Source organism: Piliocolobus tephrosceles, chromosome X (genome assembly GCF_002776525.5).
Source record: "Piliocolobus tephrosceles isolate RC106 chromosome X, ASM277652v3, whole genome shotgun sequence".
In the NCBI taxonomy this organism is placed as follows: Eukaryota; Metazoa; Chordata; class Mammalia; order Primates; family Cercopithecidae; genus Piliocolobus; species Piliocolobus tephrosceles.
This window is the reverse complement of record NC_045455.1, coordinates 78,459,387-78,724,257: the sequence shown is the minus strand read 5'-3', so window position 1 is coordinate 78,724,257 and position 264,871 is coordinate 78,459,387. Positions and strand designations below refer to the sequence as shown.

At 35.4% G+C, this 264,871-nt stretch overlaps 1 protein-coding gene across 7 annotated transcripts; it reads right to left on the bottom strand.

Annotated features, from left to right (window-relative positions):
* Positions 1-25,674: 25,674 nt before the first annotated feature.
* TRPC4 (transient receptor potential cation channel subfamily C member 4) lies at positions 25,675-221,369 on the bottom strand. Of its 7 annotated transcripts, XM_023208689.2 has the most exons (12): positions 220,539-220,746; positions 174,807-175,211; positions 139,335-139,853; positions 85,434-85,770; positions 67,497-67,636; positions 57,301-57,614; positions 49,049-49,244; positions 44,772-44,966; positions 32,851-32,892; positions 32,633-32,722; positions 31,066-31,207; positions 25,675-30,813 (listed from the first exon to the last, which is right to left on the bottom strand). In XM_023208689.2, exons 2-12 carry the CDS (start codon positions 175,182-175,184, stop codon positions 30,485-30,487), a joined length of 2,682 nt encoding a protein of 893 aa, XP_023064457.1. In that variant the 5' UTR covers positions 175,185-175,211; positions 220,539-220,746; the 3' UTR covers positions 25,675-30,484. The 7 variants fall into 7 exon arrangements, with proteins under 7 accessions (XP_023064457.1, XP_023064455.1, XP_023064458.1 ...); XM_023208687.2 differs by having other exon boundaries at positions 25,675-31,207; positions 44,757-44,966; positions 220,539-221,312; XM_023208690.2 differs by lacking the exon at positions 44,772-44,966 and having other exon boundaries at positions 220,539-221,312.
* Positions 221,370-264,871: the final 43,502 nt, after the last annotated feature.

The following is a 264,871-nucleotide window of genomic DNA, read 5'->3' as shown; positions in this document are numbered from 1 at the left end:
TTGAAATATGCCAACTGCTGTACATCAAATAATTACTTTATTTATATTTTATTTTTAGAAAATCGTCAGAAAATCACCCTGCTGATGGTGTTCCTTCCATCTTTCTGCATTCCTGGATTGCATTTCCCTTTGGGATTTTGCGTTCAATTAAACACAGGGTAAAATATCCATCCACCAAGGCAGGGCATGCTTTGAGCTCTTAGAGAAGAAGGGACTTCTAGTAATAAAGAAAACTTAGAAAATACTTTGAAAATCAGAACACAGAATTCTAAACAGGATGATTTTAGCATTTAGTAATATGAAGTATCATATTACAGATTTAAATGTCTGACCTCTAGTGGTTGCAACTTCTTTTTGCAACTGTGAACTCAAAATACTGTGAGTGATAGTGTTTAAGTTAATTGTCATTTAAACTATTTAAGAAAAGGGAAAAGTAATATTTATAAACACTTACCGCTTACCATTTGTGTGCTTTCCATTCCTTCTAGTAGGTTCAGATTTCCTGTTATCATTTTGTTCAGCTTGAAGAATTTCCTTTTGTATTTCTTATAAAGAGGCTTTCTAATGACACATTATCTCAGCTTTTACTTATTTTTGTTTCATCTAATTTTTAGAAGAATATTTTCTATTCACAGAAAATTCTAGGTTGATTTTTTCTTGTTGGCAGTTATAAGTTTTTTTCTCTTATTTTCTGGCTTGCAATGTTTCTGATAAAAGTTGATTCTCATCATTTTCCTCTGAATACAATGTATCTTTATTCCTATGGATTTTTTCAATCTCTGGTTTGGGCAATTTGTCTATGGTGTGCTGAGATATGGATCTCTTCATATTTATCTTGATTGGGACTTGCGGAGATTCTTGGAACTATTATATAAACTGATGTCATGAAAATTACAAATATATTTCCTGGCTTCAAATCTTGGGGCTTTTGTACTCTGTAATTTCTCAGAGAAAAATAATAGTAATACTACAATGGCATTTACAGGCTTTGGAAGGCCCTGACATGGTGTGTACCGATCAAGGAATTTACAGGGATGTGACTTCTTCTTGTGCAATAGGTATTCATGTAAAAGTGGCTGGAGGTTGTTTTTAAAGCTTCAGTTGATTTAAAAGCAGAGTCAGTTGTTAAAGCAATTTGAAGAACTAAATTAAGAGTAGGCTTTCAATTTGAATATCAACCACACTCAAAAAGACATAGGGACCCAGTTTACTTTGTTTTGATCTAACATTGCCATGGAGAAGAAAAAGGAAGGAAACTTCATTCCCTGGTCTTACAAAAACCAAAACTAGTGCACTCACTTGAAGTCTGAGTGCTGGGAAATTTAACCATGATACCAAGAATACTAACTGAATTTTTCCGTGTCCATGCCCTAATGTGGAACTCAAAAAGACCATTGAAAATCAGAAAAATCGAACAGCCTAAACTAGAGAAAATTTGATATGAAGAGATGGAGTAAATAATTACGTAGGAATTATCACAATAAATTCTGTTGTGTACATGTCAGTGTCTCTTCTAACATCTATAATAACTACTGATAAGTAAAAGAAAAAGTCAACCTATAATTTTTCATGAATAGAAAAGAGTATTCTAAAAATTAGATGAAGAAAAAATAAATAAAAACTGAAAGAAGGCATCATTAGTGATTAAAGGAAATTCTTTGGACTCAGCAAAATGATAACAGGAGATCTGGACCTACTAGTAAGAGTGGAAAGCACAGAGATGGGAAATAGTAGGTGTTTTTGTTTTTTGTTTTGTTTGTTTTTTGTTTTTTTGAGATGGAGTCTTGCTCTGTTGCACAGGCTGGAGTGCAGTGGTGCGATCTTGGCTCACTGCAACCTCTGCCTCCCATGTTTAAGTGATTCCCCTGCTTCAGCCTCCTGAGAAGCTGGGATTACAGGTACGTGTCACCACACCCGGCTAATTTTTTTGTATTTTAGTAGAGACGGGGTTTCCCCATGTTGGCCGGGATGGTCTCTGTCTCCTGACCTTGTGATCTGCCTGCCTTGGCCTCCCAAAGTGCTGGGATTACGGTGAGAGCCACCACGCCCAGCTAATAGTACATGTTTATAAAATACTGCTTATTCCTTTTCTTTAACAGTTTAAAAGACAATTAAACCACTATTAATCACAATATTTAGAATTGATGACATATGTAAAAGTAAAATTGAAGACATCACAAATGATGTAGGAGTAATGGATGTTTACTATTGTTAAAACTTCAGAACTGTAGGGACTTTATACTTACATAGGGAAGAACATGTTTTTTACCATCATCCAGCTAATTTGGACTCTATTATAGGAATTGTTTACATCACTGCTTGTCATATCGAACTGCACATTAGGATGGTCTGAAAGAGCTTTTAAAAATACAGATAGCCATGCAAGACCATCAACCAAGAAAAAAATAAATCAGTGCTTCCCCAGGAAACAACAACCAGGCAGGATTTGGAACCAGTGGTTTAGGTAACCATGACAAACAGTGTATCGGTTGGAGTTTGTTGTTTCTTTTCACTTACTTGTATTCACTTCTCCAAACAAATGCTTTCAGCTACTATTTTCTTTTAGCACATAAAAATCTCCAGAGGAGATAAAATATTTAGAACTCAAGATAAAGACTGTGTTTTTAAAGGCTAATTCAAAATGAAGCAATTAGATTAGATTATTCCTAGGATAATTTTTTTTTTTTCAATTCAAGTAGTGTTTTCTAACTTCACACAACTGAAGCATATGAAGGTGAGATGGACAATGTTTGGGGTTAGCCTATAGAATGGTGTACATCCAAGCCATCAAAACTACAGCACAGAAAGGGTAAAAGCCTGGGTTGAAAAATTCCTACAGAGTGAATTCTCAGAGACCAGCAGAGACACTCTTCATCCTTCTAACATCTTCCAACTACTTGATGATAGCTGAAATTCCACTATATGGAAGACATTATTTTAAAGAATTTCATCTGTTAAAGTACACTTTTCCTGAGAAGCAGTAGTAACACCTTAATCTGTTATCAGCTGTTTATTTTTTAAGGTTAAAATGAGTTTATGGTCTTCCTGTTTGAGATCAGATTCTGCTAGAAAAAGCTACGGAAAATCCTGAGCAAACTTGTTGTAAAATTTGTACCATGGGGTCTTTCCCTTAGCAAAGATTATTTTATCCTTAATTCTCTTCTTTCATTTTTCTCTATAACCTTTCTATCTGATCATTCTTTCACAGATACTTACACATTCCTGTTAATGTTTAAAGGGAAGTTTGGATCTTAGCAAAAGCAAAAAGACTTAAAAAAAAAATTAACAATTGAAGACACGAGGCAGAGAGAGAGACAGTACTGTGTGTTTTAAAGAGGCTGCTACTTTGGTGATCAGATGGCTTGGGCTGAACCCTGAACTTCCCAGTCATCAGCTATGAGATCATTGGGAAATAGCTTGACTTCCCTGTGCCTCAATTTCCTTGGCTGAATAATCAGCTAACAATATCTGTCCTTTCAATTCCTCAGATGTGTTTTGAGACTTATTTATGAAGGAGGAGAGAGGTTTTAAGTAAATGTCCAAATGGAATAAATCTCATATCTTGTCAAAGTTGACGGAAGTGAGTAGCACTATCAAAATTACCAAATTTGTATTGATTTATGTCAAATTAGGCTCTTAAAAGTCACTAAGCTATACCTACTTTTCAGTCTTTATAGGAATAATGATTGACCTCAAGAAACTGTTGTACAATGACACCAAAAATAACCATGCCAATACCCAGAGTTATTTTTTGTTGAAGGTGGAGTGGGCTGTGTGCAAAACTGTGTTTTAAACTACAAAGCAGAGAGATGAAGGAAAATATAAAGTTATAGGATTAAGACAGCTCTGTGGGGAGAAAACCATGTAGAGGTACCTGCTCAAACTATTCAGAAAATGAACTCTCGGGATATAACGGAGCCTATCTAAATTAAAACGAAAAAAGGACATATCTAAAATATTATTCAAATATATAAGGATTATATACAATAACTTTCCGTATCTCAAACTCTTGGCCTCAAGTGATCTACCTGCCTTGGCCTGCCATAGTGCTGGGATTACAGGTGTGAGCCACTGTATCTGGCCTTAAATTGAACTTTTAAAATCCCTTTTTAGTGTTTTCTCTAGAAAGGTGCAAGATACTTTGTTGTTGCTTTTGTGTTTTGATTGAAGACGCAGAGAGTTGCTGCCGACTTAAAAGTAAAGACTATCTTACAGAGTTTCAGTTCTGCTGATGTGCCCTAAAAAAGCAACTATGGCTTTGGACCCTTATTACCATGTAAAAATGCATTGTCCAAAAAGGAGTTTTGGATGCTTTTGCATAGTGACTGCAAGGGTAAACCTTTACATAACCTCATTATGAGGTTGCGTGAAATTATAGCTTAGGTTTTCTGCTTAAAGTCTTTGCACATCTTATCTATATACTACTGGGGCTTATCGAGAGAAAAGTAATCCTATGACTATGTCGAGATCAGTGTTGCTATTTCTGTTGGGGATCGTGTTACCATAGTAATATATTCCCTGAGGCTTAGAAAAGACTTACTTTGCCTAAGTGCTATTTTTATTTTATTCAAAATGAAGTAGAGATAAAATCATAAAAAGGCTTTTCTGTTGCCCTTATATTTAATGCCAATTTCAAGCAGAAGGATAAAAGGTAATCAATGCATATCTGTTTAGCCACTTTATTTTACTATGTGCTGGCTTCTCAGGCCAGCATTATGATGCGAATGATGAGAATGGAAATTAGTTTCTGTGATTATTTTATTTTCCTTTTCGATTTGTGGTTTTTCCGCAAACGAGAAAGATCAACTCCACTCCGCAAAATTTGGACTGAATTTCAAGACTGATGATGCCACGCATATGTCAAGAAAGTCTAAAGATGTACTACTCTCTTAATAATGCCTTCTCTAGAGAACAGGATGGGCTCCCAGGAAGGTTCAAATGTGGCTTGAGAGATCAGGAGAGTTAGAGTTCTCGGCCCAGGTGAGGGGTCTTGCATAAGAGTGTGGGTTTGCTTTGTTCGAGTTTTTCCCCCTAGTGCTGAAAAAGGGAGTGTGTGTGGGCTTTACTAATGGCTTGTCTAGATGTGAGGTGAGAGCAGAAAAGGAGTGGGGCTTGAAAGCTGTTAGAGGTCAGATATCGAAAATGGACCACTCACAATTTTTTAGTAACACCTTTATTCTCAAAGCAGATTGTAAAGACATGAGTGAAATTTTTGTGTACAAATATTTGTACAAATATGTATAGGTGTGTATATGTGTACATGTGAATTCAGATATCAATAAAATAAAATGACAATTTTTACTCTCTAAAGTTCCCATGCATCATTGGAATGGTTACTATGGAGCTGTTCTGGGATACTCTTCTATAGCGATAGTGAAGACAGGTGAGGAATAACCTAATTTTGAGCAGCACTCCCTCCTTTCCTACTCTTTTGCCTGCCACTCCTTCCTTTTTCTTGGTAGAATTTGTGGGTTGGAGGTAATGATATTCCTTAGTTCATGGAACATTATTGGTATAGAAAAGTTAAGCCTCCTCCCTTGTTCTATTTCATTATTTTCTTTTTTTTTAAAAAAACTCACTGCACAAAGCATTTCTCTTTTTTCTGTAGAAACTCAGTTGATTGTAAATATGTTTGTGGTAGAAAAAAATGTATTGTTTTGTGTGTGCATATGATGAGTTTACACAAATATTTTGCTATAGATAATGTATATTTTACTCAATATTGCACATTAAAATGTATCCAGATAGCTATGTGCAGATTGTTTAATATGTCAGACTGCTGAATAACATTCAAATGTATGCTTTTGGAACACTGTAGATATCTGATCCCTTAGTGATAGATGGCTAGACATCTCTTCTGTAGCCTGTGCTCTTTCTATAATGTTCTGAACTACCATTATGTTCCCAATTCTCCACTGGAAAGTAAACACAATTTTTTTCTCCAAGGATCGTGTGTGTGTGTGTGTGTGTGTGTGTGTGTGTGTGCGTGCGCACTACATTCTATCATCCTTCAACCTCTCTCTCTTGCTTATGTGGCATCTATAAGTTGAGTTTAGGTAAGAGAGCCACTAGCCCAGGTTTGTTTATTATAGTTTTTTGTATCTCAATGTACTGTGAAACACTTAATTTCATTCTCATAATTCATTAAGTCACGTACTGTGATTAACTACATTTTATTGCTAAGGCAACTAAACTCTTGGTGAAAGTAAGTTACAGCAAATCCTATGTGATGAATTGTGAAGTAAAGCTAAACTCTTAGGACCTCTTACAGTGCATTAACTTAGTCAAAATAAGTCTTTAGCAACCAAATTGTGACAAATTCAGCTCATATTTTCAGTACAGTCACTAGTGCTTAGTAGTACCCAGAAGAAGTTCTACAAAGAGACTGAGTACTATAAATTATCATAAATTCACTTTGAAACTCTCTGAACTTGACTTGGCATTGCCTATTATATCACTAGTCTCACGTACATGGTTTAAATACAGCTAAAAGGTGTTACCCTACCACAGGATGACATCATGTTTTGAAGAATCCCAATTAAATCTCATGTAGTATGACAGGCCTGTAGAGGATTCTCTAAAACACAGCATTTAATCAGTAGTAGATGCCATTCGATATGACAACTCCTCAAGGGTGGTGCTGTGATACAACTGGCTTAGGATTCCAGAGGTTTAGATTCCTGTGTTGCTTTCATCTCTAACTTGCTATGCAACCTTTTAAATATAGTTTTACTTCACTGAACCTCATTTGAAATTAGACTGCTGGAATAGATTATTTTAAAGATTCCCTCCAACTTGAAATTCTGTATTTATAGTACACTGTTAATTTAAATAAAATAACAACTCTCAAATAGTCCTCTGAATAAGGAATTTTAAAAATTGTTTATATCTTCATGGTGGTACAAGATGAAAGTACCAATGGTTATTTTTTGACAAATATTTTTATAAATAATTATGCCTTTTAGATGTATACCAATTACAATATTACTGCATAATAATATATTAAGATAATTATGATGACAGCATTTTTTAGAGATGATAAATTCTAAAATTTATCATCACTGTTACTTTTCTCTGGGTTAAAGAAACAATTTCTGATGTAGGGAATGATACATAAATTGTATGTCCAAAGACCCTTTTATGATAAAAGAAAACAAACAAAGTTACTAGCTAAGCAGTTTCGCAGAAGTCTTCATACGGGAGGAAGAAACAAGACTGATACTGACTTGGCGCATCTATTAGGTGAGATTCATTGAACTAGTTGTAAGAGTGAAAGTGGCGTGTCTCCACTGAAGCTTCAGAAGAAGAAGAATCATCTCATTTATACATTTCTGAAATTCCTTTCAATAGGGGCATTCTCAAACGTAAACTCTAGGTTCTCATGAACAATTATGGACAGAAGAGGGAAGAACTGAGAAACTCAAAGCATAAAATATGTAAAAGAAAAATGGCAGAGAGTTTGTTTTTAATAGCACACAGTATGTGATCCTCTTCTATAACATTCAAGCATCCGTTATCGAAACAAAGACTTTGTGTCTTTGCACAGTTCTACTGGCTATGTGATGTTGTCAACTTTTTAACCATTTTGAAACTCAGTTTCATCTCTTTATGATGGGTATAATAACATATTTTTTGGAAAGTATTAGAGTCGGAATTTGTAAAACATCTACAGTACCTGAATAATATTTTGTAGCTTTTCTTATATTTAGTATTAATATCTCTGATAAGGAATTAAGAATCGGAGAGAGTGGAAACTCTTAAGTACATTACAGTATGTTTATACCATCAGCTGAGTTTATTGTTGATATGGTTAGGCTTTGTATCCCCAAATCTCTCAAATCCACTCAAATCTCATAAGTTACAATCCTCATAATCCTTATAATCCCCACGTGTCTAAGGAGAGACCAGGTGGAGGTAATTGGACCATGGGGTGCATTTTCCCCCATGCTGTTCTCCTGACAGTGACTGAGTTCTCACACTATCCGATGGTTTTATAAGGTACTGTCCCCACTTTGCTTAGCATTTCTCCTACCTGCCACCTTGTGAAGAAGGTGCCTTGGTTCCCCTTTGTCTTCTGCCATGACTGTAAGTTTCCTGAGGTCCCCCAGCCATGCTGAACTATGAGTCAATCAAACGTCTTCCCTTTATAAAGTTCCCAGTCGCAGGCAGTTCTTTGCAGTAGTGTGAAAATGGACTAATGCAGTTGCCATTGCGGAAATTTCCCCCACTGGGAAAAAATACCTTAGATAGTTGCCTCTGAATTTGGAACCAGGCTGTGGTTACTTCCTGCCTATGACATAGTCTCACACACACCAGTGCACAAACTCACACATAGCTATGTTTTCAAAAGTCAAAATCGGTTTGAAGTTGTCCTTCTGCCACTCTATTTCTGATTGAAACTCATAATTCCTCCTATACTCATGAGTAAAGGGCTTGGGACTTGCATTTCTCACATGTTTTTAAGTCTCCTGGTCTCTTCTGTGGAGCAATTCCTTCACAGATGTCATCTGCTTCTTAACAGAGGGTGAGAAGTTGGAAATAAATAGATTGCTAATGCAAAAGCTTATGCTAGAAGAGTTAAAACTGTGACAATTGCCATTATTTTTGTACTTGAATCAAGTCGAAGGAGCATTCTGATATGGGGAAAAAGCCAGCATTGCTCCTGAGAACTAGTGACCCACTTGGGTGAGGGGATAATAGCAGAGAGTAGTGTCCCTATTTGTTCTCTTTTTACCAGCCAATAGCCAATTCCATTCAACAGCTAAAATCACCCATCCCAGGATGTGCAAGATATAATATTCATCTTATTTTAGAGGCAGACAAAGGACTGTGTATCAAAAATTTCATAGCAAAGCTAAAAAATGTGGTACTTGGAAAAACAACATTTACATTTGCTTTCAGTTAAACTGTGTGCAATTAACCTTTGTAAAACATCACATCATGACAATAGAATCTGCTTTGATTCTGTATTGCTGCAGTTGCTTCTTTTTTACCCTGCACTCAAAGCTAATTTTGGCTTCTATAGCTTTTGACTTTTTACTTGATGCAATTATATACATCACTGACCCAATAATCAAATGATAGAAACCTTTATCAGAGTCTACAATGATTATTGTTGGTCGTGACATGAATCAATGGAATACAGCACAGGTAAGAAAGACAGATGTGAAAACTTAGAGTAGACACAGCTTGTTAAGACTGTTCTGCCTTTATCAGCTGAAAACACAAGACTCAAAAACCTCTTTAATGCAAAATGCACATACTGTCACATCATATTCCAGTTTTATTTCATAGATAACTACCTATGCTAATTTCAGGGTGGATTTCTTTAGACTTTTATGGTGTCTGTACATGGAGATGCTCTGAAAAGGCAGAAAACAATAAAAGAAAAAATCTTCTTTTTTGTTTGTTTTTATAAACAAACAATGGTTCTCTGATAGGTTCTCAAATGTGAGAGGAAACAATTATGATAGTAATTTTATGTTTAAGAGACAATAGCTTAGCATTTCTAATTTCCTCATAATTTCATTTTTAGTATAATATAATAGGTAAATGCAAACAATGTAACTCCAGCTAGCTGAAACATGAGGATCCATAAAAAAGAAAGAACATGGTATCTCTCAATTTACCGTGACTGAAAGAACCAGCCCAAATATATTGTTCAGAAAGTCAGCTCGGGTTATCAATGAAGCCCAGTGTATTCTGCTTTTCTTTTCTCTCTTACTGTCAAAGATTATGATATAACCAAAACAACATGGGCTTCAGAATTTAAAATATCCAAGTTCAAATGCCAGCTCCACTAGCTTTTAGCTGTGAGTCACTTGCAGAAATTATGCAAATTCTCTTTTAAGTGAAATGGGAATGAAGTTTCTCAGATCAAATTCTTATGAAAATTATGATGGGGTAAAGTGTTTATTCTAAGAGGGTTAGTTTTTCTTCTGTCTTCTTCCTCCTAACCTCCATTATGTTTTGCGTTTTATCTTCTTCCTTCTTCCTTTTGAAGTGAGATACTTATGTTAACATCTATCATATTCCACAAACATGTCATTTGACTTTGGGTGTAATACTAAGTTTTCTCAATCCTTTTTCTTCACTGAGAAAACTGTGAAACTGTAAACTATTAACAACATTTACGAGTTACATTAAACAAAATGTCTGAAAATCTCTCAATTAAATTAAATGTTCAAAAATATATTTATTTCTTCATTAAATTTTCTATAAAATTTATAATTTTAGGTAACCGTTGAGTTTATATACATTTTGCTATTCCGACTACTTTGATTTGATAGAGGAAATCAGGATGGCAAGTGAAATGGTAGTATGAGAAAAACTTCAAAACCTTTATTCAAAAATATTTGTTAGGTATACACTAAAACCCCAGGACTTTTATAGACACTGGAAATATAAACAAGATGGGCAAGTGGGCAAGCCCATCAAGAGAAGTATTTCAGAGAGAAAGAGGCATAAAATACAGAGAAGCAACACATAAGTTTCTGGTTAAGAAAAATGTTAGATAGTCTGATGATTTTTAAGAACTATCATAAAAATTGAGAGCTGGAAATTAACTTTACCAACATTGTATAAAAATTATGGTGAATTCATTATCTTCTCCTGAATAAACTTTTGTCATATTTTAACAAATCTCAATTTTTTCTTTTAGTTTTAAACGATAGTTCTCAAGGTACTATTGACTTCAGTTACTGTTTTTATTCAACAAATGAATAAATCTATCACTATTCAGGACTCCTGGTTAGAATGGTAATCTCTAATTAAAAACCCATCACATGTCATCTCACCCAGGTTAAGATTCCCTCAGGAACACAATCAAAATTGAGACTGATTTTTCCCAGACAGAAAAGTAATAAAAATAATGTTTCCACTTTCTCCCCAAGTGCACCAAGAACGTGGGAAACCAAGTATTTTGGTAAACCTTGAAACACACCAGACTACTCTGTTTGATATCTTTGTTATATAGTTAATTACCCTTAATGTTATTTTTTCAGTCACTATTCCCTCCTGTGATTTCTTTTTTTTTCTTTTTCTCTGAAATGGAATCTCACTCTGTCCCAGGCTGGAGTGTAATTGCACGATCTTGGCTCACTTCAACCTCTGCTTCCTGAGTTCAAGCTATTCTCATGTCTTAGCCTCCCGAGTAGCTGAGATTACAGGCATCCACCACCATGCCCGGCTAATTTTTGTATTTTTAGTTTAGTAGAGACAGGGTTTCACCATGGTTGGCCAGGCTGGTCCTGAACTCTTGACCTCATAATCTGCCCGCCACTGCCTCCCAAAGTGCTGGGATTATAGGCATGAGGCACCGTGCCTGACCTCTCCTGTGATTTCTTTTCAAAATCCTTCCATTTTAAATCCTGGAACAACTGTTTATTTACTTATTTCATGGTGAAAACTATTAGTTTTAACTAATCACCCACTACTTTGAAAATAAATTTTGAACAGTTTTCCATATCTCAAAACTAGGTTCTCTCCTACGAAAACCACCTCCCCACGTAGCCCTGACTTGTGGTTGTGGTTTATTGTCCAGATTCCATGCATCAGGAGAGCAGGAAGGTGGAAGCTGTATCTTTTTATATTTCCAATATGCCTTTCAGCATATTGCTCTTCCACCCTGTGAATCTCATGTTAATTTACTCTAATCTATGTTGTTCTTTATTTCAGCTGTTCCCCCAAGAAATTCTATCTTTACGTTATTTGACCTCTTGAAGCTCTGTCAATGGAAGCTAATTTCTCTTGAAAGACTTTTCTTTCTCGCATTTCAGTGTTTTCTACTATCTCACTGGTTACAGATACTTAGACTGTTTGGTTATTTCCTTTCACATTGTTTATTCCTTGAACTACCTATCCACCCAGGCTACAGACCTGAGTATCCTACTTCACTTCTCCATTTTTCTCAACTATCGGTTTGAGTTGGTCTTTCAAATCAAGCACTAGGATATACATAAGTTTAATTGGCACGTGTAAACTTCAGAATTGGATGTAAGTTTACTTGATAGTATTTGTGATCCTCTTAATTTTGTGTGTGTTTAGTAACTACTATGAACTGACTGTCCTCTCCAAAGACTCATGTTGAAACTTAATCACCAGTGTGGCAGTATTGAGGGATGGGGCACTTAAGAGGTGATTGGATCATGAGGACTTTGCCCTCATGAATGGGTTAATCCATTTATGAATCAATAGGATAATGGGTTATCATGGGAATGAAACTGGTGGCTTCATAAAAAGGGGAAGAGCAACCTGAGCTAACACACACAGCCCTCTCACCATGTGATATCTTGCACTGTCTCAGAGTCCCCACCAGCAAAAAGGCTCTCACCAGAATGCAACCCCTTGGCCTTGGACTTCTCAGCTTCCATAACTGTAAGAAATACATTCATTTTATTGATAAATTACACAGTTTCAGGTATTCTGCTATAAGTAACATAAAATGGACTGAGATCATAAACTTTGGTAGGTCTGCAATATAATGTGTACAATGAGATTTGGCAATAATACTAATATCTGTGGCTCTTAGACTAGCAAACTTGCCTACGGATGCACACATGTGTACCCGCTGAGAAATACCAGCTGGTTGTATGCCAGGAAGTCTCACGAGCTGGCCTCCCTTGATGAATGTCCCTTAATTCAGGGTCTGGCTCTTTGCCTGCAGGCTCTGAAATCTAACTTTGTCAGCATCTGTGTAGTATAGCCTCATCTCTTACAGACTCAAGTTTGTTAAATGCAGGAGGCTGTTTTTTACAGTCAGGATGACTGCTTCTTATTTCCATAGTTATTGCTAGCACATAAACCAGACTACATGTTCAACATCACTAGTGCATTTGTTCCATGAATAAAGTTATAATGGGGACTTAGTTAGAATCAGAAAATTAGTTTTTTGTCATGGTATCAGCGGCATCCAGCTAATATATCTTCATGTCTTTCCACAGCTAGGTCAGCTACACCCATAGGACCTGAATGATCTAAGTCTATTGGCTAAGAATGCTTCCAAGGAAGTATTTGAGTGGGCCATGCCATCGGCTTCTCTAACACTCCTTTCCCTTTTTCTAATGGCATTTTTACCAACTGTCGTTATCCTTCCATTCTGACAGACTTTCCTTGTTTAGCTACATTGATACATTAGGCCAGATTGAGCTTGTGGCTCATCTGGCTTCCTTAAGGTGACTTGCAATTTTATTTGATCCCAGCTGTGTGAGAAGAAACTCCTATATGACTTAATCCTGAAATCTCTGGGATTCCTTAGTGCTATCCTAATATAATGAAAAAAAAAAAAATCATGCACACATAATTCTTATACTTAACAAAATAATTTTATTTCTTCATGTTTTAAATCATAATGATAACTGAGCTCCTTGGTTCAGAATAGTAAGTAGCTATTTTCCCATCATATAAATGAGCCAATAGAGACATTAGGATAAAGATAGAAATTGAACTTTTTGCTTCCAAGTCCAATAGTCAAAGCAGAAGATTCTGGCCAAAATATTTGGGCTTGGGGATGCCTTTGGCTAGTTTCACTCATTAAACGTGATTACAGGTAAGTTCCTTCCCAGTTTAGTGAGATTATACGTATTTGGAATATTTGTATCCATGATTAGCCTGACTTCTTCAAAAACATTTATTTCTCTTTAAATTGCTGTTGATAAGGACAAGAAAGAGCAAATGAGGCTGGGCGCGGTGGGTCACACCTGTGGTCCCAGCACTTTGGGCGGCCGAGGGGCGTGGACACAAGGTCAGCAGATCGAGACCATCCTGGTCAACATAGTGAAATCCCCTCTCTATTAAAAATGCAAAAATTAGCCGCGCATGGTCGTGTGTGCCTGTAGTCCCAGCTACTCGGGAGGCTGAGGCAGGAGAATCGCTTGAACCCGGGAGGTGGAGGTTACAGTGAGCTGAGATCACGCCACTGCACTCCAGCCTGGTGACAGAGGGAGACTCTTTCTCAGAAAAGAAAGAAAAAAAAAAAAAAAAATGAGTAAGGCCTTGTCAGGAGCTCAATTCTCATCCTTCTTCCCCTAAGGGTTGTGGATGAAGAGTTGTGCTCGTTACTATCTTCCTACCCAATTTTTTTTATCTCATCCATAGTGAAATATTCATCTTCAAATATCATGAACCTAGTTTTCCCACATAGGCCAGCCCATCTTTGCCTTTTCCTATCACGTTTTCAACTAATATAACCGATTAGTCTGGCTATGGTCTAGTGTAAGGAAGTAATTTGAACACGAATCCTCCAAAGTGGCTAGATTTATTCTTTCTACTGTCATATATAATAGTGATGAAATACATTGATATTAAAAGCTGGTGAAATTTGGGGGCATACTTGCCATGTCAGTAAAAAAATCCATGACTAAGTAGATTAAAATTATGAATAAGAAAAATAGTAACATGTATTTAAGTCTACTTCCTATGCCTCATTGCTCATTAATCAGTCAAATTATAAGTAGATATTTGTAAGTGAGGTTTCTTATATTGGTTACTTAATGTATAACAACCTAGAGCATATACATACGGAAAATCCAAAACAGTTTAAAAGTTTATTCTCACCTGAGGTCAGGAGTTCGAGACCAGTCTGGCCAACATAGCAAAACCACAGCTCTACTAAAAATACAAAAATTAGCCGGGTTTGGCGGGCGCCTGTAATCCCAGCTGCTCGAGAGGCTAAGGCAGGAGAATCGCTTGAACCCAGGGGCGGAGTTTACAGTGAGTTGAGATCGTACGACTTCACTCCCACCTGGACGAAACAGCAAGAGTCTGTCTCACCAAAAAAAAAAAAAAGAAAAAGAAAAAAGGAAAAAAAAAAAAGAACCCCAGGAAATTTGTGTATACATTACTCTGTGCTGAAATGGGTAATAATACTAGGTTTTGGTGTAAGCATAAACTTGTCATTAACACATGTACCACGCTGCAATTTAAATTGGCAAAAGTTATATAAATACTACGCATGGTAATTAATATAAAACTATTAAGTAGAAATCAGAACATAAATGTGGAATTCGGTCTTTAAATATTTTATTCTTGGCATTGATATGTACTGCCTTTAAAACAATTGAAACAATTAAATTGGTTTATCAATAAAAAACGTTGATTTCCTCAGATACTGTAAAATTAATTAGCAAAAAGCTTCTAATTAGGTGTCCAGAATTTCACTTTATCAATTTTTGATTAATGTAATTGCGGCACCGATGAATTTCTGTATATGTATTTGTGCATCAATCATTTCTGGCCTTTGAGGCTATTAAAAGACAATTACAATTTTATTTATAATAGCATCAAAAAGAATAAAATATTTATGAAAATATTCAGCAAAAGTACAAAATTTATACTCTGAAAATTACAGAACTTTGTTGAAAGAAATTAAAGAAGATCTAAACAAATGGGAAAATATCTGGTGTTCATAGATTAAAAGATATAATATTCTTAAAATGGCAATACTCCCATAAGTGACGTACAGATTTAATGAAACCTCTTTGAGAATCACAGCTAACTTCTTTGTAGAAATTGAAAAGCTATTCTAAAGTGGAATTGCGAGGGACCCAGAACAGCCAGAACAGTTCTGAAAAAGAACAAAACATGAGGACTCCCACTTCCTGATTTCAATACTACAAAGCAGCAATGATTGAGGCAATGCGGTAAGAGCACAAGGATAGACATATGGATCAATGAAATAGAAAAGAGTCCAGAAATAAGAACATCTAGCCATCCATCTATGGCCAACTTACTTTTTTCTCTTTTTTATTCTTCTTTTTATTATTTATTTCAGTTGACAAAAAGTGTACATATTTATGGTGCACAACATGATGTTGTAAAATATGCACACATTGTGAAATGGCTAAATCAAGCTAAATAATATATGGATTACCTTACATATCATTTTTCTGTAATGAGGACACTTAAAATATGGTATCTTAGCAATTTGCAAGTATACAATATTTTGTCATTGTAGAGTCACCATATGGTAGGATAGCTCTCTTGAACTTACTACTTCCATGTAACTGAAATATTGTATTCTTTGATGGGGTCAATTGATTTTTGACAAGGGTGCCAAGACCATTCAATGGGAAAAGAATAGTGCTGAAGGCAACTAAATAGCCACATGCAAAAGAATAAAGTTGGATATTTACCTCACAGAATATTTTAAAAACTAACTCAAAAATGAATCAAAGACTTCAATATAAGAGCTAAAACTATAAAACTTTCAGAAAAAATGGGGTAAATAAATATTTATGACATTAGCAAAGGATTCTTAGATATGACACTCAAAGCATAAACAACCAAAAAAATTAGATAAATTGGACTTCATCAAATTTGTAAAAAAAAAATCATGCTTCACAGGATATCATCAAGAAAGTGAAAAGACAACCTGCAGAAGTTGAGGCAATATTTGCAAGTTTTATGTCTGATAAGGATTTGTATCTACAGTATATAAGAACTCTTAAAATTCAATAGTAAAAGACAAGTAGCCCAATTAAAATTGAACAAAGGATCCTAATAGATATTTCTACAGGGAAGTTATACAAACGGCCAACAAACACATGAAAAGATGTTTGACATAATTAGTTATTAGGAAGATGTAAACCAAACACATGTGAGATACTACTGCATACCCACTAGGATGGCTAGAATCAAAAACCGAGAAAATAAGCATTGGTCAGGATGTGGAGAAACAGGAATTGTCATACATTTCTAATGGGAATGTAAAATGGAGCAGCTGCTGTGGGAAGGTCTGGCATGTCCTCAAATGATGAAACATAGAGTTGTCTATCACCCAGCAAGACCATTCCCAGGTATTTATTCAAGAGAAATGAGAATGTATGTCCACGCAAAACTTTGTAATATTATGTATAGTAGCGAAAAAGGTGTAAACAACTCAAATGCCCATCAACAGACAAATGGATAAACCACGGGTGGTATATCCATAAATGGAATATTACTTGGCCATAAAAAGAAAGGAAATACTAATACAGGTTATGACATGAATGAAACTTGAAAACATTATGTTCTGAAAGAAGCCAGTCACAAAATACCACATATATGATTCTACTCATATAAAAATTCAAAACAGGACGTCTATAGAGACTGAAAAGTTCGTGTTTGCTTGGGGATGGAGGTGGGTGGGAGTGGGAGCACAGGGTGGTGATAGATGAAGAGTGGGTTTCTTTTTGAGGCAATGAAAACGTGAAATGGACTGTAGTGATGATTACATATATCTATGAAAATACTAAAACCATTGAATTATACACTTTAAGTAGGCAAATTGTATAGTATGTGGATTATATCTCAATAAAGCTATTTAAAAAGATGTTTAATCTTTAGATGCCTAACAATGGCCAGAAAATTCATTACAATTGAATATAAAACATATTTAGTTTTTAAACATAACATATAAAACTTGTTAGAATTGTAGTCACTTGTTTTGCATTAGAAAAATTTATTCCCCAGTTATTGTCTGCAGATTGGAAATCAGGTTATTTCACACCATTGAGTGAAATCCGCAAAAAACTCCCTTTCAGAATTGAAAGAACTCACTTCTCTTTAATTTTGACAGGCAAATGTGAGGATTATTTCCTCATCACATTCTGTCTGTAGCTAAATAGAATTTTGTCATGATAAACTACAAAATTATTTAATGACACCCAATTATTCCCAGGATAAAGATCAACTTCCAAATGACTATTACTCATCTTTAGGAAATAACACAGACATCTCTTATTCTCTGTTCCTCATACTGGGCTGGATTCCCCTCCTAGATTCTCCCCAGCGACACCATAATTATCACACTTAATTGTTATTTCCATTGGATTGACCTTCTTTTAGTGCAATAACTTTTTGTTTTATTATTTTATTCTCAGCAAGTATTACAATGTGTGTCACAAAGTGTATGCTTAATCAATGTTGATAAAGGAAATAATTGTTTCAAATGGCAATTTACCATGTGGGTGAGTGAAAATATGAAAGTGCTAAATAATCAATATATCATCAATTTAATAAATTTATTCTAGGTGTGAGATGAAAAATGGTGCCTTTTCTGTATGTCTTATTATATTTCTATCTGAAAGAAAACAAAAATACATACCTAATTTAACAAAGTAGTCTCTTTTCACGTGGTTTAATGAGTGATGGAGGAAAAAAAAAAACGATCTGCAAACCCTGACTGTTAAGCACCATCTATAGGGTGACGAACACTATGTTTCTGATCTTACAATGCAAAACATGAGTGAGATTTTTCCCAACTTGACATCGTGAGTTCCTATAGAAAGCATTCTTCATCTTTTTCCTTCCATTTTTTGACACAGAGTCAAAACTCTAATTTGGGGGAAAAATGGAAAATCATAGAAAATGAAAGCCAAATTAGAGATCCAGATTATCTTATACGTGAAATTACTATTTCCAACTTTGAATTTTGTAAAAAGTGGCAACTTCAAATTTATAAGAGAATTCCAGTGGTTTCCATTGATTAAACAATTTATTTGATTGCTATATTTTCATCAGAGAATAAAAATATTATGATATATATCATAATGACCTAGCCAAAACTCGAGTCTACATTTTTATGGTTATTTATTAAAAATAATTATCCTCCTAATGCAAGCCTTGCAAATGACTTTAATTTACATGGGAATTTCATGCCACACTCTTTATCATTAAATGGCTATATTTTTGCTGGGCACTAAATTGTAATGTTTAATGGTTTATACACAGTCTCATAAAATTATAATTTCATTATTCTAATTTGATTTAGTTTATACCAATGAATTACATTAATTTTTTTTTTTTTTTACCCAGGTTATTTTCTTTTGTTGTCATTATTCACTGTCAAAGCTGAAAAGAAACACATGATTGGTGGTTTCAATGTTAGCTATATACAAACTTCAAATTTAGTGAATATTCTTTAGAACACAGGGTGCCATGCCGTATTTCTGCAATCTCATGCTTTGTCAAACAGCCATTGATTTCATGATGTGGTTTGCATTTGAACTTTTTAAACTTATTTGTTTATTTCTGGCTTCCAGTCTCATCAGAGCAATTTTTCTCATCTTTATTGCTTCTCCATCTGGTTCAAGAAGTTGTGAGAAAGAAATGTAATAGAATTGAAAAATTACTTGTTTTATTTTATTTTTTTCAAACTTCAGAAAAGTCTGACTACAATTTCAGGGTAACTGGGTTAGTTTTTATCTCATAAAAATGATTTTTCTTTCGTGTTGTCTCCTCATTTCACTGCTATTAATAACTGCATGTTTGCCGGTCAGCATTCACCTCATCATTTCCTCTATGCATACATGTGCGATGCTATTCCTGAAGCTTACTTTTCTTCTATAAATCTGTATGTATGTGATGTGGTTTATTTATTTGTCCCCTCCAAATCTTATGTTTAATTGTGATCCCAGTGATGGAGCTGGTGCTTAGCGAAAGGTGTTTGGGTACTTGGGACAAATCCCTCATGAGTGGCTTGGTGTTCTCGTAGTAATGAGTTCACACGAGAGTTGGTTGTTTAAAAGAGTATAGCAACTCTCTCTCGGGCTCTCGCTCACTATGGGACACACCTGATATCCCTTTGCCTTCTGCCAAGAATAGAAGCTTCTTGTTCACCAGAAGCTGGTCAGATGCCAACACCATGCTTGCACAGCCTGCAGAACCCTGAGCCAAACCTCTTTTCTTTATAAATTACCCAGCCTAAGGTATTCCTTTATAGCAATGCAAAATGAACTAATACGGTATACTACTTAATGTACTTGAAAAAATGGGAAAGACAGTATGATTACATATAAAACACAAAAGAATACAACCCTTAGAAAAAAAACATAGAATGAAATCCTCATGATCTAGGCAAAGGGTTCTTTGAATTTTTTGTAAAAAGTGAGATCAAAAAATTGGACTTAAAATCTTAAAATTGTGCTTTGTTGAAAACTGTCAAGAAGATGAAAAGACAAGTTACAGACTGAGAAAATATTTGCAAAACACATCTGACAGATGACTGGTATCTCAAATATAAAATGGACCCTCAAAAAGTCAGCAATAAAAACAAACATACATACAAACAGTCTAATTAGAAAATGTACAAATGACATGAGCAGACTTGTCACCATGATGGCATACAGATGGGGAAGAAACACAAGAAATGGTGTTTAAAATCATTATCCATCAGGAAAGTGCAAATTAATATCACAATGAGATATTATTACATAGGAATCAGAATGAGTAAAATACAAACTGGCACCTACATAAAATGCTAGCAAAAAAAGAGAAACCGAGTCATTCATATGTTGTTGGCGAGTGTGTAAAAGGTATAGTACACTGACATGTCTTTTATAAAACGAAGTATGAAACTGCCATAGTACCTAGCAATTGTAGTTCTGGGCATCTATCCCAGACAAATAAAAATTATGTTCACACCAGAACCTGTACATAAATGTTCATAGCAGCTTTATTTGTATTAACCAAACACTGGGAATAGCCTAGCTATCCTTCCATGGGTGAAACGCTAAACAAACGCTGTTATATCCACACCAGGGAATGTAACTGAGCAATAAAAAAGAATCAAACTATTGATGGATATAAACAAACAACTGGAATAAATTTTCAAAGAATTATGCTGAGTGAAAAGCACGAACCTCTAAAGGTTACACGCTACGTAATTCCATTTATATAACACTGGTAAATGTTTTGATTTGAAATGACAAAATGATAAAAAATGGATAACAAATTAGTGGCAGTCAGGGGTTAGGGATGGGTGCGGGCAAATGGAAGTATTATGCAGCTATACGTTGTTTTACTGCACTTTTCTCCATTGTGCTTCACAGATACTGCATTGTTTTACAAATGGAACCTGCGAGTCTATGGATGCCATCTTTTTAACAGCATGTGCTCACTTTGTGCCTTTGTGTCACATTTTGGTAACTCCACAATATTGTAAACCTTTTCATTATTATTATATCTGTTATAGTAATCTGTGATCCGTGATCCTTGATGTCACTATTGTCATTGTTTAGGGGTAACACAGACTGTGCCCACATAAGATGGTGAACTAAATCCATAAATGTGGTCTGTTCTGACAGCCCCACTGACTGAATATTACCCTTCTCTCTTCCCTTCCTTCGGACTCCCTGTGCCCTGGACACAACTATATTGAAAGTAGGCCAATTAATAACCTTGCAAAGTCTTCTAAGTGTGCAAGTGAAAGAAAGAGCTGCATATCTCTCACTTGAAATCAAAAGCTATAGATATAATGAAGTTTAGTGAGGAAAACTTGTTAAAAGCCAAGATAGGGTGAAAGCTAGGCCTCTCGCACCAAACAGTCAAATTGTGAATGTAAAGAAAAAGTTCTTGAAGGAAATTAAAAGTTTGACTCCAGTGAACACACAAATGTTAAAGCAGAACAGACTTATTGCTAATATGAAGAAAGTTTGAGTGGTCTGGATAGAACATCAAACCAGCCACAACATTCCCTTAAGCCAAAGTCTAATCCAGACCAAAACTCTAACTCTCTTCATTCTGTGATGGCTGAGATAGGTGAGGAAGCTGGAAAATAAAAGTTTGGAGCTGGCAGAGATTGTTTCATAAGGTTTAAGAAAAGAAGCAATCTTCATAATATAAAAGTGGAAGGTAAAGCAGCAAGTGCTAATGTAGAAGCTGCAGTGAAGTGTCCAGAAGACAAAACAGCCTTCTACTGGAAGAAGATACTGTCTAGGACTTTCTAGCTAGAGAGGAGAAGTCAATGGTTGGCTTCAAAGAATAGTCTTCAAAGTTTCAAAGAATAGCTGATTCTCTTGTTAGGGTATAATGCAGCTGTTGACTGAAGCCAGTGCTCATTTACCATTCCAGAAATCCTAGGGCCTTTAAAAACTATGATAAACCTCCTCGGCCTATGCTCTATGGATGGTACAACAAAGCTTAGATGACAGCACATCTGTTTACTGCATGGTTTACTGAATATTTTAAGCCCGCTGTTGAGAACTACTGCTCAGAACAAGAGTTTTGTTTTGTTTTTTAAAATACTACTGTTCATTTACAGCGTGCCTGGTCACCTAAGAAATCGGATGGAGAGATACCAAGAGATGTTTCCATGTGAACTAACACTGCATCCATTCTACGGCCCATGGATCAAGGACAATTTTTGACTTTCAAGTCATATTATTTAAAAAATACAGTTTGTTAGGCTGTAAATGCCATAGATAGCAATTCCTCTGGATCTGGGCAAAGTATATTGAAAACTTTCTGGAAAGAATTTACCATTGTAGATATCATTAATAACATTTGTGATTCATTAGGAGAAGTCAAAGTACCAGCATGAACCAGTGTTTGGACGGAGCTGATTCCAGCCCTCATAGATGACTTTGAAGTTTTCAATATTTTAGTGGAGGAAGTCACTGCAGATGTGGTAGAAATAGCAAAAGAATTAGAATTAGAAGTGGAGCCTGAAGATATAACTAAACTGCTGCAATCTCATGATAAAAGTAATACAGCTGAGGAATTGCCTCTTATGGATGAGCAAAGATAGTGGCTTTTTTTGAATCTACCCCTGGTGAAGATGCTGTGAAGATTGTTAAAATGACCACAAGGGATTTAGATGATTACTTAAACTTAGTTGCTAAAGCAGCAGTAGGTTTTGAAATGACTGACTCGAATTGTGAAATAAGTTCTATGAGTAAAATGCTATCAAACAGCATCAGATGCTACAGAGAAAATCTTTTGTGAAAGGAAGAGTCAATCACGTCACCAAACTTCAATGTTGTATTATGTGAAAAAATTGCCACAGTGACCCCAAAAGTCAGCCACAACCACTCTGATAAATCAGCAGCCATCAACATAGAGAAAAGGCCCTTCACCAGCAAAACGATTACAGCTCACTGAAGGTTTAGGTTATTGTTTTCAATATTTAGCAATAAACCCTTTTTAGTTAAGATATGTACATTGCTTTTTAGAAATAGTGCTATCACATACTTAATGGACTACAGTATAGTATCAATGTAACTTTTTTTTTCTGATTTATCTGTTTTATTTGGGTCTCAGTACAGTAAGGAATAAAATGTAACCTTTTTTTTAAGGGGGAAAAGACATTTGCTTTCCATTTCATTAAGTTTTAGAAACTAACCCAAAGAGAAGGGACGGAACTCCACCCACTTCAAACTTTCAATACTTTTATAATATTTACACACTAGAATTCAGAACATCTGAAAAACCAAAATGCACTTTGGAATAGACTTTTAATCTAAAAGTACCATAATAACATTTTGTTAGTTACATAGTCAATAATAGTCATTGAATCCTAAAAATAATATTTTTTCTAGTAATTAAAATCTGAAAAAATACGTCTGCTAAATTTCAACTTTTGATGTCTCCTCTAACTTTCAGGAGAAAATAACATTCAGGATTCTCTCTTCCTCACTGACGAAAGAGAAGACAAACTAATAATCTACATTGAAACTTTGTTATTTATCATGATCCAGTGGTATACTTGTTTATAAACATAAATATAAGAGCCAAACATTCGAAGAGAATAGGACCCAAACTTTGTCGCTTCAAATCACAACATGTTTGGACAAAAAAAAAAAAAAAAAAACACAAACATTCTGCAAACCCTGCTATCAATTTGAGTACTGATATTTAAAAGTCTTATTTGTTCTTATTCAAAGCACTTTGTATATGACATTTGTTTTTCCTGCTGCTCTAAGATCAGACCTGACTTTCAGTTAACTCTCCCCTCCACTGTCCGTGAGTCCTGGTCTAGATTCTCTGTAGTTCCAATTTTTTCAGAGAAAGAACCCCTCATCTCGTGGATTTGGGGAACATTGCTGTCCAGCTGGGGTGATTTTTGTATGTACTGGGAAATGAAAAAATTTGTGTAATTTGCTTTATTGTGATAGCTGCTTTATTGCAGTAGTCTGGAACTGAACCAACAATATTTCTGAGGTATTTCTCTGAAAGGACAATTTCAGGATTCTTGTGGTGATGGAAATTTTCTGTATTTTGTCTATATATATTTGTTCTGTATTTTGTATCCAGGTTGTGGATACACAAACCTGTATGTGTGGTAAAACAGTATAAAACTAAATAAACACACAAATACATACACACACACACACACACACACACGTAAGTACATGTAAATCTTTGGAAATAAGCATAACATCAGTGGGTAATGAAACACATGTCAAAATCCTGTGATATTTGCATTACAGTTTGAAAGATGTTTCCATTGGGGGAAAATGGGTACATGGTACATGAGATATGCTTGCATTATTTCTTACAATTGAATATGAATCTACAATAATCTAAAAAACCTTTTTTTCTAATTTCATATTTGGTACTTCTAACTTTAGAAAGATGGCTTACTATAGTTTCATAATTTTGAGATAGAGAAGATATTTTCATCCAGAAATTTCAAATATCAGCAACTGAAGTCTAAAGAGATGAAGTGCCTGACTTGCAGTCACTCCAGAGCAGCTATGAAAAAATATCAGTTTCCTGCCTTCCCCCAAAGTACAGGGCATCTTGCATTCTGAATGCTGAAGTAGCATAGTGAGTGGTCTGCTGGGTGTAATTAATCCTCTCGAAGTACACTGGTGCCCTGAAAGCATGTCATGCCAATGTGGATCACACCTCATTTCCAGAGGGGTAACCTGGCCCTTTATGTATAGTATTAGGAAAAGATTTTGTAAAAAACACACAGAAGGAATTTGGTAAAACAATTAGATTAGACCTAAAGGAAATCATAAAATAAGTCAACTAGAGTTAATTAAACTCCTGTATTAAAATTATTTAAAGTAATAAAATTTTGGTACAATTCTTATTCAAGCATGGAAAAACAATGTTTGCAAATGTTAGAGAAAAGAACCATACTAACTCATAAGTAGCTAAAAGAAGTTTAGAATGGCTAAAGTATAGTGTATGAGAGAACGATGCAGAGAAGCGATGCTGGTTCCAGAAACCCAGCCCTGCAAGATTGTAAACAAAAGAGAGAAATGAGCTTATTTGCCTTTCAGACATACCTTGTTGTCTATCAGGCACTTCTCATCACTTAAATACCTTGTGGGCTGGGTCTGGTGGCTCACACCTGTAATCCCAGCCCTGTGGGAGGCTGAGGTGGGTTAATCACAACGTCAGGAGTTTGAGACCAGCCTGGCCAATATGGTCAAATCTCATCTCTACTAAAAATACAAAAATTAGTCAGATGTGTGGTACGTATCTGTAATCCCAGCTACTTAGGAGGCTAAGGCAGAAGAATCGCTTGAACCCAGGAGACGGAGGTTGCGGTGAGCCAAGATTGCGCCAGTGCACTCCAGCCTGGGCAACAGAGAGAGACTCTGTCTCAAAAAACAAACAAACAAAACCTTGTGTTTTCTCCAATAAGTAGCTCTTTTATCATGGTTTTAAAAATAGCATGTGATAATATTTCACTAGGTAAAATAACTAGTGGAGGAATTTATTTATATAGATTCAAATGGCTCCTCTATATTTAATTACTTTAGAAAAGGTTTCCATGATACACTGTTAGATAAAAACATTAAGTTATAGGTATAGTGTGATGAAATTCTTGATAAAAATGATAACAAAACCATAACCTATATAGCTGCATGTATATTTATATATTAATACATTTGTAAAGGCAAAGGAAAAACATGGAAAAACAGCAAATTATGACCAGTGATTCCATTAGAAGATTAGGAATCAAGGAGAGACTGCAAACTTTAATAGAGCTACATAAAATGTTTTTGAGTAATTAAATACAGAATTTTCTACCGTTGTAATTCAGATGATGGAGATACATGAGTTGACTGAAACAAATACAAATGTTCCTGAGCAGCAGTGTCCAATAGAAATGCATTTCAAGGCACAAATGCAAGCTACATACATATTTTTCGATTTTCTAGTAGCCACATTGAAAAAGGAAAAAAGAAACATAACTCGTTTAGTTAGTACTTACGAAGTATTGATATAAAATATACTATCAGTTCAATATGTAGCCAATATAAAATATTTATGAGCTAGTTTACATTATTTTCATACTGTCTTAGAAATCTGGTGTGTGTTTCACACAGCACATCTTAATTCAGACTTGTCACAATTATAAGTGATTGATAGCTGTATGTGGATAGGAGCTACCTTATTGAACAGTGCAGCTCTAGAGGAAATTATGGTTTTGCTACTGGTGAAATTGACCTGCGGCGACACCTTCACTGTCAGCCTAGTGACGGTGTGACTGTCCCCAGGTTTGGTCCCACTGTCCCAATCTTAGTTCAACTGTACATTGTCCATCTCTATCGTTTTTCAGTTGAGAAGCTTTGATATTATTTAATACATTTTATTATTACCAATATGCATATAGGTTACCATCAAATCTACACTTGCAGTGAAAAAGAACAGTGTATTTTCTGAAAACAGTAAGAAACCAACTTTGAAAAAATTCTCTGAACACAACTTTGTAGAAAAACAAAAGATAACATGGTATTAATTCTGAATTTTAACTTGAATGTTTGGACAACTATATCTTCTACAAGGGCAAAGAGGACAAAATGTTCCCCAAACAAAAAGTCAGTGGTCAAGGCATTTATAATGTGATGTCTCGTCCAAATATCGAGATGAGGAGGTGTTTAAGCCCCCAGCTTGACCACCAAACACCTGGGTAAATTTAGATAATTTCCATAAATTCCCTGGGCTTTACTTTCCCCAGTTATCTACAGTGAACTTGTTTAACATGGTTCTAAAATTTAAATTAAAAAAGGCACGTGATAACACTGTATAAATAAAATGCCTTTTCAGACGTTGTAAAATCAGAATAAAGGTTTTGGAGTTAAGAGGAATGCCAGTAATATTAAATTTCTAAAATCTATGGTTAGTTTTAAGTCAGAATTTCAGATAATCCAAAAAAGAAAAATATATTGTAAGCATGTTTACAGGGCCACAATGGATAGTTCTTACTAGGTTGAGTTTTAAGGACACTGAGCGTGGAAGGCAGCTGTATACACTGTAGAAGACAGATAAAAATACAATGCACAAGGACTAAGAATGGACAGACTTCAAAACTTGGTGGCCTCTCTTCAATAAAGAGCCATGAGACTGGATAGTCATTTACTCAACTACATCCCAGAGTTATTAAGGATTATTGAATGTTAGAGGAATATATTCTTATGCCATTGTTACTTATGTTTCCTCCACCTTTGCTAGAAAATTGACCTTGCTTCTTCAAGAATAGCATGGTAAGTCTACTATCCTTGACTTTTCATCAATTTGTTTGATCACTAAAATATTGTTGCTGTCTATGTCAAGGGAGGAAAGTGAGTATGTTTTTGCATTAGTTTAATTGCCATCCAGTAAATAGAGTAACTATTTTAAGAAAATTTGATATACAAATATTCAGCTTATGAAATAGATACATTTTGAGGATGTTTAGCACTTTGAAAAATTACTCATCATTTTACAAAATAATTCACCACCATTTAAAAAAGTATAGCCAATTTCCTTACTGAAGTTAATGTAGATTTATTTGCACAGAAATTTTCAGGAAAACCTTTGTTACAAATGATGAGGTACATCTTTATAGCATACTTTCTTATAAATGGAACTTCCAAAATATACTTGTGATAAACAAAGTGTTTTAAACTTACCTGTTAGTCTATTAAACTGAATTTTCAACACTCTCCTTCACCCAATTCAGACACCAAATTTAAGAAAAATAGATTTTTTAAGATTAAGAGAGTATGAAAGAGGAGAAATATTGTTTATGTAAATGAAGGTGATTTCAAACTTCTCTGTAGCATTTAGAAATTTCTGTGGATAGAAATATGAGTAGAAATGAAAACCCTGAAGTACTCACTTACAGACCTCAAAGAAATAATATTTCTTTGCTTGCTATCCTGCTGTTGTTTTACTTTTCTTAGTTTATCCCTACTCATCTTTATTAATGCTACATAATATCACTACATATTTAGAATAGCATTCAATTCTAGTGATATTAGTAGCAGCTGGTACTAATAATATCCAACACTTTGTTCATACTCATAAACACATCTGTCAGCAACATCTGGGGTTTGTTAGAATCATCCTTTCTTGGACACTGAAAAGGATGGTCTTATGTGTTCCAAATACATTCCTCTACTACCATGATGCTCCCCTATAAAATGTCAGCACCTTAACCCCTGGTGTAAATAAGCAACTGGGGAAGAAAAGGTTTTGTTGCTTGTACTGTTATTGGTGTTGCTTAAAGGAACAGAGAGAATTTGAAATTAAATTCTGGTAAAGTAGGTATAATGGTGATGCATAGTGTCCTTACTTTGGGGAAAAAACAGAACAAAACAGCAATGCACAGGAGAGGCAACAAGAAATTAATGGAAAATATCCCAAATGTTAAGAATAGGCCTACAATTTCTCTACTACAGGATGTATGATTTAGAAAAAATTGAGTAGCCCCAGGATTTGCTCTGAGCCCTAATATACTTAAGATAAAGATGTTCTTGAAACAATAAATACATTCATGAGGCTTGTGTTTCTCCAAATCTATCTGATCCATTCCTAAGTCCCTAAAAACTAGATTTAGGAGTGAACAGGGGCTTAGTGCTCCTGGCTTTTCTGAAAATTAAAATCTAATATTTCAAATTGAGTTCTGAGATCACATACTAAGTATGTTTTAAAGATCTACTAGCTTTAATGTAATTTAGTCTAAAGAATCAAATATAGAACATTTTATATTTTGCACGTTTCTCTTGCTTTAGAAGAAGGGACACTTACGAAGCTTACCATACTCTTCTCTCTCAAGGTATAGGACTTCAGAAGTGGCAATGGTAACCCCTGTATATGCATATTTTATAACTTGCTCTTTTATGTTCTGAAAAGCAGTACAATGCAGTGGTGAAGGGAATGGCTCTGATGGACATATCACAGATCCATCATGAGCTGTGTTACCTTAGCCAGTTAGTGCTGGTGTCAGTTTCATCGTCTGTAAAATGGGGACAAAAACAGGAGCTACTTCAGAGGGCTATTAAGAGCAGTACATATGTGTTAATAGGTGTATAGGAATAGAACAGACTGGCATTGTTATTGCTGTTATTCCTTATTTTGATGTTTGGTAATGAGAAACTGAGTCCCATAATATTATGCGGTTTGGGGTCAATGATAAACCATAGGCAATTTCTGAGGTTTGCAGAGTAATTTTTGAAATAAAATGAACTTAGCATTTTTCTATTTATTTGAAATAAATGCTAATTTTATGTGGTGAAGAAACTTCCCATAGTGGCTTAAATAGACACAAGCAATGTAATTTAAGCTTTAAGTTTCTAGTACCAATTTTATGTAAATTGGGAACATTTTCCTTGTAATAGTTTGGTGAATTACTATAAGCTAAATTATATTGCAAACAAGAAAGAAAGAAAAACAAGAAATAAGAATGCTTTTCCTATAGGCAAAACTATATATCTGCTGATAAAATTGATAATGATTTTTGAGTGATTTTAATTTTAAAGAAATATATAACGATTACTGGTGAAAAGAGGAGACTGCTAGGTTTTTGTACTTCTTTTGAATTGATTACAATATTGCGTTGATTGAAAATACTGGAATTCAACTTTGCTTAGATTTAGATTGTTGAGAATACATTCGTTTTCATTTGGATATTATTAGTATGCAATCATCTTGCTTGTTAAATGTGCTTACAGTATTATGGTTTATTATTCTTTTCTATAACTGAGAAATTTTGCCATATTTTTGAATTTCAGTTATTCGTAAAGACTCATTTATACTGATAAGCAGTTGAATCTGAAATAGGTAATTAAAAAAAACTGGAGGGGTGAGTTTTTTTCTGACAAAATGTCATCGAAAATCATCAATCATCAAAAGGTATTAAGACAAACACTTTTTTACTTACTGAAAGGAAACCCTGGAACAACCTAAAACCCTACAAAGTATTTCTGACTTTGAGGGGGTTTAGACATGACTCCATGAGAAGAAGACTTGCTTGCTTTAATTGTGTACAACAATTATTTACATGTCCTTAAGAAATAATTTGGTCAAATTTGTGTTTTAAAGTCAAACTGTAGGACTAGGTGAAAAGTCCTTGGCGAGTAACCCTCTCTAGAGACCCTAAAAAATTATGAAAAGCTATAATATTTCAGCCATGTTGGTTTTTGCGTATAAAAATAGCTATTTTAGGAGTCAACTACCACATGAAATAAATGACGTTTTAATTGAAAAAGATAGCTAAAATGTTTCTGTGGGTTATTGCAACAGTACAAGAATACAAGGTGCATTTATTTATTAACCAAAACAATTGTAAAACAAATTGTGAAAGCAAAAGCAGGCTACAAAACAAAAAGGTTTTCGATTGCCTTTGCCTTATTTAAACATGTTACAGGTTAATATGCCACAGTTGATAAATGCTATAAAGTGTTAAGTTAGCATTTGCTAATACAATTTAAACATTTTCCCACACCCAGAGCACTACGGAAAATATATATGTGTGTATGGTAAACGCTTCCTCCTTCAAGTATCACAATCTTGTGGTCACATAATCTTCCTGGGTGACTGTGTCTGGGAGGTTTAGATCATAGTCTATACTAGAGTCCTCTTCTTTTGCATGTTTCTCCTTTGGTATTATAGGAACCGTGTCCTCCACCACCACCTTCTCTGACTTGAATGGGCACACTCTCTTGCCTACCTGTAACCCCAGTGTGTCCGTATTCCTTTCTCTATGGTTTACTAACACACACTGTTCACTGAGGCCGGGAATGCTCAGGTCAGCCCGTGAAGCTAATCCTCGAGATTCCAGTTGAATATTTCTCTCAAGTGGTCCTGCAGCCTGTTGACGAGCAACTTCTTCTGAAACAGAGAAGATTTGGTTTGCATTTTGCTCAGCAGCATTTTGTTTTGATCGTCTATGAAATAACCCAAAGTTTTTGATATCGGTCACAAAATTCGCTTTTCTCTGCTTCTCCCTGGGTGGCTCCTGCACCACCAGGGCAGAGCCATTGCTTATGTTATGTCTTTCAGAGGCAATTGCTGCTGATCTCGGATGAATCAGGGTGGTTAAATCAAAAAGGCTGAAATTCTTTTTCTTGTCCTTGCTATTACCTTCGTTATCACTCTTTTCATCTGAGTCTGCCGAATTTGGGGACTCCTTGGAGGCATTTGCAGATTGTATTGTGGAAAGTTTGCTTCCTCTTAGTAATCCCAGAACTTCAAAGCGGAAACTAGAAATGTCTTGCTTTAGTTCCTACGTAGAATTTAAAATGAAAAATTAGGTTAGGACTTAAACATTTGGAAATACCATTTTCTTGTCTCATATATGGGTCAGAACTGTTTTCACTCCTTTTCGAAAACAAGGATTCTACTCTACTGTGGTTCTATTTAGAATTCCAAGTTCTCTCACGGATACTTGATGTCATTTTGATGTCTACTAATTTCCTTATTGGAATTGGGAAGGACACTTCCTAAGGATGCAAAAAGAAACATGAGTTATCTTTGCCACCAACGCGCAGCTGAGTATATTGGGTTTCTCTGGGACTACAGTTTCGAAGACTTGCTCTCCAAATGATTCATCTGCTGCCAGGTTACTTCACTGTCTCTGGGGTGTATTTTATAAGATTTTTAATATTGGCACATTTTTCTGTCCACAGGGATATCTGAAAATTATGTGGAGCCTAACTTTTCAAGAGCTGGTAGTTACTTGCAGTTGTATACTGTCTTAAGGAGGACTTTACCCCTAAATCTGGGTCAGCCTCTACATCCTAGGAATCTCTTCGGATCTAATGACATTTCTTAGACTCATCCTTTTTCCTTGTCTTTTGGGGAAACTGAATTCTCAGTCTTAACCTGATGGCAGCCTTCTTGGTGGCTTCCTGCCCTAACCTATCTACTAAAGCAACATGAATCATTTAACATTACAATTTGAACTTTATGACTGCAAAGAAAATCTGGGCTTCTTGCTAGTTTTCAACCTGCACTTTAGGTTTTGTAATTTCTCTATCTTCTTACCTAATTCACTACTTCATTCTCATATTCAAACCTGCTATTTTCTATGTTAAATATCTCCTATAGATTTTCTTTAATTTGTTTGTTTGTTTTTGGCCTGTAAGATCTTATTGACCTTAATCATTCTTCCAAAATCTCTAAACACTAAACAATTTTAACCTAAATTATTTTAAACATGTGATTCAAGCATATAATATTTCATACATTTTACTTGTTTCCTCTTACACAATTTAAAAAATATCAAGGAGAATGTTTATAAGTGTATTAGTTACAATTAAACTCAAATCTTAAATTTTCTGCTATCAAAGTTTTGCAGAACACACAAAGTTTTTGTTGTTGTTAGTGTGTTAGTTACTAAATGTTTCAGATTTTAAAATCAGGCTGAAATTTCAGAAACAAGCTCACTCTGGGATCAGGTAAGTCAGAAGAATGCCTTAATCACTAGGCTTTTCTCTGTATGTTTGAAAACATTGTATTTGGAGAAGAAGTTTCATCACTAGCTTTTCTTTTATTTTTACAGTTCTATAGGGTTTCAGTTGAAAGATGAGAAGGCACACAGGCTTGCTGGAACACACAGCCCGCATTTCTAGCTCTGATTTTAAATATGCTCTATCTGGATCCATATTCTGTACAATCTGCCTCTTGTGATGGAGATGAAAATGGTTACCTTAAAGTTCTCTTCGGTCAGTCCTTCTTCAGTTTTAGCATCTCTAATCATTGCAGCAACGTATCGCTTCACCAGGTTCCTCATAACTTCCTGAGGCATTTTAGAACAAGAGTATTGATACTCAGTGAGTAAATACATTTCCTCCTGAGTCAGTTCTGAAGGGGGGACTGCATTTTATTTTAATGAAAATTTCAAGACATAGTACAAGGACAACTTACTTGGTACTGGTGATGTCTTCTCAAATTATCAGCAGCTCGCCTCTGAAAAGGAAAAGGACATTCCCTTCTGGTTATACTGTTATATTACTATTCTAAAAAGTAATTTTTTTTTTTTTTTAAATCAAGAATGTTTTTATTCTCATTTCTTCAAAGTGGGAGTTTTACTAGTCAATGGGCAGTGGCTAAAGAGTGCTGCACATGGGCCGGGCGTGGTGACTCACGCCCCTAATCCCAGCACTTTCGGAGGCCAAGGAGGGTGGATCACGAGGTCAGGAGATCGAGACCATCCTGGCTAATACGGTGAAACCCCGTCTCTACCGAAAATAAAAAATGAGCCGGGTGCGGCGGCGGGCGCCTGTAGTCCCAACTACTCGGGAGGCTGAGGCAGGAGAGTGGCGTGAACCCGGGAGGCGGAGCTTGCAGTGAGCCAAGCTCGCACCACTGCATTCCAGCCTGGGGGACAGAGCCAGACTCCGTCTCAAAAAAAAAAAAAAAAAAAAAAAAAAAAGTGCTGCACATGAATCAAAAGAATGAATGAACAAGCGTCTATATGACATTTGAAACGCAGAATGAGTTAACAATGACAGAACTGTTGTTCTCATACAAGACACAGATGATGAAAAATTAGTTAATTAGAGTTAATACACACTCAAAATCAGTTGAAATGATGCTAAGAGAGATAGTACGTATCAAATAGAAATTTAAAAGTCTTCATAAATATTAACATGGCAAGATTAAGAAGTTAGTTATGTTATGTAACAGTTAATCAGAAATCTTGTTAGTCACTGAACTCTCCAATATTAATTTCAATAGTATATACAGTAAGAGGAGATTCCTGTTTAAGTAGATGGCTGGATTTAACAGAATAAATAAATAAAGGATTCTGTTGAAACACAGCATTTATTAATTCATTTAATAAATTAAATGTGAGTCCCAGCTCATATTCTGAAGGCATCAGAATGGTTTGCGAGCAGAGGTGGGGTAAGCACAGAGCGGTGATTTGGGAGTATGGAATAGAGAGATGGGTTGTTTAATGATTGAAAAAAGTCCATTATGAGTTGAGTTAAATAATAAATGACATTAAAGTTATATATTTGCAGATTCTCAAGTATTCTAAATATATGAGAAAAAACCCTACACAATCCCAATTTTATGTATGTTGAATAAACATCAGCATTGATTCTTCAGGAAGAAAACTGGCCAAAATAATGTAAAATAAAAATATCTCTATAATAAAGGAATTAATCTGGTAAATTGTGAGAAAGCAAAAGGGATAATATATCTTAGTTTTAAAATGAGGCTTTTGATCTTGTTCCTTAATAAATAATCACAGGCTGATAAAATAGAATTTTGAAAAGAGCTGTGCCTGCATCACTGTGAAATGATAATTTAAATATTAAACGATTTAAAAGAAACTCTTTTCTTCTCTTCAGAGAAATAGAAGAAAATGCTATTTTCACTGGCCATAAGGATGCATCTGTCTTTCATGACTAGTAGTGACTTGTAGGAACAGATGAGAGACACGCTTAGCTTCCTAAAGGTCACTAATTATTTTGACTATCATTCACTTTTGCATGGGAAATACATTTTGAGAAAAACATTTAAAATAGGATTAAGCTATTAATTTAAAAACTCAGAAATTTGAAACGACACAAATGTAGAGCGTCTTGAAAAAGTATGGCATGGGAGTTTTATGGCTGGGCCACCAGATGGAGATGTCTGACTCATATTGAGACACAGCTCAGCTGAAACCTAAGACAAACCGCACTTCTAAAAGGAAACACACAGTCTTCTAGATCTCCTTAAATTTATTTAAAGTAAACTAAAATACTAAAGTGAGTTGTACATCAATTTCTTTAACACTCTCACCCTAAATATTATAACAGAGATCTGATTTTCATTATTTAAGTAGCTAGAAACTCTCAATTTAATATAGAAAGAATTCGGTCTACTTAATTTTTATTGTTTTGGGGTTCTATAACATTTCACTACTGTGTTTTAGAATCCTATCCTTCTAAAATCCAATAAAGACATTTTCAACAGAGAGCAGTTAGAAGTCAAGATTTAACTTCAAATTTCTTTAACATCAAACTACGATTGAGGATGACAGAATCAGAAAATTATGAGTAGTAAGTGAATACATTTAGTATTAGATGTTGAGTAGTAAGTGAATACATTTAGTATTAGAATACATTTAGTATTAAAATGAGTACAAACTGTCTTTCCTTCAGTAGAATCTTACTCACCCAAAGTCAAAAATTTTTAATACAAATATAAAAAGGTCAAAGACTACATTTGAAATGATAATTCCAGGTTAATTTTCTTGGGAAAAAATTTAAAAAATCCAAATAGCTTGTCAAAAAGAAGAACACTAAAAATGTTCACTATGTACCTTTCAGGTGTTCAGTTTCTATAGTGCAGGTTTAAGACTAAGTTAATGTAGTTCATTGTTTTTGCCAACCAATTATTCTCCACAATTATGTGGTAATAGGACAAAGCTATTTTTTAGTTGCATGAAATTTTATCAGGCAATGAACTTCAACATCCTGGCTAGAAAAATAGGAATGGATGAAGTTAACCATCTTCTGAACCTAAAACTCCAAATGAATGCAGTGCACTCAATAATTAATGCTGAATTATGCAACTGATAGAGCTCTCATCTGTTTAATCTCTGTTTCCCTGATTAGCCTGACAGAGTAGGCTGTTTAGTGATCATTACCATTATGCTCTTACTTTCTGGGAGAAAGTGTGGTGTGATGTTAAGAACATGGTACCAGGGGTTACACTTGGGTTTGAAGCTGACTGTGCCTAGTCAGGGAGTTTAACTCGGACACCCTCCCTCTTCCCTGATTTTTTATTTTACAGGGCGAAGATAAACTCCACGTGTAGTTTTGAAGATTAAATTAGATAAGAGATTTATGGCATCTGTCGCTAGCTAATGTTAGTTCTTGTCCTCTGCATTGTTTTCCTTTTTGATTAATAATATGGTTTAACAGCCCTTTAAAATATCTTGATTCTCAAAGCTTGTGCATAGCAGGACACATATTATGATTACCTCTGAGAAAGTAAAATAACATACTTAGATTTCACTGTGTCCCTTTGCGTGATTTTGATGGCAATTCATGCTTGTGGAGAGCATTGCCTTCAGCTAAATCATTAGAGGGCTTCAGCTTTGGCAGTAGAGAGGTTTAGAGGTAGGAAACTTGCATGTAAGTGACAGAGTAAGGGGATAGTTTCGGTAAATTTGGACAGATGTGACCCAGACTCTGTAGGCAGTCATCTTTTGGGGGAGCCCAAAAGTTTTACGAACTTTTCTGCATGACATTGAATTTTTGCTATGACGTTAATGAGACAGCCATATGTAAGCACTGATACAGAAACTCAAAGGAAAATTCAGAGGTCATAGCAAAAAGGAACACTGGCTAGGGGTTTCTGCCCAGCGGACCTGTGGAATGCACCTCCTACAACATGTTGTTACTGAAGAGCCACTCTGATTCAGAGTCTCCTTTGGTCGAGTTACAGAGCAGAGTCTCCAGGCCTGGGGATGAGAGTTCCTCCTTTGCCTTTGTCTCTGGCTGAGCTCAGGGATATTTCTCTTCAGGGGCTCAGGATGATTTTCATGGGTTGAGACAAGGAGAAGCCTACGTCTAGGAAATGCAAGATATTGGGGAAGCTGATTGTCTACCTCAGATCTCAGTTTTTTCAGTGTAGGAACCGTGAGTTGGGAGAAATTGTTTATATTCTTGGTGCCAGGCAGATGGAAGGGAAGGGCACCTGGATATGGAAATATGACGGAGTCTCGCTTTGTCGCCAGTCTGGAGTGCAATGATCTTGGCACACTGCAACTTCGTTCTCCCAGGTTCAAGCCATTCCCCGGCCTCACCTTCCTGAGTAGCTGGGATTACAGGTACATGTCACCATGCCTGGCTAACCTTTGTGTTTTTAATAGAGACGGAGAGTTCACCATGTTGGTCAGGCTGGTCTCGAACTCCTGACCTTGTCATCTACCTGCCTCAATCTCCCAAAGTGCTGGGATTACAGGTGTGAGCCATGGTGCCTGGCCGGAAATACGATTCTTTTACCATGTGCTAGGAGTTTTTCATTTCTCTGCGACCCCTGGAAAGGGCTTTGCCTCCTATCTGAGTCCTGGGATATTTCTAGTGATAATCCTGACACTGTATATTTGGGTTTGGTTTGCCATGGTGGGGAGTAAAGCCAGCTTGTCTCAAGGCTCTATTTTGGAACCAGAACTCTCTTAACTTGTCGGGCTAATTTAAGGTATATTTATTAAGTGACGACATGTGTATGGCAATAGAGTGTAAGAAACCAGAGATGAATAAAGCACATTTTTGCCTTTAAATGGCTTAGAGTCCAAAAGATGGATTGCCAAGTTCATGAATGACTACACATGAAGGCAAAATACAAAAGAAAACACGGGAAGTGATGTAAGTATGTTATTTGAGTACAGGGAAGAAGGAGATAATACCGTGCGAAGGAAAGAAGCCAGAACAACCCTCTTATAGAGAATAGGGTATTACATGGGACATGAAGCAATCATAGGATTTGGACAAGGGGAGGTGCACAGGTGTTCTAGACGACTGGAATAGGATGAGCACATATGCTAGGGTTAGAAAGTGAGAAGCACATTATGGAGACTTCTGGCAGCATAGTTGCAAAGTCTTTGCTATTGGGAATATACAGGTTAGATTGTAGTGGGAAGTTAGCATGGACGGTTAATGTAGAATTTTGATTGGCACATGAATCCAGTGGTTACTAGGCACGTGGGGATTTTGACTAGTTGAGTGACATGTGATGAAAGTTTAATTTCATTGATAGTCATCTAGCAGCAGCATCAGGCAGGAATGAGAATTCCTAGCTTCTGGTGGTGGCTATTAATTCTTGGAGGTCTTTGGCTGGCAGGTGCCTATCTGCAATCTCACATGGTGTTTTTCTTGAGTCTCGGTCTTTACATGGCCATGTTCTTACAATGACCCTATTCCAGTATAATCTCACCTTAACCAAGTATGTCTGCAATAATCTTATTTTCAAATGAGGTCACAATCTAAGTATGGGTGGTTAGGACTTCAACCTATCTTTTTTGAAGGGGCACAGAATTCAACTCATAATATATGTACTATTTGCAATAAACATTACAATATTTTTTGGCAATTAGTGACACCATTGAATATTATACAATAGAACTACCATCAATGATATTTAGGATATTCATATACTTTTTGTTGGGTAAAGGTCAGCTGAGCTTCAAAGGGATTTGTTACCGTTTAAGAGAAGATATTTTTTCTTATCATTATCACTGGAAAAGACCAAGAACAGGATAAATGAACAATTTGTGTTTAAAAGTAATATAATGAAAGCCATATCATTTAAAAATACCTAAGTGGGTACTGAGCTTTAATCCCTAAGAAAATAGGTATTTAATTTTCTTTCAAGCCATTTGCATGTTAACTTTGACAGAGTAATCTGCATTGACTAGGTGTTGTCTAAAAATAATAACTCAGGTAGAATTATAGCATGGTAGACCTGTGTTAGGAATAAAGAATTTCTCAGTGAATGAGTGTACAACATCACATAGAAATTTCTGGAACTTGGCAGCTGGGTGTGTTGGTTCACGCCTGTAATCCCAGCACTTTGGGAGGCCGAGGAGGGTGGAGCACAAGGTCAGGAGCTCAAGACTATTCTGGCTAACATGGTAAAACCCCGTCTGTACTAAAAATATACCAAAAAAATTAGCTGGGCATAGTGGCGGCCGCCTGTAGTCCCAGCTACTCAGGAGGCTGAGGTGAGAGAATGGTGTGAACCCAGGAGGTGGAGCTTGCAGTGAGCCAAGATAGCACCACTGTACTCCAGCCTGGGCAACAGAGTGAGACTCCATCTTAGAAAAAAAAAAAAAAAAAAAGAAATACATTTCTGAAACTTTCATTTTGCAGCTTTTTTTTTTTTTTTAACTAGATTGGTTGTGAGTTGTGTTTAAGACAGAAAAAATGGACTATATGACAAATCAAGGACTTTTCTTAACTGAGTGTCTAGGAAAAATATTTTGAAAGAAGTGCTCTTTAAGTTGACACTTTTCTTTGCAAACTACATCAGAAGTCACTAGACTGTGTGTGGAATATTCCTTGGCAAGGTAGCTTTAAAGGAGAAGATGGGGGCATACCTGTGTGCCACATTAGCATAATTCACAGTTTGCAGGTTCCTCCTGATCTGTTAGGACAAGACAATGGCAGTGTTTGGATCAGAGAACTCATGTTAAGGAGAAATACCATCTAGTGAAAAACTGCTGCTGCTGCAAGGAAACTCTGGGATTTCAATAGAAGTGTCAGGTTCCTTTAGAGCAGGGAAGATTTTGCAGCTAGAAAAGAGAGGTCTCTGGAGAGTGAGCTGTGACATTTTCTCACTCTTATCTCCAGTTCTTTCCAGGTCCACTATGTAGAATGTCACGCTCACTTCATGTAGCTAGTCCCTGCTGTCAATTTTCAGTGCCGTTTTCTCTCATTTCCACTCTGGTTTTGGTCTAGCAGTGAATTTTAAGCCCATGAATTATGCCTTTTAGTCTTTGCTTTGCTCCTTGAATTCCTTAAGCCGTGCATCTTGCTGTGTTCTTCTCCTTTCACGAAAACTAAAAAGGCAAGGGGGCATTCTGGGATGTGATCCCTTTACAAAACTTGCAGTTTGACTTCTTTGCAGATGGATCTACATATTGTTCTCTATAAACAGTCTTTCTCTACCCTTATAGCATACATCTGCTTACTGTTTTTCATGAACACATTTTCTAAGCATATCAAAATAATTCATGTGAAATGTTTGAATGTTGTATCGTCAAACCAAATATTCAGGAACTCACTCTTGAAATACCGAGAATATCAAGCAATTAATTTCTATATATCCCCAACGGGGAAATAAAGTTTCATCAAAAGGCCCTGCCAACAAATCTTGCAGCAGTAATTTAGGAAATCTGGAGATACTCATGGATGAAAGTTGTCACATCTGTAAGATTTGTCATTAGGCCTACTGAGTGTCCTAAAGATTAGGGAGCAATACATTTTGACAAATTGCCACTATAAATTAAGTCTGACAGGCATGTACTATGAGCATTTTTTCTTTAGTGATGATAGCTGTTGCTAATCTGTTCACAGTTTCTAATTCATTTGCAGTGACTTAACTGAGCATATTTCTGTGGCAACTAGTCAGGCTCGAATATTCCACCTGTATCTCAGGGCTGAGTGATGCTCAGAGTGATCTGCCAGAGATCATCATGCCTCCTGTTCTTCTCACCATGTGCTTGAGAGAAAAACGAAAACGTGGAAGACATAAAACTAAGGAAGTTAAAAGCATTTCTTATGATTTTATCGAAAGAACTAGTAGTTTTTTTGGTCCGGTATACTAACATATGAATGTAAACATTTCATTTAGAAAACTAGTCTGTGGCATTAAATATGTTTCACATTAATTAAATGCTTTGGGGAAGTACTGCATTATAATAGCATCTTTGTACTTGAATTAAATGGATGGGACCTTTGGAACAACAGCATGAAACCTGGTTTTGTTTTAGTTTAAATAGCTCAGATCTACTATGTACTCACACAAATTAAAGATTCAAAAACTTCAAAAAACACTGTGGTAAATATCAATGCTGTCTTGAATAGAAATGTCCAGTTAAAGTTATACATTGGAAATGCTTGTTAAAATGAAGACTCCTGACAATTCTTGTATGCTATAAAATTTGAGAACAAATGCTTTAATAACAAGAAGGGCATTTGCTGATAAAATGAGGTTAAACAAAACATTTGACAAGAAGCAATATCAAAAAACACAAGTTAGAGTGTGTTTCTTATTTGGGTAGGCTGCCTTTTTCATGGTTTTTTAATAGCCCAGAGATGAAGCATCTCTCAATAATGGGTTTGTTTTCTATCACAAATGTTGTGCTCAATAATAAAACATTTCTCCTCCATTTATGTGTTCTCCCACAAAGCAGTAAAGTGAAAGATTAATTTACCTGGAACTCCCAAACACCCATTAAATGAAGTCCAGAGTTACAAAGAAATATGAGTTAATGAGTTTTCAGAGCTAGTTGTATCAGTATTACTAGGACGCCGTAAATAGCACGGTAAGATCATCAATAATGAGCTCCTAGAGAGTGGCCAATGTGGCAACCCTGAAGAGCACTGGTTTCCCAGGCATTTCCTGGGAACGTGAATGGAATGAGCACCAGGGTGATGTTTACGCAAAGGCTGGGTGACGAGTGCCAGTAAGTGAACTACAAATGGGAAGGTTACAGAAAAATACTTCAAAGAATGAATTCACTTCCAGTGTAGCTTTAATTTTCTGCTTCAAAAATGCAGCATACAGATAAGCAGGTTGAGGATAAGGGCAGAAGGTAAACCAGCCTGGTAAACAAGGGATTCTGGATACAGGAGTCTAAGAGGCAGCTGAAAACAACGATGATAGGATTTGCAAAGGCTGTTGAGAACAATCAAAAGACACAACAGGGAAGGTATTGCTGCATGTTCACCAGACTTCTCAGGGAAATAAGACAGGGCAATGGAAAGCAGTTTGAACTGGGAAACGGAAGACCCGGCATTTTTCCCCTGCTCTGTCTCCAAGAGACCCTCAGACAATGGGCAAAGTAAACAGGTTCTCTTTTAAAAGAAATGGTTGAGCTAAATGATATCTCAGATCCCTTTGGGGTATAACGGTATATTCTAAGCCATGTGCTGGTTTCACAAAGTGACTGTTACTGTTCCTTAAATGTCACCTTTTAATTAATAGTTATTTGTGTATCTCATTGTCTTTGTATGTACACCTAATAAACTGTCAGGAGGATTAACCAAGTTGAAATAAATTCACAAAAAAATTAAATACTTTTCATATCACTTTCTCAGTTAACCCCTTTTTAAATAATACAACCGTCTTAATTTATATCTCATTTATCTTATACATTTATTTATTTATTGTTTGAGACGGAATCTCGCTCTGTCACCAGGCTGGAGTGCAGTGGTGCGATCTTGGCTCACTGCAACCTCCATCTCCCGGGTTCAAGCGATTCTTCTGCCTCAGCCTCCTGAGTAGCTGGGACTACAAGTGCCCACCACCACGTCCAGCTAATTTTTGTATTTTCAGTAGAGACGGGGTTTCACCATGTTAGCCAGGATGGTCTCTATCTCTTGACCTGGTGATCCCAAAGTGCTGGGATTACAGGTGTGAGTCACCACGCCTAGCCTTTCTTATACTATTATAAGCAAGAACTTCTTTACAAATTATACCTATCATTTATTTTCATATAAACAAAAAATGTATAAAACTCAACTAAGAGTAGCCATCCGAAAATCATATGTTCTTTTCATTCTGGAAATGCAGTAATGGAGAAAGAGTAAATTTAGACAGCATTGATGTGGATTGGACTGAGGCCTACCCAAGGCTCTAGATTGGTGGAAAAGAGAGACATGACTCAGAATATTTTCCCCTTTGGCATAAATTCCCAAAGCATCCAAATATCCATTGTTGAATGTTAGTAAAATATTAATGGTGAATAAAAAAAAAGGAATGGTTTGAGATTCTGATTAGTTTCAAATTATTTTGCTGTGCATCAACTTGGAGCAAAAAATTCAAATATAGAGATAGACACATAAAAGAAGTGTGTGGGTTCCTTTTGAGACCAGTAATATATAGCAAATAAAACTGTTTAACTCTGAGAATGAATCACTACTTTAAGAGAAAAGCCAATTGACTGAGAGCTCCTCTTTGCTTCTAAAGAATGATGGCAACATAATCCTTTCCAAGAGTCAACAGTGAGAGGATAGGAGGGAGGGTCGGAAGTCAAGCTTTTGGTCTGGTTCTCCATTTGTTTTGTTGAGAGTACAGATGGATCTCTTAAAACATCAGAGCAGGACCCTGTGTTTTGTTACAAGTTTCCTGTCATCTTAAAAACCAAGATTCTCTCTGCCATTGCCTAAAATTAAAATATGAAATACATATTTCTTTGGTGAGTAGGTTTTTTTTTTTTTTGACCCAGAAGCTCTTTTTAAATCAGAATACTCTTATGAAAGGTAGTATATTATGACAGCATCAATCATCACTATCTTTTCTGAGATCGATTAAAAAATGCTTATAAATTTAAGGATGAGATGGTACAAAGGATAAGTATGTTTGATCTGGAAAGGAGTAAGCTGGAGTCTGACTTCCTTGAAATCTTGTCCTGTTTACCTCAAGGGAAGCATTAATTATGTCTTGCATTTTTCCCATAGCCTTTTGCATGTGACTGTATGATAATGTTAAATATATTACATAACATATCTGTTTTTATTTCTGTATCTCTCATGTTAAAATTGGTGCCCTCAAAGATGGAACCCATGCCTTCGTACCTCTTGCTATTCCTCAAATTCTAGTTCAGTTATGGCAAGGGGGACACATGCAGTAATTGCTTGTTAAATCTAAGCTATTACATTTATTCTAAAACTTTTAACACAAAAGTCAAATACCTGGAGTAAAATAATTTCCTTCCCTTCTAAGGTCAGTCTTAAAGTTCATAAATTAGTATGAGGATGGCAGGATAAGCCTTTGTCACAGTCTGACTTTGGTTTCTAAGGTCAGATATGTTCGCAAACTGTAGTCCCCCAAATCTATGGGTAACAGTTTATGGGAAAGCATATAAGTGCATCTCCTAATCACCTCTTTGTAACATTCACTTGCCAGTCAATTTTTCTTTGGAATTAGAGTTGTTACTGAGATGAGAGGAAAATGAATGCCACTGTCAGTAGGAGAAAGCTCGATTTGGTGCTGACAACAATGCCTGGTGGGCAATGAAGTGAAAGAGTGGGAAGGATTTCTTAGGGCATAGCAGTCACACACCATGTAAAATACAATTGAAAACAAATTAATGTTTTTTATTTTTAATTAATCTCAAATAGAACTTGGTAATCCTAATATAACAACATTTTCAAATACTTCCAAAGCAATTTTCCTGAGAAGATCAAAGTGACTAATGAGTATCAGTGTGTTAATTCCCAAAACATCACTATGAGAACTTTCAAAATTAGAACACAAAGGGAGGAAGGCGTGAAAAATGTTTTGTCTTATGTCAATGGTATGGCTGGACCAAAAGCTCAACGTGATGTATCTTCTGCTGGAATTGCTTGAAATCTTGATTTCTAAAATGAGGAAAGGGAAATATCATCTTCCAGTTTACCAGGAGCATGGTTCTGAGCAGTCTCTCTCTCTCTCTCTCTTTCTTTCTCTCTCTGTGTGTGTGTGTGTGTGTGTGTGTGTGTGTGTGTGTGTATATATATTTAGATGCCTAACTTCTTGGCATCTAATATGATAGGGAGTAGACGCAACATATTGAGTAATTAAACATGTTCTGGAATCACAGTTGACAGTTGGCATAGCATATTTAAGTTATAATATTCAGTCAACCATTTAATTGAGAATTCTTATCAAGCATAAAATGTTCCGTGTGAGGGCCTATGTTAGGCACGAGGAATTTGAGGTCGCTAAAACACATGCCCTGCCCTCATGGAGCATACAGTCCAGAGGGGGAACAGACAATGAGGAATAAATGCCACAAATAACCTGCTGTCACATTCTGAAAAGACCTAGAAGTCAAGGTACTAAGACAGAGTGTGCTAGTTCCCCATCCTTGACTAGCAGAACTTGAGGAGGGCTGTGTGAAGAGTGGAACTTCTATTAAAATAGCAGTGACTGCCCTCGATGCAGGAAATGCACTTGTGAAGAAATCCTAGTTAATCAGATACTGCTTTGGTCATGGAAGATGTGCTATAAATGTTCATGACATGCAGTCAGTAGGAACAGAAAGGCTAAAGACCTGAACATGTTCATTAAAGAATACAAATATATTCAAATACACAATTTAGAAAAAGAGTAATACTAACATGCTGTGTTCTTACCCCTATTGTTCCAAAACTTTCTGGCTTTCTTCTCATCTTTTTCTTGCACAAGTGTGTCCAGATCCATTTGATCAGGTACCAGAGAGACTTGGGGCTTGGGATGACATTGAAGGGAGTAGGCAGAGTACCTCCTTCTTCAAAATAACTCATCCAAAGCTTTGTTCGTGCAAATTTCCATTCTATATCTGCATGGTCCTGAACAGGAGAACATGACAACTGATGACAGGTTCCTTAATGAATAAGGTACCACGAATTTCACAGACAGCCTGTAACCTGACTTCAAGCGGCTCTTGGAACATTAATTAAATTGCTTCTAAAACCACCACTGACTCCCAGAGATAGTCATCTAAACATTTCAGATGGTGGCTTAACCTAGAGTAGTCACAGGTCTTGTGTCACTTCTCATACTTACTTCTTCAGTGAAACAGACATCTAAAATAATTCCACGTTAAAAAGACTGCAGTCATTAGTTATGACTTGAAGATTAGCCTGCATCTTCGGCACTGTAGACTCACATTAGCACAGTTTCGTTTGATTCAGGAATAGATTTTCTGTCTTAACCAAAGCCTTGTATTCCTGTTTCGATTAATGTTACCTCCACAGATGCTCATGGCTTAGCCTTCAGTGTTGCCAGGAAAAGTCTTACTGGATACGTTTTCGTGTGAATATTATTGCCCACCTTTGGCCAACGGAAATAAACACAGAAAGAAGTTCCTCTAATAAATGTAGAATTGGGCCTCTCTGACACACCATTGAATCTTGACCTAACTTTGGACAGATTTCACCAAAGAGCAGTATGGCCAGTGGTTGCCCACAATCCTGAGGCTATCCCCTTCATCATGTATTACTCACTCCACTTTATTAACCTCCTGGGGAAACTTTGGAACATTTGTGGCAATTAGATTTGGGGCGGTCAGTCTCTTCTTAGAAATTTAGCCGTAAATCTGATTTAAGCAGAAAATCTGAGAAGTAGGAGGTGGTAGAGACTGGGCATACATTCATTTTAAGAATTCAGAATAGTTCATTGTAACCAGTTAATATCATAAACACGAACTCATATTTCACAGTAGAAGAATAATCTTCAACTATGCTTCATTTTGATATTCCTAAATTGCTGTATGCTGATGAATAAGTTATACATACATTTCTACTCTGCACAACACAGGTTTTAATCCAGATACTGGACAGATTGTGCTTTGAACAAGAATCACCATAGCTAGAAATTGCCTGGCCTTATTGTTGCTAAGTGAATGTTTGATAAATGGGAACACAGAAGCTGCAGTTTCTCTCCCTTTTCCCCTCCTCTTCCTTTCCTTTCTTATTTCTCCCTCATTTCCTTTCTCTTTCTTTCTAAACAAGCTTATCGGTTCTGGCTGATTATACTGCATTGGTAAAGAGAATTGTATATATTGTTTCCTGCAGGCATAGAGAATGGGACTCAGTAGATCTGGCTCAAGGAAATAAAAAGGCAATCACTTAGATAAAGCATTGGCCTGTGAATAGCTCCTTCTGATTCTCTGATTCCCAGGGAGTCTCAAATTATGTTATCTTATTGCAATCACTAAGCAAGTGCTTTCTTTGTTCATGATTTAGGATTTTAAGAGGGTCTATAACATAGTCTATGGTGCTTAGAAAATCTGGAGATAAGAAGTTCTAAGCTGGTGATGACTAGATCCACCTTCCACTGCTCACCTTCTAACTCCTAGTCAACATTTGAAACTCGGCTTAAGAATCCTCTCTACTCAGAAGCCTGCTCTGCCTCCCATCAGTCCTGAGCTGCCTCATATTTCCAACCCCAGTCAAGGTCCCCTCTTCCATACTTTCATGACATCCTCAAATTTCTTTTCTCAATATTGAAATTATTTATCGATTCTTTATCTCTACTATATCATTTTTTGTTGTTGAAAACGGGACTTTTTAATTCTTTGTATCCCTAATATTAAGCATATGTCTGGTATATAGTTGGTTCACGATAAATATTTAATCAATGAACAAATGAGTGAATGGAAAACAGGCTTTAGTTGGGGCCTACATAACTGCTTCTGCCTTTCAACAGTTTAATTTTCCTTGTTTTTCATGGTTTAACTATGACTCTGAGTTACAGTTAGCAAGAAAAAAAGAGAAATAAAAAAAAGAAGAAAGAATGTAAGAGAGAAAGAAGAAAGAAAAAGAAAGGAAGGAAGAAAGATAAAGATAAGAAAGAAAGATAAAGAAAAAGATAAAGATAAGAAAGAAAGATAAAGAAAAAGAAAGATAAGAAAGAAAGATAAAGAAAGCTAAAGAAAAAGAAAGAAAGAAAGACCCCAGAGTACATTCCGCTGTTCTGGGACAGGGGAAAGCAATGCTTGGCATGTTCATGCCTCAAGGAGGCTTCATGCATGGAGACCTGGAATCACACCTGTCTCAGGTTCTTAATACCTGTTTTGTTCTCCATACTCTTAGGGTTTGGGCTAAGTAGAAATAGAGAGTTGGAGATGATTCTCATCTCTGTAATGAAGTTACCTAGGAAAGCACACCTCACAAAGAAGCAATAAAAAAAGTCATAATATTCTTAAATAGTGTTTTCTTCTTGATGAAGTTGGGACATTTAATGTTTTAAAAGATCCAGGCTGAGTGCGGTGGCTCACGCCTGTAATCTCAGCACTTTGGGAGGCCGAGACGGGTGGATCACAAGGTCAGGAGATCGAGACCATCCTGGCCAACATGGTGAAACCCCCGTCTCTATTAAAAAAAATATAAAGAACTAGCCAGGCGTGGTGGCAGGCGCCTATAGTCCCAGCTACTCAGGAGGCTGAGGCAGGAGAATGGTGTGAACCCGGGAGGCAGAACTTGCAGTGAGCCAAGATTGCACCACTGCACTCCAGCCTGGGCGACAGAGCCAGACTCCGTCTCAAAAAACAAACAAACAAACAAACAAACAAACAAACAAACAAAAAAAACAAATTGCAGGCAGCTTCCTTGTATCTAGCTTGATAACTAAAGGACTTCTAATTTGTTGTTGTTGCTAATGTTCTGGAAAACAGAACCCACATTTTGGCAATATGTTGATTAGTAGAATATAGAACTTCTGACACAAAAATTTAGAGTCTATAAAAATTTCAGATCGTAAGATGCTTAAATGAAATTCAAAGTGTCTACAAATTCAGATATTAACCTCCAAATCCTAGGACCTACCTATTTCCAGAGGAATTATTTATGCATTTGGAATACTTTAGTCTGTGAATTGATAAATAAAAAGCATCTATTTTCATGTTCTATGCAGTTTTTCGTCAGTGATGTCTTATGAGAAAAATGTGCCCCCCTAAAGATGGCTGAAGTAAAATTCAGAGTTCTGCTTGACAAAAACACAGTAATAACACTTCAGAGATTTAACCATAGATTCAAAGGTATAATGTAATGTAGTTATTTATGAAGAGAATGGGAAAATTATAATTATGCTTATAAAATAATAATGTCTAAGGTATAAATATGAAATTGTCTTGGTATAAATACTTGTCTAAGGTATAAATATGAAAGACTTAACCATACTTCATTCCACTAAGGGTTCTGATTTGCTGCTATTGCTAGTGGTCATAGACGTATATCACTAGTATGTAAGTTCAAGCAGATAAGTTCAAGCTTTGTCTTTCTTGTGCATTGCTGTATTTCTGGTGCCCAGAACAGCACTGGGCAACACAGTATGTACCAAGTAATTATGTGTTGAATGAATAAATAAATAACTTATGCTAAGTTGTTTAGATTCCAGAGTTTCAAAAAAATGTATTGTATTGTGTATTATCCTACAGAATTTAATACTACTTCTCTGATTACATTGCTTTTCCTGAGTCTTAAGAAATTGAAAATCCTATGGCTTCTCCCCTCCCCAGACTCCTCTCTGGGTTATCTTTTGTATCTACCCCTACAGGAATGACTTCGCTTATGTGAGGGTGGCAGGTTAAACGGACCGACAGGAGGCAAAACCTGTTGTACACTGCACAGAGATGAGTTGCTTGTTTCTAAGTCAGACCTCAGCTACTATTTACCATAGCCAATGACTGCCTGGCAAAATAGCTTTGGTTTATCTTTGTAATCATGTGTAACACGACAAAATCAGATTAACTTATAGCTACATACAATGTGCTACTGCTCAGAAATTTCAAATTAACCATTGATAATTCTTATCTGTCTCATCAATGGCTAATTATAGATTTTATCTATGATGGTAAGAAGATGGAGTATAGCTGATAACAACAGATTCTAGAGGAAATACTGAATTAAAATAAAGCTGTTCAACTTACAGCAATCAGTTGGTAAGAATTATTCATCATAGCTATTAACATGTTGAGTAGAACAACCAGAGAGATGACATTGTATGTCCCAAACATGGTGGCACCAACAAACTCAGTAAATTCATGCTGTGCTTTGACATTGGTCACATATAAATTGATGAGTCCAAATATTGACCAAAACAGGGACTGCAGTGTCTCAAATAACCTGTAATAAAGATAAAATGATACTAATAGCTATATTAATGAATAATTATACATAGGATATAACAATAAAGCTTGGCGCTATTATATATATAATTAACTTAAACATTAATATCAACAGTAAAATAACCTTTTAGGACAATTATAAAATTAAACAATAAAAAGAGTGAAAACTGTTTTCCTCAAACTAGTAGAAATGGTGTACTTAAATTTCCCAAGAGCTTTGAAAGCTAAATTTAATTTCTTAGGGCAGAGAGAGGAAAATGTGGCATGGGTACTGACTTAAGAATGGTTTTTACTTTCTCAAATGGTTGGGAAAAAAAATCAAAAGAGTGATATTTTGTGACATGAAAATTACGTAAAATTCACATCTCCATATCCATAAATAAAATTTTATTGAAACGTATCCATTCTCATTCATTTATTCATTCCCTATAGCTTCGTTTGTGCTACAATAGCAGAAGAAAGTAGTTACAGCAGAGAACATATGGCTCAGAAAACCAAAAATATTTACTATCTGTTCCTTTTCATAGAACATTTGTCAATCTCTGTCCTAGAGCACTAAGTCATCACTAATAAATGATAGATCCCAAATTTTAGGCTTTAAAAAAGTCTGTTCTTTTACTGATTTTGCTTTGGTTGTAGGAGAATTGAGAACATTATAATTATTACAGATTTCCATGTTTACAACTAAAATTGGACATTTTGTAAGATGGCAAAGAGTCTCAGAATGCTTAGATAATAAAATTTGGTGGGTTTTTGTTTTTTTGGTATTTCAAGGAACATTTTATGTATTCTAGCCAATGAATGAGCTCTGGCTATTTTATTGAAAATAAATAACTTGCTCCAAAAAATAAAATAAGCTGAGGAGTATCTGAACCCAAATGGAGAATTGTTTGTTTCAAAGGGACCATAATAATATATTAATATAGTGTAAAAAACGACAATAGAGCTTTCATACTCCTTGATAAATCATTAAAATGAGACTATTTAAATTACAAAAATAAAACGAAAACCTTTTCATACCAGGCATGATGACTAAGGAGGTAGGATTTCTGTCTGTCGAGAGATTAGCATTAGATTGGAATGGTGTTGCAGAACCAAGTCAATTATGGCTTCTGGCAACTCTCAGCCCCAGTAGCATTGTCCCCTATATGCCCTTTTACGGAAAGATAGTCCTTGTGTCAGACTCTGGGGCTCTTCAGCCAATGCCTCTGTGGATTAAGTCAATCATGGTCAAGTGACCCAAGGACAGACAATTCATATAAGGCCAGTGGCCTGTGGCATGCACTAAGGCAAAAATGATCAGAATTCCCCTCTAGACAAGTTTGCCTTAAAAATGTCAAGATAATTGCCCAAAGGGGTTGAGATGACAGGGGTTATGATGTGGAGTCAGAGTCACTGGAATGACAGGATGCCAAGGATCTGAGACAGCACAAACTAAGAAGCAGAGAATTGAGGCTGAATAAGCCAGACAATAAGTAAACTCGGAATAAGGATGAAGTAGCTGACTCACTTTAATGCTGACACACAGAGTAACAATTCCATGGCCCAGCACTATGTCAACTCTGGCTCTTCCTAAAGCCGGGGCTTGCTCTAGGTTCTGCCCTTGCAAAGATAAACCCTTACTCAGAAGGTTGAAGGGCTATAATTCTGTGCATGATTTTTATAGCAAAATGCCTGTGACTTGAAATAAGCCATGAATTCTGGTGCATATAACCAGGAGATTCTAACTAAATATGCCTAATTGGCATTCAGGATGGAAATTGCTTTTTTAAAAAGGTAAAAAATTTCGTATTTTTAATTGAGCAACTAATTTTAAGATATAAAATTAACTATTTATTTTCTAGAGCTGTAAAACGATGGAACAACAGATTATTGTGAAGCAGAAAGGGCACTGATCTGATCAACTTTAGCCAGACTGTGATTCTTAAATGGAATGCTGCACATTCATTCTTAGAGGAAAACCCAGATGTCAGATTCCAACAATATTAGAGAGAATTAAATCTGGCTCATCGGCCCTAGACAAAGGCCACTAAAGCCACTCTTTGAAAATTTCTCGGGAAAAAGTAAATTTGGCCCATGGCCATGAATTCTTTATTTTGAGTAACTTTAAAGACAATTCTAAAATTAATCATAGTGTCCTTTGGATTTAATGTGAAATAATTGTATTCTTTCTTTCCAAATAGTGTATTTTCTCACTGTGAGTATACACATAAAAATCAGCTAGTTTTCCTGACATGAATAGCAATTCAAGGAAAGTTATAAGTTAAATATTATAAGTTACAAAACATATTGTGTAAAATGTTACCACATAAATCCCATTACAGGTTCTTTCTCAAATAAAAACAATGATGCAGAATAAACGGTTTATTATTTTGAATAGTATACATTTGCTCCTGTCTAAATACTAACTACTAATCTTAGGAAATACTAGTAAACACTTTTGCAAAATATTTATTGATGTTTAAAAAAATGTAAAGCGGAAGATTATAAATAAAGTGACATTTCATGATTACTTAAGGATTCTTTCTTTCTTTGATTTTCCTTCTTTCAGTGGAATAAGTCACTGGTGAGCATTAAAGACTAGTTCCACTTAACTAAAATATATTTACTTCTCAGAGGAATTAAGACCCTGGTCTTAAAGTGTTTCTCAGTGACTTGTTCAGATAATAGGTGGATTTTTAAAAAATCGGTCTGGGTTAACATTTCAAAGCCATTGCTTTCAGAAATGTTTTTATCATTATTAATTCCCAAATTTGTTGAAACCAACATTGCCCATAAATTGAAGGATCCTTACTTAAAGCATCACATCTCAGAATGCCTTTATGTGACTAATATTTTTCCTGTTCTGTGGTAAGATATGAACTGAAAACTCTCCAAGATAATGCTACAATTTAATTAAGTGACATTTAGTACACAACTTGGGTCAAAGACTAAATCCTAACAGTCTGTATGGGTGGACCGAGGTCCTGCCTTCCTAATGATAACATTTTGTCTCTTGCTTTGAATATATTGCTCAACATCTACTTTATATAATTAGCTTGTTTCCCTGATTATATATTTACAGCCAGAAAAATTGAATGTGTAAAATGTAATGTATTCCACCATTGAAGTTTTCCTCTATCCCATGGGACTAAAACAATGAGCAAACATAAATTAATAAAAATTCATCTGAATATTTTATCTTTAGTTTATAAGCAAACATATAATATTAAAATAATGTATGACTCCAACTGGCCAATTACAACCATTAGGAATACAGCTCCAACAAATATAAAAGGGCTTTGCTTAATGAGACAATAACTGTCACAAAGCCTGTGCCCCTCTCTTCATAAGAGAGTACCTTTCCAGGGGCTAATAGCTTAAAATTGCACATAGAGTAGTTTCAACAACTAAATATTCTGTATCTTTTGGTAACATGTAGTTCTCGGGGTATTGAGAGAATAACTTGGAAAGGAGCAGAAGGAAGTATTTGTTCACTGGTGGGAAACTGCATGAAGTCGCATAGAAGACACGGATCACAGCCTGACACTGGGTGTTCACAGCTAGGGAGAAGATCAGAAAAGGCCCCCAGAAAAGGCCTCCTGGAAAAGGTATATCTGAGGTAGGATTTGGAAAAAATAAATTGCCAAATGGAAGGACAGAATAAGGACATTCTCGAATAAGAGAAGAAAATAACATATTTGGAGATTTATATTTACAATCCGTCAGGAAATATTGAAGAGTAAAGTATTGCTGGGGGATTGAAAGATAAGACAAGAAAAGGAAGTGATACAGAGGATGTTCGTCTCCTTCAAATACCATGTTGAAATGTAATCCCTGATGTTGAAAGTGGGGCGTAGAAGGATGTGTTTGAGTGATGGTGGTGGATCATGGGTTGCTCACAAAAGGCTTAGTGTCATTCTAGGAGCAATTAGTGAGTTCTCACAAGATCTGATTGTTGAAAAGACCTCTGCACCTCCCTCTCTTGCTTCCTTCCTCTTTCCCCTCCCCCTGTGATGCCTGCTTCCCACTTCCCTTAACCTTTCAGTGTGAATGGAAGCTTCCTGAGGCCCTCCCCAGAAGCAGATGTTGATGCTGTGCTTCTTATAGAGTGTGCAGAGCCATGAACCAAATAAACCTCTTTTCTTTATAAATTACCCAGGCTCAGGTATTTCTTCATTGCAACAAAAATGGACTAAGACAGGAGGCAGGGGACAGACAGATCAATGAATGATCTAAAACATCAAGCTAAAGAATGTGGCAGTATCCTGTAAGCAATAGGAAACCATTCTGGCACTTTAAACAGAGGACCCTCAGATTTTGGTTTAGAAATATAACTCAGGAAGCAAGATGGAAGACATGAAATAAGACAGAGACCAGGGGAAGGGGTACTTAGATTTGGGCATGAGTGGAGAACAAGGGGAAGACAGTGCCAAGATAATAAGAGTGGGAACAGACATTTGTTGACTGACTACACACGGAAGAGATGAGAAGACGGTAGGATCTAGAATAAGATATACATTTTTGATGTAAGTTTCTGGGTGGATTGTGGTCATGTTGACTAAGAAGGAATTAAGCAGGAGGAAGAATACGTTTTAGAGAGACTATGATAAATTCTCTTTGATTGAATGTAAGCCTTCAAGAGGCATGTAGAGAGAGGTGTCTAATAGACAGCTGAATATATTGTGCAACCCAAGGATAGAAATTAGTGTTAGTAATACAAATATGGAAGTCATGTCTTAGACATATAGAGCCAGTTCCAAAAGCGTGGATGAGTTTTCATAGGGGTACTGTTAAAAGGGTCTCAGGTTAGTATGCTAGGACATACCACTATTTAAAAGCAGTAATGAAAATAAAAAATTATCAGAGTAAAGTTAGGGTTAGGGTTAAAGTGAGAAAGGCTAGAGAAGTAAGATTTGAAGTGAAAAGGGTAATAATATGGAAGTTAAAAGGGGACAAGATTTCCAAAAAGGGAAGCATTAAACAGGGTCAAATGAAGCAGACACATTAAGTAAAATGTGAGCAGATAAATATCCATAGTTAATGGTGATAAGAAGGCTCTAGATGATAATTTTTAGAGCAGTTTTAGTGGAATGATGGAAGCAGAAGCCAAATTGTAATTGGATGAAGTCTGAGTGAGAGGTGAGAAAATAACATATCTTGCATAGGCTTATTTTAGGGTTACTTGGATGAAACGAATGAGAGAAACAGGAGTGGTAGCTAATGGGAAATGCTGGGTTCAAAATTTCTACAAATTTGAACCTGAGTGGAAGGAATAATACAGATGAAACCTTATGAGAGGTATGTGAGAGATAATCCTCTACCATTGCCAATCATGACAATAATAAGAGTGGCTACCATTTTTGATGACATTGTATGACATGCACTGTGTTAGGTACTTTATATGAATTATTTTACTTTTAACCTTCACATAGAATAAGGTCTCAGAAATAGTGGGTAGTTTTTAATTTATGAATCATACAGAATTACAAAAAGAAAATTAAAGACCAAAGAAAGCACAGAAGTAAGATGTAGAGCAGGGGCCCCAACGGTATCACTATATACCCTGTGACAGTGACTGATGTCCGTTTTGCTTAAACAGAGTCATCAAGGGATAGGTGACTTGTGCCTAGGACCTCCTGCTTCCTAATGCTAAGGGCTATTGATATATATTTTAATTTTTCAATATCGTGAAGCAAAAACTAACTTGTGGCTTGCAGATTTACATTCTATTATTTAGAAAAAATAATTCAAGTGCAATAACTGATTTATTTGGGTTGAATGATATAGGCCTATAGTATTTAAGACACGTAATTATATGTTGCTTCTCATGACAACAGAGGAAACCATTGGTATAGACAAACGAAAGTAATACATAATCCCAATAATCCAATATATTTGATTTTGGAATAGAATTTATATTAAGTATTTTACATCTTACTTGTCTGGCCATAATCTCCTTTGATTTATGTTATGATTAGTTTGTAATATGTTATTACTTAGAAACCAATACTAGGGACAAGGAAATTCCTAGGAATTTTAGGGGATCATAAATCATGACAGTGTTAGGTATAACCTGTTGATTGCAGAGGAATCAGATAGGTGAGAAGGGTTGGATCTGGGAACCAGAGCTGTTCCCCCAAAATAAAGAGGACCTAGGAGTTAACACAGTTTTAAATGCTGTGTTGAAGTTCTTTCTGGAAGGCAAAGGAGGAAGTCAGAAGGATATGGCAACAGGAACAGATGGCGTGGTTTTGGCAAGCAGTTTGCACCAGGTTATGCAGCGTAAAGTAAGAAGAAAGTTGTGAAAGAGCATTCACAAGGGTTCTCCATCAGAAATCCAGGAGACCAGCTGGCAGACAGACAAAGACTGTTAGAGTAGAACTCTCATTTATGAAGGAAGAGGTTGGTGGGATCTGACCATTGTAAATCTCTAATCCAGGTTTCCCTGGCCAAGTGGCAAGTCAAGAACCACAAATGAGATGGGGGTGGGGGAGGAAGAGTCAGATATCAAAACTGAGATGCCATCCTAGGCCATGCTAGTCATGAGGATGTTTTTGCAAGGGATTTCATTGAATTCCTCCTGCCCAGGGTCAGAAGAGAGCAGTGGGAAGATGTCAAGACTGAGTGAACCAGTCAGGTCAAGACACTGCTGCTTAGGAATACAGGATCAAGATGCAGCTGGAAGGCCGGCGAAGTGGCTCACTCCTGTAATCCCAACACTTTGGGAGGCTGAGGCGGGTAGATGCCTTGAGGTTAGGAGTTCAAGACTCAGCTCTATGGCCAACATGGTGAAACGCCATGTCTACTAAAAATAGAAAAATTAGCCAGGCGTGGTGGTGGGTGCCTGCAGCCCCAGCTACTCCGGAGGCTGAAGCAGGAGAATCACTTGAACCCTGCAGGCAGAAGTTGCAGTGAGCCGAGATCACACCACTGCACTCCAGCCTGGGTGACTGAGCAAAACTCTGTCAAAAAAAAAAAGATTGTGTTTTATTTAAGATCCATGGATGTATCAAATCTATTTCTGAAAAAAATGAGGTATCAATGGCTGACATTTAAAAATTATGTGCAAATAAAAAGATGATAAATAATTAAAATGAAGTTTTAAATATTGGGGCTAAGATAAAACAGATGTAGAATTAAACCAACAAGAGCATTTTAGCTGTAAGTGATTTTGTTCATGTGATATTGAATTTTTCTTACTTGAGAAATTACCATCCTCTCTTATAGTATACATGATTCTATGATGGCTCATAAATAAGATATGACTTTTAAAGTCACCTACAAAATGACTGTGTATTCAAATGTGGTTACTGTGTGGAGGAATATCACTTCACTTATTAATTCACCTACTAGTTAAGCATCTGTTTGTCACAGTGGGAAGGAAATGGGACAGATATATAGAGGAATAGCCTATGAGAGCTGCGTGATCATCAGACACAGTGCCCATGAAGCTGCGTGCTGTTAGCAAAGCCTGTTATGAGAATAACTGAAGAGAGTTTACAATAGACACTGTCTATTGCTCATCCAGCTGTAAGGGCACACAGAGTGTTGTGTGCATGACAATAATGGCTACATTAGTCTTAGATTTCCATTAGCACTATTTTTAGATGCTTAAGTTTTTGTGTAGGGAACTAGAGAATGAAAGAGATATGTAAACGGACTTTAGTACCTGGGAAACACATAAGGAAACATTAAAACCTACCTGAATTTTCCAACATGAGTGGTTTTACATATGTCCTATCTTTTAATGTACTTGTAAGCTTTCGTAGTACATAGGTTACCTTTTTTGATTCTACATCTAAAAAAATAGTATCTATTGCTTTCTTTTTCATGAAGTCATTTAGAAGAAAAGATGATTTTACTACAATTTAAAATAAATGTGCCAGGTATTCTTTTTCTTGTCGGTAGTTTTCATTTCTATTTAAAGCCACATTAATTCTGTTTTCTGCATTAAGCATAATTCTAATTCCCCATTTTCTTTGTAACTATTTGTCATAGGTTTTTCAAGTTTGTGATTTGGTGCACTCTAAATGCTGTACAACATTACCAGTAGAAATGTTTATTAGACTTACGTCGAAAATGCATTATTCTGCTTTTCACATCGTATGCCTTTGCAGGTCAACCCTTTCGTTTCTTCATAATAGAAGTACAATTGATTTAGGCCATTTGCAAATGCTAGCAACACAAGGCAGTATATGAATAGAAACTTCAAAATGTCCAGGAGCATTCTTCCCAGAGATATTTGCAGAGGTCCCAGGTGAGAATTTGCAGTAAACAGTGAGATCAGACGCAGAGAACTGAAGATGTTTGCAATAGCAAATAAAGCCTCTGCCACCAGAGTGGGATGCCACATGTCCCATGATTCTCGTGGATTAAGGGCACTGTACTGGAGAAAACAGAAACAAAAGGAAAGTAAAACCAACACATGCATATAAATATATCAAGGTCAGACCCAGAAGGTAAACTATTAAATTTTGAACAAAATAATTGATGACCTTGTTTTTGATTTTTGAACACACTTGCCAATTCTAGAGGAACACATGTAGGATACAAATTACATACAAATGAGTAGAAGTGGCGGTCTGTTGCTATAGAAACAGAAATGACCAATATGGGCAAAACCCATCAGTGCTTTCTCTCTGCTATGACCTAAATGTAAATACAACCTAACTTACAAATCATCCCGGCAGTCATTGAATTGCTAATTTTTTACATTTAATATATAGGAAATATAACATTTATCTGAATGTTCCTTAAGTAGGTAAAATATGTGATTTGAGAAAAAAATTGCTACCTTAAACTTTGACCAGCAATTATTTAAAAAGGAAGGAGATTAATTAAAATGTCAGTTTTGAATTTTCCTGATATTGAAACATATAAAGAGCAAAATAAAATTTTACTGTGTACTATCAAGGTAAATTTGTATCCTTTCTTTTTTTTTTTTTTTTTTTTTTTAAAGGGTCGAGGCCAGGCATGGTGGCTCAGGCCTGTAATCCCAGCACTTTGGGAGGCTGAAGGGGGCAGATTACCTAAGGTCAGGAGTTTGAGACCAGCCTGACCAACACGGAGACACCCCGTCTCTACTAAAATACCAAAAAAAAAAAAAAGCCAGGCATGGTGGCGGGCACCTGTCCCAGCTACTGGGGAGGCTGAGGCAGGAGAATTGCTTGAACCCAGGAGATGGAGGCTGTGGTGAGCCGAGATCATGCCACTGCACTCCAGCCTGGGCAATAAGAGCAAAACTCCGTCTCAAAAGAAAAAAAAAAAAAAAGGGTCAAACATCCTTTTTGAAATATTGCAGTATGAAAATCGGTAATTAAATCTGTATTAGAACTGAACAATAAATTGAATTATTTGCTTCATACACATCACTGAAAAATATATCTAGAAAACCAAGATATTTTTCCGATGAAAAGAAAGTTAGTGCTACTCTGAGTTCCACAAAATGTTTTTTATTCTTTTCATAGCACATTTTACATCAAAGACCTTTACAAATATGAATCAATTAATTCTCCTTGAAACTAATAGATAGTATTTTTTAATCTCTCTGGGGAGAAAATGTATTATAGGCTCCTGATCTTATTCAACACTCAGACTCTTGCTTGACTGGCGGTGTAAAACAATCAAGTTTGAACTAGAAGAAAATTATTTTCTATTTTTAAATCCCGATAAATGTTCTTGAACATTCCCACACATAGCTTCCGCATAAAATAGCTAATTACTGAAGATGCAAAAAAAAAAAGCTAAGATGTTTTTCTCTTTCGTTATGACAAGTGTCAGAGTGAAAGTTGGATACTAAACATTACCTAATTCTCTGCTCTTAGTCTCGCTATGTATGACGCCACCTTTTCCTTCAAACACCAAGATCACATTCTCCTTCCTTTCCTCACTTCTCTCTTAAAAGACACACACGTTTAAGTCCATAAATATTGATAGCTGTCCCCCTATAATTGAGAGCTAATTCTATCAACTATAGAATCAGCTCATAAATATTTATAGTTGAGGAATATCCCCCTATGTTGATAGCTAATTCAATTTCTCTTCCTTTAACCTAATATAGCTCAGGACTATATTTCAAGATACACAAAAAATGAAACAAGAAGTATTCTTAAGAATGCAATCATTTTCTTGAACTTCTTACAACATTTAACACAATGCCCTGAATACCGTGGGTGCTCAAGAAATATTTTCTCATGTCAAGTATTCATAGTCCGGTGAGGCAGACAGGCACAACTAATTATAATAAAAATGCTCTAAGAGATTAACACAAAGGGCGGTGGGAATAGGGAAGAGGAAATGATGAATTCTGTCTGGGGCTCCTGAGGCTAGGAATGGATAGAGATGATGTGTTGTCAAAGCTTTAAAAGTCCTTCAAATCTAGGAAAGATGCTATGCAGTGATTTAGGTTTCACATCCAGGTCAGCTGGGCTGTGGAACCATCGTCACATTATGATTGGGTCAAGCTCTATTACGGATCTACTGTGAAAAGAGCCCTTCTTGGTAAATTATCTCAGCTGAGACTTAAAAAAAAAAAAAAAAAAAAAATCCTAAGAGGAAGGTTTTCCATTTTTACAGACTCTGCGCCACTGTGATTATTTAACTTGATTTCATAGTCCAGCACTTCTAGTCATGGCCAGGAAAAAATGCCACATGAATATATTCACTTTATACAAGGTCAAAGCTTTAGGTAAAACATTGCTGGCATCTGGGTTAAAGGATGTTTGAATGGCAAAGAACCATTGGAAGTTAAAGATGGAGAACTCCTGAGAAACTTAGGATCATCTTCCCAAAAGCTATGTGCTTACACTCAGAATAATAAACCTAGGGACCTTTCCCTCCCCAGAGACTATTTATTTACTTTAGTTGAAGTCTTTCTCTTTTCTTCTCCAGGGGAAAGAGAGGCAGCTGGCTCAGCTGCACGGTATGAGTTCTGAGACACATATTTTCCAACCTCCTCTCCTGGGGTACAAACCCCTGTATACACAGGGTACGGCTGGCTACTAGGTCCCCCACTGGGGACTGGGGGATGGGGAACCAGTGCTAAGTTTGCTATGTAAGTAAATAATGTATCTGTTCTCTGATCCAAAAAACCTCATATCCTGTCACGGATTAAGAGATATAAATATGAAGCAATTATCTCTTGATTTTATTCTAAGTTTTGCTTTTTGAAATTTTTATCCCATCCTTCACATAGACATTTTCTTAAGTTTTTAACTATAGTCATCATTTAACAAAGTGATTGTTATAATGCTTACAAATTGTAACATTCTTTGAATTTGTAGCAAATAATTGTAATTCTTCAATCAGTCAACGAATTTTCCATGCCTATTCTTAGGAATTAAAGTATTAATTTGAATTTTTAAAAAATTTCTTTGGCTCTGCTATTTAAGAGCAATTTACAAAACCTACCTTCACTTTTCATCTTTGCATGTTTGTCTTTGAGTGGCCTCTTCTCAGTTTCCTTTGGAAGTTCCTCAATCTCACCTGTCCCTTAGAAGTTGAGTTCACTTTTCAAGCCTCCTCTCTTCTCATTCTACACATTCTCCCTGGGTGTTTTCCAGATTTCGACTCTCAGCGATTATTCTCAACTCTACATCTCCAGCTGAGACTTCTCACCTAACAGCCCTGTTCTGCATTGTACTATCTGGTTGACTTTTCCACTTGGATATCTCACAGGCATCTCAAACTCACAGACTGAAAGTGTAACTCATCATCTTGGCATCCTCAAACTCTTTCTCTATTTACCCCTTCTGATCTTATGAATGGCAACAGGTCACCAAGTCAGAATGTGAGGTTCATCCTAGAATCTTTTCATCTAAAATTCCAGCATCTAAACCCAAATCTTATGTACGTTGCTTCCTTCTCTTCGTACCTCTTATTTCTCAGATATAACTGTAGCACCTTCCTCACTGCTCTCCCTGCCTTAAGTCTTATGTCCTCCATCATCTATGTATCTCCTCAAGAATCTTGTTTTTTGAGATGTAGTCTCACTCTGTCGCCCAGGCTGGAATGCCGTCCCACAATCTCGGCTCACTGCAACCTCCGTCTCCTGGGTTCAAGCACTTCTCCTACCTCAGCCTCCTGAGTAACTGTGATTACAGGCACCCACCACCATGCCCAGCCAAGTTGTACATTTTTAGTAGAGACGGGGTTTCACCACATTGGCCAGGCTGGTCTTGAACTCCTCACCTCAGGTGATCTGCCCGTCTGGGCCTTACAAAGTGCTGGGATTACAGGCATGAGCCACCATGTCCAGCCCTCCTCCAGAATCTTTTAAAGGAGCCAACCAGACCATGTCACATATTATTTAATGTTCTTCAATCACAACATTGTCCTTGAGATGGCCTTCTGGTTTTTCAACATGTTACATAAAGCTTCTGTGTTCTGACTTCTTTTAAAGATTTAACTGCCATTTGGCCCTAATTAAACACCTAATGTTTTGGCTCAAACTTTCAATACTGGTAATTCCTCAGATTAGTTACACATTCTTACCAAAATGCTTTTCCATGAACATTGTACCATTTTTCTAGAACAAATTTAAATTCCAATTATTTTGTTATTCATTCATCAAGTATACATGAGTGTGCCTGCTCTGTGTCAGGCACTATCTTCAGGGTTCATGGTAGTGATCAAGGAAGATGCCATACGAGTTTACAACATGGTGAAGTCTTACATTAATCAAGCCGTGCTAATATTTTACTCCGACTACAGATGCATGGACACTAGGATCCTGCTGATCAGAGCTGACAGCTCCGTGTTGTAAAGTAATCCTTTAGAAAGAAATCAAGAACTACTTTAAGCACACATAGGTTTTCTCGGATCATTAATTCCTGTATTCTTCCTTCTCTCAATTATTTGTTTTCAGTCTGTACGTACCCTAGTTCGGTTTTGCCCCAAGCCTTTATTTCTATTCAGATTCCTTTGAAAGAGAATTGCTTATTTTGCAGACTTGTATAATAGAGAGGTACATTTGGATTACTTGTCAGATTCTTATGCAGGGAGCTTTGTCTATGGCATTTTTAGGTGCTGGACATCTCGTAGAGTGCTTTATATACGATAGGAACTCAAAAAGCACTCTGGGGAGAAGAATTATAGACGTATTCAAAAACAAAGTGGTTAGAGTATATGGATCATTTTTATAAATGTATCTTGACACAGATGTAACACAGAAGATTTGGAAACAGTGAGATGAGTATGAGAGGATGAGATAAGTTGGAGCCAAGTCATGAAGAGTTTAGCAGGCATGTTAAGAGAGAAAGATGAACTGAATCATAATATTGGATCAGAAGTTTATTGAATGTAGGAAAATAGGTTATCTTTATATCCTCTGTAGTCTCTGATGCATACTTGTGAATGTCAAGTAATAAATAGAAATGAGTAAAAGTTAAATTAATATGAAATAAAAATATTGGTCAGTGAGATTAAATAAGAAACATGTATTTGGTTTTAATGTGTGCTTTACATGGTGAAATCTTTTCCCTTTCTAGAAATTTATCAGATAATTAAGTAGTGAAAGACCAAAAAGACCAGTGTTTATACCAGGAAGGCATATTATTTTCTCTTCAAGTACATAATTCTGATTAAACAACTAAGATTCAAATCTCTGTAGCTTTCTGCCATAACACCAAAGAATATCTTAGACAATCCCACACTTTGGGGAGCAGACTAAAGTTACATCATTTATAAAATAGAAAAAACACTTGCCCCTTTTTTAGTTAATAATAGATGGGATCTATGAGACTTGCAGTTAGAACTAGAAGAATGGTGCTATAAAGAAAAGCCATAATGATGGTTAAAACAAATCTTCTTATTAATAAAAATTTTCATTTTTTGAAAATATTATTTCAATTACACAGTGAAAAAGGTATTAGAATCTAATCATTTCTGCCAAACTGTTGAAGACAAATATGAGAAGTGTTACATACAGAAAAGGGGCTGGATATTATTTAGAAATAAACCAGCCCTAATGAAACTGCAGTAACATTTTATAATTGTGGTTCCCCAGGCATCAACAAGTTCCAGATTAACTAATACTTCATACATAGTGAAAAGAGAAAATGATTGACAAACTTTCCTCTAGAGGATTAGGAGCAACTTTTTTTAAATTCACAACCCATGAGCTTTAAAATGCTAATAAATCAAGATATTCAAGAAAACACCACAAAACTTTGCATGTAAAATGGATAATATTGAAGCCATACATATTTTTATGCTCTGTCTTTGCACATTATAATACTGTTGCATTGTATATAAAAATTAAGAGCATATACTGCATTTTTATATTAGATTCTATTCTATGGCATTAAATGTTTATTGATTTAATCTTCATAAACATTCTATTATGTTTGATTGTTATTACTGTTTTACAGCAGAGAAATTTGAGGCATAGATTCAGTAACTTGCTCCAGATCACATAGGTAGGAAGTGATATAAGTCGTAGTCACAGCAGTTCCATGGCCTTGGTTAGAAGGGCTGTTTTGTGTGTGTTTTAAAGAAAGATCTTTCCTGCAAGTAGATGAATTGCAAATGTGTGAGTGTCATGAACTGAATTGCACCTCCCCAAATTGAGCCCCCCAGTGTGATGGTATTTGGAGATGGTATTTTTGGGAGGTGATTAGGTTTAGATGAGGTCATGAAGGTGGACTTTCATGATGAGATGAGTGTCCTTAAAAGGAGACACACCTTATAAGGAAAGTTTGCATTCTCTCCCAACCTCTTACGCCCCACCCCCACCAGGTGAATGTGACCAACCTTCCATGAGTCAGTGAGAGAGAGACCTCACCAGAAACCAACTATGCTGGAACCTTGATCTCAGGCTTCCAGTCTCTGTAATTGCAAGACCCCAGCAGAGGTCCTAGTTATAACACTGGTAATCCCATCTGAAGCAAAAGAGGTGAATCTATTTACTAAGGAGAATTATTAGCATGATTTCATCTACCTCGTATTTCATAATTACTAAATCACATATCTCCCAGACCTTAATACTTAAATTTGTTCAAGTCTAATCTTCTATCATCTTCTCATATGTTCACTGCTCTATTTCAGGCAATCATCATCATTTGAACCATTCCCTGCATAAATGTCATAAATGGATCCTTATAATTTATAGGGTAAAATTCAAGCCCGATAGCAAGATGTGGAAAGTCCTTCTCACCTTCTCCCTGCCCACATTTTTAGGATAATCCAAAATAGATATTGAACTCTGCTTGTTAGACACTCTCACTTTTGCATATTGTGTCTTTTCTGTCTTGAATGCTCATGCATGTTCATGATCATGATAGATGTCCACTTGTACTGTCCTCTGGATAATTCCATGCCATTATAGAAAAGTTCAGTTCCTTCTCTCATGCCACAGTAGCCCCTGTTATAGACCTTACTACATTGTAAGATCCTTGTTTACATGCATTTCTCTTTCATCTGCCTAACTGTGACCCACTTGAAGGCAAGAGCTACCTCTTGGGCAGATTTGCATTCTCAGCAACCAGATCAAAAGCTGTTTCTTAGTGTGCTCCAATAAATGCTTATCGATTTAATTAGCTTCTTGATTCACATAATAGCTGTTTGCTTTATCTACATCAGACTCTATTTTTTCCTGCAAATAACCTACCTGTTCTTAAAATAATAATTTATAAGTTATTACAAATTAGCCTGAAAAAATTGAATGACAGAACAAGCGTAAGGTAAGAAAGGACAAATCAAAAAGTCACAGTGATATCACAGGTCCCCACAAATAGCAAATCAAAAATAATCTTTTGATTGCTATCATCAACTTACAGATGATAAAGTTGATACCTACATTCAATAACTTGCCCCATACCATACAGATTGAACATGGTGAAGGCAAGTGTGGACCTAAAGCTCACACTCTTTTTAAACTAAAATAAAGCAAATGAGGAGACACATTAAAGACCTTACAAAAGGCAAGTCTAGTGGACTCATAGTATATGAGGAAGAAAGCAAAGACAAAAGTAAAAAAAAAAAAAAAGGAAAAACTAATTTAGTGTGTTTATTCTGTAACAGGCACTTTAAATACATCGACTCATTTACTTCTCATGCCAACAGCATAAGGTAGAAATTATTATTTTTCTTATTTTATGGATGAGACAAACAGAGATGAAGAAACAGTCTCAAGATCACCCAACTAGTAAGTGACGGAGGAAAGGAGCACAAAAAATGTGATTTTACAGTGCATGCCAATGAATACATGCACCCAATTCAAACACATACATTGTGCTAAATGCAAATCCTTCAGAAAGGACATGTCATGGTTTATATTTCCAATTATAGCTGAACTCCTATGACCATATATTAACAAACTATGTATTTTTTGAAGACTTCACATTCCTTAGGTCGTCTTCATCTGCAGTAATTACTGTGCACTTCTCCATATCCCGTTTCCCCCTCTGCCCCCTCCTCTTCATCACTGGGGGTGAATGAGTTTAATTCTAAACATAAAGAACAATGCTTAGATTTTAATGGTAAATTAGATTTTGCCACTGTAGAATTTACAACTTTTTAACTAAATTAAAATCCCACATCTAAAAGTCTTGAGGCAAAACATCCACAAATATCCATTAATCTGTGTAAGCATACTCACTACATACCAGAGTTCTTACATATGAAAAAATATATGTACTGTATATAAACATCATACAAATGTAACAAATACAAACATGATACAGCTTAGTTTAAATATTTTCTAAATAAATGCATAATAGCAGTTTCTTTTGGACTCAATCTCACACTTCTCTGAGCTGTAGAATAGGTCTAGCTATACAATGCAATGTTCTTCACAGTGTCTTCCTTAGATCAACTGTGTCAATACAAACTGGGAGTTTGTTAGAAATGCAAATTTGGACCTTGTCCTAGTACGCCTAACTTAAATCTGGTGATGGAGAAAAGGAGCCTGAGTTTTAGCAAGCTCTCCTTATGATTCTTGTCCACCTAGAAATTTGAGAAGAACTGCTATTGTGATATAATCCCAGAATTTCATAACAGCACAAAACCACAAAAAAACTACCTATATTACTTTTAGAAGTAGGTCTGAATAATTTTATGTATACATCTAAGGATCATGACAGAAGAAGGGGACTGGAGAGCTAGGCGCTTAATCACAGACTGCCCACCTCTTACAGAGATGCATGGTCTCCTTTGGTTAAAAGAGTACCTTCTACTGTCTTAAATTTTTCAAGGTCATTTACCTCAATGCATTAATAAAATTACCGAATTATGTTTTCATTTTAAAATATACTTGCTTTCCATAAAATTGACAGAAATTGCTTTCCCCTAGTATTTTGGTGAGAACTGGTAGCATTTTAACTGAAAACTATGGCCTTTCCAACTTCAGACAATTTTGATTCTGTCATACCTGAAGGTTGCCCGCAGAAGCAGAGGGCGTTATTTTAAGAACTAGGCCAAATGAATAAAAGTTAATCTACATGTTAGAATTTCGTAGTTCAGATTATTAAATTGAATGCATTATTTATGTCATACCCAATTCTATATTCTTTATTTATTTATTTTACTAATGAAGTAGTCATTTTGAAAATTTTTTTTAAAAGAAAGAGAAAAGGAAAGGGGGAAAAGGAAAGTCAGTGAGGGAGAGAAGATAATCCTTTGGGTTGAAAGAAACCCAACAAAGTACAAAATAATCCCAATTGTCATGACAGAACAAAACTGTTTTATGCAAATTATGAGGTTGGGATAAGATTGATGGTGTACAAAATCTGGGGGAGTAATGAGTGTGTGAGATTTCAGGCACTGTCAAGTTGAATGGGATGAGGAGAAAGAAATTATATTCTGCTCTAATTATATCAAATTGTATTAGTTTATACTGAAATAATAATTTCAACGCTTTGAAAGAGTAATATTTTGATCTGTCTATGAAATTTTATCTATTAGTTATAACTGAAGAAAATAGATTTGGGTTGTCAAAATTTAAACAGTGTTTCAAGTAGAATTTCAGTAGAAATAGAAAGGATTAGAAACTAGAGCAGTTACCGTGAATAATTTTGAGACATCATTCTACTTAGTAGATGCAAGGAAATTGGGTGATAACTTCTACTTATAAAAATTTGTTTTGTGATTAAAGGTTATGCATTTACTTATGTATTTTTATCCCTATATATCTATTAATAAAACCATGAGCTGATGAATACTACATCCAGAAAAAGCTCTAGGTAACTTTGTTAATAAAATTAATATCAGTTGAAAGTATATCATTAATAATCAGAACATATGCTTTACCAACAACATAAATAATAGTTACCTTTACAAACGCAACAATTTTCAAGGAGATTGTTGCTAAATATAAGGAGTTCATTACAAAGTCCATTAGATTCCACCAATCATGGATGTAGTCCTGAAGTCCACCATCCCACATCTGTTTAATTTCTCCCCATATGAAACCTGCGATTATAGAAAGATTCATTATAAGTATGGTTTCAGTAGAATCACTAAAAAAAAGCAATATACAATTTAACAATTACAGATCTCGAAGCTGCAAGAGACCACATTGTTACACTAGAATGCAATTTCTATTTTTTTATAGGTAATAATATTGAGTCCCAGCCATAGTTTAAGACTTTCAGATACTAAGTTAATTCTAGAAGATGTTGTTAGGACAGCCTCACTTTCTTTTATCCATTTGATAAATTCATAAGGATATGTAGTTTTTGAGTTATACTGTAGCTTCTTTATAACTATATATTTCCCTTGCAAAATAACATTTTCTAAAAAGCGAATATCTTGACATATATTTTTCTCCCAAGTCAAAATGACTCAAAGATCATGAAAATCAGTGTATCTAGCAATCATAACTGGTTTCAGACAATAAGTGGAGTACCTTGTTGTGTTTCTTTAAGCAATTAGTGCCTTCAGAGACCGGTCTTTAGTCTTGAGAAATGATGGTTATAGCATTCATGGTAATTCATTAAAATACTTTATATGTAGCAATAGCTTTAAAGCTATATCTAGAAAAATGTATTTTTAATTTTTAATAGGAAATGCTTTATTTTCAAGTTCTATGAAGTACTTACAAAATATTAGGGTAGGTTATTATTTTATTTCCATTATCTTATTAAAATTTTATAATTCCATATTTAGAGCCTAATGATGAGAGAGATATCAAAATATCTAGTTTCAGTAAATATTAAAGGGGTAAGTATGATGTCATAACTACCTTAACACAAGCAAACAATGAGAATTCTTTAGGATAATATCCTGAAACATGAAATTTAGAGTTGAAGATCTACATAGGATGTAGAAAGTTGGAAAAGTATTATCCCTACACTGACTCAAGAAAAATTGAAATTATAAAATTATAATTTTCCAAGCATGCATCAGAGAGATGAGAAATCAAGGAATCTAAACTTTAAATATAAGCACTCTCCTCTGAAGGATCCATGTTTTGAGCCTTAGCTCACCTGCGGCAGAGTGTGCAAGGAAGAGACACTGGTACCATCCAAGACATTAGGCTCACTGTGAGGTCGCAGGAGAGACTAGAATCCCTGGGACCCACAGTCACAAGGAACATTTCTACCGTTTTGCATGCTCTTCTTCATGGACCCTATCCTAAAGCTCAAGGGAAATACCATAGTTCAAGCCCAGGGGAGAAAAGAGGCTGCTTCTGTGGAAGAGGCACAGAGTCCTATCCAGGCTCCTCTCCCCTAAGGAGCAAAACACTTTAGCCTGGTGGAAGAGACAGAAAGCACTCCTGGGTCTCAGGTTTACAGCAACACCAGTAGAGCAGGGGCAGGAAAAACTTCCCTGTACATAAGCTGCCATGTTTGCCATGAAAAGGAGGGCATAGATCACGGAGAAAGTGCCATCCCTAGCACTCAGATATAGGCCTGCGTAAGCCTGACCCTGGATGAGGACATCAGAGAGTTTTCCTGCCCTGCATCACTAGGCCAACAAACACCAGTGAACAATCAGCAATTGACAACCACTGGAGGAAGGGCCTCTGAGGCACAGATGCACAGGGAAGGTCAAAACTGTAGGTGGAGAAGGAACACTGAGAATAATCTTCTTTTCCACCCTAAGCTGAGGCATGTGATGCACTGAAATTGACCGTAGCAACAACAAAACCCAAACCCAACTCAACTCCTGACTTATTGCCTCAAACCTCTACACTGACATAGAAGAGAAGAGGCATGTACATTTTCAGGCATAAAGGCTGCGTACGTCTGTTGCTAGTCTTCTGCATAGGTGGAATGAATAACTTTCCAAAACACACGTACACATATGTACCCACATACACCAAACCATGATGCATCATATTCAAGCCGTCAAAAACAAAAGATAAAGAAAAAATACCAAAAGCAGCCAAGAAAAAAAAACAAAACAAAACAAAAAAAAAAAAAACAAAGAAAAGTAAGACTGACAGCACACTTCTGTTGTAAAAAATATATACAATGCAATGGAGTAACATCTTTTTTATTTTTTTAGACGGAGTCTTGCTCTGTCGCCAGGCTGGAGTGCAGTAGCGTGATCTCAGCCCACTGCAATCTCTGCCTCCTGGGTTAAAACAATTTCCCTGCCTCAGCCTCCCAAGTAGCTGGGACTACAGGCACACACTACCCCACCCGGCCAAGTTTTTGTATTTTAGTAGAGACGGGGGTGTCACCATGTTGGCCAGGATGGTCTCGATCTCCTGACCTCATGATCCGCCCCCCTTGGCCTCCCAAAGTGCTGGGATTACAGGCAGGAGCCACCGCGCCCGGCCTGGAGTGACATCTTTAAAGTGTTGAAAGAAAAAGAATAAAAATTAACCCAGGATTCTATATACAACACAAATAGCTCTAAGAAATACTAAAGACTTTTTCTTCAAACAATCAAAATCTGAGACAATTTATTTCTGTCAGACCCACACTAAAAGACATATAATTTCTGGCTTAAAAATATCCTTTTAGTATAATATTGGATGGAAAGTTAGATTTATTTTTAAAAATGAAGATTTATGTCCAGAAATGTGTGTGTGTATATACATATATATATGAAGATATGTTATACATATAAAATAAAATATATATTTATTTTTATTTAAAAGTTTTCTAACTTATAATTACTGCCTAAGTAAAAACTGTAGCACTATATTGTAATTTTCAACATATGTAAAAGTAAAATGTGTAATGACATTAGCACAAAAGATGACACAGGGGAATTACAAGCCTGCCATCATAAGGTTCTTATACTACACATAAAGCAGAATAATATTTTTGAAGTTAGTATGTAATAAATTAATAGTTTATATCATAAATATTATGGCATCCTTTAAATATTTTTAAATATATGAGTAGAGAGCCATAAATGTAAATAATAGTGATATACAAATATTTAATCCGATAACAGGCAAACAAGGAAAAATGCAATGAAGAACAAATGGAATAAATAGGAAAGAACAATAGCAATGGGGGTAGATTTCCAGTTTACCCATATCATAAGTATACTCAATGAAATGTATAATCTAAACACACTAATGAAAATACGGAGATGATCATACACAAAAAAAAGTACAGGCACAACTCTATTACAATTCATTCTTTTACTTCATTACACAGAAGTAATGGAAAAATAAATAAATAACATAAAACAATAATTAAAAGACAGCTCCCGTGGCTATATTAATATAAAAGTAGATGTATTTCACAAGAAGCAATGTTACTAGGCATAGAGAGGGACATAACATAAAAATAAAAAGGCCAATTCGCTGAGAAGATATAAAAATTCTGTGTGTGCTTATGGTTAACAAAAGAACCCTATAATACAAGATGCCATAACTATTAAAACTGAAATAAGAAACAAAGAAAAGTAAAATTATAATTGGAGCTTTCAGCATTCCTCTCTGTAACCAACAGAACCAGTAGACAGAAATTTAGTAATGATATAGAAGACCTGAATAACACTATCAACAACATGACAACAGCAGAAAACATATTTCTTTCTTGTGCACATGGAACATTGACCAAGATAGACCATAGTGTGGACCCTAAAACAAACCTCAACACATTTATATATGTTGAAATCATACTAAGTAAGTTCTATGACCACAACACAAATAAACAAGCAATCAATAATTAAATGTACCTAGAAAATCTCCAAATATTTTTCAACTAAACAATATAGTTCTTTTGGCTCAAATACGAATTTATGAGAATAATTAAAAATATTTTGAAAAGATTGAAAACGAAGATACAACTAAAAACTCTTTGTGAGGCTTCTAGAGCAGTGCTTAGAGGAAATGTGTAGCTCTGAATGCTTTATTAAAAAAGAGTGAGGGGTTCAATTCAGTGATTTCACCTTCAATTAAGACACTATAAAAAGAAGAGCAAGTTTAAACCAAAACAAGCAGAAAGAAGAAAATAACAAAGGTAACAAAAATCAATAAGATCTGAAACATAAAATGAAAGATAAATCAATGAAAACAAAATCTAGTTTTTTGAAGTGGTCAATAAAATTGATAAAACACTAGCCAGAATGATTAACAAAAAAAGATGATATAAATGATCAATATCAGAAATTAAAGAAGGAACATCAATACAGATCTTATAGATATTATAAGAATAATAAGCAACTAGAATGAATAACTGGGTGCTCATATATTTCACAACTTAAATGAGTTTTTTTCCCTGAGACGTAAACTTCAAAACTCACTCAGGAGGACATAAAGCAACCTGAATAGTCCTATACTTATTAAAGGAAATGAACATGTAGTTAATATCCTTCCAACAACACAAACATTCAGGTCCAGTTGATTTCATGGTGCGTTCAACCAAACCTTTCAAGAAAAAATAATACTGGTGCTAATCAAACTCTTACAAAGACACAACAGTAAGAAACATTTAAGAGGCAAGTATTACACTGATAAACAATCAGACAAAACTCTTTAAAATGACACATGAATAGCCCTTATAAATATGCACAAAAATCCTCAATAAATAGTAGTGAATAAAAGTTAGCAATATATATATAAAAAATAAATCATGACCAAGTCATGTTTTTTCCAGATAATGAAATGTTGTTTCAATATTTAAAAATCAATCAGCATAATTTATCCCATCAACAGATTTTTGAAAAAATGTGATCATTTCAATAGATGCAGTATAAGCATTTGACAAAATTTAACATGCATTCATGATAAAAACTTTCTGTAAAGTATGAATAAAAGGGAAATTTCTTAATTTGATAAAGGATATTTATAAAAAAAAAAAAACGACTTTTCTGTAAAAGGCCAGGGAACAAATAATTTAGGCTTTGCAATAAATGAGCATGAATGCGTTTCAATGAAATTATTTTAAAAAACTGGCAAACAATCTGAGATCAGGGCCATAGTTTGCTGCCTCCTGTGGCGGTGATTGCATGACTGTATGTGTTTGATAACATCTTATATCTCTGCACTCAACTCCAAAAGTTAGTGTTATAACTTAATTTGAGTGTAGCAAAAATTACAAAATTGATATTGAGGAATGAATACAGTGATAGAAAAAATAATTTGAAATATTATTGTAATACATTGATTACAGGTAATATATGAGTAACTACATTTCTTTTACATTTTCTCTATGTTTGAAAATTTTAATAATAAAATGTTGAACGAAATAAAAGCATAGTCGACATGATGTTCTATCATTAATTAGTGAAAATAAACAATGACTATTTAAAATTATCAATAAAGTTTTGTTTTTATATTTTATATTCAAATTTCTAACTCATGAGAGCTGCTTTCAGATAAATTAATTATAGTGTATTTTTTAAAGTTGGCTGTAGACAACTGCTTTATTCTAAGTTCGGCATTTGTGTCCTAGTTTCCTCTTTTAGTCATCTTTCATAAATAAATAAATCATGAGAGGTCAGATAGAATTGGGACATAATTGGGAAAATGATAATATTTACTACCTCCATATTGGAGAAAGGAGTATATCAGAACTGAGTAAGATACGATGCCTGCACTAGATTTTAGAGCTGGTGGGAAACTTAGAATTTAAAATATCCGGTGAGAAAAAATGCTTGGCACACATTTTTTCCACACCTATGGTGCTTCTCCTACTAACCTGGCTACAGACTCAGAATTCAATAGACAACCACAGCCTGCATGAGAAAACTAAGGCCCAAAGAGGCAGTGTAAACAACAATGCGATGCCACTAGGTAATGGAGAAACCAGGACTGGATCAGAATCTTCTAAATGCAGTGCACTTGGACAACATTTTCTTATTCTTGAGAGTTTACAAGGCACAGAGCTATGTGCTTCAGAGGACAGACTGAGGGCTTTGGGAAGGAGGCATAAAGAAGAAGTTATGAGCTCAGTACAATGTTGCTTATTTGTTTTGTCTTGCTTGACACTGCCAATTCCCAGATATTAAATATGTGCATGCAATCATTGGTTTAACAAATGCATTTCAAGTTAATTTTTCAGCAGAAGGCACAGTGATAAGAGCTAGTCTATGTTAGGTGATCAAGGGGCCAGGCTCAACTCAGCTAGCAATCAGTTTTAGAATCTTAGCTTAGCCTCTCTAGGTTTCAGTTCACTTCAAAAATCAGAGGTTTGGATTACATGACTTTTACAAAGTATGATTTTTATCCTAACTGCATAAATTGCCAAAGATCGCTTCTTCCTATTAGGATTGTAACAATTTTACTAAAAGCAGTCACCACAATCGCTGCCATGAGAGATGAAGAACTGTCCTGTACAAGAGGGCACAGACTTGCTCTGGTCTGCTCCACAAAGCAGAAATTGGACCTTTGATAAGAAAAATATAGAGAGATGGCTTCTGGCCAAATATAAGGAAGAATATTCTGGCAATTAGAGTTGCTCTAAAACTGGAATGGATTACCCTGTGACATAGAGATTCCAATCCAGAGGCTGTCTTTAAGCCACAGAAATTGTAGCAGTGAGTGGAGACGGATCTACGTAATCTCTAAAATTCATTCCAACTTAATGAATTTGTAATTTGGTTGCTTTCAGATTTGTATGTATCATGAAATAAAATATATTTTAAAGTACATGCTAACCGGAACATTTATATTTCATTATGTATTACAGATAAATTTCATTATCTTTGTACCTGCTTCTGCTAAACTGGAAAGTCAAATGTGATTATTAACAGTCACCGAAATAGCTGAATTCAAATATTTTGTGGGTATTTACATAGAGGAAGAAAGGCTTTGGGAAGGAGGTATAAAGAAGTTATGAGCGCAGTACAAGTCAACATTTTATTTCAACTTCTTTCATAGCTGAGCAGACTCTGTTCTCATTTGATGGGTTAAAGGAGATGAAACTTCAACTGGAAGTTTAGACTAGATGACCTCTAAGATTTTCTAAGAAGACTCCCAAGCAATACTCACAATGCTGATATATTACAGTTCCTCTGGAGATCAAGGAGGAGACATTAAATCTGATTTTCTTGACCACCCAAAATCTTACTTCACTTCTGACCTTTGAAAGGCACAATTGTGTGGGAAAAACAGAGATCCTGATAAAACTGGGAACTCATGCCATCATTTTGTTTAAACTTGAGCTATAGATAAGATTGCCAATCAATGTCTGTTGGGTAATGTGTTGGGATCTCTTTTTTTAAGTTCCAGATTGAAATATCACTTTTTATAGCTCTGGTCACCACATACCTGTCAGATGGCTGTGGATTTATGTTTGTTATGAGCATGGTAGCGGAATGGCCAGTTTCATTTATTCTGGCAACATTTACTGAATTTTTGAAGAAACAAGCTTTTAGAAAAACTAGAGGGTGCTATTAACTAAATAAAAAATGAATTCAGATAGTAAATTATCCATGGTAACTAAAAAGCCTGAAGAGAACAAAGATTAAGAGAGCTTCTGTCACAAAATGTTTATCTTGTTCCCACAATGGGAACATTTCAAAATTGCTCTTTGCTGTTTATAAACAGAGGACATGATTTCTCAGAGTTGTGGTGGAGGCCTAATTACAAGCATTGATGTCAAGACTGTGGGGACCAACAAAGGAAAGATCACAGTACAAATGAGTCAGAGAACTTCCTTTTAAAAATATTTGTAGATGCCTGGAAGTTTTTACTATTTTTTTTTTTCTACCTTTCCCATAACAATTTTCACTCAGGGCTATTTGAGGGTTCTATTATGTCCTGCGAAGCTGGCTGTGAGGATGTGATGGGGTAGGCAATGCTCAGATGCCACATTTAACAGCACCAATTACATGTGACAAATGTGTAACTCTGCAAACAGATCTCCTGTCGTTCCCTTTCTTACTGTCAGTACTTACACCAATTGTAAATAACCCCAAACAAAAAGCACGTCACCTTTTCACCTATGACAACTTCCAGGGGTCTATCATTTAAATCCCAAAGCTGTGGGGGACCTGACCTTGGAAGTCTCTTCACAGAACGCTGAGCTTTATGTTGTATCAAATCAACGAAGATAACTGAACACAAAACATTCCTCCCTGCTGGAGTTTTGCATTGTTTTGTTTTTTGATTTTCAAATCAGGGAATATAAAGGAGTCTCTCGTCAAAACTCTGCTTCTGTTCAAAGAGAAATTTAAATGAATTCTTTTATTCAGTAGAAATCCCGTTGTTCTGAACCACTAAGAGGCACTCAGTTAAGGGGCAGCTCCTGTTCTCAGCACTATACTTAAAACTCAAACAAAGATGAAAACAAGGACCCCAAGTATCCACGTTCTGAAAAAAGTTTACAGAAAATTGTAACCAAACTTTTCCTTCCAGGGCCTACTGGGAGGCCTCAGGACCCCTATCTGTTCCCAAACATCTAGCCCTCTACTTCCATAATCTATAACAGAGGTAGACCTAGGAAGACAGATGGCGAGAGAGCCACGAGGTCAGGGAGTGCAGGGTTTCTGTTTTGTTTTTGTCGTCGTCGTTATTTTTTAGAGACAGAGTCTCACCCTGCTTCCCAGGTTGCCGTGTAGTGGTGCTTTATATCTCACTGCATCCTCAAACCCCTGAGCTCATGCAATGCTCCCACCTCAGCCTCCTGCGTAGAGTAGCGAAGACTAGAGGCACATGCTACCGTGCCCAGCTATCTTTTTTTTGTTGTTTGTTTTTCTGGTAGAAAAGAAATCTTGCTATGTTGGCCAGGCTGGTCTTGAACTCCTGGCATCAAGCAATCTCCCCACCTTGGCCTCCCAAGGAGGGAGCTTGGATTACAGGCAGCAGCAGCCTGGCCAGGACAGTGCAGTTTTTGTGCTAAAAGCGAATATCAGAAGGAGAGGTAAGGGTATTTCCTCACCAATACTACTGCCTCCCTAAGTCAAGTAAGGGAGACTCCAAGAAAACCCCTCATAAAGTCTGGGAATTTCTACAAGGAGGAACTACTACCTCACCGCTGCTGGGGCATCTGTTTGGGCAGTTGGCTTGCTCTCTCCCCCTGGGTCCAGCTCATCACAGAAAATAGAAAAGCAGTGAAGTTTGGCAATAGAGTAGCCCATGGTAGTCTGGCCTTCTGTCTTTTAAGGTGGTAATGTTCTGTGATGCTGTTGTGAGGTAAGTGCATATTACAAGAATAGGCTGGGTTTGAGCCTTCTTGCAAGGACTCAAGAGGGATTTGTTAGGGTTCCAGGACCCCCATTCGGGACTGACTGCTGGTTGCAGGAGTGGAGGAACTGGAAGATGCCTGGCAGAGTTGAATCTCTGACTCAGAGAACTATGCAGTGTGGAGGCACAACGGGGCCCTCAAAGAACAGCCATGTACCCCTCAGGAGAGTCAGCATCGCACAGGTGGCTCAGTAATAGCCGGAGAGGCAGGACAACCAACCAAGAAAGAGCTCTGACCAGGGTACCAGATAAATCAGGACATTTAACTTCTCTCATCCCCCATCTTCCCTAAAGCAACAGGAATGAGGAAACATGAAGAGCCTGTGTCCCACCGTGAATACCAGTGTTGGAGTTAAAGGATGTGTAAGAGATGGACAATTCTATATCCTTCAAGCCATGAGTCAGGCCTTTATTGGAAAGAGAAGATCTTTAAGCTTACTATAAAATTTGAGTTTTAAACTGAACATAGCCTACTTTTAAATAATTTGCATTTCAGAAAATTTATGATAACTGATAGTGATATCATTCGGAAACAAAGAAAGGATATTTGATATAAGGTGGCCAAGGAGAGTGACAGAAAGAAGTAAAACCATTTCATGTTTAGATTCAAATACGTTGAAGCTCCTTAATAAAACCATTACATGATTAGGAAATTTGACTTCCAGAATTGTTTCTCAGTCTTTAATGTTTAAAATACTTTTGGAATTTCTAAATCAGCCAACCATAATCTGAATTTGTCATAAGAATCTACAGTAATTATAATTTTAGTCAGCAGACCATACTTCAAAAAACACTGACATAAAGAGACAGTGAATGTTAAATATTCTTAGTTGGAAGACATCTAAAAATGCTTAAACCACTATGGGTTTTGACACCATTATTTTAACATTTTGAGGAAAAAAAGCTAGGAATATATAATTAAGGAAGTACACATTTTTAAGTTTACCAAGAAAGGATGCCATGTTAGTTTCAGAGTAAGAGTGAAGTGTAGAACTTTAGAATTCCAGATCATCTGATAACTTCTGACCTAAAAATAGTTACTTAAAAATCAAGTGAGACATTTTATCAGTGTAGGAGCATTCTTTTTATAGGATTTTAATTTAAAAATTTTCCATGAAAACTAAGAAGTAGAATGCTTATGTAGATAGGAAGACAAGGAATAAATATTTCTCCAATTCCTTGTTCATTACCCTTTCAACAGGTAGCAGTAGTTGCCTAATATATAGTTTTGAATAAGTGAATATTAATAGTTTCACTATGAAAATTACTACCTTCCACTTAATACAAACTTCTGAATATTTTAAAAATAAATATGCACAAAGGAAATATATTTATTTCTTTCAGTTTTCCTGAGTACCCCTTACACACACACACACACACATACACACACACACAGAGACACACACACACAGAAATTTAAAAAATAATAATGTCCTTGAAGAAAACAAATTTACCTTTAAGACATAGCAACTAATACATGGAAAGCAAAATAGGAAACATCTCTAGGTCAAATCAAAGGACTTACTCTTTCTTTCTTGGAATGGATTCCTTCTTTAAGTGCTAGAAAGCCACACATAATATGTTTTAGATTAGAAGCAAGGCAGTGATGATACTGGTGGTGATGTGAGCGTGGTGGTAGTGATAAGTCTGGTGTTGGTGTGTTGGTAAACATAATATTCAATAGTAAATCATATCAAATGCACATCTTAAAGAGCATTACACGTTTAATGAAGCAGAAACATGGTCCATTCAAATTTCACCTGTGTAAAAATCTAAGTTGGCAAATAGAAGCGAAGAAGTCTTAGGTATGGAGACATGTTCTGAGCTGTTTCTGCCTTTTCAAATTCTACCTCTCACACTTCTGGGTCAGTGTCTCAGAAAGGATAAAGAATCTAGATCTAGACTTACATTGACTGGAATTTGAATCTAGTATCACTTGTTAGCTCCTTGATCCCTTGATCCCTGCAAGGAATCTAAATTCTCTAAGCCTGTTTCCTCTCTGTGAAATGAGACATTAACTCATTTATTATGATTAAATGGAACAGAGTTACTGTGAAGTTCGAACAAAAGAATGCATTTAAATTACTCAGTGCCTAACTTTTCAGTTTCTACTATTTATGACTACGATTACTACTACTACTACTACCACTACTATTACTACTACTACTACTACTACTATTGTTACTCTGTGCTAATGAACACTAATTCAAGAATCTCTCATGCTGTTTTTTTTTTTTTTTTTTTTTTTTTTACTATGACCCTTTCTTTTTGGTATCTCCTCTTTTCCTATCTTTTCCCATCTTCCCTTGAACCATCTAAACCATGTTTTCAAACTGAAGGCCTGGAAATTTCAATTTTGCTGTGTCAAATTTATATTTCACTGTCATGGCCTAAAAAGAGTTCATTTCTCTCCATAAAGAAATCATGTGTTCAGCATGAATAGGAGCACACACAGTAACTGAAATCTTCATTAATATTTCATTGTTTGAGATATTACTGTGTTAGTCTTTGTAATTCTGTGAAGGTGATGTTAAAATATTTTTTCCCACAGATAAATAGTAAAATGAGGGTCATATGTCACACTGCACTGACTATCTGAGTTCCTCAAAAGTTAAAATATCCATTTTAAATTAATAAATGGGTAGTCTGCAACTTGGGTTTGAAGGTCTGTGTGTGTCTGAAGCTAGTTTGCTAAGATTATTTGAGCACCATGCCAAGGGAGGAACTGGGGAAAGTAATAGGCGTATTTCTTATACTTGTGAGTATATTGTCTGGGGCTGCTTGAGGGGATGGGAAATTCAGCAGTGAGGCTGAAAATATGAAGCCATGTGATCTTAATGACTTTTGACAAAAGATGAAAAAATGGTCATAAGAGGAAGAATTAAATATATGTGCACACACATATATGTATATATACACACATATATGTATATATACACATGTGTGTATATGTGTATATATGTATGTGTCTATATGTACTTATATACACATAACTGATTATACATATATGTGTAAAAACCATAACTGGTTATACACATATGTGTGTGTGTATATATATATATATACACACACACACATACATACATACACATATATATCCATACATATAGTATTATTTGAGTCTACGAATATTTATCTAGATGAAAATGTGATCATCAACTTTTCATTCTACATCTTCAATTTGGTAGGCCTTGTTGAAATGTTCAGACTTGTTAATATCAACCTTTTAAAACATAAAAAATAAATTATGGAAATGAGAAACCAATCTTGTTTAAAAAACTGCTAAATAAAGTATGTGTTATAGGCAAGTTGTATAATCTGGATATTATGAGCAATTCTTATTTTATGCCTAGGAGTTTAATAGAAGCTATTTTTAACAGAGCTTAGACCTCCTCCTATGTTATATCTTTTCCTCAGTTCACCTTTCTCACCATGCTCAGTGTGCATAGATTTGCATACTGTTTAATTGTGGCATAATCCCGGGCATGCTCACAATGTCATATCACTTCAGCAGCCATTTTGTTTTCTCATAGGAACAAAGTATTTCCTGCTGTATTCATACAATAGCCTTCATTAAAGTTTCTTTCTTTTCTTTTTCTTTCTTTCTTTCTTTTCTTTCTCCTTTTTCTTTCTCTCTTTCTTTCTTTCCTTTTTTTTTTTTTTTTTTTTTTTGAGATGGAGTCTCGCTCTGTCATCTAGGCTGGAGTGCAGTGGCACAATCTCGGCTCACTGCAACCTCTGCCTTCCGAGTTCAAGCGATTCTCCTGTCTCAGCTTCCTGAGTAGCTGGGACTACATGTGCCCACCACTATGCCCATCTAATTTTTGTGTTTTAAGTAGAGATAGGGTTTCACTATGTTGGCCAGTCCAGTCTCGAACCCCTCGTGATCTGCCCACCTCGTTCTCCTAAAGTGCTGGGATTACAGGTGTGAGCCACCACACCCAGTCCAAAGTTCTACTTCTTTCATGAAAAGTGTTATTCATTTTATAATTGATTTTACTAAGCTAATTACATAAGTCTACATCTGGAAATTTTACACATATCCATACTCTTTTGCGCAAAGGGATAAGTTATAACAAAATTTGTGGGTTACAATCAGAGTTGGAATGAATTCTGAGGGAAAATTCAAACTGGGTTTCAGGAAGTCCTGAAAACTAGCATTCAAAAGTTTGCTTTTCCCTTATCTTACTACATATTATCTTCAGAAACAAATGACCTCCCTTTGAGATAAAACTCTTGCCATAATTTCGATGAATTCTCATAATGCACATTACACATATAACATACTTTAGTTTTCATGTAATTTTTAATACACTTATCATATTCTATTCATTGCATATTCCTAGTATAATATATTAAAAATCAAACCCTGAATAAGTTAAGAGCCTCAGAGTCATGGAGAACGTAAAAGTACCCAAGTCTCTGATCTTCTAGCCTCGAGCTCTTTCTAATCCATCATTCAGTGTTTCCAATGAAACTTTTTCTCCAGACACCCAAAAAGTATAGCTCTGTTATCAGGTCCATATCAATGCTTGATCAAACAACTGTTTTACTTTTTACTCTAGATTAAGTGGGTAATTTGACAGCCTGAGAAGGATATTGGTGTCTATCTGTCTGGAATTTACTCATCTGTTGAGAGTTCTAACAGAATTATCCATGATTAGTTTTCTCCATTAGTTAGAACTGTATCACGATGACAAGCATCATAAGTTTGGTGCCTGTAAAGCTTTTTGGCTTTCTTTCTTATATAATAAAGTTCATCCTGACAGCAAATATGTGCAAGAAGATCTCTTGAGGCTGTTTGATGGCAGAAAGGAAAGGTCTATAACCTTCAGATACAAGCAAGTCTGAAGTAAAAATAATTCTAAAAGCTTTGTTGGACGGTGAGTTCCAACTGATCGTTGACACCGTGGCAGAAGGATAGAAGAGCCATTATGAACTGCTTTCTAAAGATATAAAACACAATAGATTTAAATAGTCAACAATGTTGAACTTCAACAAGAAAGATACTGAAATAACAAACCTTATTCTGCCATTGTACTGAAACACAAGATAACTGGTTCTATGAGGCTGAATACAGTTCTTATTGCTGAAACATGGCAAGATATATAAAATAACAGAAATTCCCAAGCAAAACCGTATTTCTTAAGAAGAAAAAGAAATTGGTTTCAAAGGTTAGGCTTTAAAGTTAGAGAACTTTCCTACCTAGATAAACATGGACATTTATGATATAAATATATAAAAGAAATAAGTGAAAAGTGTTTTGCTAGTATAAACAAATGAGAGGTATAAAGTGATCATTTCTCATACATTAAGGTATTATGAAGGTGAGGAAGATCTTTTGAAAATGGAAGAAAAGTAAATTTAGTACAAATAAGTATTACTTTATACAACAAGTAACTCACAGAGGTGACATGGTTTGAAAATCTAAGTCAATTCAAGAAGACTTAAGAGAAAACCATAAACAGAGTTCCAATCTAGCATTGGGACAATTAACATGATGAGGGACACACTTATAAGCCACATCATTTCCGTAAGTCATTCAATCTTGATGTTATAAATCTAGAACCTTGCAAACAATGAACTATGAAATGTTCTGCTAAGGGACTCATGGCCACTTACTTTATCTGACAGCAGTACAGGGCAAGAGAATATAGAAGATTCAGTAATATAGTCATCAAATCAGACCATGCTTTTTTATATATATCACATTTTTGGTAAAAGATTAAAGTGTTCCTACTCTGATGTCTTTAGCTTGGTTCTCCCACTCAACACCATACCTCCCCCGAAAGGATCAATTTTCTCTGTTTTAATAATGGTAGCTTAGCAGACAGGATGATACGATTCGTGAGGACTTTAGATGTCATTCACTCTAAATCTTGCATTTTGTAGATGAAGACACTGAAAATCCTGAGAACTTGTGACCACCCATAATTTAATAGTCTCCTAATGGTAGAACCTGAGCATGGATTTAAGTGCAGTGCCTTTTGCAGAACAGCCCAACAACATAGCACACACTCCTTATAATCATGGATCTAGCAAGGCACTGAGAACTCAGTATCGGATATGAGGCATTCACAATTCACCAGACTTGGTGAACAATATAACGGTTTGACAGAGCTCTTTGATATATAAACATTTTTTCCTCATGCCCCATTATTTAAGCAAGATGATCATTTGCATGCCTGTTCCCCCCCCCCGCCAGGACATCTCTTTTCATCCTAAAATTCTCAGAAATATTAACTCCCTACAGTCAGGAAATCTTGAGAAAATGTTGCCTATAGCAGATATTTTTCTAAGCTGGAATTATAATACTCACAACTAAATCTATACCTCATATAATCATTTAGCTGTGGTTGGATGTAGTTTCTTCCAGCCAGCTTTCATGAAATATTCTGTTAGAATCTTGGTGTGTAGCAGGCAGCCAATGACTGTTTTCACTGGACAAGTAATTAGAACTTTGGACCTCCTATTTTTTAAATACTATTTACTATCTTATGACATTATGTCACAAATCTGTTTATTACCCATTTATTCCAGTAAAATTTAAGCTTCATTAGCAGAAGCGCTCTTTGTTGCTTTACTTCTGTCACTATCATCCTTCACTGCACATTCTGCCTGGAAAGTACTTGACACAGTTTCATCGATGGTATCAAGGAAAGATTAGGAATACTCTACATGCTTACATTTTATTGTATCTATAGTATTTTTTCCAAATGAAGTGTTCTGCATTTTATTTGGGACACTAGAATTTTTAGACATTCAATGTAAGTTATCCATAATGGAAAATGTAATGTCCTAAACTCTTCATAAGAATTGTTCCCAAGACATTTGCTAAGAAAACTCCTTTAAAAAATTCTTAATGGGATATTTTTAATTTAAATGAAACAGGAAGGGTTATTTTATCTTTAATACCAACTGCAATGTCATAATTATTTTATTCCAAAGGACATTCGGGACACATAGATTATGTGAGCCTTTTAAAGTTTTCTTCTTTTCTTTTTTTGAGACAGAGTCTCACTTTGTCACCCAGGTTGGAGTGCAGTGGTGCAATCTCGGTTCACTGCAACCTCTGCCTCTCAGGCTCAAGCTATTCTCCTGCTTCAGCAGCCAGGTAGCTGGGATTACAGGCTCTGGCCACCATGCCCAGCTAATTTTCATATTTTTAGCAGAGATGGGTACTACTCGAACTTCTGATCTCAAGCGATCTGCCCACTTTGGCCTCCCAAAGTGCTGGGATTACAGGCATAAGCCACTGTGTCCTGCCCGGCCTGACCCTTTATTCTAATTTAAACAAGATCACACTTTATGCACTTTAGATTAATGAGAAGCTACTCTATTTTAAAGTTCACCTGAGGATTTTCTTTAGTTATATATGTAAAACATCAAATCTTGTCCCTATTAACTTTTCTTATTGACAATACTTAAAGTATGGTTTTTACAATTTTTAAAACTGAAAAACATATGTATCTCAAATAGGCTGTCTTTTTTTTTTCTGCCTCAATGTCATTTTAGTCTCTTCAGCAGTGTTCAGAGTAACCCAAACTGAATTCTGAGATTTTGAATCATGAAATTTGTCACATATTTTCTAATAGACAAATGATGAAGTGAATATGATAGCAGAGAGGTTGAAAATGATGAGCTCAATTGAGAAAATGTGATTTCTCAGCAAACCATAGTAAAGAGAAAAGCATAATTAAAATGTACATTTTAACCATGACTATAATAACAAGAAGAAAGGAAAACAAGGTTTTCACTAGCTACATTTTTTTCTTTCTTTTTTTTTTTTTTTTTGATATGGAGTCTCACTCTGTCGCCCAGGCTGGAGAGCAGTGGCGCGATCTCGGCTCACTGCAAGTTCCGCCTCCCGGGTTCACGCCATTCTCCTGCCTCAGCCTCCGGAGTAGCAGGGACTACAGGCGCCCGCCACCAGGCCCGGCTAATTTCTTATTGTATTTTTAGCAGAGACGGAGTATCACTGTGTTAGCCAGGATGGCTACGATCTTCTGACCTAGTGATCCGCCCGCCTCGGCCTCCCAAAGTGCTGGGATTACAGGCCTGAGCCACCGTGCCCGGCCGGAAAACAAGATTTTCACTAGCTACTTTAAGGTGTTCTACTTTACAGTGGTTTGCTTCAGATCGAACACAACTTTCTATGACAAGAACAAAAAGAGAGTGGCCAATGTCCTGTTGTTTAATTTCCTATTATTTTAAATTAATATAGATTTCAAAGATAAATTGCAACGGATTTTTTAAAAAAGGTTTCAGTTACTTTATGTAGAGAATCACTAATTCTTCAGAGTCCTCTGTATGTACTTTTAGAAGACTTATCTATGAGGAATATTAGAATGATTATTTACATATAGTCAATGAGATATGTTGAGAAGTTTTAATAAACAAACTCATAGACAGTCATGGAATATGAAGTCATTAAAATCTGTAATTCGAAAACTTAAGGGTACAATTTCTTAAACTGCTTTTGTAAGCAGATCCACTGCAGCTTGTAAAATAGTTGTTTGGCTTTGGGGGTTAGGTTCTTGGAGCTACAATGGTCAGAACCTGTTCTAAACATTCCTAGTTTCCCAAACGTTAATGAATATTTTCTGAGCAACAAAATTCCATGGCAGCAACATGTTTTTATTATATTTTCTATAGTAACACATTTACCCAGGACCCATGGTAATATCATCCACTCGACGATGGTTGGTGGTGGACCTTGCCTGTTCAAGTCTGACCTGTCGATGTGCTGAGAGGCAAGCAGCAGCAGGAACAAAAAAGTCAAATAGGAGGCTGTGTGGCAGATAAACTTGATAAATGGCTTCCTGATGAACAGTCCGAGTGGGCTTTTGGGAGCTATCAGGTAGCACACAGAGAAGACAGGAAAAAGAAGTCCTATGATGAAACATGTCACCATCTTCACTGCCCAGTGTCTTCTCCTCCAGCCTGGAAACTCGTCATACCAGCGAGATGCCAGCAGCTGTTGACAATTGGGCTGGGCAACAAACTAAACAGAAGGGAAAGGAAAAGGAAAAATAAGTCACAGTTACATGGAGTGGCCTCAGTTCATCAATAAGAACACAACTGGGATATTTAAAGACAGAAATGCTGTTTCACATAATTTTACATTTAAACAATCAAAAGGCCTTAAGTCATTCTGTGAATAAAGCCAATGTATTGAATATTTATTCTACCCAAGGCACAGTATGACATGTTTAGTGAGGCACAACTGAAGTCAAAATACAATGGCTGCACTTGAGGAAGCAAAAATAGAACTGGGGAATAGGAATATGCAAAAGATACACTGATAAGTGAACAAAGCAGTTTACAAAGATACACACCTATATACACATATATAAGAATAAATGTGGCTCTTTTTTTGATATAGTTATTATTTCTTGGTTGCAACACTATACTTAATTTTTATTTTTATATTGTGTGTACTTTTAACAATTTTCTGTAATAGATATTTATTACTTTAATCATCAGGAAAAGCAAACAAACTTTTCTTTATGAGGTACAAGCTAAATATACTTTTAATTGGGTTGAGGCAATATGAAAAACAGATGAAAGAAGATAATATTCACCAGAATGTTAATCATCATAGCTTAATTCAGGATAAGCAATGCAAACACCTTCCTAAGTATACCTAATTACCTTATACAAAACATTTCACAGACATGACTCATTCTATCCTGCCAACATTTTAGAGATGTAGCATGGACACTACTTACTGTATGTTAAGGAGGTTACATATCTCTCAAATTATGAGATGTTTGAATATCTGGTCCAGGATTTTTTTTTCTCAATATTTCTTTTTTTCCTCAGTATTTCTCAGATTCTATTTCTGAAACTTTCTCATTGGGATTGTCAGTTAAGCAATATATGAATTAAGAGAAAATTGTATGTTTCAGATGGAACAGTCCAAGAATGCTTCCACCTGGACATACTTGTATAAGTAGAAAAAGAAGATGAAGGCAATCCACAGCAAGATACCATGGGAGAATGAGAGCATAAGCTGGCGAGAAAGTGTATAGTTGGATTAAGCGATGCCCTATGGACAGTTCTGATTGAAGGAGAGGTGTATGTTCCTTGTAAGAGACTTGGAAAAGTTCTGTTGGCATAATAAAACAGGCTTACTCTAAAAACAAACTTAGTGCTTGTTCCTTTTACAGGTCTCTCCACCCAACTCCACATTTCCCATCTTTCTTCTTTAGTTCTAAGCCATATGGCTGTCCTTTAGGCAAGACTTCTTCCTTTCTCTTTTCTGATGGTAAGCAAGCAAGCAGTCTCTGGATATGCAGAAAGGATGCTTTGTTTGGGGATGAAGAAAGAGATGAGGTGACATTCAAAGAGTAATCCAATAGTTGAGGTGTTCAACCATTTGGATTAGATGAATAACGGTTTTTCATGCAACTGTTTCTCTTCATCTTGTCTTGCATATCTACTTATCAATGTATATAGTGGGCAAATAAATATGCAAACAACTGAATTAGGTTTATAATAATGGATTCAGTAAATACAGATAAAACCAGATAAAGTAGGATAGTTTTAAGGCTGGGATAGGGAGGACTCTCCTCATTATCTTGTGTGGCACTTACTTACGGAAATTTCAAGCTCCATAAACAGTCAAGCTAAATTTTATTCCAGACAAAGCCAGGTATTTGAAAGTTAAAATAGAGTTTTTGCTTATATAACTGTAGAGTACTGACAAACAGTGGTTTAGATCGTTAACAAGCACTGTTCTCTTTAAGAGTTTTATTTTTTCCCCCACATCATCCTTTCCATCAGCATTTGATAAAGAAATCGTAGTCTACCATCTTCTTTCTTTTTTTTATTCCCCATGGAAAAAAATATTTTTAGTAGTATTAAACTTTAGGACAACTGAAATGTCTCGATAAAAGAGAGTTAAGAAAGCCTATGGGAAATGCAAGATATAACAAGAAGTTGCCATCATCTTATCAGTATTCACACATTGACAAAACACTCTAAGGGACTAAGTACTAAGTAACTCATTCCGTGCATGCAGAAAGAGTAAAAGAAAGGTGTGTACTTTGTTCACTACAGTCTAAGTGAGGTCTTGGATTCAAACTCTGCCCTTTCTGGTCAAAATCTCACTACAGCATGGGGCACCTGAGGACCATCAAACAGAGAACTTTCTTAGGATAATTTAAGATTTGTTTGAATTAATATTTCTGCTGTGAATACACACATATATACCCCGTAAAATTACCTAAAAGAGGCAGAGTTTAATCCTCGTAGAACACCTGCCATTGCAAAGTGCTAGGATAGCCATGATTTTGTATTTATGTTTCATTCTTAAAAGTGCTTTTTCTTTCTTTAGTTATTGAAAGTATATACAGTGCTTAGTAAATGAACAGTATACATAATTTTACATTAAACACAGACACAGGGAGGTTGTTGCAGAAGTAAAAAATATGGAGAGGAATAAGAAGAGCAGGAGTGAGTGTACATAATACACAAGGTTCCCCAAATGTGGATGTTATTTGGCTATGTATTTGATCTAATCATAGGGTTGAAATAAACCAAAAAGTATTCTGAGAATCACTGTAAATCCACATATTCTCGTGGTAATTTCACGTCACCTTTCAACCAAACATGTTCTTTACTTGTCTATACCAGCATTCTCTAAATTGTATCCCAGTAATTAATAGATTTTCCATGCAAAAATGGGTTTGGTGGTTAAATGAGTTATCAAATTAAGGATTGAAATAATTAAAATTTTATATTACAGGATTTTTCAGTCTTCAATTGCTAACATAGATTAAATCACTTCAGTTATCTCTTGCCCCTCTTTCCCTCCCTCCCTCCCTGTCTTCCTTCTTCCCTTCTTTCATTCCTTCCTTCCTCGCACCCTCCCTTCCTTCCTCTCCCTGTGTCTTTTTCTCTGTGTCTGCCTCCCTCTCTGCTTACCTGGATTACTTGGAGTAATGCTTAGCTTTACTTCAACTCCCTCTGAAGGACACCCTCAGAGAGGGGCCACCTGATTCTTTCACAGTGGCCACCAGTCCATTCCAGCAATGCCCTCTCCAGGTGGCCCATCACATTGCCTGCAGTGTGCTGGGAGCCTACAGCCCCCACCTCCTACGCCATCTTTCTACTGCACCATGAGTCATAAGAAGAACTACCATCTTCCGCACCATTCCAGGATTGGGAGAAGCGAGGTTTGTTTTTAGACACAATTCATTACAGCCCTTCTTTCTCTAGAGTTGTTGGCCAATTCCAGCACAACTCCTGCCATCCCATTAAAATTCATATTAAAACACTAAAACTTTCAAATTCACATTTGTGCTATGCACTTATAAAGTACGCTGTGAAAACAATTTTAAAGACTTCCCATCTCTTTCAATAACCTTTAAAAAGTTTGAAAAGTCTGATCTCATAATTATTTATAGAATCAATGAGTCATGGGATTCCAAATATTGAAGACACTGTGAAAACCATCAAATCTAATCTCATTTTTACAAATAGAATAAGAGAGATCCAGTATCAATGATTTAAAATTAACTACTAGAAATATGGAAGCTCCAAACCATAACAGCAACAAAGGAGAACAAAAAGGAGGATAAATCTGGAAAGTATGTAAAAGCAAAACAAAAGCAAATAAACAAGAAACTTCACTACATTGTATTAGTCAGTTTTCATACCGCTGATAAAGACATACCTGAAACAGGGCAATTTACAGAAGAGGTTTAATGGATGCACAGTCCCATGTGGCTGGGGAGGCCTCACAATCATGGTGGTAGGTAAGAGGCGTGTCTCACATGATGGCAGACAAAAGAAGAGAGCTTGTGCAGGGAAACTCCCCTTTCTAAAACCATCAGATCTCATGAGACTTATTCACTATCATGAGAACAGCATGGGAAACACCTGACCCCATGATTCGATTATCTCCCACTGGGTCCCTCCCACAACATGTGGGAATTATGGGAGCTACAATTCAAGATGAGATTTGGGTGGGGACACAGCCAAACCATATCAAATATCTAGAAAAGTGAACTAAAATATTGTGTATGGACAAAGTAAGCAGAAAATAATTTAAAATATATAAAACAAATAAATAATGAAAGTAACTATGGATCAGATTGACTTACTATTTGTTCTTTCTTCATCTTTTCAGTTTTTCAATGTATTTTTCTAGTTTAAAAAGTTGTACACAAAGTTCAGACTGTAGTCATTCTCTATAGGAGGAAAATCCAAATTCTGGGAACAACCATCCTGGTTACTTTATCTATCTTGACTGCATCAGAGAGTCACAAGGAAGTCTCAACTGACTGCCGGGTGATTATAAAGAGAGTTGAAACTTTGGATTAGCTGTATCATAGTGATTTACATAAGGGCAATCTGATTCCTTTGCTCTAAAAGGACCACAAATTCATATACACACCAGTGTGCTCTGGGTATTACTGTATATTCTTTAGCAATTCAAAAATAATCTGCATGGGGGAGGAGTTATTTCCTCTGCCAGAATGCTTTTCAAAAACTCATTTTATAATGCTGATAGCAGGGTCTAAGGATTATTTACAGGCAGAAGACCTTCAGGGAATTAATTTTTTCCATAGCTGAAAAATATATATTTTTAATCTTTTACTTCATCCCCTACATCCCTCATGGCCTCCAATGACTTTTAAATGTCTCTGTCTCTCCCTGCTTCCTGGTGATACCTCTGGTCATGTTCTTCATTAAACAATTCTTCTGGTCCCTCTGAGCATAGTCATACCACATGATTAATTGGACCAACCTGTTTCATTAATCAAAACAATATTTTCCTCTGCCTTTGCAGGACAGGTGAAACACTAGTAAAGCCAATAGCATTCAGCATCATATGTGAGTCAGAGAGTGGCTAGATAAGTGAGGGGAGCGCCATGATATGTTAAGAACCACATAAATCTGTATTCTGGGAACTCAAAATACATTGGGACTAATTATGTAACTGGATAACTTCATACAGAGCATTATATAACTTGTTTAAAAAGAGGTATAGGGTATATAAGAGTATGTCTGACATGAAATAAACTGAAAATTTAAGAAAGGAGGTGGAATTGGTTAGTTAAGCCTGAAATAACAGATAGATTTCGACAGTGACAGCTTCGTAAGTGAATGTGTTTTATGTTAGATTAAAAGAATTTCATGTTAAAAACATGGGGATAGAGATAAGTATACTCAGATGAGAAATATCTTGTGCTAGAAGGTTGTAACCAATTGTAGATATACTAGAGATGAAATGTAAAGGCAAACTGTGACAATATTTTGGGATATGGATGAAAATGTTTGTTGAGGACATGCTTGAGTCTAAATTGTTGCAACTCAATTTGTGGGCTGAGGCCAGTAAGATTGAAATCAACAGGAAGGCTGTTAGAGATGGAGAATATCAGGTCCCACTTCAAATCTGCTGAATACAAATCTGCATAGCATGATTCCTATGAATGTTAAAACTTGATAAACACTGATTTAAAGGATTTGATGTCTAATGAAATTACCTATAGCTCCATTGTATCTGATAAATATTCAAAGAGTAGTTTCAATTCAGTGTAAATATATATTCTAATGTCTACAAAGTAAGCAGTATACAGCTGACCCCGAAACCCTGGGAATGTCTGTTGTGTACATGTGTATGTGTGTGAGCGTGCACGAGTTCTTGAGTGATAGGGACGAGCCATACAGTGGTGCTTCTCAAAATTGAGCAAGCAGCAGGATCACCTGGAGGCTGATAAAACACATGAGCCCCACCCCAGTGTCTGATTGATTCAGTAGGTACAAGGTGAGGCCCTAAACTCTGCATTTTGCCCAGTTCTCAAGGTGCCTCCAAGGACTTTTTTTTTTTTTGAGACGGAGTCTCCCTTTGTCGCCCAGGCTGGAGTGCAGCGGCGCAATCTGCGTTCACTTCGAGCTCCGCCTCCCGGGCTCAGGTCATTCTCCTGCCTCAGCCTCTGGAGGTTGCTGGGACTAAAGGCGCCGGCCGCGATGCCCGGCTAATTTTTTGTATTTTTAGTAGAGACGAGGTTTCACTGTGTGAGCCAGGATGGTCTTGATCTCCTGACCTCGTGATCCGCCTGCCTCGGCCTCCCAAAGTGCTGGGAGGACTAACTTTTAATAACCACTGCCTTACAGAAAGACCTTTGAATAATGTGGGATAGTCTTCTAGTTTTTCTAATGTTTACTATTTTCCTGGTTTTTGCTTTCCTCATTTAAAGTCAACCTTCTTATTAAGGTTAGCAACAAGCAAATTTAGCTCTGCAAAGATGCCTTTAAAGGGAATTGCATAGGAGTCACACATCAAGCAGATATTCTATGGTGTAGTTTAGTATAATATCTAATTACAGGAATAAACACAAAAATATCAACAATAATCCCCACCAAATCACTGAACTCTTGTGCAAGTGGAAGAGCCGAACACAGTGTAATCGCAAGCAAAGGATGATAGCTGACTAATTCACCATTAAACATGGATACCAATAAGGGACTTAAACCAGTGTTAGACAGACTGGGCTTCAGTGGGCATGAGAAACATGAGTAGGCAATAAAGATCCTGGATAAAAAAGGAAGAAAATACCTACACCTAGTTTCTCACAGATATTTACCCTATGCACCACCATATGCCTTCATCATGACTCCAAAGTGATATGGCAAATCTACTGTACTTTGTATAATGTATTTGGATATTGTAGGGATTAAGAGCACATAAGCCTTAGAAAAATCCCATTGGAATTTGAACCTTGGATTGCTGCTTCTTGATTGTATGAGTATTAATAAATTATTAAATTATTATTGTGTCTTTTCCCCAACTTGTAAAATGGGGATAGTAGAAACACTTATCTCACAGGGTTATTGAAAAATTAAATGAATTAATATATGAAAAGTATGAGTTCCTAGGTCATAGTATATGTTCAATAAATACTATCACCATTATTGTATATAAACACATGTTTACACACATAAGGATATATGTATATACACATATGTCCATATACATATACAATAACTTATAGACATATATACCCAAGTGTATAATGTGTGTTCACTTTCAGTGTAATAATAATTAAAAGATTTATTCAAGGAAATTACATTCACAAGATAATAATAACTGAAGCGTAAGGGAACATCAATAAGATAACTAGTTGCCCAATTAAGTTTTTTCAGCCTTGTTAAAAGGCAAAAAATCAATAAAGCTTTAATCAAATCTGAGATACATTGGCTAAAATGCTTGAGAATAATGAAGAAGACTAATTGATAAACCACAGATTCTATTCTCTGCAGACTCTCTTGGCCAACAAGTGCCCTGGCTCTATCAAGTTCAAAAATTTCCTATCCAGTCATAAAATCACCTAAGCATTTTCTTAAATATACGTGTTAAATTCAGATTTGCAGATCAGGATTCAAGGAAGAGCTAAATGCATATTACAGGGGCACCACATTTGATGTCACATAACCAGAAGGGAAGACGATAACTAAATTTCATATGATGATAGTGTTGGTGAGGCAGAAGCTGATTCAACTTCTGAAACCATTCCTGAGTCTACATTCAAAATTGGTTTGGCAATTGATCTGAGACAATGAGTGAGCAGTAATGGAAAGTTGAAAATGAGAAAGGTAAAGGAAATAAAGCATATGTGTGTGGGTGATAAACCCAACATTGAACTTAGCAAACAAAACAGCAAGCAAACAAAACCCAATTTAGGTGGTAGGAAGGTCGAGTCAATAAATAATGTTTGTTCTTTGAAAATTATAAAGGGTAACAGTTGGTACAAAGTCTACCTCTATTCACCAATACCTTTCTCAGAGCACATATACATTATTCCAAACTATTATGGAAAATAGATGAAAAAAATGCTAGTTATTTCTAGGTAGTTACCTAGATGCTTTCTTAAAACTTGAATAGAGGTGTGGAGGCAGAAAATTGTACTGTATTGAAGAAACGACCATTTGACTTTTGAATCATGTAGGTAATAGATGAACATGGTGGATGGAAAGCAGTGAGGAAGTCTCAGATCCTGGCCTTACATGAATGGGCTGGTTCTCCAGTCTCTAATGAGCCACTGACATTTTCCACATAGTGGAGTGGCATGTTCAGAACTTGTGTTTCACTTTTAATCAAAGTCTCCCGGAGAGACTCTTACTGAAGAATGAACACTGAAGAATGCCAGAGATTTAGGTCCCAAAACTGAAGGAACTGTGCCTTTTCACTTTGGACATCTTCTTGGATCTCTTTGATCTGAGCCTCCTGACCTTTACTGACTAGGGGAGGAGGAAAAGTTAACAGTCCTCATGTCTTCAAGCTTCAATGCTAGCATTCTTTCTGTCCTGAAATAAAGATTGTATTTCTTGCCCTACTATCTTCCAGTAGGGCAAGAATTCAGAAAGGAAAAAAGAGACGGAATGGGAATGAATACTAGTTGTTCTTATGAAATAAAATGATATAAACATTTTGCTTTTCCCTTCTCTATTCCTTTTAACACAATATCAAGACCTATTGTTTTAGAGAAAATTAAATTGTTCAAGACCTTATAAAATAGGAAACTCATTTCATACCTTCTTTCCAGCATCAAAAGTTGATATCACAGAATGGAATTTTTCTCTACCCATCTAATTTATACATATAAATAATATATGTGAAGGGTTATATTTGTTTCCAATGTGTTAGGTCCTGTAAGCAGAATTTTAAAACTGTAGCCTTAGGGTCAAGAATAAATTCACTTCCTTTTATGCTCTCCAATCTCTTTTCTGTCTCCCTGACAAAAGCTCTGCAGACTATCTTGGCTGACAAATTTTCTGGGCTTAAAAAAGATCATAATAATACTCAGTTTTTAAATGATCTGTTAGTTGAGGTTGGAATTAAATTAGTCTATAATATACAGAGAAAAAGTTATGTATTTTGGAAACAGCAGAGTCCACACAGTCACCCACCTCTCAGGTTGTGCTATCTGCTGCAACTTGTATGGCAACAGAAGGGGCAACTGCACAGAAACGACACATGAAAGAGCCCCAAAAAAGAGAAAAACGGCCAAAAAGAGTTACACTTCCCTATAATTCTGTCAGTCTTTGATATCATTTTCACAAAGCAGACAGGAATACGGAGTAAAGTATTTGTCAAATGGAAATTATCCTTTGGCATCATTTTATTTTTTATTCTTTATTGGCTCATCTAATTGTCACTGATTCCTGCTGATCAAACATGTGGGCTGTTCCTCCCTGGCTGCACCATCTCTCCAGCTCCTCTGCCATCTCTCTCTAGGTGTTTTATTTTTTACAAGGGTTATTGAATAATGAGCTTCTCTCTCTCATTCTGTTTTTAAACAGCCTAAGTTATGTTCCTAAAAATGAGGCATGTATCATTTCCTCTCCCTCATCATTGTCATTTCCAGCATTTCCACTTGCCACACGTGCAAGCGTTGCTTGTTCCCATCCTGGTCTCTGTGGCCTTCATGCTAGTTTCCTGAGAAAATGCACATCCCAATAAGTAAGGACAAATCATGAGGCAGGGTGAAGGATGACTTGAAAATAAGGAACAAACTACTGTACATGAGCATATTAGTCACTGAAAACTTAGACCTATAACCATCGATAGTTCAAAGGAACTCAACCTGCAACCCAAAGAATCTGCATATGAATAAGGACTTCACTGATTATTTTCTGACCAAAGGTACTGCTATTATTGTGGATATTGAAATGTTTTATATATAAACTGTATCTCCGTATGCTATAGAGATTTTATTAAAATTTATTTGCTCGTTGTGTTAGTTCCTAAGAGCTGCCGTAACAAAGTACCATAAATTAGGTGGCTTACAACGACATGATATTTTTTTTCTCACAGTTCTGAAAATGTGAATTCTAAAACCAGAGTGTTGGCAGTGCCATGCTTTCTCTGAGACTCTGGGTAGAATCTTTCCTGGACTTTAGCAACCTTCTGGTAAGTGACTGTGAATTCAAGGCATTCCTTGACTGGATGGCTATGTCATTCCAATCTCTGCCTCTGCCATCACATGGCATTCTCCCTGTATGCCTCATTTCACATCATCTTCTCTCTTTTTATAAGATAACCAGTTATATTGGAGTAAGAGTCTGTCCCACTCCAGAATGACCTCATCTTCAGTAATTTCTTGTGCAATGATCTATTTCCAAATAAAGTCACGTTCTGAGACAGGCCCTTGGGGTTTAGACATTAGCATATCTTTTTGCCAGATGCAATTTAAACCATAATGTCGACAGTTACTCATTTTCTAGTAGTTGTCTAGTATATAGTTTTTGACTCTATAGTTTACATTAAAATTGATATTTCAAATGCTTCAAATACATTTCAAGATCATAAATAATTTTAAAACCTAGATAACATTGTTTATAACACTGTTTTATTAAATGATTGTTAGCCCAATTAACATTCTGGAAAAATTGAAGAAATATCACAGTGGTGAACTGTGGCCTTAGATCCCTGTCTTCCAAACTATTCAGTTTTCCTCTGTCTCTTATACCATATTTTTAAATTTTTCTTATTTTGTCACAAGGATTGATAATAAATAGCAATAAATAAAAGAAACAAGGAAGAGAAAAGTATCAATAACGTTATGAAATGAGGGGACCCTACACATAGGCAGTCAGCTGTACACATAATGCAATTTTTGAAGGTCTGAAAAAGGTCATATATCTAAAATCATCTCCTATATCAGTCCTCTGTTACAATTAAATCTTCCTAAGAGCTTTCTGAAGACTTGCATATTTTAACTGGAATAAAACATTACATTGCTTAGACAAAAAAGGAATTAAGCAACTAGCACATAATTGTCATCTAGTGAAGACAGGGCTTTTATGCAATGGGATGAAAAAAATTGAAGGCTGGAATAAAGAAGGGTCATAAGGCTTTAATGTAGTCCAGCACTGTACCCTTAGTAAAGAATTCCAGGGATGTAGGAGAAAATATATGTATAAGAATTATCTAAGAGAAAACATCTGAAAGGTGGTAGGTGTATGTACTAGGACTCTCCAATATAAGAAAAACATTTAGTATAGTTGCACTTGGTTTCATCACATTCCTAAGGTTGAATTATTCACATAGCTCTTCTTTTGGAAAATTGCCACTTGAAAGCCACACAGATACATAAAATTCAATAAGTTCACAATTTAATTAACACTTTGGACCATAACACTGTTTACCCATCTGTGTTCATTGTATTGATAAGTAGTACAACATCTACCTAGATGAAAGATGAACTCTTCTCCATCCACTCATAGAATAAGTTAAGATTTAGAGAGTTTCTACCATCCAAAAAACCCTGTATTTTATAACTCAGCCTTTCCCTGATCAAGTATAATTAACCAAATATAATAATGAGGAAACAAAAAACTCAAATAAAAAATGGGGACCAAAATTTGAAGAGACAGCATCAAAAGATATGTAGACGGCAAATAAGCACATAAAACATGATCAACATCCGTTGCACATTAGGGAAATGCAAATCAAAGTCACAAGGAGGTATCACTGCATACCTATTAGAATGGCTAACATTTTTTAAAAAATCTAATCAAAACATGTTGATACATATTTGCAGACACTTAAACTCTCATACATTGAACAACAAAATATAAATAGCCTTTTTAAAAAAGTTTGCATTTTGGTTTGGTTTGTTTTTAAATTAAATATACATCTACCAATGATACAGCCATTCTTATTCTAGCATCTATCCAAAAGAAAATAGAAACTGGAAAAGAAAATAGAAAATAAAAATTTATGTACATAAAAATATTTGACTACAAATATCATAGTAACTTTTTTGTAATAACCTCAAACTGGAACAAGCCAAATGTCCACCAACCCAGGAATGGATAAGCAAAATATGGTATATTCATATAATGGAAAATTAGTCAGCAATGAAAAGGAATGAACTGTTGTATTGATATACACACATGGTTGAATATTTTTTAAATTATGCAGGATGAAAGAAGCCAAGGGAAAAAAAGAACATATACTGTATAGTCTCATTTGTATAAACTCTGGAAAATGAAAACTAATCTAGTGACGGGTAGCAGATCAACAGTTGCCTACGGGGGAATGGGGAGGGTGCCAGGAAGAATTATAAAAGAGCAAAAGTGACCTATGATGGTGATGGATGTGTTCTCTATCTTAATTTGGTTATGTTTTCACAGGTGTATACATTTTACAAAGCTTACCAAAGTATTCACTTTAAATATGTGCAGTTAATTGTATGTCAATTTTGCTTCAATAAAGTTGCTATAAAATAAGTCTGGCTGAGCGTGGTGGCTCATGCCTGTAATCCCAGCATTTTCGGAGGCCAAGGTGGGCAGATCACTTGAGGTCAGGAGTTTGAGACCAGCCTGGCCAACATGGTGAGACCCTGTCTCTACTAAAAATACAAAAAAGTAGCCAGAAATTGCTTGAACCCAGGAGGCAGAGGTTGCGGTGAGGTGAGATCACGCCACTGCATTCCAGCCTGGGCAACAGAGCAAGACTCCATCTCTAAATAAATAAACAAACAAATAAGTAATAAATAAATAAATAAATAATACAAGTCTGTTCCTATTTTGCTGGTACAACAAGCACATTGAGGATTATCAACCTCTAATCTGTTGCCAATATCATCAAGTCAGCCTCTTTATCTCTTGTATTCATCTCCTTATTTTATCTCAATATTCCCCCTTAGTTATCATGGAATATCATCATAATAAAACATCAGATGCATGGGAATTTAAATTAGTACAGTCATTATGGAAAATAGTATGGAGGGTCCTAGAAAAGTAAAAATAGAACTACCATATGGTCCAGCAATCCCACTACTGGGCATATATCGATAAGAAATGAAATTACGATGTCCAAGAGATATCTGCACTTCTGTGTTTTTTGCAGCAGTATTCACAATAATCAAGATATGGAATTTCAACCTAAGTGGCTATCAGTGTATCAAAGGATAAAGAAGCTGTGGTATAGATATACACTAGAATATTATTAAGCCTTATGAAAAGATGGAATTTCTGTCATGTGGGACAACACGGATGAAACTGAAGGACATTATGTTACGTGAAAGAAGCCAGACATGGCAATCCAGTTACAGCATGATCTCACTGATACGTGGAATCTTAACAGTTTGAATTCACAGACACAGAGAACAGAATGATGATTACAGGGGCGGGATGGTGGGGGCAGGTTTGAGGAAGATGTTGGTCAAAGGGTGCAACATTTCAGTTAGATAGGAATAAGTTTAAGACATTTGTTGTAAAATGTGGTGACTATAGTTAATAACAATGTTATTATATTGTTGAAGATCTTTGAGAGTATATTTTAAGTGTTATCACCACAAAAAAGATAAGGATATGAGGTAATGCATATGTTAATGAGCCCAATTCAGCCATTCCATAATGTATGCATATTTCAAAATATGTTGTAATCAATAAGTATATGCAGTTTTTATTTAATTAAAAAAAGAAATGAACCTCTTTTATGAAAAGAAAATCATATGCATGACTCTCTAGGCCTAACTCAAATCAGTCTTTGAGTTCCTCTCCTTCTAACCCATGCACCATTCTGCTGAGATGGTGGGCCTTCCAGCATGCATATTTACCTGCATCTTTCTCATTTAAAACTCTGAACTATTTCATAGTCCCCAGGAAAGAGCCCCAGATAGCTCCTTTACCACACCTTCTCTGCCTTCCCTTAGCCCTGCAAGGCTACACTTCAGGCATACACACCACTCAAAGTGCTTTAACCATGCCTGGGCCTTCCTCACCGTTACAGGTTTGTGTATAGTATACTGATACATTTGCCTGGAATTATCCATCTCCTGATTTTTCATGATGAGTTCCTATTGGTCTTTCAACTCCGCCTCGGATTCCCCTCGTTAATTCCAGAGTTAAGTGTTCTAAGTACTGTTTTTGTACCTGAAACATACATTTACAATTGCACCTATCCCCTATATCTCCAGCATTATAATTAGGAATTATAATGAGATATTTGAAGAAGGTCTGTCACTTTTCATCACTTAATCCCTAGCACTAGTGCCCGACACTGAGGTGTCAATGACTATTTACTCAATTGAAACTGCAGAACATAGCAAAAGGCTTATGGGTCTATTTAGTCAGGCATTAACTGTTCATGTAAGTTCCACAGAAAACCCCGGTTGAAGTCAGTAACCTCAACAACAAGAAGGACACTTTATATTTTTACGCCTATTTCTAGAAGTTACACATATAACTAGCTTCTTCTCCCTCTTCTTAATATAATGAGAAATAGTCCAGGCAGCTTCCCAGGAGATCCACTGTGTTGCTTGAGGGTGGTGTAAGAAGGCTGCCTCAGTCCAGGTTAGAAGTCAGTGCTTAGAAGCTATTAAAAATGAAGTTTTTCTTGGAAAGTACATCTTTACAATGAGCAGAAAGTCAGAGTATTTTAAATAGTTGACAAGGAAATACATTTCAGAGTAATGTGTTTTTATTTTACAGGAATTGATGAAAGAAGGACAGGACTCAGAAGTGGCAAATCTGGTATTGAATATTCTTCAATTCTCTTGATACTGTTTAAAATACAATAATGATATTTTTCCTCACTTTGCTTTTCTTGTGTAAACAGACATATGCATGTCTAATGAAAAAATGTAGTTTCTAAAAAAAGCCAGCCAGTATTAAAGAATTTGTGTCTTTGAATATAATTCTATTAATGATGTCTAAACATTGGGAAGAAATATCAACATTCAACTCACGTAGGAATATATTGATGTTAAAAATACACATATAAGAACTATTATTTTTTATAACCCTTAGTCTCTACAGATTATTATTCACTACTCATATCAAATTTGAAATATTTCAAAAGTAGATGCAAAGTTTTATTCTCTTAGGCTGTCATGAACATATACCATAGAACATATATGAATACACTAAAGCAACTTGTATGTTTTGAGTAGGAGATTTCAATACTCAATATCACTCTGTTCCAAGATGTAAATGTACCCTCAAACTCCATTTCCCTAAGTTATAAGCTTCTGTAATACAATCTATTTGTAATTTAGGGACTGTCTCTAAAAGGCTTTCAATAATTATCTTTCAATATCACAGTCACAAGACATGAATAGAGTATTTAGTAGTTAGTTATGTATATACAATCTGATTACAAAGTCCAAGGCAAATTCTAAAATAAGCCTCTTATATAGAAAAAGTTCAGTTTTATAGTTTCCTATGTCAGTACCAATATCCATTCCAACTCCTTCCTACCACCACCGTAACTACCACAATATGATTCAGGCAGTCCTATAGACAGTAAGCCGTGACACTTAATCCTCTTGCTATTCGCAGATACCCAAATTTCGTATCTACTTTGCTTGCAGTGGAACCAAGACTATGCTTCTAGAACTCCTTATATTAGCTAGGAATGGTGTGATTAGGAGATGAAAGAATTCATACAAAATTACAGCTAACTGATTCATCTTACTCTTTCATTTTCACTTAAGAAATGATAAAAGACAGTGAATGCCAGAGATTTAGGTCCCAAAACTGAAGGAACTGTGCCTTTTCACTTTAGACATCTTCTTGGATCTCTTTGATCTGGGTCTCCTGACCTTTACTGACTGGGGGAGGAGGAAAAGTCCTCATGTCTTCAAGCTTCAATGCTAGCACTCTTTCTGTCCTAAAATAAAGAGTGTATTTCTTAGTTCAAACAGAAAAGAGGCCTCCATACTTGATAGTAAATAGAATTAAAATCTTAGCAGTAATAAACGTAATCATAATTAAACAAAATGCCTGTTTTCTTTTTGTACCTAGACTTTCTGTGGAAATAAATAAAAGCTATAAGGAGATTTAAAAATGCTCAAGAATTTCTTGCTAAGTTCTTCTCTAGTGCTGGAAACTCCATTTGATAGCAAGCAGAACCTATCTGCTTCATATCATCTAGACATATTATTACCAAATGTGAGTAACTATTTAACCACCTCCAAACTTTACAATGCAATTTTTGGTGCATCATACATATGCTAAAAGTAGTCAAAATATTTACTTATATTTCTGTCAGGATAAATGTACTTTACCAAAAACATTGTTGAAAGCTGAAGACAGTGGGAATGTTTTTTCCTTCCCTAATTTCAGGAAGACTATGATGTATATTCTGGACATTTCTGTAGCCACCTACTTCCCTGATCTCAAAGGAATTCAAAAGTCACAATAGGGAATGTTTTCGTATCTACCCTTGGAAATTTAATAATTTTAGGCAATGCTCTAAAATTATATATATACACACACACACACATCCTTAAATTATATATAGTTATATATATATATATACACATATACCACTATATATGTATATATATATAATTTAAGTCAAAAATCTTAATTTCCAGTAAATCATTATTCCACTGGTTGAAAGTAAAAAGTGAAAGTTCCAGAAAGTGTCAAAGATACTTTCTTTTTCTTTCTCCGTATACATAAACGAGATCTAACTATTCTACCTTCTCAGCAGGTTGAAGACGGGTTTCTTATTTAGAAAGGACTAGAGGATCATTTATGACATATTTTCCTGAGATTTACATACTCTTGTTATTTTATTTTTACCACAATAATCTTCTGTCATATCCGTACAAGTTATAGGTCTTCCCAGAGAAGGAAATATCCACCTGTAACTGAAGTTAAGTAGAAGACAAACTTTTCCACCCTAGGAGAGTGTGGAGGCAGAAAAACACTGGGGATAAACTTGAAGAGTCACATTTAAGATAGTTCTTCACTATATCACTGCAGTGTTAGCTTTAAAAAATAATCGGGTATTTAGATGGAGAATATGTTTTGAGTTGAGGAATGGGAACACTCACTCGTTATCTAAGAGGTAATGATAACTTCTGCACTAAATGTTGTCAGCATTCAGATTTCTGTTCAATACCCAGATTTTAAGAAAATCCAACACATCATAAGGAACTGTAATTCACATTGAAAGGATATTGACCAAGCGTAAAATATTTTGCTGTAATAGTGAAGAGTATAGAATTAATATTTAACAATAACAGTACTGATAATCAACAACAATTGTAGAACTATTAATTTAATGGGAAGGGCACAATTTTGTATTTGAAACAAATAGAGAATGATAAATGACATCCTCTTTCATTACTCACCTTTCCTCCTTCATGCATACATTTAAAACTCCAGTAGTTCCTTGTCCCCAACACTTTCTCTTCCTTATTTAACCAGTCCAATCACCACTATACTTTCTTCTCTGTTCAGTGGCTCTCATTCTGAAAAAGCCTTCCTGAAACACCCTTCACAGTGGTGGTTTTCTTTATATGTGCATGTATCATGGGATCAACTATAATATAAAACATTATAGCTATTTACATATTTGTCTCTGCAAACTCGCACACCAATTTGATATTATTTATCTCTGCATCTAAAATTCCATTCAGAATTTCTGGTAAAAGGAACATTTTTGAGAATTTTTTTAGAATAAATGAATAAACATATGAATAGTAACAGTAGAGAAACAAATTTTACCTACTGTTATCAAAATTGTGCCTGTGTTATTTTATGGCTTTAAGATTGCTACATACCACAGAAGGAGAGGCTTTTCCTATACATAGGACAGACTACAAAAGAAAGAGACACATAAGTGACAAGATATTCTTTGTCAAAGAAGTCAAAGATATACAGCACAGTACTGGCTTAAATAGTCTATCTGAAGCATTAGGAAGAATATTATTTTCTCAGCAAATAAACATGATCATGAAATATAGAAAAAGAACTGTTTGCTTTAATTCTGTTACAAATTAATTACTGATTTCTAACCCTTGTTGGATTCTCAGACTTCTACTCTCTTGGTTTATGTAAACATTAAGAGATTAATCAATGATCCCCAGCTTAAGCATAAGACTTGAAGTATCAACAAAAGAAATGTTGACTGTGACTGTGTTTTAATATGCAGAGTTTGAAGAATAAAGTAAATCGAGAAATGCATAAAAATTTGTTTATTTATTTTTGGTTGCTACTCCTTCGTTTTAAAAAGAGTTGTTTATTTAAATTTCTCAGATTTTAAAAGGGTGTTTTTACCTACACCACACAGAAAAAGTACTTCATGAGATTATCTCATTCCTATTTTTCAACTACGGTTGAATGCATTTTATAACTTTGGTATGGAAATTATTGGTTTTCACATCAAAGAGAAAGACACAGCTTAGAAATACTAATATAAAGTAACACATGACTGTTTCCTAGCAAATATATTGCTAAATACATTTCTACTTCCAAACACATTATTTGTCCCTTATTCTGTTCAAAAAAATGTTAGCTCATGATCTTCTTTAAGGGTCTTGAATCTGTCTTCTCTCTAAGGTATAAAATCTGCATGACTAGAGATACCTGGCCATGAATTTTATCAGTTATCGATTTTCAATTAGGAAAGGGAAAAAAGTAAATGAAGCACAAATTTTTTTAGTAGAAAGACTATTGCTTTTATATCAAGATAATTGAGAAAAAAGCTTCTGGGGCCTCTAAGATGCTATATAATTTGTAATTAGATATTCTCTTATCCCAGGCAAAGGCTGATTTTGTACTCTAAATTGAAACTTCATCAAAAAATCTTCTTCACAAAGTAACCGCAAAACAAAGTCTACTGTTGTGAATGTATTAATTCTTAAGTCTACGATCTAAAAGGTCACGCAGAATGTGTTTAGATAAAATAGCACTACATATCTTTTTTTTTTTTTTTATACTAGAGGTCTAGTGTTTTTATACTAGAAGTCTACTATTGCCGCCCATTTTGAAGCTTCTTTTTGTTTGCATTCTACAGATTCACAAATAACTTTTTGGAATAGAATATAAAGATAATATATTCCATAAATTATTTTAACATCGTATTAAATGGATGGTCAAAGAAATGGTTATTTCAAACAGAACTTCTCTGCAACATTTTCTAAGGCTTTATGGTATAAGCAATGATAGTACTTTGAAAATAGTTAAGTATGGTACAAATATTGTGACAATTAGATCTTAACTGTATTCAATGTGAAGTAATTTATTAATTACAGAATAAACAAATCCATGATTCTAGTGTAAAGATTCCTGATTTCTGTTACATTTAAAGTTTTATTCCCTGCATTCCCAGAATAAATGAATCACCAAAATGTGAATAAATTTGAAGTTCACTTTAATTATTTTCACTACCATTCAAGATATAAGCCTCTGTAAGATATAGCAAAGATATCTAAGAAAAAAATATGGTAATCTGTAAAGAGATTTAAGGGGAATAATTTTTTATATTTCTTTCCATACTTTTTTACTTTAATACTTGGCTTGTTTACCTTGACCAGTAAACTATAGACATTTAATGGATGAGTCTGGTACAGTGCTGTCCCCCAAAATAAAATGTGAGCCATATTTGCAATTTTAAATGTTCTAATAGACACATTTCAGAAAAGAAAATAGAAATGGGTAAAATTCATTTTAATAATTTTAATAATGAACTTGAACATATCTAAAATTATTTTGTGGTAGGATATAAGCAATATAAACATTTATTAATGAGATATTTTGCATTCTTTTCCTTTCTTTTTTGTACCAAGCCCTTGAAATCTCGTGTGTATTTTACACGTTCAGCATATTTCCATTTCGACAAACTATATTTTGAGTGCTCAACTGCCACATGTGACTAGTCGCTACGATACTGGAAAAGGCAGTCCAAGTGTTGTTCAAGTCATAGATGATGGATATCTTTAGAGATTTCAAAAGAACTCTCAAGAGGGTTACTGAGTGCTGAATGTGGGGAACAGTAGTTTTGTTGTTTCAGTGGCTGTTTGTAACAGTTCTGTTCCAGAAGATAGTGATTGTAGTTATGACGTTGACTGCCCTTCTCTCCAAAGACTGACAAGTAGGCAGTCAACTGATTATCCCCACACTGCTTTTCACTACTACCCAATGCTACATAGTACAGGGGATTTGCATTCCTCTCTCCCACTTATAGAGCCCCTTTTATAGTGCTAAAAGAAGTTTCAATAATGGGGATCTCGAAGACTTTAGAAACGGGATGTCCAGTTACCAATTTCTGTTCCTAGGACGGACTTTGGAAGAAGATAGCCCTGCCCAGACAATGATACCTAGTCCTACGCATTTTTTCATTGTCACACTATCAGTGAGCTATCACTGGTGTCAATAGTTCCTATCTTGAAAAGCAGATAGGACTGAAGTAGTTCAGCTTATCAGTCCGTGACATCTCTGTATGGCATATTTTTGAATAGGAAATCACATTACTTTGCTCCTTGCTAATATTATCCTTAAGAGCATGGGAGAATTGATCAGTTTTTTATGTGGGAGCATTTCACTAATGGATTGGCTTGAGAGAGGTTCTGCCAAAGGAGCTTTGTAAAACTTAATGACCTGGAAAAAGCATGTCTAGAGAAGGGTGAGAGGCTGAAATACACGGCAGGGGGGCCAAAGATACAGCCTGTATACTAGCAAATATCTCATGTGGCTGAGATCTTAACACTGCAAATGACTTATTGTGTATTTGTATTTGTTCCTCAAAAGAGAAAGAAATGGATGAGGTTTACTTCCAACATTGAAGATGTGCCTGACTGAAAAAAGTTGAATAGACAAAACCTATGCGTGCTCACACAAGCACCCTCTATGTCAGGCTAACCAAGATTTGTTGTTCTTAGAAAGTTGGAGGTACAAGGCATTGAAAAGTCATCAAGCATTTCATTTTCCAGCCTTTCCATTTTTCAAACAGGAAATTGAGGACCATGGAGGTCAGATGAGTTTCCAGGGACACAAAACTAGCAGCAGAAGCAGAGTTAGGTCCTTATAGATGTGACACTGATTGGGCCTTCCTGGGTGAGGGAGAGGAGTTTTGGGATTAAGTCAACCCCAAAATGATTTAAAGATTGTAAAACTATAATTACAATTCAGTAATTACAGAATTTGCAAAAGAGCTGTATTACTTATATGACCACGTACCATTTTGCATTCTTTTATGTATATAATAAAAGGCATAAAATGAGTAATCCTGGTTTAATCAACCTCTAAAGTTTGCATGAAATAAAAGCTAAACTTTCAGTTCTAAAGTATTGGCTCTTTGTTTAAAAGGTTTTCTTTTCTTTCTCCTAATCTTATGGAGTCCCTGAAATTGTTGTAGACAGTTTCTCATTATCTGAATAACCAACATAGTCCCTTCAATGAGAAACAAATGTTGCCACAGTCTGTCTTGCATGTCTTACTTGGTATTTTGTAAAGGGATTAAAAGAATGTCTGAGTCTTAAAAAAACTGAGGAAGAAGAGTGATTTTACTTAGGATCAGGTATAATGATCTGAACATACATAACAGAAACGAAAAGGAGAAGGTGGACTCCCACCTCCCTCAAAAAATCCATGGATATTTTGTTTTTTAGTTTAGTTTTTATTCTAGAGGGTCAAGTAGAGGAATCACTTACTGATCCTAAGGATTAATAAAGCAATGTTCTCTGCTATAAGAGAGATGAGCCCAGGAAGAAGAGGTCATGCACATAGTGACCAATAAGTGGCTATATTTTTAGTAGGAATCTGTGCGTTCTTTACTTCTATTTCAACTTTCATATAAAAATTTTCTAAGTTTATCCCTATGCATTCTTTTCCTTTACTCCACGACTTTTCCTACATCCTCCATTTCTCTCTCTACTCTTATTACTGCCACCTAAGCTACCATCGTTTCTTTCTTTCTCTCTCTTTCTTCTTTCTTTCTTTCTTTCTTTCTTTCTTTCTTTCTTTCTTTCTTTCCTCTCTCTCTCTCTCCTCTTCCTTCCTTCCTTCTTTCCTTTCTTTTCTTTCTTTTCTTTTTTTGTCTTACTCTGTCACCCAGGCTGGAGTGCAGGGGTGTGATCTTGGCTCACTGCAACCTCTGCCTCCTGGGTTCCAGCGATTTTCCTGCCTCAGCCTCCTGAGTAGCTGGGACTACAGGTGTGTGCTGCCATGCCCAGCTAATTTTGGTATTTTTAGTAGAGACAGGGTTTCACCGTGTTGGCCAGGATGGTCTCGAACTCCTGACCTCAGGTGATCAATCCACCTCGGCCATAGAAAGCACTGGGATTACAGGCATGAGCCACTGTGCCGGGCCTACTTCTTATCTGACACATTTCAGTTACTTGGCCCACTCTATTCTACACACAACACCTAAACTGATCTTTTCAAAGTCACACATTTAATCATGACACATAGCTGCTGAAAATCTTTTAAAAGCTTCTTTTAGCATTTAGGATAAAAACTAAAATTCTTAAAGAGGACACGCCCGATCTCACCTCTGCATACCACTCTCTGGGGTTAGCTCACCTACTGGCCTGCTCTGTGCTTCAGCCACACTGATTTTTGCCATCAAAGTATCACCCCACGTGATGCTCCCTTTGCCTATAATACTATTTGTAACCCCTTACCACTCCTTTACCTCCTTTTTTCTCCTATTCAGTCAGTCTTCCTAGTTGAGATTCCCTCTGGCATTGTTATATTGCTCCGTATATTTTTCTTCATAATGCTTTTCAAAGACTGCACTAATACTTTAATTTGAGCCATTATTTTTATATTAATCTCTCCCACTAGACCGCTAGTTACACAGGGCAAGAACTCTACTCATTCACCTCAGCATTACCAATGCCTAACAATTCCTAATACATATAGGTACACAAATAATATTTGTTTAATGAAGAATAAAGGCATGTATGCATATGTATATGCATAAATAAATTGATAAAGCAATGAGATACTTATTGCACCTCTCCTGGAATAGTTCAGAGTGTTCCCAAGAATTTGCAGGAGTCTTATGGTCTAAAGAGAGCTGAAAGCACTTGTCTAGGCCCACCTTCCAGACTTGTCCACTTTTCTTATTCCTGGCATCTTAGACTGGATATGGCTGGAAGGTACAGTGTGAGCCACCTGATGTTGACAAACCCAAGAGCACAATGCCATTTGCAGGCCAGATGTGCATATCTCTATGTCAACATATAGACCTACAGGAAATCAAGGAAATCAACAAAGTAATGCATCTTTGCATAGGTTGAATGGTAGTAAATGAATAAGGGAATTTTCTGTTTTAAGGAAAAAACATGTATTATATGAAGTGTCCAGACTCCAGAGCCAGAAAGACCTGTCTTTAAAATGCAGATTCTAAAAATAGCCACCTTTGGGGGAAAAATAAAATGAGATAAATATGTGAAGAGCTTTTCACAGTACCAGGTACAAAAATATTAGTAGTTCTTTCCTTCTTCCTGCCCCCCAATCTCAACGCACATATTTGCATTGAAGACATTACACAGCTTACAGTAATTTGCAAATATTGCTGTATCTACTTGCAACTACAGTGAGAGAAGTGGGTTCACAAAGTTCAATCATACGTTGCTTTTTCTGGACACTGCATCTGACCTCATAAGGAATTATTATTCACTAGATCATAACATCATAGGCTGTTTTGTCAGATAAGACACTTGGGAAATCTACCAGTTGAAATGTGATCTTGGTCATTATCCAGAATTGGCATATATTAAAAACTGTCTATCTCTCTCCTCTTGTAACTGTATATGGAGGTTTGAATTGCTTCCTAGGAATTATCCCTGCCAACCTATGACAGATACAGCAAAGTGACTCAGAGAAACCGTGGGAATGTGCCTCAGTGCCCCACTCCATTTTAGGAGCCAAGGCATACACATAGGCATTTTGTATGTCCTTTTTAAGAGCCTCAAGACTGGATAAAACTTTGTTAGAATGTAATATGTTGTTTTTGAGTGTTTGTATTTTTACCGACTAAGAGAAACAGGAAAATTTTTCTTTCTCCTTGCTGCAAATCAAAAGCAGAGAGAAAATATTGTTTAAAACATATCTTAATTTGTTATGTGTTGTTGGTCTGACTTCCTGCATAATTTCTCAGATGGAATAGTGCTTTGGCAATCACCTTATCCTTCAGGGTATAAAAAAATTCTAAGTACTAAAATATATGGGAATTATAAGTAAGGAGACGAACAAATTCATTAAATATGAGGTACCTTCTGTTAGAGGAGAATTTTGAATCCTAAAATTATAAGTAAATTAAATTTAAAACTACTCACTTGAATTTGCACTTCTATTTCATACCAACTTTTCATTAGCCAAGGTTTCTTTACCATATATTTGCCAACATGGGGTAGTTTATGAAGAGAGCACTGGCTTTGAGTTTCGAGTCAAGTTTTGTATAAGAAAAATTCTAGGCTGAGTTATTCTTTTTCAAAATAAAGTTGAACTGTGAACCTACATAGTATCTTGAGGAAGTGGTTAGTACTTTGTGTATGTGGTAGGAGGGGAGGTCATTCTGAGGACATAAAAGACATTACTGCTGAAATATGAATGTTGATTCTTAAATATTTTTAACATAAAATTTCAGATAAACAGATCTTAAAAAAAAAAAAAAAACACCACACACTCTCTCTACTCAAGGGCTATTTTTAATCGTTAAAAGTCTCAACGAGCATGGTATTTTTAAACCAGGAAGCTGGAAGAAAACATTTTTATTTTTAAATTGTCCTTTGTGAGTTTATTTTCCTCATAGCTGCTTCTCTTGGGTAAAGCTGAGTTCTTAAAGTGTTTTTTATCGTGTTTGATATAGGAAACTAAGAGAGAAGTCTGGTGGGGACGGTGGTAAAATATCATAGACTGAATACATGTTTGTATAACCAAACGCACACTCTTTGATCTGGAGACCTACAGTAAGAGTGTAATAACACATGTAGGTGGAAAACAAAAACATAAGTGAGGCTGCCCAGAAGATAGTAACTTATTTCCATGACAATACTTCATATTCACAACATTTCACAGGGAGTTATAAAAGGAGAGAATCAGATTCAAGAACAATTTTCAAAAATTAATAATATAATTCTCAGTGAATTACATTGATTTAGAGATTTATACCAAAGCTTTTCACAGAGCGAACAGCTAATAGATGATGATATCAGAAAATAGTTTTAGAATAGAAGGCTATTTCTACTTTAGAAATGTATAGATTTTAAATCTACATTTTAAATGCTATTGGCTACTTAATAGTAGGAAGAGGAATGGACATAGGTTGTATTTTACACACCAACATGAGTTTGTTAGCAGCGTGGGTCTAGAATATACACTGAATGGGAGTAGCCTGTTGGAATCTCTGTCAGCTGTGGTGTGGCTGAAACATTTCTTTATGAACTGTTACGGTCTCAATTGTGTCCTCTACCCAAGGTTAGTATGGTGAAGTCCTAACCCCAGGACCTCAGAGTGTGACAGGATTTAGAGATAAAATCTTTAAAGAGGTAATTAAGTTAAAATGAAATATAGAGGAAGGACCAGGGGTAAACACAGAAAGAAGACAGTTATATTCAAGCCAAGGAGAGAGGTCTCAGAAAAATCCAACCCTCTCTCTATGTTTCTCTCAGTCTTACAGTCTCTAGAGTTGTGAGATAATAAATTTCCATTGCTTAAGCTACCCGGTAAGGGGTACCTTCTTATGGAAGCCCTAGGGAACTAACGTATATACCAACCCCTGTGAAAAGAACAACCATTACATTGAAAAAAACACAATGAAAAACTACCCTTTAATTATGAAAATGAATAAAAACAGGCAGATTCTCGAAAAGAGTAAAAACTTGGAAGAAAGGACCAGGCCAATGAGATTCTTATTTACTTATTTGTTTGCTTGTATATAGCTATTAGCCTGAGGACAGGCTACCACTGTGGTACATTGTGGAGTGGCAAAAACTCTGAAAATATGAATAATAATGGCCTACAAAAATATATGACAGTATTCAGGGCAACCACAACTGCTGGAAAATGAAGAAAGAATTCCGTAAAAGAGGGAGTCAGAGAAAAGATTCCCAAATTCTGTGCAGAACCCTGAGCCACGCATACATAGGGCAGACTGCAGACAGTCTAGTTAAAGATTTAGAGAAGTACTGAGCTGAGATTTTAAGTATACTGGCTCTAAACTACAACACACACACACACACACATATGCACAAACATAACAAAACTTTAAAAGATTATAACAGAATGTAGAGTCTCCACAACAACTTACAACATCCAAAATACAATGCAAAATTTCTCCTTCTAGAAAGAAGCAGGAAAATGTGATCCATTCTCAAGAGAAAAGACAATCAATGAAGACTGATCCTGAGATGACCCAGATAATGGATTTAGCAGACATAGACTTTAGTTATTATAACTAAGCGCAAGATGGCAAGTACAAAAATATGGTCATAATAAATGAAAACATAAGAAATCTCAGCAGAGAAATAGAAATCATAAAAGAGCAAAGTGGAAAGTTCAGAACTGAAAATAAAATACCTAAAATATAAAAATATCACTAATGAGCTTAACAGCAGAATGGATATGACAGAGGAAAGAGTAAGACGGAGCCAAACACAGATCAAGAGAAATTATCCAATCTAAGAAAAAAAAAAGAGAAGCAAAAATTAAAGTAAGTTAATAGAACCTTAAGTATCTGTGGAATAATATCAAAAGGTATATTTGAAGTCTCAGAAGAATAAAAGAAAGATAATGAGTCAGGAAAAGAATATTTGAGGAGATAATGGCATAAAGTTTCCTCCAAATCGTTGAAATATATTTACAGAATCAAAAAGCTCAGGAAAACCCCAAACAGAATAACAATGGAGAAAACTATGCCAGAACACATTTATAGCCAAACTTCTAAGACAACAAAGGAGAAAAAATCTTAAAAGCAGTCTGAGAAAATGGCATATTACACATAGGAGAACACGAATTAAAATTATTGCTGACAGTTCATCAGAAATTATAGAGCCCTGAAGGGGATGGGGCAGTATCTTTAAAAGGCTGACAATGAAAGACAAAAAACTGTCAATCCAGAATTTTATACTGAATGAAAACATTCTTCAAGAATGGAGATGAGTGGCACATGCCTATAATCCCAGCTGCTTTGGAGGCTGAGGTGGGAGAATCGCCTGAGCCTGGGAGGTTGAGGCTGCAGTGAGCTGTGATCATGTCACTGCACTCCAGCCTGGGTGACATAGTGAAACCATGTCTTATAAAAAGAAAAAAAAAAAAAAAAAAAAAAACGAAGGTAAAACAAAGACATTTGGAGATAAAAGAACACTAAAAATATCTGTTGCCAACAGACATGTACTACAAGACGTGCTGAAGAGGGTTCTTCTGCTTTAAAGGAAATGATATTGGAAAAAAAAAACAGATCATTTTTTCTATTATTTAAAAAATAAACATACCAATATGTAAAGCAAAAATTAAGACACTGTCTTGTGATGTTTATAATGTATGGAATATATATGTCAACTACAGCATAAAGAACAGCAATGTGGGGTAAATGGGTCTTTTCTGTGGCAAAGCTTCTACATACTGCATGAAGTGTGCAATATAAACTCCAAGTAGATTGTGAAAAATTGAGGGTATTGTGGCAGACAGAATAATGCCCTCCCCCGAGAGATGTCCATGTGGGATATGCTATGTTACATGGCAAGTGGGAATGAAGGTTGCAGATGGAATTAAGGTTGTTAATCAGCTAACATTAAAATAGGAAAATTATTCTGGATTATCTAAGTGGGCTCATTGTAGTCAGATGCATTCTTAAAAGATGGAAGAAGGAGGCAGGAGGAGGCTAAGGTGATGCTGCTGAGAAGGACTCAACCTGCTACTATTGCTGGCTTTAAAGACGGAGGAAGAGGAGAAGATGGAAAAGTCAAGGGAAATGATTCTCCTCTGAGCTTCTAGAAGGAATGCAACCATGCCAAGATCTCAATTTTAGCTCAGTGAGACTTGAATCATATTTTTGACATACTGCCCTATAAAATAATAAAGTTGTTGTTTTGAGCCACTATGCGAAAAATCTGTTACAGCAGCAAGAGAAAACTAATTAATGTATATATTAAAATTCTGAAAGCAACCACTGAAATGTAAGGCGAAAAGGTATAGCTATCTAGTGCAGATCCTAGAATGAAAGAGAACGCCAGATACTTGCCATTCCTAGCAATGGGAAGCCTAAGTCGGTCCTTTGTTTTGGACATGAGAAGCTGAGCACTGAGGATATTATTATAAGCATTCTTATTATTTTGCTTTTTCCTAGAATTATTTTTTCCTATATTGAAATTGGTGTTCTGAATTATCTAATGAGAATGGATTTAAATAGTCATTTTATTTTATTTTGTACTAAAATAATCAGTATTTAAGTGTTTTACAAATAAATATTTATTTCTCAATACCTCAGATAATGACAGATACACCTAAATATTGGCAAAACTAATCTTTTGCACTTGTGCTGTTGTACAAGTTTTACTCAAGAGTATATTTATTTTTCATTTGAACACATATTTCCTATTTTGTTAACAGGAGGTTCACTTGGGTACATTCTGAATATACTTCATTTTCAATTCTTTAGGGATATGTAATTAATAATATACAGAGCCACAACTCAGGATATTTATGCAACTCAACAATTGGTGCAGTCTAATCTTTAAACACATGGCGTGTCCGTGATTTACACAACAGACTCAAAGGCTGGTGTAAAAATGTTTGCCACTGCCTAGTAAAATATTTATTATGAGTACTTGGAAGAATTTGAAGAAAAGAACTATTAGGAGACACATTCCAGACAAATAGCTGCTTCTTCCTAACCTCACAGACTATACACAAAGCTTCCCAAGAGTCAGCCTACGAATAGTTAGAAAAGAAAGGAGAAGGACCTTGTTCATTTACAGCCTGCATCTTTCCATTTCTCATAGTGCTGATTTAGAAAATAGTTGTCCACTGCTAAAGAAGATTGAAAAAAGAAACCCTCTAGTTTCTGTAAGTTCTTTCCTCCAATAATGTCTTGAAAATGTTAGCAAATATAGTAGTAAGCTCAATGTATTTTAGCATTTATTATATTTTTAATTTCAAAACACTTATCCAGTAAGTCATTTATTGAAAGGCAAAAGATTGTTAATAAAAGTATTCCTAAGGGATGTTGTGAAGTGAAATTCAAAATATATTTCAGCATTAATGTTAAAATGTAGGGCTTTCAAAGAGGCTGTCTTAGGGTTTTTACACTATGCCATTTTTAGTAGAATATTGCAAAGGAGTTTCTGCCCATTGCACTTGGCCCTACTATGTATCCATGAACATTATAAAGCAGTCTAGAGTGAGGAACCAATCAGATGGGTAGATTTGGCTGAACATTGCAAACCTTGTAATTTTGCCTTTGAAAAAATGAAACTAAACGTTCAAAGACTATTTAACTTTATCGTTAAACTGATTCATTTATAAATAACTTAAAATACAGACTTTTCTAGTGAATTTTATTTAAATAAATTTTATTTTCTTATTTTGTATTTCAGTCTCCTACTATAAGAGTAATGTGATTTATAGGTGATTTTATTTATTTATTTTTTTACTTTCAAAATATTTTTATATGTATGCACATGGAGTTTTGCTATGCTGCCCAGGCTGGTCTTAAACTCCTGGGCTCCTGTGATCCTCCCACCTTGGTCTCACAAAATGCTGAGATTACAGGTGTGATCCACCACACCTGTGGCCTATTTTAATTCATCCCTCTTCAGACAGGAAAATCTTATTCAAGAATTATCATTATTATATTAGTGTTTATTCAGATATTGTAGAAGATTATGGATTAACCTCTTTGATATAACAATTTCAGAAAGAGTATGTAGAGATATGTAAAAGATAAGAATAAAATGTCTATTTCACAGACAAGGAACTATCGACTGAGGAAGGTTAAATATTTTGTTCAAAGTTACACAGCAGGAACTCCCAGAGCAGTGATTTAGATCCAGGTGAGTTTTGCTGTTGGGATTCTCTCTGTTATATTTTACTCTTCCCCGACTATCTAGCCACATCAGCCCAATCAGCCAGGGTGTTCAATGGTTTGACACACTGGAGTCAAATCAATCACATATGAAAAGTTTTTAAAATAACATTCTTCCACCACTGGCTCCATTAATTATATAATATGGCAGGGCAAAAAAGGTTTGACTTGATTAAATTGCATGTAATCAGAGCATTTACATTTGTTGTGCTCACTGACTCCGTACTAGTAAACATCCCTTATGTGGCATTTGAAAGGTCCACTTAATCCAAACAGTTGTTGAATGGTCAGTCTTTTTAACACCACACTAGAAGAACAAACACTTGGATTATTTTTAACTCTCAGGGACATCAAATACCTTGTTTTCTATGTTTTCATACACAAGATGTTTCTATTTGTTTCACCCAAGGAAATAGGGAAGTAGCATTTAGGTTGCAAAATATTTAGTTTATTTCTACACATAAGTGATAAATACATTAATTAAGATCAAGTATCAACTATTTTTTCAATTTTATTTTTATTAATTCTAATATTAGTAAATAAGCACTTACTATTATTGCAATTATTGCATTAAAAAAGATAAATGTGACTAAGAATCCCTATACTCAAGAATCTCACACTGAGGGAGTAAAAATCCAAATCAGTATATGTGAAATATTCAGATGAGGAATGACAAGGATAAGCACAGGGTAATACAGGTGTACACAGAAGGGATATCTCATACAGCAGGTGGGGAGGAAGTGTTGACTAGTACTTAATGGGAGCTATGATGCTTGAGTTAGTACCAAACAAGTCCCATAAAAATACACAGTGGCAAGATTCTCTCTCTCTCTCTCTCTCTCTCTCTCTCTCTCTCTCTGCAAACATACAAACACGCAAATGCACACATGCACACACACGGGGAAATATAGGAGAATATCTTTATAATTTTGTCTTTAGGGAGTCCCTTTATAAAAAAGAGATATTTAAAAATAACAAAAGCATATGATTAAGAGATTTGAACACAGAAAAGCGTAAAATGTTGTACACCCAGACAAAAAACATACAAAAAATCTACAATATATTAACAAAGCATTGACATTCATACTACGTAAGGGCTGTCTACAAAACAATGAGAATAAACGCCTCCTCCAATAGAAAAATAGACAAGATATAATCATACAAAGAACCTCGAAACTCCAAATGGCTAATGAAAAAAAAATATGCTATTTATTAAGCTAATACTTTGTTCCCCTTATTAGATTAGTAAAATTTAAGAAGAATCATACTATGCTGACAGATGTGAAGAAAAGTTGATATCATTGATACCCACTGTTGGTGGGGATGCAAATTGTTGTTTTTTTTTTTTTGACAGGGTCACTCTGTTGCCCAGGTGGAGTACAGTGGTGCTATCACAGTTCACTGCAGCTTTGACTTCTTGAGCTTAAGCAATCCTCTGCCTCAGCCTTCTGAGTACCTAGAACTACAGGCACACACTATGATGCCCAGCTAATTTTTAAAAATTCCTTTGTAGAGAAGATGAGGTCTTGCTATGTTGCCCAGGCTGGTCTTGAACTCCTAAACTCAAGTGATCCTCCTGTCTTGGTCTCCCAAAGCACTGGGATTACAGGTGTAAGCCACCATGCCTGGCTATTATCTTTTTAATATGGAAAAAATTAAAACTATAAAATTTTATAAAACATACCTATATTGATGGAAATATTCCTTTCTAAAAATCTATCCTGCAGACAAACTGGCTTACAAATGCAAAGATACTTTTACAAGAAAGTTTACTGAAGCCTCATTTATGATAGGAAAAAAATGAGAAAACTTGAATGTCCACAAATTAGAGATTAATTGTATAAATAATGATTCATTCATTATTTGTGAATTCCATATATCACTTCAAAATAATGTAAATATGTAATTATTGATATTTTAGAAATCTCTAAGACATATTTTTCAAAGGAAAAAATAAATAACACAGCTATACACATAACATAATCCCATTTATATATACAACTTAAAACTGTGGGTGTGTCAATGAGTGTGACGGTCCATAAGTGTGTTGGTGTGTTTTGTGTGCATGTGGATGCGGATATTGGGTTTTGGAGGTGTACACAGGCAAACATCTGGGAGTATTTCCCCTGATACATTCAACAATAATTCCCAACTTTGAGGAATGAATTAGAACTGGTAAAAAAGGGTCTATAACTTTTATTTCATGCCTTTAAATCATTTTAATTGTGTATATTGAGCTTTTAGTTAGGTATTCTGTAATTCTAAATTATTTACACTATCATATTATGATGAATTTTTATTATAATTATGAAGTTCTAGGGAAGAAGGATTAGCAAATATTTCCTGAAATCAGAAAAACACTATATAAGTGGGGTTTTTTTGTTTGCTTTAATCTTCCACATCCATAATGAGGATATTAGGCAAAACAATCTAAGTAGTTGGTAACATTATTGTGAGTAAAAAGTGCTGGTCTATCTGTTCCAAGAGGTCCTTTCACATCTTTTTGGCAAGGCCCAAAACTCCAACTGTGGTTTTACTTTTTCAAACAAAGTTAATTTGAGAATCTCTAGAATATAGGAAGCATTCAATAATTTCTTGTTAAGTAATTTGTTATTTAATGAGTACTTGAAAGGCTGAACTGGTGAATGCCTGAATGAATGAATTATAGATGGAGAAAACATTAACTGTAAACCAATAGAAATTGTCTCTGAGAAATACTTGATGGCAGATATAACAAAGACTTTAAAACAACTGTTTTGAAGGTGCTTAAAGAACTAAAGGAGAAATCACAAAAATTGTGTATGAACAAAAAGGAAGTAACAATAAAGAATTTAAAAACTTAAGAAAGAAACAAAAAAGAAATTCTGGAGCTGAAGTAAAAAAAAACACTCAGTAGATTAGAAAGCAGATTTGGGCAGACAGAAGAAAAAATGAGTGAACTTGAAGATAAGACAATTGAAATTGTCTAATTTGAGGAACAGAGAAAAAAAATGAAAGGTGAACAGAGTCTAAAGAACCTGTGAGACACCATCAAGTGGACCAATATATACACTGTGGAGGTCCAGAAGAAGAGAGAAAGAGGCAGAGAGAATATTTGAGGAAATAATGACAAACATTTTGATGAAAAGCATGACTATAAACATCCAAGGAGCTCAATGAGCTCCAAGTATTATAATCTCAAAGAGATCTACACCAAGACACATTATAATACAATCATCAAGGACAAAGACAAAGAGAGAATCTTGAAAGCAGTATGAAAGAAGAGACTCATTGCATACAAGGAATCCTGAATAAGATTATCAACAGATTTCTCATCAGAAACTTTAGATGACAGAAGGCAGTAAGCTGATATATTTAATGCACTAAAAAAGTTTAACAAGAAACAAAAAAGAAACTCTAGAGCTGAAATAAAAAACTCAACCAACAATCATTGAGTTATATACATTAAGTATATATAGCTTTGTCCATGTCAATCATACCTCAAGAAAGCAGTTTGGATAAAAAATATTCCTATGTCTGGCAAAACTGTACTTCCAAAGTGAGGGAGAAATACATTCTAGACCAGCTTTGCAAGAAATGCTAAATTGAGTTCTGCAGTTTGAAATGAAAGGACATTAGTAGCACAAAGCTGTACGAGAAAATAAAGATCACAGTAAAAGTGAATATGTAGATAACTAAAAAGTTAGTATTGGCAGCTCATGCCTGTAATCCCAGCACTTTGGGAGGCTGAGGCAGGCAGATCACAAGGTCAGGAGTTTGAGACCAGCCTGGCCAGTATGGTGAAACCCCGTCTCTACTAAAAGTATAAAAATTCGCCAGGCATGGTGGCGGGCACCTGTAGTCCCAGCTACTCAAGAGGCTGAGGCAGGAGAATCACTTGAACTCAGGAGGTGGAGATTGCAGTGAGCTGAGATCACGTTACTGCACTCCAGTCTGGGCGACAGAGTGAGACTCCATCTCAAAAAAAAAAAAAAAAGTTAGCATTATTATTACTTTGTTTTATAACTCCACATTTTGTTTTCTACATAATTTAAGAGACAAATGCATTTAAAAATCTTTTGATTATATTTCATATCTAATGTATAAAGATATAATTTTGTGACATCAACCACTGAAAAGCATGGAGATGGAGCTAAAAAGAAACTGTATTTTTGCATTTTATTGAAGTTAAGATGGTATGAATTTAAATTAGAAAGTTATATCATTAGAACATTAAATGTAATCCCCATGGTAACCACAAAGAAAATAGCTATGGAATATACACAAAAGAAAATGAGAAGGTAATTACAAAAAAACCCAGCTATACGTAAAAGAAGACAGTAATACAGGAAATAAACAAAAACAAATGGCAAAATGACAGAAGTAAGTATCCTTTATCAGCAATAACTTTAAATGTAAATGGATTAAACTCTCCAACTCAAAAGACAGGAATTGGAGGAATGAATAAGACATGATTCAACTATATGCTTTCTACAAGAGACTCACCTTAAATTCAAATACACAAATAGTTTGAAAGTGAAAGAATAAAAAAGGCGATTAAATGAAAATAGTAATCAAAGGGAGAAAAAGTGGCAATACTAATATCAGACAAAATTGACTTTAAATAAAAAAGTGACAAAAAGAACATTATATATTAGTAAAAGGTTTATTACAAGAAGATATAATTATTATAAACATTGACACGCCTGATGATAGTTCATGAAAATATATCAGTTTTGACAGACTTCCAGGTAGAAGTGAAAAATTCTTCAATAATAGTTAGAGACTTCCATACCCACTCTCAAGAACAGACAGAATAATCTTCCTTTAAGCAATGAAATAGAGGACCTGAGGAACACAATAAGCCAATTAGATCTAACAGACACATACAGAACACTCTACTCAACAATAACGGAATACACATTTTTCTTCAAGTGATCATGTGACATTATCAGGACAGACTGTGTGTTAGGTCACAAATTAATTCTTAATAAATTTAAAAATATCAATATCATACAAAGTCTCTTTTCTGAACACAAGAGGATGAAGTTGGAAATCAGTATGAAAAGCAAAATGGAAAAGAAATCACAAATTTGTGAAAATTGAACAACATAACCAATGGATCAAAGAAGAAAGACAAGAAAAATTAGAAAATAAATATCAATGACAATAAAAATACAACACACCAAAATTAATGAGACACAGAGATAGTAGTGCTAAGGGGAAAATTTATGGCTATAAATACATCAAAGAACAGAAAGATCTCAAGTTGAAAGTTTATTTTTACAACTTAGTAAATTGGAAAAGGCAAGCACAAAGCTAACAGAAGAAAGAAAATAATAAAGATGAAAGCAGAGATAAACAAAATAAAGAATAGAAAACAGAGACAGTCAATGAGACCAAAAAGCTGGTTCTTCAAAGAGATCAATAAAATTGACAAACCTTCAGTGAGACTGACTAAAATAAATAGAGAAGACTCAATTTACTAAAATCAGAAATGAAAACACCACTACTTATTCTAAAGAAAGAAAAAGGATTATAAGAGAAGAATGTGAACAGTCACATGCCACCAAATTGGATAACTTAAATAAAATGAGCAAATTTTTGGAAACACAAAACCTACCAAGACTATCATTACCAAATGGGATTTATTACTGGAATGTACTGATTTTTCAACATATAAAATCAATCAATGTAATACACTACATTAACTGAATGAATTTAAAAAATCATATTATTTTCTCAATTGATTCAGGAAAATTATTTAACAAAATTCAATACCCTTTCATGATTAAAAAAAAAAACACTCAACAAATTAGGCATAGAAGGAAATTATTGCAACATAGTAAATCCACATATGAAAGATCAACATTGGATATCATACTCAATGGTGAAAGACTAAAAGCTTTTTCTCTAAGATCAGGAACAAAGCGAGGATGCCTGCTGTCACTGCTTCTAATCAACATAGTACCAGAATTTCTAGCCAGAGTGGTTACTTGAAAAAGAAAATAAAACTGTCAACACTGGGAAGAAAAAAGTAAAATTATCTGTTTATATATGATGTAATCTTATATGGAGAAAACCCTAAAGATTCCACAAAAGAATAGTTAGAATTAAACAAAATCAGCAGGGTAGCAGAGTACAAATCAACTCATGAAAATAAGTTACATTTCTATACATAATCAATGAGTAATTTTAAAAGAAAATTAAGAAAATTCAATTTATAAAAAAATCAAAAAGTATAAAATATGTAGAAATTACCATAACCACGGATGTAAAAACTTATACAATGAAAACTATGAAACATTGGTGGAGGAAATTAAAGAGGACATACATAAATTGAAAGTTGTCCCACATTCATGGATTGGAAGACTTAATAGTATTAAGAGGTCAACACTACCCAAAGCAATTTATAGACTCAACACAATCCCTATACAAAGTCCAGTGATATTTTTTGTAGAAATAGAAAATCTATCCTAAAATTCATATGGAATCTCAAGGGACCCTGAGAGTTAAAATAATCTTGATAAAGAAGAACAAAGCTGGAGGTCTCATACTTCCTGATTTCAAAACTTACTGCTAAGCTACTATAATGAAAACATTGGCACTGGCAAAAGAAAAAAAAAAAAAAAAAACACAGACATAATCATCAGTGAAATAGTCAAGAGCCTAGATGTGAGCCCTCACATATATGATCAAATTGTTTCTGATAATGGTGCCAAGACCATTCAATAGGGGAAAAGAAAGTTTTTTCAACAAATGGTGCTGGGAAAACTGAATATACACATAAAAAAGAATGAAGTTGGACCCTTGCCACACCAAAAATTAACTCAAAATGAATCAAAGGCCTAAACATAGACCTAAAACTCTCCAACTCTTAGAAAATTAAATAGAACAAAAACTTCATGACATTGGACTTGGCAATAATTTTTAGATATAACACCAAAGGCACAGGTGAAAAAAGAAAATGGGCAAAGAACCTGTGTAGACATTTTTCCAAAGAAGATATACCAACAGCCAATAAGCACTTGCAAAGAGGCTCGACATCATTGATCATGAGGGAAATGCATATCAAAACTACAATGAGATGCACCCTCACACCCATTAGGATGGCCGCTATTTACAAAAACAGATGACAACAATTGTAGGTGAGGATGTGGAGAAATGGGAACCCTCACGCAGTGTTGGTGGGAAAGTAAAATGGTAAAGTCACAGTGAAAAACACTTGTGGAGGGTTCTCAAAAATTAAAAAAATACAATTACTATATGATTCAGAAGTTCCACTTCTGGGGGTATGCCCAAAAGAATTGAAAGTAGAATGTTGAATATTTGTATTCTCATTTCTATAGTAGTGTTATCACCACAGCTAAAATGTGGAAGTAACCAACCCAAGTATCCTTCAGTGGATGATTGGATAGGCAAATGTGGTATATACATACAATGGAATATTGTTTAGCCTTAAAAAGGAAGGAAAAAATCTGGCATTTGTCACGACATAGATGAACTTCGAGGACATTAGGTTAAGTGAAATAAGCTAATCAGACAAAGTCAAATATATAATTCCATTTATATGCGGTAATTAGTCAAAATTATAAAGGCAGAAACTAGAATGGTGGATGCCAAAGACTGAATATCTATATTGATGAAACACTAACTCCTCATTTCCCCTTTCCTCCAGTTTTGCAAGATGAAAACAGTTGTAGAGTGGATCGTAATGATGGTTGCACAATATGAGTGCAATTAATGTCACTTGACTATATATGCAAAATGGTTAAGATAGTAAATTTTGTATTTTGTATATCTCACCACAGTACAAAAATTAAAAACAGAACAAAACAAAGCATAGTAGTCAGAGGTTGGCCACTCAGAAAGACTATGACAGAGAAAGACAGCTGGCTAATCCTCTGTGACTATTCAGGTTTCCAGTGAAAACATTAAAGTGAGAAAGCTCTTGTGTTTTGAAAATGCAATGGATCTCTTAAAATGTAGCAGATTAGGCCTATTTTTAAAAACACATTCGTATATTTTTACCTCGGGAGGTAGGTTCAGGGACGGGGAGCTTGTTATTATGCTTTATTATTTACACACACACACACACACACACATATATATCTCACATATTTTCTTTCATATATAAGTATCAAATAATAATACTTTTTCAAGAGCTTGAAAAAACCTGCAGTTATGTTTTGTTTATAATTAAATTATTCAGTAAATGTTAGCAGCGCTTCCCTCATGAATTCCTATGTTGATAATTTCCAAAAAAATTAAATGTTTGGTTAAATTAACCAGTTTTTCTGTAAGTTTCCAATAAACTCCAGAGAAGTAGTTTTTCATTGTTTATATTAATTATGCTTTAATTTTCAAGAGTCTAAACATTTCCTTTTATATTATCAAAGCTCTTTGTACACACACATACACACGCAAACACACACAGATTCATTCTAAATACTCACAAATAGCTTCTTAGGCAAACTTGATCTCTCTGAAACTTAAGAAAGTAAAACAAATTATCCAAGATATTAAAGTAATGTCAAAATATTCAGGCATTAAATATTATGCATTGTATTTCTAATGAATTCCCATATTTTTACTCAGAGAATTTTTGTTTTGATTTTCCCACACTTCAGCCTGGAGTAGTTTTCAGTTTGCCCAGTCCAAAATGGATCAGAATAAGTACCTAAATAATGGCAGCTGCTTTGACATTAGCAAGTAGAGGCAAATAGTGAGGGACAAGACTTTAAAACTATAAAAAGATAGATTTCTGCCATAATTTTCATACAGGCCAAAAAAGCTATTAATATGAGTGTTTAAAAATCCTAAACTTACAACTAGATGTCAAAGTATAATAACTGGGGTCTATTCTGAAGCTCTGAGTTATTAAGAAAAAAACTATATATATTATATTTTGTGTAAAAATGAGATGATACATGTGTTAGATTTTTAGCCAAATGATTTTCATCAGAATTTATTACATTATAAGCAAGACAATGTTGGCACTTACAATTTAGCTATTCGAAATAATCTATTACTAGCACCAATTTTACCCCTAATATCCTTGGTTAACAGACTTTCTTACATATTAATTCATTGTCTTTTCCGAAAATGGTTGGTCAAGATTCTAAAACACTCAGTTCACACAGTCAGCATACAGAAACATCAAAAACTGATGCTGCTTATACATCCTGATATATTAATCATTTTTTCTTAACACAAGAAGCTGAGAAAATTAAAACTTCCTCTAGAGTTTAAGCGCTAGACAGAGACATGTTGGCAATAGTCAATGAAGAAATGGTAAAACATAAGTAAAACCAAAATGATAAAAGGTGAGAAATACATAGAAAAAATTAAAATGCTTCAATACAACTGTATCTGTTATATTTTAAGAGCTATTACAGCTTCCTAGGCATCTGAACTTTAATCACACAATCAATGCTACGTGAATAATATTTTTGGCAATATTTGTTTGACCAGATAAATGTCAAACTGTATAAGAGATAAAAATGAAATGTAATCGATCAGTATTAAAACTGTTTTGTCAAATTTTACATCCAATATTCCTTTCATTAAAATAGTTAAAAAGCAAACAAAATCATTATATTTTGTATATGTTTGCCTAAATATTATTTAAGTAGTATGTCCCTTTCCCCACCTCCAAAGGAGCGATCTACTATTTCTTTTTTCTTTCCCCTTATAGCATTTACCTTCATTGTATGCATAGAAGGCAGTCAACAAAAGTTATAAGCAAAGCTTTGCTATTTTTTCCTCACCAATGGTCAAGTTATTCCTCAGCATAAAATCTCTTAGAAGAACTGCCATCAAGCTATTATACAAATGGGTTGTTTGGCTTGAAGAAAAAAAAATGTAACATTAATTCCACAAACATGTATTGAGCTCATACCTAATGTGCCAGTGCCACTGTAGTTGCTGAAAACAGCAAAATAAAGATTTCAGTTCTCGGATTCAAGGAACTCAGAGTCTCATGAAAGGGAGAGACCTAAAAGAATTAATTATAATATAATGTGGTAAATGTACATGCTCTATATACAGAAGAGGGAAAACCAGTCTAACCTGAGAAATGAGGGGGAATTTGTTAAGACCCAGTTTTAACATCATGAAGAAAGAGTAGGATCTAGCTAGAGGTAATTGTTTTATTTCAAACCAATGAAACAATGAGATAATGAGTTGGGAAAAGTTGACAGCATTCTTGTTAAGAACTAAAACAAGACAAGGATGCCACTTTTACCCCTCCTATTCAACACAGTACTGGAAGTCCTAGCAAGAGCAATTAGGCAAGAGAAAAAAATAAAATATCCAAATTGGAAAATAAGTAAAATTAACCCTGTTCATCGACAACATGTCTTACAGCTAGAAAACCACAAAGGCTTCACCAAAAAACTCTTAGATTTGAATAAATGAATTCAACAAAATTTCAGTATATACAAAGTCAATGTGCAAAAATCAGTAGCACTTCTATACATCAATAACAGTCTAGCTGTGAACAAAATCAAGAAGGCAAATTCATTTACAAAAGGCACAAAAAAAAACCCTAAGAATGTATTTAACCATGGAGGTGAAAGATCTTTACAAGGAAAGCTACAAAACATTGATGAAATAGTAGATGGCATAAACAAATGGAGAAATATGCCATGCTCACAGATCAAAATTAATATAATTAAAAATGATCTTACTGCCTGAAGCAACTACAGATTCAACTACCAATGTCATTTTTCACAAAATTAGAAAAAGCAATTGTAAAATTCATGGGAAACCAAAAACAAAACAGAACAAAACGCCCAAATAGTCAAAGCAATCCTGTAATCCCAACATTTTGGGATGCCAAGTTGAGTGTATTGCTTGAGCTCAGGAGTTTGAGACCAGCCTGGGCAACATGGCAAAATCTTGTCTTTACAAAAGATACAAAAATTAGCCCCATGTGGTTGCATGTATCTGTGGTTCCAGCTACTTGGGAGGCTGAGGTGGGAAGATCACTTGAGCCCAGGAGACAGAGGTTGTTATGAACCGAGACTGTACCAATGCACTCCAGCTTGCACGACAGAGTGAGACCTGGTCCCAAAAAACAGTGAGCCTAAGAATAAAGTCACTTCTGTTGCATTCTATGGGTCACGCAGGTAGTCAAGGCAAGCTCTGATTCAAGAGAAGGGAAATCAGCCAGCATCTCTCAATTTGCATTTATCTCTCTTCTACCCCATCAGGCTTTTGGAGATGATGGATATAAAATAATCAAGGATGACTCTTAGATATCTAACATAAGTAACTGGGAGTGCCTTCTACTTTAACAGAGATGATAGACGGACCAGACTTAAAGAGAAAGACAATGAGTTCTTCTTTGAAGAATAGGAATTTCAAAAAATAATAAAGATAATATTGATCTATGTATTTAATCATGATTAAATATCACAGCATTTTATAAAAACCAGGTTCCTTGGTATTGCTGATCCGAGGTCTTTATGACCTAGTCTTGGTGTTTTTTCCTAATTTCACCTTCTGTCCACCCTGATTTATGATCATTTATTTTTGCACTTAGTATATTCTAAGCACTGTTTCAGGGATTGAAATTGCACTAATAATCAGATAAGATAACACTTAGATACAGGTGGAGGAGGATAGATAATAAACACACAAATAAATAAAATTATTTTGAATTTTGATAAAGGTTGCAAAGGTAATAAAATTGTGATATAAAAGGGAATAATGGGTGGGAGAAAAGGATACCAATGGGATCGAGTGTTCTGGAAGTCTTCACTGAGAAGGTGATAATATGAGCTGACACCAACAGAGGAGCCAGCCACACTTGTCCAATAGAGAGAAAATGAGGGTAGAGGCCACGGGTTTGGAATGAGGACGGAAAGGTCACTGAATGTGCCTCCATGTTTCATGCTCTTCTTTGCCTCCGTGAATCTGCACAGAGTATTTCTTCCCCATATACCTTTTTCTAACTTCTTTGCCTGAATAAATCCTATTTTTCCACTGAAACTCAATTAAGGTGTTTTATTTTTAGGAAAGTCTCCCATAAAATCTCAAGGTTAGAAATACTTTCCTGGGCTTCAATAAGGTGACTCTTGGAAATCTCATTTTATTATCTAAGCAAGAGCAAAATTCCAGGTTTTAGGAAACTTCTGAAAGAAATTTGAACTTGGCCTGGGGCTTGCTGTCTTCTCATTTTGCCATTCTTAGTCTTTGGCACCAAAAATACACCTTTTGTGGAATTGCATTTAGAGACAGAGAGAAGATCTCTGTGGCGGGAGCTCCAATCCCTTCTGTTAGCCTCTTCACGTGCTCTCTTAGCTACCAGCAAGATTTCCAGCTTCACACCAGTGGTCAAAGAGAAGGACCATGTATTTGAGATGATGGATATGCTAATTAGCCCGAGCTGATCACTACACATTCTATGTATCAAAACATCACTATGTACCCCAGGAATAAGTACAATTATTAATTGGCAATTAATAAGATAAAAAGAGGAGAATAAAGAGAAGGGTAAAAAGAGGTTTCAGGGCTATATGTCCCACAGCTGCCTGGGAAAATCACTGTTCATCGATAAGGGTATGGAGAAAAGCAACAACAACGTCCATCATTTAACACTGTATCAGGGTTGTGAAGAACTTTGTTTTTCAGCAGGCTTTTACAAGAAGGGAGCTAGCAAGGAACCATGGAGGATGGGCTTAGTTTGCTCCTTCTGTGCATGCAGAGGGCATGCCACTCCATGTTCCCTAACACTCCGAAGGAGAAAGGGAATAGGGTGTGAAACAAAAACCATAGAGCTATGTGATTGCTTTCCCTGTTCTATACCACCTAGAAGCCATCTGGAAACACACAGCTTCAGAATTTAGCTTCAGAATCACAAATCACCAAATTATAGCACAGGCATTATCAGTCCTAGAGAGTTTTACTGTATATCTTTGTTTCTAAAAATTCAAACAAAAGAATTAACCTCTATTTAGAAAAATTATGACTATTCCTAACAGGGTAAAAGATTAATGACGGTGAGGAATAAGTAAAAATGTTTCCTCTCATATGAGTAATTTATGAGAACTCAAGCAGAAGTTTATATCTCAAAATCAACAAAAGTTTCTTGAGAACTATAACGTTTCAGTTTCATAAACTTCCATAAGACAGAAAGCCAATAGATTGGCTTTCCATATTTTTCCAGGAAATATGTTGAATGGAATAAGCTGTTAAGCCCGTAACTCTAAAAGTTGGCAATTCTTGTGCTTTGTGATGAATGACAGAGAAAATATGGGTCACTAAATAATGACCTAAGAGAAAATAACCCTGAAGTATAAATGTGAACATTTTTACAACAGAAACAAGAGAAAGCCTTCTCCGTCACTGACAAACTACATGACTGTATCTGAATAATGGAAACCTAATGATCTTATTGCTAGCACTTTCTTTCTTGTCAATCATCATACTCAGAAGTACCAGTTTTATGCTGAAAAGCAATTCATTTGAGGGCCAAGGGAAGGTATCCAATACACAATGCAGTTTATCAAAGATACTATCACTAGCCTAATGTTTTTGATTCTTGTTTTTGCTAAATGAAAGCTGTATCATAAAGAGCTGCTTATGTACATTTTCTCAGGTGAATAGAAGAGTACACTTCCTTGAACATACATTTTTAAATATTTGTTTAAAGCAGTATCAAAGAAGTTTTTATATCTAATATAAAACTAAAATTTGCTGTTTTATGTTTTAGAAGACACACTTGTCACTTCTTAAACAGTGCTGTTTAAAAGGACAAATTTATACAATGTTTTGGACACACACAATTTCAAATTTAACTGTGAGAAAAAAACACTTTCAGATAGGAATTAGAAGACAGTGGTTACATGTAACTTAATTAGCTGTAAAGAAACTCATGCAGATTGAATTCCAAGCTCTAAAAACCTAGTGTTAAATTAAATGCCTAATGACTTGTCATAGTTTCATGACCCAGTCTGAAAAGTACTGAATAGGCATTTGCTTCTGCCATTACAGAGTGGCAGGCACTGAGAGGTTTGGTCCCTAGCAGGGGGCGGGGGTAAAGCATTAGGGATTCTGTGATCCATGTTGCCTCTGCCTAGCAACAGCAGGTGTGTGCACAAGCATGGAGAAAAGAGAGGCAGAGGTTCAGCAATCAGTCATTGAGCATGCTCTACAGAACAGCAGGAGAGAAAACTAAGCTACAGGAATTCTGCATTATATTTTTCTTCTACAGATATCACAATTCACATTGCTTAGTGTAGTCTCATGTATGAAAATCCTTTCTATGAGTATAGCTAAGATTCTGAGGTGTAGCAGTCAGGTTCAAAGGGCATACATAATGAATGCTACAATATATTTTAAAATGTCATTCAGATGGGCAAGTTAATATCAAGTATGTACTACACGATGTAAGTTGCTTTGAAAGCCTATAATGGGAAGAGTTATTAAAGGCTGCGATGAAGTATATATTATACTTTTTTTGGTGACAATATACATCTTAATATAAATAGTTTGGAGTACTTACGATACCAATAGACTTAAGAAAAACAAACTTTTTTCCTTTCTTTTTTCTTTTTTTTGAGACAGGGTCTCACTCTGTCACCCAAGCTTAAGTGCAGTGGTGCAATCATGGCTCACTGAAGCCTCAACCTCCTGAGCTCAAGTGATCCTCCCATCTCAGGCTCCCAAGTAGCTGGGAGTACAGACACACACCACCATGCCTGGCTAATTTTTTTATTTTTATTTTTTTGCAGAGACAAGGTTGCACTGTGTTGCCCAGGCTGGTCTCAAACTCCTGAGCTCAAGCAATCTGCCTGCCTTGGCTTCCCAAAGTGCTGAGCTTACAGATGTAAGCCAGTGTGCCCAGCCGAAACTTCTTTTTGATACTCAAAATAGTAATATAACCCACTAGAAACAGTTGAATGTTTATAACAAGTATTAAAATGTTAAATGATGAAGCTAACACTTTCCTACAATTTCTGCTGCATAGTATATAGTGGAATCATGTATTTTTCTGCATATGCTTAGCCTTTCATATTGGGGGGCCCAGGAACAGACAAAAAATAGTAGTAGTAGTAATAATAATAATAACAGATAACAATAGATAGCCACTCTTTCATGAGCAAATATGCAAGGAAATATGCTAAGCTCTGGACTTGCATTATCACATTTCATCTTCATAAGGCAACCTATTTTAGGGAAGAGAAAATAGAAACGCAAAGGATAAGTTGTCCAACACTACATCCTTGGTTACGAACAGAAAAGAGCATTATATCCAATTCATAGACCTTATTTATTTATTTATTCTATTTTATTTATTTGACAGGTCTCATTCTCTCACCCAGGCTGGAGTGCACTGTTACAATCTTGGCTCACTGCAGCCTCAACCTGCCTGGCTGCAGGTGATCCTCCCACCTCAGCTTCACAAGTAGCTGGGACTATAGGCACATGCCACCATGCCCAGCTAAATTGTTTTTTCTTTGTAGAGATGGAATTTTGCTTTGTTGCCCAACCTGGTCTCCAACTGCAAGGCTCAAGTGATCTGCCTTGCCTCGGCCTCCCAAAGTGTTGTGATTTCAAGAATGAGCCACCACAACCAACCTGTTCTTTTACTTTTAATATAATATTTTATTTCAACCACAGAGAGATGAGTTACTTGATAGCATTAAAACATTTTCCGCACAGTTCTTGTACCTTTAGATGATCAGAAACTTACATGGAAGAAGATCTGTCTATTGTGTATGTACTAGGAACGGAAAGGTTTCCTTTCTCTGTGCCCTAGGCTACTTATCCCAGGACAGGGAAAATGTTAATGTATGAGCCCTTTCCTTCTATGTGCCGATCAACAGCCATCAATAATTCCCTGCCTGGTTGTTGTTCCATTCCCCAGGTCTACTCCTCCATTTTAAATAGGATATTGATTTCCCACCAAACTCTTTCGTTTTGAAGATAGGGAAAATAAAGAACTGAAAGCTCTGAGAGTCCTGAGAGATGAGCAGGATAGGACACTAGGTAGAGAGCATGGCTTCTGGTTCTGGGAAGCCATAATAGAATAAGGAAATGGCAGGGTGGACAGTGAGGAGAGGAGAAAGATGGGAAAAAATTGAAATAAGTTTCATGGGATGTCATGAATGCAAGGACTTATTGAAGGCAAATTTCTGCATGCAAAGTGCTATGTTTAAAAGCTGTCTGGGCAAGTTTGATAATCAGACACATTTGGGAGCCATTGTCTTCTCTACCTGAGAGAGTCAAGGAAATCTGCAGAAGCTTGAAGTCACAGACGAAACCTTAATCGATAATTTTAAGTAGTGCTCAACCTTGATTGCACATTCGAATTATCTGGAGAGTTTGAAACTTAAAAAGTTTCAAAGATGTGGTGAACATCCCAGATGTTCTGATTTAACTAGTTTGAAAGTGGGATATATGCAGCAATGTAGGGTTTACAAACTTCCCAGGCGATGCTAATATGATCCAGATGAAACCCATTGCAATAGATGAACAAAGAAATAGGGCCGACCTGAAGAGATGCCTGATATAAATGCCTAGAAGGGGAAATACTGCAACAATGTTATTAATGTTCCCACTTGGCTGAAATACAGACTCTAAGCAGTGATGGTGGGCATTAAGAAAGGTAAAACTGAAAAATTTAGGCAGAATCTACGTAAGATGGCTGTGGCAGTTAGACTTTATGTGATAGACACTACAATGCTTAACACAGAACTCTTGTGATCAGATTTACAGTGACCCAAACTGAGGGTTTCCCTGGGCTTGGGATTTTCAATTGTATAACTGGGAAAGTGTTTCCTAGATCTGCCTTTCCAAAAAATAAAATAAAACACAAAACCTTTAGTAGTGTTGTGAGTAATATTTTGGAGGAGGTTAATATTAGAGGCAAGCTGTTCAACTGGAGAAGCAAAATGTGAAAACAAATAATAAAAGGAAAAATCAACATTTCTAATAAAGGAATGTTTCTACCATACAAAAGGGAAAACAATAACTAATTTTAACCGGGGTATAATTTAAGGGAAGGTTTTTCAGAGAAAGTGGTATTTGAGGGGACATTGGAGGACATGAATCTTTTCAAAGCAGTTTAAACATAGAAGAAGCATAAGGGAAAAGGACATGGTAATTGAATCTCATTCAGATAACCCAGTGTGTTAAACAAGAAAACGAAAGTAAGGAAAAGGCTTTACCAACTTTACTTACATAAATGACTCAGCTATGAAGGGAAACACCATAAGGACTATGGTGTTTTCTCTATGTTTCTCCCAGTAGTCTCTTTGCTCTCCTTCTCTAAGAGTTATTTGATGTCCATGAGAAAAAGTCTCCATAGCATGACATTTTTTTTTTTTTTTTTTGAGATGGAGTCTCGCTCTGTTGCTTAGTCTGGAGTGCAGTGGCGTGATCTCGGCTCACTGCAACCTCTGCCTCCTGAGTTCAATCAATTTTCCTGTCTCAGCGTCCCAAGTAACTGGGATTAAAGGCACCCACCACCATGCCCAGCTAATTTTTGTATTTTTAGTAGAGATGGGGTTTCACTTTGTTGGCCAAGTTGCTCTCAAACTCCTGACCTCATGATCCGCCTGCCTTGGCCTCCCAAAGTGCTGGGATTACAGGTGTGAGACACCACACCTGGCCAGCATGAGATTTTCAAACTTATTTTTAAAAAATTTTCATAGCATGAGATATTTTCCCCCAAATTATATATGCTCTGGTATGTCAGCTACAGGCATAACAAAATATGAAAGGTATGTTTTACATATCCCAGATTAAACAAGAGTGAAAAAGGAGAAAAACAAAAGATGAAGACAGTCAGTGGTTAAATGGTCAGCTATGCTGTCAAATTTGTAGCAAGTGCAAAGGTCTAGCATGGCTGCTGACCAGACATCAAAATCCACTGGATCTAGGAGGAGAGAATCATTGTTTCCCAACACCAACCGAAGGTCCTTATGAGACGGCAAGGATGCAACATTATCATTAATTTATCTGTGTGATTTTTTTAAAGATGGGTAGGGTACAACCTTGAAGGTTAGTAATTTCAAATCAAAAACTATGTAGAGAGAGATGTTACTGTCCCTCAACTACTAACAGAAGCACAAAATGACATCTTGCTATAGATCTCAGATATGTAGATATCAGGCAGATAAAGAACATGAGTGGTGTTTTTAATTTGTTTGTTGGTTGATTTTTAATATGAAGTTCATATTGTAGTAAGATTGGATTTAAATGATTATTTATTGCCTTTTTCAAAAAAAATTTGAATTAAAAACCTGTTGGCTTGATAAACTTATCAAAAAAGAGTTTATAAAATAAAGGCCATGATATGCAGACAAGTGTGGTTCTAGGCAGTTTTAAGAAAACACAATCTGCAGTGTCTGCTCTATTTGTTATTTAACTGGGTTAGCACTCGTGCGATGCACCCCAACTCTCACCCAAGGTGTCCCTTGGTTGTAGTAAGACTACACCCTACGTGTTTCCTGTGTCCCTAGATTCTCCCCCACCTCCCCTGTCTCCTTTCTGACAGCAGTCTTGTTTCTCACTTCCATATCAAGGGGTTTGAAATAAATCAAGAAACAGAACCAAGAATCTTGAGATAAAGAGAGCTTTAAAGAGCTGTAATTCTGGAACATTTCAAACCAATTTAGTTTACCATGCCATGGATAGTGTCTGATTGACATGAATCTCTTCATATTTTCTCCATTTCCCCAACACTGGATAAACAGAAGGTTAGGAGGTCATGAACAGAGGGCTGTTCAAATGTTGATTTTTCTCCTTCTTCAACAATCCCATTAATGTATAGGACAAAACCCAGATTAGTTCCAAAGTTTAAGCTAATGTTGCAAAGCTGCTGAAACACCTTCATGAAAGGGAAAGACAATATATATATATACACAATATACATATATATATATGTATATGTGTGTATATATATATACTATATATATACTATATATATGTATATGTGTATATATATGTATGTATATGTGTACATATGTATATGTATATATACACACACACACACATATATATATATATCTTATACTATTTACTGTGTAGAGATTACTTTTCACTTAAATTTCAAAAGCTATAGAGAGTTTGAATTGTAATGTTTTTAGACAGAATAATGTATTTCCTTGCTTTTTATTGTTATTCAACATCTAGGCTACTCTGCCTCTTAATTAGTTACTTCACAATATTGTGAATCGTGTACTTAAAACTAGGGAAGGTCTTTGCTGTAGAAAATAGTTAAGAAGTGCATTAAGCTTCCCATTCACCTTTAGTAATCTTACAAATATTAGGCAAGAGGAATGACTACACGAAAGTAATTTTAACTGCCACAGACTCTGCATCTGCAAAAATCATGCCAGAAACCAAAGGACAAGTTCTTTGTCTAAGACATGTCCTCAGTCATACCTCGCCTTTATGTTACACTCAGAGGAAGAATCAGTTTTAAGGGTATGACTACATGCTTTTGGTTTCCAGCTTCCTTTGATATTATTCATTTAGATGATTGACATTGGGATGGGAGTGCTTGGTCAAGGGAGCAACCTTAAACCTTAAACCTGTCCCATCGCAGAATGGTACTTGAAAGATTTTTGTTTGACACAGAAACATAAAAGTGGAGTAAGAAAGAAAGGAAAAGCAGGCTTCACACTCTTTGAAGAAATCAAGTCCTTCATCACAACGTGAAAACAAAGACAACTTAACGTTGAAATGCAAAGCTGTCATTACAGGGGAGCTGAGTCATAAAATAAATTCATGTGCTCAACAAAACTAGGCTAGTAGCTTCAGTTTTCTCAGGTTTACCCAGTGTTCGGCAGGATGATGTCTGGGTGGAGGCAATACGGTGTGATGGTTAGGGCAAAGTTTTTGTAGTTAAGATCTGGATTTGCAATCTGGCCCCAATATATAACAGAGTAACACATTATATAACCCTCTGTGACTCTGCTTTTTTCATGAAAAAAACAACAACAAATAGTTCATACTTCAGAAGTGTATTTGGAGGTTTAATATAATAAACGATGTAAACAACTTAACCCAGTTGCTAAAATACATTCATTTGAACTGATACAAGATGTTTGTTCTACTAATATACGATCAATACAATTACAGCATCATTAGCCTAGAATTAATAGAAATAATAAAATTCTTCGTTCTATGATGCTGCTGCTTAGAAAGAATATATAAAATGAAAATGTAAAAATATCTATGGCATGCAATTAACACAGAGCTTTCCCTTTGGATGAGATTAGAGAAGTACCAGAACAAGTCTGCAATCAAATCCTGGCAACATTAATTGTTTTAATATGTTGATTCATAAGGAAACTGTTATTAGGAGATTAACCTAAACAGTGCAATTTATTCAGGCAGGGAACCATCCAGATCTAAGAGCACCTGTGACTTCATTCAGGTGCATTCATCACCTAGCACCTTCTGTGTGTCAGGGGCTACAGTATGACTGGTGAGTAAGATGGATGTGTTCCTGACACTGCCTAGAGGAGGAGATGGAAAAGTAATAACACAATGCAATATAGGGTGTGTATAATGAGGACATTTATCCAAGAGAGTCTACGGAGGGGTTTGCTTCATAGAATCTCCCGGGGTGAGACAAGACGTGAGATGATCTTTAAAGAGTGTGCAGGACTTAGCTATGTGAATGAAGGTCAATAAGAAAAACATTCCAAATCCTGAGAGATGGACTAAAGACAAACCTCAGACTTGTTTAGACCAAATCAAGGAAAACTTTTGGTAAGAAAGATATGAAGCAAGACATGCTAAAGCACAGTTTTCTTTAAGGCACATGATCTTACTAGAAAACCTTTAATATTTGAATTTAATGATATCTGAATAACCTAAGAATACATACTGTAAAACACAACTTATGATTTTAAAAGGTATATATGAAATTAAAATCTTATTCCTGAATTTTTAAAATTATGCTATCAGTTATCCAATGTTACTTTGCTTTGGGAAAATCATCAATCTGAGAAAAATATGCTCTTTGATAGTAAATGCAAGATACTCCAGAACAACTGTGTAAGAATTTCATTTTCATTTTTTTCTCCATTGAAATCTCAAAACATTTTGAAAGGAAAAAAATACCATGTAATGTCTTTTAAAATTGTATCTTTTGGGGAGGATTGCTTGAACCCAGGAGTTTGAGATCAGCCTGGGCAACATAGCAAGACACCATATCTACAAGAAAATTATCTTTTAAAAAATAGCACTAATTCTTATTTTTTTGTTACATGCTAGATGTTTTTTGCTATCTTTTATCTTGTGTTATTAGGCTCTATCACCCTTCCATAACTTCATATTAGCAAGAATACAAACATCTTGAGAGAAGTGTTAGAAATTATCAAATGTCTTCCATTGCTTTGCTTCTTACATACTGAAGATGGGATTAGAGTTATGGCTTTTTCATAGGTTTTGACATTGAATGCACTTTTTATATTTATAACATATACAGAAGAACATAAGCAAAGAAAACATGTTCGGAAGGGAAGAACATTTTAGTGGTTCAGGAACAAAATGAAGAACATACATTCAATGTTTTATTGTCTCTCCTAATAGACTATAAGCTGTATGAGAGCAGAGACCTGACACCAGGGAATCCCAAGTGCCCTGTGTGTTGCCTGGAATGTGTTCTGTGAAATATATGTTGAAAGAGTTATTAAGGAAATTAACGCATGACCAAAGTGTATTAAATGCTTTTTAGTTAAAAATATAAATATAAATATGCAAGAAATTCAAATTACAATTTCTATCTCGAACAACTCTTTGACAGGAATTTGGCAGCGCCAGTTAATGCAATATCATTGACAGCATTCTGTTATGAGGATATGGTAAAGGAGTTTATGAGTATTTTGTTCCCAGGCTTTCACAAAAGTTATTGTGGCCAAAGATGACGTTAAATCAGCTCTGATGGCATGACCAAAATGAGTGCAGGCAAAAAATAAATCTGAGTTCATTCACTGGCTGCAGAGAGACCTAAAGAGCAACAGGTGAGCAGAGCAGGCTGCTTCTGTGTTTTCTGTTTCATTTCATGAATTGCACATCTTGGGAACTTTATCCCATTTAACGTTTGTAGGATAATGTTAACACTGAACAGCTATGGCATAAGAGAAAATCTTTGCAATCATCGTGTCGATTCTTTAAACCCCTTCTCCAAAGAAAAATTAAAGAATGCAAAGCATACTACTGTGCTAATACGGATCTTTAAGAAGATTTAGGCCGCATCAATATCTCAATATCGTTCTAGTCTAAAGCCTATAATGACTTTGTATCTTCCCATTTACCACTTTGAACATCTTTCATCCATATATCTTGTCATTGTGCAGTAAAATTATTCTAGTTCATTTAAAATGTTAGATCTCTGAGTCTAAAACATAAAAACCTAAGAAAATGAGTTAATACTGCTGACATGGACTCAAAATAGCAAAGGTGATTTTAGAGTTAGAGGGAACGGACACAAAAGCAGCTGTTCACTTCACTATTAAGGAAAAAGTTCATTTCACCTTGTTTCTGGCTCCCATAACAACCAGATCAGCTTCACTAATCACATAACTAGAGGAAAAAATTGAGAAAGCAAATTCAGGTATCTTGAGCCTTGAGTATTTAGTGAGTAGCAACAGACAAAGCAGCCAGGGCTTATATGGGATCATCAAGGCCAAATTCAAGAGTGACTGACTACATTTTACAATTCAGAAGTCTTTTACTTTTTCTCTTTGGTTTTTCATCTTACATAGCATTTCCAAGTATTTTTCTGGAATAGAAAATTGCTATCATTTAAGGGTGAACAGAGAACCAATATTTTCTTCAGATAGAAGTAAACAGTCTTTTGAGAACTCACTCGAACACAAAGCAATTATGCTGGGTGATTAAGGGTAAGAGGTATGAGATTATGTTATTTAATACAGCATTTTTAATTTATGGACATTTTACCATAAATTTATTACTCCCTTGCAATGAACTTATTTGGTTTCTTATTCCTGACAAATCAAAAAGTGAGCAAGACATGAGAAAAGTTTTAGTACTTACATCGCTATTGTACTAAAGTATTTTATTTTATTAATAATTTATAATAATGTATTTATTGATATAAATAAAACAATATTATATAATTTACTAAGAGTCTTCACACATCCACATACTTCACACTTCCTAAAAGCCTATGAGGAAAATGTTGTCTGTGTATACAGCTGTCCCCAAGCACCTGTGGGGAATTGGTTCCAGGACCTCATGCAGATACCAAAATCCATGGCTGCTCTAGCCCTGCAGCAGTTGGCCCTACAGGACCCATAGATAGGAAAAAATCAGCCTTCCATATCTGAAGGTGCCACATCCTATGAATGTTGCACTTTCCATCCACATGTGATTGAACCCAAGGATGCAGAACCTGCTGATACAGAGGGCTGATTATATATATATATATTAAATCCATTAAGCAGGTGAGAATACTGAAGCTTAAGGAAATCTGTCTGTGACCCTCTAAAGTTACAAGACTTATAAATAACAGAGCCAGAAATCTCAGTCTGGACATACTAAAATTCATTAGCTTTTCCATTATACCATACTCGATGTGTATATTTTAACACAGAGGCCAAAACCATCAATTATTAAACCATTTATTACCACTCTTCAATGTGATTCATAATTATTAATCCAGCAGACAATAAATGTCATCCACTTACAGCTGAATAGAAAATGCTCTAAAACTCAAAACTAATTTTGTGAGTAGCAGTTTGCTTCACTGTGTGTGATTAAATTCTATGGCATTTTGATGGATCAAATCTGGCAATACTCACCTCTTTTTGACGGTACTTAATGGCCAATTTTAGTCTTGCAAGATCATTTCCACTTTGTTCTTCTATGAGACTATTGTCATCTCGGTAATTAAGAATGATTTCCAGTTCTCTGGAACTTCTTGTCTGATCCAGTAGGTCCTTAGCAAATTGTTTGCACTGCCGTGACAGCTCTTCATACTCCGACTTGAATTCATTTTCCACCTTGCTCAGTTCCTGAAGCTCCCAACTTAACTGAAAGGCTGTGAGAAAAGGATCTTCGCTTGACAGTGCAATGAGAGAGGGACTGGCCAAGGCCTTGTAGATGTTGAGTCTGGAGCGGGAGTGACGGAGGCTGTCCACATCTGAACTGGACACGCATTCCACACAGTTACAGCGGACCTCGTGGGGTCGAGGCACTGAGACTCCTTTCTGAACCAAGAGTTTTATTATCTCGTAATTGTTTGTATGGGCCGCCAAAATGATTGGTGTGATGTCCGGAGTGAATTCAGAGAACTGCTTATCAAGGAGTATAGGAGGCACCTAAAAAAAAAAAAAAAAAAAAAAAAAAAAAAAGGTAGAGGTGATGAATATTTATTCACTTGTTCAAGCCCATGAATTTCACATACCATGCTACAGCAATATGGAACAGGGTTCATATGCCTGTGGCCAGTTTTTTTTTTTTTTTTTTCAGGAGAGATAATGGCCTTTTCCCCTACAAAAGACGAGACAAAATTGGGAAAAAAAAAAACTTTCCAATATGATACATTATTCTTTTCTTAATCTGAGTTATGACATTTTACAGCATTTTAAAATAGGTGATTATGGAAACTCTTTACTTGATGAAAGTCTTTCTTTCTTTTAAATAAGCTCAACTTGTTTTCTGGTTTGCTTTCTCAGAGATGTTGACGTCCTAAATAATCAAGAAATACACTCAAAAACAGCTAATGATTTGTTTTAAACCCAAGCTCTTTCTCTGCAGTAGAAGTCCTTTAATTCCTCAATTAGGTCTTGTCTTTTGTTTGTTTTTACTGTGTTTTAGCTTCTGCTTTCCTATCATTCAGCCTAGTGACTAAATGTGGCAATAAAAATAAGTGGGCTGGCCTCATGCTTCCTCTTTTCATCTGTGCTTTTCGGGTATATTTTCCAGATGACAAGAGGTGCTCCATAGCTAGCATTACTGTTTTATTAGAAATAAGCCAAGCATTGAGTCAAGTCAGCAGTGTGAATTCCACTGAGTCAGGTCACCAATGTGTTTATGCACGACTTCCTTTGGGTTATACTCTAGGGATGGTAATGATGAAAATAAGAATAGCCGCTATTTAGTAAGCATCTGCTAGGTACATTAACCCTCACCCTTTATTATTCACATTTTATGGATGTAGTTCCTCAGTGAGTAAGTGGAAGGCCTGCAATTTGACCTGCAATTTCCATATACTTTAAAGACCTTATATAATAAACACAGATTCACCTGTCTGACACCCAAGCCCGAGTGAATTGCATTGCACTATGTTGCTTTAGCACTTTTAGTTTTTTTATTTTTGCTGGCACAAAGCCATAGAGGCATTTATGAAAAGTAAATGCTACATAAGGGCAGTTAAATAGGCATGGCAGAAAAAAATGATGATGCATGTCACATTGAAATATGCTGCTGGAAAAATGAAGGAAACCACAAAAGGATCAGAGGAAAATGATGTGGAGAAAACCGACACTCATGATGACACTTCACTAATGCTACTTTTAAATATAGGTACGTTTTTATATGTGGATAATTACATACATTTTAAAGTCATCTGGCCATATAGGATATCTCTTGGTTTCACCAGAAACACTAAAGATAATAGGAATGAAATGATCTGTTTTAAAGTTCCTTCACAGAGGTATGCAATTATTTAATAGTGAAGATGGTAATAAACACTTTTTGAAATGTGCTTGTGAATACTAGGGTGACCACACTGCCTGTTAAGATAGTGTTTTACATTTGTGCACTTTGAGGCCACTATGAAGGTAAATAAAGACTCCTTGGTCACAAGCAGTGCAATCTCGTGTCAGTAAATCTGATAACCAAGATGGCTCCTGAGTGATTAAGGTTTGTCAAGTGGATGCAGTGTGCATCTGCCTGACAAAGTGAGAATTCACGTCCCAGGTAAGACCGAGTGGGACAACTCGAGATTTCATCGTGCTGTTCAGAATGGTACAAAATTTACAATTTATGTATTATTTCTGGAATTTTCAATTTAATATTTTTGGACCACAGTTGAGTGTTGGTAACTGAAACTGATGAAAGCGAAACTTTGGATATGAGGGGACTACTGTACTTTTAGTGTTTTCTGTGGCAGACAATGAGGGAAGACAAAACAATGTAACTAAATAATTTCCTACATTAGATGTATATTTAAGTGACAGATGTAATTTGCAGGTAATTTCTGGATTCAGTACAATTTCATCTTGTATTTCTATGCTTGTTAAGCTGTTAAGAATTTAAAATGTATTAACCATAAAATATATCTTTGTAGAATATTACATAACATTTTATTTTAAAAATAAGTATAATATATCCATACTGAATAGCACACATATTTTTTTCAAAAAATAACAGTGTAAAAGTATTAAAGAGAGATATAGTAAGTTTATTAAAATATGTGAGAATATACCAAGAATAAATCTACTGTTTGAGTTTTAATACTCAATAAACCATTGCATATTTCAATTTTTAAAAATATAAGAACATTTATAACTATAAACATATCTAATTTTTATCTTTTATAAGAAACTTTATTTTTGCAAATGATCTTTGAGTGGAACTATTCTATAGATCCATTCATAAGAATTGATTGGTCAGTAATGATATGGTTTGGCTTTGGGTCCCCACCCAAATCCCATCTTGAATTGTACCCCTCATGTATAGAGGGATATAGTTGGTGAGCAGTGATTGGATCATGGGAACGACTTCTCCCATGCTGTTCTTGTAATAGAGAGTTCTCACAAGATCTGACTGTTTGATAAGTGTCTGGTACTTCCCCCTTCTTTCTCTCACTCTCTCCTGCTGTCACGTAAGATGCGTTGCTTCCCTTTTGCCTTCTGCCATGATTATCAGTTTCTTGAGGGCTCCCCAGCCATATGGAACTGTGAGTTAATTAAACCTCTTTCCTTTATAAATTGCCCAGTCTCAGGCAGTATCTTTACAGAAGTGTGAAAATGGACTAATATAGTAAATAACTATTGTTAAATTATATAATCATAATTATTTTAGAGCTTACTCTTACTCTAAAATGTATTCTAAATTTAACATTATATATTGTCTTTACCACTAACTGCCTGGCACCCAGCTGGTCATAGAGTGTTAGACATCAGGAACTGATTGTCTTAGCTGGACTCCACGGGGGACTCTGCTGGGACCCTGACTCAGCCAGGCAGGCAAAATATTAATGTTTATCTAGGTCTCAGGGGACAGGTTTGCATTCTCTCTGATTGCATGAAGACAATAAAAACAGAACAAAAGTGTTTTAAGAAAATAATTGCCTGTTATGGAGTACTAACTACATGCCTACATCAATTATTACATGGTTTTGGAAAGCCTGAGGTTTTATTATTCTCTCATCACTTCTACATTTATTATATTGCATTCTTCTACATATGAAAGTTCTCCCTCTTCTCCTTTTTGTTGTTGGATATTGCTGTGACCCCAAGAATTCTTTCTTTTATTGAATATATTACGATTCATTGCTGTCACTATTCATTTTATGCTTGTTATTAAAGTATACATATACTAAAATGCATAAATATTAATATACAGCTTGATGACTTTTAAAAATCTGAACATGCTTAGGTAACACAATCCAGATTAAAACCTAGAACAGTGCCTGCACCTCACAAGCCTCCCACTTGTTACTCTTCTCAGTTATTACTTTTCTCAGATATACTCACAGATTTAATGGTTATCAGTATAAGTTACTTCCACACACTTTTTAAATTTTATATAAATAAAATCACAAAATATGTGCTCTTTATGTCTAGCTTTCTTTGTTCAACTTCAGTTCTTTGAAATATATTCCTCTTATTAGTAGCAAAAACTATTTTTTCAATTCTGCAAAATACTTCAATTTCTATTTTATTTCATTTCATCGTTGATGACATTTTTGTGGTTTGCAGGCTGGGGCCATTAAGAATATGGCTCTTATGCACATTTTATTTCTGGTTTGAAAATGAGAGGAAAATGTACGCGTATGTTGATCTTGTATATTGGGATGGAATTTTCTTGTCACACTGTTTTCTTAAGTGCTTACACCAACTTGTCTGGCCACCGCAATTATACTCGGTTTTATTTATTATATTTATGCCATATACAAATAATTTCTTATTTATTATCAAAAATGAGTGTTGAATTTTGTCTAATGCCTTTCCTGTTTCAATGGATATAATCATATAATTGTCCTCCTTAGTCCTAAAAGTATGGCAAATTATATTAATGCATTTCTGAATATTGAAACATTCTGGCCTGAAATTATTCCCACATGGTCAAATGCATAATGTTTTTACTTTGCCAATATTTTTTAAATTTTTTTATTATTATTGTATTTTAAGTTCTGGAATACATGTGCAGAAGTGCAGGTTTGTTACATAGGTATACATGTGCCATGGTGGTTTGCTGCACCCATCAACCCGCCATCTACGTTATGTATTTTTCCTAATGCTGTCCCTCCCCTAGGTCCCCACCCCCTGACAGGCCCCAGTGTGTGACGTTCCCCTCCCTGTGTCCACGTGCTCTCATTGTTCAACTCCCACTTATGAGAAATATTTTGGAATCGATTTTCCTAAGTGAGATGGATTTCTAATCTTCACTGTGCTGTCTTTATCAAGTTTTTGTATCAATGTGAAGTTTTCTTCATTAAAAGAATAAGAATGCTTTCCTCCTGAATGTAATCTATTAGTAGCCTCCACCTGCTAACTGGTCCAGGTTCTTCCTCAGTTTTAAAGCACAGGGACAATGGAGGACAAAGCAGAGTTGATGGACAGGGCCCAGCTATTTCCACCCAGCGTAGGACATGGCTCATTAGGCAGCCGTATCCTCTGGAGCTCCTGTTTACAGTGGCAGGAACATTCGTCAGCTCTGCATCATGACTTCCGCTTCTCAATCCTGCTTCCTTTGCTTTTAATTTCAAAGATGCTATTCGAAATATATACAAATGTAGGAAAATGTACATTTTATTTTTGCTTTAAAAATGAGAAATGAAAGAGAGAGAGAAAGAAAGAGAGAGAAGGGTCTGATAAAAGACTTCATGGTTAACCAGCTAATAGAATAGAAGCTTTAATAAAGGAAAGGGGAACCCTATGGTTACTATAAAATTATTAATATAAAATGTAAACCATCCTAAAGGAAAAGATGGGTCTTTGGGATCTTCAATTCTTTCCCTCCACTACTGCAAATGTGGTTTTTCTAATATAGCAACCTCTTCAGGCAATTCCCTCTCTTAAAATGTTTTATAATTACTTTGATTGATCCAATAATTTATTCATATATTGAATCAACAAATATTTACTGAGTCTATTCTCTGGCACTGCATTAGATGTAGAGAATTAAGAAAAATGAAGATAAAGTAGTTCAAATCCTCACACAGAGGACTGTCGTATTTGACAGAAAAGTGGAACACAGATTTCCTGTATCTCCCAAGCAAACTGAACCAAATGTTTATTTACTTCAAATCCAACATCATGGTAGGTATCAAGAGAAATACACAGATAAATAAGAAATGAGTACATGCAGTGTCACATCAGATGACAAGCAAATTTTAATCTGAAACTTTCAGTTCTGAAAATTTGCCAAGTACTTTCCAAAATCTCAGGGTAGTTTTTCTGCTTTATATGTATATATATCTTATATTGGACTGGCAGAGTTAGAATACAACGGTAACTGTAGAAATCTGCTATAAGCCTTAGAACATAACAATTATTTGCTAAATACAGTTTTTTTTGTTCGGTACTAACAAGAATACGGTACTGCGCAACATTTTACTTTTCCTTAGCAAGAAGCAAATAATTGACATACTTGGAGCAGAAAACTGCAGATGCAAACTGCTCTTTTGGAAGTGTTAGAACATTGAGGCTGCCATTCTTTTTCTACTTGGCAAAGTGCCTAGCAGATAGGTGGTGTTCCATAGATGACATATCGATTTATTCTGCACACAGGTAACTGCCATTTCCGTAGGGTGAAGCCACTAAATCAGATTTCCAAGCCTTCCAATTGGAAACTGAGTCAATCTCAGACGACAAGGAAGGGCAGATCACAGAGAGTGAAACAATGCAAGCTAAAGTGACCCCCTCAAGATTTTGCTCTCAGGAATGAATCTCTCTAGAAAGATCAAAACACCACTTCTGTCCCCCTCCCCCTCCCAGACCCTTTTTCTTTGCTAAGTTTTCCTGGCTCTCCTTTCAAAAGGTCCTAATGTTACAGCCCTTCATTTGTACACAAATGGTCTTTGGAGTATATAGAGACTTAAATTCCCCAGTCCTTTTCCCTAGATGGCTGGTACATTTAGCTTATTTCAGATGTTATGTCCCAGGATTACAGATTTGCAGGTGCTCAAACAAAAAAGAAAATAAAGAAAATAACTTCACTAAATCTTATAACAATAAATCAGGTCACTTTAATGCCTTCCAATTAATTAACAAATAATTACTATACATGAACAATGTACAAGCAATGTGCTGGTGGTAAAAAATGTGTTTTGCTCTCTAGAAACATAATGGAAATTTCCTCTCTCCCTAAACACACACACACACACGCGCGCGAGCACACACAGTGTAATAATACTATACAAATGATTTTTTTTTTTTTTTTTTTTTTGAGACGGAGTCTTGCTCTGTCGCCCAGGCTGGAAGTCTAAAATATAAGTCATCTGACCTCAGAAACATTTAGAAAACCCAGAAAATGGGCTTACTGCCCCTTTGTCATGCTTCGTTCTCAACACAGTCTATTTTCTATCTCAATCCCTCTCCTTTGCTTTATTCAATGTCTCCCATATGTACTCTTCCTCTTTCCTTTTGTGGTTCCATTGTTACAAGTGAAGAGCACATTTTTCTAATACATAAAATAAATAGGCCATTGTAGGCACTCAGTAACTATTACTTTTCCATTAACTTTTCTTCTTAAATTTATAAAGTTTTCCATCTAGCATATTTAAGGACATAACCCTGCAGATGAAAATCACACTGTGTTTTATTTATTTTGCTGAAGTAAAATCTATAGACATAAAGGCATCACACCCAGGAAAACGTTTTTGCATTAAATGATATACTCACATTACTAAGAAGCAGACCACATACTCCAAACAAACTACTTTTTAAAAATAAATTCCAAGTTATTGAATCACATATTTCAGTCAGCAATCTATAACAATAGTAGAAGAGGCAATTAAAAAAGCATCCTGAAATTAAACCAAATAAATCCCCCTGTTTTTTATATTGTATAACTAACCATAAGGTTGCTTTGGCTTTTATTCTGTCCAAACTTTATAAATTTATATGTTCAACATTTTTTTCTCAATTTTACTGCAAGACTAGTTACATTAATAACTGTATTATTTTGATAACATACAGCATTAAATATTATTGACGTATACAAGCAATCCATTAACTTAACTTATAACTGATTGCTATTCTTAAAAGGTATCTACATATTTCACCCTGAAGTGACTCAGCACCAATCTGAAGGACCTATTTTAAAATGGAGAGTCTGAGGTTTTACCCAAACGTATTAAATTTTGCCATTAAAAGTAATGGCAAATATGTCATAGAAATTTATCTCTGTCACTAAAATATACATGTTTGAACCTTTATTAATACTGAAGTCAAAATTTTTGGAGAGAAATTCATTCTGAAGTGACATTCATACAACTTAAGGGTATTCAATCTATTAAATTCAGTTTTTACAAAATAGGTTATATTGAGTAAAAACAGTTTACTGACTTAATACTGTTTGGTGTACCCTAGATTTTAAGAATAAATGGATACATATTCTAACCTGGCTCTTTAAAAAAAAAAAAAAAGAAAGAAATAGGATCTCACTCTGTGGCCCAGGCTGAACTGTAGTGGCATAAACACCAATGACCTCTTTCCTGGGCTCAAACAATCCTTTCCCCTCAGCCTCCCAAGTAGTTGGGACTACAGGAATAGCACCACCATACCTGGATAATTTGTATTTTTTGCAGAGACAGAGTCTCACTATATTGCCCAGGCTGGTCTCAAACTCCTAGGCTCAAGTGATCCCCCTCCTCTCAGCCTCCCAAGTAGCTGGACCACACGTACAGCACCACCACGCCTGGATCATATTTTTGTAGGGACAGCATCTCACTATATTGTCCAGGCTGGTCTTAAACTCCTAGGCTCAAGTGATCCTCCTACCTCAGCCTCCCAATGTGCTGGGATTACAGGAGTGCACTCACTTGGCTCTATTTTTAATTATCTCTACAATCCTGTGAAAGTCTCTTAAAGATGTTAAGGGGCATTTTTTATATGCAAAGGAATATCCCTTGTAACATGAAATTTCTGTGATTCAAATGCCTTTTTAAAGTTCTAGATGATAGTAACATAATAGAAACTTTATGAAAAAGGTGTTTCTTTTTTCAAGGGCTTCAGTAAAAATGTGCTAAATTATTTAGTTGCCCCTTGTGTTTAGGATCATTGTTTTACTCTAATATATCAAAAGCAACACTTAAAAAAAAACCCTCAGGATAATAAGTATAAAATTTATCTCTTTTATACACAGAGACTGATTTCTAATTCAAATCAACACAAGAAATTTCAACTTAAAGTTATATTTAAAATTTTATTTAGAGTTATATTTAAAAATTTATTTGAGAACAGTAATTTAGAACCTAAATTTATATACATATGTGCGTATATGTATGTGCGTGTGTGTGCACAAACATACATATATACACATGAGCACAAACTACTTGCACAAAAGCAAGTGGATGTCATATGAATGAAGAAATCGACAGATGAATGCACGGATGGACAGGTGGATGAATAAGTTAGGTTACAATCTTATCAAAACAAAATCAAAAGTATTATTTTAGGCTCAAACTTCTGCCTTGAAAGACTAAATAGAATTCAAATTCGCACTTATACAGACAAAAAATTCTTTCTTAGTCTCAGCCTAGGACTAATAATTTACCACAATGTTCATGACAGCTGGTGGATAAGAACAAAGACTCTTGTGCTTTTTACTTCTTCAGTGTGGTTGCAACTTTAAATACACTATTTTTTTTTTTTTTTCTGAGATAGAGTCTTGCTCTGTTGCCCAGGCTGGAGTGCAATGGCGTGATCTTGGCTCACTGCAACCTTCGTCTCCCAGGTTCAGTCGATTCTCCTGCCTCAGCCTCCCGAGTAGCTGGGATTACAGGCATGCACCACCATACCTGGCTAATTTTTTTTGGATTTTTAGCAGAGATGGGGTTTTACCATGTTGGCCATGAACTCAGGTGATCCACCCGCCTTGGCCTCCCAAAGTTTTGGGATTACAGGCGTGAGCCACTGTGACTGGCCTAAATACACTAATAGTTTGATTTGACATCTGATGAAACATTGATCCAGAAAATAGTTATAATAAACAGCTTGAAAGAAATTTGGCACAGTTACATACATATGGCTCTAAATCAGGAGTTTTTAAATTTTTGTGTGCCATGGACTTCTTTGGAGATCTGAAGCAGCCTGTGGACCCTAATTCAGAAAGAACACTATTTCTAAACAAAATCCATAGTATTATACATAAAAATATATTTAAATATATTTACAATATATTGAAAAGCAAATATGCAATGCGGTAACATATGTGCCTATTGGTACAGTAAGTAAAAAGTTATACTGGAAGATAATTAGACTACTTTTGAAATAATAAACATATAGGTGTAATAGTGATATGATAGGAAAATATCTATAGGAAAATATATTGACAAAGACACAGGCACAGCTAGTGAAACTGATTTTTGGCCTACATTCATAATTGAAGGAAATTACATGAAATTTACTAAAACTAAAGATATATTTTTTCCCATCTTTGTTCACAGATATCTTTGAATTCTGTTTAGCACATCACTAAGTTAAGAAGCTCTTCAGTCTAAGTAAATTAGACTTGGAAGACAAATACAATTTTTAACTGGAAAGCACCAAGCAGATAGTCTTTTTGTAGAAGTAATTGGAAAATTAGGAAGACTTTCTGGAAAGGAAGGTATGATATTTGAAATTTTTTAAAAATTACATTTATATTTATTTAAAAAACAGAATATTTTATTATGGATGTCTTAGAGTATCAAGTTGAAGAAATAAATCACCACACACACACACACACACACACAAATATTTACTTCATGCAGAAAAATTCTGGAGATTTGGGGAAAGATGCAGAAGATCTAAAATGTAAATAACAGTTACTGAAAGATAAAGAATACCTAGAACAAAGTCAAAAGTGAGGCATAAACAACCAGACAAATTTCTTATTCTAAGCAAATGATGAGTCTGTGCACTGATAGTATTTCCAGGTATTTGGTTAAAGTAATGATAACAATTATGTACAATTAAATATATTCCGGTGAAATCCCAAATGAGTGGGTAGGGTTCAAGGTTGGAAAATTTTTAAAAAACAGCACTTTATTTTACTGAGTCTCTTAGGTACAACATACATCTTCCTTAATTTACTTGACATATGGGCCTCTATATTTCAGTTAGGGGTAATTTGCCTGTTCACGTAAGTTACTGACTTTTGGCTTCCATATTATTTTAAAATCATTGTATATATTACTACTTTTATTTGTTGCAGTTTTCTGCTTTAGTTTTGTATTTTAGATGAGCAATAAACAAAAGTCTTGGTTGCTAACAAAGTAAGAAATCCTATTCTACATCAACAAAGATCAAACAAAAATTAAAATAAAATGTAAAATTATCTAGTAAGGACATCACTAAAATAATTGTTAGTATGTTGAATCCAACAGTGTATCAAAGGGATAAAGTAGAGCTTATTTCAAAAATGCAAATTATTTTTATAATTATATTTTTAGCTATCATTCATTATGGTAAATAATATTTTTCAATGTGATAATATTGTATGTGAAACAGTGTTTGAAGAATTTCGTCACTATTCCTAGAAATGATAAGGATTATTTACCAAAAACCAGTAGCAAAATGCATAATAAAGAATGAAAACTTTTTTCATTAAAATTAGAAATAAGATGGAAATGTTTATTCTCATCATTTTACTCATCATTATTTTGGACTTTCTACATAATGCAATAAGATTAGAAAATGAAATATTAAGAAACAAGACAACCTGTTCCTGTTTGGCAGATTACATGGTCATATATTTTGAAAAACTCAGAGATTTCAAGTTTAGAAGTATTAATGAAGCTTAATTCGACATGCACATGCAGTACAGAAATCTATACTTTTCTTGATATTAGTAATACAACTTAATAACAGAACTGATTACATATAGAATGATAAAAGTTGGACATTATTAAGTGATAATGGATATAATAAGTGTGAATAGATTATAGAAAAAATAAAACCTTATTAGGGCATAAAATAAAATCAGAAATATAGGAAAAGTATTCTGTTTGTGGAATGAAGACCTCATATCAGAGTTATGTTGATTTTTTTATAATAAATATATGCATTTAGTACCATTTCATTAGAATATTTTTGGTTATATTGTTTTATTTAGAACTTGATAAAATTGTTATATTAATTGATATGAAGGAATATATATCCAAGAATGGCTAAAAAATATGAAATTGAGACTATAATCCAAGAATATGGTGAGAGATATGAATCACTTGAACAGAATTTTGACCAGAATTACTTTGTTTATATATTTAAAGTTTATATGTGAAAAGTGAAATTTTTAATTATTTGGAAAAGCAGTTCATTTACTAACTGGCACTAAGACAATCTTCTACCCAAGCAAAGTTAGGCTATTCATCTCATGCCATAACAACAAATTTGAGATGGGGTAAATATTTAAATGTAAAAAACAAAAAGCAACACAATTTTAGAAGAGTGTTTGTCCGCCCTGAGATTGAGAGCTCTTAAAGCAAGACTGTAAACACAGAATGAAAAACCGCATATTTTGTTATACAATTATTGAGTGGAATGGCCAAAGACACAATACATACATAAAGTAAAAAATAAGCTAATAAACTACAATAAAATGCATTTGCAACATATGAAACATACTTAATATCACACACAGAAAAAAATGTAAATCAAAAAACATCTTATAAGCAATACAATGGACAAATAAACAGTTATAAGCAGATATTTTACAGAAGAAAATCAAAGGGCCAGAAATATAAGAAATGATGATTTTTCTCAATAGTCAAGGAAAAACAACTAAAAGCAATAATGAAATACAAATATTTGTCCATCATATGGTCAACTTTGAAAAGCTATGGAGACAGGCTCCCCCATTCATTGAAAACTAGAGGGATAAAATTTTATAGCTTTATGGGAGAATATGCGGCATATATACAAATCTCGAGAAGTCTTACCTCAGGGAATGCTTCCTACAGAAAAGCAGGGACAATGAGAATATTTCTTTACATTTATTTCATCACTTTGTGTCCTGATAGAAATTTGGACATCACTTCCATGTTTTTCAAAAGAGAACAGTTTGAACAAATTGCACTAACATACTCTTGTGTGAAATATTATGATGACATTGAATATTTGAATTAGCAGGAATGTTGTATGTATCATTCCAGAGAGATGCTCCTGAAGTTTCATTTTGTCATGCTGGAGAGTTGTAGAATAATTATTTATATAAAGGTTCCTTATTTTAGGCTCTTTAAACACCAGTTGAGAATCTACTTTCTATCAGACATTGTCCTTAGTATTATCTCTATCTGAACTACTTTATTTGATGTGCAAAATCCTTTATAATTATTTCAATCTCTATATTAAAATCTACTGCACACTACACTTCAGTATGCTTCCTATGGTTTGAGCATTTCACCATCAAACTTTCCATACAGCTTTTTAAATTGGTGTTTGCCTTTTCCCTCTCACTTATCCAATTCTGTCACTCAGAACCCATCTTAGTATTATAATTTTTATGACGTCCTTTTGTAAAATTGAACTGTCAATGGGCTGCTTTTTTTGTCTTTAATGGAGGAAGGGGGAAAGGGAAGGTATTATAACTTTCCTACAAGTCAAGAGGAACCCATTTTCAGAAAAGGAGTTTCTAAGAATAGTTAGGAGGATGAGTGCATACTCCACAATTGCAGATTCCCTTATTTCCATCGAAGGCTCTTATTACAAAGTACACCTAACTTCACCCAAGCTTTAGCACAAGTGCATGGCCCACAGGCTGTATGTGGCCCAGGACAGCTTTGAATGCAGCCCAACACAAATTTGCAAACTTTCTTAAAACGTTATGAGATTTTTTTGCGATTAAAAATAATCTCATCAGCTATTGTTAGTGTTAGTGTATTTTATATGTGGCCCAAGACATTCCTCTTCTAAAGTGGTCCTAGGAAGTCAAAAAATTAGATACCCTGCTTTAGTTAGTGATGCATCCAGTATAAGTAAGGATAACTTAATAACTACTCTTACTTTTTGTAAAGCAAACATTCATTTGAAATTGCACAGACTACTCTTTATTGGAAGCCCATTTTCAGTCTACTTTGAATTAAAAATACCAGCAAAGACTTACAGTGTTGATTTGAAAAGGTATATAGGGCACATAGTAAATACAATCCTATGATTGAATGACAGATTTATCTTAGAAAAAGGATATGCATTGATACAAATGAACAAGGATCTGGCTAAAACTACTTCAATTAATTGATGTTATAAGTGCAAATATACTTGGAGTCTAATGATAATAAGATAAGCAATAGCTAACCTGTATGAAACACTTGCCATGTACCATGCCCTGTGTGGGGAGCTTGTTATACCTCATCTCAGTCAATCCTCAAAATAATGTTTACATGTACTATTATTGTTATCCTCTTTATACAAAAGAGAATGACAGGCCTCAGAGAAGTTCAGTAACTTGCTTGTGGTCATACAGAAATCCATGCAACCTGATTCCAGAGTCTAAATTCTTCATCAATAGATGATATGTCTTCTAGGTAAGGCAGTTGCAAATTGTGGGAACAACTGAGGTAGCAAGAATAGGAAAATGTTCATTAAATCCTGCCTCAACCATTTCTAGCTGTGACGAAGCCAGTTAACTTCCCCACATTTCTATTTTCTCATTTCCACATGTGGGCATTTGTTCAAGATATTTCTCATTAAGGAATAAGAACTGAAGAAGCATATATCAAAGCCTTCTCAAAGTTAATTCCCATAGGGCTGTGGTGAAGATTAAATGTGAAAGAATGTTGTAATCTATAAATCACTAAATAACATGGAAGTACTAGTGTTATGTGACAGTCCTAGGATTGTTAGGAGCAAGACCAGAAAACTGTCTTGTTCAGTTTGACCAGATTCATTTGTTTCTCCTCACATAAACACAGTCCCAATTATAGTGCTTGATTCATCCGAAAGGTAGAACAATAATTTCCTTGTGGGCCAATTTTGTAAGGTAGATGTCAAGGTTTATGATGCATGCTTTTTGTTGCTGAAAACTTAAGCTGTGTATTTCCTGAAATGGCATCTGCTTCTTTATTGTGTACTGCTATATATCCCTCAGGAATAATAATTAAATACTTTTTTGTATTATAGGTAAATACTGGAGAAATATATTACAACTCTTAAGGAGACATCAAACAAATAGCAACTTTAAATCACCACCAGGTTGGACTAGGATGAATCACTAAAGGAACTTGAGGGTTATTATCACTAACTCTTAGATTGTTTAGTTCACAGACTTCACTTTTTAAAAACTATATAATATATACATGTATATATGACACTGAAGGGGAATCTACTAAATGACATTTAAGTAAATGTTAAGTTTGTTGAAAATTTGAACTGTCTGACATTTCGAAATTTAGAGATGGAGAAGATGAGGAAGGACCAGTAAAAGATATTGAGAAAATAGATGGTGAAGTAGGCGAAAAATAAGGAGAGTGTGAAATCCTGAAGAACTAAGGCATATATTGAGGCAAGTTGGTAGCTATGGTGGTGGAAGCATATGGAAGTTTTCCCATGACTGATGCTATTTTCTTAGTAAAATAGAAAACGAGGCTTCACCTGAGGAAGAGGAGAAGAGAATTGAGGAACTTGTTGAAGAAAAGAGAGAGAGAAAAAAAATGAATGAATCCTCTAGGCAAGTGGGAGGGTACCCAGGAAATGTAGTAAGATTGCTGGGTACCACTGAGCACCCACTTGAAATTAGGGGTCATGACTTTAGCGTGAAACTAGCTCAAATGCTTATATGCTTTCCTTACCCCTCTCTGGCCACCTGAATACAAGCATACAATAGGCAGAGATTGCACTAAACCAAAAATGTAATTTTACCAGACAATATTACAAAACGAGTGAGGCCAACTTGTCTTCAGGTGGGAAACTACAAGGATGAATCATTGAATTTTAAATCAGGGAAGTAACATCACAAGGGATGAGGGTCAAAACATATTACAGTATGCATGGGTACTAGATAGAATGAGCAGAGAAGAAATTGTGATGTTGGGGTAGAATAGTTAATGATAATACCAAGTCCAAGGGTGGCCGTAGTAGGAGGTGACTAACTCAAGATGGAGTTAAAGATAAATATCTGGGAAAAAGGAAAGTAGGTTAAGGATGCCAGCATAATTCTAGCATTGTCCAGGTGTGCAGTCAGAGAATCTGGATAGCACCATTGTTGAGGAGCATGACAGTAAATCTGAGGCTAAAATCTCCAAACAATGAGATTCCATAGAATATTACTACTGGGGCGGAGACATTAAAAGGAAGCAACAGCTGAGTACGAACAAGGACCGGTGGTGTGACGGACGACTGCTAGGGAGACTCAGATCTCAACTAGAAATGAAGGGACTTTCAATAAAGTTTTCTATTTTACCTCTTGAAACTCCTGCACAATTTTCGGTTAGACAATTCAAATGTTTGTTACTGTTGAAATACTCTCTTTTAGTAAGTATATATTATATATTTTTTTCTATATATACTTGTATATAATTTTACATTATAATTTCCTGATGCTAGTGTTCATAATGTATAGACCAACTTTGATAAGTGTCTAAAATGCATTTGAATTTTATATATTAATATTTTATGCTATGACTTTCATAAACTTTCATATTGGTTACAATAATTTATCTGTAGACGATGTTTTGTTTTTATGTAGACTAATTATCTGAACACATCTTTTAACTTTTCCAGTCTTCATATCTTTTTTGTTTGTTTGTTTTTGTTCAAACCAGGGCCTCCAGTAGAATTGCATAAAAAGTAATAATGAGAAAGCTCATTTTACTGATATTAACATGAATGTTTGTAATATTTCACTTTTCAGAATGATATAAACTGTAGATTTTTTGTTAGATTCTCTTAATCAAGTTAAGGAATATCTTTTGTCTATTCCATTCTTGGTTTGCTAAAGTTTTTTTGTTTGGTTTTGTTTTCCCCTGTCATTGATAGCTACAAATTTTATCAAATGCTTTTTTTTCTTTTTTTTTTTGCATCTACTGAGAATCTCGTGTTTCTTTCACCTTTATCTGTTAAGGCAGTGAAATACATTACTACATTTTTCTAATTCTTGCTTAATATTTTTACACATATTTTTGAGTGAGATGAGCATATTTTTTTCTTTCTCATGTTGTCCTCTTCAGGCTTTGATAGCAAGGTATACTTATAAAATTATAAATATTTGTGAAAGATTGAAATAGTAAGTTCCTTGAATGGTAGGGCTTATCTGATTTTTTAATGATGTCTTAAATATATTAATCTTTTTGATCTGTCATATTTATTTCAAATATTTTAGCCAGGTTCTAATTTCTGTGTGCAGTTTCATTATAAAGATTGTTAATATTATTTTCAACTTGATTATCAAATCTATCCGTCTCCTTTCCCCCAAAATTGTTCACTATAGACCGGGTACTAATTCATTAAAATAGGGCACCAACCTATGCGAATGAACACTAGGCTTAAAAGCATGTCCACAGGATTTTTTTATAGGCTAAATATCTGCTTACTTTAAGCTTTATAGTCTTGTTCATGTGCAAACAAACCAGTAACCTTGGCAAAAGATTTAATGTTCACCAATATGTTAAATTGATACAGTGTGATCTATTTTAATCCATGTGGAATTCAGCTGTTACTTGATATGTATTTCTCCCATGATAGATTTAAGTCTTTTGAACATCATTATAATAGTTACACAATACTTTAATTAAAATACCCAATAATTTAGCTAGTTACCACCTAGAATTTTAGAGTGTATATTAATATCTCCTGTATTTTGACTGCGTGAGAGAATGAGTGTATGAATATAAGTAAATTTTTTCTTTGGTTTTGCTTTCACTAAATATTGCTAAATTGCTTTCCAAAAGGATTGAGTTCCAATATAAATGAAGGGTGTTTGTTGACCTGTATTAAATATAGAAGACTGCATAAGTGCCTTATTGTCTTTTGCTGATTTATCATTCAGTGTTAAATAGAATTATTTTGATTACTTTTATTATATGCTTTGTAAATTTTTCTTTTCTAGATATATTTGATTTTTTTTAAATGCACAAATGAACACTTACTCAAATAATTTCATAGTTTACTTTGAAATAAAAACAAATCCTTTAGAGATTAAAACCACACCAAGATGAATCATCTTTTTTCCATTTTCCATTTTTCTTCATTAGGTTTGTTTAAAGCATGCAGCACATAAATTAATGTAGATTTACATTAATGAATGAAAGTTGATATAATTATATTAAGTCCTGTGATTTAAGGTTCTAATGAAGCCTACATGCAGTGAAATATATCTTAGTATATGTTAATTTTAAACAAATACTATCAAGCTTGCCTGTAATTTTCAAATGGCCTGAGACTCCTAGAATTGTGGACAATACATTATGAGAGAATTATCTAAGTTGGATGGAGCAGGAAAGTAGGAACGATTTACATGGATCCTCACATCTTAACCCACTTTGAATGAAGAACACTGAGAATATGGAGCATGTGGATATATAGGGAATGAGGCCTCAGCAATTCTTTATGGTAATATACTGTTGCATTTGAAATTAACCAAACTTTTTAAAACAAATCTATGCTAAACATGGAAAATTGGCTCTCAGGGCTTTTCCCAAAATTGGCTTTCAGGGATTTTCCCAAAATTGGCTTTCAGGGATTTTTGATTTTAGAAAATAATCAAAAACTTCCTATGGACCCTTTTTGGGAGTGAGAAATGCAGAGGAAATATATGGATAATATATCCTGGTGACAAAATGTGCTGGTCCAAAATGCTAGGATGGGAACTAGAATGATTCGTGAATAAGGAACAGCAAAGTCAGAGATACATGTGTGGGGTAGGAACTCTGAATGTCTGGCTGTTATGATTGGCTAACAGTAGACGTGTGGCTGGGTAAGTTATTTCAAAAGGAATTGAGAAATTGAGGAGTTAGATGATCTCGGCTCATCCATGAACTAGCCACATGGCCTTGACCACATCATTCGCCAGCTTCACTGTTAGAGAAAACATCACTGACTGTCTATTCACAGGACTAAGTGACCTTAACATGCTGAAAGTGCTTATACAGTGGCAGAGTGATTTATAAATGTAAGGAGGAGAAAGTAAGCTTTACTCTAATGATATTAAAAACAAAGATACAGAAAATGACTGTAATTGCTTTCATTTTTCTATTAATGAGAAAGTAAATTTCAGAATATTAAATAAAATTTTAGATTACTTATACTGAAGGAACTAGTCTCTTGAGTGGGCGTAAGATTTCTACATTTTACGTCTCTTTAGTTGAATACTGTATAATTAATGATTTTCCAAGAAACAAATCTATATTTATGTTTAACCTGCCAGTATATTTAGTAATTTCCTTCTCATTCGTTGCCTTTTGTTTTTGTGGTACATCCACGTAGTATAGTCCTTGAGACAGCATTGACTTTATCCTGCTAAAAAGCTGTATGTTCTATTGCTTAAAGATTTTTAAAATGTCAAAAGAAAAAAGAAGAAAATAAAATTCACTCTAAAACACACTCCCCAGAGATCTACATTCAGCATATTATATGATGATAATAACATTAAACCAGATGTAAATACACTAGGCACTTTACATGATTTTTTTTCTAATTTCTAATTCTCACAATAATTATGGAATGTAGGCATGTTCTGTTTCAGGTTAAATAGGTAACACAAATAGTAAGTCGTGGAGCTAGGATTTGCACCCACAGTTTTCTAACATATATATATGTATATATATATGCATACAGATATCTGTATTTTGTAGAGAAAATTGGGAGCAAGTCTTTATATATATATATATTTTTTAGCAAATACAGGCTTGTGCAGATTATTGCAAGCTCCGCGAAGAAGACTGCGTGCTATATATGGGACCAACTTTTCAAAGTGTGGAAGACTCCTCAGAGCCCCATACTCCACTTAAAATATTAGGCAGCATTGTCATGTAGTAGAAGCCAAATTGAAGAAAAAATGTACATTCCCACATAATCTCTTAACAAAGGTGTTGATAATCTTGGTTTCATTCTGGAAGTGATCCAAACCAGAACTGTTACCTTAACTAAAGCCTGTAAGACCTGTGATGTTTGACTTAATCTTGCCAGGTTGTGCTTTGCCAGATTTTACTTTCATGAACAATTATAAGGTTTTTTAAAATCTACCATATTCATCCATCTACCTATCCATTTCCAAAACTATTACTTAGTACCTAGGATGTACATAGAATTATGCAGCCAGTTGAAGAAAACGAAAAAGACTAAAATTTGGTTTACAGTGTAATTTATGCCTAATGAATAGATTGGCATTCATAAGTTTGCAAAGGAATAGTAGTACCTAAAACGACCATCACAGTTCAATGGACTGAAAAATAGTTTTATTTCAAAAGACCCAAATGCAACATCAAGAGCTGGTAAGAGTTTTATTATTTTAGATATAAGTAATCTTAGGAGGGAACAAATTAAAGTGAGAAAAGCTCCATAAAGAAGAATTGTGTGCGTGTGTGCGCGCAGCATGTGTGTTTGTATGTGTGTATTTGTACATTAAAATAGGAGTTAAGAGTCTCTTAATGTCTTGGTTGCTAAAGAACTCGTAAATTGCTGACATATTTCATTCTTGACTCTAAACATTTGAATTCAGTAGAGGAAAAGCTCCTATCTCTTCCCATGAATTTATCAACATCAAATCAAAAATCTGTATGATATTTTCTTTAGTTTTGAAAAAGGAAAGCCATCATTCCATCAGGAAGAGTAAGAATGTCCCTCCATCAGTTTTCTCTTGCCTGGAAAGCCCTGCTATATCGTAACATGACTCTCTGCGTATCTTTTTTAATTAGCTTCACACTGTCAATTCCTAGAATTTTTCCAAGTGTTATTTCAGTTATTTTTGTGCAATCTCAGAAGAGAACTTTTTAAAAGACAACTTATTTTGGTAGCACTCCTTAGTTTTATAGCCACATTTTTAATCCTAAAGACTAAGTTTTTGTGGTCTCACCTTCCCTGACATGCTTACAAATCAATACATTATGTGATATTGTTATCCTCATTTACCTTAATTTGTTAATTCTTCTTTATGGAGTTTTTCTAACAAACCTCTGCTAATATTGCATACTGAAAAAACTATAATCCACTGAAAAGTAAAGAAAAATAATTAAAGTATTTTCAATACTTTTAAGTTTTTGCCAGCCAGATGTTTGAAACTAATACATGTATTTTCGAAAGCCTCAAATATTCACCAGGTGGCAGTCTTTTCCTTAATTGTGGTCAAAATAAATGATCTGCTTTGCCTCATTTATTAAAAAAAGATAGGACAACAGGTGAATATTGATTCCACACTTACACTGACAATACTGCATTTCGATGCTCTGTCTTTTGTGAAAACATCCTTCCTAAAATATACCTAAGGGAACCTGTATATTATTCTATATTATTATATAGAATATTATTATTATTATATTGGGTTATCTCTGATTATTTCCCTTTATCATGATTTTTTTTTTTCCTTCTCTTTCTCTATTTAAAGAAAGGCTACATTGTGTTTGGTGATTTATAATATGTTTAGATTATGTTTATTCAAACTTTTCTGTGTCTTATAATCCTGGTGCATTTCCTTCCTTTTAGCTCAGGGTCATCCTTCCTGGCTCCATGGAACCTTTCATAGATTCACACCCTCCTAACCACTATGCAGGTATCTAGAAGCCTATCCTCAGAGATTTCATCACCAGAATGCAACAGGTTTGTCTCTTGCATTCTGCATCAGCATATTTGAAGTCTGATCCTAACAACCTGAAAGCATGACACAAATGTGAATCTTTAGACATAGATCAAACTGGCATACTTCATTCTGAAATTAATAATCATGATGATAATAACATTAAACCAGATATAAATACACTAGGCACTTTACATGGTTTTTTTCTAATTTCTAATTCTCATGATAATTATGGAATATAGGCATGTTCTGTTTCAGGTTAAATAGGTGACACAAGTAGTAAGTCGTGGAACTAGGATTTGCAACCACATTTTTCTAATTCCAAACCTGATCCTTTTCAACCATGAAATATTTCCTTTTACATAAAACAAACCTCAAAATACTTAGTTTTATTTATATTTTTTTCTCATTTCATAAAATCTTTATGATGGGGCTAAAATGGTAAATATGACAAATATGACTGCAAATCGATATAATAAATATGACTGAATTCCAGGCCTGACTCAAGGACTAATAATCTCAGTAGTCCTTGGTAAATTTCCTCACCTTCTTTAAGCTTCACTTTCCTCATATCTGTAAAAGGTGGTGACTCCAAGAGTTACTTTGTATTAGAAGAATGGGGTGACATCACTTTAAAGGTGATGTCAAAATGCACTTTAATTATCTCCGATTTTAAGGTTAGGCATTGATTCTGCTTTTTGATCGAGAGAATCAGGCAGACTAAGTTGGGATTAAATAGAACACGATACAGTAAAGAGAAAATTCATCCAAAACAGGTGCTTCTGAAACCCTTGATTTAATGCACATTACCACCAAGTCAAGTATTAAATTTAGTGTAAAAGCACCAAGCGGAATACGCTTGATCTACACTTTCCTAAGGCTACTAATTTAAAGTGAGGTCAGAAGAATCAAAAACTCTTCAGGTGATAAAGGAGTAATGAATTCAGATGTTCTAGGATAAAGTATGCAAGAGAAATATGAATTAGCAACATTTAACATTAATTTATCAAATATGCATTTTTAAATTTTAAGCATTTTATTGATAGAATTAATGGTTACATATGCGCATAATAAAAATATTTCCTATCGATTCCATTCAAGGTGAAGACTGTATCGTATTCTGCAATGGACTATCCGCCTAATATGACAATCTACTACACTTTTCCCCAAACCACGAAATAGTTTATTTTTAATACAGTTTTACCATGTTCACGGAAACACAATGGTACTTGTCTATATCTTCTTTTATTGATGTTGAACTACTTCAGTTTCTGTGTCTTACAAAATGTGATATGACTGTTATGTATTAGGTCCTTTCAGCCTACTCTCACAAAAAAATAGATGTGAATACAATTGGGAAACCAATACTGTATAGAAAACAGAAAAAAGTGAGGATGCATGTTAAATACAGTTACTTATATTTACCCTAAAACTGCAATTGATTGCTAATTAGATTCCTTGAGGTGAGGGGTTCATTTGTAAGTATGTTTCAACAAGATTTTGATCACAGTAGGCAACCAAGGAAATTTTAAAGTTATAAGAAGAAATGAGAAAATACATTAGCCTTTGTTGAAACTTTGCTAACCAAAACCCTTGTCCTCACTTTCTTACTTCTTTCCTCATCTTGAGTTGTTCCCTTGCTGCTCTGCTACAGCAAAATTGAGGAGGGAGCAGAAGAGAGTGATTCTATTGATATATCAAGAATGCTGAGCATGAATAATAGACACTGTATGTGTGATTGTGCCAGATAACCTTTAGAATCTCCTCCAAACCTAAGAAACTATCTGTGATTTTAAGAAAAGCAGTTTATTTTTTCATTATTTTTTTATGAAGGTATAGTGTGTATGCGTGTGTGTGTGTGTGTGTGTAATATAGAAAGAAAGCAGATGTAAAGAACAAGTTTTGATTGGTAAGATTCATTTTATAACCTAAGAAATAGAAAAATTAATAATAGACCATCAACAAGTCTTTGCGGAGTCTCGAGTCCTTGTTATTAAATTTAGCCAACATTTATTGAACACATATCATGTATTAGGAAATCTGTTGGGTATATATAGAAGGAAAAAAGGAATCCAACATTTGTTAAAGAGGTGAGAGTTCCTTATATAGATAACAGGGTATGAAAGTTGAAATTTTTACAGGCACCAGATACAATTGATGACAGATTCCAGAGTTCACAATGCTTCAAGAGTATATAGCATGGAGACAATAGAGATAAGGGTGGATTTGTGAGGAGGATTTCTTTGTAGACAACTGAAGTTGGACTAGGGGGCACCTGTGTCCCCAAGGATGAGAGAGAGATTGTCTGCCCAGGTACCTCAAATCAAGCCTGGGGGGTTTACCAGAACCATGGCCTTCCTAAAAGCTACAACAGCAATTGGAAACTCCATGCTTGATGAATGCGCTTTTCCCCTAATCTTCTTACTGGATTCTCTTCACTTCCCAAATCTTTCTCTGTCACACACACAGTTAGTGCATGGAAAGGAAAAGATAAAACTTTGAATTGGGGCTACTACATCTATTACCTAACAGTAGGTGGGAAAATATGTCCAAACAAAGCCTACGAGGACCACCCCAATAAACAAATGTTAAAGACAGCTGGGCGAAAGCATGTCCAGGCAAAGCCTAAGAGGACTACCCCAACGAACAAACGTTTCAAGAGAGGAGAGGGAGGGGAAATGAAGCATTGAAATTTTACTATAAATCAAGTCTATGCCATTGCAGATGGATAAATCAGTAAGATACATACATATTCATGTGTGTCTGCATGTGTGTATATATATTAATATATTTGTGTATGTATATGCATATAAACACATACCGTGTGATATTGTGAAGCTCACAAAGTGGAGGAAAGTAAAACATATTTTCAGCATAATATTCTAAGAGTATGAGGGGGCGTATAGGATATGATTATAATGGTAGTAAAGAAGAGAGACGTTTAACTTCATCAGTGTTTCACAATTTATATCATATCACATCATATTTTATAATTTATATCAAAAAAGAGTTCACGTTATCTGCCAAATAACTGCCTCCAGCATGGATGGCGGGATCTATTTCTGCAGAGTCTCAGCTGTCAGGTTTCAGTTTAGAAATGGGCCCCTCCCAGAGTCTCTCAACTTGCTTCATCGGGCTGCTCAACAGGGTAATATTGAAATGTGCATTGCTTGACATTAAATCTCCTACACTCTTGTGAATGTGCTGTTCTCGCCTCCCTCTTCCCAGAAATTTCTCAATGTGCCAGCAGTGTCTCCCTTATTACTGCCAGTCTCTTCCTACAACAATCTAAGAGGAATTGAGAAAATCAGATAATCGGTTTTGTTAAATCGGTAAGTTAATGCACTCAAACTTCGGTCAAGGGCCAAGATTCAGTCAGGGGCCTCCGGCTGAAGGAATTTCGGGACACTTGCTCCATCAAGAGCATGGAAAGAACTTTCTATGCTGCTTAGTGGCCAAGGTTTATTTCTAGACCTGTTCAAAAGAGCTTGGGTTTCTAGACATGCCAGGGTCAAAATATCCAGGCAATTTGGCAAAATAAGAATAAAGTCCAGGAAAACAGAGAAACCTCTACTCAAATCTCACTTAAGCAATTTACTCTCTTTGAGCTACAATTTCTTTATCCATAACAGTTCAATATGTGTGGAAGGAATCTACCAAATAAATGTGAAAATACATCCCAAACCATCAAAGAAAACATTTTCTGTAGTCCCCACTCATGTACATGCATTTATTCTTCACTTATTGAACCCCAATAATTTAGTCGTGACTGCTTAAACAAGTGTTAGACAAAGATTCAAAGGCTGCTACTAGGGTCCACAAGAATGAACTCTGCAACTCCTTGGCAGTATCCACTTTGTGCTGGAGGGAGAAAAATGGCAGTTGAAGTACTTAGTTACATCTAGTGGCATGGAGGGAAGTCCACTTCTCTTTCTAAAATGACAATAATGAAAGAACTTATCACAAGGGGTGTTACGAGGTTTAAATAATATAACAATCTAGAATGATCTTAAGAGGATGCTTGATAAATTGCATATTGAATTTTTTGTTAGCAATTTTTATTATTGTGACCTTAGATGACTAGGGTAAAATATTGAAATAGATTTACAATTCACTGCAGCCTGTTTGCTTTTTGAAGTTATGTATTAGGTTTTGAAGAAAATTATTCAATATATTGCTAATTGAGAATTATCTGAAATTTTGGAGAGTGGGAAATACACAAAACATAAAGTCCAAATAAATGTGTGATTATTTCTCATTTTTACTTATCCAAATATCAATGTGTCAAAAATTCACGTTTATATATAATGATACTAGTGTTGCTTAGTGATTAAACTTATATCTCCAAGTCAAATGAATCTATATAGTTTCCCTCAGGGACTCCAGAAATCAAGAAGGGATGTTGCAATTAAGGAGATGAGTGTTAGGCAAAGTTAACCCCACTCCACTTATATACTATCACCTTTTTTAAGGGAAGAGAGATTATACATCCAGTTGATAAAATTTACAACTATCTATTTCTCTTACCCACTCCTTCTGGGTGGGTTTTAGCATTCCCTCAGAAAGCTGTATTCTATAAGTCAGTTCTCACATACTCAAATTTTGCAGTACATAACTATTGTCAAGTGTTTCTAATAAATGACTCAAACAATAGAGACTTGGAACATTAACATATTTAGAAACTGATTGAAAAATGAGTGTATAAAACATAAATTGTGATAATGAAAATAAGAACACTCTTTTTAGATGCTTGAAGAACTCGTTCTTGAAAAGAACATTTTTTAAAAAACTTAAGTTCTAGGGTACAAGTGGAGGTAATTACATAGGTAAACTAGTGTCATGGGGGTTTATTGTGCAGATTATTTTTTAAATGTAATTTTTTTTAGATATTAAGACTTATTATAAAGCTGCAATAATTAAGATACGATGATATTGGCTGAAGGATGCATGAATAGAGCAAAGAAATAGAATAGAGTTCAGAAATAATGGTTACAGACATATGCATATCTGACAAAGTACTTGCATCTAAAATACGTCAAGAATCTTACACAGCAGTTGGAAAAGTACAGTCAAGCCAATTAAAATGTGGGAAAAATACTTGAAAAAGCTTTCAGAGAAGAGAATATCACAATTTACTGTAAACATAAAAAGATGCTCGACATTATTAGTCATGAGAAAAATGCAAATAAAAATAACAATGTTGTATTGCCACCCACCCACCAGAATTGCTAAAATGTAAAAGACTGACAATGTTAAGCTATTATTGCAGATTTTTGGTGACCTGGAGAAAATAATTCACTCTGTCCGCTCTGTCCTTATGGTTCAAACCCTATATGATTGGGTCTTCTTGCAATTTTTGGCAGTGTTACCCCAAACCCCTCTCACTGATTTAGTCTTGCCTTGTGTCCACAGCCTCCTCATATCATCCAGGTAGATGTAGCTAATATACTCAGGTCTTCCAATGAAACACTAATTATCACCACTCCCCATATTAATCACTATGCTGACTTCGTAGCTGTAAATTAATTTTGCCTGTTTTTGAATTTTATATGCATGGAATCATATAAGATTTACTTATGTACACTTTTGTATTTGGGTTATTTTACTCAACATCCGTATATTGAGATCTGTCTATGTATTATGTCTACCTGTGGTTCATTCTTTTTCATTGCTGTAGGTGATTCCAATTTCTATAAATTTAATTGTATACACTTACTAATTCTGTGACTGATAGACCCTTGGGTTGCTTCCAATTTGGGATTATTACAAAAAATATTGCTATGAATATTCTTATGTATTGTGCAGATTATTTTATTACCCATGAATTAAGCCAAGTACCTATTGGTTATTTTCCCCGATCCTGTCCCTCTTCTCACCCTCCACTTTCCGATAGGCCCCCGTGTGTGTCATTCTACTCTACATGAAAAAGAACACTTAAAATTCGGCATCACCTGTATCCTTGTTTGCTTGTGTTTTGATACCAAAACCAGAAAACTACTCATTTTGCTTGTAATCAGAGAATAAGTGAATATGGCAGGCAGAAAGAAAGGGTATGTTGAAAACAGTTACTGAACATTCTAATCATAACGTGTATTTTCATAATTCCCAATTATATTAACACCTTACATATTCAAGTAATTACAGTGTTTATATGACTATTATTCCTAAATGATTAATATTTCAATATTATGGTTAATGAAGAAATTCAATTAATATACTGCTTACTGAAACATAATGCTATTAACTTTAGATTTAATCACGTTAATAATGGATTAGAGGGATCTAATAAAATCACCCCACAAAAGCTTTTCGACAAAACCCACATATGAAAGATTCATTTGTCTCTTTCTTATTTTAATGTTAACCCATTCTTTATACAAGCACTAAAACTTCACGGGGTATTTGCTTTGAGGAATATTTAGCCTCTTCAATGCAAATATGCATTATTAACTTAATCACATATAATAATATAAAGTGCTTTAGGGTAAGAATATAATAACTTTCAAATGGTATCAGAGTTTTCTATTTACCATGCTCTTTCAACGTTAGGCATAGATCCTGGTGAGTGGCAGCTGTAATCCCCTTCTTTTTCTTTTGTTTAGATTTTTTTGTTAGTTATTTGTCATTTTTTAATTTCCAACTTTTAAGTTAAGGGGTACATGTGCAGGTTTTTTACATAGGTAAATGTGTGCCACGTGGTTTGCTACACTGGTCATTCCATCACCTAGGTATTAGCCCAGTATCCATGATGAGAAAGTCAAGGCTCAAAGGACCAAATAATTTTTCTGACATTATAAGACAAGATTAATATCTAAACATTTCTCTCTTGAAACTCTCTCTACTATTTCTCACTCCTTCCAGCCTAAAGATCCTACATGACTCAGTTTTTCTACCTAAACATAATGAAGAAGGGCCCCATCCTGCATTTTCACATCGTGGAATAAAAATCCCTAAACACTTAGAGGTTTGTTTTATTACTTGTGGCTTTTTTGTTTTGTGTTATCTGATTTTTTTTTTTTGAAAGTGGTAAATGCCTTTCATTCCCGTGTGTTCCAAATATATCTAATATTTTTGCTTTTATACTATATGATGCTGAGAGGGAAAAGCACCAGAACATGTTTCAGAGGGATTGTTTATCTATAATTTGCTGGTCTTCAAGACAAAAACCATGTCAATGAGACTAAGGAGGTTAAATGATGTATTAATACAGAAATCAGAATAGCCAAGTAGCTTAAACCACTTTATCATACTAATAGTGCAACATGGTCCATCTTTTAAGAATTCTTTCTTTCAGGAGAGAATTTTTCAGGTCTCTTATGACTGACATTTGCCAGCTGACTATGCTCTATTCTGTAACAGCCTTTAAACTCCCTGCTGTGGAATAAAAATATTCCATTTATTTTTTAGACATTCAAAGTACTTGTTTATGTTGACTACATTGAAAATATCAAATTTGGGGACCATTTTCAGCTTTTTAATCTTAATACAGAATAAGAAAATAGTCTAAGACACTTTCCTATTGATAACTTAAATTGATATATAAAGAAATATAATTGATAACCCATGTATAATTGAAATATAATTGATAGCTATGTCTCAATATGGGATAAGTATTTTATGGGGAGAAATGAACATCTTTAATACTAAACTATAACTCTTATTCCTTTCTTTCTTTAGCTCTCTCTCTCTCTGAATTTTGATGTTACCTGAGTTATGGTTACACATGCATTGAGGCTCACTTACTGTCAATATCCAAGATTTGACCTCAAACAGGGTATAATAAAAACAAATAGAAAAGAGTAATTTCAATTGGGCTAACCACAAAGAAGCTAAAATGTTTTCATTGTTTAGAGGGTGGCTCTATGAGTTAGAGTTTATAGACTCTCTTAGTATACAATATCATTTAATAATTACCATATAAAGTTCATGAGATTGCAGACTTGTTCCAAAGCCCAATGTGGAAAACCCAATGAATACAAGAGTTAAAAGTGAAGTTTGTCAAGGTAACTGAATCCTTTTTGATTCATTCCAAAAAATTTAGATTAGTCTAAAGAACACATTTCTATGTCCAGTAGACAGGAATATATTTATTGGAATCCATATTGACTAAAATTATTCTATATTTTTATTCAGCAGTGTATATTTTGGGTTATATATTTGCATTAACACGCTAGTACCAATGTTTTATTTCAGACTGTTTGATTTTCTGATCACATAACAGGCAATGTTCTAAAGACACAATTGTATTAACAAATCTACGGAAACAGGTATATCCAAAAAAAGATTTCCTATATGCACTGAGGTAGAAAGAAAATAAGTAAACCGAGATACATTTTCTTTTGCTCTCCTTGAATTGAGTTTCTGTTTCCAATTGTATTAGTCCATTCTCACATTGATACAAAGAACTACCCGAGACTGAGTAATTTATGAGGAAGAGAGGTTTAATTGAGTTACAGTTCCACAGGCTATACAGGAGGATGTCTGGGGAGGCCTCAGGAAACTTATAATCATGGCAGAAGAGTGAAGGGGAAGCAAGCATGTCTTCACATGGCAGCAGGAGAAACAGAGCAAAGGGGAAGGTGCTACACACTTTCAAACAACCAGATCTTGCGAGAAGTCTATCACAGGACAGCACTAGGGAGATGGTACTAAACCATTAAAAATGACCCCACAATCCAGTTATCTTCCACCAGCTCCCACCTCTAATAGTGGGGATTAAATTCAACATGAGATTAGGGTGGGGACAAAGAGCCACACCATATCAACAATGGCTACATTTTGCAAATGAAAAAAGAGGTCTTGAACTCTAAAGAGTAAATTGCTGATGCTTAATCTTTTCACATATTTTGTATTATTTGTACATTTCTTTGTCAATAGGAAGACAGAGATAATGGCATAATACAGTAATAATGCCAAAACTATTATTACACTTTACCTTATAAAAACACTTTTACAGAATTTGAACATCACTAGACTTTGAGAAGTAGGTAAGATTCAGACCACAAGTCTGATTAACAGCCAAGAAAAAACCAAGGCTCAGAGAGATTCAGACGCTTGTCCAATTAGCAAGTGGTGAACTGAACTGGAAGCCAGCATACTGTCACTTCACTTCTTTCTATGCTCTTTCCCAGCACTTCACAACTTCTAATGACTTTGTTATTTCTTAGTGTAATGCTATGGTAAGGAGTTTCTGGGGTCACAGTTAATATTTGTTGGGCAACAAAATTATAAATGACATTATAATATTCAGGATAGAGACAGTCTGAATGTGTACATCCAGAGACTTCTTAAAATTTGTCTAATTCATATCCTGAATTAAAAATAAGTAATTAATGATTTAAAAGACACCCATTCAAATTGATGCAATGGCTAAAGCCAGACCAGCATAGTGACTATCTTCAGAGACTCTTGAGTTCCAGCACTGGCATTTCCTTTCTTTGTGATCTGGGACATGTCACTATGTCACTTAAGCCTTTTAATGCCTTCATTTTCCCATTTGTAAGTGGAGATAGCAATAGCACCTACCTTCATAGGATAATATAAAGATTAAGTGAGATAAAGCAGGTAAAATTCTAACCACAGTTACTGGCATGGTGACAAACTCAGTGAATATCATCTAGTATTACTACTGTTGTTGTCATTTTTTGTCATACAATTTTTATTGTTATCCAGATTATGTCAAGGTTGGTTGCTAGCTATTAATTTATAGGTCCTTTCAGTCTGGCCAACCCACTGCCCCATTGAGTCCTCTTTCCTGTCCCTCCTTTGTAAAATGAGGTGATTGATTAGGTTGATCTCCAAGAATCCTTCCAATTATAAAATACCCTGCATTAGTTTTAGTAGAACTTTAAAACCAAAATTTCTTCAGCTAATCACTCTGGAATCTTAACTGTTTATAATGTATAGCAAAGTCTTTTTTTCCAAAGTGGGAATACATAATACAGATGTTACTGAAATTGGGAAACTCTCATATATTAAATACTACTTAATAGCTAGTATTTAAGGGAATGAATTGAAATTTCCTGAAAACCAGGTTAGCATAGTATAGTATAAGACATCTAACATAAAATATACAGCTGTAGGTTTTCCCTAACCTGCTACATCTTCTGAATCAGTGGTTCTCAAAGCCCTGTTGCTAGACTGGTAGCATTAGCATTACCTGGGGTACCCATTAGAAATACAAATCCCAAGGCCTCACTTTAGACCTGCTCTGTCAGAACCTCTGCAGGTAGGTCCTAGTAGTCTGTGTTGTAACAAGCCTTTCCAGTGATGATGCTAAAGATTGGCAACCACTGATCTAACAAAAAAATTGAAAAGCAAGGCCTGCTTCTGATAAACATTTACTGAAGCAGCTGAAACTGAAATTAAATCTGGACTTAGAAGACATCTAAGGTCTGCTAAAAATAATGAAAAGTCAAATTACCAATCAACTGACTGAAAAGAGGGTTAAGAAGTCATTCTCAGTTATTCCCTCTAGAGAAATAAGGTATTAAGAAGGTTAAAGCCAAGTTCAGTAAAGTCATCAGACACTATCAGTGCAATGATTCCTGCTTAGTGTAGAGAATCAGAGGCTCTCTGTGCTGTCTCCTGTGGGAAAGACATAAGCTATTACTCTTCCCATTTAAAAAAAAAAAAAAAAACAACTAAATTCAAGACCCTGATTTATGAAGGACTACCTTAAATATGGGAGAAAATATTTAATGATCTATGCCCATCTATTTATCTGGAAATACCTAGATCTTTTCATCACATGCTGCATTGAGAAAAATAATTTAATATACTAAAACTCACAAATCTTTAAAACATGTATAAGGTCAAAAAGAAAAAAATCAATGTCAGAACTGCAGGAAGACAAGGTGATTTTATATGCTTCAATGTCCTGCTTCAATATCGTCTACATAACAATCTTAGACCCCATTCTTAAATCCAACATTTCTAATTAACTCCTAAGTATTAATACTAACAAATAAAAAACTACATATGTCCAATTTGGTCCCATAAGTCTTTTCTTATAGGCTTTATTTCAGTTAATGGTGTTATTTTTTCAAGGTATATACCCATCAACGTTCTTCTCCTTTTTCCTTCAAGCCCTTCTCCAGCCCTTTACCCGCTAACATTTCGTATTTGCCGAATTCATCTGATTTAACTTCATAATTTTCTGAGGATTCATTTTCATCTTTTCAGTTCTGACAGCCTTTATTCATATTCCCATGATACTTTTCTGTATTCACAATCGGACCTTAGGACTCTCGAGAAAAGGAACAGTGTCTCCTCCTCAGGGCCCAGGACGAGGCCTGGCAGAGCAGGCATCTGGAAATTGTTCCCCAGTGAAAGCCTTTAAGCGTAGACAAATTCATCTGAAATCTCACAGCTCCCATGACCTAAGGATGCCTGTGAAATCTTTTTTTTTCCCAGAAAAATAAGTTAATATATGACAAATTTCTAAAAGTATATTTTGAATACACATTTCTCACATTTTGGAAACTACTAAGTATTCTAAAAATCAGATTTGGATGATTTTTTTTTTATTAGAACCTCTTTCTTTACTCATTTTAGGATGTTACATTTATTTTGTTCAGTTTGATGTTATTGTTTTCAGGTTTTATCATTCGGCCTCAATGACCTCAACAAAACGAATGACAACACGTCCCAGAATCTTTGGGGATATCATGAGTATGAAAATTAGGAGAATTAAAACAAAAATGGCTTTCAATGATCACAAGAATAAGGAATTACACCTTATGAGAGAAAAAAGTCCTATCAATAACATATTTGCTACTCACAACACAGTGATTTATTAAGACTGTCATTCCAAAAGATGTTGACCTTCCTTAGGAAATAAATTACCTAAGAAAATCACAAATAAATAGCCAGGCTCTAATGGGATTTGATACTACCCAAGCACTGAGGAAATCTTTGTGTGCTACGCTATGCACCTTTCATGTTGCTAAAACTTCAGTTTTCATTGTGCAAGATGACAAGAATTCTGAGGGAGATTGAAATTACTCTTTCAAAATTATAAAGTTCAAACAAAATCATACAATTTTTGTTTATTCTCAGTGCCTTCACTGAAGAGGAATTCTAGAATGTACAAATAGAAAAGGAATTCTTGGCCAGTAGACTGATACAAGAGAAATCTTCCAGAAACACATGGTCTGGGAAATTTCAGACTCCTGGCAGATCACAAACCTTGACTGCCTTTTATTAATAATCACGATCCAGATCAAATGCCTGTAAGGAGCCAGGACCTACTTGTGAGGCTAGAGTTTAGTTCAGAAGTTGAACATCTTCCAACAAACACTCTCATAATAGCAGACATCTTCTGCAGACACAAAATTATTCTGGTCAGTACAAATGTCATTGACTAAAGAGACACTGAAATTTATGGCCAGTGTTCTCTAGAAAATAGAACTAAGCAGGTTCTTTAGTAATAAAACCAAAAACATGTTCAATGGCAGTTTTATTCTATAGACTTGCTGTAATCTATAATGATTTACATCACCGCCAAAACATCTGTCTTATGGTTGCCTATATAGACATAAAATAAGAGAGTGTACAATATAATATCATTGCTGTTACAAAATGCAAATACTTGAGAGGTACAGCTGTGGAAAGAATTTCAGTACCACAAGGAGACTAAAGTAGTAGCACCTAAACTTACACAGATTAAAAACAGACTCTTACTCATTCCTGTCTGTGTTCTGTACCTCCTTAGTGGTGAAAGTCTGGTATATAACATGAAATGTGTCTTTGGATATTACTATTACCTGTCTACCCCAATCAAGGCTTGTTCACTTTTGAAAGGATACAAGAAACAAGCAAATTTTCATAGCAGTAAAATTTTACCAGTATAATGAGAGTAATCCACAAACAACTGTTTATGAAAGAAACAGCAAAATGCCAGCAACGCAACAAGCAAAAAAGTATTGTCGTTGTGGGGTGTTGTTTTACCAAAGTTTTAGTTCAGGTGAGGGGAAGGGTTGAATGGAGATGAAACATAAAATGGGACCATAAAAACACAGGCTTTTCCCAGCAGACAGGGATACTCAGCTATAAAGTTCTTTTCCGAATAATGTGGCAAAAATTCTGATAAAAGTCCTCCAGGAAAGCAAGAAGAGCTTGCTTGTAAAAAAAAGGCACACCTCCTAACAGTCTAGCGTTTGCAGAGACAGAGATGTGTATATTATCAAATAGGCTAGAATTTGCTAGAGCTGAAATAACATCCATTTTATAAGATTTTACTTTAAAAGACAGATTTTTGAACCACTGCAGAACCTGCAATGTGTTTGCAATTAGTCAATTAGCCTTGATGCAAGGAAGTGATGAGTTCAGTGTGAAAGGAAAAGGATCAAATAGATAATTCAGACACAAGGCAGTTGCAAAGGGAAGAGTCCAGACAGACAAAAACAGACTCCTTATTCATTTCTGTCTATGATGTCTCCACTTCCTCAGTGGAAAAAGACAGGGAGATAGAAAAAAACACACATTGTATTTATAATTGTGAGCCATTTTAGTTTATTTTCTGTTGATAACTATAAGATATGGCTACATTTGCACCATTAGTAAATTTGATGTAGTTAAGCCCACAGTCAGAGTTCAGCTATCTCATAGTAATCCTTTTTGTTTCTTTCTTTAAGTCTCAATTTAAAAGAATCTACTAGAGTTTGTTAAAGGATAATATCAAAATTAGATGGTGCAACTCACTTTTGCAGTAAGTTGCAGAAGCCCAGAACAGGCAAGCAGGCTAAATAGGAAAAGAAGAAACCAATTCACCCTCTGCTAGCGTAGAATGTAAGAAAATGAAAGGCAAGAGGAAAACACACCCAGACATACACATAAAGTTACAAGCAACCTATGTTGAGCATTACGTAGAAATGTTTCCAGTTTATGAGCAGTCTACTTAGATTATTTTGCTTTAGCTCTCACAATTACTTATGATTTTCCAGGGCAGGAAATGCAAGTGGATGTAACTATCATAGGACATGAAGGGAATATCTAATAGTAGTTTTCTGTTATAATATAGTTCAGATTTTGAAGCTTATATTTCTTAAATTTTCAGGGCATTTGAAACTCTAAAAAAAAAAAATAGAAAAAGAAAAAACAAACAAGCAAACAAACAAAAAAACCCTTCTGCAGGTGAAATAAATTAAAAACTGTATTTTTGCAGGTACCTGTTTTTCTCCACTAGGTTTTTTGTGGTTCAATAACAGCTCAACAGCTCCGACGACTTCTTTTCTGATAGCATGTAATAGAGCATCTCCAACATAGACATTAAAGCTTAAGAGTAGTTCGATTAGCTCCAGGTTCTCATTTTCAATTGCAATGAGGAGAGCAGTTCTTCCGAGAGGATCAATGCAATTAATATTGATTTTAAAATAAATTTCAGCTTCCTCTAGGGATTTCTTGACACTGGCATAATCTCCCTTTTCCACAGCATTCAAGTAGGCTTTTTCTGATGGCGAGAGTTCTGATTCTGCTCTTACTATCCTCAGAGGGATGCGATCTCTATAAGGAGCATTAACATTTCTTTTGTAATAGAACTGAGCCATGTTTCATGCCATGCTATTTCTTTGTCTCTGAAAGTAGAAACCAAAAATACAAAGATATTAGTGTTAATATGCTTTTAAAATTGTTAAGCATCATACATCTTCTCCAACTCACAGTGATATCAATAACAACAATACCATTATTAGTAACTATTAAGAGTTAAGGTTTCTTTTTTTCTTAAACAATATAAATACTATATAGTTGTTAAATTATGTGGCAACAAAATCTTCTTCTAAAATAAATAAAAAGAGATTAACATTTGGTAAACTATTTAAAGTTAACTCTGAAAGTGAATTTTATCAGAGAATGCATTTAGAATTTTGGAAATTATTTACAAAGTTTATCATAATTATATATAGTCTTCAGACAATCACTTTGAATATCAGAGGCCATATTTTTGAGATGTCAAAACTAGACAAAGGATATTCAAATGTATAATTCATTGTCAATTTTTCTAATTGTGGAAACGCTATTGAGATTATGTAATACCATTGTGATACCATTGTGTTTGCAAAATATTGTTAATTTGTCATATTCGTTTTGTTTGTTTCTTTTCTTTTTTTTTTTTTTTTTTTTTGGTAGAGATAGGGTTTTGCCATGTTGCCAGGCTCTCTCAAACTCCTGGGCTCGAGATCCACCTGCCTTTACCTTTCAAACTGCCGGAATTACAGGTGTGAGCCACTGTGCCCAGCTCTCTATACTTAATGCTAGTAAGTAGTGATATCGAAGTTAATGTAAATTAACAACATTAATGTCAATAAAATATACTGAGCCCAATGAACATGATTGTATTTTTTTCTCTCTTTGAGTTCATTGAGGGTGGAAGACATGTACTGAGAATATTAATTAATCGTCAAGATGAGTCTAAGCAATTCCATTTCCAAAAGAAGATTTGGAAAGGATTAAATGGTGAAAGAATTTATTATAAAAATGTTGTTTTCTTAATTCTACTGCCTTTAAAAAATAACAATAAACCACAAGGCAGGAATGTATTCATTATAATTTTTTTATTTAAAAGTTAGATTAAGGATATAGGTGAATATGAGAAAATTAATTCAAATAAATGAAAGCTCATCTTATCGTAAATTAACAAAGGTACTAGAAGTCATATTGATCTAGTATGATCATATTGATCATAGTATGATCATAGATCATATTGATCATAGATCATATTGATCTAGTATGATCATATTGATCTAGTCATATTGATCTCTATCCTAGTGATAGAGATTCATAGAAAAAAAGTATTACATCTTGAGTATGATTTATTTGTTGCTGTTAGTTCCTCTTGCATACTTAGTATCTAACCTATTTTATTTTTCTATGTTATTTAAATTAAACTCACATGTTTATTTGCATATGTTTGCTCTGCGAAATTAAAATAAATAGGGTGTTCTAAGTACTTAAACATGCATATTCTTTTCAATTGATCTTTTTAACCCTAATCATTTTATGAGTAAATTAATTTGATTTGAATACTGTTTTAACCATAGATCAAACATGAATTACATTAACAAATATGATTATATTTAATAATGTTTTTATTTTGGGAAATTTTACATTGCGTATTATCTCAATTTATTATTTTAATTATCAAGGAATTAATTTTTACCCTTTGACATCCAGATTTCTAAAATATCTAGGTGTAAGAGCTACTATGAAAAACTATTATTTCATAATTGGTATTTCTCTGGCATAGTATTTTGTAAAGCTACCTTCACAAACTAAGCAAAAAGTGAGTGTTCAATATGTATTAATTTTAGATGTGTGAATTACTTGCTTGAAGGCTGATTATAACTTTAGTATTGTGGGAATGCTTTAACTCACTCTAGAATAACAGGAATAGCATTTATATTACAGAATATCAAGGAGAATTTAATATTCCTCCAATATCACTAAAACTTGAGTAAATCAAGATGATTATGAGTCTATCTATGTCATTGTAATTATCTGATCCTGAACGCCCCCATTTTTTGCATCAGTGATGCCATTACAATGTTGGCCTTGGAGTGGTGGTTGACACTCCCTTCCTTGGCAACTTTTTTCTCAGTCCCAGGTCAGAGTCTGTAACAGTGTGTGGGATCAATGCCATGACCTTAACATTGTAATTTTATCAGGACTGATATCTAAATTTTTCATAATAATAATGACTGGTATTTATATCCAATTTCAGCACAGTGCATACTCTTTATTATCTCAGTTCTTTCTTATCTATGATTCCTGGAAAAATATATGAATTTTTATTTTAGAGTGGAATTTAATTTTCCTACCAATAATATTTTTAGCTTGAGACCAGTGTTTGAATGTAGCTCACCCAAAATACAGGTTAAAATGAAAATACACATGCACTTACACACATGCATGCACACATCAGTTCTGCATGTGAATTATGATTCAATCAAGATTCAATCAAGATTAAGAATCATGCTAGAGAATGAACAAACTATTTTTATTTTTTTCATTTAGTTAATTTTATTAATAATGCTACCAAATAAAGAATTAGGTAGAGAACAGCATTTTATTCCTCATTGTCAAAGTATAGAATGTCAGTGACAATAGGGATTAGTGGACAAAACAGAAGCTACTGGAGAACTCTGAGGATGAGGAAAGATAAAAATAAATTAAGCTTATTAATATCTATTTCATTTAATCCAGATAACTTCCAAAAATGGAAACTACAGAAGTTCATTTTAAAAAGAGTTACATTACACAAAGAAAGAGATATTTTAGTCAACACAGTAATTAAGAGATGGAGAAAGTAAGGGATGTTTGCATTAGGTAATCTATTTTTCTATCCATAAGGTGATGAAATCAACACTTACCAAGGAACGGGTGAGAAGATAAGAATGAAAGCATTAGTGCTGAGAAAGATCTTTTATTAACTTTTATGACCTCTTTCAATCTCTTGGATTTGAAAAAGGTATATACGAATTTATGTTAGGAAGTCTAGACAGATTTTAAATACATTTAAATGTAAATACATTAAATAAATGAAATTTAAATATTTACAATTGAATCTTAAAACACTCACAAGGAGAAACACACACACACACACACACACACACACACACACACACAAACACACCGAGAAGAAAGAGAGAGAGAGAACAACTTTGATGCCTAAAACCTTAACATAAGAGAGGAAGGAAGATCATATAATTTTTCAGCACATAGGCTTGTCCTTGATTTTACTTGAGATGCAGGGATACTAACTGGAGGACAAAAAAAATCAAGTTTAACATTTTAAAACTGTGCTACATAAATGCAATAGCAAGTGACAGGTGCTGATAAGGCTGATGGAATCTCTGAGCTGACACACTCAACAGTTATGGAATTGCTACTGGATAGAAAGGCTGTTAAAGAACAGGGGACCCAGTATTGCAAATATGTTGACCTATAATGTCAAAATAAAACATTGTTCCTGGTCCTCCACTTTTAGAATTAACTTTGGAGGGGAAATGATTTCTCTCCCCAAGAGACTGCAGAATTTTAAGAATCTTTTCATTTCAATGTCTCCTGTGTAACACCAGACGTGGAATGACTGATGGGTCAAATTATATTTAGAAGATTTGGAAGAGATGAGGAGTGATGGGGAAATAACTCAACTTCTGAGATGTGACTTTTCACATAAACTAAAAATTATTTCCCCTAAATGTGTTGAGGATTAAAAAGAAACAAGAATGTAGAGAGAGCTATGACTTGACATTGATCCAAAGAGAAATTAAAATTATCACTAAATATGAAAACTACAGTTCTCTAAGCAACATAAAGATATACAACCAGAAATTTTAGATATTTATATGTATCTGAAGGCACATTGCCTAAAGGATAAGTTTAGTTATATAGTGGAAAGAACAATGATTTTGAGTTCCAAAGAACACAAAGGAAAGGGATATTTAATATGGAGAGATCTCCATTCTTTAGTATATATTACTAAAAGGGAAACGAATTTCCCCAAACAACATTTTCTTTTCTTCCCTAGTTGACTGTGAGAAGATACATGTTTACAGGTGTGATCTCACGACACAGTAAGAAACAATTCCTATTTGTTAAGATACTATCACACATATGTAAGTTGCATTTGTACTTTGTCTGGAATCTGATATGAAATAACATTTTCCCAAATAGTGCATTCACACTCAATCCAATTAGAACTTTTTCTTGATATTATTCTAACATATTATCTCAATAATCTTTCACATAACATGTACTCCACATAAAAACATACTGGTCTGATTTTTGCTATCACTCTGAATTCCAGATCCTTTTCTAATTTCCTTTGGCAAGAAACAATACATACATTGCAGTAGCTGCAAGTGTTACATAAAAAATATTGCATATCGACTGAAATGTTTTGTGACTTAGTCCAGTCAAAAATTAACACAAATTTTATTCTTGCTTTGATTATGTCAAAGCGCAATGAACTAAATTTCTTTGAAAAGTTGTAGGGACATTTCTGTAAACCATGAAGATAAGGTTACACTACTTGACAACAACAACAAAAACTACTTTACTAAAATATTTTGATATTTTATCCTAGGATTTGAAAGATGAAAATCAAGATTATACTTATTTTCAAAATTCAAGCCCCTTGGATTTAACAAGTAACACATAAAAAACTAAAAGCTATCTCCATTGTAATTTCCTTTTAATTTTATTTTCTCATCTTCTTTGTGATGGTATATTCCCATTTTTAAAACACACATATCAAGAGGAATGGTATAGGCAGGGCAAATGATGTTATTTCACTGGATTTTTACCTCATGGGATTTAGAAAACATTTATTTTAGAAAATAATGTGTAATAGTCAAAGTTTGAAACTCCACCCTGAGAGTTAGAAAATACACAACGATCTATTACTCTTTCCCTCTGATTTCAAAGGAAAAGATGTTCTTTTCTCATCCCAGCTGCTAACCTTGCTGTCTGAGCTTCCATCCATTCCCATTTCTCTAATACTTCACATGAACCATCACCCTCTTTCATACCTGAAGCCTCTTTCTGCAAACCTTCTTCCCTTCACATCACAAATCTACTTAATTCTCATTATTTTAAAATTGTAATAATCTTTGGTAATTCTCTGTCCTGGCTCAGATTTTCTTTATTTTATAAACTTTAAGCTCATCGTCCATTCACTCATTTATTCTCTCTAGCATGGTGTTTATCCTCATCATGAATAAATTTTATTTTTCTTAATCATGTCCTTCTAGTTGCCAAATACATTTGGCTCTTTTCAAGCCTTATGAGTTTTCAATAGCTTCTGGTGACACATCTGCTGAGATGAAACTGGTCTTGCCGTGGGCTCTGTGCCACCCTTCCTAATGCTCCACCTCCTACCTCAACATGACCCTTCTCTCAGTGGTTTCCATGGACTCCTTTTCTTCTGTCTGAAGCTGAAATATTGATATGACAAGCATCCTGCTTGTGGCTCTTTCCTTCATCTATCACTCTCCCTATTCTTATCATCACTTGCTGTTTAAAATGTTCCCTGAAAAACACACATATGTTTTAAAATATCCTATAAAATCTATGTTGCCAGACCACATGTCTCCCTTAAGATCTAGACTTCTGCTATCCAAGATGGTAGCCATTAGTCACACGTGCCTATTTAAATGTAAATTAGCTATAGATAAATAATATTAAGAATCATTTCTATATCTTATTGGGCAGATTTCAACTGCTCAGTAGCATTCCCTCACTACAGAGTTGATGTACTTTATCTCTTCATCATCTTTTACATAGGCTACAGCAATATCTTTCCAAATGATCTTATTGATTTTAGTCTTGCATACTTCCTGTTTATTCTCCACAATGTCACATATCTAATCTTTCTAAGATGCAAATCGAATCAAATCACTTTCTCACTTATAGTCTCTAAAAGGCTGATAGCCATTCACAGGTAAAACACAAACTTGTTACGGAATACTGATTCCTCCATGATCTGGCTTCCAAGACTGTCCCAGGTGAGCTTATTTTACACTGCCCAAAATACCAAACTACTTGGCTACTATAACTCTAAGCCTCTTATACTGCTCTTTACAGTTTTAGTGCCTTTCCTTCCCTTGAGCACTTAGCAACTCCTGCTGGGTTTTAAAACCTTTCTGAAGCATCATAGCCTCTGAAGATGTTTCTTTTCTTCCTCTCAAGGCACAGTTATATGGTCCTTTTCATGCATCTTTATAAACCCTGTGGATCTCTTAGATTTAGAACATTTCTTACTGGTGTATATATAAGAGATTGTGACGTAAACAGTTCTGCATCAGCGTTCAAAATTTGTTGGTGAATCAATGAATGAATGATTATACTCAGAGTAATTACTCTTCCACTTTAGATTAAATAAATAGGGTCAAATTGTCAATCACTTGCCTAAAATTGTTTTAGCAATTCCAGTCAATAGCTGTTAAGCTATCAAATCACCTATGCAAAATACTTTCTTTTTTTTTAAAACCTATTTTTCTTTTCTGCACATCTTTACTACTAAGCTTTTGGCATCTGTATGAGGAAACATAACTGTAATGTATAAATCAACACATGACTAGCTCATGGTTCAGAAACATGTTTCTCACCTTTACTGCCTAAAATCTTCAGAATGGCACAAGACTTTAGTAATTTGCTGACGTTTACAGTGGAATATAAGCACAGAGGGAAAAAATCAAGACATCTTAGAAAGCAATTTGAGTATTTTATAATAGCAGAAGTAGAATTAGTGTACCAGATAACAGGAGAATAAAACATGCATATTTATCTCTACAAAATTATAAAAAAGGATAGGATAAAAACTTAAGATTAAGAAAACATTAAGAAGGAATAATCACAGATGCTGGTAGAAAAACACTAGAATTAACCAGTGAACTGGTCATGAAACTCTCTCAGTTTGTAAAATATAAAAGTTAATAGAAATAGAGAATAGAAACACAAGGGCCAATATCTATAAAATAGTAGTTGTAGAAAGAGAAAATGAAATAATAGAGTATGAGGACTATTTTTGTTAGTAACAACCAACAACTTTAATAGTTATAAAAAGATGCGTAAGACATCAGAAAGAATTCATAGTGTCACACTGGACATGTAAGAACAACTCCCTTAGCGACAGAAAATATTCTAAAGGAGGACGGAAAATAGCATATCCCCCATGAGACTGCAACCTCACAACTTATTAATAGCTATGCCAACATTAATTAGTTGTTTATTCCCTAAAAATTTTGCTCAGAAAAGATAAGATTGTAACCAATAACCCCTATTTACATATAAATAATCACTATTTACATCAATAAATTTCTGCATGTCTGTTTAGCTGAGATAATATTTTGCCTACTTGGGCAAGCAGCTCCCTTACTAAGTAAGGTTACTTATCAAGACTCTCTTCAGAAGTCTCTTTTTGCTAAATCCACCAATCATAAACTATTAGGTCACAAAAATTGCCTCATCCTAATCATTTTCCCACCTTGAAAGATCAACCTGAAAGCAACTGAGCACAGGCCAGAAAACTCTGTATATTACCCTGCCCCCTTTGGTGACATGGTAAAATTCAGTCCAGGTGACACTCTTCTTTACTGTTGTGAGTTCTAATGAACTTAACTTTGCTTTAGCAGAAGTTTGTATGGTGACATTTTTGGGGAGTTCAATATATAAAGAATCATGTTAACATCATACCTCTTAACAGTAAATTTGGAGGCAATAATATAAAGAGGTTTGCTTTAAAAATAGGGAAGAAAAAACAGAAGCTGTAATTTTATATCTTATTAAAATTACTTAAATGCAGGAAGGAATAAAATTAGTTTTCTGCATATGACCTCAGATTTTTACTCAAAGACCGTGTTTGGACATAGAAGTACACTATAAGGAAAATATAAAGATGAAACAGTCCTGGCACCGTGGCTTCACGCCTATAATCCCAGCACTTTGAGAGGCCTAGGTGGGCAGATAACAAGGTCAGGAGGTCAAGACCAGCCTGGCCAACACAGTGAAACCCCGTCTCTACTAAAAATACGAAAAAAATTAGCCAGGCATGGTGGCATGCACCTGTACTCCCAGCTACTTGGGAGGCTGAGGTAGAAGAAGTGCTTGAACCCAGGAGGTGGAGGTTGCAGTGAGCTGAGATTGTGCCATTACATTGCAGCCTGGGCAACACAGCAAGACTTTGTCTCAATTAAAAAAAAAAAGGATAAAACAAAAAAGTTTTCTGTTATTTAAATAGTCAAGAGATTTTTTTTTTGTCTATTTTGCTCACTGAAATATACATGGTGCTCAGGAAAGGGTAACAGAGTAAAATGGTTAATGAACATATCTGTATGTCAAGATTTGTGTTTGAAATATTGGCAATACCATGGGGAATGAGTACCAATGACCTGCACTCATAGAGTTTATGATCCAGTGGAAGGAACCCATGAAAATTAGCAGACATAGTAATTACAAATTTCTATAAATCCTGTAAGGAAAACATGTTTAAAGATGAGATGGAGAAATTTGCAGGAGGAGAAGAGATGAAGAGCTGCGTGAGGTCAGATGAACAGGGATAGTCTCCCTGAAACATGAGAAATGACAAAACACTAGCCATGTGAAAAGGTGCAGAAAAAATCATGATGTTAAAGGAACAAAAAAACTTTGAGGCAAGAGGAACAGGATGCATTCTAGGGAATGACAGAGGGCCAGTTGGCAGGAGTGCCATGACTAAGGGAAAAAGCGGAAGAGATGAGTCTGCAGAGCTAGACTGTAGCCAAAGGATTCACGACAAGGACTTTGAAATTTATTCTAGGCATAGTAGGAAGTTACAGAAGGGCTTTGTGTGAAGAGAATAACATAATCTGATCTCGGATTTTAAAGATCACTCTCACTGCTGATTGATTAGGAATTATACAAGCATGGAAGCTAAGAGACCATCTGCCAATAAACCAGTGAGTCTCATCAAGGGTTTACAAGGAAAGTGGACACATTAACATATTAACCCCTAAGATTAAGATGCTATAATGACAGACTCTGATGTTGCACAATGTTCATGGGAATTTAAATGTCACACTTTTTAGTTTATTAATGTTTTTATTAGTACTCTGATTCAACATATTTTGAGTAATCTTGCCCTAATCCTTATTTCCCCTAGCCCCTATTATTTGGCATAATTTGTGGAATTTGAAATTTTTTAGGAATATATTTAGATGCACATAAAATGTAAAAACAAGAACACATGCATAAATGTTATTACTACATCAGAAACACTTGTACTTCTCTCACTGTGTTAAAGAGTTACTACTTGCCTTGTTTACAATGAAAGCATAACTTGTCACAAAAAAAATATTAAGAAGAAATGTGGGTGAGGGTGGCAATACATTTTACAAATAAGCATTAACAAGATTTGACAAAGAAAGGAAAATAACCTGTTTCACAAATGACTTATTTAACAGCAAAATATGTTCAGTGTGTCCCAAAACAATCAGATCCTGTGGCCCGTAACTGATCTCTGGTTTCTAAATTTGTGTGTGTGTGTATGTGTACGTGGATGTGCAAACAAAAAAAAAGATAGAATGCTTAAACTTGGATGCATATATAGAAGTTTTGATATATATATGATCCTTCTATTTTTAAAAAAATCACTTATACCCATTAGGAGATTATCACAAACATATGAAAAGAAACTAGGCATTGCTATTGTTTTTACTGTTGTTGCAGTGGTGGTGGTAGTATTGTGTGTCTGTGTGAGGGAAAAAGCCAGAGGCAGAGAGAATTGGACACAAACTACAGAGTAGTGTATTAACAGGAAGCATGACAAATTAAGAGTCAGGAATGGAAAAATAATAAGTGACATTGAGACATCTGGCTAGAAGTTTTGAAAATAATATTTTGTAGCACCATGAGAATGTTTTCTAAGTAGATTTTAAAGTTAAATATCAAATCACATAAAATGATAGGAAAATATAAATAAATATTAGTCTATCCTTTTGATGGAGAAGAGTTTTCCTAAGTAAAAACAGTGGAGAAATGACTTTGTAGAAGACACCCTATGCATACACAGCATTTAAAAATTCTTAGTACTACAATCTAACACACAAAATTAAAACACAAAATAGCTAGGGAAATTATTCAAAATACATATGACAAAAAAGAGTTTATTAAGTAGAAAAGAAAATCTACTAAGGTTCAAAGAGCATAATGAACAGTCCCCTCAGAGAAAAGAAAATATAAGTAGAAAATGTTTGACAAAGCATTCAACTTTGCTGACCTCTAAAAGTTTAGAAATCTACCAGTAAGATAAAAGTTATTGTGTGCCAAATGTGATCAGATTACAGACAAAAGAAAACCCAATACTAGAAATGATGCAGTTAAAGAATTTCTTCATAAATTGCTGGTGGTGGTTTAAACTGAAGGGAAATTGAAAATATGTGTATCACTCTTTTGAAAGGTTCAAGTTGTTTATCCTAAGAATACCTCCTTCCAGGAACCTACGCTAGAGTTGTGTGGTAAAAGGAAGGTAATATATGCATAAAACTAAATACAACTTTGCTATTAATTGTTGGGAAAAAAATAGACTCAAAAACTAATAATGGTCAATTAGTTCATGAAGTTCTGCATATTTATTTAACAAAAATGTTCAGGTATTAAAATAATGTGTATTGCATTTTACTGTCACAGGAAAACAGTGATACTATGATAAGCAGTAGTCACAATTAAAATTTTAAACTAAGAATGCATCTGTAACAATGAAAAAACTTACACTAAAATGGAAGTAACTACAGTTATAATTAAGAAAGGTTACATATGGGTAATTGGTGATTTTTGTTGTTTAATAATGAGAACATAATACATCTTGATAAAAACTAAACATTCATCACAAAATAAAAGTTTATTTTGTTAAAAGGAACAATCATCTGTCCTTAATAGCTAGCAAGTCTCTCCAATTTAAAAGGTATTTGACTTGTTTTTGATGACTTCGAAAGCTAACACCAAGACCAGTAGGTAGAAATTATAAAGAAAAGGTTGCTTCTCAACAAAAGTTGAACTTTAAGTACTATACTAAGACTTGTGTAAAGATTAAATACTTTATCTCACAGGCCAGGAGAGTCCCCGTTTCTGGCAGTAGTCAAACATAGAAGTGACAACTTGAAAGGAATGTGGTAGGATTCAATAACTAGATGGGTAGCTAAACTGGATAATCTTCAGTGAATATTAACACTGTGATCCTATTCGTCTCTGCTTTTGTCATTGTCTCTGCCAACAAACCATGTGACTTTGAACACACAACTAACTTTGTCACTCTTGTATTTCTCCATTAGTTATATTAAATGATCTCCACACTTCAATCAAGCTGCAACTTTTTACTTAATAAAAAAATATTAGTGTTCTGCTTTGATACATGATTTTCCTGACTTTGTGTCCCATCAGTATATACCATGAGGTTTTTTATTTATGTGAATAATCCTATCATATCTGCTAAACACCCCAAGGCATAGAGGTAATTGAATTTTTAAAAAATGCTACCATGCCTGCTGATAAAAACTGCTTTAAATGTAGTCTTAACTATCTAAGTGCCAATATACTAAAGAAATAAACCTGTGGGAGGTTTTTACACATATGTCAGAACCACCAAAACAATTAATAAATGTTTTGGAAAGATACATGGAGGCAATACAAATAGTCCTTTTTCTCCTTACAGTGTTGCCCACTGATTTCAGTGTACATCAGGGGATGTTGCCTGCAGCGTTTCTTAACTGTTGTATTCTAAGAGTGATTTTCTGTTTCCCTCATTTCTTCTACAATTATTATTTTGATTTCTTAAGGAAAAATTGTCCTCTTCTATGTCTATTTATTTATCCAAGTCATTTATTTATATCATTATGGATTTATAGATACTTATTTTATTTTTGAGTTATAACATGATACTATTATTATTTCTTTTGTTGCTCAAACTGCCTCAGCTTTGTCCAGTTTTTTCGGGTTGGCATGAGTGTTCTTTTGACATGCTCTCATCCTTTTTATTTGCTATTTTCTTGAGGATTTATTCACTTTCTATTACTACAAGAGGCTCCAGGCTCATTTTGTATTTTCCCTGATACAGTCCCGGAAGCAATCTTTTTTCAAGGGAGCCCAGCTTCCTTTTAATGAAGCATGGCATTTAGGAATCAATATCTGGATACTAAGTGTGCTTGCTACTACTGGACTGTCACTGGCTAGGCAGACAGTGGCTGAGCTAAGAAAAACATACATGTACACTCACCTACATATACAAACGCATTAATTTTTTTTCCATCTATTTGTGCACACATACACCTTTATACACACAAAATCATTCTGATATTTAAAACTCCAATCTAGCACTACAGGGTGAAGAGTAAACGTGTGAACAATTCATGTTTTCATTTATTCATTCAGTAAATATGTATTGAATAGTTAGTAGATATCAGACACTGTAATATGCTGAGAATCCTTTAGTTAGGGACTAAGTCAGATATGGCCACTGCTTTTATTAAACATATATTAATAGCATAGCTTGTGATGGGCGACAGAAACAGAAGAAATTTAAACAGACAACTATAAAGATCCATTGTTGTATTGGAGGTAGAGGGCTGGTTAACAGAGATCTGAATGTCGAAAGGAGTGAGCCATGAAAAGATGTGAGGGAACACATCTACAACCATCTGATCTTTGACAAACCTGACAAACCAAGCAATGGGGAAAGGATTCCCTATTTAATAAATGGTGCCGGGAAAACTGGCTAGCCATATGCAAAAAACTGAACCTGGACCACTTCCTCACATCTTATACAAAAATTAACTCAAGATGGATTAAAGACTTAAACATAAGACCTAAAACCATAAAAACCCTAGAAGAAAACCTAGGCAATACCATTCAGGACATAGGCATGAGCAAAGACTTCATAACTAAAACACCAAAAGCAATGGCAACAAAAGGCAAAACTGACAAATGGGATCTAATTAAACTAAGAGCTTCTGCACAGCAAAAGAAACTATCATCAGAGTGAACAGTCAACATGCATAATGGGAGAAAATTTTTGCAATCTACCCATCTGACAAAGGGCTAATATTCAGAATCTACAAGGGACATAGATGAAGCTGGAAGCCATCATTCTCAACAAACTAACACAGGAACAGAAAACCAAACAGTGCCTGTTCTCACTCATAAGTGGGAGTTGGAAAATGAGAACACATGGACACAGGGAGGGGAACATCATACACTGGAGTCTGCCGGGCAGTGGGAGGCTAGGGGAGAGATAGCATTAGGAGAAATACCTAATGTAGATGATGGGTTGATGGGTGCAACAAACCATCATGGCACGTGTATACCTATGTAACAAACCTGCATGTTCTGCACATGTATCCCAGAACTTAAAGTACAATTAAAAGAAAGAACCTGCTAATTTTAACTTAGATTTTCCCATTACATTAGAGCATGAAAATTTTTTGTCTATTTGTAATTTTGAGTAATGATATTAAAAGGTCCTATTAAAAATGATATTAAAAGTAATGATATTAAAAAAGAAAAGAAAAAAAAAAAAGAAAAAGAAAAACGTGAGGGAACAGCAGTGCAGGCAAAGGAAAGAAGTAGAGCCAAGGTTCCAAGGCTTGAAGGAACTTGTCTTGATCCATTCTAGGTTCAGAATAAAGGTCAGTGTTGCTACAGCACTGGGAGAAATACCTGAGTATGTGTGTTGTGAGACATTAAAAAGTCCAGCACTTTGGGAGGCCGAGACGGGCGGATCACGAGGTCAGGAGATCGAAACCATCCTGGCTAACACTGTGAAACCCCGTCTCTACTAAAAAATACAAAAAACTAGCCGGGCGAGGTGGCGGGCGCCTGTAGTCCCAGCTACTCCGGAGGCTGAGGCGGGAGAATGGCGTAAACCCGGGAGGCGGAGCTTGCAGTGAGCTGAGATCCGGCCACTGCACTCCAGCCTGGGTGACAGAGCAAGACTCCGTCTCAAAAAAAAAAAAAAAAAAAAAAAAGTCCTTCATTATCTATACCCTGTTAATGGTGGATTTAAGATTTTCTAGCTAATTGAGTTGTGGCTCCTGAGGACGGCAGCCTAGAAGCCACAAAACCAAAACTGCCTGGAAGGTTAAATCCAGATAATAAGTCTTTTGATGGTCCGATCTTTAAGTAACCCTTTATGTATTAGACAGTAGGCACAATGTTGGAAAAGGGAATTGGTTCGAAACTTCCAGAGAGGGATCACAGTAATGAAAGCTGACATTCCGTGGGTAAGTGGCATGTCCTAGGCACTCTGCCATGATTTTTGTCTATGTTATCTCATTTTATTCTCACAGCTCCAGGAGGACATAACATTATTGTAAGTACTTTATAGATGAGGAAACTGAAGCACTGACAGAGTAAGATATTTTCCTGAAGTCAGAAAACTAGTAAGTGATATGAACCAAGGCAATCTGGCTCCAGACTCCACATGCTTCCTTCCTGCCCTGTTTTGATTTTTAATCTGAAATGAGAAGAAATATGGAAAGTGGATATCAGCTCTTATAAAAAGAAGAAAAACAGAAATTATGACTGATTTATAAAGAGGCGTTACTTTTATAGAGAAAATAGTTTTAACTACAAAGTTTTTTTTTTGTATTTTATAGGTTGGAAAGCATTTTCGTGTCTCACTTTGTGAATCTATAATAACAACAAAGTGCTTTAAGTACTTAGAAGTAAATAAGATTATATTTGGTAATTTTAAGAAGCTAATTACAGGCAAGGTCAATAACAAATGCGTACATAATTCTAACATGTACATAATGCTTTACGGTTTTAAAGTGTTTTCAAACGTGTGACTCTTTCTTATAACACCAGGAGGAAGTATAGGATATCCATTTTGGAGGTGAGGAAAGATTGGGGAGTAACACGTCCAAGTAAACTCACACATAAAGACACATAAAAGATAATTAAAATATCTCCATAAAGATATGTCTTAACAACTAAGAATTGTATTCACAAAGTGTGAATGAGAAGTTAATTATATCTAATCCTTAATTAACAAAATTGCTGTGACATTCTCAAATGTTTGATATTTTATTTTTATATGGCATAGACTATTATAAATAAATATGTCATAAATTGGTGATAAAATTTCAGATCTGGAAGGTAACACACTGACCTTTTTCTTTAACCTGCTCGTAATTCTCTTTGTGTGAAAGAACTCGGATTCCCAATGTATCTCCTGCTGATAATGTTTTATACTATTTTCTTGTATGAGGTGATGAATATTACAGAGGAATACTTTCTGTTTTACAGGCAGTATGTATTATTTTGGGATAGTGTATAATTTAATGATATGAATTTTTGCAATGCAAATATGCTACAGACAACTTATTTCTATCAATGACAAATTACATGACTGCTTATACAATCAAGAAAGTATATCTTTACTGTTGTTTCCACATTTTATATACACCCTGTCTCCTTTCTGTGACGCCTTCACTGGGGAAGTCTTGAATTAGTTACCTACTCTTTTAAATATAAGTTCAGAATTTTCTTTTCCATGATATGATTCATGTTTTCTTTTCCATTTACAGTAAGAATGCTAACATATAGAATGACTTCAGAAGGCCCAGTGTCTTAGTACCTGATTGGACAGGGACTTTTCTCTTGATATTATCTGACCTTGAGGTTGTCTTCTTTTGTAGGGTATGTTTCACACTATTTGCAAGAATACGCGTTTTTGGTTGGGAGGTAAATTACACTGGAAATTACTAAATGCATCCATAATTATAAAACTTATGACTTAAAATTTATTGTCAAGGATCCTGCACTTTAGATTTTACAATGAACATCGTGATAGCAAGTCAGTAATGTTAACTGACCTAATGTCAGCTAAAATTCCCTTAGAATAAAATATTTCAGTTAGTTCCTATGTAAAGAGTTGTTCTTGATGTCTTTACTTGTGAAAAATTCCACTCTTTATACAATGTCTTATGAGAAAAAAAAGAAACACATTTTTCTTGAGATAAATAGAATTGGGAAGAATCAGAGGTGTCATTAAAATCAGGATAAAGGAAGAACAGAATAAACCCAGAGAAAGAGGAGTAAATTCATAGCATAACATTGGGAAAATGGAATTTTGATAGAAAAAAGCATGGCTTTATTGCGTTTGATGAGGTCAGCTGCAAACCTAAGGGACATGTTTTCTGGACAAAAGACCTTCTCAAAACAAAATACAGGAATATCCTGGAGAAAGTACCAGAGGAGTCAATCATACAAAGTTGCTAGTATATAAGAATATCAAACAATTAAGAATATCACCTCTCAAAGTTCATCAGTGCACTTTTTTTCTTCACCTTCATCTTTAATTCATCAAACTATTGTCAATAGAAATCTTTTACACAGTATGGTCTCCATCTGTTAATATCTATTTTGGAACAAATAAAAAGATAGTCTCTTGATAGTACTGTGCAGAACAAGGTAATTACTGAGTCTAGGTAAAGACAAAAGGAAAACTAAGCTAAAATATGTTTGCTGTTGTTGATGTTACTGTTTCCCAAGGACGTTTTGGCACCTCACCAAACCCTTATTGATACTGCAATAGCCAAGACATACAGTTGCAACCATATATGCTGGACACATAGAACTCAAATAATGACTAGCTTCATGGACAACTGTAATGACATTGTGTATCTGAAAAAAATATTCATCTTGTCCCTATTAAGACCTCAAGTTGGGGCATGAAAGATTTTGTGCTTGGAAGTAAACATAATTAAGTTAGGCTGAGTAGTCTTTGAAGCAAAACTGAAAGGTCAACAGGATAATCACAATTATTGCTCTTCCAGTTTTACCTGAATAATTGGAAAAGGGGAAGAAAGAGCACGTTCTGCTAGTGTCAAGTCCAAATATAAGCTGTAGTGGCTCTTTACACACTGCTCCACAATGGGCGCCGGCCCCTGTCCTCTGTATTGCACTGTTAGCTTCCTGCGACTCAGATTTCCTACTCTATTCTTCAAGAGGGCTGAGGTTTAATCTTTATTCCCGGAGAACTGTCTAATGAAAACTCCAGCTATTATAATGTCCATGAAGAAATCTTTAGAAAATTGTTTGAATCAATACATAGAAAAATGATTTCTGGGGCATCTTAAAAAATTGAACTTACTGTATGACCAAGTTCTTTCCCTGCCCTCTCTCTATATTTGACAAGGACTTCAAATTGAGCCAGAGGCACACATTTCTTTTTCTCTCTCTTCTCTCTCATAAATGTTTATAATGTGATACAATTGTTCTTCCCAGGCCTCAAAACCCTTCTTGCTTGCAATCAATGCTCATAACTAGATCTTTATCTCCATAAAGAGCTGCTGATTCTTATTCAAACATTCCATTTGAGCATTTGGATTAGAAATAGATCATAATTAAACAGTACCCTAAAATATGGATATTTACAAGTGTCAGAATTCAATTTTAGCCTCTGTCCCTATCAGCAAAGTAATAATAATAAACAATGATATTAATAGTATTGTTGCTTAATTTAGTTGAATATCTAGAGCCCCACCATATTACATCTGGGTTATAATCACAATCGTAAAGTTTTGTATCTTTTTAACAGAAATAAATGAGCAATATGAAACATTAGAAACTCATTGAAGGCAAGGTATTCAGTTCCTGTTCCTCTGTCTGTCACCTTCACCTTGCTATAGAAAAGACTGTGCTCTAGACCCACTCTAAAGCATAAAGGGAATAAATTAACCTATGGAAGTCCACTGCATTGACATATCCAAAGAGAAAGTAACACAGACTTAAAAATCTCTCCATCCTTCCAGAATTTGTGTCAATTCTGATGAAATAAATGACAAATTGTTTTACAGTAGAAAAAAGCACCAAGCCAAAAGTGATTAATGAAAATCCTCTGTAGTCATATTTTGAGATCTTCCATTAAAGATATAAATTTAGGTTTGCGAATTGTTAATTTTAAGTGTGATTTTTACTTATTTTCAAAAGCAGATGCTGACACCCTTGTGGTCACAGAAGATGTCAGACGTTCCTAGTTATAGACCTCTTTCAGTCTGACAGGTGCTAAAAGGCCTTGTTCCTCTCACATTTATTTGCTTTGTTTTCCTATATCTTGTTTAGCAGAACTTTTCTAAGATTCTGCTCTCTTTCTTTAGAATTTAAAGACAGAAAGGAACATAACTATGAAGGAAATAAATAATAGTCTGTGCATTCAAAGCTATGCTTCCAATTATTATAGTGTGATGTGTTTAAATGGTTCACCGAAGCAAAAAAAAAAAAAAAAAAAAAAAAAAAAAAAAAAACAACCAAGGGCCATGGTAATTTGGAAGGTCTTTAGTGAAGTTGAAAAGAAATGAAATTGAAAAGAAAATGATAGTATTGGTAGGTTTGTCGCAGAAAAGTACATTAGTGTATGTTTATTTTTAAATGTGGGGGAATAGAGGATGCGGCACCTACTGCAATGGCTAATGTAAAAAAAAGAGGGGTATCCCACATTAATGATTAAGTAATTCCGGAGACCTCCTTAGAATTATAGCTAAAAGTTTGGGAAACACATTTTGATGGAACTGTGATGTACCACCCAGTTCCCCCTTCCATGAAGATTTGACTGCTTCAACTATTAGGAATATAGACAAGAGACAGCCTTCAGCTGCCAGTCCTTCAGGTATTGTCTTGTAGAACTACAGGAACTCCATCCAAAGCTACACCAGTTGGGGTGGGGCACATCCAATGACTAATTTATGCAGGAGTTTAAAGTCCAGTCATTGTGTTCCAATAAGGGAAATACAAATAGATTCCAAAGGCATTCATTAATAAATACCTAGCATGCTAATTTCCATCTCACAGTATGTACAATTGAGAACCCCCCTGAAACCGCCATCTAAGTGGCATGAAGTCCCTACATCATAGTGGTAAGACTCACAAAGGTATATCACCCAGAGTTTTTCTTTCAAAAGGCGATTGACTTCTGTCTTACAATTTACATAATTTGTCTCTGTTACCAGACAACAGGTTTATCCAAATGCAACTAAATAAATATAATAGGAAGCTTTGGCAAAACTTTTAATATTTTAATGCCAACTTTCCTCAAACTCTTAAGTGGTAAACAGATAGAGTCACACCAGCAGTGTGTAGGGTTGGAAATTAGGTCAATGTAGGATGCTCTTCCAATCCTTGGAAGGTTGAGAGTGTATCCTTACTGACCTCAGTAAATATCAAAATTAGAATAAGCAAAATAAAAAATTTAGAGTCTTTAACATAGCTCATAGAAATAGAAAACTGTTTCCCAAGTTGTTACTTTTCTAATTTTATATCCTTATCCAGTAGTAGTTGTTGTTGTCGTTGTTTTACTTTTTTGCAGTGACTCTTTGGATATCTTATTTTGATGGAAATCATTACCAAAATGCTTCCTTCATAACAAAGTCCCTGTGTTTTGTGTGTGTGTGTTTTTTTAAATCAGTGACTTATAAGTTATTTAAAAAAAATACTACCACAGTAATTCCATCTATCTCAAACTAGAGGAGTAAAATCAAAGGAAAAATAACATGTCTCAAGAGACTGTAGACATAGAATGTTCAAGACAGGGGTTATATGCTGATCCAATTCATAATTTGAACAGGACCCCATTAAAAGATTAAGGTAATAAAAGGTAAGCACAGCTCTAAATAAAAGCAATTACGATGATGTAGGCAGGATCCTGTAGCTCCAAATTGATGAATAAAAAGTCAAAACTGTGGGTCCACTATGAATCTGGAGTGAAAATGAGAACCTAGAGCGTTGATGTTATTATATAGCCTGAATGAAGTTAGACCCTGAAGGTTCACCCTAGTATATCAGATTCAGTCCTTTTGTTCTAAAACTTCCAACCCTTATAATCAGGGCTATATCCATTTCTGAGCAAGGTCTTCTGGACTCACAACTAAAAAATGACTATGATTGGGCACTAATTAACAACTTTTGGAATTAATATGAATTCAAGAATTTTCTTATCAATCTCTTGACATGACTTGCAAAAGAAACATGGCACAGTAGAAACAAATCCAATTAATTATTTGAGCATAATACCATATTCATTCTGGATTTTACAATGATGGTTTATAAAATTTAAATCATGCTAGAAGTATTTCTGCTTTAATAAGTCAAAAATTCAGAATTCCATATTATTTACATATTACATATTCAGAATTCCATATTATTTACTGAGTCTATTTTGGTAAAACCAAATGCTTTAAAAACATTTCATAAATTAAGATAAAATTTTATTTGATTATTATTATTCCCATTACATAGCCAAAATTATATTGAAATTGAAATTGTGTATTTTAATAACCTTTTTTTATAATGTTTTTAAAGATATGTTAGAATTAGTAGATTTTCCATACTGCTAATAGCCATGTATAATTATGACATAAAAGATAAATCTCCCACTGTTTTGATACTATACTAATTATTATAACCCATTTAAAAACTGATAACAGCTATAGATCAAAATAAACAGACTCCCATTGTTCAAAAGTTTAATCAAAATTCTAATGTGTGGCGGGAAGCAAGAGTTCACTCTTGTTAAACACAAATATAAATATTGCTCTGTAAGACAACTTTCTTCTATAAATCTTGAACTGTGAAATTAGTTAACAAATGATTTTGAAGAATAAGTGACAATAATTGAAAATTAAAATCCTCATAAATACGACAATAAATCACAGGCAACCAAAGAAAAAAATAGATAAGCTGGATGTTACCAAAATTAAAACGCTTTTCCTTAAATAGACACTATCAAGAAAGTAAAAGACAACACACAGAATGAAAAATAATTTGCAAATCATGTCTAACAAAGGTCTTGTGTCCAGAACATGAAAAGAACAATTAAGCCACAAATATAGAAAGGCAAATATTCAGATTTTTTTAATGTGCGAAGAATATAAACAGACATTTCTTTAAAGATTACAAATGGCACATGCAAACATGCTCCATATCATAAGTTATTAGTGAAATACAAATCAAAACCACAATGAAATACCACTTTGCACCCATGGGGATAGCTTCAATTAAAACAAAAACAAAAAACAATCCAGAAAATAGCAAGCGTTGGTAAGCACGAGGAGAAATAGGAATCTTCGTGCACTGCTGGTTGGGTTGTAAAATTGTTCAGCCACTTTGGGAAACACTTCAGTGGTTCCTCAAAAAAATTAAACATAGAATTGCCACATGACCCAGCAATTCTACTTCTAGATATACACTCAAATGAAAATATAAGTCACACAGAAATTTGTACATGAATGTTTATAGTAGCATTGTTCATAACAGCCAAAAGTTGGAACCAACTTAAAGTCCATCAACAGATGAATGGTAAAAACAAATCAGATATACATGTGATAGACTGCTATTCAGCAATAAAAAATTGAAGCACTAGTTCATACTACAACAAGATGAACCTTGAAGACATTATTCTAAGTTAGGGAAGTCAAACACCAAAGACCACATATTGTATTATTCCATTTATATGAAATATACGAAATAGGTAGATCCATGGGAAAAGAGAGTAGATCAGCGATTGCCAGGGGTTGGGTGGGGCTGAGTGTAGAGGGTAAGAATTGGGAGTGACTGCTAATGACTATGGGATTTCTTCTTGTGGTGATAAAAATGCTCTGAAATTAGATGTCTGTGCACCATGACTATATTAAAAACTACTAAATTGTATACTTTAAAAGGGTGAATCTTATGGTACGTGAATTATATTTTGATCACTTAAAAATGATATTTTAATTTTTTTAAAAGTTGAGATGAACATGCTTCAGCACATAAATGTGATAAAATTTCTCTCCAGCTGACTGCACCATAAAAAATATTAAAGGAAGTCTTTCACACAGAAAAAAAAGACAACACACAGAAATGTGTATCTATAGGAAGAAATAAATAAAACATTAAAATGGTTAAGTACATGAATAAATACAAACGTTATTATTTATTATTATTTAATATTATTTAAATTCTTTTTAAAGATAATTGCTTGCTGGATGTGATGGCTCATGCCTGTAATCCCAGCATTTTGGGAGGCCAAGGCAGGCAGATCACCTAAGGTCAGGAGTTCAAGACCAGCCTGACCAACATGGTGAAACCCCATCTCTACCAAAAATACAAAATTATCCTGGCGTGGTGTTGTATGCCTGTAATCCCAGCTACTCAGGAGGCTGAGGCACAAGAATCACTTGAACCTGGGTGGCGGAGGTTGCAGTGAGCCAAGATCTCACCATTGCATTCCAACCAGGACAAGAGCAAAATTTCATTTCAAAAAAAAAAATTTTGTCTGCTTAAGCAAAAATAATTTTAAAAATCTATGGTGGTATAAATAACGTTTATATAATATATAGTATATATATTTGTGTATATATATAACATAATAGCATAAAGTGTAGAAGAAGAGAAAAGGAAGCATAATGTTTTAATTTTCTTTTACTATACAAGAAATAGTATCATATCATATGAAGGTAGACTGAAAAGTCAAATATATATACTATAAACTAAAGCAACAATTTAAAAGTGAAATCATAGTTTGAGTTTCTTATCTATTTTGGATGTTCTTCCCTTATTAGACATAAGATTTGCAAATATTTTCTCCCAATTTTGCCTTGTCTCTTCGCTTTGTTAGTTGTTTCTTTGGCTGTACAGAATGTTTTTTGTTTTTGTTTTTGTTTTTACATGTGATGCCTCTATTTTCGCTTTTGTTACCTGTGCTTTTGGGGTCATATTCAAGAAATTATTGCCCATTCAATAATAGGAAAACAAACAACCCTAATAAAAATTAGGCAAAGGCTTCTTTTTCTCAAAAGAAGACGTATAAATAAACAGTAGATGTATGAAAACATGCTCAATATCACCAATATCAGGGAAATGCAAATTAAAATTACAATAAGATACCACCTCCCATCTGTTAGAATACCTATTATCGAAATGATGAAAGATAACTAATATTGGCAAAGATGTGGAAAAAAGGAAGTCCTCATATGCTGTTGTTGGGAATATAAATAAGTACAGTCATTTTGGAATATAGTATGGAGGTTCCATAAAACAAAATGGAATCACCATAAGATCCAGCAGTACTGCTCCTGGGTATACACTCAAAGGAACTGAAATCAGTATATCAAGGAGACACCTGCCTTCCCATGTTCATTACAGAATTATTCACAATAGTCAAGGTACGGAATCAACCTAAGTGTACATAAATGGATGAATGGATAAAGAAAAAAAATGTGGTATACATACACAATAGAATACCATTCAGCCTTATAAAAAAGTAAATCCTGTCATTTGTGACAACATAGATGTATATGAAGGACATTATGCTAAGTGAAATAATCCAAGCACAAAGAGACAAATACCTGCATGATCTCACTTATAGCTGGAACCTGAAAAAGTCAAACTCAGAGAAGTAAAGAGTAGAATGGTGGTTACCAGAGTCTGGCAGGAGGGTGGAGTGGGGAAAGGGGAGATGTTACTCCTAGGATTCAAAGTTTCAGTTAAGGCAGGAAGAATAGATTATAGTGATCTATTCTTAGATCACCATAGCATGGTGCCTCTATTTTACAATGTGTTGTATATTTCAAAATCAATAAAAGAATATATTTTAAATGGTCGTACCAAAAAGAAATGATAAGTATGTGAGGTAATAAATATATTGATTAGCCTGCTCAAACATTCCACAAGGTATATTTGTAACACAACATCACACTGTAGCCCACAAATATATGCAATCATTATTTGTCAATTACAGTGAAATAATTTTTTAAATGACACAATATTGTTGTTTGTAAGCCAACAAATGAGAAAAAATTAGGTCACTAAAAAATATTCAATTTGGCCGGGTGCAGTGGCCTGTAATCCCAGCACTTTGGGAAGCCGAGGCAGGCAGATCATTTGAGGTCAGGAGTTTAAGACCAGCCTGACCAACATGGTGAAACCCTGACTCTACTAAAAATACAAAAAAAAAAAAAGAAAATTAGCTGGGCGTGGTGGTGTGCGTCTGTAGTCCCAGCTACTCGGGAGGCTGAAGCAGTAGAATCACTTGAACCCGGGAGGTAGAGATTGCAGTGGGTCGAGATCATGCCACTGCACTCTATCTTGGGCGACAGAGCAAGATTCCATCAAAATCACCAACAACAAAAACTCAATTTCTCTAAAACAAGACCAAAAAAAAAAAAAAAAAAGTAAATAACACATGAAACAAACAGGAATCGAATAGTTAGATGATTGAATTAAATCTAAGGAACAGGACATATTAAAATCAATAATTACAAAAATTTAAAATTATAAACACCCAAGGAAAAGATAGAGATGTTTATATTGAATACAAAATAAGATCAAACTATATACTGCTTCCAAAAATATATGCTTTAAATGTAAAGATAATAGGTAAAAGTAAAAAGGTTGAAAGGGCACACCATGCTAACTCTAGTCAACAGAAAACTAGAGTATGTATCTATTGATTTGCATCTAAGCCCTTTAAAAACTTTATGCTAAACAATTTTCAAGTTAGATTTGTTTTTATTTATCCTACTATGTCTATTACTTTGTTTTCAGCAGTATCTATTCCTGCTCCTTATAATTTTTTTCTTTTCCTGGATTCATTTTATTTATTTCATTTCCTTGCTGCACTCTGCCAGCTCATAGTTCTTTTTTCTTGTTTATCTTCCTAAGTTCTTTCATTATTGATTTGGTGCTTTTCCTTCACGAAGATTTTTAAAAATTCATAGTAAAATGCCATTTTCTCCTGCTTCTCATTCTATGTTTCTGGAATGCATTCTTCATTTCCTATTTTATTTTCTTCCAATTTTTCCTGATTATTTTCCTGCATTATATTTCTAAAGTTTCTGTACTTGTTCTTTCTTAACTCAATGTTGAACTCATGATTTATGAGCTCAGTTACAGAAAAAAAATTATCTAAAAGAAGTTTTGCTTAGACAAGCTATTTTATATGGCATTCACCTGATAGAAAAGTACCACAACGACTTTTCACAGCCATCTGGGCATATTCTTATAACACTGAGTTTTGCCCATTAATTCACTTAGCTGTTAACGTCTTTCCTACTAGTGAAGATGGGCAGTTGACGATTTTAAAAATGAAAAGATGCTCTCCTCCTCTTCTGTGAAAGAGACAGACTGTGCTTCCTGTGAGTGATTCTTTACTTAGTCTTGCCTTTGAGTCTAGGACATCAGCTGCCACCTGCAGATGCACCTGCAAACCCAATTTTATGGTAAGAAATAAGATATTTCTGGCATCTCAGGGTTTTGTGCCTCAAGTGTCAGAAGAGTAATTTAGCTGGACTCTTATGAGATCCGTGGTTGTGGGGCCTTTTCTCAATGCATCCTATTCAGTCTTCATTGAGCCTTCACAAAACCCTCTACCCATTTGGCCTTCCAGGATCTTAGCTGTTTTCTAATTTTAACAAAAAAAATGGAAGCTATAGTTTTAAAATTTTTTTACTGTCTTTGTATTTTAGCCAAGAAGAGTAGTCCGACAGTACAGTTTTATCTTCAAACAAGAAACCACTACCAAGTGTAGCAGAAGTGTAGCAGTTATACTTACATTCTCTACAATTAAGCTCATAAATGATGATACTTAATATTTTTTATTCACTGGAATACTGTTTATCTTCATGTTATATTTGCATTTCCCACATAAATTTAGTTCATTTAGGTGACATATTCGGAAACTGAGATATGAGTTCATGTCAATAGTCTATCTGTCCCAGGTATTACAGAAATTTCAGCACATATTTCACTTAAAACGTAAACACAGTTTATAAATGTTCTATATCGCTACCTTCTTTTCAAGACTCTGAATACAACATTGACAAAACATTTAATTTTTTCACTCTTACTCATCCTTCCAAATTCTGTTTCCTAACCTAAATTATGTGTTGTTTTCGAATACTTTAAGTCAGATGTACTTTCAATTGATTTTGATTATTTTATGTTTTTAGTTAAGGAAAGTTCCTGCTTAGTAAATTAAAGAATCAAAACTTTGCCCACTGGGTTTTTGTTTATGTGTGAACTATATTACTGAAAGTGGGTCAAAAATGATCAAGCTATTTCAAAGAAATTCTTGTCTATGAACTCTAAACCATAAACACTTGTCACATTGAAAAAGATTACTTTACTCATAAATTCCCCACTAAATTCTGACATGCAAGAATATGTTCTTGCCATTGTTATTGTGTTAAGTTTTCCGAGTCTTCTCATTGACATGGTTTCCACGACAGCACCTTTAGATGAGTACAGTAAATGAGATGCACTCTGGTTTCTCCAACACACTTGGATCAATCTTGAGTTTATCGTACTCTCCATTTATTTATTTATTTATTACTTTTTTTGAGGCAGAGTCTTGCTCTGTCACCCCAGGCTGGAGTGCAGTGTCACAATCTCGGCTCGCTGTAACCTCTGCCTCCTGGGTTCAAGTAAGTGATCTTGGGTCTCTTTCCTCAGCCTCCCAAGTAGCTAGGAGTACAAGCATGTGCCACCATGCCTGGCTAATTTTTGTATTTTGAGTAGAGACGGGTTTTCACCAAGTTAGCCAGGCTGGTCTCAAACTCCTGGCCTCAAAAGATCTGCCTGTCCTGGCCTCCCAAAGTGCTGGGATTACAGGCATGAACCACCAGCAGGCCCGGCTTTTTTTTTTTTTTTAATCATCCTGTATATTGTTGATGGAAGAAAAACAAAGCAAAACAAAATAAAAACACATTGGAATGTTTGCCTGTATGAAACCTGTTTATCTCTCTAATATTAAAGGTTCATGTATGTTTCTTTCTGCTAAAGGCAACATGCTTTACCTGCACTCTTGTGCAGCATCTTGTTACTTGCATCTTTCTTGCTCTTGCATCTTTATGATGCTGTACAAACACCACGGGTTTTTTTATTCTTGCATATCCTGTCACATGTCTTTCTTCCTTCTCTCTCTTTACAGCTACTGAGAACACCCAAGATACTGACAGGAGTGGCAGAGAAAGGAAGACATGTGCAGACAGTGACTGTAGCAGAAGTCACTGGAAACTTTGAGATGACAGTGACAAAGAAAGATAAAAATTGTAAGTGAGTAGCCAAAAAAAAGAGGAAGATAACAAATGTTTTGTATCCTAGCTACTCTCAAGCTTATTTTTAGAATCAACACATAAGGTGCATGACATTAGTATGTACACCATATTCCTAGGCATGATTCCCAATATATTGGTTAATACGTCAGGAACAATATAACAAGGATAAATACAAATATGCTCTAACATTTAATTACATATTTTCTCAAAATTTCTAGTTTATATTTAATAATGAATTATTTGTACTGAAATAGTTTGGCTCTGTCCCCATCTAAATCTTATCTTAAATTCCCACATGTGGGAGGGACCCAGTGGGAGGTAATTGAATCATGGGGGCAAGTCTTTCCCATGCTGTTCTCATGATAGTGAGTAAGTCTCACAAGACCTGATGGTTTCATAAAGAGGAGTTCTCCTGCACGAGTTCTCTCTCTTTGCCTGCCGCCATCCATGTAAGATGTGACTTCCTCCTCCTTGCCTTCCACCATGATTGTGAGGCTTCCCCAGCCATGTGGAACTGGAAGCCCATTAAACCTCTTTCTTTTGTAAATTACCCAGTCTTGGGTATATTTTTATCAGCAGCATGAAAACAAAATAATACAGTAAGTTGGTACCAAGAGTGGGACACTGCTGAAAAGGTACTTGAAAATGTGGAAGCAACTTTGGAACTGGGTAACAGGAAGAGTTTGGGACAGTTTGGGGGGGGTTCAGAATATAGGAAAATATGGGAAAGTTTGGAACTTCCTAGAGTCTCGTTGAATGGCTTTGCCCAAAATGCTAATAGTGATATGGACAATGAAATCCAGGTTGAAGTGGTTTCAGAAGAAGATGAGGACATTTTGGGGAACTGGAGTAAATGTGACTCTTGTTATGTTTTAGCAAAGAGACTGGTGGCATTTTGCCCCTGCCCTAGAGATTTATGGAACTTTGAACCTGAGAGATATGATTTAGGGTATCTGGTGAAAGAAATTTCTAAGCAACAAAGAACTGGGTTCTATTAAAGGCATTCCGTTTTAAAAGGAAAATGGAGCCTAAAAATTTGGAAAATTTGCAGCCTGACAACGTGATAGAAAAGAAAATCTCATTGTTTGGGGAGGAATTCAAGCTGGCTACAGAAATGTGCATAAGCAACAAGGAGCCAAATGTTAATCCCCAAGACAATGGGGAAAATGTCTCCAGCGCACGTGAGAGGTCTTCATGGCAGCCCCTCCCATCACAGGCCCAGAGACCTAGGAGGAAAAAGTGGTTTAGTGGGCCAGGCCCAGGGTTGCTGTGCTGTGTGCAGCCTAGGGACTTGGTGCCTTGAGTCCCAGCTGCTCCAGCCATGACTGAAAGGGGCCAACATAGAGCTCAGGCCATGGCTTCAGAGGATGCAAGCCTCAAGCCTTGGTAGCTTCCATATGGTGTTGAGTCTTCCAGTGCACAGAAGTCAAGAACTGGGGTTTGGGAATCTCCACCTAGATTTCAGAAACACCTGGATGCCCAGACAGAAGTTTGCTACAGGGGCGGGACCCTCATAGAGAACCTCTGCTAGGGCAGTGCAGGAGGGAAATGTGGGATGGGATCCCCCACACAGAGTCCCTACTGGGGCACCACCTCGTGGAGCTGTGAGAAGAGGGCTATCTTCCTCCAGACCCTAGAATGATGTATCCACCAACAGCTTGCAGCATGTGCCTGGAAAAGCTGCAGACATTCAATGCAGGCCATGAAAGCAGCCAGGAGGGAGGTTGTGCCTGCAAAAGCTTGGCTGCCCAAGACCATGGGAACCCACCTCTTACATCAGCATGACCTGGATTTGAGACATGGAGTCAAAGGAGATCATTTTGGAGCTTTAAGATTTGACTGCTCCACTGGATTTCAGACTTGCATGGGGCCTGTATCCTCTTTGTTTTGGCCAACTTCTTCCATTCAGAATGACTGTGTTTACCCAGCGTCTGTACTCCCACTGTATTTAGAAAGTAACTAACCTGCTTTTGATTATAACCAGGCTCATAGGTGGAAGGGACTTGTCTTATCTTGGATAAGACTTTGGACTGTGGACTTTTGAGTTAATGCTGAAATGAGTTAAGATAAGGAAGGCATGATTGGTTTTGAAATGTGAGGACATAAGATGTGGGAGGGGCCAGGGGTGGAATGATATAGTTTGGCTTTGTCCCCACTCAAATCTCATCTTGAATTCTCACATGCTGTGAGAGGGTCCCAGTGGGAGGTAATTGAATCATGGGGGGAAGGTTTTCCCATATTGTTCTTGTGATAGTGGATAAGTCTCACGAGAGCTGATGGTTTCGGAAAGAGGAGTTTCCCTGAATGAATTCTCTCTCTTTGCCTGCTGCCATTCATGTAAGACGTGACTTGTTCCTTCTTGCCTTCCACCATGATTGTGAGGCTTCCCCAGCCACATGGAACTGTAAATCCATTAAACCTACTTCTTTTGTAAGTTGCCCAGTCTTGGGTATATCTTTATCAGAAGCGTGAGCTTGGGTATGTCTTTATCAGAAGCATGAAAATGAACTAACACATGTTCCAAACTTCATATCCAATCACATAGAAATACCGCAACATTAAGATAGAGAACTATTGATCTGAGCCAGCTGTTCTTAGTGTGTGGTCTCCAGATCAGCAGTATCTGTGTCACCTGGGAACTTATTAGGAATGTAAATTCACAATCTACCTCTCACCCACTAATCCAACACTTTGGGGCATAGCCTAGCAATCTGATGAACTACAGTTTGACAGTCACAGACTTTGATTCTAGACTCTTTTATAAAAACAGACACACTGAAGTACAAGACACAAAGGCAGAGTTAAAGTTGACCACAAGATATTTTTTTTCTTAAGTGATCTTGTTCACACAGTCCATATAAATACTATTTTGCACTTAGTAATTACTAAAATATGTTATTTGAATGAAATAATTCAGATGATTTCTTTCTTTTTTTTTGTAAGTAAATATTTAGAATTTTTACCTATTTTAAAAGTGAAAGTATCAAAATGATTCCATTGTACTAAATTTACCTTTTACTTGCCCTGACTCAAATCAATATACACAATATTCACTTCTCTATGTATCATATTTTAGGTATATTCTTACTTTTCTCTAGAGAGAAGGTCTTGAGTTTTACTTAAGCCTCAGTACTTCTGTGCATGATTATAACTATCAAGAATACTTCCCCATTTATAGAAGAAGAAACAGAGTCCTTGAGGAATTACATAATCTATCCAAGGTGACACAGCTACTAAGAGATAGAGCTGAGATGGACTCAGGTACATCTGATATCATGCTCTCATATATATCTCATAAAGTTAGTCTAAGAATTAAATAATATGCAGAAAGATTTCAATGTAGTGAGTACATAGTATATGCTCCATCAATATTGCCAAGTAGTAGTATTGGTATTTTATTGCTACTAGGGCAGTACCAAGAAGAATTCCCAGAGATTTCCACCAACAGGATGCCTTGATACCTTGTAGCTATTTGCATTCCCTCCTAGAATCATCATGTGCCTGCTTTTCCTCAGTTCTCCCACTTTGCAGGATCCTTGCTCTACCGAAAACCAGGTGGTGAGGACTATAGTAAAGGTGATGAGTTCCTGGCCTCCAAATTTGTACTCCAATCACATCCCTTTCTTTAAAGCTTAGATACCATGGTTGGAGTCAAGGACATTACTTGTTTTATAATTCAGGCACATCCAGGGTTAATCTATGTCTCTAGTCATTAAAGAGAACATGGTATCAATGAAAAAGTTACAGTCAATCAACTAGGAAACAACCTGTGAGCTTTAACTTAATTTTAATAATTTGGTTTCAATAATAAATCATTAGCTATTGTCCCATCATTTAATGAGGGACCATTATGTACCAAGCATTGTGATTTATTTTATGTATCTTACCAACTGAACTGTCAGATGGATATTCTTAGTTTTAGTTTATAGTTGAGAAACCTGGGGGTTAGAGATTTAGGTAACTTATACTAGGTTACTCAGCTCATGAATATCAGGATCAAGATTCAAACTGGAATCTACGTAGCATCAAATCTGATGCTTTTAATCAACTCCCTTCAAAAAATTGGGGTGGCTTAAAACAAGTCACATGAAAGACACTGTGAAAGCGTCCATCACAGAAAAATTATCATGCTATTATTTTTCTCAAATGCTGTTTGAGAATTCCATCAACCTAGTATTCCATCAACCAAGTATTCTATCCTCCTGCCATAATTTACTGTAAAAGCAATCACATTTGGGTCTGAAACATGATCTTTTTATTGGATCATCAATAATTAATTTTCAGACACAAATTTTACTCTAAACAGAATTTTTGCAAGCAGAAAATAGTACACATTTTTTGTTTTCCTCTGCAAATTTGTTTACCGGTTATGTCAGTGAAAACTCCAGGAAGATAAATCAAATTGAATATAACAGAGGTTGATTACAGAAGAAATCACATCAATTATTTAATTACCCTTCTTTAATGTTTCTCTTGTTAGGTATCTGGCACAGCTTTCCAGCTTTTTCAGCCAGTGGGCTGCAGAAAGGCAGTACTGCAAATGAGGAGGGTAATAAAAAAATTAAAAATCTATAGCACAAATATTATTCAAAGATGTGTTCAAAAGAGTTTGTTTAAAGCTATATCGACAGTTACAAATCTGAATTTAATTTGGTATATTAAATGTAATAACTACAAAGGATAATCTTCGTAGGAAAACTCTTTTAATATGATTCCTTAGACCCTTTTATATCAATGTCCTGCCAGAATCATGAGGACCTCATTCACTTGTACCATCTCTTCTCATCATTCTCTATCTCCTCCCTCTAATGTTGATAATTATTTTAGTATTGACGTGAATCAAACTAACTTTTGCATAGTAGGAATTCATGAAGAAAAAGAAAGAGAAAAAGGCCTAAAAAGTGTATTTAAGAAAATAATAGCTAAAAGTATCCAAAATCTGGGGAAGGACAACAACATCCAGGTACAGGCATCTCAGTCACAGGGTGCCAATCACATTCAACCCATAGAGGACATCACCAAGATACATTATAATCACATTATCAAAATCAAATACAAAGAAATAATACTGAAAGCAGAAAAAGATAAGAAACATCACATTCAATAATAAGTAATGAGATCAAAGCTGTAATAATAAAGCCTTGCAGTTAAAAAAAAAAAAAATGCCCAGGGTCTGATGACTTCACTGTTGAATTCTGCCAAACATTTAAAGAAGAACTAATACCCATACTACTCAGACTATTCCAAAAAACTGAAGCGGAGGGAATACCTCCAAACTCATTCTACAAGGCTAGTATTACCCTGATACCAAGACCAGACAAAGAAACATTTAAAAAAAGAAAACGACAGGCCAATATATCTGATGAATATTGAGACAAAAATCCCTAGCAAAATATAAGCAAACTGAATTAAATGATACATTAGAAAGGTAATTCATCATGAATATGTTGGATTTATCCCTGCAATGCAAGGATGGTTCAACATACACAAATCAATCAGTGTGATATATCATATCAACTAAAGGGTTAAACCATACTAAAGGGTAAAAACCATATAATCACTTCAATTGATTCTGAAAAAGTATTTGATAAAATTCAACATACTTCATGATAAAAACTCTCAAAAAACTGAGTATAGAAGCAATATACCTCCACATAATAAAAGCAATGTTTGACAAACACACATCTAGTATCATAGAAATGGGGAAGAATTGAAAGTGTTTCTACTAAGACCTGGAACATGACAAGGATGCCCACTTTCATAACTGTTATTCAACATAGTACCTAAAGATTCCACCCTAAAACTATTAAAACTGATACACAAATTCAATAAACTTGCAGGATACAAAATTAATATACAAAAATCAGTAGCATTTCTATATGCCAAGAGTGAACAATCTGACAAAGAAATAAAAAAGTAATCCCATTTACAATAGCTACACATAAAAATAAATACCTATGAAATAACCAAAGAAGTGAAAGATCTCTACAATTAAGACTATAAAACACTGATAAAAGAAATTAAAAAGGACATCAAAAATGGACAGATATTTCATTTTCATGGATTGGAAGAATCAATACTGTTAAAATGTTCACACTACCCAAAGAAATCTACAGATTCAATGCAATCTCTTTCAAAATACCAATGACATTCTTCACAGAAACTGAAAAAATATTCTAAAATATATATGCAACCACAAAGACCCAGAATTGCCAAAGCTATCTTAAGCAAAAAGAACAGAACTGGAGGAATCATGTTACTGACTTTGAATTATACTATAATGCTATAGTAACCAAAACAACATAATAGTAGCATAAAAGCAGACACTTAAACAAATGGAATAGAATAGAGATCCCAGTAACAAATCTACACACCCCCGGTGAACTAATTTCCAACAAAGGTGCCAAAAATACACACTGGAGAAAGGACAGTCTTTTCAATAATGATACTGGGAAACTGCATATCCATATGCAGAGTAATGAAACTAGATCTTTATCTCTCATCATATACAAAAATCAAATCAAAGTGGCTTAAAAATTTAAATCTGAGACCTCAAACTATAAAACCACTTCAAGAAAACATTGGAGAAACTCTTCAGATTATTGATCTGGGAAAAAATGTTTTGAGTAATACCCCACAAGCACAGACAGCCAAAGCAGAAATGGACATATGGGATCACATCAAGTTGAAAAGCTTCTGCACAGCAAAGGAAGCAATCAACAAAGTAAAGAGGCTACCCACAGAATGGGAGAAAGTATCTTCAAACTACCCATCTGACAAGGGTTCAATAACTAGGATATATAAGAAGTTCAAACAACTCTATAGGTAAAAATCTAATAATCTGATAAAAAATGGGCAAAAGATTTTAATAGATATTTCTCAGAAGAAGGCACACAAATGGAACACAGGCATATGAAAGGGTGCCCAACATTATTGACCATCAGATAAATGCAAATCAAAACTACAATGAGATATCACCTCACCCAGTTAAAATGGCTTCTATTCAAAAGACAGATAATAACAAATGCTAGAGGGGATATGGAGAAAAGGGAACCCTCATACATTGTTGGTGGGAATGTACATTAATATGACCACAATGAACAACAGTTTGGAGATTACTCAAAAACGTATAAATGGAGCTGCTCTATGATCCAGCAATTCCAGCAATCCCACTGCAGGGTATCTCAGTATATCGAAGAGATATCTACACTCCCATGTTTGTTTTAGTGCTTTTCACTATAGTCAAAATTTGTAAGCAACCTAAGTGTCCGTCAAAAGATGAATGGATAAAGAAAATGTGGTACATATAAACAATGAAGTACTATTCAGCTATAAAAAAGCATGAGATCCTGTTATTTGCAACAACATGGATGGAACTGGAGGTCGTTATGTTAAGTGAATGCACAGAAAGACAGCACAGAAAGACAAGTATTACATCGTCTCACTTATTTGTGGGATACAAAAATCAAAACAATTGAATACATGGAGATAAAGAGTAGAAGGATAGTTACCAGAGGCTGGTGTGGGTAGTGGTGTTTGAGAGGAAGTGCAGACAATGAGCACAAAAAATAGTTTGAAAGAATAAATAATATGTAGTATTTGATATCACAACAGGGTGACTAAAGTCAAACTAACTTAATTTTACATTTAAAACTAACTAAAAGGGCATAAATGGATGGTTTGTAACATAAAAGATAAATGGTCAAGTGAACAGATACCCCATTTTCCATGGTGTGATTATTACTGACTGCATTCCTGCATCAAAATATCTCATGTACCCCATAAATACATACACCTACTATGTACCCACAAAATTAAAAATAAAAAATATGCAAAATGCATAAATAAATCAGTTTAACTACAGATAGGACATGGTGAAAAAAAGACGATTCATAAATGGGAAGAGAGAGCTGTAAATAAAATATACAGATTACAACCCAGAGGACAAAAATAAACGGAAAAAGCATTAAAAGAAAAAGTAAAGTTTACTAGAACATGACATAGTGTAAAAAGCTATATACATCTTTATTTGGAGATCTTAAGAAGTGAAAAAATGAAGGTCAAAGCTATATCTAAAGAGATAGTGACTAAAATTTTTCTAAAAATAATGAAAGACAGGAAGCCATGCTTTAAAAAGTGTCCAAATATCAAACAGTAGAAATAAAGACACCATCTAGACACATAATTGGATGACTGCTGATAATAAAAAAGTAAGAGAAAACATAAAAACAAGAAAAAGAAAACACACATTAACCTCAAAGAGTACCATCAGACTCACAGCTGACTTCTCAACAGAAATGGTGGAAGTTGAAAGTCAATTTAACAGCATTTTGAAAGTACTGAAATAAAATGAATTTTCAACCTAGAATCCTCTAGCTAATGAAAGAAACTTTAAAAGTGAGGTTAAAACAAAAACATTTCAATCCCACAAAAATAAAAAAATTCATTGTCAACATACTCACACTGAAACGTATACTAAAGAGAACTCTTAATCTACCAAGATACATGTTGGTACTAGAAGGAATAGATGTCATCTAAAAACATATGATATCTGTAATTATAAAAAAAATAAAATAGAAAATGAAACATACTAATCATTATTTCTGGAAAAATAAAAAATCATCTATCCAGCTCAGGCTCCCCATCCCTGCCCCCATGCACATGTGTTGGTACATAGAAATTATGTATTTTAAAAGATAAACATACCATCCTCCAATTTATTTTAACTTACTTTAGGGTAAGAAGTAAAGATAAAAATAGCTCATCAAACATATGGATAAATATTTAGCATTGTTTTGTCTTACACTTATATTTCTGGCAACTAGCAAACACTTTCAAAATACCATGCTGCTAAGAGTTTAGAAAAATGAACTGAAAGTATTTATTGCGTGAATTAAAATTAAAATGTTAAACGGTTTTTAAAATGAACTATTAACTATGATTAACAATATCAGTAATATATCAAGTATTTTGCTATTTTAGACAGGACATTTGAACATATTTGTTTGGTGAATATTTTTAATATTTTTCCTTAGGATTATATTGGGCACTCATTTCAGTGTAAAACATTCAACCCCACCACCAACCATGTAATAATATTAATTTCATAATGCCCTAGAGAGAATAATAGATCATTTTTCTGAAGCACAATAGACTAAATTCAATGTGCCTTTTCTTGTACACAAAGGAACAATGTAATAACCTGAAATCGCCTTTCTTTAAATATTTTTGTTTAAGCCTTTCTTCATATAAAATTTTCTTAAATAGACTAGGAAGAAATGTCTATGTCCAACCTATGGAGAAGAAAGAAAACAGTAATGGGATTTCATCAGAAGGCATAATTTAATCAAGGTGGTAATTTCGTTTCACCATGAAAACATGATCTTACCACAGTTTTATAAATGTTCATAAATATGCATGTTCACCATATGCACCACCTACATATGGAAGCACCCTGCTATGGTTGAGGCAGCAGGGAATGTGAATTCATATACGGCAGTTCCTCTGTCATAAGCCTCCAATCCATGAGGGAGTAGCCTTAGTCCCAGGTCCAATTAGACAATTGAAAATTCCCATTTGTAGGACTGATGGAGGGCTAGCAGCGTATAGTATTGAAGAAACAAAGGGTGTGTGAAACCCTTTGAGCAGTCGCTGTCTTTGGTTTACTTATGTATCTATTTCATTATATTTAAAATAATCCAGATAAGTTTCAGGCAGACTTTGAAACCCTTCTAAAATCAGTTGAATTCCAGTGTGTTTTATGAGTAGTTAGAGAGTCTCATTGATCACATTAAGTATTTGACAATAATCCTTTTATATATCAAAGATGAAAAGATCTCATTTTGACTCTCAAAACCAGAAGCATTATAAGAAAGTAGATTATCTTTTAAAAACACTTCATTTAGATACACTGAAATGAATTAGGTTATATGCTTCAGATATACTAGGTTATTCAAAAATTGATCATTCCAAGTGCTCAGTTTGTTTACTTTTTCTCAACTGGCTTGTATATTTACTTTGTAGATATTTACATTTTTAAAAAATCAGAGGCTAAAATGTTACAATTTAAAAACAGATCTTCTGCATTTGATGTTGGCAATAATTATTGCCATTAATTATTAATTTTAAAAAGGTAATTTTCACTATTTAATTATATACAATATTTCAATTACAGCAGTGTAGTAACTGGTAAAAAATGTGCTTAAGCAAGTTCTGCCTTAAGTTCTGGTTTTAGTGGTTCATTGCTAAATACAATAGAATGCAAAGCAGTTCTTATTCTTCAGGTTAAAATTGTTGACATTTTTATTTGATGGAAAAATATTTATCATAAACACTACTATAATGAAATGTTATTTATTAAAGCTTCTTTTATTCACGAAAGGGCAAAATCATTTGCTGGTTCACTTTGTTCCAAGAACGTGCTGGAGTGCTAAATGAAAATGTGCAGTTCAGCTCCAAGTAGCTTGCACATTACAAATCAAAATGTTAAGCTGTGAGGTTAAAATGAACCAGATAAGCAAATAACACTTTCCCTGATGCCAACATCTCTTTTTATACAGCACATGCAGAGGGACATATCTTTAAATATTCTTTCTCCTTTATTTTAGAGGCTCTCAGATGCTTAGACGTAGGCACTCTAATTATTTTGCATGATAACCCTCAGACAGGAAGAAATTCTGGCACTGTTGGTAGTCCTAGGAATGCAGGTTCCAATAATGGTTTTTGTAAAAAAGATGATTGTATCTAGTCCAATCCCTCTTTTGTTTTCAAGATTAAAGGCCATGAGAAAGGTAGTCTATTTCTAGGTTTTCAATAGACTTAGCAGTAGACAGACGAGCCCATGAGAAAACACTAACAATGGGCCTTGAGAACTCCTAGATTTCTCTAAAATTGATCTGACCTTATAGAATCTCTTAAGCCAAAGTCTCTACTGTCTCAAGAGAAAGGGGTAGGGTGGTGAGAATCCAGATCATTATATCCCTCACTACAAAAGTGGCTTCATTGGTTCCATGTGGGATAGGGCAACATGTAGCTATAACACCAAAAATCCAACCAGACTTTGGAAAACAACTTACCTCTTAAAATACATAGCCTGTGAGTGGTAATTTGGTAGTATCTATGTACAAAAGCAAAACACTGTTTTTAATCATGTCAATAATGCTATTTAAATTTAACAACGGATTTACAGTCAAAAAACTTAAGTCCTACTCTTATAGAAAATAATAATTAGTGGCAAAAAGGATGTATTTAGTTTTATTCCACCATGGCCCAAAGTTTTTGTTTTGTTCTGTTTTATCTTTTAAATGTCAACTATAGACTCTACTCATTGTAATATAATTTATGTTATTTATTTAGTGAGTTCACAGTTGTCATGGGAAAGGATCAAGAGAAAATAAGGTTGCCAAATATGTTTTAGATAATATAGAATGCTGGAATATGATAAGAGGCTTATAAACAAACTTTTCTTAAAATATTAAAGAAAAAGGAAAATATGTCTTATTCATCTCTGTATCCTCAGCATCTAGCAGAGTGATTGTTAAGGCCTCAGTAAAGTGTGTGCTTGTGTGTGTGTATATGTGCATGTGTGTAGACAGAGAAATACACAGTCATGCATCACTTAACAACATTTTGGTGAATGATGAACTGTGTATATGATGGTGGGCCCATAAGATTATAATACTGTATTTCTACTGTACTTTTTCTATGTTTAAATACACAAATATCTACCATTGTATATTTACAATTGCCCACAGTATTCACTACAGTAGCATGCTACACAGGTTTGTAGCCTAGGAGAAATAGGCTATTCCATATAGCCTAGGTATGTAGTAAGCTCTGCCATCTAGGTTTGTGTAAGTACACTCCGTGATGTTCGTGCAATGAAGAAATTGCCTAATGATGCCTTTCTCAGGACATATTTGATGTATGACTGTATGATCATATAGAAAGATTTAGGATGCCTACTTAGAAACATACTTTTAAATAAGATTGCCTTCCAAGTCATTCATTGCAAATCTAACCATTTTATAGGGATACTGATATATTCACAAACAAATCCTGTGGTCCTTTATGGGTTACTCTATACTATTCAATAATAATTTGTGTTTCACACTCAGAAGCAGTCTCCCACTCTTTATTACTTGTTATTTACTGTTATTACATGTATGTGTATATGTGTGTTTACACGTACACACATATATGTATGTTGTATACACATATAAATTATATTCCTGTACATATTGGGCTCTAGATAAAATTAAAGAAGACCCAACTCTGCTTGTCAAACTGCAACTACCACAAAAGAACACTCATGTAAAGTGAGACCTCAATGTGATTCAGGGCATGCAGCTTCACTCTACCTTAGAATGAAAGGGATCTTTACATAAAAAGATACTCATGCTGTCATAAATGGCGAAGATGATTGTACATAAATCATGATATGTTCTCTGTTCTTCACTTCATGTACACTATGTCTGTTGTGTCATCCCTCCATTGTATTTTGGGGGGTTCATATTGGTGTATGGTCAGCTACTTGAATGAATAGTGTATTAAATTAAAGAGGTTGAGCATAGCAACCGATAACAGAGTAATTCAACCATTTATGCATTCATTTATTTCACTCATCTATTCAAAAAGCACGTAGTCAGTGATATTATACTACTTCTGTGAAAATGAAAATTACAATGTATTATGAACTATGATCCTGGTATGCAAATTGTTATTTCTCCACTATCATTTAGAGATGAAATGCACTAAAAATATAGCAGAGTATCTGAACACTTTTCATAATCTTGATCTGTAAAAACTCTATTGTCAATGAAGTAGAATGAAAAAAGTTTTTTAAAATCCCTCATGCCACACACAATGGGACATCATGTACTGTCAAGTCTTTGAAATGCACTCTCAACTTACTTTCCAAATATCCTCACTCCAGGGAAGTCTCTGGCTTTCTTTAGTTCAGTAAGCATTCCTGAGAAATACTTGTATCTGTCCTCTTTCAACTCTAACTACTCCTCTCATAGTGTAATGGAATAAAAGCCCTTCTTTAAGAATTCTGGCACGGTACCACTTAAACTGAAACACATTAATAACTGGTTATATAAATCCTATAAAAATGAGCGTTATAGAGTGAGTAGTTGACTGAAAGTTAAGTTTATTGAATAATGGTGGGTAAATTATTTTTGTAACATAAGAAATAATATGGTACTCATTATATTGTATAAGTGCAACATTATCACGACTGGCATCATTATATAAATATATGCTAAAAATTTAGCCATGTACAGTATTATGAAAGTATAAAATACATTAATTATGTCAATTATGAAGCATAGTATTTATGGCACTCTAATTCAGTTAAAAACTCACACAGTTTTGAAAATCCTCTGGTTTCCTTAAAAAAGTTTACTGTCTAGATCTGGAGACAGACCTCTACCAACCTGCAAGACAGAATATAACAAGCTCTTTGCTTGTATTTATACTTGGGACATCTGGAGAAATGAAGGAAACTTTAAAGGAGACGGTCATACTGGATTTAACTAGGCACTAACCAGGATTTAGTGTCTGAAGAACATTTTTTTTGAAACAAAAAAGGTAGAAGTTATTCTAGACAGAGGGAACTTTGCCAGAAAATGTAACAAAAATGAAAAGCGTACGCATGTGCCATTCATCTATTGACTCAATTATTCATTTACTAATATTCAACAAATATCTACTGAATGGATAATATTTAAGTGATAATTTTTGTAATGGCATTATATATATGTAAAGACATTATTCCTTCAACCTCAATGTCAATAGGTTTTGGACACAATCTTGTCACCGCAAATGCATATATATGCTTAGTAAGTATCATGACAAATTTGTTAAGATTTGGCACCAGCTAATCGATGTCTTTTGGGATGCATGAATGAGAGCTCCTCTCAAATACCAAGGGACACTACAATAATTAGAAAATCAAAATTTCAGATAAAACTAAAACAAATACACTTGTCTAGAAATTTTACATAACACTGATAAGATGTAGTATAAACCTAACATGTCTTAGCATGACTTTTTCTTAATAAAGCCATTTTATTACCAGCTTACAAATGTTCAAAAGTTTGGAATGAAAACTTTTTATTTATAAATTATAAGCTCATGAATAATTCTAAAAAAATATAATCTTGAACTTTGTCCATAAAAACAAACTTTTTTTTCTTTTTACATGTACCAGATGTATATTTAAGAATACGAAACGAAGTCATTTTGAGATCATCCTGCTCAAGACATGTAGCTTACCTCTTGCTCTGCTTCAAAACTGATAGAATTTTAACGGACTACTGTTTCAAATTCTATCCCCATTATGGGGACAGTTGTTTATGTTCCGATGCTATATTTTTAAAATTCAAGAAATAAATAACTGAAAAAAATGAATTTATGAACCTTATTAAAAGATTATTGACTGTATCTTAGAAACCACAGGAATTAAGTAAAAAGAGTGTAGACTTTACTCTCAGGTAGATGTAGTATCTGATAGTGAAGGGATTTGATATACTTCAAATCCTGCCTTCCCACAAAGCAATTTTGTGATTTTCATAAATTTCATCTTTCTCGGATTGTTAAAATGTGATAATATTTCAGTTTCAAGGTAGATGTTAAGATAACAATGAAAAATAGCTTTCTTTTTCAAAGTTTCTTGCATAGCACCAAGTGTACATTAAATTCTCATAAATATTGGCCCATTTTCTCTCTTTTCTTTTTTCACAATAGGTCCTGTTTCAGGTAAATTTCAACTCTTGATAGTATTTGTTTGACATAATTACTCATGGTGACTTCTTCGACATATTTCAAAATCTAACAGCAAACTACAGACAGAATATAATTAATGAATATCTGATTCATTTCATTTCACTGTCATTTCTCCAAGAGAATGCAGTGTGCTAGATAAAGCTATCAAGGCATATTTTTTAATTAATGTTTTAATTAACATCTCTAATTTTATATGTAACACTGTGTCCATGTGTCATCTAGTGTCTCTCAAGAAGTCATTATTCTATGACACTGCTATATTTCTAAAAAGACAGATAAAATATACATTAATATTAATAGGATATTACATACAGTTTAGTTACAATAGTAGATCAAGTTCTGAAACTATTTCTTTCTTATCCTATTAAAATTAAACAACTTTCAGGAGGGTCATTTAGATTTTTTAAACATTTAGATACAGCACTTAATTTGCTAAATAGTTTATGAAACCACATGGTTTTGAATTAATACATTTTCAATGCTCTTGCCTTTAATTTTCAGTTTCCCAAATAAACGGTGTCTTTCCCTAAATGTATTTTTTGCATCATAAAGTTATTTCGGTAATACTAATGTTCTCAAAAATTAGGTCTATATTTGTGCTGATTAAAAAGACACAGTCATGATATTATATCCCTGATCAAAATATTCTCAAATCTCTTAAAATATTGAGGTGTCAATGCCTCTGGAAGGGTTAGAAATAGAAAACATGAGGAGTAAGATAGTTCTAAATCAACTCTTCATTATAACTAGATAGAAACAAATTCCCAGTTAAATTTGGGTTGAATCGAACCAGTTTTAATATTTTTTTGCGGGGGAGTATAGGGTATAATTAGGTGAAAAGGCAAAGTTTTTACTTTGAGCTGTCTCCTCTCAACCTCATTTTTAATGAGAACCAAATAATCATGGTGGGGTTTCCCTCGGCATTAAAGAGGTCAATAACACTTGTTTCAAATGAGTCCAGACAATTCAATTTCTAAAGTCAAAGTGCACATTAGAATTTGATTTCATAAACTATATGGCAATGATGGTTTTGGAAAAATGAAAATTTAATAGTTTATTGTATTTTCCCTTTACCTGACATTATTTTCAAAAATACAACAATCATATTTTCATAAAATATACAGTTCCTAATTTTATAGTTCTACCTACTGCTTAGTATTTCTCATAAATCTATCTTTAGTTATATATCTATATTAACTTTAAGCACTGATAGTCACAATATTTACTATTGAACAAATGTGTGCATATTTTTATTTTTGTTCCAATACATGCGTAGATCAGAAAAGAGAAATTATTTCAGTTTTCAGCTGCTAAATATAATGCTGATCATCTGAACTGCCATAAATAATCCTGGCAATTAAACATACAGGTATAAAAATATAACAGACTATTTCAAAAAATACATGTTTAAAAGTATTTTTAATTCAGTGGGGTTAAAATCAGTGCATCTTAAAGGGGGTTATTATATTTCAATACAAATGTAATTATGTTTTTCACAGGGTACGCTGATAGCATTTGACTAGATGATCAGATATGTTTATTACTTTTAAATCATAAAAGAAAAATTTAACACAATGATTGTCATTGTTTCTATCTTTCATCTACAATTAGGAAACAGCAATTTTTCTAAGCTTAGTTATTACAGTGAAGTTTTTAATAACATCTAGTTCACAAAAGTATTGATAGACACAGCCATCCAAATATTGAAAAATAGCCGATCTAACTTCCAGATTCCTTACCAATTAAAATGATGTAATAGTTTATAAACATAAATTGTTGTTTTTAAATATTTATTTAGCTTTGGTTTCCTAAATGAGGATGTTGAAACAGGTAACTTTTCAGTCCTATAGATGGCTGTAGTTCTCCATGGAGCATAAGTTAGAAAGTTAGTTTGAAATGTGTGTATAGAATAAGACATTAAAATTTCCTCTAATGAGAAGGAATAAAATGATTGCTTCTGTTACTTCTTCTTAATACAAAGTATGAATTGATTAAGGTTATTTTATATGAAAAGTTATTTGGCCTCTTACTGGTTGAATAACTAAAATAGCTATAAAATTCATATAGAACTTTAACTGTGTCATGGACTTATTTATGCATTTTTATCTTGACCTTTTGGAAATAAGTGCAACAGAAAAATAAATTATATAACAATTACAAGATTTTAAAGATTATAAGTAATGAAAATGTAGTCCAACTCATACATCTTTCAGAATGACGGGTATGCAAGAAAATTGAAATTGATCTTATTGCTTTTTTTTCCCCCTTAAACATTTAAGGAGGATATTTTATGGACAATAGTGTCCAGGTGAATAAAAGTAGGCGTTATAAATGTAATTTTAAATAGCAAACCCAACACAATGATGAAGATTTCAGCATTTTAACATCTCTGCCCACTCTTACTCTCAATGTCTAATTTAGAGTTTTACCAAAAAACACCCCAAAACCAAAAATACCCTCCAGTAAACCCTTTTGTTAAAGAATTGGTAATATTCTTGGTGTTGTGATTATGTACTGTGAAAGGAAAGGCAGAAATTATATGAGCCCTAAGAGGCGGTGTTTTATTAAAACTGAAAAAGTTTTACAAGTCTGTCTTTTTTTTTTTTTTTTTTTAATTAAACAACTAAAGCTTCCTTCTGTCTCCTCCTACTCCTTTGGCTTGGTGCTTACTCCTTAAGCAACTTGCTGCATTTTATAGCTATGGAATTTCACTGGGAAGGACCTCCCTAAGAAGCCATGTGAACAGGGATACACCATAGTGAATGCAGGCAGACAAGATAAGAGATCCCTTTCCTCAGCTCTCCTAAACCCTCATGCCTTTCCCGTATACTCCTGTCTCTAGTCACAAAAGGCAGCTGAGTTCACAGCTGGAACAACAAGTTGTGCAGTGAATCCCAGTGATTTAACCAAGTAGCAAACCGGGTCCTGGGCTTTATTGGCTTCATTGGAATCTCGGTTGCCAGGCGAACTGGGAATCACTAGCCTGGGTAGGGCAACACGGATTAAAGTGTTTCTGTTTCTTGACAGAGAATGAAAATGACGCAGAATGTAATCGATCGGTAGAATACTGATCACTTTACTTCCTTCGTGCCCCTACTTTAAGTGCCGGAGAGCTAAGGCCTCACTTATATGCACCCAGGTGCCCCCGAGATCTCCATTTTCCCCAAATGCATAAAAGGCTAACAGCGGCCACATTCCCCAGCACCACGGCGTGGCTACAGCGCCTTTGTTTACCATATAAGTCACACCGGGGGTTCACTCCTCGCCCTCTCCCCTGCTTTAAAGCTGAGTGCGGTGGAAGACTGAGAAGCACCCCCAAACTCCTGCTCAGCCCGAGTCAACCACCGAAAGCTTCACAGATTTTTTTTTCCTGAGCCTTGAAGAGAAACCATACAGCCAGAACCTTTTGAACTCGTAACCCCCCAGGGATGTCCGCCTCCCAGAAGAGAGCCGGCTTCCCAGGCAGCTTAGGAAACTTAACCGAGATCCCAGAAAGAAGGCGAGGTGTAGCTCCGGTTGAACAGAGCTCCGAGGCGACATCCTCTTTACCTGCAAAGTTGCAATCTTCGGGCTGAAGTGATGGGATCCGGGGACGGACGGCGCGGGTGCCGTGCGGGGTGAGAGCACGCCCGGCAAATTCCGATGGAATTCCCTTAGTCGCTGCCGAGTTTTGGAGCATTCCAAGGAAAAGGAACGAAGCTGGAGCCCACGCAGCTGGCACCGAACTGGGCGGAGTGAGGATGCTCTGAAAGCGAAGCCATGGGAGGCGGGGGAGGGGCGGCCCGGGAAGGGGAGGTAAGCGCCAGGGGAGGAGAACCTCTCCCACCCGCGCCCTCACCGATCCCTCTGGATAAAGTTAAGAGTTCCCACGGCTGATAGCGGATGAGCCCAGAGAAAGGCACCCCTCCTTCCGTCCCTGGCGGCTGCCCGGCTCGGGGTCCGCACAGACCGCGCTGGAAAGGGATAGTCCGGGAAGATGCGCGTCCCACGCACCACACTGCTTGGAGGTGGAGGAGACCCGCGCGCTGGCAGGAGCTGACGCTCCGTCCCCAACTCGTCCCCCTCGAATAACCTCCACCTACCGGGGCCAACTGCTTGAGGTCAGCCAGTGGGCAGAGGAGTTCACTACCAGCCAGCCGTCATCCAGCCAGGTCGGTGGCGAGAATCTACCCTGTGGCCCTGGATGCAAGCCAGACACACCTCCAGTCTTAGGGCGGTCTCCGCAGACGTGTTGGACTTCAGTGCGCTCCGACACCCAGCTTTTGAATGCCCTGCTCCCAGCCTGGTCAACAAGCACCCATGCGACCCGCCACCCGACTGGAAGAAAGTAGCCCCCTGCAACTCTCAAAGCTTCTCCCACTCCCGCTTCTCTGGGTGCCTGGCACCCCCTTTCCTGTCCTCAAGGTGTCAGACTTCCCTTGCAAGAGCTGAAGGATGCGGCTTGCCACTAGTGTCAACAATCGAAACAGTCGCAATGAATAAATGATGAGCCACAGCGTTCCAACCACCCCCACCCAGTTTGGTGTTTCCAAAAGGCATAGGAAATCAGCAAGTTTCCACCAAATGTACCAAAACCCTAAGACGCGAGCCAGCCTAAGGGTGCAAAGTTCTGCGGCCGCAGGTAGTGTGCGTGTGTGCGAGTGTGTGTGTGTGTTACTGGTACCAGCTTACTGAGAGTGAGATTTCAAGATAAAGGTTATCTCTTGTCCAATCTCTTTAGTGTTCACACATGAAAATAAGATTAAAGTACAGAGAGGAATACACACACAGAAACCACACATACACGCTATTGGCAAAGTTGGCAATAACACTTGCTGTAACTGCAACACGGTGATTCCCAGCTTGTCACTCAGAAAGGCTTAATTGGTTGTGACCCAATGACCCAGAGAAAGACAGAGTTCATGTGTAAGATAGAGAGTGGAGCCCCTGAGGAATCCTAGCTGGCAACTACCCTCCTGGAGACTCTGTTTCTACCGGATTTCCGTTGTTTTCTGAAAGCCCTGAGATTAGCTGCTGGTCTCTGATGGTATTCCAGCAGATGCCTGATTCCAATTTACGCAAAAGCTTAGGAGCAACCGTTTTCTCCTGTCCCAACTAGGTTGTTACACCTGGGAAGCTGTGATGTGTCGACTGCAAGGAGGACCAGTTTCTTCCCATGGAATATTCCCAAGGAATATAAACCAACAAACTGGCATCCATATTCAGATTCTAAAGCACAAAATTAAAGAATTTCCTTTTTTATCTTCCCCTACCCACTTCAGAGTTCACACGAGTTGAGGTTTTTGTAAGTAGTTTTCACATGAGTAAAGAGGATATTACCAGAGATCACTCTGGGGTAACTGTGCATGCTGCTTTTTTTTTAAGTCACTTTTCTTATTTGTTAATTTATCTTTCTCCCTGCCTAACTGCTCCTGTATGGGTTTATTCCCAGCTCAGCTAGACCCCTATTCTAAATTTCTGAGAGCACTACCTCTAGTCCTTCCCAAAATACTAAGGTACATTGAGATAAGCCTGGTTTCTACAATGCTTCTGCAGTAAACAAAAGAGAAAACAACAAAAAGGTTCTTTTCCTTTCCTGAAACTCTTTTTACTCTTTACTTCAAGAAGAATACATGGACATGTTTAAACAGTTCTTTACTTTCCTTAACATTAGATGATGGCTTTTAAAAATATGCAAAATGTATCTCTCACTAGATAAGGTAATAACATTATAATAAATTCAAGTCCACTTTCTGACAAGGGAGAGGAGATGACATATATCTATGGAAATCTATTTCATTTAATGTGACTATAAGTATTTTTGGGACATTTATTGACAATGTTTCTTGTCAGCCTGCAAAGCAAAATTCTACATACTGTGTTTGAGTTTATATCTTTGAGATAAACCCCTGGTAGATAGAAATCCACATACTGTGATAAGTATAGGTCTTTATAATGCATATTAAAATACATGCAAGAGAAAAGCTGATCAGTGACAAACTTGTCCATTGTTTCGAAGTGATGAACTTTACTTTGCATCCTTAGCATCTGTACCAAGTTAAATGCTCCTACCCCTCTAAGGATTTGTTCTTTATAGCAAATATTATCTCTGTCATGATGTCAGCAAAGAGATATTTTACCATTTTTTTTCTAATTTGTTATTTTTTCCCATAAAAAGGTGCCTATGAAACTGCAATAAATACATAACAGAAAAGAACACCAAGGAGAGCATTATGTGTGTCAGCCATCTGAGCAGGCTGTATTCCCACGGAAAGAAGAATTTGTATTGATCACTGAGACTCCTTTTCAACAGTTTCATGTGATTATTGATTACTGGTTTCATGACTCCTACAAAATGATTAGCAATTACAGGAAAATTATTTGAAATCTGTTTAAACAGTCTGGTGAATTGCATATACTACAGTCATTAGCAATTCAAAGAGTTTATTTTTAACAATTTAAACATATGAGTTTGGCAGCATTCCACAAACCTGCACTGCACATAAAATGCACTTCATTGAAGTCAAAGAAATTTACAATAAAATGTTATATGCTATCTAGAATTTATTTTTAGTACCTTGTTAAACAAAACAAGAAAACACTCTTGTTTCCAAATTAGCAAGAGACAAATGACCCAAGAAATGATAGCAGTAAAACAATTTTGTGTAATGTCTATTTATAGCTAAAGTATATTGTAGAATTGGGATCACAATTGTTTTAGGAATACAATTTTCAATTTACTTCTAAAGACTCTTGTTCTGTTTAGGAATTGATAATGTAACTTGTATGAAGCACTTTGTTTCAAAGCTGTTGTACCTCAGACATAGAGACAAAGTCACAGAGACAAGTATTTGGAGAATTTATTCATGCACGTGTGTCACCATCAGCATTTTTATGTGCCAGTGATGCATCTGTGTATGATGCCATCGTGAAGTATATGATAATGGCCTTTCTGATGCTAAGATAAATTAAGAAATAGGTTAGCATTGTCTTTGATGCCCATGTAACCTGTCTTCCACCTTTGTGACCAAGACTTTACCTCCTACTGCACAAGGGCTCGCCCAAAGTCACTGAAGGGCCTCTACCTCAGCTTAACTTTTGGATCTGGCTCCTGCCCCAGGCTTTAGAATCTACCTTTTGTCATCAATGTAATGAGGCTCCAATCTAACCTATATGACGGTGCTATACACACAGCTATTACCTGCCTATTTTTTGAAAAATTTAACATTTTCTAAGTTATCAGAATTTTATTCAAAAATGTTAATTTTAATGAATCACTACATTTTTCTATGAAATGCTTAAGCATTTTTCAGGTCTTGAAAATGTAATTGTTTTTATACTGTTACTCCCTACTGGTTTACTTTTGTTGAAAGCCGTTATACAAGCATATTTGTCTGTATCTCTGATTATGTCCTCAAAATAGATTCCTAGTAACACAACCATGTGTCATGATGCAGGAATATTTTAAAGTACATGCTGTATGTCATAAGGGAGCTTGTTGCATCGAACCCTCATCAACATGGGACGTCCTTAAGGTCCTTTTTCTTCCTTTCTTTTTTTATTTTGGCTGACTTCCTACTTGAAAGAAAATGGTATCTCAAATAATGAGTTGTGTTACTAGAAACGGTGGCTTTTATATTTTGTATGCTTTGCTATTTGTTTCTTTTTGTGAGGTTACACACTTTTTCAATACTTATGGGGGTTTTGTTACTTTTCCCCCATTTGGTTTGTAATAACTCCTAATATTTGAATATTAGTACATTCTCATATTTATGGAAGATATTTATCAGTTTTTATTCTTTGTTAAATTTGGAGGTAATGTTATTTGTTTTAAGGATTTTTCATTCTTGCAAACATTAAACTATCAAATTTTCCCCGATAATTTATTTTACTACTTTAATGCTCCTAATATCTTTTTCCTCTCATATTCACTTATTTTTTTCAAGCTTTTAAAAAATGATTTCATGTTTAAGGCAATTGTTTAGTCATTACTTCATGGACCCTGGCATCATATTATCTAAATTTAAAATCCCAGTCTGAACATTCATTCCACGAATACTTATGGAGTCTATGTTTAAATAGTTTATGAAGTGCAAAGCATTGTATTAGGTGCTTCCCATACATCTGTAAGCAAAACAGATAAGACACTGCCCTTGCTGAACTGATATTTTGAAGAAGACAGACAAAAATAATAAATATATTAAATAAGTTAATTGCATACTATATTAAAGGGCAATTAAAAGAACAGGGTATGGGGGCCGGGCGTGGTGACTCATGCCTATAATCCCAGAACTTTGGGAGGCCGAGGTGGGTGGATCACGAGGTCAGGAGGTCGAGACCATCCTGGCCAACATGGAGAAACCCCGTCTCTACAAAAAATACAAAAACAAAAATCAGCCAGGCGGGCAGTGTGCTCCTGTAGTCCCAGCTACTTGGGAGGCTGAGGCAGGAGAATGACATAAACCTGGAAGGTGGAGCTTGCAGTGAGCTGAGATCACGCCATTGCACTCCAACCTGGGCAACAGAGCCAGATTCTGTCTCAAAAAAAAAAAAAAAAAAAAAAAAAACAGGGTATGGGGACTAAAAATGCTGTCAGTGATGGATATTGGTGGTGGGTTGCAATTTTAAGCAGTTGTCAGGAGAGTCTTCCTTAATCTGGAGACATTTAAGTAACAATCTGGAGGTTAGAGAACTGGCTGTAGGGATTCCCTGGTGAGCAGTGTTCCAGGTTAAGGAGTGGGCTGAGCTGATTTATGTTGTAAAGTGTTTTTCTTGCCACTATAGTGAGGATAGACTGAAGGAAGCAAAGGAGGAAACACAGAAAACAGTTAAGAGGCTACTGAAACAAACCAGGAAATATGGTGTTTACCAATTTGTACAAAGTAGAGGTGGACTGAAGATCTTGTCTGAAGATAGATTCAACTGAATTTTCCAAAATGTATGCAGGCTGTAAGAAGAGTTAAGCATAGCTGTGAGATTTTTGGCTTGAGCATATAGGTGACTCTGAGTAAAGGATATTGTAAGATGGAGAAGGTCAGAGTTGGGATATGTTTTTAGGGAGAAGATTAGTAATTCATTGGTAGACATGTTAAGTATGAGATGGCTGTAAGAACACTTATAAGCTGTGTGACCTTGGATAATGTCACTGAACTTCCATATAACTTGGTTTTCTCATCTGTAAAAGAGTGAAATAATTGTTCCTACCTCATAGGCTTGTTATGAGGACCAAAGCATTTTTGTAGATAAAACACAACAGTGATCAAAACAAAATATTCAATGTGTAAGTTTTGCCTCATTATTATTGTTAGATATAATTCCAACATATTTGGAACTCATTTAAGTATGCATTATTTAGAAACGATCTAACTCTCTTTTCCAAAACAGGAAACCAGTACTGTTTATTACAACTGGAAAATAATGAATTAATACTTCATTTTCACACAGATTGATGATATCATGTCTTTACTATAAACCACATTCTTCTATCAATGCCTCTTTCCAAGCTATCTATTCTTTACCATTGATACCTTCCTTTATTTTTATGAATTGGCCCCAAATAGCATTTGGTGCCTTCTCTGTCCTTTTAGGTGTTGGCCAGTTACTAATCATGACAGCTGGAAGGCAGGGGTTGGGCAGCACCTTTGTCATTTGCCAGTGTCTTACTGGATACAGCTAGTGAAAGCCATTATTGCAAAGATGAAATGAGCTAATGAATGTAAAGTGTTTGCAACAAGGTTGAGCACGTATTTATGCTCAATAAATGTTAACTGCTGTCAGCATTATATTTACTTACCATTGGATGAGGGTCTGCTGGCCCCAGGATAGAAAAATTGTTTACCGACTCACCCCATTCTGGTGATCCACACTCTAGGAAGACATCTATGCCAAAAACTACTTGTCTTAGCACAACTCTTCTCCATTCCAACCTGGAGACATTTCACAGCAGACAATTGACTTTATTTTAACTACTCTCTTCCACAAGTTGTGATCTCTTCCTAGATCTAAAGTGGAAGTGAGTTCCATCAGAAGACCAAAGAAAGATACTCGGTTGCCTCAAAAAGTAGAAATAGTATATGTGCAGAAGACCAGTTTCCTAGTGGATTTGAATATATACTAATGTAGATAATGCATACTAATTTTGAAAAAAGAAGTAGATAAGATGGTCAACGGACCTTCTTATTGATTATTGGAGGACACGTTTGCATGATTCCTAAAGCAATTCACTAGCGTAACATCAAGTTTGTTTTACAATCCATGTTGCATTATATTTGAACTTAGTGGAAATCCTTCCATCTTCTGTGATACAGCAACAGTTACATATACAAAATAGGAACATTTTTTATGAAATATCTTTTTTTCTGACATGAATTTTGTGGAAATTTAAGAGGACTTGCAAAACTGCTGCTAGTCAGATGCCATTTTAGGCTGGAACATGTTACCTAATTTTTAAAATCAGGCCATTCTTGAAAAAGAGAAAAGCATAATGTTATTATTTAGAGAAAGTCCTTCTTACCAGTTGTAGGTCTTGATTTATCTGGGTCTGCCTTTTTTAAAAAAAATGGTTATATAAGTTTCTAAGGAAATAAATAAATGTTAAATGAAATGGTTCTCATCTACATACAGTATCAAATAAAATGGTATTTCAGGAAATGAAATCAGACTGATCAAATGACTTTTCAAGTAGATGATATGGGGCACTATAGTAGAGTGATAAGGACACAAATTCTACAGCCAGACTGCCTAGGTTTCAATTCAACTTTTGCCATTTATTGGGGGTGTATGGTTTTGGCCACAATGCTTTATCTCTATACATCAAGTTATTCATTTTTAAAATGGAAAATATAATAATAATACCTTCTTCATAGGATTGGTATAGAAATCTGTGTAAATAAATATAAGACTATATGTTGCTTTGTTTTTTACTTTTACATCAAAATATGTTCATGCTCTGAGTTTTCACAGAGGGTAAGGCTGTTTCCCAAAATGTTAATAAAACTGTGGTCTAGTCAAGAAGGTTATGGCTTATTTTGATTGAATCCTTGCAATGTATCAGTGCAGAACGAAGCGGAATAGAGATTTGCAATTTATCTGTGAATTTAAACAGAGAAAAGAACAAATTTAAAGAGCTCAGAGCTGCAAGAGCAATTCAGCTCTGGATTGTCTGGATTGTCTATTCTTCCAAACTATTCTGGAAAAGCCTTCTCCCACTGTGTAGGCAGCAGCACACAACCGGGGAAAATCGTGTCATAGAATGAGCTTTGAATTTTTAATTAATTTAAGAAATAATTTTGAGGGTTTTTTTTTTTTTTTTTTTTTTTTTTTTTTTTGAGACAGAGTCTTGCTCAGTCGCCCAGGCTGGAGTGCAGTGGCCGGATCTCAGCTCACTGCAAGCTCCGCCTCCCGGGTTTACGCCATTCTCCTGCCTCAGCCTCCAGAGTAGCTGGGACTACAGGCGCCCGCCACCTCGCCCGGCTAGTTTTTTGTATTTTTTTTTAGTAGAGACGGGGTTTCACCGTGTTAGCCAGGATGGTCTCGATCTCCTCACCTCGTGATCCGCCCGTCTCAGCCTCCCAAAGTGCTGGGATTACAGGTTTGAGCCACCGCGCCCGGCCAATTTTGAGGTTTTAATACACAGATGTACCGTTTGTCTTCAGAAGTAACACACTTCCGTATCTTTTACGAGTTATTTCTCATGTAGTGTTTCAAATTCATTCATTTTTTTCCCAGGTACTTGACATTATATGGTGTCCACATTCGTGGTCTCTATAATTGGAATAGCTGGGTTCAAATCCTGTCTTTTCTATTACCCCATTCTATGAAAGTGGCCTTAGGAGAGTAACTTAACCATTCTGTGACTCAGATTCTTAGTTTGGCAAATTGACATATTTATAGTATTTTATTTATTTCGTTGTTAAGAGCATTACATTTGGTAGTATTTATAAAACACCATATAAGAGTTCAATAAAGATACATTTTATTCCTTCTTCTCAGTGCAGGAAACTTGCTTTAAGAGCTTCTGAAAGGACAATATCCAGAGCACAATGTATAAGTCCAGCTGGTATCGTTTTCTTGTGAACATAAATTTTCTTTAAATAAAGAAAACCAGTAAAAGCAAAATAAAAGCTCTATTTATAAAAAGAACACTTAAATATTTCTCTATAACATATGATGAAGATATGGAGGTTAACTACTCACAGTGTTTCTAAAGCAATCATCAAATATTTGTCATTAAAGTCAACCCTGGTATCTGGCCTGATAATGTGTGTTATTTATGTGTGTGTACCAACCCTGCTTCCCATGTTGAAATCTAAGTGTCCTCAATTGTTCTTTCTTTCTGATCCAAAAGCAATGAAATTACTTTGACAATTACACACACCATCAAAGAATGAAATCCTCTTCTTAGTATCCCAATTACGACACAGACTTCTCTGCTCTTTCCCTTAAAAAGATGTTCAAATTCTTGTTGACTTAATCATCACCCTGCTGGATTCTACCTCTTTGGAGAGTCAACAACTCACGCCAGCTTTCCCAACACATTCCTGGTTTTAGGGCTGACATTTCTGCATGGGGGAAACATCTGGGTCCTGGGTAAATCAGGACAGTTGGGCCTCTTACATCTTTGTTGACAGCCTTGAAAATTGATTATACAAAATGGACTCACTTTTTTTCTCCTGCTCAACTAAAATAGAGTTGTAGGGACATAGGGAAAAGCACTGAAGTACAAATACCTACTCCAGGAACTGTCATGCAAACCCAGTCCAAAACCACAGTGGCCTGCTATGACTTTCAGATTGCAAGTTTTACCTAGTAATTGCTGCCACTCACCAATTAGAACTCTCTACCTCCTGCCAGACACTACTGGCACCAATAAACTTTCTGTCAAAACAACTTAACTTACACGATCGTCTTCTCCTCCCCAATAAAAAGTCAGCATTTTCCTTTGTTCTTCAGACACATCAGCAACCACTCTGGTATGTGTGTGTGTATGTCCCGGATTGCAATTTTTATATATTATTACCAAATAAACCCTTTGCTTGGAGATTTGTCTCTCCATGTATTTACTTCATGTTGCCAGACCCCAAACTAAAATAGCTTCTTTTGCTTCTGAATTTCCATGTAATAGGCTTAGCGTTTTACGTCCATTTGATATTTACTGAGTTCCTATTTTGTCATTGTTTTACCATCTCAACAGATGTTAATTGTTCAAGAAGGCAAGAAAATATATATTAATTATTTTACGTGAACACTAAAGCCAGTAGTGCTAAATTCAAATCTTGCTAATTACATCAGCTAAGAATTTTAATTAATTGTTCTTTACATTTACAGTCTTTCATTTATAAAAGAATATCAACTGTAGCAACTATTATTCTCAGTCTACTAACTCGATTTAGCAAAAAAAGTATTCAAAAACATGTGACCAAAATATTATATAGATCCAAATACATGACAATCTTAAATACAATCTGAAACTCTATTTTTCTGTTAGTTAGAAAATAATTATTTTGGTCAACTGGAATATAAAATACATAGATAAAATTGAAAAGTATTCACTTATGATATTTAATTTATAAATTTACCTGTCAATAAATTTACAAATCATATAATACAAAATAATTAGAAATGCCACTTTCTTCTGGTCTCATATTTTGTGAAATAACTTGTTTCAAACTCTTCACTTGCAATTTCAAAATAAGTTTCTTGGTTGTCATTGGAACCTTCATTTGAATCATTGAATAGCTTACAGAAAACCTTATTTTTATTTTTATTCATACTCTTGGAGATATATTTTTGAACACATGATGCATTCTGTGTATGATGCTATCACTAATAGGTCTGTCGTTATGCCTCAAGAATCCATCACATAGCATTGGGAGATTTTTTCTTTTATTCTTTTTATCCCATACTCTTAATCTCCACAAAGCAGGCAAACAAAAATATATTAGGCTTTTTAATTATGCAAGGCTAACATTTACAATGTTATCGAGCACTTAAATTATGAGCCATATTCCTAGAAATAAGTACCACATCTGTATTGTATTCCTTGTCTTTTTGTTTCACTGATAACTCCTTTTCTTCTGATTTTCTATTTGTTTGTTTATTTCTTTGTTTCTTGAGGTGGAGACTTATTCTGTCACCCAACCTTTAGTGCAGGGGCGTGATCATGTCTCACTGCAGCCTCAAACTGCTAGAATCAAGTGATCCTCCTGCCTCATCCTCCCAAGTAGATAGGACCACAGGTACACACCACCACACCTGACTAATTCTTTCTTAAATTTTTGTAGAGATGGGGTGTACTTTGTCACCCAGGCTTGTCTCAAACTCTTGGGCTTAAGAAATCCTCCCACCTTGGCCTTACAAAGTATTGGGATTGCAAGCATCAGCCACCATGCCTGGCCTCTTTAACCTGGTGAATTCTACAGCATTCATGAGCTTCATTGGTTGAGATTATTTAAGATGAATTTTCATCTGCTAGATGTTACTTTTCACTGTTTTTCTGCAAAATGAGGTTATTAAGAAAATCTCCAATCTCACCTGTCTTTGTTTTGTGCTGCCATAACAGAATACCTGATACTGAGTGACATATAAATAACAAACATTTATTTCTCACAGCTCTGGAGGCTGGGAAATCCAAGATTAAGATGCTAGAAGGTTACAACCTGGAGTTTCTGCTTCCAAGATGGTGACTTCAACCCTGAAACATTAATCCATTCAGGGCACAGCTTTCACCAGCTAAACACCTCCCAGGAGGTCCCACTTTCCAACCCTGCAGCATTGGGGATTACATTTTCAACACCTGAATTCTGGGGGCCATGTTCATAGCGTAGCACCTCCGTTGCATGATACAAAAAGCTTCTTAAGAATTCTGACTGACAGATTTATGATATATTTTCTGAGTTGCAATTTAGGGAATCAAATGGAAACAAAACAAAGATTTAGTTGGGTTACATGGAGTATGTAGTTGTGCTGGAAGTGATTAAATGCCAAGGTTGTGCTTTTTGGTGGTAGTTTGAGTTATTCTGATTGCACCAGTTTTCATATTCATTTTGGAGAAAATACACAAAATACAGCAACAAATAGTCCTGCTTCTGATGAAAAAAGAAAAGGGGAGAGAGAGGACGGGGAGACCCGGGTGAGGGAAACTACCTGTTCTGTATGTATCCTAGAATTAGTTACTCCTGCCTAGTAAGTCAAGGTCTCTGAAACTCTTTAAGAACATAACAGATAAAATATGTTCTAATTTGTCAATGAGTTAATGCTTTTTTTTATTCTTTGGCCCTGTAACAGTGGTTCCAGATCAATGGTGTCACTTTTCAACAACAGGTCCCTTGAGTTAAGTTCAAGTTGGCTGTAATAAACATTACCTCTGACATGTCTTGTCATAGCCTGGTGCCATCAGTAAAGTACTTGTTGCCGAGATATAAATTTTTGACATAGCACAATGTAATAAAGCACCTCAGTGACTCTAGAAAGAAAAAAGCTCTATTGATGTTTCATATGTGTTTCTTTTGAAGCATCTTTTCCTTTTATGAGAAAATGTAAATTTGGTTATATACATTAAAAGGCAGAATTTTCTGGTTCTGTTTGGAAGGAGGTGGAGTACATGTCTGAATAGCCAAAAGAGTTGATCTCCAAAAGGAGAAATTGTGTGTTTCTGGAGATGGACTTAATGTCATTATGCATAAGGATGTTACGATTGCTTTACCTGATGAAATGTTTTGACTCTCAGGAAAACAGCTGATTTTCTAAAGGGTGCCAGTATGTGTTAAATAACTGAAAAAGTAGAATTGTCGAGATACCAGGGGTTTATTTCCATAAAGTCAATTGGTATGGACAAAGTCTGGTTTGTGGCACGTGTAGTAAACCTGTATGGTAGTGTTCTGTTCGCTAAATTTACCACCCCTTGGGTTTCTCGTCTACAACTTGAGAGTAACAGCATCTAACAAAATTTTGATTATTTAAGTGAAACATTCTTATAAGATATACAGAAATGTATCTTGTCATACCTATCTTACATTAAAATGTTTATGTCTCATTTAAACACATGATTTTTTTACTGTATCAAATTTTATTTCAAGGTTTTCAAATGATTTGCAGTAAAACTAGCTTCAAGGACTTATATAATGAAATCCCTACTTGTGGATAAAAGCTTGTTTTTTTCAGATGAGATACCTACTATGGTAGTACTATTTAATTCTTATTCATGACAAAAAGAAAAGGAAGCATAAGATTTATATTCAAGGATTTACAGTAGGCAAAGATTTATAAACATGTTTTAAATCAATTATATGAGGGAAGAGAACGGGTGATTAAACCTAGCAATGGTTTATACAGAGATCAAGGCCATAAAGGCTGTGAAATGAAGGGAAGTTATATATACCCACTTCATGGAGCCCTCCAATTTCTCAGGTACAAAGCATATGTGCTTCATTAGGTTACAGACTGAAGTAAGAAAAGATTAGGCTACATCGCTAGCCCTGAGGACTAAAAGTAACAAACCTCAACAGCTCCAAATAGAACAGTCCATGTAAATGTGACATTAGTATCTAGCATACCAGCTGTGTGGTGCAATCACTCAGCTATTAATGACTTCGCATGGGGCATGTAACTTGTGCTCTGTACCAAATTCCAGAACCCCTTTCTTCTGTTTCAATAATTTTCAGTGCCTCTTGCCAGTGTGACCTAAAACTTCTTTCTTTCTCAGGTCTGAGCTGTGTTTTCACAGATAACATTAAAATATGGAAACTGATGCTATTAAAATGCTTTTAATATTGAGAATTTGGTAAAGTGTCAAATATAATGCTTTCAATTGTCTTCACTGAAATTGCAATATTTGAGGAGTTCTTTGAAAATACACATACACACACACACACATTAGTCAAGCAAAGTAATTTCTAATAGAAAGTTACTGAATCGGACTGCAAAATAAAGATATAAAAATCTGTTTATTTTTACACTAAATGTTAAGATGTTCTTGAAAGTGGAAACTGTTAAAAAAAAACATTGTAAATTGTAATTGATATCAAGAAAAATTACTATTTAATCACTTAGCACAAATTAAACCCCACAAGGCAGAAAAATAACTAATGATCAAGAGTAAATCAGTTCAGTTTTAAGAACTAACATTTATTGATTTTATAACTAAGTAATTTTATTTTAAAATGTTTAGCATTGTTTATAGAGACAGTATTTGGGGACACTATTTTGCACTGTTTATAAAAAGCCACATTTTTGTATACCTAGCTCTCTTTTAAGATAGTTCTTGAGTAATAGGTCTCAATTTTCTAATTTCAGAAGTTCAATCCATGCCATTATCATTGAGGTCAATTGCTTATTAATTTTCAGAGTTAAACATAAGAAAATATTAGTGGCCAAGTAAATGTTTCTTATTGTGAACCAACACTGAAAGAAAGTAGTGGAAATGCCTAGTATGATAATTGACTCAATGGACATATAGGTGATGCTGTGGAGAAAAGACATGAATTTACATCTTTATGTCCCAACACCATTTTTCCATACTGGCATAAAAAAAGTGATGGACATTACTAAGATTATTAAGTTAGAATAATCTATCAGCTAGAAACAGCTTTATAATATTAACCTCATCTCTAGATTTTACAGGAAAGAAACTGAGAAGAAATCACTCATTCAGGATTATATTATTAAACTTGTTGACCCAGATGACATTGCTCTAACTGAAAAAAAAAAAAAAAAAAAAAAAAAAAGCAGCTAGCAAATGTTGAATGGAAGGACATACGTGAACAAAAGTAGCAACAAATAAGCTAAGTTGGTGAGTTTTTGTTGGGGAATACTAGATCAAAAAATACAATTAAGAAAAAGTTGGAAGTTGCTGAGATACAGAGAACCATTCTGCAGCCAGGGTGGATTAAAATGACCCCCTTAATAAGATCGTATTTTAAATAAGAATCAGAAAAATGAAAGGAGTGTAGTATGCTCCCTGGGATAATTATAATTGCTTCCTGCCTGTCTACTTCCCCTGCCACTACAAATAGCTTTTAGAAATATTCTAAGAGAGGAACATTGGCTTTATAGAATAATATGTGCAACTAACAAACAATTCAGTGATACTAATTTGCCTATTTACAAAATTACATTTTCCTTATTATATTTGTTGTTTTCCATTTATGGCAAACATGATCTATCATTTTTGAATCAGCATGGTGACTCATAAGTACATGAGGTTCTCCTGTAGGAGACATGTCTATTAACTTCCGTAGTTTTCCCTTTAAGAAAATACCAGGCTTGATCCTTCTGTACCATGTCCAGACTTTTACTGTTTTCTAAAATTATTTCACTACTTGTTTTCCTTGTTTAAAATAGCCCCTTTCGACATGAAAAGTATCAAAACAACAAAATACAACAAATCAGCATTTTTCTACATGCATTTTTCAACATACATTTTTGTTCCTTCTTAGAAGTCTGATAATTATAAAGCTTTCTTCTGAAATCTAGATTTCCATTCCAGTGAAAGTCTATGACATCACCCATAGTGGCATAGACTTTCTTGATTGTCTCTTAGCCAGGATAAAGCACATGAGCTGGGTAAAGCAATTTAGATGTCATAGGGTAAAGAACAGAACAGAATATTTGGTGAGCAGAGAAAATATATATCCGGAGAAATAGAAAAGGACAGAGGGTACAATGGGAATGAGGAATGGGAATGATGAATAAATGGGATAATGAGCAAAAAAGTGGTTAATATCTTCATTAACCAAACCTCTTTATCTGAAATGGTAGGTACATCATTCTCCACTCACTCCCACTCTTGCATTTACTGCAAGTAACCAAATGTTCCCTTTTAATAGTAGGAATTTCAACCTCCAGTAAATAATTTTTGCATTCTGGACACAGGTCTGGAAAATAAAATTGCTATATGGTGGTAAAGAAGAATTCCTACTTAGCAGAGTTTCAGGAAGACTCAAGTTTTATTGTAGAGTGGGATGCCATTCGGTCCATTTCTTTTATGGTATTCTCTGGATTATTGCTATGTATTTGATTGTGCCAGTGAAAACCAAGAACATGGTTCCTGAGCTTAGAAAGTATATCTAGTAGTCACTTTTTAAAAGCAAGTTCTGTCTTTAGACTTAGTGTTTAAAAGAAAATCAAGGGCTGGGGTCAACAACTGTTCTTTTTACCTTCTCAGTTTATCTTTTTCTTTTCTTTTTTTTTTTTTTTTTGAGACGGAGTCTTGCTCTGTCGCCCGAGCTGGAGTGCAGTGGCCAGATCTCAGCTCACTGCAAGCTCCGCCTCCCGGGTTTACGCCATTCTCCTGCCTCAGCCTCCAGAGTAGCTGGGACTACAGGCGCCCGCCACCTCGCCCGGCTAGTTTTTTGTATTTTTAGTAGAGACGGGGTTTCACCGTGTTAGCCAGGATGGTCTCGATCTCCTGACCTCGTGATCCGCCCGTCTCGGCCTCCCAAAGTGCTGGGATTACAGGCTTGAGCCACCGCGCCCGGCCAGTTTATCTTTTTCTTACACATAAAGTCACTCTTCCCCCTTTCAAGCTCTAGAAAGTCACCCAAACCCACCAGTATCAACATGGAGAAGAGTAGGTAACCCCTGACCCAAGTTGGGAAACTCATTCCCTGTAATTTATAGGTAATAAAAGTGATCTTCTCCTTGTCCTTTGAAGCTTCCAGGCTCAGATTATTTACACTTAAAGCTGCAGATAGCCCTATTTTCTACTTTATAGAGAAAACAATGGACTCTTTAGTAGAAGAAATGGTCTCCATAATCAGCGAAGAGACTGGAAACAGCATACAAAGAAGAAGAGATGGAGAGAGATGCACAGATGTAGAGATGTATGATAGAGATCAAGATGAAGAATAAGAGAGAACTGGAGACAGGAACTGAGTTCCTTGAGCCAGCTGAGCCTGAGACCCATTCCACATCTGCCCTTTCTCCGGGGGGTGATTCAATGCATTGCCCTTATGTTGGTTGATATATTTTGATTTTGTCCTCTGTTAAACCATTGTGAGTTAGGTCTCACCACTTGAAAGAAATAGGGTGCTGATTAACCAAGGAACAAAAAGGGAATAGAAGGCATATGAGGACTCTAAAGCCCATTAGTCTATCAGTTCTACTGTCACTTCTAGTACTTTTTGGCATGAGATGTTGGAGGAGTTACTTATTCTGTCTCAGTGTCAGTCCGTTTATTGGCAAAATGGGGATAAACTTTTTCTCATACATTTTCTAAGAAAATCAACGAAATTTGCAGGAGGGAAGGAATATCTGGTTGTTCTGAACTAAACTGTAAAGCCTACCTCAACCCATTATGACACGAAACTGAGCTCGAAATGAAGGAGGAGCTGTGGAGGACAAAGAAAGAATGAATTGATTGCTAAGATGCTACTGGCCACCTTGGTGAGAATGCTTCATGGTTTGGTACAATTAGGCTTTTGAAGGACAGATATTCTTTGCAATAGAAGGCCCTCCCATACAGAATAACTATCCACACTATCTCTTGCAGAAGTGAAGTCCAGTTTACCCCCAAATAATTTCATTCTTTTCTTTTCATAATCCTGCCCATCTTTTAAAATCAACAAACCTACAATATATTTTTTTCTCAATACTTTTTATTTTTTGGATGTTTTGAAGCTCTTTATCTCTTTTAAGGAAATGAGCCTTTGAGACCCACTTTTATGACTCTCAAGAAAGCCTGGCTTTTTCATTCGTGTCCTTTTGTAGTCTGATCCACACCATTTAGTGGCATTTAATATAGACTATAAAATGATTCTTCCATTTATTTCAAGAATAATTTTTGTTGTTGCTGTTACTAACAGTTTGTATTAAGTTCAATATCTAAAGTGAATAAAATGGATAGGTGTTTGTGGTATGTTTCTAGATGTATGCAATAAATGAAATATTAGTCTGTTTTATGAACCTAGAGTAAATGACAGCTGTGACACTTAGGAATGGCATCTCACTTACAATATTTATCTAATTGTTAATGGTTTAATAACTGCAATAAAACGGAACTGCGATAAACAGCAGCTTTTGCTTCAGCTTGACTCTCCTTCCTGTTTATGTGCTCTAACACTTTCGAGAAGAGGCGATTGTTTTTCTTTTTCAATCTGATTGTGTGAAAACGGCACAGAACAGTGGCAAGGAAAGGGTGGGAAAAGGTTTCTAACAGGTATTCCTCTCATCAGATTCCCTATTCTGGATTTAATGTTCTTCATCTTTTCAGTCTCCCTTCTAGCCCCCTCGATATGTCCTAGAGTACAATATCAACAGTTAAAAGATAAAATGAGATTAAATGAGGAAGCATGCTTATATGATCCTAAGGTTACATTTCTAAAATGAGTCATTCTGGATGAATTATCTCACACCATATTACTTTCTCAAATGCAGTTTGTTTGTGAAACCCTTATATAAGAAGTTAATCAAGAAAACAGAAAACTTCTAAAAACAAGATAGGTAGAATTTCGATGAATAAGAAATTGTCTACACTGGGTAACAGCAAATGAATTTTCTATACTCTGCAGTGAGTTACTTGTTTAACAGTCTACAGACTAAAGCAAGTTGCTGTAGGCACCAAGTATACCCCCCAAAATCACCATAAATGTTGAAATAAGTGATCGAAGTTTATCCAGTAGCTGAAACTGGAAATCCATCCAAACCAGTGTGGACTTGTCATTTTCCTTAAAGACCAACTGTATGTTGTTAATCCTCCTAGAGTATATTTCTATTGCTACTATCGGTATTTTAGCTATTGCTATAACTACTTAAGGTATCTTAGTGTTAAGTTTTTTGTCTGCATACGGTGTTATGTCCTAGTTTTCTTCTTACTACAAAGCAATGAATACATAGAAAAACTTAAATATAGCGCCAGAAGGAAAAAAAATACATGGCTCTAAGTTTGATGAGGAAACTAAGAGAAGAGTTAAATGTCTTTAAGTTACAACACTTGTTAGTGATAAAATTTCTGTCTCTTAACATCTAATCATGCGCTCATCCTCAGTAACTGTTGATAACTGATGCTAATCCTACTAGTCTTTGTATCTGGAAAACATAAATAAATCTTGATATGATTTGGTTGTGTCCCAACCCAAATCTCAACTTGAATTGTAGCTCCCATAATTCCTGTGTGTCACAGGAGGGACCCGGTGGGAAGTAATTGAATCACAAGGGCAGGTCTTTCCTGTACCATTCTCATGATAGTGAATGTGTCTCACAAGATCTGATGGTTTTATAAAGGGGAGTTCCCTTACTCAAGCTCTCTCTTGCCTGCTACCATGTAAGACGTCCTTTTGTTCTTCCTTCATCCTCTACCATGATTGTGAGGCCATGTGGAACTGTGAGTCCATTAAAATTCTTTCCTTTATAAATAACCCAGTCTTGGGTATGTCTGTATTAGCAGCATGAGAACAGACTAATACACTCCCTCTCCTCTGAAGTCCTGAATAATTGAGACAGTCAGATATATACAAACTCACTTCTCAGGTCAAGAATATCAAGAAAAGTCATCGTACAGGAAAAAGAAGACTTTTTTTTTTGCATATTAGGGACATGTGAGTCACACTTTTGGAAGTACTCTCTGAGCACAGGAGCTTTACCCCTTTCCTGTACAGGGCCAGGCTCCCATCTGGGATGGTTCTGGGATTTATTGATGTTTCCTATTTCCCATCCATCATACACACATTACTTTAAACCCAAGAATAGTTCTGAGGAGAGATACTGTCATTCTCACTTTACAGACAGTTCAGACGACTGAGGCTCAGAGTTCCAGAATCAGCTTGAAGCCACAGAGCAGCCCAGTGGAAGCTCTCAGTGCTCGGTGCAGATTTTCTAATTCTGAAGCTTCTGCTCGTCCATCTCTCTGGGCTACTTCCACACAAAGAGTGGACTTCAGTCCTGACTGCACATCGGAATCACTTGCTGAGCTTAACATAGTAAGAAGAAAAAAGTCACTTCTGACAAGTCCCCACCTACAACCAATTCAATGGGAATCCTGGTTGCTGGAGTCTGAGCACAAAACCTCAGTAGGTGATGCCGGTGTGCACCCAGGTTTGCAAATCTTTGCTCTAGAAGATAATCAGCAGAAGCATTTGCTAGGGAAAGGGAAAGAACCTGAGCGCCATTCTTCATTGGTGGCCACCTGATTTATCAGCCAAACCAGGACACAGGAGAGTATAATGAGGGTGTTTCTAATAACAAAGCAGGGACAACAAACATAATCTAAATCTGTCCTGGACCAACGAATCAGTATTTTTGCCCTCTGTGTGACTCAAACTAAATTTTGGTTTCGATTTTTTTTTTTTTTTTTTTTTTTTTTGAGACGGAGTCTCGCTCTGTCGCCCAGGCTGGAGTGCAGTGGCCGGATCTCAGCTCACTGCAAGCTCCGCCCCCCGGGTTTACGCCATTCTCCTGCCTCAGCCTCCCAAGTAGCTGGGACTACAAGTGCCCGCCACCTCGCCCAGCTATCGATTTTTAATTCTAACAGTAAGGACTACTTTATTTAACTCTGTATCTCCACTAGGCCTCCTGTGGAGTGTTGCACAAAGGATACATGGAGAATTTGTATGATGGGTCCACTCAAGGTTGTTTTTCCTTTTCTGTTTTACAGACTATGGCTCATTTTTTCACTTAAAATAATTGCTATAGTTCTATAAGGTGGATAAAAGAAAAGTGGTTATTTTTTAAAAACAGAAACCAAAAGCTTAAATAATCTTTTCATTGTGAAACAGCTTTCTGGGCTGGTGATAGCCACATGCTCAGCCTAACTTTGCTTTGTTCAGGAGTATACATCTTTTACCCTGTGAATTTTCAAATTGTCTTTCTTCCTAGTTTATAGACCTGAATTTTCAGCTGAGATAAATAGACCTATGAACCCTTCTCTATATATTTTAATAGTCACCTAATTACATTTACACTCAAAAAAAGAGATGAGTGGTTTGGTATAAATAACAATTCTAGGCAAAGTAAATAGGAAATAAGGAGATAAATTTTTATTGGATAATGGCTTAGTTCTTGTCATATAAACCAATGGTCCTTGTCTGATCTCCAGTCTCTAAATAACAATTCAAAAGCAACACACACAGCAGTAATCGGACCAGTATAATTGTCTTGAGATTATCTAATTCACTATAAGTAAGCTTCGTAACATAAGATTTACAGCAAACTATTTATTCTGAATAAAAACATTAGAACATTTAAATGGCCAAGACTTATTGTGCACTTAAGTAAATTTAAAAGAAATCCTGGTGTATTCATTCAGTTGAGTCTTTTTAAATCTCCCAGCTTATAGTTTATACCACTAAATTGACATAGAAACAAATGAGCTTTTCTTATATACCATAGATTACAGAGAACTTCCTGAATATATAGCTTTATAAAAAGTGTTGAAAGACACATTTAATTCAAGTATCTTTCCAATCGTAAAAGCTAATTAACTCAATCGAAAACATAATTCTATACAAAGTAATGCTATGAAAAATGTATGTCTTTTAGCACATTCCACAAGTTTCTACCCAGGTTTATTAAGCAGTAAAATAACAACAACCTTTTTCTAGGTAATTATTTTACGTAGTTTTATTGTACTAGATTATTCAAGACACTAACTAATAGAAACATATTAGAGAAGTATTATATGACAAATAAAAAATGCTTATTTTCATGTACATCCTAAGTTAAGAGCAGAAGCAGAACTAATAAAAAAATCTAGTCTTCTGCTGATTTCTTTTCTTATCTATCTTTTCTTTTCCTTGATCATCATCAGTTTCTGAAGGTTTAGTCCTCAATGTCTTCACTCCTTGGAGAATAGCATGCTTCATCTGTCACCAACAAGCAGATGGTTCCCAAATCTGTGTTTCAACTCCTCTTTCTGCCACAGTCTCTCCCTTGTTCTGTAATTTCATATTCCCAAATGAAACTCTCACTGAGTTGTCCCTCGACAAACAATGAACCTACAAGTGAATCCATCACAAAAGTTAAAGATAAATGCAAAGGGAGTTGGTGATCGTGGTCAATATTTTACTTGATGCCCGATTTTCCTTTGTAGAATTAGCAAACTTGGTCAATCAGCATCTGTTTTATCCTCATTGTTTTGCACAGACTTCTTAACCTCACAGCCTCAATTTTCATCCCCCGAGCCATGTTTTCTTTTCTACAAATATATCCCTAAAACATGCCTTTGGACCACAGGAACATTCTAAGCGCTCCTCTGTCATGGCAGCTTTGAATTACCTGATTATGGTAGTGGCACCTTCGCTGCAGTTATTGCGTTCTGCTTCTCTGCTGGAAAAATTGCTGTCTCCTATGAATACAAAAACATGCCTTTCCCTGCCCCAGTTTCAGAATTTAATTTCCCACTGATCACCAAAAAAGAAGTAAGACATTGTTTACACTTAGAAATTTGCATTTGAATCATGGAAATGATAATCAACATATTTTTTCTGTGCCCTAATGCTATTTAATATGAAAAGCTATGAGGTATTTTTTCCCCCTTTAAAGATATAAGGGTTCCCTTATTCCAGTGGATGTAGATCTCATTTTACACCAGGTTTTACTTTTATTCTAAGTGATTTAGTAAAAAGAAAGAAATTTAGGCTTACCCATATCCTAGTGGGGACAAAAACATAAAATGGAAAGCAGAGTTATGCAATCACCAACTAGGAAAAGAAAAAAATAGAAGTTTTAAAAGATTATTAAATTTTAAGGTATAATAGATAGCCTAGTGTGCTGTTATTGAGGCACAGAAAGGAGTCCACAAAGACAAAATGTAAGGTACACTAGTGAATACTCCATGTGCCAGTAATGTCTGTTACCATGTGGGCATCAAATGGTTGAAATCTCTTTTTATTATGACATCCTGGAAGCTATACTTCTTCTCCAAAACTAAGTCAGTTTACGTATGTCATCCCATTGCAAAAAAAAAAAAAAAAAAAAAAAAAAAAAAAAAAAAAAAAAAAAAAAAGCAAGGGCATTCCCAGGCAATAGACTGTGGCAGCAAGGAATTTGCAGATGAAAGAGAGTGAAACTTCTGTGTTTTTAGAAATACAGTGATTTGTTCAGTATTGAATGAAGAACTTGGATGGCCAGAGCTATACACATCATTGATGAAGACTTTCATAAGACAGTTATCTGTGCGCCTGTTTGTATCCTTTACCGGACTGCACATTCTTTTGAGGTCATTTTTGTTCACCATAATGTGTATCCCAAGAGCTAACTATAGTGACTGGTACATAGCAGGCATTACATTAACAATTCCAAAGAGATACTGATAATTTTCTACAAATAAAGTAAAAATCCTGATAAGAATGAAGAGCAAATCCTGGTATGGATGATACCGAAGGTGACTAATAGACAATATAGAAGCAAATTACAGAGAAAGAAAATAAGAAGAGCAAACTCTATAACACTTACTACATGCCCTGTGAAATTATAAATGTAAATGTATCCAAATCTATCAAAAATCTCTGTTATAAGCACTATTACATTAGATCAGAGACTTCAGGCACAGTGACTGGTCTGAGGTCATACAACATGCAAGTGTCAGAGCTGGAATTTTGATCCAGAAAGGCTGGCTTCAGGAAGTTTTCACTACACTGCTGTCAACAAAAATAATAATCTCAAAAGGATAAGAACAGTCTGTTCTCCTGATAGGGGAGGTGTTGAAAAACCATCTGTGTGGTGAGGAAAAATCAGAAGTAAAAGTAATTATGTGTAGTTTTTGAAGCTTTGTATATGCATGTCCATATACTCGTTGCATGGATATTATTTATTTATGTATTTATTTATTTATTTTTTATTTTTTATTTTTTGAGATAGGCTCTGGCTCTGTTACCCAGGCTGGAGTTGCAGTGGCACAATCTTGGCTCCTGGGCTCAAGCAATCCTTCCACCTCAGTCTCCTGAGTAGCTGGGGCCACAGGTGCATACCACCATGCCCAGCCAATGTTTCGTATTCTTTGTTTCACCGTGTTGCCCATTCTCATGTACATAGCATTTCTATGCAGGTGTGTGTATAAAGGCTTCAGTTCACTACTTATGTACTGGTTTGGGGTAGTTTATTACACATTGTGGATTTAAGAGTTCTCTACTGATCCTTTAAATTATCTTTACAAAAGAAAAATAAATGAACTGGATAGACCTTGCTTGCAACCGCCATCAAGCTGTGGTGCTCCTAGTGGCAAGATGCTGTAATCAACCCCATTGTAGAATGTTTCCCAAAGTGATTTTCCTAAAATTCTAGTTCTGTGGGACAATATGAGGTGCCACAAGGAAAATAAGTTTATAGAAACAAGTCTGGAAAATTTTAAGTTAAACAAAATTAACCCAGTTGCATTATGTCAGGGCGTCACACTATAATTAACACATAAATGTGTGTTGTTAACCTCCAAAGACCACCTGTTCTACTGCAGAAATCACAAGATCATGGTTTTTCATAGAACAAACTGAGAAAAACTGCCTTGGAGATTGTATTTTTCCTATTTGGTTGTTTTACACATTATAAGTAGGCCAGACTGTGTTTTGAAAACTTGGCCATCAACTTGCCATCTACATTGAAGAACCACTAAAAGTGTTATATGAGGAATACTTAATCTGTTACATTTACTATTTGAGTACAACTTTCAGGAAAATAGACTCACCCAATGTTTTATGCAATGTTTTGCCATGGTCATAAAATATGTAACATAAATCTTAGCAACTATTTAATTTTTGTTTAGTTTACAAACTTCCACTCACTGGCCCTCCCTAACAGATTCTGTGGACTTGATAGCAAACATGTTTTCTTTTTAAATTTGTTTAAACTGCAGCTAAAAAAAACAAGCTTTCAAACAACATTGAATATAATGCAACTCTAGGTTGCTATCACCCTGCTTCACTCACTCAAAACTGATCATGGAAATTGATCCAGTAAGCTTAGCTCTGTCCCACAAGTAACTTACTTTTTGGTGGGAAGGGCAGTCATATGGACAACTCAGTATGCTATTAACAGAGATGAAGCTGAAGTACCAAGAGACCACTATTGCGGCAAATTGTGACTCTGTATAAAAGTGGGTTTCACATAGAAGGTGCTATTTGAGTTGGTTCTTGAAAAGTAAAAATGTTGCAGCTATATAAGTATTCCATGCAGAGTAATCAACATAAAAAAATTATAATGAATCATCATAATACTGAAAGCAAATGGAGCACCCCTATATGCAAGGTACCCAAGTCAGTTTCTTAACTGAGCCCTCATGTCAGTCATCTGACACTACTTTAAAATCAAGATAAAGGTTTAGAAATTTCGGAAACATGCCCAGGTCCCATGCACACCAGATCCCAGTCTTCTCTTGTGACCTGAGAGCATAGTCAGCTACAGCAGCGGTACCCCATCTCATAACACAGTAACATAGACAAAGGATGATAATGACAAGTATTAATTATGAAGCACACACTTTGGGCCAGTCACTATTCTAAACTTCTCACCCACCTTATGTACTTTGTTCCTCACAACTATCTGACAAAGAGAGTAGGTGATCATGCCCATTTGTCAGATGGAGAATTTTTTTTTTTTCCTTAGAAGGAGAAAATTTGTTAAGAGAGATTAAATAACTTGTTCAAAGTCACAAGACACAAAAATGACAGAATCAAGGCAATTTGACATGACAGCCTCCACTGTTAGCTACCATGTTATATGGCCCACTAGCATAATTATGTGGTACATCTGGAGATTAGGAAGTTTTTTTCTATCAGGAAAAAAGTTATTTTAAAAGCTTAAAAGTTTGGGCCCGTATTACCAGAATGAAAATGACTATCTAAGGCAGCAATTTCTTCTTTCTTTCAGATATCATTTCTTTTAAATTAATATTTTTAAAAACCTCACTATTCAGCAAATCTAGGCGACAAATATCTTCTGTGACATGCGATGGCCAACATGGCAGACAAAGACCAGCACAGAAACTGCTCTGGGGAGAATGGACACAGTGTTGACCCAGAGGTGGCAGAAATGAAAAGGCACTACAGGACACATATACACCAGGATATAATGAGATTGTGAAATGAAAAGCAGGAAAATAAATCAAGCAAATAGCACACTAAATGTATGCAAGAATATTGATGCAAACTCCTAAACAAAATATCAAGCAACATAATCCAAATACCGTACTAATCATACAATGATCAATTATTGTATGTTAGCTTCCTAGGACTGCTATAACAAAGTATCAGAAACTGAGTGGCTTAATCAACAGAAATTTATGGTCTTACAGCTTTAGAGGTTAGAAGCTTGAGATCGAGGTATGGCAAAGGTGGGTTCCTTCTGAAGCTCTCATGGAGAATCTATTGCATGCCTCTGTCCTAGCTTCTGGCAGGTTGCTGACAATCTGTGACCTCCTGTGGCTGGTCAATGCATGACTCCAATCTCTGACTTCGCATTCACTTGCTGCTCTCCCTTTGGTAATGTCTGTGTTCAAATTTCCCCTTTTTATGAGGACACCAGTCGCATGGGATTAGGGGTTCACCCTACTTACTGTATGACCGTATTCTAACTAATTATATGTGAAATGACCTTATTTCCAAATTATGTCACAGTCAGAGGTACTGGAGGTTAGGACATCAACATAGGAAGTTGGAGGGACAAAATTGAACTTATAAAATAGGGTTTATTCTAGTATTGTATGAATTGTTTAATATTAGAAAACCTAATAAACTAATTCACTATATTAATAGACCTATGAATTCAAAAACATTTGAAAAAATTCAGTACTCATACTTCAAAAAAAGTAACACCTAAACATGATAAAAACACACCAGAGTCACCCCAAGATCTAGAATTATGTTTTTAAGAGAAACAAGTGCATTTACACTTAAATAAGCAACAAGATCAGAATCCTCATTATTTCATCTTTTATAGATATTGATAACAGTGCTACTTGGCAGAAGAAAAATTTAAGAGTATAGAGAATTTTAAAAAAGCAAAATGTTGTTTGTATAGGATATGGTCATTGTACAAGGAAGAGTCAAGAAAATCACTTAAAAGAACTATTTCAAAAAAGAGAATTGAATTAGTAAGGTATGTAATTGGTGTACAGAAATAAGCAGCATTCATGTATAAAGTAACATCTGAGTAGAAGATATGACGGAAGAGGAAACTCATTTTAAATATTAATGAAAAGGATAGAGTAGGAATAAACTGAAAAGAAATTACCAAAACCTATAGGAAGAAAATTGTGAGATACAAAAGAGGAAAAATTGAGAAGCTATGTAACCATTTCTGGGGGAATACGCATAGAGAGACTCTGAAATACTACACAGTAAACTCCAGGAACACATAAGGACCGAGAGCAGTTGTTACATGTGTTTGGGTTGGGGGCAATGTAAGGACTGGACCCTTGGGGTCAAGGATGGGAGAAAGAGTTTCATTATTTCTCTTTTTGTACCTTTTGATCTTTGAATCCCTTAGTGAACTACCTATTCTAAACTTAAGTCACAAAATAAGTGCTATAGATGGAATGTTTATGTGCCCCCAAAACTTGTATGAGGAGGTGGGAACTTTTGGGAGGTGATTAAGTCATGATGAGATTGGTGACCTTAAAAAAGAGACCCAAGAGAACTCCCTCCCTCTTTTCTAATTTGCGAGGTTATAGCAAGAAGATTGCTGTCTATGAGCTACAAAGTGGGTCTTCACTAGACACCAAATCTGGCAGCACCTTGCTTTCGGACTTCCCAGCCTCTGGAACTGTGAGAAATAAATTTCTGTTGTTTATAAGATACCCAGTCTATGGTTCTGTTACATCAGCCCAAATGAACCAAGAGACCACATGTTTAACCAAATCCTGAGCATCATTTTAACTCATAGAACAAAATGTTCAAAACACATATTATTTAACAAATTCCCCAAATTCATTGCCAAGCTTAAAATCTTTAATGTACATATAATACAATAAATATTGCAGGTGATGTAAATCATATTTTATAATGAGTAAACAACAGATAAATCATTCATAGTAACTTTTGCCGGCATTCAGGCTTGTGAGTAAATCTCAGTGCTGCAAAACAAATGCAAATTCACATCTCATCATGAGATAAAGACAAATGAGGACTTTAAAAGATTAACTTTCAAAACCTTGCTTTATAAAAATTATTTTTTAAAAAGTCTTTTGAGGGAGTTCAGCAGGGACTTGTGGACATGCCTCTGTCTTTACTGTCATAGATTACAAGACATATTTGAGTAAAAGTTAGAAGTTACAAGATATTCTAATTTCTTTAGGAATGAAAATTTCATGATCAGACATCAGGGAAATGCAGTAAAAGTGAAGCATTTTGTTTTTGACTGGAGTTTGCACAGAAATAATGACATGACTCCCACTAGGGAACAACAAGGCAAGACCAAGTTCTGAAGATTGGACTCACTGCAATTCTCCTGGTACCCAGGGAAGGAAGCAGGTATAAGGGGATTTTCAGGGGCGCTTGATATGTGAGTTACAATCTGGTCATGCAAGTTTAAAGAGCTTGAGTGGTGGCATGCTCGAGGAAGGAGCTGTAGGCCACTTAAAGCCTAAACAGCCATCTTTCCTCAATCAGTTTTAAAGCAACAGACCGTGTTGCTTTCTCATGAATAAGCTTTTCATCAACTTAGGTGACTGCCATAAAATGAGGCTGGTTCATTATTAGGTCTAGGACACACATTTATTCCTTTAAAAATGTACCTTCTAGGTGAAATTAGCATCACATGCAAAAACTCATGTTAGTGCAGGGTTAAGATAACAATGAGATTGTTACACTTCTTTTTCTCTAATTAACTGAAGACCCTGCTCAATTTTGTATGCAGTTAAAACTAAATCTATGGCATGTAGATATATTGTGACTACCAAATTAGAGGAACATAAGTGTGTTTATTTATTTCTTTATTTCTTTATTGACACAGAGTCCCACTCTGTCACCCAGGCTGGAGTGCAATGGCAAGATCTGGCTCACTGCAACCTCCGCCTCCCGAGTTCTAGAGATTCTTCCTCCCACCTTGGCCTCCCAAAGTGCTGACATTACAGGCGTAAGCCACCACACCCAGCCAAATATATGTTTTAAGAGCCACATAGTGCATAATTTTGAAAATCCAAAACGTTAGACTTTTTAAAAATTGCCATATTCAAATCATTCCTCATATTTGTTAGAAAATTCTGTAATATCTAATAAACTGTAGAATAGTATCTACTTCAGCAACAAACAATGTAACAGTTGGTAGCATGGACCCTTCAGTCAGACAGCTTTGGTTTAAACTCCTGCTCTGTCACCTGCTAGGTGTGTAACCTGCAGCAAGATGTTAGAGAGATGTAATTTAACACAGAAAATCAGGCAGTTGAGCATAAGGACTGTAAATGAGATGTTTCTGTTCAAATCTACATTCCCCTCCTTACTAGATGAATGTTTCTTGGCAATTTGCTTAACCTTTGCATGACTAGGTTTCCTCATCTGTGAAAGCACCTGCCCCAAAATGAAAACACTTCTGAGGCATCCATCTGATTAACTTCTAAATCACGTTTTCTTTTCCGGTTTTATTTTTTTTTCCTTTGCCTAAAGTAATTATTTACTACAGGCCAGAGAAAATTCAAAACATAATTTACATTTATGGGAAAAACTCATTAAAATTATAAATTCATCCATGATGAGGACATTCAGTCTGAGACTGCAAAATGAAATTGAAAATAAAGTTAATTTGTAAATGTAGACAGGAAAATTGGGAAATTATGACTTCAAAATTATTGTATTTGATATTTTAGTTTATATGCTGATAAAAATGTTTTCTTCAAAAAACTGTCAACTTCAGGAATAGCTTTAACAATTCATAGTTAGTATTTTTGGCTGTCTAAATCCTCTCCTTGTGAAATGTAAGGAGTGCAAACTGATTTCTACCAAATAATCAGTAATTTTTGTCATCTAAGTTGTTTATTGCAAAACTATTTAAAAGAAAATGCAGAAAACATGAGAAATAAGATTTCAACTTTACAAGGAATTCTTCAAAAACTCATGTCAGGACAACTTAATTTGACTTTTGAGTTACTTAATCCAAGTGTGAATAATTTTCCCTGAAATAATTTTTAGTTCTTTATTATTGTGTAAGTGAGAAGTGTATAAGAAGGTAACATAAATTTTAAAAATTTGATTGATTGAATTCAGGCAAATTTTATTTCAGCAATATACAGAGGCAGTACTCATTATGCAATGTTATGTGGAACTGTAAAAATATCTTTGTATGCTAACACCCTGCAAAGCACTCTTAATAATCATTAATATCCCCTGACCTTTAAAAATTGTTGTCAATACATTAAAAACTCTCTTATTGTCATTATAAATGCAGAGGGGAATAAAAATAAACAGTTATTTTTAAATAAATTATAATCTAAAACTTTAGTAACATTGAGAATTAAAGTGTTTCATTTATTTATAAAAACTTACCAGGAAAGCCTGCTTCTGGGAACATAAAGGAGACATACTTTTCTCTATTTTTTTCCATTCAGAACAACTACAACCCATGGATATTATGTTTAAATATAAGAAAATGGAAAAAGCTAGAGTGGTCCATGGTTACAGGATCTGTGAAACAACATGGTGGTCATTTCCTTGGGTTTTATTTTTGCCTCTTATATCCCACACTTAGGGCAGAAGAAGCCAGAAACCCGAAAAGACCAGTGGATGCAGATCTAACAACAACAACAAAAATCAATAAAATTCTGCTTTCTCTAGATAAAGGACCAGGAAAAAGTAGCCTAGCAACAAATAAAACTTTCAGACATTAACCTTCTACTTCAAATATTTGCCACTGAAAAAACCTGCAGCCCTCGTTCCACAATGTCAGCACTGGCTGAGCAGAGAGCGTAGACTTTTGCTCTTTGGGGCTGTACCAAGTTGATGACTCCTCCCACCAGGGTGGTGTTACAAAAGTATGGAACCTGGGATTTTATCCCTACCAGATTGTAATGAATGCCCCCATCAATCACTGTGCAGTATGAGGAGACACCACTTAGTGAGCTGGATTTCCAGACCAACCTGTCAGTAACAAGACAATCCTCACACTCCCTACTGGGCTGGTGTCAGAAGTGAAGAGTTAGACTTTCACCAAAGCCCAGAGACAATGAGGCCTGTCTAACCCTGCAGTGTCAGTGGAGACCACCTCAGGAGAATTAATGAGGTACTTCCGTACCTTTCAGTCAGAAAATTATCAAAGGCCTACAAGGGGATCAGAACTCACACTTCTGCTCAAAAGCAGTGAGGAGCTCCTCTGCCATGGCTCAGTAGAGTTGGAGTAGAAAACCTGACCTTCTACTTCTACCTGGCAGTAATAAAAAAAAAGGCAACTCCTGCCCCCAACTTTTCCTGACAGAACAATGTCCCCCCAAAATCAGCTAAACTTATGGTTTAAATAAGGTCCTGAGTCCCATAATGTAATATTCAAACTACTTAGGTTTAAAGAAAAAAATAAGTATTATACTATAAATTGGAAAAATCTTACCTTGAATAAAATAAGACAATTAACAGACTTCAACACTGCAGTGACAGGAATGTTGGAATTATCTGGAAATGATTATTTGCAAGCCTTTATAAAAGTGTTTCATGGGTAATCATGAACATGCTCAAAACAAGTGAGAAAGCAGAAAGTCTCAGTAAAGAAATAGAAGATTTAAAGAAGGATCAAAAGGAAATTTTAGAATTGAAAAATACAATACTAAAATTTAAAAGGTTAGTGGGTGACCTCAATACCAGAATGGAAGGAGCAGAGGAAAGAAGGAGTAAACTTGTAGGTATAAAAATAGAAGTCGGGGGGAGGGAGTTCCAAGATGGCCAAATAGGAACAGCTCCAGTCTACAGCTCCCAGCAAGATCGACGCAGAAAACTGGTCATTTCTGCATTTCCAACTAAGGTACCTGGTTCATCTCATTGGGACTGGTTAGACAGTGGGTGCAGCCCACCAAGGGTGAGACAAAGCAGGGCAGGGCATCATCTCACCTGGGAAGCTCAAGGGGTTGGGGAATTTCCCTTTCCTAGACAAGGGAAGCTGTGACAGACTGTACCTGGGAAAAACGGGACACAGCCCCCACATACTGTGCTTTTCTGATGGTCTTAGCAAACGGCAGGCCAGGAGTTACTATCCCTCACCTGGCTCGGCAGGTCCCATGCCCACGGAGACTTGCTCACCGCTAGCACAGCAGTCTGACATTGAATTGCTAGGCAACAGCCTGGTGAGGAGAGGGGCATCTGCCATTGCTGAGGCTTGAGTAGGTAAACAGAGCGACCTGGAAGCTCAAACTGGGCGGAGCCCACCATAGCTCAGCTAGGCCTGCTGCCTCTGGGGGCAGACTTAAACATCCCTGTCTGACGGCTCTGAGGAGAGCAGTGTTTCTCCCAGCATGGCATTTGAGCTCTGAGAATGGACAGACTGCCTCCCCAAGTGGGTCCCTGACCCCCGTGTAGCCTAACTGGGAGACACCTCCCAGTAGGGGATGACTTACACCTCATACAGGAAAGTGCCCCTCTGGGACAAAGATTCCAGAGGAAGGATCAGGCAGCAATATTTGCCATTCTGCAATATTTGCTGTTCTGCAGCCTCTGCTGGTGATAACCAGGCGAACAGGGTCTTGAGTGGACCTCCAGCAAACTCCAACAGACTGGCAGCTGAGGGACCTGACTATTAGAAGGAAAACTAACAAACAGAAAGGAATAGCATCAACATCAACAAAAAAGACATCCACACCAAAACCCCATCTGTAGGTCACCAACATCAAAGACCAAAGGTAGCTAAAACCACAAAGATGGGGGGAAACCAGAGCAGAAAAGCTGAAAATTCTAAAAATCAGAGCACCCCTTCTCCTCCAAAGGATCGCAGCTCCTCACTAGCAATGGAACAAAGCTGGATGGAGAATGACTTTGAAGAGCTGACAGAAGTAGGCTTCAGAAGGCTGGTAATAACAAACTTCTCCAAGCTAAAGGAGGATGTTTGAACCCACTGCAAAGAAGCTAAAAACCTTGAAAAAAGATTAGACAAATGACTGACTAGAATAAATAGTGTAGAGAAGACCTTAAATGACCTGATGGAGCTGAAAACCATGGCATGAGAACTTCGTGACACATGTGCAAGTTTCAATAGCTGATGTGATCAAGTGGTAGAAAGGGTATCAGTGATTGAAGATCAGATTAATGAAATAAAGTGAGAAGAGAAGTTTAGAGAAAAAAGAGTAAAAATACACAAACAAAGCCTCCAAGAAATATGGAACTATGTGTAAAGACCAAATCTACATTTGATTGGTGTACCTGAAAGTGACGGGGTGAATGGAACCAAGATGGAAAACACTCTTCAGGATATTATCCAGGAGAACTTCCCCAACCTAGCAAGGCAGGCCAACATTCAAATTCAGGAAACACAGAGAACACCACAAACATACTCCTCGAGAAGAGCAACCCTAAGACACATACTTGTCAGATTCACCAAGGTGGAAATGAATGGAAAAAATGTTAAGGGCAGCCAGAGAGAAAGGTCAGGTTACCCACAAAGGGAAGCCCATCAGACTAACAGCAGATCTCTCGGCAGAAACTCTACAAGCCAGAAGAGAGTGGGGGCCAATATTCAACATTCTTAAAGAAAAGAATTTACAATGAAGAATCTCATATCTAGCCAAACGAAGCTTCATAAGGGAAAGAGAAATAAAATCCTTTACAAATAAACAAATGCTGAGAGATTTTGTCACCACCAGGCCTGCCTTACCAGTACCAGTCATTGCAAAAACATGTACCAGTCATTGCAAAAACATGCCAAATTGTAAAGACCATTGATGCTATGAAGAAACTGCATCAATTAACGGACAAAATAATTAGCTAACATCATAATGACAGGATCAAATTCACACATAACAATATTAACCTTAAATGTAAATGGGCTAAATGCCCCAATTAAAAGACACAGACTGGCAAATTGGATAAAGAGTCAAGACCCATCAGGGTGCTGTATTCAGGAGACCCATCTCATGTGCAGAGACACACATAGGCTCAAAATAAAGGAATGGAGCAAGATCAACCAAGCAAATGGAAAGCAAAAAAAGCAGGGGTTGCAATCCTAGTCTCTGATAAAACAGACTTTAAACAAACAAAGATCAAAAGAGACAAAGAAAGCCGTTGCATAATGGTAAAGGGATCAATTCAACAAGAAGAGCTAACTATCCTAAATATATATGCACCCAATACAGAAGCACCCAGATTCATAAAGCAAGTCCTTAGAGACCTACAAAGAGACTTAGACTCCCACACAATAATAATGGGAGACTTTAACACCCCACTGTCAATATTAGACAGAAGGTTAAAAAGGATATCCAGGACTTGAACTCAGTCCTGCACCAAGTGGACCTAATAGACATCTACAGAACTCTCCACCCCAAATCAACAGAATGTACATTCTTCTCAGCACCACATCACACTTATTCAGAAATTGATCACATAGCTGGAAGTAAAGCACTCCTCAGCAAATATAAAAGAACAGAAATCACAACAAACTGTCTCTCAGACCACAGTGCAATCAAACTAGAACTCAGGATTAAGAAACTCACTCAAAATCACAAGAATACATGGAAACTGAACAACCTGCTCCTGAATGACTACTGGGTAAATAACAAAATGAAGGCAGAAATAAAGATATTCTTTGAAACCAATGAGAACAAAGACACAACGTGCCAGAATCTCTGGGATACGTTTAAATCAGTATGTAGAGGGAAATTTATAGCACTAAATGCCCACAAGAGAAAGCAGGAAAGATCTAAAATCCACACCTTAACTTCACAATTAAAAGAACTAGAGAAGCAAAAGCAAATAAATTCAAACGCTAGCAGAAGGCAAGAAATAACTAAGATCAGAGCAGAACTGAAGGAGATAGAGACACAAAAAAACCTTCAAAAAATCAATGAATCCAGGAGGTGGTTTTTTGAAAGGATCAACAAAATTGATAGACTGCTAGTAAGACTAATAAAGAAGAAAAGAGAGAGGAATCAAATAGACACAATAAAAAATGATAAAGGGAAAGTCACCACTGATCCCACAGAAATAAAAACTAACATCAGAGAATACTATAAACAACTCTGCAAATAAACTAGAAAATATAGAAGAAATTGATATATTCGTGGACACATACACCCTCCCAAGACTAAACCAGGAAAAAGTTGAATTGCTGAATAAACCAATAACAGGCTCTGAAACTGAGGCAATAATTAATAGCCTACTAACCAAAAAAAGTCCAGGACCAGATGGATTTACAGCTGAATTCTACTAAAGGCACAAAGAAGAGCTGGTACCACTCCTTCTGAAACTATTCCAATCTGTAGAAAAAGAGGGACTCCTCCCCAACTCATTTTATGAGGTCAACATCATCCTAATACCAAAACCTGGCAGAGACACAACAAAAAAAGATAATTTTAGACCAATATCCCTGATGAACATCGATGTGAAAATCCTCAATAAAATACTGGCAAGCCAAACCCAGCAGCACATCAAAAAGCTTATCCACCACAATAAAGTTGGCTTCATCCCTGGGATGCAAGGTTGGTTCAACATACGCAAATCAGTAAATGTAATCCACCACATAAACAGAACCAGAGACAAAAACCACAAGATTATCTAAATAGATGCAGAAAAGGCCTTCAACAAAATTCAACAGCCCTTCATGCTAAAATCTTCCAATAAACTAGGTATTGATGGGATGTATCTCAAAATAATAAGAGCTATTTTTAACAAAACCACAGCCAATATCATATTGAATGGGCAAAAAACTGGAAGCATTTCCTTTGAAAACTGGCACAAGACAGGGATGCCCCCTCTCACCACTCCTATTCAACATAGTGTTGGAAGTTCAGGCCAGGGCAATCAGGCAAGAGAAAGAAATAAAAGGTATTCTATTTGGAAAAGAGGAAGTCAAATTTTCTCTGTTTGCAGATGACATGATTGTATATTTAGAAAACCCCATGGTTTTCAGCCCAAAATCTCCTTAAGATAACAAGCAACTTCAGCAAAGTCCCAGGATACAAAGTCAATGTGTAAAAATTACAAGCATTCCTAAACACCAATAACAGACAAACAGAGAGCCAAATCATGAGTGAGCTCCCATTGACAATTGCTACAAAGAGAGTAAAATACCCAGGAATCCAACTTACAAGGTATGTGAAGGACTTCTTCATGGAGAACTACAAACCACTGCTCAAGGAAATAAAAGAGGACACAAGCAAATGGAAAAACATTCCATGCTCATGGATAGGAAGAATCAATATCATTAAAATAGCCATACTGCCCAAGGTAATTCATAGATACAATGTCATTCCCATCAAGCTACCAATGCCTTTCTTCACAGAATAGGAAAAAACTACTTTAACATTCATATAGAACCAAAAAAAAAAAAAAAAAAAAAAAAGCCCGCATTGCCAAGGCAATCATAAGCAAAAAGAACAAAGCTGGAGACATCATGCTACCTGACTTCAAACAAGACTGCAGCAACCAAAACAGCATGGTAATGGTACCAAAACAGAGATATAGACCAATGGATCAGAACTGAGGCCTCAGAAATAATACCACACATCTACAACCATCTTTGACAAACCTGACAAAAACAAGCAATGGGGAAAGGATTCCCTATTTAATAAATGGTGCTGAGAAAACTGGTTAGCCATATGTAGAAAACTGAAACTGGATCCCTTCCTTACACCTTATACAAAAATTAATTCAAGATGGATTAAAGACTTAAATGTTAGACCTAAAACTGTAAAAACCCTAGAAGAAAACCTAGGCAATACCATTCAGGACATAGGCATGGACAAGGACTTCATGACTAAAACACTAAAAGCAATGGCAACAAAAGCCAAAATTGACAAATGGGATGTAATTAAACTAAAGAGCTTCTGCACAGCAAAAGAAACTACCATCAGAGTGAACAGGCAACCTACAGAATGGGAGAAAATTTTTGCAATCTATACATCTGACAAAGGGCTAATAACCAGAATCTATAAAGAACTTAAACAAATTTACAAGAAATAAACAACCCCATCAAAAAGTGGTCAAAGGATTTGAACAGACACTTCTCAAAAGAAGACATTTCTGCAGTCAACAGACACATGAAAAAATGCTCATCATCACTGCTCATCAGAGAAATGCGAAAAAACAGTGAGATACCATCTCACAGCAGTTAGAATGGTGATCATTAAAAAGGCAGGAAACAACAGGTGCTGGAGAGGATGTGGAGAAATAGGAACACTTTTACACAGTTTGTGAGAGTTTAAACTAGTTCAACCATTGTGGAAGACAGTGTGGTGATTCCTCAAGGATCTAGAACTAGAAATACCATTTGACCCATTGATCCTATTACTGGGTATATACCCAAAGGGTTAGAAATCATGCTACTATAAAGACACATGCACACGTATGTTTATTGTGGCACTATTCGTGATTGCAAAGATTTGGAACCAACCCAAATGTCCATCAGTGATAGACTGGATTAAGAAAAGGTGGCACATAGACACCATGGAATACTATGCAGCCATAAAAAAGGATGAGTTCATGTCCTTTGCAGGGACATGGATGATATTGGAAACCATCATTCTCACAAGGACAGAAAACCAAATACTGCACGCTCTCACTCATCGGTGGGAATTGAACAATGAGAACTCCTGGACACAGGGCGAGGAACATCACACTGGGACCTGTCATAGGGTTGGGGGCTGTGGAAAGGATAGCATTAGGAGAAATGCCTAATGTAAATGACGATTTGATGGGTGCAGCACACCACTATGGCACATGTATACCTATGTAACAAACCTGCATGTTCTGCACACGTACCCTAGAACTTAAAGTATAATTTAAAAAAATACAAAAAAAAAAGAGAAAGAAATCCTATTTATTGTACTTCTCTCTCTCTCTCTCTCTCTCTCTCTCTATATATATATATATATATATATATATATATATATATATATATATATATGTAGAAGTTGGCCTGGCACGGTGGCTCATGCCTGTAATCCCGGCACTTTGGGAAGCTGAGGTGGGCAGATCACTTGAGGTCAAGTGTTTGAGAACAGCCTGGACAACATGATGAAACACTGTCTCTACTAAATATACAAAAATTAGCTGGACATGGCGGCGCACGCCTGTAATTTCAGTCACTCAGGAGACTGAGGCACAAGAATCGCTTGAACCCAGGAAGCAGAGGTTGCAGTGGCCTGAGACTGGCATCACTGCACTCCAGCCTGGTGAAAGAGTGAGACTCCATCTAAGAAAGAAAGAAAGAAAGAGAGAAAGAGAGAGAGAGAGAGAGAAAGAGAGAAAAGAAAGAAAAGAGAAAAAGAAAAAATAGAAAATACACAACTTGAGCAACAGAGAAAAGACAGAGCAGAAATGAGAATCTTGGGGACCTGTGAGACTACACCTACCAGCTAACATTCATGTCATGAGAGTCCTGGAAGGAGAAAACCAACAGGGTAGGATTTCAAGTTCACTTGAAGAAATAAAAGCTAAAATATCACCAAATTTGGTGGGGGGATCCCCAAAACCTACAGATTCAAGAAGCTGAGCAAACCCCAAACAGGATAAACCCATAGACGTTCCATAAACATCTACAGACTATATCTGCCCAACGCTCTTCAAATTGTAAAGACTATAGCAATGGACAAAGTAAGGATACTCTCCTATGGTGATTGCTTCCCATCTTGTCAGGTATATGGAGGTGTAAAAGCATCATTTTAATCAACCAGATAGCTGTTATGGTCAATATCTGTGCAGTTTGACATAGGACACCTGAAGGCGGAGAACTGGATGAGATGACTCAGCTGTTAAACTGAGTGAATCCAAAAGAAAAGGCCTTGGAAAGGGAATATAAGAGGGATTTATGGGCAGAAGGAAAGTCATGAAGAAAGATCTTAGGAAACTTGAAATCATGTGGTGTGAGTATATTTTTAATATTACTTAAGTGCTACTTGTAAAGTGGATAGTGGGAGGTAGGCAGAGAGAGTGTGCTAGATATTATGTCAATATTTGAAATATTTAAAATTAAGTAATGATAGGGTTCCCTGTTCTCTTCAAGAAATTTAGTAAAATGCTGATAATCCCGCCATTGTGTGACTTGAGGAGTAGGAGAGGAATGTTAATGCTTCTCCAAAGCATCTTCCCGACCAACCTTATATGGTCACAGTGATTAAGGTTTTGAATTAAGACACATTAAATGTCTTTGTAAAAATGCACTTAAGCTTTATGGAAATTGTAACGTATTTAACAATAATCTGTCATATAAGAGTGCCACTTTTAGCTTTTTGATTAGTATCTGTAATGTATAAGCATCCTATGGGAGCATTATGCCAACAAGCGTTGTTGTAGAAAAGAGTAGGTATTAAGGCAATATATGGGCATCTGAGTAGAAATGAACATTGATGTGGAAGGAGTTCTGTGGGAAGATGACACCCTACCCGGATTAGCTTAAATGTGGGTTAAATAGGCAAATGTGGGCCGGGTGCAGAGGCTCACGCCTGTAATCCCAGCAGTTTGGGAGGCTGAGGTGGGCAGATCACCAGAGGTCGGGAGTTCGAGACCAGCCTGACCAATATGGAGAAACCCCATCTTTACTAAAAATACAAAATTAGCCGGGCATGGTGGCACATGCCTGTAATCCCAGCTACTCGGGAAGCTGAGGCAGGAGAATCACTTGAACCTGGAGGCAGAAGTTGCGATGAGCCAAGATTGCGCCATTGCACTCCAGCCTGGGCAACAAGACTGAAACTCCATCTCAAAAAAAAATTTAAAAATTGGTAAATGTGTGTTATGTAAGACAAATAAGTGTGTTAGCACTGATTTTTAATTATGAAGACTTGAGAATAAAATGCTTTTTTAAAAATGCAATAACTAAGACTTTGCTTCCTTTTTCTTAGCAATTCCATTTTCTTCCAAACCACAAGATGAGGTCCTTGTTGCTGAGCCTAGGAAATCTTCATGTGTCTGCATTCTGCTCTTTCTTGGACTCCTAAAGAACAAATTAATAGTGTAGCTGAACGCAAACCATCAATTAGCAATTCATTGCAGGGCATCTCTTTTCCATGACCTTGGATAGTATCCTGCCTCTTGTTGCAGCAGACACTAACAGTTACATCTGCAGGCATTGGCTTCCCAGCACATAGCACTGAGACTCAATTAAATCAACATTTTGAGTTGCAGCTGTAACATTTTAAGTTCGTGCTGTAAACCAGGTAAGCACTCAGTGTGCTTAAACAAAAAGAAGTCACAGCTGATATTATCATTACTGGATCCCGCAGATAGCCCGTTGCCTTAAGAAAAAGAAATTAAACAGTGAAGACTTGAAATAGTAGAGTCAGATCAAACACGGACAGCATGGTAGAAAGGAATTTGTTCGTTTCTCAGAAGAAACTGTGATAAGTAAACCGAAATGAAAGAAACACACAGGAAACACACCACAGAAAGCTCATACTTTTTGTTTTTGAGGGAGAAATGATGAAAAACATTCCTACAATTTATACTTCAGCAAGAAAGAAAACCAAAGGCATTAAAAAAACTTTATATGAAAGACCTTCATACCTATTCATGGTCCTGTATGGGCCGGTGGCTATAAATTTCTTCTACAAACATTTACCGAGTAGGTAACTTTGTACCAAGTGCTATTCTAGCACTACAGTCAAAATGTTGGACAAACCAGATAAGATTCATGTCCTTCATTGCACTTACTTGCTCACAGCCAGAGACAGAATATGCAAGCAAACACAGGCTTAAAATTATTTTAACAATGGGCCTTGAAATTGGCGGTCACTGAGGTGGTGAAAGACTACTTTAGATAGGGTACGCCTGAGAAGGCCTGTCTGAGGATGTGAGTTTGAGCCTGTATAATAGTATGAAACAGGCATTGCACTCCAGAATCAGGAAAAATTGGAACAAATGCTCTAAGCCAGGAAAAACATTTGGAATATTTGAGTGAAAAAAAGAAGGGCAATGTGTTTAGGGTACAATGCATGAGAAAGAAAGAAGTAAGAGATAAAGCCAAACACATATATGCAGGGAGCAATTCTACTCTGGCTGGTCATTTCTTATTGCTTGGAATTCAGCATAAAAATGTGAAATAATAGTTTTTCCCACTACAAACTTAAAAAAAGGAAGTGGCAAAGTCTACTCTTGGATGGCCTTCAGACTACAGGATATTTCTAGAGTTGACAGCTGCCTTCTGCAGCAGTGGTTGGCATCAAAAGAAAGTGTCAGAAGCAAACAGTTAAGACGAACAAGAGAGGAAGGTTTCAATGGAATCACCCACTCCTCATCTTTTTATAAGCCATTTCTACACTATTTCTTTGGGCTGTGAGGCAGGGACATTTTTCTGATTATGAAAGCATTTAGAATCTTAGCTCTATGTTAAAATTGTTTGTGTTATAAGATTTTTTTTCTAAACATAGGAAATAGTTTGCATGGACTACTGCAGTTGCATCAGATAATTCCTGGTTCCAATTAACTCTCATATTCTGTCATTCTTTGAAACTTGGATCAAGCAGTGGCGGGAATGGAGCAAGGAATGATCGCAAACTAGAATACATTCAAAATAAAGGAAGAGTCTAGATTTTGCAAATAAGAAGAGGTCTCAGCAATTCAGTAGAGCAACAAGAGAACTCATGACAATCAAAAGGAAGATGCAGATGAGCACTGAGCTTCCAGAGATACTGTATTTAAGGAGAACATACTTATTTATGGACTCTGGGATTCCAGGTTGCAATTTCAACATCAGAACTCAAAAAGAAAGGAATAGTTGGGGCAAGGGATTTGGTATCAATATTACAATGGAAGTGTTCCACAGACTGTTGATCCAAATGAAAACTTTTTTTATGCAGCCAACAGACACATGAAAAAATGCTCATCATCACTAACCATCAGAGAAATGCAAATCAAAACCACAATGAGATACCACTATCTCATTGTGTTAGAATGGCGATCATTAAAAAGTCAGGAAACAACAGGTGCTGGAGAGGATGTGAAGAAATAGGAACACTTTTACACTGTTGGTGGGACTGTAAACTAATTCAACCATTGTGGAAGACAGTGTGGCGATTTCTCAAGGATCTAGAACTAGAAATACCATTTGACCCAGCCATCCCATTACTGAGTATATACCCAAAGGATTATAAATCATACTGCTGTAAAGACACATGCACACTTATGTTTATTGTGGCACTATTCACAATAGCAAAGACTGGAAACCAACCCAAATGTCCATCAATGACAGACTGGATTAAGAAAATGTGGCACATATACACCATGGAATACTATGCAGCCATAAAAAAGGATGAGTTCATGTCCTTTGTAGGGACATGGATGCAGCTGGAAACCATCATTCTCAGCAAACTATAGCAAGAACAGAAAACCAAACACCGCATGTTCTTACTCATAGGTGGGAATTGAACAATGATAACACTTGGACACAGGAAGGGGAACATCACACACCAGGGCCTGTTGTGGGGTGGGGGTAGTGGAGAGGGATAGCATTAGGAGGTATACCTACTGTAAATGATGAGTTAATGGGTGCAGCACCCCAACATGGCACATGTATACATAGGTAGCAAACCTGCACATTGTGCACATGTACCCTAGAACCTAAAGTATAATAAAAAAGAAAAAAAAACATAAAAAAATAAAGTAAATGCTGAAGAAATGATAAAAAAAAAATACAAGTCATAAAAACCTTGCTGATAAAACAGGTTGCAGTAAAGAAGCCAGCTGAAATGCACCAAAGCCAAGACAACCACGAGAGTGATGTCTGTTCATCCTCACTGCTACACTCCTCACCAGCACCATGACAGTTTACAAATGCCATGGCAACATCAGAAAGTTACCCTATATGATCCACCTTTGTTTAGCACATCATCAAGAAATAACCATAAAAATGGGCAACCAGCTGCCCTTGGGGCTGCTCTGTTTATGGAGTAGCCATTCTTTTATTCCTTTACTTTCCTAATCAACTTGCTTTAGCTTTACTTTATGGACTCGCCCTGAATTCCTTCTTGAAGGAGATCCAAAACCCTCTCTTAGGGTTGAATTGAGACCCCTTTTCTGTAACATTGCCCTTCTAAAATTGACCAAGAAGTAGAAAGTAAGAAAAAAACAAAAAGGAATGTTTTAATTTATGCACAAGGAAATCCTCAGGTTTTCATTCACAGCTGACTGAGGTATAGATTCATTATAAAAATTTAACGTGATGTTCAATTTTATAGTTGCTTAGGAGTAATTAGAAACTACACAAGGGAGACTAGAGGGATACTGGTGCAGAGATACTGACAGCGGCAGTGACAGCCAATATACCAGGTTCTCATCCATGATAACGGTTTGATTCCTCAATCTAATTATTAGTTAAATACGCGTCTTCCTTCTAAGCTTTTAAGCTCACCAGGCAGGGATTCAATCTTATTTATTGCTGAATCCACAGTTTTAAAAACACTGGCTAAAATATATTAGCTACAATAAATAAATGAACAATGTTTTAAGATTTTTCCAATGAAGAAAAGAATGTTTGGGAGGTAAAGCGACAGGCTGCCATCTCTCCCTTGGTTTCGTATAATCAGAGCATCAGAGAAAGACATGTGGAGTCCAAGTGGGACAGGGGGTGCCAGTTGTGTGGTTCAAAGCCAGGTTATAATCCTGGTGTTGTTGTCCTTACAGCTGTTTGCGAGTATTTTGCAGCTTCTCCAGCCTGGCACATAGGAGGCATATGCTCTTTCACTTCCTTTAAAAATATAATTTGACTTTGCTGAAGAAATGTGAGCAGAGGTGCCATGTTTCACATTTGAGAGACTGTGCATGTTACTCACATTTCCTGCTGTGGTCATTCTGGAAGCTTGGCTCAAGTTGGATCCTCCACCTGCCTAGGTCCCTGAGTGACTAGGAAGAGGAGAATATCCCACTCCATGTACACTGAAATGAACACTTTTTAAATACACGATGCAGGGAAAACCATGATGGTCGTATTCGGTTTATCAGCACATATTATGATCTGTCTTGGTCAAGAGCCAGTAGGACTGTAATCACATTCTAGTAGTTGGAAGATCATTACACAATTCCCACAAATAGACAGCTATTATTTTAAAGCTATCCTAATTGTAGCACTTGCTATAATAAGCTATGTAGGCTAAAAATATTTTCAGCAAAAGTACACATTGGATGACAATGGTAACCACTGCATTGTAAGATTCTTTTCAATTGTTCTGCAGCCTAAGAAACATGTGACTGGCGTGTTCTTCCTTTCCTAGTGGTAAATTCTATTCACAGAAGGACAGTGAGTACTATGAAAGGAGGAGCTACCTATCTCGGGCTTTAACTTTTGCTATAGCTGTCTTTTGTTGAAGTTTATATAGTTATGCAGTGGTTCATGTGGCATTCTTCTTCTCTGTACCTAATGGATATATCGGTATTTCAAGTGAAATAAGATTTCTTACTTCTTACTTTCATTTTCAACATTTAAAAAGCAATCTCTGTAAGCAGCTGCACGTATTATCTTTGTACATGTTATGTACTAGCTTATTGTTAATTTAAGTTTTGTGAATATTGAATTCATACCTTCTTTTCTGTGTCATATTTTTACTGCATATTAACTTGATTATTCATGTCTTTGTTACTTACCAAATAGTTGTTACCTGTAATTAGAGAACAATATGTTTTTGACACTTGGCATGGTGGAATAGTCTCAAGAGCTTGCGATGATCTCCTTTACTACCATCCTTTCAGAAATACAAACCTGGACACAATAGCACTGATTCAAAACTATAAACATCCTTGTAAATTTTAGACGTGATGGGAATAAAAATTAGCTGGCAATCTATTCTTTAGAAGTAAACTGGGCACTGTAAGAGAAACATTATGTTATCTAGCAATAAAATACACAGTTTGAACTTGAACTGCATATTAAAGTAG

Excerpts from the sequence above, each read along its gene's own strand:
- TRPC4 (XM_023208687.2), bottom strand. The coding sequence starts at position 175,184 with ATGGCTCAGTTCTATTACAAAAGAAATGTTAATGCTCCTTATAGAGAT. Across the intron at positions 44,967-49,048 it reads ATTCTTACCAACTGATTGCT|GACCATGCAGATATAGAATG; the intron begins GTAAGTTGAACA and ends TCTCCTGTTCAG. Across the intron at positions 32,893-44,756 it reads TAGGGGTAAGAACACAGCAT|AGGCGAGCTGCTGATAATTT; the intron begins GTTAGTATTACT and ends TTTCCTTTTCAG.